Source organism: Dipodomys spectabilis, unplaced genomic scaffold (assembly GCF_019054845.1).
Source record: "Dipodomys spectabilis isolate Male_0828 unplaced genomic scaffold, ASM1905484v1 ptg000051l, whole genome shotgun sequence".
Classification (NCBI taxonomy): domain Eukaryota; kingdom Metazoa; phylum Chordata; class Mammalia; order Rodentia; family Heteromyidae; genus Dipodomys; species Dipodomys spectabilis.
The window spans coordinates 18705410-18991447 of NW_024870728.1; the positions used below are offsets into that span (position 1 = coordinate 18705410).

At 37.9% G+C, this 286038-nt stretch overlaps 1 protein-coding gene across 1 annotated transcript; it reads right to left on the reverse strand.

The window, feature by feature from the left end:
* Positions 1–83910: 83910 nt before the first annotated feature.
* On the reverse strand, positions 83911–192881 carry Cps1 (carbamoyl-phosphate synthase 1). The gene is given in 39 exon segments (XM_042679131.1): positions 83911–84058; positions 84740–84869; positions 86788–86843; positions 86845–86901; positions 88175–88234; positions 95708–95806; positions 98399–98473; positions 101039–101209; positions 102840–102929; positions 104748–104855; positions 107332–107409; positions 112518–112593; positions 114181–114248; positions 114672–114866; positions 119848–120029; positions 122457–122520; positions 122924–122989; positions 124389–124530; positions 138005–138123; positions 141763–141939; positions 143452–143650; positions 145237–145447; positions 147285–147429; positions 150496–150624; positions 152495–152652; positions 153997–154186; positions 158345–158440; positions 159413–159511; positions 161134–161211; positions 161917–162055; positions 163096–163202; positions 163941–164069; positions 166387–166476; positions 169416–169508; positions 170958–171014; positions 172732–172821; positions 174284–174428; positions 176887–176996; positions 192750–192881. Coding segments are annotated over 39 exon segments (4503 nt in total). The 5' UTR covers positions 192876–192881; the 3' UTR covers positions 83911–83959.
* Positions 192882–286038: the final 93157 nt, after the last annotated feature.

Below are 286038 nucleotides of genomic sequence, written 5' to 3' on the forward strand. Positions count from 1 at the left end.
ATATGAAGTTAATTCCAAGTTCATTGATTATCAATTCTATTTTCCACAAAGGGAAAATGATGAAAATGAAGATGACAACAACAGTATGAGGGCAGAGCATAAGCCTCCTATTTAGATGGGTTTAAACTCATTTCACAATATGTTTTCTCTTCCTCATAAAGCTGAATTCCTAAATTTAAAGAAATGTTTCTCATACTATGACAGCAGCCTCTAGATAATCTTATTGGATCCCAGAAAAGCACATTCCAACTTAATCTCTACATTGCCTGACAGGTGGAGAGCCATGGAGGTTTATATTGACAGGGATTAGGGGACCACCTCAGAATTTCTTCATGTAGCATTCCAGGTCCGGAAGCAGGAACTTAATTACCCGTATCATTGTAATTTCTTTCCTCCAGGACTTTCTCTTTTAAGTTATGAAATCTTTTGACAAAGAACAAATTTGTTATACTAAAAATAGTTGGAAAACACTTAAGAGATTTGTTAGAGTTAAAAGATTCAGAGACTATGTTTTACAAACATGGCTAAAAAATACCAAATTGATTCTGCAATAGTATGTGTTTTGTGAGATTAATTTTCATATGAATATGTACAATTGCTAACACATACAAAATATGTTGTTTCATTCTTGATAGATGGGTATTTCTAAATCCTGAAGCAAGTAGTGGTTTTGCTTGATAATCAATTTCCCACATTTTTGTGCTTAGGAACAACTTTAGACATTGGAAAACTCGGGTTTCATCGAGATTTCATTCCCCTGAGTCCCTCAGCTTTTGTCCTAAAAGGACTGGTGTTAGAAATCATGGCTCATTTTCCATAATACTAGTTACGGTTTGAACTACAAAGTTAAGCATGAAGAATGAATAAACAAATTGAACTTGCCAGCCCTTGTATCACCAGTCAGAGACACAGGGAAGTAAAACCAAGCAGTAACAACAACAACAAAAGGAAAAACAGTTGATGTGTCTTGTCCCATTGGCAGGACAACACAATATATAGCACATCATCAAAAACAACAACAACAACTACCTCTGCCTCCATTTACTGCATGTGAAGAGTGAGACAGGAATCTGACAGGAGAGGACTTCCACACGTCCCTTCCCTGGCTCACTCAGATCTCTAATGCAGAAAATACATAGGGACTGCTGACAATATCACACGCTAAATTCATTTTGTGCTTTGGTGGGCATGATTTGTTCTCTTGACAAGACAGAAATTCACTAGGGACACAAATAAGACTGCCATGCTCATTCTATTCTCCTTGTGTGCTAAAACAGATTGAAATGCCAAAATTGGTGGGATGGCGTGGCACAAATAATTAGTTACTAGACCACTAGGTCTTTCTTAGTTAAATCAGAGGGGATTTAGCAGGCTGCTCTCAATACACAACAACAGATGGAAAGCAACAATAAATAAATGAAATGCTACAAAATAAATTTAAAATAGTAAAATAATGAAAGTTATGATAAGATAGCAAACCAAATAACAATCCTTCCAAATTTATATTTATGTGTTTTTTTTCTTTTTTTTTTGTAGAGAGGAGATTTCAAGCAATTATGTTAAGTAGTACCATCCCTGTCTGCAAATGACTATGTACTTGGATTTCTCCCTCTGTTTACCCAATTCCTTTTTATCAAATACCCTCCTACAAGAATCCTCCCTCCAAAGAGCAATTAAGGCCCATTAGCCTTCAGCGAGACCACTCAGGCACAACCGTCACTGACAACCTGAAATTGTCCTGGGACAATCACCATCAGGGTGGCCCAGAGCTTCTGTCAAGAGCAGCCCCTGGAATTCAGCCTAGAGCCCTGAAAGCTACTCTAGCACAATCAGAAGTCCTCCCCACTCTCAGGGAAGAACTTCCTGAACAGGGAATTTCCTTAATGATCAGTCCTTCTGTCTTTTGGGATCTTCCCACAGGGGAAGGCCGCTGCCTGCCTAGTCATTTGTCTATAGTATTTAACTGTCCAGAGACTATGGGATTCCTTAATGTGGCCAATTCAGGCAAACCCAAAGGGAATACTTGTTACTGTCATTTACATATCATTACAGAACACCCCTTGGCAAACAGCAAGATGCTTTCCAGTAGCAGGAAATGTGCCAATCATGAAGGATCCTGTGGCAAATCCCAGTTTTGTCAGTCAGTGTTCCTTGTCTCTTGCTACCACCAAGTTCCTTTACCAGGCTGGGCTGAGCAGAGTTCGGAAGCTCCCACAACACTTTGTGTTCTGTTCAGTGCTCTCCCTACAAGTCACAGGTACAAGGGCAGTTTTCATAAGTCACGTCAGTCTATTAACCTTTAGAATATTGGCATTTTACAGTTGTACCAGTAAATAAATCTTATAAGAACTAAAGACAGACAATCCCCAGTATGTAGCTCAGAGTGCAGCACTTGAAGGCATCTGGCCCAACTTACAAAGGGCAACTGCCTCCCGATTCCCTTAATGTGCCTCTCAGCGGGCATTAGCTGAAAAAGCATATGCATCCTGCCCTTCTCCTCAGCTCAGAAACGCACGGGGAACAGGATCAATAGTGTGCAATTAGCAAGTAATCACTCCGTATTTGCTGTAGGTAATTTTTCTATTAAGGAGGGAAAATGGGAATTATAGAGTGATCCTCCAAAATTAAAAAGGAGAGACATAAAAGGAAATAAAAGCATACTTGATTTGCTTACTTTTATTTAATGAAGCCTGTGATTTCTGCAAGAATAATAAATTAATTTGGAATATGACTTTCATGAAATCATTATTTATGAACATTGGAAGGTAAAACTTGGTAGACATCATCTGATTCATAAAATAAGGTCCTGAAATGGACCTTAGGGGGCCTTTGTTGTTGCTGTTGTTAATCTTCTCCATTTATTAATAAGCTCAATTTATTAATAAGCTTTTGAAGGCAATTGGCCAGGAGGTTCCTGCTTTTTGAAATGAACAAATGAATGATTTACCACTAACTCTAAATAGAAAATCTCTATTTAGGTCATCTCTAGATTCCCAAACATGTTGTTTGCCTTCCTTTTTTTTTTTTTTTTTTTGTCTGTCATGGGGCTTGAACTCAGGGTCTGAGCTAGTGCTCTATCACTTTGAGCCACAGCGCCACTTCTGGTTTTCTGGCGATTAACAGAGATAAGAGTGGCACACACTTTGATCCCTGGGCTGACTTTGAACCTCAATCCTCAGTTCTCAGCCTCCTGAATATCTAGGCATGAGACACCGGCACTGGCGCATCCATATTTTTATATACGCTATTCAGCATACTTATGCAGACAAAAGCACTAGAAACTACTAACGTAATAAAAATATCTATCCACAGATGATGGAAGGACAAAGAAGAAAATACACTGTAAAATGTGACAAATAAAAATACAAGAAGGGTGATCAAAGAGAACTACTCCATTTAGGAAAGAACAATTCTTACATACTTCTCTTGCTTTACATGCCAGAAACTATGCTCAGGTGAAGAGGTGACAGGGTGATTGCCTTCCAGAAGCTCAATGCATGAGAAGAAGGTTGTTTGAGAAGAGAAAATCTTACAAGCAGAGACACTGTTAGCAGGCTTGAAGGAATTCAAGAGTCCTAGGCCAGGACCTATCTACCCTGCACAACAGAAAGGTTCTGTAAATCTTGGGGTGGCTTTGGCTTTTGACACAGTACTGAACCCAATATGACATAATGTGGTCTTCATAAAGTAGCTGTGGCTGAATGAATGTCTGAATATTACCTCCCTAAGCCACGCAGACTACAGATCTGTATTGAAACAGTGAAGGATCTGTGTGGTGTGTGTTTTTGAAGAAAAGCATTCAACAACTCACAGGTATTAAGAGAATTAGGGAACTGGAATCAGAGGATTAAAGACAAAAGTAGAGCAATAGAGGCTCTGCAACCCAGAATCTTCCCATGCAAATTCATCCCTGGTATTAGAAGTAATTATCTCAATTCTCTTCCATTGGTGGTTCTCACCAAAACCCAGCTCTTCCTGACCCATACTTCTTTCCAGAGCCATTCAAAAGGAGTGGACATTACTTTCTGGAAATGTGAGATGTTAACTCTCACAAATGCTACTGTGTCATACTTCCTGTATTTCCATGTTCACATAGTTAACATAACAAAACTTCAAAACTTCCTTGGGCTTATTTGGTACTTGAATTTTATCTTAGTATTTTGACGATACTGGCACTGTTGCAAAAGTCACGAATAAAGTCTTCCTTACCATTTTATAAAAGGTCAGAATCATTCATAGTTTTTCTTTAGCAACACATGCTTTCTATGTGCAGGCACACACATACACACATGCACACACACACACACACACACACACACACAAAACTTTCACTCCAGTGAATCCCTTCTTAAATACTTTAATATTCTTATTCCTAATGCATGTTAAGCACAGTATTTAGCGTTTTATATACATCATCTTGTTTAACTTTTGTCCTAATTCTGTGATACAAAGACATTATTATTATTGTTGGTAGGTGAGGCAGAATGATATTAAATAACTTACTCCTAGTAAGTTATTTAAGATTTAAACTAAGATGGTCAAACTTGTGTCTGTTATTTTATATTATGGAAATGTTTGAAAGAATCTGTAGTAAGAAAGAAAAGAAGGAGGGATACAATGTTTTGGGCTCAACTTCCTGTTTTAATTCAACATTACTGCTTTGATTCAGAACCCCATCATATATCCATAGGACCATTAAAACCTTTTGTTGGTGGTGGTGGTGGTAGTGGTGGTTATGGGGCCTGAACTCTGGGCCAGCCTGGGTGCTTTCCCTCGGCTTTTCAGCTCAAGGCTAGTGCTCTACCACTTGAGTCACAGTGTCACTTCTAGCTTTTTCTGCTGATGTGGTGTTGAGGAATCGAACCTAGGGCCCCATGCATGCAAGGTAAGCACTCTACCACTGAACGACCTTCCCAGCCCCCCATTAAAACCTTTGATAAACTAGATACTGGTGGCTCACACCAGTAATCTGAGAATTACAGTTTGAAGCCAGCCTGGGCAGAAAAGTCCTTATGAGACTCTTACCTCCAATAAACCACTCAAAAACCAGAAGTGGTGCTGTGACTCAAGTAGTAGAACACTAGCTTTGAGCACAAAGAGGCTCAGGGACAGCACTCAGGCCCTTGAATTCAAGCCCCACAATTGACCAAAACTAATAAATACTTTGATAACAATAACTTTTCTTGAGTAAAGTATATGAATTAGTATTTGGTGTTTGTTTCAGTAACAGAAATATATTTAACTCAAACTGCCCTCCGCTATGGGGCAGCTACAGAAACTAAAATTTGTGCCTAAATAACAAAACTTGACTCATACAGTTGTTTAGCATTCCAAGCATAATGATATAGGAGTTAGAGATGAATTATTAATCAAATTCTGAAAAAAATTATAATTACATATTTATAAAAGTAATCTCTATCTTTGGTTCCACACTTGCAGAAGAGAAAAGACAGCTGAGTCTCTGCTGGAAGGACCCAGCTGCCAGCCTTTTCATTTCGTCCGAGAAACAATGGCAGATGCGATGCCTTTAAAATATGCTTAAAATGCATATTTAAAAAATACTTTGATGTTGCTAAAAATTAAACGGGGGAGTATTAATAAACTATGGTGTCACTGACATGAATCTGTCAGTAAGAAGCAAGGGCCATTCATCCTGTTAAAGAAACAGATTAATTTCTGCCGATGGCTCTAGTTCAAAGTTCTTATAGGCTTTTACTTGCCATTTAGGGCATTAAGGCAAGACAAACCAGGCTTCCATCAGAGGAAGTGATACTTCCTTTTTTCTTTTTCTTTTCTTTTTTAATTGGTTGTGGGGCCTGAACTCTGGGCCTGAGCACTGTCCCTCAGCTCTTCAGCTCAAGGCTAGCATCCTACCACTTGAGCCACAGCACCAATTCTAGCTTTTTTCTGCTTATATGATGCTGAGGAATCGAACCCAGGGCCTCCTGCATGCGAGCCAAGCACTATACCACTGAGCCACCTTCCCAGCCTGGAAGTGATACTTTCTTAATCTTCTGTCACTGTCTATGTAAGGATACTCTTCATGTCATTGCTTTCTCCTTATTTGCAGAGTATGAACCATAGCCACCTACAGAATAACTTCTTCACTTTCTAACTTAAGGATTTTAAGGCTCCAGTGAGTTTCACTTTCTTGTTCCAAGGCATACCAGCAACAAGAAAACGTGTAAGTGCATTTACCTTCCATTTTGTTACCTTCCCCTTTGTTTATTTTTAAAATATGTCTCTATTTTCTCTAAGTAGTTGTACAAAGGAGTTGCCACTCAACAAAGCAGTTTATGAATACAGTACCTTTGATCCCTGTCACCCCTCTCAACATCCTCACCCCCCCTTTCTACCCCTCTCCTTCCCTCACTTCTCATAATTTTCAGGTTATGTATTGAAATCGTTTTGCCAGTGAACAAAGTGATTTACGTGCACAATAAATCTTGATCTGTGTCACCCCTCCAACATTTCACCCTCCTTCCACCCCCCTTCCCTTATTTTCCTCAGGTCTGTGGCATCTACAATGCATTCTTGCCTGCATTCCCCCCCTTCCTCCTTCATTCTTCTATCTCCCTCTCCCTTTGTCCCTTGGCACCCCCCACCCTACCCTCTGCAAGTACCCATAGGGTCCTTGGTATTTATTTTGTTGGGCTTTGACTTAGTCTTTCTAAAGAATTATACTATTTGAACCTGGTGATTATTTGAACAGTTTTATAATGGTTGAATAATAACGTCCACAACATTTGTCCTGATCACATGTATAGCCTACCACTATCTCCAGAATAGGCTTCCTACATCACATGAAGGCTACAGTTAGTATTTAAGAAAAATCTCCAATAGTATGATTGTTGAGACCTTGCGCATAGACTCATACTGGAAAAGGTGGCAGCAAAATGCTGTCTCATGAGTTGGATTTTATTTCAGGGCATTTGATTAGTTTTGTTTGATACTAATTATTAAGACATTTCTCAGAATGAATTAAGATGACTTACAAACTATTTACTTATGACACCAACCATCTACTAAAAGTACCATGTAATGCTTCAGAAAAGAAATAACTTCATAAAGGCTGACACTCCTTCTTCAACTCCACAGAATCATCCATGTAAGAATCATCCATGCAATTACCATAAACCATATCTGTAAACCCAAACATGAAGAAGCCTTTCCTCTACTTCTCCTTTGGGGCATATTTGTCATCTTGATGTTCTAACTTCCATTGGAGTTACCTGGAAATACTGAATATTTATGAATTCACTGGAAAAGAATGTCAAAAAATGTTTCTGTTAAAATATTTTTATAAAATCATAAATTCCAATGCTTTTTGTATATGTGTACAGTAAGTATAATATCCAAATATAAAATAAGTTAATAAAATAGTAAATATTAACTTACTGTTTCCTTATGTGAAATAACACATTTCACAATAACAAATACTTACTTAAGCATAATGTTTTACAAATCCTATAAACATAACCACATTCTTTCAGGATTTTTTTGTTCATGGTGATTTTGTTTCACTTAGTAAGTTTTGGAAAAAGTTAAATCCCAATTGGGACAATACTATATTACTGAAAATGAGTAAACACATTTACATAGGTTTAGAGTAAATGGTATAACTGAAAATACAGGCTACTACAAATTTTCAAAATCCTCTGTGTGGCCTGGGAAAGCATCTTTAGAGGTAACAGTCAACACACCAGAAAAGGGGAAATGGGTTACAAGACTCATGTATAGTTCATTTTCAACATAATGTCTAGTGATTATCACTGCTCCATGTATTCAACCTTTTCCCTCCATTTCTATGTCCCCCCCAACAGATAAATGAACAAAGAAAAAAAAGGAAAAAGAAAACATAAACAGCAACAAAGAAAAAAATACTTGTTTCCATTAAATATTATTTTTGGGGGGGGGGGGGTCTGGTCGTGGGGCCTGAACTCTGGGCCTGGGCGCTGTCCCTCAGCTCTTCAGTTCAAGGCTAGCACTCTACCACTTGAGTCACAACGCCACTTCCGGCTTTTTTCTTTTTGCTTATGTGGTGCTGAGGCATCGAACCCAGGGCCTCATGCATGCAAGGCAAGCGCTCTACCACTGAGCCACCTTCCCAGCCCTAAATATTATTTTATATGATCAGATGCACATAGATATTGCACCTTTATGTTTCCTCTCCTAAGATTAACCACCACAACACAGGTGGGGACAGGAAGGGAAAACTGGGAGAGAGAGCAAGGGAAGGGATGACATTGTTCAAAGGCTAATGTACTCTTTAACCCCTCTGTACCTCACCTTTACAATAACAATTAAAAGCTGCATAAAAAGAGTCATGTACTCCCAGGTGTTCACATTATACTGTTCATATTAAGATTCCAGAATGAATAATAGCTTAACTTGGAGGGGCTAATTTTCTACATAGATGCTTTTCAGATTAGGTAACTAGGTAGTGATTCAAAAAGAGTATCAAGAGGAATTTATTTAACAATCATTAATGGTAACCTGCAGTGACCAAAAGATAGTCAGAATAGCATAACTTAGAAAATCTGAACACAAAAACCATGTATTGTAGCTGGCCACCGGTGGCTCATGCCTGTAATCCTAGCTACTCAGGAGGCTGAGATCTGAGGATCGCAGTTCAAAGCCAGCCCAGGCAGGAAAGTCCGTGAGACTCTTATCTCCAATAAACCACTCAGAAAACTGGAAGTGAAGCTGTGGTTCAAGTGGTAGAACACTTGCCTTGAGCTGAAGAGCTGAGGGACAGTGCCCAGGCCCAGAGTTCAAGCCCCACAACCAACAACAACAAAAAAGCATGTATTGAGATGAAGCATTCAGTTAGTTTTCAAACAGATTAAATACTAGACTTTCATTCTTTCCTTTCATTGATGACTTATTTCTCTTTCATGTTAAGTTAAAATTAAAGACATCATGTATTTATTGTTAAGTTATAAGCAGTGAAATGTTGCTAGATCAGTATACTAATATTATTTAAATGATCTAATAATCTGTCATTTATATTTCACAAAATGGAAAGAGAATTTAATTTAACATTTCGCCAGTTTAACCACTGATCTACTTTTATATGCCAGTAATTTTGATAATATTTACTCATAGGAAGCAAACATAAAGCTTGTGCTTGTAGGATCTATAAACTCATTTATATGAATAATCACCAACAGATTATGACTGTCAGGTAGCTTCACAAATCCCCAGAGTGTAAAACTGAACAGAGAAATTAAGTAAATCACTGTAGCCCAAATCAAACTAAAAAAATCTGTGTTTTCACTGTGGGTTTTATATTAAATTCCCAAGGTCACTTGACTTAGTCTGAGACTGCCTGATTGTCCATATGGTAACTGCCAAGTTCCTTGACTTTTTAGGAAAAAGTGCTTGCTACTGCTGCCCTTCCTGGATACCATGTTGATTTTGAGTTAATATATTCCCTTTATGAAAGAGAAAATGGCCTGATTGTCCTGCTCAGTGAAGAACAGATAGACCACTGACAATTCCTTTTGGAAGAGTATCTTGTTTTATATTTTCTACACCAATTATCCCACCTCTGATATCCTTGTCAGACTTCTCATGTTCTACATTTGGATTATAAAACAAAATTACTGGTACCAAAAGAATGTTTCTCTCTATATTTTTCTCTCTCACATACACCAGTATACACATGCATATACACATATATGTGTGTATATATATATATATGTCCCAACTATGTACTTAATATTTTATAATATTAGAAAATTTGTATGTTTGTACATAATACACAATCCTTCAAGGCACAAGTTCTACCCCCTTTGGCCTTTCTCCAGTCATTCACTATAGTTAAAAGAATAAGACAAAAGCAATTTTTATAGTAAAAAGGGCCTATTTCTAGAAGCCAGTTCATCTTTGCCTCTCATATTGTTTCAATATATACCACTGCCCAACAACAAAGTAGAATCTCTTCTCTTGATTAAAGAACTCATCACTAGAAACTGGGACATGTTCTGTTTTCTTCCTTATACATGTCCCCTGAGAATCTTGCTGAATTCAAAATGAATTTTTAAGTTTGCTTTTACTTTCTAGCACAACTACTTGCAGTTTGAGCTCTTAAAGATCACGAGTAATGGGGGAAAAGGGGAATAAGACAGACCACAGGACTATTTTCATTTGTGAACTCTACATTTTGCCTGAAGGTTGCTAATCATTTCTCCTTGTGGTAACAGCAGGAGATTTGTCTTCTAGTTTACAATGATTATTAAGAAATGTGTTGAAGTTTTAACTTTAACCTAGAAAGTGTAAACTATAACTAAACCAGCAAGTGTTAAATTGGCCAGTATACCTGCTAAAACTACATTTCTTTTGCAGTTAAGGAGCTCAGACAAAAATGAAGCCTCAACATTTTTTAAAAAATCATTTAAAAATCAAAAATCAGTAAAGAAAAATTATTTTTAAAAAATATTCAGTATAAAATTTTCCAATCAGCTCCTTTCACTTATTTATGCAATCAATAATTAATGCATTTGACAAATCTTTACTGAACTGCTACTTGGGATCATAATGGCTTAGGACAAAGAAAACAAAGAATAGTCTATAACAGCTTGAATTACATCAGAAATTATACTCTAACAGAAAAAAGACAGAATTAACCAATGTAATAAATATGTAATATATGGACTGGGAAGGTGGCTCAGTGGTATAGCGCTTGCCTTGCATGCTTGAGGTCCTGGGTTCGATTCCTCAGCACCACATAAGCAAAAAGAAAAAAGCCGGAAGTGGCGTTGTGATTCAAGTGGTAGAGAGCTAGCCTTGAGCTGAAGAGCTGAGGGACAGCGCCCAGGCCCAGAGTTCAGGCCCCACGACCGGACCCAAAAAAAAAAAAATTTAATACAACAGATGATAATCGACACTGTGGCAACAAGCAAAGCAAAAGGAGCCCATGCAGGGTCAAGGGCAGGAAAGAGCTGTAAGGTTTTTAAATATCCACTGGAAATGGAGCAAGTGAGCAAACACTTAACAGTAATAAGGAGCAAGCCTTGATACTCTTCAGGGAACATTCCAGACAGAGAGAACAGACATGCATCTGGAACCAAATGATGCAGTTCAAGATTAGAGGGAGACAAGGGAGGAGCAATAGACTGGATGGAGTGTGTGGAGGACAGAGCAGTGAGACCCCATTGGAGCCTAGAGATAGATCTTCTGTGGTGCACACTTAGGGTTTGCACTCAGAGGTAAGATATCATTAATGGACTTCGAGCAAAAACACTGTGTGATCTGCATTAGGCATTCTTGAGGCTGCTGTGGTAAGGATTGTGAAGGATAATGACATCAACAGAAAGATTTTCTGTTTGCTGTGACTGTCAAAGGAAATGTTGGATCTTTCCCTCTCTCGAGGACAATTCTCAGCATCTGTTTCCTCCTATGAGAAAGTCAAGTCTGCCTGTCACACATCTTCCAAAGGGAAATTCCTTCACAAATACCAAGGTGGCTTTCTATATGTTAAGTGTCATTCCATCAACCCAGCTAAGGCTCCCTTGGGTATAAATGTGTTGAGAGAGCTTCTTAATTACATCTAATTAAAGAGCATGTAAACAGTCTTAATTTGAGATGTCTATGTAAGGATGGATTTTAATTATTTAATATTAAATCCGAAACCCCTTCTCTATAAGTGGATTTTTTTCCCCAAATGAAATGTGATTGTAGCAATATTCTCAAGGTGAGGTCATTTTATAACAAAAAAAAAGTCAATTTAAAGCTGACACATGCTTCAAACTCTATTATATTAGAATCAAATAAATCATTTCTCTTAAAATTCAGAAATACAAAATAAAAAGTTTGAGTCATCTTTGTGTTTCAGGGGGCTTCTGTAATCTACAAATTCAACACCTTAGTATTCCATTAACTAGAAAGCTTTCATTGTGCATTATTTATATCTTGATATTAATGTATTTTTAGAACTGCGGTACCTCTTTATATTAAGATTTATAACCTGAACCTCTACAGCTCATTGCTAGGTTTCCTGGGATTTGTAAAACTCCCTGAAATTACACCCAAAACATCAGGCATAGATAGATGTATGGGTGCATGTCTATATATACATTTATCATTTTTGTGAAAATTGTGGCTATAGATTTTAGTTTCAAAGAGAATCTTTATGTAATATATTTAAGAATTATGGTATAATCAATGTAAATAAATTAACATAGTCATAAGAGTATAAACAAATATTTTCTATTTATTCTGTAAGACTTTTTAGACTCTTTTAATAGCAGAGTTCTATAATATTCACAAAGAACCTAAAGTGTGATGTAACTCTATTAAAACTTACATTCTTTTTTTTTTTTTTTTAAATTTTATTTTATTTTATTTGAGAACATACTGTACAGAGGGGTTACAATTACATGGGCAGGATAATGCATACATTTCTTACCAAGCATTGCAGCCTCCTCCTTTGTTTACCCTTCACCTCCCTTCCCAGCCTCCCCCCTCCCTCCCAACCAATCATACCCCCCCTCCCCCCCCCCCACCAACATTGTAAAGCTGGTTTTGACATGACATTTTGTACTTCTCATTGTTGCAACAGGTCCACCTGAATCCTTAAACGACTTGTTTGTCCCCATCTCCTCCACATGTTATACTGACATCAAATATAGTGAAAGCGGGGGTTACACTGTGGGGGAGGGACATACAAAGCAACAAAGAAATAATCTTATAAATGCGTTAGAAACACATGCATGAAAGAAACAAAAACATTAAAATACATATTTGAGGTTTTGTTTTCCTAACATCACATTATCTGACTTTTTCCGCTTGACTCATACCTATACTAGATATTGCAAATAAGGGAAACCATGGGACCTATGTTTCTTTGGGCCTGGCTTACTTCACTTAATATAATTTTTTCCAAGCCTTTCCATTTCCTAACAAATGGGGAAATGTCATTCTTTCTGATGGAGGCATAGAATTCCATTGTGTATATATACCACATCTTCTTGATCCATTCATCTACTGAGGGGCATCTGGGTTGGTTCCATGTCTTAGCTATGGTAAATAATGCTGCAATAAACATAGTTGTGCTGGTAGCTTTAGTGTGGCCTTGTTTGTGATCATTTGGGTAAATGACCAAAAGTGGGATTGCTGGGTCGTTGGGGAGCTCTATGTGGAGTCTTTTGAGGAACCTCCATACTGCTTTCCAAAGTGGTTGAACAAGTTTACATTCCCACCAACAATGAAGTAAGGTTCCTTTCTGTCCACATCCCCTCCAGCATCTGTTGTTGTTAGAGTTCTTGATTTTTGCTGTTCTAACTGGAGTGAGGTGATATCTCAATGTTGTTTTGATTTGCATTTCTTTTATGGCTAGGGATGTTGAACATTTCTTCATGTGTCTATTGGCCATCCTTCTTTCTTCTTCAGAGAAGCTTCTCTTTAAGTCTTTCGCCCACTTACTTATTGGGCAGTTGTTTCTTTGAGGATTTGTTGTTGGGTGGTTTAATTATTTGAGTTCCAAGTATATTTTAGATATGAGACCCTTGTCCGTTGTATGGCTAGTAAAGATCTTCTCCCAGTCCGTGGGCTTTCTATTGATCTTGCTAGCTATGTCATTTGCCCTGCAGAAGCTCTGCAACCTTATACAATCCCATTTGTCCAGCCTTTCTTTGATTTGTTGTGTTTCCGGGTCTCTATTCAGAAAATTTCGGCCTGAGCCAAGGAGACCCAGGGTTTCTCCTATTCCATCCTGTAATGTTTTCAGAGTGTCTGCTTTGAGTTCAAGGTCTTTGATCCATTTGGAGTTGATTCTGGTGCAGGGTGATATATAAGGATCTAGCTTTAGTTTTCTACATGTAATTAACCAGTTTTGCCAGCACCATTTACTGAAGAGGCTGTCTGTCTTCCATTCTATTGTTTTAGCTCCCTTATCGAAGATTAGATGGCTATAGGTCTGTAGGTTCATTTCTGGGTTTTCAATTCTATTCCATTGGTCCTGAGGTCTGTTCTTATGCCAATACCAAGCTGTTTTGATTACTATGGCTTTATAGTAGAGTTTGAAATTTGGTATTGATATTCCTCCAGCAGTGTTCTTTCCGTTGAGGAGCGTTTTTGCTATTCGGGGTCTTTTATTGTTCCATATGAATTTTTGGATTGCCTCTTCTATTTCCTTGAAGAATGAGGGTGGAATTTTGATAGGTATTGCGTTGAATTTGTAGATAGCCTTGGGAAGTATTGCCATTTTCACGATGTTAATCTTTCCAATCCAGGAGCATGGGAGGTTTTGCCATTTTTTAAGTTCTGTGTTGATTTCCTTTTTCAAGATTTTAAAGTTTTCATCATAGAGGTCCTTCACTTCTTTAGTTAAGTTAATTCCTAGGTATTTTATTTTTTGTGGGGCTATTACAAATGGAGTTGCTTTCCTGATTTCAGCCACACTTTTCTCATTGTTGGCATACAGAAAAGCCATTGATTTTGGGGGGTTAATTTTATAACCTGCTACTTTGCCAAAGTTTTGAATCAGCTTGAGTAATTTGGGAGTGGAGTCTATGGGATTCTTTAAATACAAGATCATGTCATCTGCAAAGAGGGAGAGTTTTATTTCTTCTTTCCCTATTTGGATCCCCTTTATGTCTGCATCTTCTCTTATTGCTGTAGCTAGGCATTCTAATACTAGATTGAAGAGAAGTGGAGAGAGTGGGCATCCTTGTCTTGTTCCTGAGTTAAGAGGAAATGGCTTTAGTTTTTCACCATTGAGTATAATGCTGGCTGTAGGTTTGTCATATACAGCCTTTATTGTATTGAGGAATGTTCCATGGATTCCTAATTTTTCCAAAACCTTCATCATAAAGGGGTGTTGGATCTTGTCGAATGCTTTTTCTGCATCTATTGAGATAACCATGTGGTTCTTATTCTTGCTCCTGTTGATGTGATGAATAATATTAATTGATTTGCGTATATTGAACCAGCTTTGCATCCCTGAAATGAATCCTGTTTGATCGTGGTGTATGATTTTTTGGATGAATTGTTGAAGTCGATTGGCCAAAATTTTGTTGAGAAGTTTCGCATCAATGTTCATCAAAGAAATGGGTCTATAGTTCTCTTTCTTTGATGAGTCCCTGCCTGGTTTTGGGATGAGGGTTATGATGGCTTCATAGAATGTGTTCGGTAGTGAGCTTTCTCTTTCAATTTCATTGAAGAGTTGGAGGAGAATTGGTGTGAGCTCTGCTTTGAAGGCCTTGTAAAATTCCGCTGTAAAACCATCTGGTCCTGGACTTTTCTTAGCTGGGAGGTCTCTTATTGCTGTTTCTATTTCAATGCTTGATATGGGCCTGTTAAGATAGTTTCCCTCATCTTGGTTTAGTTTTGGCATGTCAATATTTGCTAGGAAGAGGTCCATTTCTGTCAAGTTCTCAAACTTATTAGCATAAAGTTTTGAGAAGTATTCCCTTATAATGTTCTGAATCTTGCTTGTTTCCGTGGTGATGTTTCCATTCTCATCTCTGAGTTTATTAATTTGGGTGTGTTCTCTTCTTTTTCTGATAAGATTTGCTAAGGGTCTGTCAATTTTGTTAAGTTTTTCGAAGAGCCAACTCTTTGTTTTGTTGATTCTTTCTATAGTTTTTTTGGATTCTAATTCATTTAATTCTGATTTAATTTTGATTATTTCTTTCCGTCTACTGGATTGGGGTTTATCTTGCTGCTCTTTTTCAAGGAGGTTTAGATGCGTCATTAAATTGTTAGTTTCAGATCTCTCCAATTTGTTGATGTAGGAGCTCAGAGCTATAAACTTGCCTCTGAGTACTGCCTTTGCTGTGTCCCAGAGGAGCTGGTATTTTGTGTGTTCATTTTTGTTGAATAGCATGAACATTTGAATTTCCTTTCTAATCTCTTCCATGACCCACTCATGATTCAGCAGTGTGTTGTTCAGCCTCCATGTGATACCGGACTTTCTTTGGTGGCTTTTGATGTTGAGTTCTAACTTTATTCCCTTGTGGTCAGAGAGAATGCAAGGTATAACTTCAATGTTTCTGAATTTAGACAAGTTTGCTTTGTGGCCTAAAATGTGGTCTATTTTAGAAAACGTTCCATGTGCTGCTGAGAAAAACGTGTATTCTGATGCTGCTGGGTGAAATGTTCGGTAAATGTCTGTTAAGTCTAGTTGATCTATGCAGCTGTTTAGATCTGCGGTTTCTCTTTTGAGTTTTTGCCAAGTTGATCTATCTAGTGGGGAGAGTGGTGTGTTAAAATCCCCAACAATTAATGTCTTTGGATCTATATGGGATTTGAGGGAAAGTAGTGTTTCTTTGATAAATTTGGGTGCTCCATTGTTTGGCAAATAGATATTTAGAATTGTAATATCCTCCTGAAGGAGAGATCCTTTAATTAGTATGTAGCGACCTTCTTTATCTCTTTTCATGAATTTTAATTTGAAGTCTATTTTATCTGATATTAGGATTGCAACTCCCGCCTGTTTATGCGGTCCGTTTGCTTGGTAGATTTTGTTCCAGCCTTTAACATTGAAAATGTGTTTGTTTTTATGGGCAAGATGTGACTCCTGCAGGCAGCAGATAGAAGGGTCTTGTTTTTTAATCCAACTAGACAGTCTATGTCGCTTAATTGGAGAGTTCAGTCCGTTAACATTAAGAGATAGGACTGAGAGGTATTTGGGAGTTCCTGCCATGTTATCTACCTTCTTGGGGGCTGCGAAAACTGGGTTCTTCCTATGGTTCTTGGATTCTCAGTTTGGGTGCAGTTTCTTGGCCTTTATTGCGGTCTTGTTGGATTTCTATGTGTAGGACATCTTTAAGAATCTTTTGTAGGGCTGGTTTGGTGGAGATGTATTGTTTCAATTTTTCTTTGCTATGGAAGGTTGTTATTTGGCCTTCAGTTATGAAGGAGAGTTTAGCTGGGTACAGTATTCTTGGTTGATAGTTGTTTGTTTTTAGGGCATGGCATACATCATTCCAGGCTCTTCTTGCTTTGATTGTCTCTGCTGAGAAATCTGAGGTGGTTCTAATTGGTTTCCCTTTATAAGTGATTACCCTTTTCTCCCTGACAGCTTTAAGGATCTTTTCCTTGTTCTGAGTTGATCCTGTGTGGATTATAATGTGACGGTGGGATGTCCTATTCTGGTCTGGTCTATTTGGGGTTCTAAAGGCTTCTTGTATCTGGACAGGCCTATCTTTTTGCATGTTTGGGAAGTTCTCTGCTAGGATCCTGTTAAACAGATTTCCTAGACCATTAACTTCTGTTTCTAGGTGTTCCTCTACACCCATTATCCTTAGATTAGGCCTTCTGATGGTGTCTTCCAGGTGTTGGATAGATCTATCATATTTCTTGGACTTGTCTTGGATGGTTGTATGTTCTTTCTCTATAATATCTAGGCTGTCTTCAATCCCTGAGATTCGATCTTCTGCATGGTCTAACCTGCTGTCAAGACTCTCTACTTTGTTTTTTATCTCTTTTCCTTCTAGTTGGTCAGCTTTGATGGCTTCATGTTCTTTGTTGAAGCTCTGTTTTACGTCTTGTATGAATTTCTTTACTTCCTTAATTTGGTGTTCAGTGTTTGTCCTCAAATCACTTAGTTGATTGGTTATGGTTTCTTTGGGCTCCCATTCCTTCTGTTGGGTTCTTTTCAGCATTCCCTTTGTGGTCTCCCTGACTTCCTTCAGCTCTTTGTTAATGGATTCCATGAATGCCTTTAGTGATCTTTGTGTGTTCTCTACCTGGTCTCTCAATTCCTGTATTACTCTTTGATTAGCTTCCTCCCGTTCGTGGGATTCCTGCAGATCTCTTTGAGTGTTCTCAGCCTGCTCACGCCATTCCTCCCTTTCTCTTTGAGTATTCTCAAGTTGTTCACGCAAATCCTGTATCAGTTTTTGAGTAGCTTCCTCACGCTTATGATATTCCTGTATAAACTTCTGGGATGCCTCCTCTCTCTCCCTATCACGCTCATACAGAGTCCTTTGTACGTTGTCAAACTTTTCATTTATCATGTTTGCCACCAGTGTTTGTAGAGCTATTTGGGAACTCTCCTCTGGATTATTCATTATCTGTTCTAACCCCTGATTATCAGGATTGGGAATTGAGATACCCGAATTTGCCATTTTTCTTGTGTTTTTCCGGCTTACTCTGCCCATTTGAGATGAAGATAGCACCAGTTTTGTGCTAGAACACTATCTTAAGGCAACCATCAACCAAAGTTTGCATTTGTACAGTCAATAGTCTACAGATACAATCTAGTTCAACAGATACATCTATTGACATCAAACAACTATATGTTAAAGGACTTCGAACCGCAGAGAAGAATTTGGAAAGCCAGAAATTATTAGGGTTAGGAAGAGATGTGGGTAAAAAATAGGAATAGATTGGTGTGGGGAGGCACAGGGAGAGTTAACTATGCCCTAATCACAATGCAGGAAATAGGTTGGATAGGATGTAAGTAGAGAGAGAGAGAAAAAGAAGAAAGGGAAAGGGGAATGAAAAGAGACCAGAAAAAAAATAGAAACGTAAAAATTAATGTTATTTTAGAGATTAAAAGACCATCTATTTATAGAGGAATATGAATATGTTGAGAGAAAGGGAGGGACATAGAGGAGATGAGAAAAACTTTAAAAAAATGCTTAAAATATTGTATAGGTATAAAGTACTGCTATTAGTGAATTTAAGTCTCAGAGGTTTTGAATTGAGTAATAAGTTTGTGGATTAAGTGTGTACACAATGGGGGATAGGGTCTACTGGTTAACTACGGGTTTATCTGAGGATGTGCAGGACGAGAGTTAAGTCACATAAAGATGAACAAAGAGGAAAAGATGGAAAGGATAGGAAAGTGAGAAGAAAAGATCAGAAGTTCAGTAGAGCTAGAAAAAAAAACAAAAAGATAATTAAGAATGAAAGAAAAAGAGAAAGAAGACAAGAAAAGAAAAGAAAACACACATTCACGTATTCCTAAAATAAAAATTATAAGAGGAGAAGAAGAAAAAAAAGTTAATGGAAAACAATTATTTTTTCAGAAGAGGCAAAAATTAAAGATTAATAAAAGTTTTAGAAAAGCAAAAAAAATTTTTTATATATATATAAGGTAACAAAAAATGAAAAAAAAACAAAACAAGAAAAAGAAAAAAAGAAAAGAAGAAGAAGAAAAAAAATGTTCTTTGATTTTTTTTGGGGGGGGGGGAGGGGTGGGAAGAGTCCTGTATCTCCCTTTTGTCTGTAACCAGAGTCTGGTTGGAGTCTCTGGTCAGCTTGAGGTCCTGTGGCTTGATTGGTTTCTTAAGTCAGTTTGTTGGAACAGGCAGAAAAATGCTCTGCTTTACCCAAGATTTTGAGATCCCCCTCTCAGGTTAGTTTACTGGGAGGGTGATCTGCTTTGAGAATCACAAAAGAGGGGGATGCAGTGATGAGGCTAGGTTCTGGGTAGAGTTGAGGCCTTTCAACGAACAGTAGCTTTTCCCTGGGGCTATTTTGTGAAAATAAACTCACAGCACCCATCCTGGAGCCATTCTCAGGGTTTCTGTTTTTCAATTGATTGTGGTGGCTGCTAGAGGGAGGGGCAGCCTCTGGCTCTGGCCACCCAGCGAGGAGAGCCACTCCAATGGCTGGTGCCTGAGCTGGGCGACCCCTCCCTGGATGGAACTGAGTCTGTGAGGTCACCTCGCCGCCAAGTTCCTGTGACCTGCCAAATGACTAGCTCTATTCCAAGGCCTGAGCTGGAGCTAGCCGCTCCTCCGAGCTCTGTCGGTATCCAAGATGGAGATCACCGGTGCTGGGGGTGGGGAGGGGTGGCCTTCCTCCTCTGCTCCCAGAGGAGTGAGGAAGTGGGGCTTCTACTCACGCGGAGTCATGGATCTCGGGTCGTCTCTGGTCTGCAAAGTGCAGGATGAAGTTGTCCGCTCCTTGTCGGTTCTTGCTGGTGTTGAGTAGAATCCGCTCCACCGCTGTTTGGCTCCTTCATCCCGGACTGCGTCTCAGGTATGCCTCCGCAGCGGTGGTCGCAGCGGCAGCTGCTCAGATGTGTCTGCTTGGCTTCCCCTCTCTTGACTAACTCTCTGTCCTGTGATGGCACACTTGGTGTGATTCTCTGGCTTGGGACTGTTCACTGGAACTCTGAAACTGTTTTCTATGCAAGAGCTTGTTCAGATTCCAGCTTCTCCTCCGCCATCTTCCCGGAACTCCCTAAAACTTACATTCTTGTAGAAGATAAATAATATCTGTACAAATTAATTCAGAGAAAAAGCACAGAAGTAATCCAAGGAAGGTATAAAAACAAAGTCTCACTGTGAATTAAGTTATATATTAAGTTATAAATACATATGTATATAGTTTTTTTAAAAAAAACAGGAGAATAGCACAATATTTAGTGCTATAAATATGAACAGGCATGATAAGATCTAGTACATTCTATCTCTCCTGTTTCATTTATTCTGTAATCTGTCTGACCCCCTCTGCTACCTCTTCATAGCTGAAAAATTTTGCATCTCCAAACACTGGCATATGAGTTGTTTGGGATTGCCACAGTGATTAGCTGAATCCCTAACTTACCAAGCTTCTATGTCGCCAAGCTTTAACAAGATCTGATTCAGAATCTGCTTCTCTTTAAGTACATTAATTCTGAGCCAGGCATGTTAGTACATCTCTCTAATTCCAGCATTAGGGAGGCTGAGGCAAGAGGCTCATGATATTAAGGCCAGCCTAAGCTACAATGCTATCTTGGACTAAACAGTAAGGCTGCCTAAAAAAGTAATCATTTCTTTGGAAAGGGGAACTTTTGCTCTGAATTTGCATTCTGGATCTTTTCTTGGTTCCAAATGTAGACAAGTGCAATCTCTGAACACTTTTAGACTAGAGTAGGGCAAGCTATGACATTCAGTAAGCTAAATGTATTAACCATTTGGTTTATCCTCAGCTTATGATATGTTCATCAGGACTGAACTATTACCAGTCAAGTGGAATCTGTATAATAACAGAAAATTGAATAAGAAAATCACAGTGTAAAAGAACAATAGCTTCTTGTGGAATAGTTTGTCTTCCAATCTGCTAAATTGAACTTTGATCTACATGTAAAGCTTGCCTGGAGAAAGAAGGGACAAAAATGTTCTCACTTGAAAGTTAAGACTGTAGAGTTTTCCTTGGTCTGCCTATAAACTGATTGGGAAGAACCTAACATGGGCTCTTTGTTCTATGTCTGTGAAACTAAGATGGAAGTAATGATTTCTCTGGCCTGATATTTCTCAAAGATACTATATCATTAAATTAGGTTACGAAGACAAGAATAACGAAAAGCAACCAGATCACATTAACATACTGGTAAGACCATCATCTCTAACAAGTGAAGCTTAAATAGATATGTAATCCATAATTTCCTAACTACAAAAATAATTATATATTGGCAAACACATAATTGCAGTTTATACAAGACAGAGGCAATCCACATGCACCAGAGTCATTAAACAAACATGCCTAAATTCTAGATAAACAAGAAGAAATTAGTGACTATTTTCCACCCACTCTAGGATGTTATTGTTCCCCCATTGTTTATTTACTAAATGTTTATATAATACAATGAAACATTTTCTATTTACTCTTCTTTCAGAAGGGTAAACTCTTCTGAAATTTACTCTTCTTGAGATAATTTCTGCTTTTGGAATCTCACTTTTTCATTGCATATTTACTCTTTTTCAGAACTTGTTCTGGACTAAATACATGTGTCCCCTTAAAATTCCTATGTGGTGCATACCTGTAATCCCACCACTTGGGAGGCTGAAGCACAAGGTTGCGTTTGAGCCAAAATGGGTAATAATAATAATAATAATAAATGGGTTATATAATCCACGCCATGGATACATGGGCTACAGAATGTGACTCTGTCCCCCTAAAAAAAATCCTACATTGAAATACTAAACCCCAATAGTAGGGTACTAAGTATAGTAGGTAATTAATTAATGAGAGTAAGTCCTACTGAATGACTGGTAAGAGATTGAGAGCTTATTCTTTAAAAGTAAAATACTCTGACTACAAACTGGGGCACTTGCCTGACACTGGATCTGTTGCCAACTTGATCTTGGACTGCCAGCCTTCAGAACTGCAGTAAGTAAAGTTCTGCTGTTTGTGGTAATTTGTTGTAGTAGTACAAACCAACCACACAAACACCCATGGCTACTTCTAAAGTCTTGCTAAAACTTCCAGAGAATTTCTTTACATTGTGCCTGACCTGAATGGTACATAGTTTGTGTTATTAGTGTTCATATGCATTTTATTTTATATAAAAATAAGAGACAGCTTTAAGTTTAGCAATTTTGATATTTGAAATGTTGGTTGAATATAACTTTCTTTTTTTTTTTTCTGCTTATGTGGTGCTGAGGAATCGAACCCAGGGCCTCATGCATGCAAGGCAAGCACTCTACCACTGAGCCACCTTCCCAGCCTGAATATACCTTTCTTATTGCCCCAATACTCATAATGAGCAACAAGCAAAGTGGGAACAAGAAACAGCTAATAAGTTAAAGATTGTGCATTGAGGCTAGAATCACTGTAATCTGGTTGAAATTTGCTGTTTGGAAACCTAAGCATAGCCATTTATATATATCTAAATTTTCAATGAGAATTTAAAAATCCAAATGTCATGTTATTTTTAAATGCCAAGAATGAGCTTTTTAAACACTGTAAGCAGTGTGGGTATGGCTGGACCAGAGGTAATGGGATCTTGGATTTTCACCATCTTTAGACTTATGGCTACCAGCTAGCTATTTCTGGCTGAACTGATATATATATATATATAAAAAATAAGACTATTTCTCCTATCTTTCTTTAGCTAATGAGAACAAAGTGATACAACCTCTGATGCTCACGCCTATAATCCTATCTACTAAAGAGACTGATCTGAGGATCAGGTTTGAAGCCAGCTAGGGAAGGAAAGTCCCTAAGGCTCTTTATCTCCAATAAACCATTCAGAAAAAGCCAGAAGTAACTCTGAGAGCACAAAAAGGCTCAGGGATAGTGCCCAGGCCCTGAGTTCAGGCCCAAGATTGGCAAAAAACAAAAACAAAACGTGGGCTTTAGGTTATGAAAACTACTATAGAAATAAATCTGATTTCCCAGATTTATGTGAAACTGTGAATTAGTTGCAATGTAACCTTTTATGTGGAGCAGAATTGGGGTGGGTTTATTTTAATGAGGTAAGCACACAGTGCTCTGACAAGCAGAACGTATTCTAAGAAAAATGTCAGACAAAAAAACCTACAGAAGCAGTTTTGTCACGACCACAAACTGTGTTGAATCAACATCATCAATCTGTTTTAAATAAGCAATAAGCAACTAATTAAATCTGGAATCATAATATACTCTACAGCTAAAATTCTTGTTACCAAACTAGCTATTTTTTACCCAAAGATAAATCTTAGTTTGACATACCCATAAGTTATCATTTCTAGATTTGTATGGATGTCCCTCCCTTTTAGAAAAGCAATGAAAAATCACTTATGTCATATGTACAAAAATTATAGGTACAATCCAACCAAAAGTTTTGTCAGCTTCCTAAGTTGGAAACACCTAGAGACTTGGCTAGTAAAGACAGCTCTCTTTTCTGTTCACATATGCCTGTAGTTGTCTCTGATATTTATTGCTTCACTTTGGAAATGAAAACTCTAACTCTTGTATGGAGGTTTGGCATTATTGTTAACTACACTTAAATAAAACCTTCAAAATGCAATGGAATTAATATATGTCCTTTATTGTAATATTTGCTCAGCCTTTTAAAAATGATTCCCTGCTGCTAAAACTCCAGGCAGACACCCAACATCTAAACTTTTTTGTAGCTCTTTGCTTATATTATCTTGTACATACCTCAAATGCCACCCACAAATCTTGTCCTGTTTCTAAATAAGTGCTCAAAGGTAATGATTTTGTCTTATTTATCTTCTTCTTCTTTGAGAAAGCAATCCATCATATGATTGGGTCTGTCTTACTATTCTAGCAGAGTATATATTTAATAATGCTTACAAGGGAAGTGAATCAGGAGAAACTGAAGATTTTGAGGTAGAAAAGCAAACCATCTTGTTTCTTGTAGGTTTTTATTTTTTAGTTAGTAACATCCTCCAGCTTAAGATACAATATCAGCTTATTGTTTGGGTTACACAGAATATCTTTGATTACATCAATTTGCCAAAAAATATATCATTAAATAATTGAGGAGCTGGGAGTCAGTGGCTCACGCCTGTAATACTGCCTACTCAGGAAGCTGAAATCTGAAGATAGTGGTCTGAAGCCAGCCCTGGCAGAATAGTCCCTGAGAAACTGTTGTCTCCATTTAACCACTCAGAAACCAGAAGTGAAGCTGTGACTCAAAGTGGTAGAGTACTAGCCTTGAGCAAAAGAGCTCTGGCAGGGATGTGTATGTGTGTGTGTGCGCATATGTACATGCAAATACCTGCATTGACCTTTTAAATAGTGTAAGTAATAAGGTGAGGCAGTTAACACATTATATTTCATTTATTGTTTAACTCTTCCCTAAACTAGGAATCCTTAAAAATTCTGATTTTGTCATGGTCCTTTCATGTTTCCAGAACTAAGAACAAAAGAGAGCTTGACACTTAAGATATACTCAATAAACTCCAATTCTTAAAATAATAGCACTCAATAATTAATCAGTTTGATAAAACTGACAGTACTCTCACAATACTAAAATGAGTAGCTAAATGACTTCCAAGTATCCAATATAATGGTGGAATACTAAATCCAAATCTCTATAGCATTCTCCAAAAAGTATACTGATTAATAAAAAAAGTAAACAAAATTCCATTTTTTCAGAAGAACTAGTTAGAGAGGATAACATACTTCAAATGATCTGTACATAAGAAAAAATTTTTCCATCAGTACAATTCCTTGAGCTCTTGCCACAATGTTTTTCAGATATTTTTTTTAGAATTTAGAAAAACTGCAAAAGAGACAAGGGAGTGAAATAAAATGAAATCTGAAAGCCCCATGCTAGGAAGAACACAACGTATGAAAAATAAATGAAATGACAACTAAAATAGTCTTGGTACATCACAGCAGTGACTATGGAGATGTGACTTCAAAAATCACATAGAAAATGACAGCCAGGAAAATGAAACCTAAGTAGCTCCAAAGACCTACCCTGCCACACACAAAAAATACTGAAAAGTCAAGCATTACTATAAGAATCTACTTTGTAATAATTCTGGAAAAGTCTGAAGATTCACAGGAACTAAGCAAACCCTGAATCAAGAGAATACAATTTCCTCAACTTATAAACTGTAAGAAAGCTCTGTGTGCATTTTTTTGGGGGGTGGGGTCCGATCACGGGCCTGAACTCTGGGTCTGGGCGCTGTCCCTCAGCTCTTCAGCTCAAGGCTAGCACTCTACCACTTGAGCCACAGCACCACTTCCAGCTTTTTTCTTTTCGCTTATGTGGTGCTGAGGAATCGAACCTAGGGCATCATGCATACAAGGCAAGCGCTCTACCACTGAGCCACCTTCCCAGCCCCATCTCTGTGGGTATTTTTATTTGTTCTTACCCACACACCTTCCCAGTTCAGCAATTTGCTTCATCTCTGAACTGAAGTTCAGAGACTGAGACAGGGCATCTAGTTCTGGAAAGAGCATCCCAGATCTTATTCTAAAATCATGTTTTCAGTTCTAATTTGTCTGGGGCTACCTGAGGAACGGCTGGAAGGCATCGCTTTTTGTTTTGCCTAACTCAGTGCAGTTAGGAGGAAGAAAGAAAGGAAGGAAGGAAGGAAAGGAAGAGGGAAGGAAGGAAGGAAGGAAGAAAGAAAGGAAGGAAGGAAGGAAGGAGGGAGGGAGGGAGGGAGGGAGGGAGACAGGGAGGGAGGGAGGGAGACTGGGAGGGAGGGAGGAAAATAGAGAAAGAGAGAGAGGGAGGGAAAGAAGGAAGGAAGGAAAGAAGTTGCTCAGAAAGAGTTCCTACAACACACAGCAAGACAAATAAACAATTGAAAAACATGTTTATGTGAAAAGCTTGGGAGGCACAGTGCAGGAGTGAGATTGTTTGGGGTTATTAGAGGTTTCAAATGTAAGCAAGTGTTGAGGAATTTAGGAAGAACTCATGCTCTTCTTGATCTACAGATGCAATTATCTCAGTCAAAATCCCACTAAGTTATTGTTATTGTGTGGATAACTGTAAATCAGCAAAAGATCTGATATCGGCAACACACTATTGAAGCCAAACAAAGTCTTCCTTCCACAACCCAACTTTAAGGCCGAATTGAAATTCCAGTAATCAAGAGTCAGGTTTAATGAAAGAACATACCAATATATCAAAGCAATGAAAATAACAGTCTAGAAATAGACCTGCAAAATAGCAAAGATGATGCAATATGGAAAAAACTGTGGTTTCAGTATTTCAATTTATATTTTAAAAACTAGGAACCCATACATAAACATTACACCCTTAACAAAAATTTACTCAAAGTATAACGTGCAAACTGTACAATTCCAGGAAGATAATACGGGAGAAAACCTAGATGACCATGGATGTGGTGATAACTTTTTGATGCAACCTAGAAGAAGAGATCAATGAAAGAAATTGTTGATAATTTGGGCTTCATTAAAAGTGAAAATTGCAGCACTATAGAAGATGATAAAAAGAAGAGGAGAGGACAAAGGTGTGAAATAATCTTGCAAAAGGTATAACTAAAAAAAGATTGCCATTCAAAATATACAAAGAACATTTAACACTCAGCAATGGAGAAGAATTCAAGTAAAAATTTGGGAGAGGACCTGAATAGACACCTGACCAACAAAGATACACAGGTAACAAATAAGCATATTGAAAAGCATATGTTTTAGAATTGCAAATTAAAACAACAGTATGTTATCACTGCACATCTATTACAGAAAAGAGACAATATCAAATGTTCATAATTGCTTAGAGCATCAGGAACTCTTATCCATTGCTAGTAGGAATGCAAAATAGCACAGCCACTTTAAAAGAGATCTTGGCATGCTATTGATAAACTAAATATTTTCTTATATATTTACTGAAAAAAGTTTAATTCATACTTACAAGTTGGATTATAATGTGAACAAATTTAAATTATACAAAATATGAAACAGAAAAAATATATATTAAAGTAGTAGTTTAACAGACAATGAATAACATCTATTCCTCTTTTTTAAAGGATCTGTATATTATATTGAAAATCATTATCATTTTTTTCTAAACATAGCCAAACAAAAGAACATCTCTACTATTATTTGAACTATGAATTCTGAGAGGGGTAAAATTCTATGGCTACTATTTCATCTTAAATAATTCTTTTTTTTATATCAGTAATATTTTTTTTAATTGTGAAAATACTGTACAGAGGGGTTACAATTACATGGGCGAGATAATGAGTACATTTCTTTTTTTTTGGGGCGGGGGGTTCCAGTCATGGGGCCTGAACTCTGGGCCTGGGCACTGTGCCTCAGCTCTTCAGCTCAAGGCTAGTGCTCTACCACTTGAGCCACATCGCCACTTCCAGCTTTTTTCTTTTTTGCTTATGTGGTACTGAGGAATCGAACCCAGGGCCTCAGGCATGCAAGGCAAGCGCTCTACCACTGAGCCACCTTGTAGCCTCCTCCTTTGTTTCTCCTTCCCATCCCATCCTCCCCCCACCCCCACACACAATCCTCCCCCCACTTAAATAATTCTTTAGTCAAGTGCTGGTGGCTCACACCTGTAATCCTTGCTAGTCAGGTGGCTGAGAAATGAACATCCTGGTTCAAATCCAGCCCAGGCAGGAAAGTCCACGAGACTCTTGTCATCAGTTAGCCTACAGAAAACCAGAAGTGGTACTGTGGACCAATGTGGTAGCCTGCTAGCCTTGAGCAGAAAAGCTCAGGGATAGCACCCAGGCCCTTAGTTCACAATCCACTACCAACAATAACAACAACAAATTCTTTAGCTGGGCATTAATGGCTCACACCTACATTCCTAGCTACTGAGGAGTCTGAGGTCTTTTAGATCACAATTTGAAGCCATCCAGGACAGAAAGACCATCAAAGCTCTATTGCTAATTAACCAGCAAATAACTTTGATTAACACATGGCTCAAGTGGTAGAGCATCAGCCAAGAACTAGCAAGCCTAGTGAGAATGAAAAAAGTACTGAATTAAAACCCCAGAATTGGTTAAAAGCAATATAACCTTTTTCTTCTTCACTTTATAAACATTAAATATCTGGAGTATGCAGCCGCATCTCCACTAATGATTTTAGCTAACTCCTTTGGAAAATTTTTGCTTCTGTACAACCACTTGTAACCACTTGGGATTCATCCTTGATTTTGCCGATATCTTAGCTTGGATTTTTAATATTGTCACACATTTGCTGCAACAAAAACTAATTTCTACATGAAGTCAATGGCATTTTATTGTTGCTGTTTTGCCAAATGATTTACTATCATGGTAGCATAGATCCTGCCACCTCTCAATTAAAATCTTAGGCAAAATGTTCCGAGAATTCAGAATAAGTTTCACACAGATATTAACACGGCAAAGGCCACATATTTTCTACTTCCAGTGAGTTCTAAAGCAGCACCTCATAAAAAGCACATTAATATTCTATAGAAAAATGCAGGAATATCACCATCTCAGTTTAGTTGGGGCTAGTTTTTGCAACCAAATGACTTAAGAAAGCTTTTACTTTTCTGAGATTAGATCTTTCAAAACTGTAGATGAAATCATGGATCTAACAAAATTGAGCACACAGGATTCTCCATGGACCTGTTAACTGGGTGATTGCCTTATATGAGAACATTTTCATCAAGACATTCTCTTTAAAGAATCAGATGTGTGCATCACTCAGATGAAGTTCAGTGAGGCAGCAGTGGAATCATGTACAAAATACATCTGGCAGAAGCTAAAAAAGGGTTATTCACCTAGCAATTTGACTCATTAACTGAGCTGTAGCCATTTCTATATCTAAACTGGATTCTCTTAAGGATATTTAGGTTTTCTTTAGGCTACTCCTAGACTTTCAAAATACAAAGGAACATTTAACTGAAGAAGGATTTCATTCAGAGATAAAGTTGGAAAAAATGGGAGAGAACGAAGAGCAAACAGTAGAGGAGGATGAGAAAGAAGGGAAATATGAGGATGAGGAGGAGAAGTAGAAAGAAGAAAAAGAACTCACAACCCATATTTATTCCATCTTTTCTCTCATAATAAACATTAGCACAGTTTTTTCTTAGCTCTTCACTATACTTTTTTAGTGCAATTATTCCAATTCAGTGACAGTGAAAATTTTCATGTTTTCTGAGAAACAGATGTGCAAAATAATTTTCCAGTTATCACTGGCTTTAGGGTCATCAGAAAAATGAATTGTGTTTTTACAAAGTTCAGTAAACTGCCATACTTTTAATTATTGCTCTTTTCCTCAGATTTTGCATAATTTCTTAATGTCCTTTGTATTTAATTAATGGAGAAAATCAGCAGAATGTTTTGATTGTCTGGGTGAACATTTTTATAATTATGCTGACAATTATTATTATTACAATAATAATTCACTATAATTTAATTGTGCATGTAGTGAAATCAATAAGGAACACTATGTACTGTGCTTGCAAAAACATTATTTATAATCAATTTTAATTTCTTTCACAGCAAATTTATTTTTCACGTTTGGCATACATCAAAAGCTATAGATGTTTCAAGCTCAGGCGCTCCAACATAAAATGAAATAATCCAACTGACATTTTTAAAGAAAGAGGCCCTTCTATTCATAAGTACAAATCTTACCACTATCTCAAGCTACATACTAATTTATATAGCCAGTCACTTTGAGGAAGGTGGTTAAGGAAAGTAGCCAAATGGTTAAAAGATAGTATTTTCCAAATATTAAAACTTCTGAAATTTCAAATAGCACATTGTACTCCTGTTGATCTAGATACAATGACTTTTTGTTACTTTGCACAATGACTTTTTATTACTTTGCAGGCTGCAGAAATCAGTACTTTGCATCAAGATTAAAGGCTAGTAATATTTATTTACTTGTTTATTTATTTATTTGTCTGTGTCAGTACTTCTGGAGTTTGAACTTAGGGCCTGGGTACATTCCCTTAGCTTTTTCCACTACCACTTGCCACAACTACATTTCTGGCTTTTTGTTGTTGTTGCTGTTAGCTGGAGATCACAGTCTCTTGGACTTTCTGGTTTCAAACAATGATCCTCAGATCTCATCTTCCTGAGTAAGAATGTGCCACAAGCACCCAGCAACTAGCAAATTTTTAACTTGACCCTTTTCTTGCCAGTGAATACCCTAAAGATCCATGAGATAAATTCAACAATCTACTACTTAAGAAAATAAAAACAGTTGTTTCCAAAGGATAATGTCTCATAAGAATGATTACTGGAGAAGCCATTCCATTCTTTTAAATATGTCTCTGCAAGATAGAACTTCAAACTCAATGAGAAAGCACACACTTGCCACCAGCACTGTAACAGACCAGGCTGGGGGAGCACTTCTTTATCAAGCTCAAAGCCTGGAAATAAAGCTTATCTTTTCCTAAACTAAAGTAAATCACTCACTGTACAGTTTGACACTAACTACAAAAGATTTTACAAAAGAAGTCAACAGCCTCTTCAGGTTTGCCTAAGGAAAAGAATGACATCTAGTTCTTGTGAGTGTCAATTGCAAATGATTAATGAATCAACACAAACAGGAAGAAGAGAATAAAACAACACAATGTCCAGTGGTTTAGATATCAGAGGCAATTCATTGTGATTTTACAGGTAATTTTCCAGGAAAAGTCACAAAATACTGTGACTATAGATCTAAGAAGTGTGCAACCCTTTCCCCTGATAGGCAGAAGATCAGATGAATGTCCATGGAAGTTTCCATCCATATGTACTTTCCGATCTTCTTAGAAAAGAATGTTTCATGAGAATGCCTTCTTGCAGATCCTAGAGTAAATAAGACTGATTATCTAGACAAAGAGGAATATAGATGGAATTCTAAAAAGATAAAATGAAATAAATAGAATATAACCATTATCTTGTAAAGGGAAACACAAAAGAAGAAAAATCTGTAACTTTTTTATCAAAGATTCAATGCTTTGCTAAGAACCAGTGGCTCATATCTGTAATTTTAGTTACTGGAGAGATATGAGGATCATGATTTGAAACCACCCTGGGCAGAAAAGTCTGTAAGATTTTATCTTCAATTAATTGCCCAAAAGCTGGAAGTGAAGCTGTGGCTCAAGTAGTAGGGCACTAGCCCCTTTTGAATGATAATGCTAAGGGACAGCACACAGGCTCTGAACTCAAGCCCCAGTACCAGTGGGAAAACAACAACCACCACCAAAGGGGAGAGATTCAAAGCAAAAAATATTACTAATAAAGCCATAGGAGCTGCTCCTCTACTAAACACAAAAAGGACAATTTTTAAACCTAGGAAACAGACTTTATTTCACATAGGAAAACCCTTTGAGAAGTAGACTCATACTTATATTTGTATGTAACCACTGTTCATTGGACCTGGTAACCATTGTAAATAATAAAAGCTGCTGCCTGCCCAACCACAGTGCAGCATTCAGCCATCACTTAACACTGTGATCTTCAATCTCAGAAGACAGAAATATCCTTCCACAATAACTGTGGGTTGGCATTTCAATACAAGAGTATCTAAGGTCCACAAATACTATTCAAGACACTTCAAACACCTAGGAAACCTTCCCCCCCACCAATCCCCAGCCCTGAGTGTGCACATTTAATATCCTAATTAATCTATGATACAGTCCTGAAAACATTACAACCTCCATCTTGTTCTCAAATGATCCTTAATAGGTTAGGAACTATTAGTTTAACACCTGTAAGACCAGTACCAAGTTATACAGGTTGAGAGGAAAAGAGGAAAGTGATCATCCATTTAGCAGCTTTAGGTACATGTGTGTGTATTTGTGTGTATATGTATGTATGTGTGTGCGCAAGTGCATGCTTTTGGAGAAAGTAAATGAGACAAAAATCAAACATTTTCCTATTATATTATTATACTACTAGGATAAGCAATATAGCCATATTATCAATTTATAGCAGAGTGAAGGATTTTACCAAGCTATAGAAGAATAACAGAGAAAGTAAAATTTAAATTTTTTGGAATTTTTATATTAAGAACTAAATAATAGACTAAATATGTTTGCTATCAAGGAGAATGCATTTTGTATATTTTCCTCCATTTTACATTCTGGCTTTTCACCAGAAGAAATACTTAGACTCAAACATTTTCTTGTGGAACATTTGTGGAGTTTTTCTATATGTTAAGTGAATAATAATTCTTGCATTGAAAATCTTTTGAGGATTTAATACTGCTTATGAAAAATAGTACAGCATTCACAGGAGAGAGAAAGTAAAATTATTAAATTTCTATCTTGCCTTGAAAAATAAACTTTAACTGGAAAAGAAGAAATAAACATAATTAGGAGATAAGTAAAACCAAACATAATATGGAGAAGTTATTTAGCTTCCTCCTGGAAAATTTAAATCTGAAAGATAGAAGAGCTTGTAGATGAGATGAATTAATGGCATTAAATATTTCAATTTATGGAATCTTTAAAAAGTAACAAACACTTTCTAATAGTTTTATTTTTAAAAAAACAGAAGATAATTAAATTCTGCACAGACCAACTGTGTGAATTGACATTGTTGCCTGGTCAAGGTTTGGAATAGGTCATAAGCAAATGGACTACAGTACTCAGGCAAGCAAGTGAGGTACCAATTACCAGCATGAATTCACTGGGGAAAGTAACGTCGAGGTGTTCAACTTTTCTGGTGACACAACTGCTGCTCTCATCTTGGGGGTTAAATTCCAGATCTCCAGTTAGACTATGCTGGTGCTTCTCTGTGTTTATCAATAATCCCTATCAATGAATTGGACCTAAGGCCTAAAAGTGATGGAGAAAAATGTCTGACCACATGCAGTATAATAAATAAGCCAGGATTCTGCAAAGATTTTAAAGCACAAAGCCTAAAACTAGGGGAGGAATTGGAACCAACATAAACAAGATGAGACTATCGACAAGTGACAGCGATGCTGAGTGACAAACCAGGTGTGCACTGTTCTAAATGGAGAGTCACAGTTCTGATCCAGCTTGTTTTTGTCTGGTTGCAATGTAAATCCACATGGACAGATGATCCAATTGCCTAACGGAGCTGAGCATCTACATGTTTATGTGTTACCTACTGAGCTTTTAGAAAATATTGGCAACTAATGTAACATATTTAAAAACAATTGTATGATTAAATAGATACTGCTTTAAGCTTGCTTGAGTGGCTTTCTGTTACTAAGGAGTTTCATATGGATAAATAATTTTTGTACCTACCTTGTCAAATTCTTCAGGACATGAGGACAGCAGCCCTCTGATCTCCTTAGTCTTTCAAGGACTCACAAAGAGAGGACAAGGAACCTGAAGGAAAAAAAAAAAAAAAGAAGAACTTACATGATGATGTTTTAATGGTTGACTTGCTCTCAAATGTCTTTTATGTTCTATGCCACAAACTTTACCACATGTAATGGAAAGGGAGCTGGGAGGATGGTCAAAAGGGTTAAACTATAGATTATTGTGAATGATCTTATATGCTATATAGATAGATATAATCCAAATAAACTTGTGGAGTTTACTCCTTTGAGGTTTTGGTTTTTGGGTTTTTTTGTCAGTGGTGGGGCTTGAACTCAGGGTCTGGGCACTGTCCCTGAACCTCTTTGTGCTCAAGGCTAGTGCTATACCACTTGAGCCACAGTGCCTTTACAGTTTTTGAGTGGTTAATTGGAGAGAAGAGTCTTACAGGGACTTTTCTGCTACATCTGGCTTTGAACTGGGATCCTTAGGTCTCAGCCTCCTGAGTAGCTAGGATTACAGGTGTAAGACATCTGTGCCAGGGTACTCCTTTGGGTTTTACATTAAAATATTATCACAAATATTGTCTCAAAGTCAATAGATTCTTCTTTTTTTTTGGTTGTGGAGCTTGAACTCTGGGCCTGGACACTGTCCCTCAGCTCTTCAGTTCAAGGCTAGTGCTCTATCTACTTGAGCCATGGTGCCATTTCCAATCGACCCTTCTAATATTCTGTCAGGTAGGTCTTTTAGCACTTGCACGTGTAGTACCCTGCTCCAAGGAAGGCATGGCTATTATCTCTACATAGAGAGAGGAAAAAAGGAATAAACTTCCAGGCTAATTAGTGTCAGCCAGAAGTTTAAGTAAACAACCAACAAATGACAACAATAAAAATATAGATAGGCCTGGGTTAGAAAGAGAGAAGGGAGCAGGTGGAGAGAAAGGGGAGGAGAACGAGGGTATAGAAGATTTGCCTAAATATCAGGCGAAAGTTGACTAAGCCCTTTCTCTCTCCAAGTAAGATAGGCCTATGGCCAATGCCCAGGAGCACATACTTCTTACTCTTTAATGAGTCTCAAAGTTTCCACGAGGATAAGCCATCACCATTTTACATTTGTCTTAGGTACCATCTCCCAGCCTTTCCTAATAGTACTGAGTTTCCACATTGTGTATTAAAAGATTGCCTGTTGAGGGATGGATTTCAATTCAGAAAGTGAATCTTTCTTATGTCATAATGGCCATACCAAGATTTATTTTTATTTTGCCTCTCTTTTTTATCTTGCGTGCACTGTAGTTAAAGACTATACAGAGTACTGTATAAAAAGGCAATCTTTGTGATGGTAAAATCTACCTAAATGAAAAAAATTTTAAGCATCCATGATGTAATTAGGTTAGATGGAGTAGACTGCTTCATTACTAAATCATTTGAGCCAGAGGAAATGGGAACTCATTAAACATTTCTTATCGCATGTCTATAATGCTAACAGATATATCCGTTCTATATTGTCATTCAAGCAGAAAGGAAGTAAAGGACTGAGCTGGAACTGATAAGTAAAATGTCCAGCAAAATCAGAAATGAACAAAAGAGACCAAATGACATTCATGAACTGCATAAGGAACTTGGAGTGATATTCTCTCTCCCTCTTTCAAACCTAGGGAACCTTGTAGTTAGCAATAAGAAAGGTTATAGTAAAACAGAAAAAGACATGGCTTTTTTTCCCTTCAGGCTGGATTTAAAATTCAGCACAAAGTTTTTCTCCAGAGTTTGGAAGAGAGGTCAAGGATAGCTGTATAGTTCAGAAGTAAAGGTAGCATTGGTTTGGAGTAAACAAAACTATCACTAGCTATTTTAAGAAAAGTGAGCAAATAATTGACAGAAGATCAAAAGGGTCTCAAAAACCCAAGTCTAGGGAGCAGTCATTTCTTCATCCTTCTTCTCAAAGGGATGAGCGCCAAACCTTTTCTGTCTTTATGTCTCTCAAAACAACATTAAATTTTCAGAGAGAAAGGTCACATGAATGTAGGTAGGTCCCACAGTTGGAAGAGCAAGGACTAACTGTGGGTAGCAGTTAGATTATATTCCATTCGAGGAAAGGATCAGAAATCCCTATTCAATTACTAAAAGAATGGACATCAGGGGCACTGAAAAAGAAGACTGCTACCACATTGAGAAGGTTTTAAATTTTCAATACATGACCAGTTGGTGACAGAGAAGGCCCTCCTCCTTTACCTCATGGCTTAAATCTAAATACAGAAAACAAAACTAGAGTCCTATGAAGGAACCATCCCAGTGACCTTAACTCCCCACTGGGCTTCACCTCTTCCCAGTAGTGCCACAGGTTGGAGAGGCATGAGGCCTTTTGGGAGACACTTACCAAAAGGCCAGGGAAAACACTGGAGTTTCTAAAAGCATTCTACCCATAGATTTAGCAAGTCTTTGAGGCATTCCGATGGGTAAGGGGAAAGAGATGTTAGGATGAAGGCATTCGGGATTGATCGGTCACCTAAACCTGTGGGAAATGTGACTGACACACTACAAAATATCAATTTCCCAAATAAGTTACTTTAAGCTCCTTATCTATTTCTAATTCTACCGGTTTTGGCAGATGTTCTATTATAAAGTGAGAAATAAATAAAAGTAGACTCCATTAGATAGTACCTTCAATTCTTTTTGAACATCTTAATTTAAATAGCACGTGGTGAAGTCTAATCTATCAACAATAGCAGGAGGGAGAGTAGCCCAACCTCCTTTCCCAAACTCACATGAAATCTTTTCTTTCTTTCCTTCCTTCAATAAATCCACACTTGGCACATTTTACTGTACACCTGGCAGTGGACTATGCTCTTGAGAAGTAAGGAAAATTAAGATCCACTTTTGTTCTTAAACTAATAACCTAGTAGAGACCATAGACAGAGAAGACAGGCATTATTGTGTTAAATGAAGGATAAAGATGACTGTGGTATTTTGGAGAGAAAAGAGATGCTATCTACTATGCAACGAAAGGGAAAAGCAATGAGAGAAGTGTGGCACATGAAATGGCCTCATTGAAGACAGATATTTCAGAAGCAAAAGCCAAGAAGGGTTAAGGCAATAGAACAATATTCTAGCAGAGGGGACAGTGAGTCAAGAAACAGCATGGTTGTTACAATGATCCAAACAGTACTCGAAAACATAGTTGAAATCAGAATGCCAAAAAATGAATCACTTTATGGTTCTTGTCATGAATGTAACAAAAGTCTAGCATATAAAAAATATTATGGAGAATATTGTGTAAAAGTGAAATGATATCATTTATTTTTTTTAAATCACTCTGTATGCTCTTGACAAAAGATGGTAAAAGCACAGTGGCTGATACAAAGAAATCAGTTAAAAAGAAATTTCAAACTTGTTCAACCACTTTGCAAAGTAGTATGGAGGTTCCACAAAAGACTCCACATAGAGCTCCCTATGACCCAGCAATCCTACTTTTGGGCATTTACCCGAATGATCACAAACAAGACCATACTAAAGGTACCAGCACAACTATGTTTATTGCAGTATTATTTACCATAGCTAAGATATGGAACCAACCTAGATGCCCCTCAGTAGATGAATGGATCAAGAAAATGTGGTATATATACACAATGAAATTCTATGCCTCCATCAAAAAGAATGGCATTGCCCCATTTGTTAGGAAATGGAAAGACTTGGAAAAAATTATATTAAGTGAAGTAAGCCAGACCCAAAGAAACATAGGTCCCATGGTTTCCCTTATTTGTAATAACTAGTATATGTCTGAGACAAGCAGAAAAGGTCAGATAAGATGATGTTAAGTGTAATAAACCCAAGGATAGGGACACAAGTGGTTTTTTTTTTTTCTTTCTTGCTATTGTTTCTAACATATTTATATGGTACCATGTGATTTTTTTTGTTGCTTTGTATGTCCGTCCCCCACCTTATAACCCGTTTTCACTGTATTTGATGTTGGTATAATTTAGAGAGGAGAAGGGAAAAAACAACTTGTTTAAATAGGGATACAGATTGACCCATTGCAACAATGAGATGTACAAGACACTATGTCGAAAAACGAACATTACAATTTATGCCGGGTTGTGTGGGGAGGAGGAGCGGGTAGCTGAGAAGGTGGGAGGGAAAGGATGGTAGAGGAAAAACAAAGAAGGAGGCAACAATGCTGGATAAGAAATGTACTTATTACCTTGCTCATGTAATGGTAACCCCTCTGTACAGTATTGTCACAATAAAAATCTTAATTAAAAAAAGAGCAACAAGCTAAAAAAAACTAAAAAAAAGAAAAAGAAATTTCAAGATTTGAAGGGAGAGATAATATAGTTTAAAGGGTGGAGAAGATGAGAACTATTTTAAAGGTTGTGTTCATTATTTTTTTTTTTTTTTTTGTTGGTTGTGGGGCTTGAACTCTGGGCCTGGGTGCTGTCCTTCAGCTCTTCAGCTCAAGGCGAGCGCTCTACCACTTGAGCTACAGCGCCACTTCCAGTTTTCTGGTGGTTTATTGGAGATAGGAGTCTCACGGTCTCTCTTGCCCGGGCTGGCTTTGAACCGCGATCCTCAGATCTCAGCCTCCTGAGTAGCTAGGATTACAGGCGTGAGCCACCAGCGCCGGGCTGTGTTCATTATTTTAAAGATTTATTAATAGAGACCAAAATGACAACATTTGTCATCTGAGAAACTGGGGAAACAAATACAATCTGGGGGGAGAAAATGTTTCTAGAAGACAACAAAGTCTCACTTGTGAACATGAAAAGGACAATTAAGCCATTCAAAGATTAATTTCATGAGAACTATTGGATATAGACGTATAGAGTCAAGAGAAGTATTTGGACTAAAAACTTTGGAATTTGTGTATGTGTGTGTGTGTTATTTCAAGATATGAGGCTGAGTAAAATTATTCAAAGAGTGGGTATACATAGGAAACTGATGTAAGTGTAGACAAGGAGACTGAGAAGAAGATGAGAGGAATATCAGAAAAGTCAGGTTTCTAGAACAAGATGACAGAATGTTTCTAGGTGGCGCTCTGTGTCTAGGGGCATTGTACTATAAACTTCAGGGCTGAAAGGTGTTCCCAACAATTCCATTCCATCACTGGTTATAGTGTGGCCCTCGCCGTAACCCTTACTCTGTGCCAGTTATTGTCATCTGACACCTGACCACAACTGATTCTTTCCCAGCAATTGGAAAATATCCTTTTCCATTCTGAGCATCTCTTCTCAGAGATATGGTAACTAAATCACATTTAGTATGTATCAGGGGGCAATGGCTTAACAGCACAAGAGATAGCAAGAACAAAGAAAAACAAACTCAAAAAGCAATTACCTTGCTCATAAAATTAGAAGTTGTTTAAATCAGGTCCTTTAGGCTTTTCTAATTTCCTTGTCTCTATAACTCAATGTGCCAGCCTTGCTTGCTGCTTAGGCATTATTCCAGTTTGGGAGTTTCAGCTCTGCCCATTTTGAAGGTAATTCTGATTGATAGTATTAATATTATAACATTGCAACAGAAAAGCTACCATATATTCATTTTCAAAAATTTGTAATACTGATTTTCATTACATGATTGAGCTAAAGTTTTGCTAATTTTACTTAGGAGGCTAAGAATGGGATATTTTATCCGTTAAGAAATAGACTCTCAAAGTCGGGTCTTGGGACCACCAGGAGCAATGTGAACTGATATCTTGTCAAAAATAGAAATTCTCCAGCTCTATCCCAGACCTGTTGAGTATTCAGGGGATTGAGTGTTCAGGGGATACCCCAGGGACAAGCACACAGGGTTTTAACAGCTCTTTAAATGATGGAAATATTCAACATTTGATAAGCCACTGAAATAAAACATCACAAAGAGAGAGAGAGTCATGAATAAAGAGAAAGAAGAAAAGCTTAGCAGGCTGAGAGAGAAAAAGGAGAAATGGAAAAGAAGGGAGAGGGGACAGAAAAGGTAGGGAGACAAGGAGAGGAAAAGGGATGGGGAAGTTGAGGAAGAGATAGAAGAATAAGAATGAGAAGGAATTGTGGAGGAGATGGGGAAAAACCAGTTGTTTAAGGATACAGGTGGACCTGTTGCAACAATGAGAAGTACAAGTTGTCATGTCCAAAACGAACTTTACAATGTTGGTGGGGGGGGGGGGGCTGGGGGGAGGGAGGAAGGAGAAGGATTGGGATTAGGGGGGGAGGGGGGAGGCTGGGAAGGGATGTGAAGGATAAACAAAGGAGGAGGCTGCAATGCTTGGTAAGAAATGTACACATTATCCTGCCCATGTAACTGTAACTCCTCTGTACAGTATGTTCACAAATAAAATAAAATAAAATTAAAAAAAAAAAAAAAAAAAAGAATGAGAAGGAAGGAGGGAGGGTAAAGGAAAGGGAGATGTGTTTGGTAATAAGCAAGGAGATACCTGCTGATTAGAAGAAGATAATTATTTCACAATACTATTTAAAATGGCACAAGTTGCTGGGCATTAGTGGCTCATGCCTATAATCCTAGCTACTCAGGAGGCTGAGATCTGAGGATTGAGGTTCAAAGCTATCCCTGGCAGGAAAGTCTGTGAGACTCTTATCTCCAATAAGCTACTCAGAAGCAGCTGGAAGTCTCTCTGTGGCTGAAGTGATAGAGCACTATCCTTGAGCACAGAGAGGCTCAGGGACAGAGCCCACCCAGGTCCTAAGTTCAAGCCCCCAAATCAGTCTCCCTCTCTCCCCAAAATGGCACAAGCACTTTTTTAGTTTTCTGACACCTGCTAGCGGTAACTTCTATATAAGATTATTAGTGAATGATAGTTCAATATTAAAATATCTCAACATAGTCATTTTAATTGTTTTATTGCATTATTAATAATTATAACTATGGTTTCGATCTAATTTGTCCCCTCATCGCATTGTACCGTATTAGAGGATGGAGACTTAATCTAACTATGGTAGAGGTGAGGTCTTTGGAAAGTAACAATTTAAAGACACAAGGGTGAGGGGTCCCCAGAATTAAGTATTGGTGGCTTTATTAAGGAGGGGCCAGCCCACACTGGTGTTCCCTGTCTCTGGATACCTGGTGCTCAGAACTGCCTTGGGCCTCTGTCAGCAGGATGTCAACACCAGATGAAGAATTTCAACTACAGACCAGAAGCATGACCCAAAATAAGCTCCTCTTTAGAATGATCCAGTACATGGTATTGTGTTCATTGCAACCAGAAAATGGCTCAAGATAATTATTTCACTCAACATTTCATAGCCTATGTTTTAACTGATCGAGTCTCTATCTACTCATAGGAACATTTGCAAAGGCCATTTGATGAATCCAGTGCCATGTCATAAGGCTTAGCTCTGTCAAATAATCCTGGCCAAGAACAACAGATGAGATTGGTATTTGTTCAAATTAAAACAGGAACACTTTCATTTAAAAGAGAAAGCCTAAGAGAAGCAGAGCCAAATGTTTTTTAGTATCATTTGACTTCCTTATGGACGCCTGAAGATTTCCTGGAGTTTTATTACCCACAGAAAGCACCTGAGAGGCCAACTAATTCCAAAGATTCAGCTCTTCTTCGTTGTTTAATAAAAACCATAAAATCCACCTGGCTAGGAAATTTAAAGATTAAAAAAAAACAACTAATTAAACTTAATTGGGTCAGTCTGGGCAGGCTGATTATCCTGTTTGATTGGCCTCAAGAGAATCTGATCATGAACTCTCTGAATACAACCTGGCAAAGGAAAGCATTAAAGTCAGGGCGGGTACTATAATTCTATTTGACTAGAGATATAATTTTTAGTAAGAAATACCCCCCAAAAAACAAAGGAAGTTAAAAAAGGAAACAGTGTAAATTGTCCTGGGATATAGCACCATCCACCACAACTCATCTCACACCCACTTTATTTTCACGGAGTGGAGCAATGGGAGTTATTGGAGTAATCTAAGCAGGAGGCTTGTTTATGATAGACCTTATATTTCCTTTACCTGAGTTAACCAAATTATTTTAGCAATTTTTCTTTAGAAAATTCACCCTTGTCTGAAATCCAGGAGACATAAAGAAAACTCTGTGAAGTGAACCCAACACCCAGCAGCGGTTTAAATAGGTCTATAGGATACAAATCGCAATATACCATGGATAAGAACACTAAATACTAGAAGAGAAGGAAAATCTTAACTCAATGGTATATCCCTGTGGCAATCATTTATTCTGAAACTCTTTGCTTTTAATTGGCCCATAGTTAATTTGGTTATTAGTCTTGATTTCATTAAGAGAAAAAAATGGGTTTTCACATGCAAAAGACTTTGGCACCTAGCAAATCATTTTAGAATTTCCATCCTACATTTTACCATATAAAGAAATTGAGGAAAGAAGTAGATGAATGAAGATGACAAGGGGGAGGGGGATTGCAATCAAGGCAAGAATCCAATGTACATTCTACAAAATTAAGAAGAGCGAGGGAAGAGGTGAGTAGGGAAGGGTTAGGTGAGAAAGTTGAAAGGGGTGATCAAGATATGCTGTATTCATGGGCTGGGAAGGTGGCTCAGTGGTAGAGCACTTGCCTTGCATGCATGAGGCCCTGGGTTCAATTCCTCAGTACCACATAAGCAAAAAGAAAAAAGCCGGAAGTGGTGCTGTGGCTCAAGTGGCAGAGCGCTAGCCTTGAGCTGAAGAGCTGAGGGACAGCACCCAGGCCCAGAGTTCAGGCCTCACGACTGGACCCGCCCCCCCCCCCAAAAAAGATACGTTGTATTCATAAATTGCTTTGTGAAATGACAACTCTTTTGCACAACTACTTAATGATACTAAAAGATGAAATGTTTTAAAAAAATTCAAAAGAGCCATGGGGTTTTCTTTAAATGTGTGTGTCCTTCAGAATCATGAGTTTAAAAATGCAGATTTCTCAACCCAAACCCAGGCAACTAAATCAGAAGCTCCAGGAATAGGTCCAGAGATTTTGCCTTCAGCAAATGATGCTTCCTCGGCCGTTTGTGTTCACTGAAAAACTTACTTCTCCTGCGGTGCCAGTGGTAAAGTAGTTAGAGTTTAAAACACTGGCTCTATTATACCTGTGGCTTGTGACAAGTTGCTTTATTACCTCTTTGTCATTTTAACAGCAACATTACAAAAAGGTATGAAAAAGCAATTAAGGGTGGTATCTTCAATCCAAGTGGTAACCTTCTTGTGTGTTGTGTTCATAGTTTCTACAACATGATAAAAGTCTGTGTTAAATACTATTGTGTACAGTTTCTTTAGTGTTCATTTTTGTTGTTACTATAGCCATTAATTGAAAGGGGGAGTGGGAATTAATGCAGAGGGAAATTCATTCTCTACAGCTCAAAAGCATAAGAAAAAAACACAACAGTCTTTGCCCTCAAGAAAGAGTTCACCATGTAGCAGAGAGGTCCACCTAGGATTGAAGGAAGTCACTGTGGATCATATGACCCTCAATTACCCAACATAAAGACTGACAACCCAGAAAGAATAAACATAGTCACGATACAAGCCAAAAATCTCAAAAGTAACTTAAACAAAGTACACTGTAAAATCTAAGCTCTGTGTTTCAATAGGCTAGAATTGGTAAAATATTCATCATTAACATCAGAAACATAAGATAATGTGTTCCATATTGTAAAAGTTCATACCCAAAATATCTGTGCTTCATCTGTCATGGGTTTTATGCTACTTGCTTGCACAGATTCATATTCATAAATTATTTCACTTAATTCTCAGAAAACTTGGCAAAAATAACCATCTATGAGATTGACTTGTCCATGACCATACTCCATACTCAACCAGTGTCTAACTGTTTTTAGCTAGTAAATCTTGCTCTTCGTGCTTTAGCCCAAGAAGTAGAGAGAGCCTCCTGGGTACCCAGCACTGAGCAAAGGTGCAGCAGTAACAGGTTCTCAGAGCATCTAGTCTAGCTGGGAAGGTGAAAAATGGCTTCTCCTGACCAATATTGTAGTTGCTGTAGACATCGAAGAGATGAAGAGTTCTAAGGGCATAACAGGGAGACATGTTTCTGTGAGGACAAGAAAAGTATCCTTCCAATAAGGAACATTTAACCTAAGACATAAACCATGAGGAGGGTCAGAAAGAGAAAGGGACTATTAAGTTTAGAGACTGGAATGAGTCAGATGCTTTGAAGGAAAATGATGGAGGGCTGGAAAAGGTGAACAAAGAAAATGAATGGGAGAGTTAATAGGTCAGGTAAGGCTCTGGGAATTCATTCTAAAGCCAAAGAAAAAAATAACTTTCAACAAAAGGAATTGAATAGGAGACTGCTGTGAGCAGATTATTTTTTTTTCCACTGTAATTCACTCCCACCTCAGTGACTAGCACAGGAAAGTTAGAAAACTGGCTAGAGTTAAAGGGTTCAGCCACTTGACATTATCTTAAACTTCAGATCCATGGCTTCCTTTATACCTTTCTCTTGCCAATTCAACACATTGCCATAAATACAATAAGCACTGTAAATACTTTGCAATTTCTACTAAACTATTGCTCCAAGCACCACCTCTTATCTTGATCTCAAGATGTACATCAGATGTTCCTCTCTTGGCTTATTGTCTGCAGCTGTGTAATAACAACACCCAAAGCACCCATTACAGTCAATTTTACTGGAAACTTCTGCCTGCGTAGGAAGGCTATCATCAATCAGCTTCTGAAAATCAAAGCCAAACAGCAGCTTCTATGCTGACATATACTGGCCATACAGCCTATATTAGAATCAGGTGAAAAGACAGAAAATTATTTTATTTAAAAAAAGAAATCAGTAAAGAGTAAGAATAGTCTTTCAGTATAATGCCGATAAAGTCACAGACTGCCTAAATAATCTTTAGTTGAAATCACTGCTGACTATAGAAGTCCTGTCACTCTTAAGTAAAAACTTTGCCTTGCCCATTCTTCTCAGCTTTTAAAATGATTTTACCTAGAGATTTTTGAAAAATGATCTGTGTGAGTAAGCAACTATACTGATTTCTATGCTCCTTTGATTGGCTGCTGAGCTCTTCAACTATACACATCTGCCCTTCAGTTCCCAGGCTGCTCCTGGTCTCCTCCTTTATCTCAGGCATGTACCTATCTGTCTCCTACAGTCTTCGCTTAGCTGTCCCAACTCTGCTTCTTCCCACCTTTCCTCTTCTGAAGTTCCACTTACACTGTTTTGAAGATGGAGTTTAAAACTAAAAGTTTTCAAGGATATACCCAGCTCCTTGGAGGAAGAAGCCGCCAGCATGTAAAATAGAAATGGAAAATAAATAATGTATGTTGTAATTTGATGCTGTGATTCCCATAGGAGACTTCTGAGCACATGCATAAAGATTGGGGCACTGCCCTGAGTGAAGAGATTTTGCATGAGCGAGTTCTGGAAGAAAAATGTTCCGCAAGCTCTCTTACCTGAGCTGATTTTTCCACCAGTAACTCACCACTGGCGATTCTGAAATGAAATTAAATCTTGTATACGTCCCCACCGTGGGTTACTATGTCACTCATAAGAGTTTGTTAAGTTATGTAAGACTCTTAACTGGGGAAAGGGGGTGATGTTAAGCAGACAGTTATGCAAGAATGGGAAGGAGGAGAAAGGATGGGCCCACGCTACAACCCCCCATCCTCAGGTATTCCAAAAGTAATAAACACCCGGGAATTTAGATAGATGAAGGCTCAAGTCTTTATCTCAGGATTACATAGTGCGTACTTAACATGAAACTAGAGATGACTGCTCTATCACCTGCCATCAGCAATAAGAAAGACACAAAGCATCCGCCAAGCACAAGCCTGGCCTCACTTTCACTACTGCACAGGTGCCAAGTCTCTCGAGCAGGAGGCGAGTGCTCCCTGCTCAGGTCCAGTAAGGCAGAGTTAAAGGGCGGACCTAAAACTTCCCAGCAACAGATTTCCTCCCCTTTTTACCCAAACTTCCTGTCATAAAGGACATGAAGCCAGTGTAGGTCTTTTAAGAGAAACTTCTAAGAAGATCTAGGAAAGTGGGGCCAAATAACATGGATGAGGACTCAGGGAAATTACATTATGTTTTTAACAAACATAACATGGACTAGACTCAGAAATGAAAACAAGCAAACTGAAAAAGCAGTAAAGCTTCCCTCACTACATACCTCCTTTGTGATGTTAAGTCACAGAAGTGCCTGGAGACTTAGGAGCCATCACCCAGAAGACAAACACAAGCGGCTCATTGCCAAAAATGGCCTGGCAGTAAACCCAACCCAAAGACTCATGGATTTTTTGGGTTTTTTTTTTTGTTTTTTTTTTGTGAGGCGCATGCGTAACTTCCAAAACTTGTGCTGGACTTCCTTCCATTGATGCATTTGTACGACTTTCATACCTGCTCCCTCATAAGGCCTACCTCCTCTCATCGACCCCGAGCTGTGGACTAAGGACTAGGAATTGCTAATGTTACAGCAGTGCAGATCACGAAGATCCAAAACCCATTTTAGAGAGGGAGAGGGAGAGAGAGGGAGAGAGAGGGAGAGAGAAGGAAGGAGAGGGAGGGAGGGAGGGAGGGAGAGAGAGAGAGACAGAGACAGAGACAGAGACAGAGACAGAGAGAGAGAATCATTAACCAGAAAGGTAAAGGTCAGGGGAAGGAGGGAGAACTCCAGACCAGGTGTGCAGTTTCTACCATGTATCTCTTATCAATCCAAATAACCCCACCTGGTGTGCCAGAAACCCACATTCTGACGGACAGCCTAACATAACCACCTTCTGGCAATATGGCCTTTTCAGGGAAAATAGTTACCAGGGAGGGGCAACTATGTGTACTTCACAGAGATGACATGATCACAGGGTGCTCTCCTAGCTCAAAAGGTATAAAAACTACTGATGAAAACCACCATTTTAGCTGGGCATGGTGGCTCACGCCTGCAATCCTAGCTGCTCAGGAGACTGAGATCTGAGGATCACGGTTCAAAGCCAGATGGGGCAGGAAAGTCCATGAGACTCTTTATCTCCAGTTAACCACCAGAAAAACCAGAAGGGGGGGGAGGGGAGGAGTATAGGAAGGGATGGGAAGGGGAAACAACGAGAAGAGACAACAATGCTTGATAAGAAATGTATTCGTTATCTTGTCCATGTAATTTTAACTCCTCTGTATGGTATTATCACAATAAAAAAAAAAAGAAAGAAAGAAAAAACAGAAGTGGCACTATGGCTCAAGAGCTAGACTTGATCTGAAGAGCTGAGGGGCAGTGCTCAGGCCCAGAGTTCAAACCCATGACCTACAAAAAAAAAGGAAGGAAGGATGGAAGGAAGGAAGGAAAGAAAAGAAAAGACCACCATTTTGAGTCTTTAATTAATATTTTTGGTGTGGGAAGCAGGAAATGCTTCTCTGGTCTTTCTCCACTTCTCCAAACTTTATCCTGTTATACTAAAATCCTTCTGAAAACATGTACCTTATGAGGCTTTCCTTCTTGTGAGGCATACTGGGATTCTTTTCCTGCGTAGATCTCTGGGGCCTATGGTTTTGCATAGAAGCTGGGAAGTTTAGAGAAGCCTCAGATGTCATCAGGTGACAGTCCTCCCGCATTCTGATGAGAAGGGTTTGATGTATTGAGCCATGGCCTGCCTTTCAACTCAGTGTGACCACAGCTGTTCTCTAGACAGGTGTAGCCAAGATCACAGGGATTTGTTTTTCCCACCTCTTAGTCAGAGGTACAACATCTGTGCTGGTCGAACAAGCCACCTGTACTTCTGGAGCTTGTGGTGTAGCAGAAGTTTTTATTACCAGCCAGTGGCCCAGTAGTTTAGGATTCCCTTGCTCCTCCCCACCCTCATGCAAATGATGAGCTTCTGCTCCTGAAATTCACTAGAAAAGAAACTGATTCTCCATTGCCCTTGTCCCAACTTTCTTGATTAACCTAAAAAATTTACCCACAAACAAACAAAGGTCAGCATGTCAGCAGGCCCAGGCAACAGAACGTTAAAGATGACTAGCTGTTTCTGCTTTTGTAAAGAAGCTTCTCCCTAGAAACTTCTGTGGCCCTAACCTTTGCCCCAGACTGGGCAACCTCAATATACCCACCTATCAGCAACTAGCACAGGCTCTGTAACCTGATCCCTGCACTGCCCTATAAAAGCCCCATAACCCTAATGGCTCAGGGCCCTGAATTTCCAGTGAGCTTCTCCGCATCTACCCATGGAAAGTAAACTCAAGTTCTCCTTCTCCAAGTGTCTCTTAGTTTCCCATCAGTCTCTTTTCTGGCAACATTTCAATTATTATTTATTATCCTCAAGTAGTTGTACAAAGTTTTTAATTCAGCGTATTAGTTTGTGAGTGCAGTGCAGTGCATTTGGATCAATGTCACCCTTCCCTTCATCATCTCTCCTAATCCCGTTCTCAATCACTTAGTTCCATTTCTCTCTCCTTCTCTCTTACACACACACACACATACACATATTACATATATATATACTTTGAATATTAATAGGGAGTCTTCATGGTTGAAGAGTCAAGCCATAAACACCAAAGGTTGATGCCCCACCAGGTACTTTACTTACAGAGAATGCGGTATCTAGATAAATAACTCTGGAAGTAAGTCACTATCTTTGTCCCCAACTCCACTGTGGTTTTGTTAGTAAGCAATGAAAAGGAGCCTGATGCAGAGCACATGGGCAGCAAAGATGGCGCTGAGAGGGAGTAGCGTGGGCAGAGCCCAATTCACCATACGTTCAGTGCATAACCAGCCCGTGAAGGCTCAGGTGCATGGTAGGGTGTGACCTTGACAGTGATTGGTTCCGCTTCCTCCCCTGTGATGCCACCCGCCCTTTTTGGCTTTAAAAAGGGCTGCTCTCTGATAATAAACGAGTTTTTCTACCTGCTTGATTTGGCTTCCCCGCTGCGTCTGATTGTCTCCCGGGCTGAGGGAGGCTGGGGACCTTACCTTTCCTTGCACCCCGTCCCCGAAAAGATGAAGACCCAACAGCCTGATAGTTCCCTGGGAGCAACAACTGTAGACCAAACAGAGAAAAGGCAAAGAGACAAGTAAGAAAAAAACATCCCTTCTGACCTGAGAACAAACCTGGAACAGACGCTAGCTTCAAACTGCACCCAAGCAAGGGGGCTGAATCTAATTGGATTAGATTAAAAAGCAACTCATGGCCCAGGACATTGTTGAAAACAATAGGTGAATTGGAAGCTAGAGTCTGGAAGTGATATTACAAAAAGCAGTGAGTTTCGCAGAGATCAGGGAAAAGGGAACCTTGGTAAAATTACTGTCATAAGAAGGTGACTCTGCAATGTGAAAGACCGCACCCTCAGAGGGAGCACACTGGGAAAAGTAGAGGCCACTAAAAATAGTCCAGCCAAACGGCTGAAAAATACTACATTACGCCCTGGGGAGCAGCAAGTATGGTGGGAACTAGTTGGAGATGCAAATTGGTGCAGTTGCTTTGAAAAACTCTAGCAGATCTGAAAAGGTTAAACACAGATATTACAGAGTTAGCATAGAAACTTAACAATGGTCTAAGAGGTAATTTAAAAGCTGCTTTTGCGGTGCCCATGAATTAACTAAAAGAAATATAAAAGCTGGACACTCAGACTCTCTACTTTGCATCTGTGCCCTTTGATCTGAGCCATTCTCTCTTGGAGTCACCTTTCAACCACCTCCAGGAAGAACAGAACTTACCACCAATAAGCCTCTTCTGACAAAAAAGCAAACTTCCCTTCAAACAGGCAAAGACTTCTTATCATTTTGTAGCAAAATGTAAAAGGAAGAGAATAGCCAAAGCTACTACCACCTGCTAGGCAACAGTAATTGGCTTGTTCTGCTCTCCTTGAGTAATGGAGTGACAACGACTTCTCTGGAACAACTCCGGAGGGGCGGGGAGGAGGGGGGAGAGATGATCAGCCAGGCTGCACCTGTAACTGTAACTGAGAATATTTCAAGACTATGCATAATTTTTCATCCCCTGCCTTCAGTTCTCTCTGTTTAACCTAAAGTATATGTCTGAAGATAGCTGAAGATGGACAGAAATGCTGTCTTTCCCATGGCTGCCATTTAGTAATTTTTTTCTCTGCTCAAGTCTCATTATTTAGTATATAGAGATGAGTGGCTAAGACTCTAAACTCCTGGAGTTTGGCGTTCTTTCCCTTATTTCCCCATCATTTTGCAGCCTGCTTTCCCATTTCATTGTTTTTAGATTTCAGCTTATCCTGCCCTCTGCAGTCTATATAGGCCTGCTTTCTCCTGATCAGTTGCTTTTCTACTAACTTGTATCAGTACCAGGGTCAGCTACTCACTGGAAGAAATTGCAAGAGTAGAGAAACTAGTGGTAGTGAAACAAAAAGAGAATTTATTTCAGTATGATCAACACTGAGGAAGACTGGAAGACCAGCATCCTATCCCAATTTTTGAGGTACTGGCTACAGTTCCACTATTATGTGGAGTCAGAAGAGCAAAGACAGCTATCCTTTTCTCAACTTTCCAAGTAGCTAGGATTACAGGTATGCACCAGCAGCACCTGGCTGCAAAACACTGTCTTACAACATTGGAATAAAACCAGTTGCCTTCTGAACTCAACTAATACACTTACTCCACTAAGATGTCTTTTAAACTTGGAGATTTTTTAGAACATTCTTTCAGTTTTGGGGGAGAAACTAGGGGAGAATTTTTAATTGCTTGGTTCCTCCACAGACTTTCTTCAATAAAAAAGTATATGTTGCCATAAATTAATACACAGTCAGGAATTTAGAGGTTCAATGTTGCTCAGTAATGTATAATTTGTCTCAAAAGTTTCTGAGGCTTAGTAAATAGAACCCATGTTGTCCCTTCTGTTCCCAAATCAATGGTTTGCTTAATTCATCATTAGTGAGTCTATTCAGGCATACAACGTGCTTCAATGCTGCTTTGAGTTTTAGAGATCCAACCTTTAAAATTAGTCTTATTCACCACTCAAAAACACTGGACCTGTAATTTTGGATCACTGCACCACATCTGTGCTTTTCAAGCAGGCAGAATTTAGTCTTTTATATTCATGAAAGAGACTGAAATATATCCTTTGATACACAGACATAACTTTATTAAATAAAGTAGATATAAGTGATATTAACCAAAGAAACAATTCTTTGGAGAAAGTTTTCCTTAAGAAATAAAGATCTATAGTGCATTTCATAGTAATTCCGTTGAAGAAAAAAAATGCAATATTTTAGTCCATTTTCTATTGCTATGGCTGAAAGCCTCTGGCGGGGTCATTTATAAAGAACTTTATTTCTTCTCATTATGGAAGCTGAGAAGACCAAGAACATGGTTCTAGCATCTCTTCAGCTCTCGTGCAAGCCTTCTTCTGGAGGTTTACATGGTGGAGGAAGCAAGCTAGCTCTACTTGCTCTTTTTTTTTTTTTTTTTATAAAATGTCATCATGAGGACTTTTTCTCCTCACCTAATGCTAATTACAAAGACCTCTACCTGCGGACTAAGTTGCTCACATATCTTATTTTAGGCAACCCATTCATATCATAGTACCCTAAGACATTTTGCTTATGACACATACCCGATCAAATCTCAGCTTGTAGTCAAATATCCTTTCCTGATTTTTTCCCCTGACTTTCATTTTTCATAGTACTTAGTATTAGAAGGTCTGATAATCTAACTTCTCTATCATAGCCACAGATCTTCTTTCTGGGAATGTCCACATTAATTAATGGAAAGGGAAGTTTAGTTTATCATCAAACCTAAATGTGCTTAGAATTTATATACTCTTCCATATTCCAAGTAGAAAAGGTATAGTATAGAAAATTCCACATTCTACCTTACCTTACTCCTCACATTTGTTCAAGATTACCAAAACGGCTTGTTTTACAAATAGTGATGTTGTACAGTCTTTTCCTTTACTTTTCTACATGCTTCCCTCCCAGAAGTTATTTCTGTTGTAGTGAATCCAGGTGCAATTTGATTCATGTATATATCTGTTCACATTTTGAAAATAACCGTTGGTGGCTTATGCCTGTTAGTAGCTACGCAAGAGGCTGAGATCTGAGAATCACAGTTCAAAGCCAAGCTGGGCAGAAAAATTCTCAGGAGACTCTTTAATCCAATTTAACCACCAAAGAAAAAATGGAAGTGGAGGTGTGGCTCAAAGTGGTAGAGCTCTAGCCTTGAGCTAAAAGAGCTCAGGGACAGTGCCCAGGAGCTGAGTTCAAGCTCCATGGCCAAAAGTGAAGCAGAGAGAAAGAGAGGAGGGAGGAAGAAAGGAAGAAACAAGAGAGGTCTCAGCCATTGAACTATTTCAAAGGACCAATATTCTTTAGATTGTCAGAATATTGTAGGAATAATTTAATAAGATTTTGAACGCAGACAATGATTGTTGAGTATGGCAAAATGCTGCTTCGAAGTGGACACCAGTAAGATTCCTGTGTCTAGGCAACTACATCCACTACAGGAATCAGGCCCTCTCCAACCTGAGTAGAAACAAATTGATAGTATAGATGGATGATTAAATTCTGCTAATTAGTGGCTATTATTCCTCCTATCATGTGAAGCACAACTGTTTAATCTTATAACTTTAAGCTATTTTTCATGTCCCAATAGCAATATGCCTATGATCTTCCTATAGTCATCCCCAAATTATAGATCTTGAAGTCAATATATCTTTACAAATGCCCAAATGATGTGTTATTATGTTGAACTTTAAGGATAAAAAGATAGACCAAAAAACTCTGTTGTTACCAAAGTACTGTAATATTTGTTGGATAACTAGGAACTAATTTTTAAGATAGTCTTAAAGCAAATAAAAAGGGGTAAAATGAGTGATTATAATCTTTTAAGCAATGATCATCGCATGAGTTCTGAGATTATCACATACTGGGTATTCATATTGACTTCCCCAAACCTTCATTATACTTAGCAGTAGAAAGAGGAACATTTCATTTCCTCTAGATAATGAAAACTTCAACACAGTTTGATGTCTAGTGGCAAAGGTCATTTTTGTTTTGATTTGGTTTTATAAAATATTGGCCTTTAAATTATTCATGGAAATATTTCTCAAAGCATTTTTACAACCGATTATGGCTCTCTGCATTAAGCAGTCATTTTTATTATTGAATATTATAACAATTCTAATATAAGCACAAAATTTAAAACCTAATCTGTTAAATTTTGCTGTTCTACAACTTGCAATATATGCCTTTCACACCAAGGAAATAAGACAGTGACAATTTAGAGAAAGGCTTTTCTCTTTTTTTTTTTTGGTCAGTCATGGGGCTTGAACTCAGGGCCTGGGCACTGCCTCTGAGCACTTTCGCTCAAGGTTAATACTCTACTTCTTTGAGCCACAGCTCCACTTCCAGTTTTCTGGTGATTAGAGATAAAAGTCTCAGGGACTTCTTTGCCCTGGCTGGCTTTGAACTGCCATCCTCAGATCTCAGCCTCCTGAGTAACCAGGATTACAGGCATGAGCCACCAGAGATGGGTTTTAAGAAATAGCAGGCAAAGCACTGAGTCCTTGTTCATCTCTGTTATTTTTATTCATTGTTTTCTTTAAAAGGAAGGGGAGTTTGCACAAGATTGTTTGCTTGACGATGGATGTGTGAGTCTGTGTACATTTCAGTTAACTGGAATCCCTGGCTATCCAAATTGCTCATGTCATTGAAAGTGCTCATATGTGAGAACAGAAGCACTGACCTGGAGCTCCATTACTAGCTGCATCTCTAGTAGGTGTCATATCATAACTCTTTTTTCAATCTCCTTTTAAATTTGATTAAACAAAGGGAAAATAGGTTACTGCTGTGTAAGGGTGACACATTCATTCATCACAATACAATATATAATTATGAGCTATATTTGTTTATTATTCAAAAATCATAGCTGCCACAAGAGTAACTAATCTGATCATAATGTTCTATTAGCAGAATTCAACACCACATTATACAGCTACATAACTCAGATGATTTAAGTAATTGGAGAATGCTGCTCTATAGTAGAAGGCATCACAAGTTAGCTAATGTCAAGAGACAGTCAATAGACAATACATAGGCACTAGTTCCATTGTGAAAATACCTGTAAGTAAACCCACAAAAAGAATCCTGCTGTTTATCCTTATAACATCTTAGTTTCCATGATAAAAGATGTCATTTAAACAGGACATAAGGCTTAGGATTGTTAAAGCAAATATGTTTTATGGTATGTGCATGAAGATAAAACTGACTACAAATGCCTGATTTCTAACACATGTGGTTGGTAAGGAATTTTTCTCTTTCTCACAAATTCATGTTTCTTGTAGATAACAAGCCTCCCTGGAGGAAAGGGCCCTGGAGAGAGAAGGGTGGTAGCTATTACTGGGAGTTTACAGAGTGCTCGACTCTATTAACATTCCTCATTCCCTTCCAACCTGTCTCTGACAGCTCCCAAGGCTCAACACTAACACTCTAGCCCAACAGGTGGACAACAGCAGGTTAGAGGGGCAGAGTGGAAATAACACTGTGCATTGTGGAAATAACACAAGTTGGACAATGAGACAGATTTGGGTTCAAATCATGAACCTACAATATCTGCAACCTACAATATACGTGATCCTGGACCGATGATAGCATCTTGAGTTTCAGTTTTCTTTTTTACTCCACAATTTCTTTTAATTTTTTGGTCACTGGTGGGGCTTGAACCCTGGGCCTGAGCACTGTACATGAGCTCTTCTGCTCAAGGCTAGTGCTCTACCACTTTGGGCCACAGCACCACTCCTGGTTTTCTGGTGGTTAATTGGAGCTAAGAGTCTCAAGGACTTTCCTGTTCAGGGTGGCTTTACACTGTGATCCTCAGACCTCAGCCTCCTGAGTAGATAGGATTACAGGAATTAACTACCAGTGCCTGGCTACCATACATTTTCTATTAGCATCAATTAGTTGTACAATGGGATTTCATATTAACATATCCATATATGTATACAATGCACCTTGACCAGACTCACACCTCCATCTTTCTTCCCCCTTCCCAAACCCATCTCAACAAGCGTTATTGTTCTATTTTCACATCTGTACAAAAAGTATTTCGAAAAAGAATTTTGACTGTATTTGCCATCCTTTATACTCTCTCTTTCCTACTTGTATCCACACTCTGACAGGACCCATTTTACATTATTTAATTCATTTTTAAGTGTGTGATAATTATTCAAAGTGGTTTTAACTTCACTTTTTCCACATGTGCATGCACAATCATTTTGTTAGGTTAGCTAGTTTGCTTACTTTCACTTTTCCCATCCCCATCACTAATATTATTCAACAGCTTTCCATGGTCTGTTTTGATATCTCCATTCACAGATGCAATGTGTTTCAGTACTGTTCCTCATCTAACATTCTTTTTTCCTACCCTCAATCACCTCAAATAATCCCACAATTATACAGTTAATATGAGTGTATGAGTGTGTGTATATAGAGAGAGAATATCATATATGTAAATATACTATATGTATACACATACTACTCCATATATATGTCTGATCCTATATTTGTTTATGTATGTATAGTACCCACATACATCTTCTTCTGGGCTACTTCTGCTTTAGAAACTTTCATTATTTGTGTCCTGGGAGCCACTGCTGGCTGCTCAGTGCCTTTAGTCTACAGAACAGACAAACTTCCACTTACTCATTGATCCCCCCAGTTGGTGCCCCCTTTGGAAGCACTAGGCACCTATTGGGGTACATCCAAATGTGTATGGTTAATGGAGGGATCTGAGTCTGTGTTGATGGTAGAGGAATTAGGCCCTCAGCTTCTCAGTTTATTGCTAGTATGGTTCATCTCCCTCTCCTTTTTGTGATACTGAAGTTTGAACTCAGAGCCTCTCATTCATTGACCTGCTGGCTGGGATACCACTTGAGGCATGCCTCTAGCCCTGCTTTTTGCTAGTTATTGGGTCTCTTAGGCTTTTTTGCTAGGACTGGCTGCAAACCACAATCCTCCAAGACTCAGCCTCCTCAGTATGATTACAGGTATAGGCACTAATGACTAGCTTTTTCTGATCTCAAACCAATGATCCTCCTGCATAATCTGCTTTCCCTTGTTCAGAGCCAGCATGTACCATCACCACCAGCTTTACTTTTTAAGGTTAATTTTTACTTATCTACCTTTTTTAGAGGGGGGAGGGGGTCCAGTTATGGGCCTGAACTCTGGTCCTGAGCGCTGTCCCTCAGCTCTTCAGCTCAAGGCTAGAGCTCTACCAATTGAGCCACAGCACCACTTCCGGCTTTTTTTTTTTCTGCTTATGTGGTGCTGAGGAATCGAACCCAGGGCCTCATGCATGCAAGGCAAGTGCTCTACCACTGAGCCACCTTCCCAGCCCCTACTTATCCACCTTTATTGTAGGTGGTACCAAGTTTGAACTCACAGCCTAGCAGATATTCTACCATTTGAGCCATGCCCACAGTCCTAATATTCCTGTTTTGTAAAATCCTCTCTAAAACACTCCGCTTCCTGTGTCATACTCCAAAGCACCACAACACCTTCTCTTGCATTTCTATTTCGTTTCTTCCTGTTGTAGTTTCCAAAGCTAGGAAGGCTGGTATCTATGCTGTTGGAAGATTTTAAAATGGAAATTGGATCTATTTATTTCCTGCTTTAAAATTATTCAAGCTCCCTCCATTTGTTTAAGGTAATATCCAAAGTTCATAGTTACCTGTACTAGTCCCACATTTCCCAAAGCATGTATGGTGGTGTACTCTTTGTATATACAACAGTGTTCTATTAAAACAAGATGGAGTTAAAGGTTGATGATTACAGAATTGCTTACCATGTTAATATACTATCATTAATCTCCAGAAGAGGGACTTCACTTTGTTTTCCTGAAGTCACCTGAAACTGGAAACTTTTTGAAGGGCTTCTAACCCTTATTCTCAAAATATGTGAGTCATGTTGCTCTAAACTTGTTCCCTGCTATTTCCTTTAAGTAGCCTTCCTTGGAGGATATGGGACTGGAACTCACTGTAGTTTTGGCATTGTCACATCTTTGCATAGCTGTTTCCTCTTTCTGAAATGTTCCATTTTCACTCTTTCTCCTAGCTATTTTTATTTTGACCTCAAGACCCAGCTCGCACAGTCTTTCCTAGACCCCCCTCCATCTGATTTAGATTCTTCTCTCTGAGCTCCAGTAGCCTCTTGTTCATTCCATTTACCACTCTGTACTTCCCTGATGAAAGAGGCCAGGTCTCCTCAGTGATTACTCAAGTAGTTGTCATATAATAGATGTTTATTAATTACTGAGTAAATGGAATGTCGTAGATGATAGAGCAGAAATCATGAGTGAAATTAAACCAACAGAATAGTAACTGCTGGCCCTACAAAATCAATAAGAAACAAAGCTGTCTTTCTGGACTTCTGTAAGTGCAGGGAAATGAACTATCCAACCTCTCAGGTCTTCTGCTTGCCTTTGGAGTCTGTGAAGTTCTGGGAGAATAATACATATCTGTATGAGTTTGATCTAGCCCTTTCAAATGGATTTATTATTCTTTATTTAAATAATGTATGACTTACCCTTCCAGCTGAATATCAATAAGAAAAACAAATCTCATCTCAGGTGTCCTAATATCTCAAAGTTAGAACTGCATTTAAATTCAATGAGATTATAAGACTTTAGATTAAAATTACCGAAGATTTCTCCCCCACTTTCCTCACCATTATTTGCATGTCTGCCTTTCTTGTGTTTATTTTGACTTTTTAAAAATCCTCTTACTGAGATTCTAAATTATCCTTTCTTGGCATGTTTAGTGAAAACATTTGAATCTACAGATAAAATTTGTATTTATAACCATCTTTTCTCCCTGGCAGATGCTGTTTCTGCCTTGTTCTTTTTGCCTTCTCTTTTTGCTAATCCACTCTGCCAGGGATTTTGACAGCTGAAATACGTGATTAGTGCCATTTTACATCGCAATGTATAGACTTAAATTTAGTCACAGTGGCTCTAGTTGAAGTTTTGATTTGTCAAAATATTTTAGTCTCCAATGAAAGCTACCCATACATGCCTTTTCACAAAAACAATTCTTGCACAAAGAAAGGTTTACAGTATCCTGCTTCTTAGTAATTCTGATCAGGTCACTTAGAGTGTTTGAAAATGACAGGTTTGCTTTCATTTTCTACATTTCAAGTTTGGATATACACAGTAAAACGGTCTGTATATACCAGTATTTAAGTCTCAATAAAAGAGCTAACTTTCTCACCTACTGGGCAGAGCTGTCTTTTCTATTCTTTCTTCAATTCACTTCAGGGTGGATTTCACTCCACAACCTCGCAAGAACATGATTTGTTTTTTGCTTGGGGGAATTTGAGGGGGGGGGGAGGGTAGGAGAGGAGGAGGAGTGTTTGTTTTATCAGTCCTGGGACTTGAACTCTGGGCCTGGATGCTGTCCCTGAGCTCCTTTTGCTCAAGGCTACTGCTCTACCATTTGAACCACAATGCCACGTCTAGCCTTTTCTGTGATTAATTGGAGATTAGAGTCTCACAGACTTTCCTGCCCTGGCTCACTTTGAACCATGATGCTCAGATCTTAGCCTCCTCTCTACTCTTCTTGAGTACAACTCAAAGCCTACTGCTTATTAGGCAGGTGTTCTACCACTTGAACCACACCCCAGAGGTAGGAAAAAGTAAAGTAGTTGAAAACATGGTATAGCTAAAAAGAAAATATGAGAGAATTTTTGGAAAACGAGACAGTGTATACTAATTAACAAAAACTTATCTATGTATAAACACATTCATCATGTACTTAATTGTTTGGCCCTACTTTGGATTGAAATCCTGGCCTCACGCTGGCTAGACAATCACTCTACCATTTATTTGAGTTATACCCAAGTCTGATGCTCTTCTATGTTTATTAACCAAGAGCACAAAAAAATAGATTAGAACGCTTTCATTGAAATGTTATCAGAATACTAGAAAAAAAAGAAATTTCTAAGACTAACTTGACCTTGATAGTACATTATAACCCATATTATCTTAGAAATGACTTATTTGCCATCTAATCTCAGATTTTTATGTGAACTTGATACCTTACTAGTTAATGTATTTTGAAGCTTTCTGGCAAATATTAAGAAAATACCCTCTTTATATCATTTAAGGGCACCATAAATTTCCCTGAAGGAAATGTTATGTTTTATGTTTTAGAAACGATTGTCTCTACCCCATAGCTAAGCCCATTTTAGTATTTTAATATCACTTTACACCAAAGATTAAGCATAGAATTGAGACAAATAACTTTATAATTAAGAAAGGAAGACAAGAGTTTTTTACTTCAAAATCTACCTGAGAACTATCCCAATCAATTGAAGGAGAGAGATTTTACTTAGAATAATAGAATCATGTTTTATGAAGTATCTCTTAGAAAAGTTGCTTCAATTAAACAATAGTGAAAGTAGAATTGTACTGCAAAGATTATTAGAGAGAGAGGGAAAAAAAGACACAAAAGAGAAATTCTCTCTACCAGACAGAAATACCAGGTATAAAGTTTTATTTTTTCCTTTCCCAGATAGCCCTAAAGTCCTGGGTTAAAAAAAAAAGAGAACACATCTGGAGTATTTAAAATTATTTCATCTCACTAAGCCCCTCGGAATTGTCTAGTTTCCTTTCCAACTCTCCACAACGATCATTTCAAGTCTTCTGCATTCTTCTCCAACACTGACATTTCTATGCTTAGTGAGATTTCAGGAAATGATCTATCTAATTAGAGCCATAACGATGGAACTTCCACATCTTCCATCACAAAATACACATAACTATTCCTATGGCATTCATAGTTTCCTCTTCCTCTACTTTGAAAACAGAGGAGATGCTTCTCTATTTTAAAGATTTTCTCCCCCTACATCTGTGCTGAATTCCTTTAATGAAGAGAGAGAGTAAAAAGATACTTGTGGGGCTGGGAAGGTGGCTCAGTGGTAGACCCTTGCCTTGCATGCCTGAGGACCTGGGTTCGATTCCTCAGCACCACATAAGCAAAAAGAAAAAAGCCAGAAGTGGTGCTGTGGCTCAAGTGGTAGAGCGCTAGCCTTGAGCTGAAGAGCTGAGGGACAGTGCCCAGGCCCAGAGTTCAGGCTCCACGACCGGACCCCCCCAAAAAGATAAGTGTCCTTTAACTCTTCGTTCACCTAAGCTTCTCTTTTATCTCTACTTATAAATAGTTGTCTTCCTTCACTGTTTTTTCTTTCTTTTGATTCTTCAACTCAGTATGCTTTTGCCACACCAGCCATAAAATCAACCTTAATAAAGTCACAGTCTTTGTGACCCAATGAAATCTTGTCTTCTCATTTGACAGAACATACTTTTGAAACACAATTTTCCTTGTTTCTGGGACTTTCAAACCTTCTGATTTTTATCTCTCCTCCCATTCTTCTTCAATAACTTATTCTCACCTAGTTATTGCTGGCCCATAGCATTTATGTCTTCAATTACTGTACATTGAGGGCAACAACTAAAGTTATTCCCCAAACCTACACCTCCCTTCTGAGTCTCAGAATAGCAGCCCTACTGCTTGACTGAGAAAACAAGACAAATTTAGGTCACAAATTAGGATGATACGATGGAATATTCCATCAACCCGTTTCACCTCTAGGAGGAAAACACTAAGAAGTTTCCAGGGATACCTCCTTGTTGAAAAATTTATCTTACCAGTTTATCTCATTATGAAATTGTTTTAAAAATTATGTCAATAATACTGTAAAAGAACCAACAAAGAATGGAAGTGATGACAAATTCTTTGTCCTTCAAAAATCTACCCAGGAAATGATATCACCATCCACAGAGTAGCACATACTAGAAAAGTGAGAATTATCTGTACATGTCACTGTGTTTCAATGAACTATATGTTACAAATTTTTGGACTTCATACTCCATTTCTATGTCACTATCCAAATATAAGTCATCATTGTCTATCACAGAGATTACTACATTAGATAAAAGTCAACCCAAAATCATCTTCAGATCCAACTTCATATTCTTACAGATCATTGGCATACAGCAGCCAGGGTGGCAAGGTAAGTAATCTCTTTCTCCTCATCTTCTTCTTTTTTTTGGTCAGTCATGGGACTTGAACTCTGGGCCTGGACACTCTAAGCTCTTCAGCTTAAGGATAGCACTCTACCACTTGAGCCACAGTGCCACTCCTGGTTTTCTCAGGGGATTGAGATAAGAGTCTCATGGACTTTCCTGTCCAGGCTCATGCCTGTAATCCTAACTACTCAGGAGGATGAGATCTGTGAACCACAGTTCAAAACCAGCCTGAACAGAAAAGTCCATGAGACTCTCATCTCCAATTAACCACCAGAAAACCAGAAGTGATGCTGTGGCTCAAAGTGGTAGAGCACTAGCTTTGAGCTGAATAGCTCAGGGACAGTGCCCAAGCCCAGAGTTCAGGCCCCATGACCGACCCCCCCCCAAAAAAATCACCCCAAAACAAGAAGTCCCAGGATCTTCTGCAACAAAAACAAAGATGATTAATACTCTGCTGTAATACAGATGGGATCATTGAACAGGAAAGAACATTAGGTAAAACTAATACTTCACATAACAAAAACGTATCAGTATTCACCTGTGACAAATATACTACTTAAAGGGGTATTTGTGGGAAAAGTAGAATAGGTCATACAGCAACACCCTATACAGTTTTCACTGTTTTGCTGTAAACTGACACAGTTAAATAAAAAGGTGACACGTACATATTAGCATATATATATATATGTTTATACATATGTATATATATATATATATATATATATAAATTAGGATCTGAAATTATCAAAACAAACAAAAATGTGAGAAACCTGAAAGGCTATTCATTTAACAACTTTAACCTAACAAAGGATGAAACCTAAAGTATAAGCAGAGACTTACCAGACACATACAAATTTAAAACACTAAAACATGAAAATAGTCATAAACATAATAGCTAACCAAGGTAAATGCAGAGAAAAAAGTAATAAAATATAAGGCTTTTGCAGTCTCTCCCTGTGTGTCTATGTATCTTAAAATACACAATAAATATATTAATACCATGAATGTTTTTGTTTTTGTTTTTGTTTTTTTACCAAGTATAACATCATATCCAAAACACAAAATCTGCTGAGTGCAGGTGACTAAAGCCTATAATTCTGGCTATTCAGAGGGCTGAGATCTAATGATCACAGTTTGGAACCAGCCCAAGCACATAAACCTAAGAGCCAGTTACCAATTAACCAGCAAAAACCAAATGGAACTGTGGCTCAAGTGATAAAGAGCCATCCTTAAGCAAAGAAGCCAAGAACAATTTTAAGGACCAGAATTCATGCTCAAGTAACTCCCCTCCCCACAGAAAAAAAACACCAAAGCTTCCAAAAAGCATCAGAGAAAGTACAAAAATAAATAATTTACATATATCTGACTATGGAATATCAAAAACTACATAAATAAATATTAAACATATACTTAATTTGCATATGCCCATGGAAACTATGTTCTCCATATGTCAAGTTAAGTCACAAAGGAACTTTTATTAACATTTCTAAAGTACAATGTTTGCAATATGTTCACTCTGTAATAAAGATAGAAATTAAAAACTACAGAACTTATTCAAATTTGTCACTTTTTAAAGAAGAATTATTGATCAGCTGAGAATGTAGCTTAGTAGTAGAGTACTTGCCTAGCATGCATGAAACCCTGGGTTTGATTCCTCAGAAACACATAAACCAAAAAAACCAAAAAAACAAAAAAAAAAAACCACCAGAAGTGGCACTGTGGCTCAAATGGTAGAGTGCTAGCCTTGAGCAAAAGAAGCTCAAGGACAGTGCCCAGGCCCTGAGTTCAAGCCTCAGGACTGACAAAAAAAAAAAAAAATATATATATATATATATATATATATATATATATATATGTAAAATCAGATGGGGTGAATTTTATCAAAGTGTATATACACATATCAAACAATCTCTTTTTACAACTATTATACACCAACCAAAAGTGAGACCTCAAATTATAGATTATTCAAAATATAACTGGAATTAAGATATTGGAGATAAGCATCTCTGGGCATCTGCAGATGTAGTTAAGTTGTATATTTCTTGCCTGCAATACTCAAGCCTTGAGTTTAATCTCTAGCACCAAAAAACAAAGAAGAAAGGGGGCTGGGAAGGTAGCTCAGTGGTAGAGTGCTCTCCTTGCATGCATGAGGCCATGGGTTCGATTCCTAAGCACTACATAAGCAGAAAAAAATGGAGGTGGCGCTGTGGTTCAAATGGTAGAACGCTAGCCTTGAACTGAAAAGCTGAGGGACAGCGTCCAGGCCCAGAGTTCAGGCACCATGACCAACCAAAACAACAACAACAACAACAACAACAACAAAGAAGAAGAAAAGGCAAAAGGAAACAATAAATTAAATAAATTTTAAAATGAAAATCTATGCATGGTCTTAGATAATATGGTTGCAGAGTAGAATTCTTAGTGAAGACAAATTAGTTATTAAAACAATAGAAAGGAATTAATAGAGCACCAATGCATAATATTACTAATAAAATATAACATATGCCCTAATGAAATTGAGAATACAATTAGTAAGGGTAATAGCAGAAAAAAAAAAAAATCAATGATTCCTAACAAAGAAGCACTATAATCCCCTCCAGTCTAGCTGCCTGTCATTGTTTTTCTATTGAATGGCATTCTAATAAACTTTCTCCTAAACAACAACTATGCAAGAACTTTTGATAAACCAGGGCAGGTTGATTAAACTATTAGTAAACCAAATGAAGAAAAAAAGAATAGAGATATAACACAGAAATTCACCAACATGTTTTAATAAACATGTAGGTATATTCATATTTCATATGAAGTTTTAAAAATTATTTTAAGTTAATTATTTATATATTAACTCCATACAAAGTTGTAAAACAATTTAGGTGAACTGGACATATAAAATACAAGTTTCCAAAACTAAAACAAAAAGAATATCTAAAAGGAGCAATTGTTTTAAATGAAATAATTTCAAAATTACCCTTCCTCAACAAAAATCTCTAGCTCTGGATGATTTTCTGGGGATTTAAATGTCTTTTTTTATTTTTAATTTAATTTTAATTTTTTATTTTTATCTTGCCAGTCCTGGGGCTTCAACTCAGGGCCTGGACACTGTCTCTGAGTTTCATTTGCTCAAGGCTAGAGCTCTACCACTTGAGCCACAGCACTACTTTTTCTGTTTATGTGGCACTGAAGAATTGAACCCCGGGCTTCATGTATGTTAAGCAAGCACTCTACCACAAAGCCACATTCTCAGCTCTGATATGTCTTTTTTAAACTCCAAATATATCATAGATATTAACACAAAATACAAATACAAATATTATTATATGAATGTGAATATAAAATAAAAAAACTGGTAATTTCTTAACATAATTGCGCTTAAGATAAAAAGGCTAGAAATATCCTCTAAGATCAGAAACATAACAAGTATATCAGCTATCACTGCTATTATTTGTAATTCTTTCAGAAGAACTAGTTCAAAGAAATTTCAATGAAAAACAGGAAGCAAAATTGTCAATGGACAGTAAAATAATTATTTGTAGATGAAATCTTAGAACCCTAAAGAAACAACTGAAAATAACAAACAATAAAAGATTCTAGCAAAGTTGCTGGGTACAAAATCAATATACAAAAGTAATAGTTTCAATAAATACAAATAAAGGCCTATTAGAGGGTATAACGAAAGAAAATATGTCATTTATAGAAGCAATTTTTGGAAAAATAACTGGGCACAAACTTGAAAAAATACATCTTTTCCTCTCTCCTTCTAGTAGCATTTTAACAGAAAATGAATGCAAACTTCTATATTACAATATATATTTCACATTGATTTTGCAGTAGGAATCTCAAAAACATTTACTTCATAAGATAAAAAGAATGCTCCAGAGCAAATTCAGAGAAAGCAAAGGCATGAAAACAAGAATATTCCAGAAAAAAGCCTCACCTTTATTGAGGAAGTTGGACCATCTCTAGTTTACAATCCCCCACAATCTGTTGGAAATTTACTAAATGAGGATATTTACTCAACAATATATACTGTAAGTAATGACAGTGCTGAATAGTTGATCATTATATAAATGTGAGACAATAAGGATCTGATTTGATTAATCATTCCATATCCACAAGAAATACAGATAGCCTTTAAAATCCTAGCTACTCAGGAGGCTGAGATCGGGGGATCACAGTTCAAAACAAGCCTGAACTGGGAAGTCCATGAGACTCATCTCCAATTAACCACTAGAAATCCAGAAGTGGGCTGTGACTCAAATGGTAAGCCTTGAGCTGAAGAGCTCCCAGACAGAGCCCAGGCCCAGAGTTCAAGCCCCATGACCGACAAATAAAAATAAAAAAAAAGAATGCATCAGATGACCTGCATTTGCTCACAGGAAACACACACACACACACACACACACACACACACACACACCATTTTTTTTTAAAGGGGTTACAGTTACATGAGTAAGGTAATGAGTACATTTCCTATCGAGCATTGTTACCTCCTCCTTCGTTTTTCCCCTACCATCCCTTCCCTCCCATCTCCACAACTCCTCCCTCCCTCGCCCCCCGGCCCCCGAAGTTGTAAAGTTTGTTTTCAACCTAGACACACCAAATTTAACACAGGGCTCACAACTAGAAAATATAAAACAACTCCTATCAGAAAGAAATAAGATGGTAACAAATAGAGGGAAAGTCAAAAATTTGAGCTAGGACTTCTTGGTAAACAGTTGATGTCCACATGTACAGTAAACACATGAAAAGGTGCTTGGCTTCATCAGTTACCACAGAAAAAGCAAACGCAAACCACATTGAAATATCACCACATACTTGACACAACAGTAAAAATACACAAAGGAGAAGAAGGAGGAAGGAGAAGAAGAAAAGAGACAATATACGTATAAGAGACAGAGAGCCTGGATAGCTCAGTCTGTAGGGCATCAGACTTTGCGAAGCACTGGTGTCTCACACCTGTAATCCTAGCTACTCAGGAGGCTGAGATCTGAGGATCGCAGTTCAAAGCCAGCCTGGGCAGGAAAGTCCACAATACTCATCTCCAATAAACCACTCAGAAAACCGGAAGTGGTACTTAGCTCAAGTGGTAGGGGGCTCTCGCTTTGAGCTGAAGAGCGCAGGGACAGCGCCCAGGCCCAGAGTTCAAGCCCCACGACCGACAAAAAAATAAATAAAATAAAAAAGAAGAGAGAACAATATATGTGCAAGTCAGAGAGGAGAGCAAATGAAACTCAATGCTAGTGAAATTATACATCAGTAAACAAGTGTGAAAATCTGAAAACATATATATTAAAGCTGATCACATTGTACAGTCTCTGCTTCAGCCATTCTCCTCATAGACCAATGCCTCCGATAAATAAACACAAATATTTCTGAAAGACAGGTACAGGGATATTCACAGTAGCCATAGGCTGAAGAAATAACACTGTCACTACCAAATAACAATCATTAAAAGAAAGCATAGGAAAAATGGTATAGTCACACAGTATACTATAATCTGACAATGAGAGTCGGCCATCTATATCATCATAAAACAACAAGAATATAGTATAAACATTATAAGCTGAAAAGGCCAAGTACAGAAGAATTCACAGTAGAAGTAGACCCTTGGTATCACTGGAATATGGGTTCCAAGGAGATGGCCATTGAGGAAAATCCATGACATTCCACATTCCAGATGCCTGTAGCTCAGTCTTGTGCTACCAATGCCTGATTTACTTTTCCCATAACGCTTCTCACTTCCACTAAGGTAAAGAAGTGTAGCCTTCCAACAAATCTTAGACTTTCACTTTTATCATTTAAATTAAGCATATTCACTCTTGTTTATGGATCACTATTTGCTTTCTGTAAGGCATATTTTCACAAAAATAAAGGCAGAGAAACACTCAGTTCACATACAAATTAAATCCAAATGACAGGATGGATACAAGACTGAGAGTTCAGTATCACTGACTGTGTAATTCACACAAGAATTTAAAATGACTAATTTTTTTTAGTGTGTGTGTGTGTATGCCAGAGTTGGGCCTTGAACTCAAGGTTTGGGCACTGTACTTGAGGTTTTGTATAAACAAGGGTAATACTCTACCAATTGAGCCACAACTTCACTTCTAGCGTTTTGAAGATAACTGTCTCACAGATTTTCCTCTCCAGGCTAACTTTGAACCATGATTCTCAGATCTCAGCCCTCATGAGTAGCTAGGATTTACAGGAGTGAGTCATCCATTCTCAGCAAAAATGCTTGTTTTTGAAACTTCTTTTTATTTATTTATTCAGTTAATTACTTTAGCTAGCTAGCTAGCTGGTTATTACTATTTTTAACCACACTTAGTCAAAACTGCATGTGATATATCTGTGAATAAGGCAAGCTTACTCTATGATACATGATACCAATAATATACTCAAAGTAGTCATGACTAATCTCTAGTGCTAAAAGCCAGATGAGGGTCATGCATGTAAAAATGTATGGAACAAAAAGGGCTTTCTAAGGAGCTGGTGAGTTCTGTTTCTTAACCTGTGTGAGAGTTTCATGGATATGTTCACTTTGCAAACTTCCTCCAAGCTGTATATTTTATGATATACATACTTCTCTATATGTAGTTACAGTTCAGAAACAAAATCTATTAAAGCAAGTTTTTAGAATAAGACAAACTAAATTTTATAGGGGAAACATTATAATAATTAACTGAGAATTAGGAAATTTAAATAGTAATAAGGATACAGCCTTCTATTACCTAGTATATATAATATATTATATATAACATATAATGTAAACTGGTCATTCATTGTTTTCTCCTCCAAATCTATGATCTTCTCTCTTTCTACTTTCTTCTATGCTTCTTTGCTGGAGACTGAAGCCATAGCATTGATCCTCTTATGATTAGGTCAACAATGCAGGTGCCAATGAGAGAATGGTGGGAAAAGGGCGTGAGAGGTCAGCTATGTATTCCCCTGGCTCCAGATCCTTCTGTGAGGATGCTGTCATGGGGAAAGTGGTTGTATTCTACCATAGCACAGTTCCTTTGGTCCAGCCTCTTTCATTGCTGTGGGCCTCTCTGACTTAGGGTAACCATGGTCCTTCCCTTGCCTCTTCAAGGCTACAGGCATTAAAGTCTTCTCATTTCTGCTTCAGCTCGGATGCTTCACCACCCATTGCCCAGATTTGTGCTGACACTACAGTCAGTTCTCTTTAAATAACTCTTTCAGTGTCTGTAAAATAAGAACTCAAACTGGCATCTACTCTCTATGTTAATAGAAATAGGAATGTAGATTATTAGAACAGATAAGAAAGTTCTGAAACTTACAGAAATTTTAGTATCCGATAAATGTGGCAGATTTGTGAGTGACAGAAGTTACAGAATTTCATGTTTCAGTTTTTCCATCTCTAAACTATAATTTTAGGAATACATCTCCAAGGACCCTATTTCCCTGCTTCAAAAATATATGAAGGAAAAAATACATATATATATATATATATATATAATACATACACAAACTATCATATGTACAAACAATTTTATCATACATACAAAAATACATATATGTATGATACATATATGAAAATATTTTGCTTCATCACTTCAGAAAGTAGTCAGATTTGGACCAAGGATGCCATCATATAATAACTTTTAGAAATATGATTGGATCCTCACAAAATGAAATCAGAGATCAAACATAGTATATCCTAGATCATCTCTTTTGGATTATTTTACCATCACAGGGAAAGACAAATGGCTGGAATTCTTTCATTTGTTGAAAATCTTAGTGTAGAATAATTATAGAATTCTTACACCTCAAACAGCTACTACCAAAAAGGTCCAAGAACCCAGATTATATGCTGAAGCAGAATTCTACCAGAGCCTTTGACTAATAAGAGCGAGTTTCCTTCCTACCAGAAGGATTAGTCAGAGAAGGCTGCATATTTTGATCCTTCGTTTAATTGTCATTAACCAAGAATGGCTCACCAGATAACCAAACTGGTCACTTAATTACTGAACAAAGGTATATTTTAATAATACATACTCTAAACTTTCATAATTTGGCAGACCTCCAAATCTTAATTGATTTGTAGTTAACAATTGTAACAATTTTTATATCATCAACAATTATAGGGTCAATTCATTTGGTTACTTAGCGGTATATTTTTATAAACAAATTATTTTGGAGATGAACCATTTAACATTTTGATTCCTATTATGCATTCTGTTGTTAATTAATATTTTTATACTACCATGAACAATTGGGAATATCTGTTTCAACATTTTTATAGTATAATATCATTATGATCATGTTATAAAAATGTTATGCCAAATTCTACTCTTTGGAATATACTTTGTGAACTTTATGTCCTTTCATTAATTTGTTGAAGCAGACTTGACACAAGAAATTGCCTTAGAACTACATGGCTTGTCAAGTATCCTGTTTACATAGCAACAATAAACATGACCAAATAGATATCTTTTTTAAAAAAATTATACAGCAGATACTAATGTCTTACATCCCAGACCTCTATTTTTTTCATTTCCCAATTTTTACCAAAAATATAAAACCAAGGTAATTTCAAAACACCTGATGTTCAGTGTTTTAAAAGAAATAAAACTCATGAAGGATTTCAGTTACTTAAATTATTAAGCCTGTTTCCCACAGCCCTTAAAATACAATCTCTATGTCTCAGAGTTCCTATGCTTCCTCAAGCATCTCAAATCCTCTTTCTTTCACTGTGTTCAGCCATGACACCTTTTTGGATATTTTTCACCCTATTCAGATTGTTTCTTCACCTGAGACTTTACAAAGTGTTTGTTTTTCAGGCTCTTAGATCTCCTTCCTAATCTTGTCCTGAGAAAAATGTGCCTCCGTACCCTCTTTCAGATGCTCTGAGAAAAATGTGCCTCAGTACCCTCTTTCAGATGCTCTCCATCATTTAGCCTTGTTTTGCCATCTCTGTATTGTCATCTATTGAAATGACTTTCGTGTGTTTTGTTTATCATCTATTTTCCAAACTGGCTGTCTTCTCTGACACATTGTCTACCTTCTTTGCCAATTTATCTCCAGGACATAGCAAATTCTCAATAAATATTGGAAATACCTCTTCATTGGATGAATAAATAAATGAAGCTAGACTATCAGAGTAATGACCTACATTGATGGATAAGTAGCCCCAAATCAACTATCATCTTATATAAGTAGTTCTGATAATTTAATACATGATATGCCATCATATTCCTTTAAATGATATACAGAATATTTTTATCTCGGGTATTTATTTTCACAACCAACTAGCAACTTGTGTGTGTTCTCACCTGGGATCATCTGTCTTTTATGCCCAATGCTATTTTTTGCTTCTATTTGCCAAGAAACTCAGGGCCAAACCTGAGACCCAGCTCCAAAAGGCAAACAAATTTATGTGTTACCCATTTGGAGCACGGAACTCACTGCTTGAGTCATTGCAGAATAATTATTTACCTGTGTCTTATTTTATTCTTATTGTGTTGTGCTGTATGAATTTCTGTAAGTTGTCTCATATTCTATTTGAAATAAGTTAGAAGAAAAACAGCTACATGAAATACGAATGTCTATTAGTTCCACTGGAGAGTTCCAAACTCTTTCTCTTGGAGTTCTTCAAGTAATTGTCACCTGCAGAACTAAGGGGGCTCTTGAAAGTCTTTGATTACAGCTCAGCAGTTAATCAAATACTATCTTGTCGTATAGTCTAGTTACTTCATGATATACATTGCATAAATCCCATAAAACTTTAAGCCATTGGGTATTGCCTATGTTGTCCATCATACTTTAAATAGTATGTGCCCAACAACAAATGTTCAATAGTCCTTGGTTAAATTAATGGATGATCCAATCACCTAATATATTGATGGCTCAGCAAAAGTGTAAAACTGTAGTAAAAAAAAAAATCTCTAAACAAAACCAAACTCAGTTAAATACTGATACTATTCTCAAGTTATATCTATCAACAAGATGTGGAATTGGGGATTTTGTTTTAGCAAGAACAAAGAAAGCATTGAAGATGTTCAACTACATAAATATTAAGAGACAGTGTATGCCATGCTTTCAGGATACAGAATTTTCCTCAGTACAGATCCGTCAACTGTGCAATGCTTTTGTATTGATTCTAAAGTGCTTTTTGGATGAACTTTGAAAGCCATTTGCTGAGTGTAGGATTTTGTAGGCTTGGGGTTGTCAATAAATGTGTTTTGCTGCAATTAATAACTATATGCTCCCGCACCTGTGGAGAAGATGAAGCATTTTTCTAATTTCATGTTCAGCAATAAACATGAGCAACTGTCGGCATGGTTCCTCCTTTGATTCCAGCTGCCAACAGCTCAGAATGCTTTGAGTCAGGCTAACTCTACATTCCCTCATTAACTGGTGTCCCCATTTATTTTTCTGCCTAAATGGGTAGAGAAGTCATTTTGTTTAGCTCATTCGGATCTGTTGAGAAAGATACCAGCAAATCAACACCTGTCACTTTTCAGTAAATCCTAAGAGGAAATGGGCTTTGGAGCAGATTTGCCTTGGCAGGAAACAAAATGTTCAAGGATTGCAGCAAATCACTGAATTCTATGAAACTGCATCTCCTGCATTAAATTGGGAGGGGTGGCGGGATGAGTATCAACTCATTAGAGATGCAATTAATCCAAATCACTTATAAGACAATAAAATTTAATTATAGGTTCTTACTTTCTGAAAACCCACCAATTATTGTTAACAGGCTTTTTCTTGATCATAGCTAGGGAGTCAAATTTGTTGAGGCTATTTTTCCCACAGTTAATTTTTTTTAAAGACATTTTATGTTTAGCTACATAAGTTTGGTACAGCACTGTTTGTAATGATGGATTAAATACTTCACCTATATATACTCGGTCCCTATATTTTGGAAAATAATTAAAGGTTTCAAATAATGGATATTTTTGCTGCCATTGTTTTTGTTTTCATATGGCTGCTATTGTTTGGTAGTGATACTGGGAACTCAAGTAAGGGATACTAGCTTGCTAGACAAGTGTTCCTTGAGCCAAGCCTATGTGAGGGTTCATGCATACATATTTGTCATTTGCTGTACTTAAGGGACTTACCTTAAGAGAAGTGTTTTCAAATCTGTGAGATGAGATATCTGCTTCTGCATTGACTTTGGGCTTCAGAGTACAAACATGACAAAATATTCCAACATCTGAGAAGAAACTGTTGTTTATACACTTCTGGTTTTGTCATATCCTGTAGTGGATCAAGTATTATTTAATGCTTTCTGTATTAACAAAGACATTATTATAATTAGTTTTGTATCCATAAAATGTTGAACTGTCCTTAGACATGAGTATGTTATTTTGAAATGTACCTTCAGGCAGTAATATTGAAATTTGCAATGCATCAAGTACCTTTCTATTATGGTCTACCTCAATTAACTTACTTACCTACAGTACAATTGTACAAACTACCCAATTCGTTTCCCTGCCTTACCATTGGGAAAATTGAAGCTGAAGAAATGCAGATGTCATTAGGGATCTTACGTAGCAAGTTATTATTGGCAATAGATTTTTATATTCAAGGAGGCTGGATTTTAACCATCATGCAACAGACCTCTCACTTGTCTAGAAGGCCAAGAATATGTACACCTCACAGGAACACTCATTTCCTTAAAGTATACCGTTTATTGCTGTTGCAAAGCACTATGATTAATACCAAAAAGTCCTGGATATATGCATGTGAGGGGTAGCTGCCTTTAGAGAAGAATACATCCAAAGGGATTATTAAGTCACGGTTATAGTTTGATTCTTAGATTTAGCTATGTTACTACATCAGAAACTCCTGCCTCATCTGAATGGATAATTCCAGTTATGATTGTGTGTCTTTGTAGTCATTCAAAACCACAGTCAGCCCAAGCCTTGAACCCAATTGACTTGAAAGTATCAAATAAGACTGTTCCTTGGATGTGTCTTAAAATGAATAAAACACTGTTCACACATTGCGGCTGAGAGCTTTGAGGGGAATAGTGTTGCTGCTGGGAAGGCGTCTGTGCCAGGAGAACGTCAAACTCTTGGACCCATGGAAATGACTTGCATGTTGTCTACTTGGAATGAGAGGGTATGTGATTACTTTTGAGAAGCAGTTAAGTTCCTCACTCCCACTTCTACAATCTGATTTGTCCTTAGAGGTTGACCTATTTAACTGACAGAATATGACAGAAGTAAAATTGTAAGAGTACCTGCTGCTCCCACGTGGAACTCTGGAACTGTTTACTGTGCGAAAAGCTGATTGATATATATCTGCTCAGAGACAGATATATTGGAGAGGTCCAATGAGAGCACTCTGGTCAAAATTCTGGCTGGGCTGTGCTTCCGGTCATCCTTTTCAATGTACAATACACAGCCACGACGACTTCTTGGATCTCTAATACCAGTCAACATACCATACTATCACCCTAGCGAGTACCACAAAAGAATAAGAATCATACAGGCAAGTCTTACCCAACTGTCTAAGCTATATGATCATATGATATAATGAAATGGCTGTTTTAAACCACTAAGTTCTGGGGTAGTTTGTTATGGGGCGATTATGACAGAGAATGATAGGACTCCATCACAGGGAAAACAAACTTCACAATTCTACCATTATACAACACCAAAATGCCCAAGCCTGAAAGAAGCCACTTTAAATGGATAGATCCACACTTGGATCTGTCTAAATAATATGGCTACCTGATTATTCCCAGGAATGGATTCTCAGAGGACACCTGCAGTGTATTCAGAACTGAGCCATGCAAGCTGGCTATACTTCAGGAAGATTTCTCCATCACCTCCCCAAACTTCTGAACAGTCTTCTTAGGTTCAACATCCTCACAAAGACCCTGAATCAGTTCACAGGACTGAATGAGTATTCAGAGCACACACATCTCTTCCTTTCGGTTTGTCCATACCTTCCTTTTTCAACTGCTTTGATGGTCCTCTTGCTCTTAGTGAGTCTTTTCCCTGCTGTTCTCCTTTGCTGACTTGTTGCTTTTCCATACGCCTCACTTCATCTTTTTTGGTAGTACCTCAAGCCATCACTTTACCATGAATAGCCCTTGACTTGACATCTGAGGAGTGAAGATGCTAGAGGAATTAAAAGGAGATCACATAATTAAATTGTTAACATAGCTTAGAATACAGTGCTCAACACATGTTTGCCATTATTAATATTTTGTTACTATGCTTTAGCCTAATATAACCAACTCATACCAAAAAGTACCTGACTATGACATGAGAGCGTATTTTCTATATTGCTCTTGGGTTTATTCGGGACCACCTCTACAGTAATCATAAATTCCTTGATGAAAATAACCAAACTGACACTGAGTGCCAGCGGTCCACATCTATAATTGTATCTATTCAGGAAGCTGAGATCAAAGTTTGAAGTCAGCTCAGGAAGGAAAGTCTGTGAGACCCTTCTCTCTAATGAATGACCAAAACATAAGCTGAAAGTAGAACTGTGGTTCAAGTAGTAGAGCTCTAGCCTTGAGTGAAAAAGCTAAAAGACAGTGCCCAGCCCTGAGTTCAGAGACCCAGGATGATGATGATGATGATGATGATGATGGTGATGATAATAATAATAATAAGCTGCCCAGACTATCTCACCATGTCATAGTGGGTTGTAATATAATGTCCAGCTTCAACATGTACAGAAACCCTCATTCTCACTGAAGGCATTCCAGTAATTCCAATTTCTGCCAACTAAATTTTACTATAATCTTATGATTTTGTTCCGTGAAATTATATTGTCTCATGGATATATCCAAGATTTTACTCTTACCTTGTAGGATATTAACACTTTGTATTTTATTCAAGGCATTATTATATAATACTGAGGTGTATGTTCTTATATACTCAATTGAGAGTGATAATAATTTATCTCTAGAATGCTTTTTAATTGGGAGACCTCTAAACATTTTAATATTGCATCAGTTTTACTTTTATATTGATAAGTCAGTTGTAACTATTAGTATTTCTTTATGGGGCTCATTAATTTCCAATATAAACAGATATTTAATAAGATACAAATTTACAAATAACAAATCTCTTTTGAATCTTCAAAACAAAATACATGGTTGCCTACTAGTATTCTCCATTTGCATGTTTCTTTAACAACAATAATAACTTACATCATAACACTTACTCTCTACTCTGCACAATTCCAAGTACATAATTTACATTTTCTCACTAACTGTCACAATAAACTTTTTAGTAGTCACTATAACTACGTTACAGAGGAAATTGAGCTATGGAAAATTTAAACAATTTGCAAGATCATGCACCTACCAAGTGTCAGAAGTTGTTAGAACCCAATTAACCTTGTTCTAACATCTGGCTTTTAATTACCGACTCTAACCATTTTCAATCTGACTATAAAAACTCTGAAATTCACATACTTAAAACATAACATAGGAAGTGGCGCTGTAGCTCAAGTGGTAGAGTGCTCGCCTTGAGCTGAAGAGCTGAGGGACAGCGCCCAGGCCCAGAGTTCAAGCCCCACGACCAACCAAAAAAAAAAAACAAAAAAAAAAACATAACATATTCTTCTAATTCCCTAACTTTCTGGGACCAAAAAAATAATAATTATATGACTTCTTAACTATTTTACTAAAGTATGGTGTACATCTCTGAATCTAAGAAATCCAAATATATCTTCCTCTTAAACTCAAATCGTTCAAATTGGTTTCTGTTGTCAAGCAATTCTCTCTCTCAACCCTCTCTTTCCCTCAACCCTCTCTTTCCTTCCTTCTAACTCTCCCTCCCTCTCTCTCTTCTTTATTTCCCTATCCTCTGCTTTTTCTTATTCTCTCCTCTCCCTTCCTCCCTCCCCTCTTCTTCCCACATTGCGGTAGCCTCCTTGTCTCTCTGCTGCAGTTACATTTTATTCAACCCATTCTTCATTCTGCACTCAGAGTGAGTTTTCCCAAAGTGCAAAAGTAATTACCTCTCCTTTCAGCCTAAAACACTTGAACATCACCTTGTCTTTAACAACATGCTCCTGCACATGGCTTACCAGGCTGCTATATCAAGTCCCGCTTCCCTAGCCTAACCATCAATCCTGTGTGTTCAACGCTCCAGTTATACTCAGCCTTTTTAAGTTCTTCAGACTGTACATTTTTCTCACTTCAAGGACTTCGTGTGCAATGTTTCCACTGTGCAGACACATCCACACTTCCTTACCTTGTAAATTCTTATCTCTTAGTTTTCAGTTTAGCTGCTACTATAAAAAAAAAAAAGCTTCCCCCAACTGTACTTGTCATGTGTTTGTATGACTTTCCTACAGTATTAATTTTACTCCATTATGAAAGTATTTTAAAAGCCTGCAGTCATGGCTTTGTAAATCCAAAATCGTTGTGTTCCATGTTATTTAAGATAATGACTTAGTCAACAACAAGGTTGAGACTGAAGGCCCAGCACGAACTTTAGTTCAAAGTCTTTGTGGATCAAAAAGAGCATAAGAACTGTAACTAAAACCTAGGGGGAAAAATGTAATTCCAATCAAACATATCTCAGTATAATCATTTTAGTATCAACCTTTTGTGGGTCCAATAGTTTTGAATGGGAACTCTAAGTGTGAAAATATAATAGTCAATAATAGCAAATATGTTCCTACCTTCCATAGACTTGAGTGATTACCAGACTTATTTTCTCTCCACTTTAGGCATAGGGTTGCAGAAAAATGATGCTAAGGTGACCTGGAACTATTAATAATGAGCACCTTAATTGATCAAAGAAAAACATTGTTGATTACAACCAAGTCAGTCACATTAATATTCATTCAGGAAACAGTAATAAATGAACCTATGTCTTCCATATATTTATGAAACTATCCATTTTCTATCAGCTTTACAGACTTTACTTTAGGACAATAAAGCCCAACAGGATAAGTCAGGGACCATTCCAAGATAATTCAGCTAACGAGTACCTTCTGCTTGCATTCAGAGATCCTAAGAGCCCCACACATGCACAGATTTCAGTAGAACCTCACACCACAACTAAGGAACCAATAGTACTCTGCACAGCACCTAAGGCCTGTCATAAAGATTTAGCACTAGATAATCATTTTCTCTGGAGGTTTCTCCAATGTTCGCAAAGTCATGCCAGTGTTCCTTATTTCCTTCTGAAACAATAAATAAAATGTAAGCGTATTTTATATCAAACATTTATAGCCTTGGGTTTTAAAAAGTCTCCACCAGCTCCACATCACACATATTTTGTCTAGGAAAACACCAATTATTCGAAAGCTTCCTATATGTTTTAATTAGGAATGGGAAAGACCATATCTCAAAATGTGGAAAATGATACATTATGTCCCTATTAATTAGAACACATTTAAAGGGCCCATATGACAATCCTCTTGATCAGAGAGATGAAGTAAATATTATATTCTAATTAAATGATTCCTTATAAATTGCAGGTGTAGTATTCTATGAGGTAATTTGTAAGGAGTTCTAAAAAGTGTAAGCAGAATATCTCTGGTATAATAGTGGCCTCAAAATCCTACATATTTCAGCTTTTTATCTTGCATTACTGAAGGTTGAACTCAGAGCCTCATGCTTGCTGTACTACTTCCCACATACCAGGCGTTTTGCAGACACAGGCTCACACTAATTTTGCCCAGGCTGGCCTTTAATGATGATCCTCCTACCTCTACCTCCTAAGCACATGATAGTATGTCAGTACAATCATGCACCATCACAACTAGCATCTATGTTTCACTTCTAAGGCATCACATAGATAAGTAGAAAAAAAATGACTGAAAAAGAAAATTTGAGACAGGTATAGTGGTACACTCTTGTAATCTAGGCACTCAGGGATGTAGGAGGATTGTGAGCTCAAGGCCTACCAGAGCTACATTAATATTGAGAGCCTTTCTCAAGAAAACAAAAGAACAATAGCATGAGCATGAGAGAGAGAGTGAGCGAGCGAGCGAGCGAGCGAGCGAGCGAGAGAGAGAGAGAGAGCGAGCGAGAGAGAGAGAGAGAGAGAGAGAGAGAGAGAGAGAGAGAGAGAGAGAGAACAAGAGGCAGAGAATCAGGGACAGGGAGAGGGAAAAGAAGGAGAAAGATTATACTTAAATGCTCTTACATTTCAGCCTGAAAAGCATAGTAATTTGGGCATTAGCTATTAGAATATATCTTTCCTTAAAACAATATATTTTTGAGCCAGGTGTCGGTGGCTCATGCCTGTAATCCTAGCTACTCAGGAGGCTGAGATCTGAGGATCGTGGTTAAAACCCAGCCCAGGCAGGAAACTCTGTGAGACTCTTATCTCCAATAAACCACTAGGGAACAGGAAGTGGCACTATGGTTCAAGCAATAGAGGGCTTGAGCTGAAGAGTGCAGGGACTCAAATATATATTTATATTTATATATATACAAATATATATACATATATTTATATTTGAATTGTTTCTCTCCATCAATAAAACGTTTGAAACTTGAGTTCTGCATGAGAGCTATCCAGTCTTCATTACCACCACAGCAGTAATCTTTGAGATTACTGTGTGTGCAGAGATTTGAGATTCTTCTGAGACGGCTGCTGTCACTTCCTTTGCAGGTTTGTGTGCTTCTTTTAGGGAATATTTTACAATCGTACTTTGGTAGGCTGGTAGCTTCAAAAATGGACATTTGTTGTTGCCAGAAAAGCCTGTTCTTTTTATATTCAGCAACAATTAATAATTTTCTTTGTGAATATAAATCCTTTTAATAATGAAAAACTGATCTGTAAACATCAAATGGAATACACAACCAGTACTGATTTTGAGTTCCTGAGAGTTTTTTTTTTCCATTGCTGCCTTGATCTCAACAGCTGTAGGCACTTAAATTCTCTTTCTGGAGTCTTTGCACCCTACATTATGCACAAGAGAAGTAAAGACAATTATTACCTTTTTTTTTTTAACAGCAGAACCCAGGGAGCCACTCAGAGGAAGTGTAGACATTCTCTCTCCTTCTACATTACCTTCACATTCACCAATAGCAACAGCTTCTCATAAAATAGCACAGTAATAGAAGAGAAAGGGATTTTTTATATATATATAAGAACAAAAAGAAAGAAAGAGTAAGAGAAAGTAGGAACAATAGTAAAGCTATCCTTTTTTTAAAGGTAAGGGTGTCTAGAATGATAAGTAATTAAAGGTCTTTGCAGATTTGATTGAGTGTGTGTGAGCATTTATGGCACCTGTGCCCACAGGGGGCCCCACCAGCAGCCAAATGGTAATGCTGGTGTGTAATTACAGAGCACTTAACTGCATTCAGACATGGTTTGTTTCTCTGATAATTTCCACTTTCATTGTTCAAGAGGCTGTGGACACTGTCAAAGCCGAGGTTCAAGTACCTGCAGCTGTTGAGATAAATGAATGTTGAAGCTGTTTTATTTCTTAAAAAAAAAAAAAATCTTTCCAATAGGAATACCGCTTAAGAGGAAAGTTTGACAGAAGTACTTATAAAATATTTGTCTTACGTTCCCACAGCCTTAAAATCCTAAATCTATAAATGTATTACTCTTTCTTCTTCTTCAATTCAAAAGCTGGCTGAGCTCCTTTTTTCCCCTAAATTCTCAGTTGGAAAAGTTACTTCAATTTACTACTCAGCTCTACAGACACCATCTCTGTATTGTCTGCACTTGTGATATATGGCAAATTCAGACATTTAACGATGTGTTAACCTGTTTGTATGAAAGAATGAATGTGTTCCAAAAAGGACGAAGACTTGCCAAATCTAAGCACAAGTATGTTTCCTCATTCTTGCATTTTGTCCTCCAACAAAAAATCTTGAATGCATTATTTGTATTGAAGACTTTTTAAAGTCCTGTGCATTAATATATATACATATATATGTATGTATGTGTGTATGTATGTATGAACAAGAAAAGGAAAATGAAATACAACAAAAACAAAGTTTAACTTAACTACTTTTTCGGCACCATGGAAGAAGTGCTACTGGCTTAATTTTCCAAACACATAACTTTACCAACAGTGTTGCTTAATTATTATTCTTTTTACCATTCTACTATAATTTATGAAAAGATACTCAAAGTAATATGACAAAATGTTGTTAAATTCCTACCAAGAATTAAGAATTGCTTAAAATTTTTTGGTAGTTATTTCTTCTTTTTTTTAGACAGTCGTGGGGCCTGAACTCTGGGCCTGGGTGCTGTCCCTCAGCTTTTCAGTTCAAGGCTAGCACTCTACCACTTGAGCCACAGAACCACTTCTGGCTTTTTCAGCTTATGTGGTACTGAGGAATCAAACCCAGGGCCTCATGAATGCAAGTCAACCACTCTACCAGTGAGCCACCTCCCCAGCCCTTTTGGTAGTTAGTTCTAAACTGATCATTGTCAGCCTGCTCACATTTGGCTGAAGTGTAACCTGTGTGTTTGTGTGTGTGTGTGTGTGTGTGTGTGTGTGTGTGTGTGTGTGTCCCCACATGCACGTTCATTCACACATATGTATATAGATCACATTGATACACAATTGACAGTGCTGCGATTTGGATATGATATGTGTGCTTTCCCAACCATGTTGCTGAAGATGGTGGTATTGAGAGGTTGTGTGGACCTTTAAGGTTCATGGGAATAAGCAAAGTGGAACCCTGACTAATTTTCATGAGAATGGATAGACTCTAAATCTATGTCTTCCTGTTTAGAAATGTGATTTCTTATTGCCTTAAACACTTTGATGCTATGAAGTCTCAATCAAAGCTAAGCTGATTCCAATACCATGCTCTTGAACCTCCCAACTTGTGAGCTAAATAATCTTCCATCATAAACCTCATTTCCCTCTAATATTTTGGTACAGTAACCAAACCCATACTAATTAGATGACACATACGTATGTAGGTAGGCAAATAGGCAGATAGATAGATAGATAGATAGATAGATAGATAGATAGATAGATAGATAGATAGATGATAGGTAGATAGATATAGATGACAGGTAGTATAAAGCAAATGAGTTGGTAAAATACTACCAATAGGCAAATTTTGGATAATTTTGCTTTTCAAAGTTTGAGCCAGATAGTGTCACATATATCTGTAATCCCAGCATTTAGACTAATGTGGGAAAACCACAAGTTCAAGTCTGGGACACAAAGCCAGATTCTGTCTCAAAGAACAAACCAAATATATTTTGAAACATGTTAAATCAAAAACTATTTTTGTTTTTTAAAATATATTTTTATTGTAACAATACTGTACAAAGGGGTTACAGTTACAGGAGCAAGGTAATGAGTCTGTTTCCTATTGAGGATTGTTACCCTCTCCTTTGTTTTTCCCCTATCATCCCTTTCCTCCCCAACTCCTCCTTCCCATCCCCCTCACCTGCAAAGTTGTAAAGCTCATTTTCAACAGTGTCTTGTATATCTCATTGTTACAATGGGTCATCCTGTTTTCAACTAAAACATCTTAATAGTTCTATCTTGTTTTAAATGTACACAACGAATGTGCCTCTAGTCCTTTGTCTCCACACATATTATGAACTTCAGTCACATCAGGTTATTTGTAATTTTCTTAAATGACTGACCTTCCTTGGGAAATACAAGGCATTGTTCAAAACATGACATCATCTCCCTCAAATGCCCTTCCCTGATCACTGCAGGAAAGCTAAATGTGGCAGTCCTTGGGCTTAAACTAAAAGACTGGGCACTGCCCCTGAAGTTTTTGCTCAAGGCTAGCATTCTATCACATAAGCTATAGCTCTACCTCTGGTGGTTAATTTAAGATAAGAATCTCTTTTGAACCACATATCTGGCAGCATCTGTTACTAGTTTTATTGATAATGGCCATTCTAATTGGTGTGAGGTGGAATTTGATTTGCATTTCTTTTGTGGCCAGAGATATTGAACATTTCCTCATGTGTCTATTGGCCATTCTTACTTCTTTGAAGAAATCACTCCTCAAGTCTTTAGCCCACTTGATTATGGGGTTGTTTCTTTGAGGATTTGTTTTTGGGGAGCAAAACTTTTTGACTCTAATTATATTTTAGATGAGGCTCTTGTCTGATGCATAGCTAGTAAAAATCTTCTCCCAATCTGTGGGTTTTCTATTTATCTTGCTAGCTATGTCCTTTGCCATGCAGAATCTCTACAGTTTGATGCATTTATCTAGCCTTTTTTTAATTTGTTGTGTTTCTGGATCTTTACTTAAGATGTTTTGACTTGTGCCAAGGAGCCCTAGGGTTTCCCCTATCCCTTTCTGTAATATTTTCAGCGTATCTAGTCTTACACTGAAGTATTTGATCCATTTGTACTTTTTCTGGTGCAGAGTGATTTATAAGGATCTACCATAGAGTCTCCTATGACCCAGCAATCCCAATCCTGGGCATTTACCTATATGACAACGAACAAGGCCACACTAAAGATACCAGCACAACCATGTTCATTACAGCATTATTTGCCATAGCTAAGATATGGAATCAACCCAGATGCCCTTCAGTGGATGAATGAATCAAGAAACTGCAGTATATATACACAATGGAATTCTATGCTTATATCAGAAAGAATGACATTTCCCAATCATAAGGAAATGGAAAGACATGGAGAACTTCACAAATTGGAGAAGGGAATTGGGGGGCGGGGGGGAGTGGGAAAAATGAGGGAGGGGGTAACACTATTCAAAAAGCAATTACCTTACTTATGTAACTGAAACCCTTTTGTACATGACCTTTACAATAAAATACAATCAAAAATTAAAATTAAGTCATACTGATGACTTTCTGGTCATCAATATGAAGTCTTAAGAGCTCAGCCTCCCAAGTAACTAGGATTACAGGTGTGAGCCCAGCACCCAGCATGTATCTTTTAAAACATAAGATACAAAACATCAAGACTATTTTACATGTCCTTGACCATGTTACTTAACTACGGAATTTCTAATCTTCCCTTTATTTTTGTAATATAGCATAACAGTGTATGTTTATTGGAATATTTTTAACTGCCTGAGGAGAAGGCATATTCTATGCAGAAAGCATATTTTATTGCAGTGATGGTGGTGGAAAGAACAAGTACATTGACAGAAAAGAACTAGAGCAGAAGCAGAAAAGATATGGGTAAACCTGTGCAAAACATTACAGAGACACATTGCATACATTCAGGCAAATGAATGATTGGTCAAGAATTAGCGTTCAAGGAATAAGAAATTAAAGCTTCCATCCACGGTGATAACAGAGAGTACTGAGGGGAAAAATGAATTTCAAACTGTACTTTCATGTAGATTCATACTAAAGGGTAATTTGTTGATAGGATGAGAGTAAGAGACAAGGAATGAAAGCTATTGAAGCATCTGTGTTTTGGGGCCCCACCACAAACCACATTTTAGGTAGTGATACCAAGTTAGGGTGCCACTGTGCATATTCACATTATCTCCATAAGAAAATACTGGTTCACTTCCGGGTTGAGTTATTATTATTATAAATGACATATATTATAAATATATTATAATATAAATGTATTATAAATGACATGTTTAAGTTTGTTATAGATCTAGGGATGTAACTTGGTGACAGAGCATTTGCCTAACTTGCATGAGGTCCTCAGTTTGATTCCACAATATCAGATGTTATAAAAAGGTGTTACATCTTTGTAGCAACATTGCGTCAGTGGGGGATAGTGCCTAGGAAAAATGATAAGCAATGACCCAAGTCCCTACATTCTGTTCTATCCCAGAATAAAAATGATTTAAAAGCATCAAATGAATACATAATGCAAGAATTCAGCTGCTACATTGTCTCTTAATAGTATTTTATTTAAAAGTTCACTATTAGAGCACTTACAATAACACAAAATACTTAAACGTGGTCAAGGGCTGTTCTGAAGGAAGTTTTCTTTACATAGGAGCAATGAAATTCATACATTTAAAAGTGTATGAATTTGGGACTTAGATCAATAGAATCTGTCATCTGAAGGAAATAGACACAACTTCTACCTTGTTCCAAGAGAAAGAGAGAGAAAGTACAAATGACACAGCTCTGAAGATTTCATTTAGCTCAGAATAAGCCAAAGAAAAGAAAAGCAAGAATATAACCACTTTAGTGTTTCTTGTACCTGCTGACAGCCCCAAAACCAAAATTGCAAGCCACTATCCATTAAGTAAATCCATAATCTAAAAATCTGTCACATTTGTCCAATTCAGTATTATAAGAAAGAAAAATGATATAACTGGATTAGCCAGGGAAGTGAGAATGATAATGATAATCAGAAATGTCCCAGCAACAGGATAGAAAGGTTCATAAATTACATCTATAGTTCTTCATTTCTACAAATTTGTATCGTATTCTGTTCTGCTAATGTGTCCTGAACATGGCAGATACAATCAAAAGGTATATTTAAGGTATGAAGAATTTAGAGGATAGAACTGCAACATCTTCAACTTCAATCACCATTCATCAACACCATAAAAAGTGAACTGCAAATAAGCACATAGGTAAGCCTAATCCACCAAGAACTAAAATAAACATATCAGTAAGCAAATGAAAATCTCATGAACAAGTTGCTGAGAAAAGACTCTTAAGAAGCTTTTGAAAAAGTGTCTGACAGCATTTAATTGTGAAAGATACAAGATCTTAAAGTATAGCACAGTAAAGGGGAAGAAAGTTTGGTGTCAATATTCATCCTGGGGAGACAAAGCTGGGAATCACTTGCTTCAGATAAAACGTGGCTCAGGAGGATTGAAGGACAGCTCCGGGAGACTGCTGCTCTATGCTGCTTTTCCAGCACTGTACTGCCTGTAGTGGAAAAGACTCTTGGAGTCCACATTGCGAGATTTCTGCACAGCTTCAGCAAAAAGTTTGGTCACCTAAAAATAAAATGCCAAGAATCTTAGCAACCTCCAAGAGATGAAAGTGAATGTTTAATGAACCAGAAGCGAAAAGTCACAGTGCCTGCTACCAGTTTTCAAAGAAGCATGGGATGAAAGGTGCAATATATTTTTTTAGATGGGGATTGTTTTTCCATCTTAGGCCTCATCATGAATAAGTTTATTTCTTCCTCACTGGAGGATTTAAAACAGACTTGGGGAAAAAATAAAAACACAATAGATAGTTAATGAATCTCAAATCTGTGAATCTTATCACTATCACTTATCATTGTCTGTGAATTGCACAAGAACTTGTACTACATCTGGACTTCTAATTACTAACTACTTGCTTTTTACATGGTGTCTTTCCTTGAGAAAGAAGATTGAAGGTTGAGTGTTTATTTCATATCACACTGTCACTTTTTAACAAAGGATAATTGAGTATGTAATTAAAGAGCCATGGATGTTGATCTCATTTGTTTGATCAACAAATGCTCTGTGTCCCAGGTAAGCCATATCCTAACTATATTGGCATCATTACTTTAGACTCTATTAAAACTTCCTCTCTGTTCTGACTGCTACAAGGAGTGGAGAGATGTGGCTCTACTGATCAGTTTTGTTAGGGGAAGCCTTCTGGAAAGAAAAGTAACATAGGGCCTCTAGCTACATGAAAGAGCATACCTGGAAATTAGTCAGAAGAGCAATTCCACTGTCAACGGCTGTCCTCCGGATCACATAATTATCATGGACAAACTTGGTGTTGTTGTTGGGGAGGTTAATCACAAGGTCAATGCTGCCATCTCTTATCAATCTAGAAGAAAAAACAAAATAACAAAAACTTGCAGATGGTAATGTATATTTTGTCATTAGTTCCAGGAAGATCAACGTAAATTACTCCCTTAGTCATTCAGTCAATGTCATGCTGAGTTGACCCTCCTCTTTTCCTTACTGAGTATATATTCAAATGACCTGGATATAGGTATTTTAATTTCAACTTCATTCCTTCAAAGAATTCTAGTGGAACGCTAACAGGATACATAAAAATAAAACAAAAATCTATATTCCCTGGAAAACAGACCTTACTCTCTGACCACTGGAAAATCCAGAAATTTGACAGAGGTTGGTTTGTTTGAACCAACAGGAGATTCTTCCAGCATAAAGGATCTTCCACGTCCACTGTCCTGCCCTCAGGCCACATCTACTTCACTGTTTGTTTCTGGTGCCTTTCAGCAGGTGGATTTCAGGATGAACTATTTCACATTCTGTGTGGGGTTGTGACACACACTGAGATGTGATAAGCATAAAGTGGTGTTGATTATTGTTTCACAAAGCTATGCAAAGGGCATAGAGTACCACTGGAAGCTTGGTCAGGTCTGTATGTGATGCCATTATTTTATAAATGTGATAGAGATTTATAAATTGACTGGTTAGGACCTCTGAGAAGTAGTATAAACCACAGAATTTGGAATTGGAGAGCCAGTGGGTGGACTAAGACACCTCAGAACAACTGAGAATAATTGACTATATGCTACATAATCTTGTAAATGTCAATGCACTGGCCTTCCTCAAAGATTGTGCAATGCAAAATGTGTATTTTAGCATAAGCCAGAATCTAATAGTGATAAGGCCTAAGGAAAACTTGATTAAGAAATGGCCACTTAAGGACCTGTTGCAACAATGAGAAGTACAAGTTGTCATGTCCAAAACGAGCTTTACAACGTTAGTGCGGGGGGGGGGGGGGGGGGGGGGGAAGGGGGGGAAGGGGGGGAAGGAGAAGGATTGGGATTAGGGGGGGAGGGGGGAGGCTGGGAAGGGATGTGAAGGGTAAACAAAGGAGGAGGCTGCAATGCTTGGTAAGAAATGTACGCATTATCCTGCCCATGTAACTGTAACTCCTCTGTACAGTATGTTCACAAATAAAATTTAATTAATAAAAAAAAAAAATTAAAAAAAAAAAAAAGAAATGGCCACTTAAATAATGAAATAGATGATATTATTATAGCTCACTCCAGCTTTATGCATGTAATAAGTGCTAAACAAATTGACCCATAACCAAAGTGAAATGAACATGATCATATATATCATATGTATAAGAGTACATATTTATGCATACATACATGCATACTATTGTATGTATGTATGTATATAATTACATAGAAGCATATATACATACATACTATTGTATGTATGTATATATGCTTCTATGTAATTATATATGATAAATATGATATATATTACATATGATTCCATGTTATATATAAACAAATTAAATATATAGTCACACACATACATACATATAGTGTTTAAGTAGTATTTGATATAGTCAGGACATTAACAGGGCAGAATATGATAAAAAAAATTCAGTAAGATGAAATACACATTTAATTTATAAACCTCTCCGTCATGATGTTTGCATATTTCCTCTTCCTGATAATCATTCTCACATATCTGGTTAATCCAGTGAGATTGCTTTCCTTTGCTATAATTCTGCATTTGACAAAAGTTTTATTTGTGTACATCACGTATACACCCATGACAATATATATATAATGGCCAATTTCCTGAGTGAAACTATACTGTCATCCACAATTCCATTCATGTTTAATTTGGTTCACTAAGAGGACTTCTAAGTGACCCGAACAAAAATGAAACATTCCTACTTTATCAGTTCTCACAATTAATATCCTATCTACTGTAACAACTTAGAAAACAGTCTGTCCAATTCTTACTTTCTGATGGAAGAGAGACTTGGGTTCTGCCCTTCCTGAGATGGCCATGCCACGGGGGGTGGCAGGGACATTGTTGGCATTGAGCCAATCTGACGTGGCTTCTGTGGCAAAAAGCTGCATTGAAAAAAGAAAAAGTCAGTTAATTCAGACTTAGAGATCCAGGAAGACTACTAGTATCACTTAAACCATAAAGAAGAAATTGATGAATATTGAAGTAATGTGTTTTCAAGAGTAGAAACGTGAGCCATGCCCCAGGGCTCATATAATTTTAGTTACTCAGGAGCCTGAGATCTGAAGATTGTAGTTCAAAGCCAGCCTTGACAAGAATGTTGGTGAGATGCTTATCTCCAATAAACTACTCCCTCCCCCCAAGAAAAGCCAGAAGTGGAGCTCTGGCTCAAATGCTGGAGTGCTCACTTTGAGCGCTTAGAAAACTTAGAAACAGTGCCCAAGCCTAGAGTTCAAGGCCCAGGACACACACACAACACACACACAAGTAGAGACTTGAAAATAGAATGTATGGGGGCATGAGAACTTTGTTATATTAAAATATTTACAGTGGGCCAGGTCCCAGTGGCTCATGCCTATAATCCTAGCTACTCAGGAGGCTGAGATCTGAGGATCACGGTTCAAAGACAGACTGGGCAGGAAAGTCCGTGAGGCTCTTATCTCCAATAAAACGCTAGAAAAGTGGAAGTGGCACTGTGGCTCAAGTGGTAGAGCACTCACCTTGAGCTGAAGAGCTCAAGGACAGAGCCCAAGCCCAGAGTTCAAGCCCCACAACCGACCAAAAAAAAAAATATATATATATATATATATAAATATATATATATTTACAGTAAAAAAATTAACAACCTTACATTTTAACTACCCTTATAGAAGAGAAATACAGAAGGATTCATGGTTTAGCATTTATTTTTATTAGGTGAACACAATCTTATGCCCACAGAACCACCCTTGAGCTTTGGGAATAATTTTGTTTTTACTGAACCAGGTTTCCTGTAGAGGTATGCACTGAAAAAAACTTTTGCCTGAAACTAAAACAGCTGGAAACTATGACCTCATATGGAAAAAGGCAAATAAAAAAGGAAAAAATATATGGAAATATATGGAGACTTTTCCCAATTGTGCATCAGCAAAGTTTCTAAGTTTTTAGCTGACAGCTTCTATTGAGTTTGTAATAACTTTGTTAAAACTTAAAACTAGTTATTCTGATCATTTTGTTTTGTTGAAGTTGATTTAACTACTAAATGAGTTAAATCTTTGGGGTTGAAAGGACATATTTTGAATTACTTATTTTTCCTATTTCTGCAATATTTTATTTGTGGGCAGATATGAATACTGATAGAGAACTACTTGAAGAAAAAATAACAATAATAGCGCATACCTTGAAACCTTCATTGTGTAATTGCTCAGCCACACCAAGGAATCTTGGACGGAATGATTGCTGGAAAAGAATTTAACAAATTCACTTTGTAGATGTGCATGCTCTTTTTTTCTCCTACATATAATACAGTGTTTGCTCATACCATCATAATTTTATAAAAAGCAATCCCATAGGTGGTCATGTGTTTAATACTCAATGCTGAAAAGTATTTTCCTTTAATCTACCTACTGTATGAGTCCCTAATTTTTTTCCAAAATGGGTAATAAAATTCCTTTGATATTATCTTATTCTCTACCTTTCATCTAGTTGCTTTGTCACTGTAGGTGTAGACCCACCTAGTTCTACAAGGATCCTTCACATGGACAGGGAGAATTTAAAAGGCATCTGGGTCAAGACTGGCTATTGTGTTTATCCAACTTGCTCTAATTGCTGAGTTCTAATTTAGCCTTCACTAAATTAGTAGCTCATGAACAGAATGGAGCTGCAATAACTCAATTGTTCAGAAATCAATTTCACATTGGCTATCAGGTGATAAAAGTTTGTGGGTAAAGAATGAGCTCTGGATTCCCTAAGCTCCATTTCCAATTTTGGCCTTACCACTCACTAGTAGTGGACACTACAAAAAGTAACTGTCCTTGAGACATCAATTCACTTCTAGAACAGCGAAAATAGTACTATTACTACTTCCCAAGGCTCCTCAACCTATTAAGCTTTATGACCTTGAGCAACGTAATCACCCTAGGATGTAGTCTCCTCTGGCATAAATGGAAATAATTAACAGTACCCCTGCACAGGCTCAGAATGACAGCTCAGACAACTAATTTGTAAGTAAGCTACATAACTATTAGAACGACTAATACTTAGCATAGTTACTGGCCCCAAAATAGCTCTCAATATTAATTGCAACTATTAATATAATTGTTTTCTGCATCCACCCAAGACTACATTCCTACTCTTCATCCCTATTTTGAAGCTTAGTCTCCTCTATTAGCTGTTATACTTTCAACAAAAAGCAACCCCATGAATGTATACATTTGTATGATGCACATATATACATATTATACTTTCACATATATTTCCCCAATGTGTTAGTCACTGTTCAGATGTTTTCTTTTACTTTTTCCACATGGTACTGAGAATTAAAGTCAGAGCTGCCATTCTATCATTTAAAACCACATTGCCAAGACTCCTATTTTTAGCTTACTTTTCAAATACTCTTACGAATGTGCCCATGTATTTTCAAATGGAGAGCCTCCTATGACTGCCTTCTGAGTTGGTAGAATTACAGGCATGTGCCACCACACCTCAGATATTTTTTCAAAGTCCATTGTTGTGGTTTTCCTAAGACCCCAGCTAGATTTGTTTAGGTTCCACACCCTGCCTTCCCTGGATTCCTGCTGACCACCACCATCAAATGACTCCCACTTCTGAGCATACCCCTTGCACCTAAGAGGTTATACTTCCATGACAGTGATCAGGATGAAAGAAAACAGAGCTGAATGATTGATGTAGAGAGCAAACCTAACTTTCTGCTTATTAGCATGAGTGTCTGAGAATTGAGCTAAATAAAATATTTAAAATAATATATATATATTCAATTATAGATACTTCAAAATAATCATTCTTTTTAAATGATATTATATTTTGCTAGTTTCCCTTTACAAAATGGTTTTAAATGGATAATGTAACTTGGTTCCTTCAAGAACTATCTTATGGCATATTTGAGAGTGGAGAAAGAAAAAGAAGGATGAAGTAGAAATAATACATTGCAATATGTGAAGATATTGCAGGTGTCTCAAGGAAAGCTGTTAATCAATAAAGGGAAAAGGAATCAAGAAAAGCAAGAGACAGGGTTAGTCTGAGCAAAACATAATACATGTATGTCAGACATACCATGGGGAAAGTCTTCACTCAATTAATACACACTAAAAACTAGGAGTGACAGGAAAGAAAGACAGCTTCTGTTGACAAGCAAGAATCAGCGGGAGAGGGGAGGGAATGGAGATAGTAAATGAAGGTAGATATGACCCAAGTATGTGATTTGAACAAATAAAAATAGAAGTGCTTGAAATGGTTTTAAAAAGGAAAGTGGTTACAGTAGTGTGACAGAGGGCGTGAGATTGCTGGGGTTGTATATAGGCATAGCTAAACAAAATCCCCCTTGTACAACTAATAGATGTTCATAAAAATCTTTTTAAAAAGAAATTATATCAGTGATGATTGAAGAACAATCATGGATGTGACCTAATTCAGATCCAGAAAGTAAAAATGGTGATAAAATAAATCAAAGGGGGTGGTGGCTGGGAATGTGGCTTAGTGGTAGAGTGCTTGCCTAGCATGCATGCAGCCCTAGGTTTAATTCCTCAGTAGCACATAAACAGAAAAAGCCAGAAATAGTGCTGTGGCTTAAGTGGTAGCGTGCTAGCCTTGAGCAAAAGAAGCTCAGGGAGACAGGGCTCAGGTCCTGAGTTCAAGCCCCAGGGCTGGCCAAAATTTTAATTATTTTAAAAAAATCCAGATCTGTGCATGATGTTGGTAGCACTCAGCCCACAAAAGCCTTCTAATATGTACACACAGAGGTTCTCCATGATCTAAATCCTAGGAAAAGACTCCAAAGACAATGTTCAAATACAGAATTCTTTCAGATTCTAGCCCTCTCTGGCCCCTAGAACTGCAGTTTTATGAGAGGAAACTATTGCCAAATAGAAAAGATAAATGCAACTGAAGGAATCTCAGCTAAGGCAGGCACTGGGGTTATTTATGACACTCTCCTAGAACATGAGCTTAGATACAAGAAAGTCCACAGCTACACATTTTAAAAAGTCAAACAAAAAACAGAGTATAGAGAATAACTCTTAGTGACAATAGGAAAATGTAATAAGGCAGGTAGAAACATATATATATATATATATATATATATATGAATATATCCATATATATCATATTAGACAGAAGAACAGGACAATCAACCTGTGCAAAAGGTTGATATTGCTAAGAGGCAAAACCAGATAATCTTTAAGGTTTTCTTCAGAGTTTAAGATACCATGATATAAGGCAAATGCACAATCAAAAAAGTGTGCAAAAGTAAATTCCTCAGGATACAGAATACTACATATTGATCTGCTAAACACAGAATAGACTGAAGTGTGCACCAAAGCAGATCAGAAGGCTCAACAAAATATGTGTTCTGCTGCTACCAACTTTAAACTCTCAACTTCTTAAACCTTCCTCTGTCACTTAAAATATGGTGATGATGATAATGAGATAACTCTTAGCCAGGTTTGCAAAATATCATTCCACAAATAAAGTGGTTCCTAAATTGTGGTCCCTACATCAACACGCTCAGAATCAACCTGAAGTTATTAATAAACAGGACAATGTGGATCAGCAGCCCAGATGTGATTTCCAGCCATCAGAAACTCCCCAAGAGATGCTGGTACATGCTTCAGTTTAGAAATCAGAATGAAGCAAAGCAAGATGGACTACCTTTCACTCATTTTACACTTTGAGGTGAAGATGTATTAACCCTTAGCCAAAGTCGCCATGAAAAATGTTGAGGGAGGAGTACTACAATGCAATTTTTTTCCCCTTTGCCATTTTAAAGTAAAATAAGTCAGCAAATCCTCTGAGACCTGCAGACACCAGGCAGAACCTCATTATGGAGCTGTTTCAGTACTGTCTCCCACGTGGAAAAGATAAATATCCAACATGACAGTATTGGCAGCTCCCAGCTAGGGAACCACTCTGCCTTCTGGTCTGGGGTGTTGGCTTCCACACACACATTATAAACTTCTATCAAACACGTATTGAACACTTGTGACACATAAAACAGCCTCTCTATAGAAAGAAATTACAGCTGTCAGCTTGCATCGGAGTAGGCTCAGATTTCAAAGCTGATTGAAAATACCGGTGCAAGAAACCATTTGTTACTAAAGGTGAAAAGTACAAGATGATTTATTTTCTTGGAAATGTTTATAAGGAAGAAAGTCCTTTTAAGAGTGAAATACATAGATGTATTTCCTCCAATGATCATTTTCACATTAATCCAACTTCGAGCTGCAAAAAAGACAGCCTAGTTACTATCAAGTCATGCTCATGGATTCTACAGGGATGCGTGGATTGACAATGGCCTGGTTGTTCCTAATGATGCCTTTTTGAAAATAAAAGGTTATTCATGTCACTCGGAGTTGTCTTTTCAAATAAAAATGCTTGCTTTGTGTTTCTGAGAGATGTTGGAGCAGATGTCAGGTTGGTGCATGCCACTTTCCGAGCATCACTGAATAGCTCAATCAAGGAGAAAAACACAGTGAGTGCTCTTGATCTACTCTAGAGTAAATCACTCATTGTTAAAGAGTGTTCTAGAAAACCTCAAAACAAGGCAAGACTGCCTACTCATAGCTGCTAAAAATAAATCACGATGGGATGAAAGGTGCCTGGAACTATTGCAGGAAAATCAAGGATGATTGTGTTAGCACATAAACCTTCATTATACCATTCTTATATTACAAATGCCTTGGGATTTGGAATCACTCTTGCTAGAGACACAGAACATGCTATCATTGACAAGAAACCTTTGACAAAAATCTGCATCTTGATTCTTTTTTCCCCCTCCTAAATCCTAATTCCAAAATATTCATCTTATACATATTTCAAACTTGCTAGGAAGTTTCACCTATGAGATTTTACTTTAGAAGGACAAAAGCAGTCTGTGTGAAGGAAAAGGGAAGCAATTAGAGACATTAAAAAGTTAAGAAGAATGCTACGTACTGTGTGCGCCTACCTGCTTCCATACACGCAAGTACACACAATTTATTTTCTAAAACATAGAGAAGTTTCCGATACCTGACTACATAAAAACCATAGAAAATGTCTATGAAAAAAATATTCCCAGGCTCAGAGTCCTTTCTCTTCTACTCCATATTGCTATGATCCTTTCATTTTATCTTGCAACTTGTTGTGGGAAAATAATGAGTTATGGTATATTTATTAAACCTTTCTACTTTTAGCATGCATTTGGATCAGGATGTAGACACGAAATAAGGCAAACATTATTTCAAAAGGGATAATTACTGGCTATTCTCTCCATTGATAAATGAAAGAATAATAAAGCAAATTAACTACAACAAAGATGGCAACCAGTGTTTTTCTGTGAATGAAGTCCATACAACAATGAATGATAGCCTTAAGAAATCAAAATGCAATTACAGACATTTGTTTTTATAACTTCCTTACAAGGATTAGGGATTTAGCTAAGTGGAAAGCACAGAGAGTTTGCCTAACACATGCAAGGCTCTGAGTTTGGTACTCAGGAAAATTAAAAAAAAAACACCTGTCTTCCATAACTGGCCCTCAATCAGTTACTTTCCAATGTACTTGCTATATATAGCAGCTCTATATTCTATGTCCTTTTCCATTTGATTTTATGTATTTGAAAGAGCCCTATTAGTTCTGGCCAAGTGAAAAATTAAATAAAATATTGTTAAAATAGTAAAATGTGTCCTTAAATACAGAAGCTATGTGGCATTATCTCCATTTGCCAGGAAATCTAGATAAAAAGTTATGGTTAAATTTGATCCCATTCTAGCTTAAAAAAAAAAGTCTAATGACTTGCATAGCTATTATCTCTCAACTTAGTATATTCTGTCATGTGTTTTATTCAGTTTAAGTCATCAGATTAAGCACTTTTTTAAAAAAATCACTATGAATGAAAATCCCTCTTGTAGTCATAAAGAGATTTGTTCTATTCGAAATGAGACAGCATCGCTAGAACCTGATAATCTGTAAAGGTTTGCTATCTTGCTCATCAGTTTCCCCAGTTGTATTTCACTATAATTATATTAAATATTTTTATTAAATATTAAACACTTCATTAAATAGTATAACCATTAGTTCTATTAATACTCAAAAAATTATATCCAAAATGTGTATTTCTAAGTCCCTAACAGTTTTCACTCATACATTCACAGAATGTTCTTTGCAACAACTCATGTGGCTGTTGGAGCCTTGATCTCCTTAAAAAGCAAATGCATTGAAAGGTAAACTTTCAATAGACAAACCAGTGCTGCTTTAAGCTACATTTTATTTACCTACAAAACCCACTTTTTCCTATAAAGCAATATGCTGTTCATTTACGCCAATACACACCAATGCTTCATAGGGATCAAATTAACTTTTGTTTCACATTTCCCTGCAGCACTGAAACTAAACAAGGCACAATTTTATACATCACTGACTTCTTCAGCTGGTATTTTAAAATGTTAGCACTATTATGATTGTTGTGAAGATGAGGGTGAAGGGCATGATCTCCTCTGAATGCCCCCAGGGCTCACATTAAACTTTAAGCCATAACTGGAAGGTGGACAAATATTCTCATACTGGGGACTTAATAATACTTAATACCCATTTATAACGTGATGAGTCGTTCATATGATGTGATTTGTCTCTAAACTGCCATTAAGCTTCCCAATTGCAAGTCATCTTGTTAGCTTCTGCTCTAACTATTCACCATTGCCCTTCCAATACCTTTATAAAGAAAAATCCCAAGTTACTCTTTGCAGAAACTTCTCCAAAGCCACTACACTTGTCCAGTCTCCAGAGTCTAATTTGCTAGTGCTAAAATACCCTAATGGCATGGCATTTATAATAATCACCCACTGGCTTGAGGATACCTGGTAAGTTCTAATTATATTTTTATTGATTTTGGGGTAACCATGCAGGGTTTGCACTTATTAAAGGCACAGCAGGAATATTATATAAATTTCTTCATTTTTTATAGGAATGGAAAATTACTCATCTCAAATAAAATTGAATGAATAGTGGGAAGTATTGTTTACAGGAATTTTATAAACATAATTGTTTGTTGACTCTTTCAATAACCATCCTAAGGGGTAATACATGTTTTCCATCCAACAAATTACACTAAGACTTAGATTTAAGTTATGTTTATAAGCAAACAATGCCCATCCATTGCATGAAGATACTGATTTATAATTGCCTCACTCTCCTAATAATAACAAACAAGAACATCACACTATTCTCCTGGATATTTCATAGGTCCATCAAGTCACTGATTTTCATTAAATATTCAACGTGGAATGTGAGGGGGAAAATCTCTCATCTTCACTTTGACAAATATGGAGTTTAAGACACCAAATAATCAAGTAGATCACTGTAAAATGGCAAGATTATGGATGAAGACTTACAGGCAGTACTTACAAATGGAAGAGTAGATGCTCTAAATATGGATGTGTTACCAAAGGCATACAGAGAGAAGGCAGGAAAAGGGACAATGAGATGCAGCCTCATTGAAACTCATGTTCATGAAACATATTCAGGGACTAAGGAGAAAGATGGACAGCAAAATATATAGAAAAACCCTCATCAAGGAATTGAGAAAGATTCATTTTTCAGATACTCTGAGGAACCCTGATTAAGTGCTACTTCTCAAGCAATCTCACCTTTTCCATACAATGACCATTTCAGCCACTCACAGTGTGTGCCCCTGGGAATGGGGGAAAATTTTATACAACTTACCTGGATTCCAATAAGAATGCCTTTCTGTGGTATCTTAAATCCTGTAGAAAGCATTGCCTTTAGGAAGGCTGTATGAATACCTTCACCAAAGCAAGCCACCTGTTTAGGAATAAATGAAAGAAAAAAATAGTGAACTAAAGTTAACCACCAACACACAACAAAAAACAATAAAAACTACAAAACACAAATGATACAAGTGCCTAGTTATTCTGAGACTTCTTCCATCGCTTTTATAGATATTACTGATAGACCAGGCAATCTGAATTCAGAGACCAATTGACTGGCCAGAGCAGATGTATCTTATGTTTTTAATTAAGCATAATGAATGAATAAGCAATTCTTCCTCCATCCAACAGCATTCAGTGGAGCAACATAGGGGATTCACAGCTTCTAGTCAAGAATGTGTTGAATTTCCAAATGTTAATATGACCCAATGCTTCAATAACAGTATAGGTCACATTATGCTATGTAGCCATACATAAATTTACAGGTCACTAGCAGACATGACTAGTTGCTAATCAGTTAGCAATCATTGCATAGACATTGTGAGCAAATCATTGAGAAATTTACTAACAATACGAACATCTCAGAAGAGCTTTCAATTTTTGTCATTTTATAGACCAAACCAAATTAACATGTAACAAGTCTTTTGAAAACCACATTCATATATAGGAAATGAATCCAAACTAGCATATAATGTTAGGATATGCAGAGCTTTCATCTGTCTGAGGAGACAATGCTACAATACAGCCACCATAACTAGAGGACAAATGGTATAATTTAACTCGATGGGAGTCGATGCTGCCATGCACATCGCCATTTGGCATGGGTCCAGAGCGAGCATTACAGTAAATAACACTGATGGTTGAATTCACTCTTGTAGCAAATGACTTTTCTCTCACTGAGCAAAGAAAGTTCTCATGACTATAACCTTCAGGTGACCACAAGTACATGTTGCTTTTCACTCTGCAGTGAACACTTTCATCAGTCAAATACTGGACAACTAACTGGAGTCATGTCAGCTTAAGTTAGTAGGTCTTACGTCCTACTGAAAGGAATTGTGCCAACCTAGTCTACCAGCAGACACAAAGAAACACAGTGGTTTTAGCAACTTCCTGTGAAATCACCAAGTGCGGTCAAATATTCCAGTAAAGATTATGACTAGAAAGTCAAATACCTCTTAACTAGACTTAAGCTGCAGACTTAAATAAGCTCTTTCAATACTGACAACATCTCTCTGAGCCATAACTGAAATTTTGAAGCTAAAATTATCATTCTGATTTCGGTTATCCAAAAGACACTGACACATCACACTGATGACCCTTGGAAAAATGTTCTTTCTAATAATAGAAAAATTGCCTTCTACACTTTCAGAAAACATATGAGCACGAGTTTCAATACACATAAGGAGGCAGGAAAGAAAGAATCACTACACCCAAACTTGCCACACCATAGAAATCAGCATGAAGGAAAACAGATCTCTCCCTAATCCAAACACTGGAGCAGCTGAAAACAGCCTTTGGATCAGATGACCTTCAATTGACTGGAAACTTAGGGTATACCCTCATGTTAAAGGTATTTTGGGGATTGGGCATAGCTAAATGGACTTTCTTGGTATACATAAGACCCTGAGTTTCATTCCCACCATAAGCGAAACAAACAAAGCCAGAGTTTTTTTGCCTACTAAATTAAAACAAGGATCAAAAGGGCTAAGCAACCCATTTCTAAAAGAACAACTCTAAACAAGATAGTCATTTATTCCTCACTGCCTGCCTCCTCGTCTCAGCTGGCTTCTCATCACCGATCGTGCTTGTAACCTAGCAACCATATGAAACATCACATATTTGTTGCAATTAAATTTTTGCCTCTTTCAGATTCTCCTTAATACCAAGAGAAACAATGATGCCTCCCAGTGTGATGCTGTCACTCCAATGGGTACTGATGTGGATCTGAAGGTTGTATCTAGTATGTCTGTCAGGGGCTAGGTGATTCATAAAATGTCCTGACACTGACATGTACAGAACTTTCCAGAATCTGACAGCTCTCTATGTGAAAACACATCTCACATTCTTAAAGAAACCATCCATTGACACAGTTCCAATACAAGTAAAGAAGGACATCCAGTGGCCAAGTCCATTATGGTTTTCAGCTAACCATCAAGAGGGTAAAGTTGCTTTAAATGTAGTCCACCCCTCCTCCCTCACAACTCCGCTACAACTACTACCAACGATCAACTTGATTGTATATAGTCTCAGGCATGGTGTTTGGAATTTATTTTACACTAATATTGGTATATACAATGATGGTTTAATAACTTTAAGCAAAAAGGGGCCCTGGGATTTTGCATTTATCTGCAGATTCCACATCGTATAGGTCTATAAGCTCAGTATATACAAAGATATACATACACATATACACTGGACATATGTACTTAGATGTCTAGAGAAATATCTGAAAGTTGTTCTCTGAGGGCAATGTGGAGATGATTGATGAACACATGTATTATATATCCAGGTTGAAATGTAAGCATGAATTTAGATTATTTCCAAAAATGTAAAAATGTTTTCTTTAATTCAAAATTTTTAAATCCTTTCAGGCTTACTCTGAAAGCAGAAGTTCATATTCTTCTCATGCATATCTAAAACCACAAGTAGATGGAATGAGAATATTCCCAGATCATTAGCTACTTACCTCTCCAGTGGAAGCCATCTCACATCTCAAAATAGGGTCAGCATCCCGCAACCTGGGCCAGGAAAACATTGGAGCCTGTCAGACAAAACAGGGAGGAAAAGTTTAAGAGGAGAAATAAAAGTAAAAGACAGGATAAATACTTTAGTGAATCATCTCTCATAGTATTTATTTAGGGTATGGTAGACATGAAAAAAAATCTCTTTGGTCTAAGCATATGACTTGAAAGATGGCTTTAAACTACCATTCCAAGAATCTGTTGAGCTCTTGGCCAGAAAGCTGGGTTAAATAATCACAAATTACTTCTGCAAATAGGTCCCCTTTGACCAGTCTAGACCAGTGTTTCTAATCTGGCCTGCACATATTCTTACTGGAAGGATTTCAAACAACGTCTACTGGGCATTGGTCTCCCCCCAAAAAACAGAGTTCAAACACATTTTTTTTCCTTGATAGGCTTCTGGAACATTTGTCTTCTTGTTCTATTCATTTGAACTTACAACAAGGCACCTTGCCAGAAATGGCTGTCTGTAAGCTTACTTCTGAGACATTAAACTGTTGTTGACACCTCTTAAGAGCTTTGAAAAACATTCTGCTGGAAACATTTTTTCCCTGAACTTTTATATGAACTAGAACACAGGAGAGTTTCCCTTTGAATTATTTTTATCAGTGTGGTTCACTATGAACCAAGTCCTTGCTTCTTACTTATGACCATCTATCTGGTCTAGACAATTCCTCCATTGCTTCTAGCATTTCTCTTAACCATCATGAGAATTCCAGCCTCAGGTAATATCACTGAGGGTCTTCTCCATCAAATTATTATTTATTTCTGCATGCAAATTTCCCTATCACTCCATCTACTGATTTCCATCTGCCACACAGGGCTACTATGATTGACAATGAACAGACACTGTGATAAAATTCAAGACTTGTATAACAATGGCAATTAGGAGCAAGAAGGCAGGAAGATACAGTGCATTTTGGAAGTATCTATCCATCAATATTATTTTCAGTTGGACTACATATATGTAGTCCACACATATATGTGTGTGTATAGTTTTAAAAATATAAGAAGTAATGCAGCAGCGACATAAGACAATATGTTGGAAAGGAATTGCACAATTGGGGGGACATATTGGGAAGCAAAATGGGAGAAAAATGAGGGAGGGGGTAACAAGTTTGACAAGAAATGTATTCACTATCTGACATATGTAACATCACCTTGACAATAAAACTAAGTTAAAAAGAAAAAAGTATGTATTGCTAAATATACGAATAACAAGATGAATTTAAAATTGATATATAGTATTCCAGAAAAACATTCTAGAGCCTCTTACCTATTTAAACAAACAAATGCGTATGTGTATTGTGTTTGGTGTGTATGTGGACATGTGTGTATAAATCACTGAAAGCTCTAGCAACTGATGCTTGGCTATAGTCTCTAGGAATAAAATATCATCCCCTTCTCTGAAAAGTGACATTTCATTTCATCACACTATAAAATCCTAAATATCAAAATAAGCAAATTAAGACATATCTTTTTGCTCACAGTTTCAACTTAAAGCTTCCACTATAAAAGTCAGATGTTAGAACTTTAACTGTACCACAATTATGGTTGAAATTGCTAACATACAGGAACAGACACCTTATGAAGGCATCCAAAATATGTCGATGTCACACAAATACATTATACAGCCAGGCAACAGTAACTCAGGCCTGTAATCCTAGCTACTCAGGAGCCTGAGATCTGAGGAATGTAGTTCAAATCCAGCCCAGGCAATAATGTCTGTGAGATTATTTCCAATTAAACACCAAAAAGCCAGAAGTGGAACTGTTGCTCAAGTGGTAGAGTCCTAGCCTGGAGCAAAAATAGCCCAGAGAGAGCATTCAGGCACTGAGTTCAAGCCTCAGGGCTAACACACAAAAAATATTGCACAACAATAATTAATTTCATTATGTGCTTCATCTAAGCAATTCAGATATATTTATATATGTCACTAATTCTCATTCCTATTCAGTGAAGCAGTAGAAGTCATAATTATGAGCAATTTGGACATAATCATATTGAATCAGCTAGAAGAATATAATGACAGCATTATTAAGGCAATATTAAAATATAATTTTAATTCCTTGCTCTTACCAGCACATTGTAAACAATAGCCATGATCTCAATTTCCCAAAGTCAAAAATGTGCCACTACAGAAAATACAAACTAAGCAACGGTGGTCGAAGCAACGCCTCAAGGAACCCGCTTTTATATACGACTCATGCATTCCTCAAGACTTGGCACAACTCAAAAGTGCCACGATTCAAGCCTTATCCTAGCAAAAATATGTCTAGAATTTCTGTTTAGCAGCTGAACCAGAACCACCATGTGTCAGCTGTATAAATATAGCTTAGAATTCACTTGAGTAGTTGGTTTTGAAGTCTTGCAATTTTAGATGTTTTTAATTCTGCAAATGTACAATCATAATTCAGTTACCTGGAGTGCAACTCTATTGCATTATTGAAAGGAAGCAAAACCCCCCTGTCTAGTACTTTAGTTAGAAGATTCATAAACATCACAAGATTTTTTTTTAATGGAAAATTCTTCCTAAATTTCACTGAAGCTCATAAAAAATGACTCAGATTATTTTTTTTAATTACCTTAATTGCTACGTAGTCAGCAGGAATTATGGGTCGATCCAATGTGGGAAGACGTTGCTCCTCGATGTTCTCTCCAATCATGACCTTCGTGGCCACATCAATAAAGTCTACCCCGAGGGTCTTAGAAACAAATGGGAAGGATCTAGACGCTCTCAAGTTACACTCAATCACCTGAAGACAAAATTTAAAAGCACAGAGACGATGAAAGCCCATAATAATATTGATGATATTTGCTTTGCAACTTAGCTTTCAGCTTTTGAACAAGAGACCAGCACGATACCTCTCGCCACCCCACACCACCCCTCGCCCCCATCCTGTCCTCTTTCTTTTTCTAATGGTTTCCTTTTAGGGAAGTATCTTTGAACTCCAACTTTTCCCCATTCTCTTTCAACAATTCACATATACTGGTAATAAGTTTAGCTTAATGTAGGGCCACGCCCCTTCTAAAAAGACTTCTTGGATTTACATTGGCAGAAGATTAAAGTCTCCTCTGAAGGCATTCTCTCTGCTTGCTGCAATGAACCTATACATTACATCATATAACATTTTCCTGGCCCCAGTTCTACTTTTCCAATTTCCCTTTCATTATTTATCTAGAAAAATGATCTCACTAAACTGAACTACTCACTGCCCCCGAATGTAGGTGGTTTTCTCATCCTGTAGATGACCTTACATGTATGTGTAATATCCTTTCAATCAATGTACTTTGTTTGTGCTGATATTTTTTTTGGGTGGGGGGCATATGGCACTGGTGCTGGGGCTTGAATCTGAGCCTTGGCATTATCCCTGAGCTCTTTTGCTCAAGGCTATCACCCTAAAACTTGATCCACAGCACCACTTCTGTCTTGATCTGTGATTAGTTGGAGATATGAATCTCACAGACTTTGGTGCTGGCCTGGGTTTGAACTGTTATTCTCAGATCTCAGCCTCCTGAACAGCTAGGATTATAGGCATGAGCCACTGTTGCCCATCTAGTCCATGCATTTTTATTTCTCACAATCCAAGATAACCCGTAAATTCCAGATCATACCACAAAAATATTCCTTGAAGCATTTGAATCACATATTAACCTAGGCCAGGCATCTGATATTCAACTATGTGTTTGCACAAATGTGTGTTACACACACTGCAAATATCATCTTCTGGTACACCTCCCCATTCACCTCACTATCACTAGCAGCTATTATATTGTACTTTATACTTCAATTTCACTTTCTTCCCAGTGTTAACTAAGTTACAAGACCTTTAAGAGAAGAGGCTGTTTTTTACACCTACATAATCTCATGTCTTCACAGTTGGTGAGGAATGGATGAATTTTTTATTAGTTACATAAAAAAGCAAAAAATGAATATGAATAACGCAGTCTGTTTTAAATTGTATTTGTTTACTTTTTTGCAAATGGTATTCAACACAACTTTCTTGTCTAGGTAAAGAGTAAGTAGAACTTCAGTAAAGCAGTTTATGAATACTCTAAACATGCACTTGAACAGATTGTAGCTATCTGTACTGTACCGAGGATGGAATACTGCATATTCATTAAATTCTATGTATTCCATCCACAGTATATGTAGTGTGGATGAAATGTTTTACATAGCTGTGATTGGCATACCAATACCACTAAGAGCCTGTGACTTCAAACAAGACAGCCATTACATGTCGTACAACAGCCCACTCTCAGACCTAGCAGCTTCTTGGGTCTCAATGGCTCTGTGGCTGGTATTCTCAATGATCACCAAGGGACACAAGCTAACATGACCAAACACAGTAGCAATGTCCTCTCAAGCACATTTGTACTTCTTACCAAGACATCATTTCCTTTGACGAGAAACTGAACATTGAACGGGCCAGAGATGGCAAAAGCCTTGGCAATCTTTCGTGTAGCATCCTTCACCTAGAGCAAAACAACAAGGACATAGGGCTAAAGAATGCAGCATAGAAAAAAAAAATGCAACATAGATTTTAAAAAAACAGCAGAGGTATAACATCTTAACTTGAAATTTTCTTAATTTCTCTTTATAGAGCTCTTTATCTACAACAACTACAATAATAATGATGCTAATAATAAGGGGACTAGTTGGTTAGTATTGTATATATAATACAATATAATAGGTACTAGTCACAACAGAAAAACAAAAAAAGAACAAGTAATCTTACAGAATTATCTGTCTGGAAAATAACCTGTCTCCACAATTATCTAGTCTGGTATTAGACTGAGGCTTAAAAGACATCCTTTTAATCTGCTTCAGCACCAGGAACTGTAATCCAAACTCTCTATCAATCTAATGACCTTTCTCCTGAGAGGTGCAGGCCTTGAAATTACAAGGTACTGCAAAGAGACCAGGGAGATTTCTTTTATGTTGCTTTTCTGTTGCCCTAATGTCTACAAGAGTAGATATTATGGAGGAAATGGTGTTTGCCTGCAGGGAGGTACCACACATCTTCATGCAACATGTGGCGGGGGGGATTTCTATATCTAATTGGAGCCAGAAGGTCCCTATATCAAGACAGAGCACTGAATATAGGAAACAAGTGCAGATCACTCATTACAGTTACAGGAGTAGTCCCTCAATTTAATAGGGTATAAAAGGATGTATAGTCTATTGTACCTAGAGCTCTTAGAGATTTTTTAAATTCTGAGTTTTCCAATGTCTTCTATTCTGACATGAGAAACTGAAGAATATTTGAAATCTAAGGACTTTCTTTCGTGCTGCTCCAATAACAAAGCATCAGCACATTAACAGGAGCCCAATAAGGGCAGCACGGGATTCTGATAGTAGGATTATCTGAAAAATTCACTAAAAAAGCTGAGCTACCACTGAGCCCTGGCTCGCATGCATGAGACCCTAGGTTCGATTCCTCGGCACCACATCAACAGAAAAAGCCAGAAGTAGTGCTATGGCTCAAGTGGTAGAGTGCTAGCCTTGAGCTGAAGAGCTGAGGGACAGCATCCAGGCCCAGAGTTCAAGCCCTATGACTGATCAAAAAAAGCTGAGCTCATGTAAGCATACCGAAGGCCAGTGAGATAGATATCCTCAAGAGAGACCTAAGGTGATAGACGCACCTTAGGTGTTCATCCACCATGTGAATTGAATACTGGAGCAGAGTCCTCTCTCTGGGAAAGTCCTTTGAAGAAGTGGTTCTCAACAACAATAAAAAAAAAAAAACCCTACATATCAGGAAGTCTTGGTTTTAGGTGAAGCTAAGGCTCCAATACTTTTCCAAATCACAGCTGCATGCCTGCTAGATGGCACTAAGACACATCGCTGTATATACTGCTGCCCAAAAATATGGATGACTTACATGACATCCATTCTATCCACTCAAATTGTGGTTCCCAGACCAGCAGCCACAACATTAGAGGGAGATTTGATAACACTGAAACTTCAGGGCCCCTAAGAACTATGAACTCAGACCCTAGGGTTGGAGCTCAGCCATCTTATTTTAACAAGCTTCCTGGGTATGCCGGAAACTGACTGAAGTTTAAGAACCACCACACTAGTATACAATCAAACAGGCTCTAAAGTGCAGCGAAAGAAAGAAATCATCTTTAAATGGCTCAGCTGACTAGGACCAGGAACTTTCTCTCACTAAATTTAACCTGGAGCATTTCCTGCATCACTACCTCAGTTTAAAAAAATAAAAGTGATTTTTTTTTAATCTGATTTTCATCTTTGCTGTTCCCTTCCCATGCTTATTCATCAATAATGACCTTTTCAATGGCTCCTTGGCTGATGGTCTGTGTGGGCAACATCAGAGTGGCATCTCCAGAGTGGACTCCAGCATCTTCAACATGTTCAGAGATGGCATGGGAGATGACCTGCCACGAAAAGATTGGAGAAAGAGTTTTCAGGCACTGAAGCTACTCCTTCACTTACCACTTTGATTCTGAGCATTGACCAGGCCCTTTCCTAAGCTCCTGGCAGAAGCAGGACAAAAGAGAAGAATGTGCTGTCTCCCCAACTCTGCAGTGAAAAGTGAGCTCTAAAAACGGTCAAGAAGAGTTCAGTATCTCTTATTAGTATCTCTTACTATCTCAATATTTCCATCTCTTCCACTGATCACTATGAGTATAAATAACGGGAAAGGAAGAAAACTAAACCAACTCACACTTGACTTTTGAGAACAAGATAGGAAACAGTAACATTTGGCAAAAGGAACAGAAGAAAAGAATGTCTATGCCAATGGGATTAGGATTACTTAGGTAGACTAGAAAGAAGAATGGAAGATCTGATCCAAATATTATTAAATAAGTTAGAGACTAGAAAGAGGCAAAAGGGTAAATGGTTTTGTTAGGGGTTTTTTTTGTTTGATTGTTTGGGGTTTTATTGTTTGTTTTTGTCAGTGGTGGGGCTTGAACTCTCAGCCTGGGAGGTGGTGTTGTGTTTTATAATGAATCAAAACATCATGTGGAGCTGGGCCCCAGTGGCTCACGCCTGTAATTCTAACTACTCAGGAGGCTGAGATCTGAGGACCGCGGTTCAAAGCTGGCCCAGGCTTTGTGTTTCCTGTCTTTCATATTTTAAATGGTGACAGAAAGAAAGGTGAAATTGGTGATCTGAAAGAAGAGGTTAGGGAGGAGAGTTCTAGGAAAGCAAAGCTTAGAACATCTGAGATGCCCTTTCCCCCATAAAACCCTAAGACTTAGAAGAACTCAGGGAGTTGGGGGTAGCTCAGTCACTGCAGCCTGGCCATTGTGTTCCATTCCCTGTACCACAGAAAAAGAAAAGAAAGAAAAAGATAGAAAAGAAGGAAAGAGGAAGAGCAGGAGGAAGGAAAGAAGGAAGGAAGAAATTTAATAAGTCTAAGGTAATTTACTAAGTCTATAGTAATTTGTGCTCTTCATGACAAGCGAGTTTGAAAGTATCAGATGATAGATTTCTAGAGAAGGAAAGAAAATTCGTGTCTTCAGGAATGTGAGACTACACTAGATGATCTCTAATAGTGCTTCAAGATTATCTCATTTAGTAGTAACAGCAGGACAAAGTATGAAGTAATGCAACAATGATACTGTCTAAGCAATTTACTGGAAATGAACTTTACAACTTGGGAGGAGTGAGTAGAAAGGAGTAATCAGGAGAAAATGAGGGAGGGGGTAACAATGATCAAAAGGAAATGAACTCACTACCTTACTTAAGCAACTGTAACGCCCCTGTTCATCACCTTTACAATGAATATATTAAAAAATTAAAAATTAAATAAAAATAGCATAAAATATTTTCAGTAATTGGAAGGAGTGACCATTGATCAAGATGCATTGTATTCATAAACTGCTTCATTAAATGACAACTCCTTTGCACAACTAATTAAAGACAATAAAAATGATTTAAATGTTAAAAAAGAAAAAGAAGAAATCCTACTCCAAACTGCTAATCTGTCAAAGATTTAACATCTCTGACAGCGTTTGCAAGACAGAAAATAAAAGCATACTTTTTCTTTGAAGCAAACATAATTACAAGGACTCTCCAAAACAGAACTTCTGATGTTGCAAGATAAATCACAAATGCATTATAAGCACAACCAGCAAACATGAATAAAACTTTCTTTGCGTATTCATTTCGCCCTGAAGTGGGAAGCACTCATTGCATTAGCATAGCAGATGTGATATGGTAAGCGGAATTGTTACGTTATTATCCTATCCTCCTTACTCTTATTGGTTTTGCCTTTATTAATCCAGTGAAAAGGTAGGCAGGGGAGAAATCAAGAGAGAAGAATACCGTAGATTCAGAAAGAAACTTCAGAAAGAAAACCATTGGATGTTTTTATAATGTGCATTGAAACACACACAAAAAAATGAGAGATAAAAATCTATTCCAAAGAGTGAGGCACACACGATGATAATTAATTTTGAAAATCAAAGAAAGTTCTTTTTTGGGGGTCGGTCGTAAGGCTTGAACTCTGGTGCTTGGGTGCTGTCCCTGGGCTCTTCAGCTCAAGGTGAGCGCTCTAGCGCTTGAGCCACAGCACCACTTCCAGTTTTCTAGTGGTTTTTATTGGAGATAAGAGTCTCATGGACTTTCCTGCCTGGGCTGGCTTTGAACCTCAGCTCTCAGCCTCCTGAGTAGCTAGAATTACAGGGGTGAGCCACCGGTGCCCGGCTCAAAGAAAAGTTCTAACAGAATGAAGCACAGGAACTATGATATGCATCATGTCAACTGAATTGTCAGCACTGTGGAACTATTTTTTTTAAACCGAGCAGCTTTTCCACTAGTGTCAAAGACGTGTTTTGTAGAAGTCATTCTACAAGTTCTACAATTCCAATCTCTGACTGTTTAAAGTTGGTTGCAAGTACTTACCCTTCCATCTTTGCCGACAGCATCCATTTCTACTTCCCGGGCCCCCTCAATAAATTTTGTCAACACTACTGGGTGCTCCTGTCAAACAGAACACAGAGGATCAAAAGCTTCAGCTGCAATCACAGGCATAACACAGAGAAGCCAAGTACTCTCAGTAAATATCAGGACACTACTCACAGTAAGTTAAGGCTAATCAGACTACGTGAAGTATGAGTTTGTGCTCTGTTTACCACAAGGAAAAGGGTCTTTCTTGTAGCAAACTGGAAAGTGAGTTCTGAACATGTCAAGTATTGCCTTCTCCACCAGCTAGAGAAAAGGGCTTAGGGGCTACATAGGAAGTAGAAAGTGACTTCCTTGTCTGTTATTGGAATCATGATACTTTCTCCACTTAATCTATAATTATAGATAATTGTTAGTTCAAGTTCTTTCTCTCTTCCTACGCTCCTCTTTCCAAGCACTAAAGTTCTGATGTCAGTTCTGTCTCTGAAGATTGTGAATAGGTTTAGAAGGAGAACAGCATTGCATTTTGGTTATAGTGGAATAAAGATGAAATCCTTAGCTGGGTGCCAGTGGCTCATGACTGTAATCTTAGCTACTCAGGAGACTGAGATCTGAGGATCCTGGTTCAAAGCCAGCCTAGGCAGGAAAGTCTGTGAGACTCTTATCTCCAATTAACCATCAGAAAACAGGAAGTGGTGCTGTGGCTCAAGTGGTAGAGCACTAGCCTTGAGCTGAAGAGCTGGAGGCCAGAGCCTAGGCCCACAGTTCAAGATCCACAACCGAGAAAAAAAAAAAAAAGAACTAGAAGAAATCCTTTCCCTGAAATGAATATTCCTTAGCCTGATCTGCATGTGCTTCTTTTTTTCAACCGTTTCAGATCCTTTAGGGGTTGTCATGATCAATTGTCCCAAAAGAGTTGCGAGGATGCTTTCCACAAACTGATCTCCACTGCCTGGCCCAGATTAAATAGAGGAAGTTTGGACAATCTCCTACCCTGAGATGCTTCCTCCTCGTCACCTCAGACTGCAACAACTTGAGCCTCTAGCTTCTTATCAGATCTTGTATTTACTCATTTCTGTCCCTCTTTCTCCCATGCCCTCCACCTTGTTCTCTCCTTAGGTTCCTCTTGCAAATCTCAATGTGCCCATTTATGTACTTCAGATGATGACTTCTCTCTGAATATTTCTCTGACTCCTTCTAGGAACTAAGGAAATTCATCATTTTACATGTATGTGGGTTAAATTCAGCGTATCTCCTCTAATAGATCATGTCAAATAGAATTGAATTTTGTAAAAAAAAATAAAATAAAAATGATAATCACCCTTTTAAGAATTAATTACTAAATTTATTACTGTTTTTTTTCAAAAGCCAACTGGCAAAGAACTTGTTAGTAGGCAAAATGATTTTTCTTCTTACTTCTGCCCTTTTTGTCAAGTATTCAGTGTTTCCTAGAATAGGTTTAATGGAGCTTTGTTGATACTCACATATAAGTTGTTTTCCTTCTCAAAATCATGACAATATAAATTCAAACACAGATCATTTACCCCCTGTCTTAATCAGTCAGGTTCTCTCACCAATCCGGAGATGGGAATTCTTGTAGTCACTTACAGAGGGAGTAGTTACAAAGCAAGCTGGACCATCAGGAGAATGCTGGGTGTTAGTGGAGACTGGCTTCAGCCTTGCTCTAAGCTCTGGCTTGAAGCACAGTTTGCCATTGCCTCTTTGAAGGTAGACCTAAGCTGTGGGGAACTGAGGAATCTCCCGCTCATTCAAGAGCACTTTTCCAGAGGAGTAGAGCTGGAAGTACCATCAGCCTGCAGGGCAATTGGGGGATAAGCATCCTACAGATCTGGATTTGGAGGAAGAGTGGTAACAACTGCAGCTACCCTTTGTCCAACTAAAGAAAATACCTTAATAAATGTCATTCTTTAAACAACGTCATACGTTGTTGCTCTGCTTAGAACACAAATTTCCTGGGACTATTTCCAGCTTCTCTTGCAGAGTCCTCCATGATTTTTTTTTTCATTCAGCCCTCAAAGGATGGTACTTCCTGGTGTCAGGCTGAGGTGTTCCTGTTTCCTCCTTTTGAGAACCCAAAGCTTCCATTCCCAAAGCTTCAATTCAAAGATAAGCTATTTATCCCAAAGTCGGTAGCCATCTTTAGCCTTAGCCATGACCCTTGTTCCCAGTTTAAAATATTTGTCTCAAAATCACTTCCAATTATAGTCCTTATAGAAAACTCAAAACCTTCTAGAGATTAATTCAAAAACATATAAGTAATTCAAACATGGTTAATTATTTGATTTTCTTTTTTATAGCCTTTTCCTCTTTAGTGTCCCTTATCTCAATTAATGTTACTACTCTCCACTCCATTGTCAGGACAAAAATTCAGAAGCTATTCTTTATCCATCTTTACCCTTAACCCCTAACACCTACTAATTGCCCCTGGTGCACATGCTCAATACATCTGTCTACTTTTACTGCACTATTCTGATCCTCATCTTTCTCCCATCTTTGTCCTAAAGCAATAGCAATAGCTCACTCACCTCTTTCCATAAATTTAGCCTTTCCCATAATCACTCTCTACATGACAGCAGACTAATCAGTATAATTACTGTCAACGTTAGTTTTCTAGCCACATAACAAATGCTTTGTGAATTTCTAGAAACCATATGCTCCTTCTCACCTTCAAACCTTTAAATGTACTGTTTCTCTCTTCCTACTCATGTTGGCAATAAATTAACCATTACATATCAGTATAAAAAAATCTCTTCCCCAAGGACTGAACATGGGAGGCTTTTACACTCTACCCTCAAAACACTATATTTTCCATATTACAATGCTTATTGCTCATCATCCAATGTCCTTACCAAAAGAAGTATGTAGGAATAGATATTATATATTTTTTCCACAAACATATCCTTTAATAATAATAACAATGACAATACTACCTATTAAGTAAAAATGAAAGCATATACAGAATAATTGATAGTGTAATGTTGAGTATCCAAAATTTTTCTTTTTTGGTCGGTCGTGGGACTTGAACTCTGGGCCTGGATGCTGTCCCTGAGCTCTTCAGCTCAAGGCTAGCTCTCTACCACTTGAGCCACAGCACCACTTCCAGTTTTCTGGTGGTTAATTGAACATAAGAGTCTCACAGACTTTCCTGCCCAGGCTGGTTTTCAACCTTGATCCTCAGATCTCAGTCTGCTAAGTAGCAAGTATTACAGGCATGAGCCACCAGCCCACCTGAGTATCCAAAATTCTGCAATAGTTTGATGGGAAGAATTGAAGCAGAAAATGTTCAATCAGGACATATCTGTTAAAAAAAATAAAATTTGATACTATATGGCTAATCATAGTCCTAAAAAATTAATCTCCCTCCAAGTAGAAATTCTGTGAGGTTTAGTGTTATAATCAGGGAAGACTACTTGTCTCATCACTTAAATCATTTGCATAATTGTTAGCTTTTGAAAAGGAAACAAAACAACAACAACAACAACAACAATCAACAAGAGGCCTGGTGCCAGTGGGTTCCCCTATAGATCAGAAGACTGAGATCTGAAGATCACAGATCAAAACTAGCCCAGAAGTCCATGAGGCTCCTACTGTAGCTCCCATTAATCATCAAAGAGCTGGAAGTGGAGCTGTGGCTCAAGTGGTAGAGAACTAGCTTTGAGCATAAAAAGCTCTGACACAGCACCACACCTGGAGTTCAAGCTCCAGGACTGGCAAACACACACACACACACACACAGACTGGGGATGGGGAGAGACAAGGACAAGGCAGAGGATAGAGAAGACTATTCATGTCTCTCAAGCAGACGAATTGACTCCTTAACATTCATACAAATGTGAATCCAAAATCTATGTGATTTCCTTTTTTTATGCTCTTTGCCTCTTCTCACTCCTTATCCTTATCTTAGTGACCCAAACACCTTTGGAGAGTAGAGCAGTCATATAGGAAAAGGCCCAGCTTCATATGTTTATGAACAGTCCAAGCTTTTTATTCCCCTTCGAAATGCCTCTGATTTCATTCTTCAGCTCCTTCCAAATTCCACTTGCCTAACATCAAACTCTTCTCTCAGTTGTCCTTTTTTTTTTTTATCCCAACTGGTTTTTGAAAGCTTTTAAAAGGAAAACATTACTTTCCTCCTGTTCAGTACAAAGTCTGCAAATCAATAACACCACTAAGCAAATCTTAAATGGCTCTCTCCATAGTAACACCAGAAGAGAAAATAAAAGTTAGGAGCACTGAGGGAAGGTGGTAGAAGTCACTAAAGAATTATAAACATTTTTGCTAGTTCACAAATGAAATGTGACAAAATGAAGCAGGAAAGAAAGTCAATAGGTAAACAAGGGGACTTACTATTAAAGTTGCATAGTTGATGAAGGACAAGTCTCAGGCTTTGAAAATTAAACATCAAGAAAAATGTTTCCCCACTGAGACATACAAGCTCAGATATAAGCTGTCCAGTGTCTGTCTCACAAGAAGAACAAGATGTCTATTTAGCATCAATGAAGGATGCTGTTATGGTTAAAAGAAGTGTGTTTGGGTTTCATGTTAACAAGAAATGGTCTCAGGATGGCTAATTTTGATTGCTGACTTGCTTATAGTTAAAGACACCTGACTCAGTAAAGCACACCTCTGCTTGTTTCCAGATAGAATCAACTCAGTGGCAAAGGTCCATCCTGAATGTTTGTAAAACAATGTCAAAAGTTTGGATCTAAGTTGGAATGAAAAAGGTAAAGTCAGCCCATGACAGACATTTCTCCTTTTCTCTATTTCCTGGATGTCATGATATTTACCACTCTCTTGACCATCTTCGCCTCTCCATGATGGATTGACACCTCTCACATAGTGAGCCATACTAAATAATTCCTCCTTTTAAGTTACACTCAAGTTTGTTGAACACAATGGTGTAAAACTAAACAACACAGATGCTTATCCTTCTGTACTCTACAAGTATAAAAGCATATAAATCTGCTTTGATCAAACATGGTTTTCCACTTCTTTCATCAACCCTAAGAATACAGTTATTATTTCTCAGTCAAGCATGAAAAAAAAAAAAAACCAACAATCTGAGGAAGCAGAAAAACCATCCCAACAGTTTTGAGTGCAAGCAAAAGCAGCATACATCCCAATGAATAGGAAGAAAAAGTCACTGTAAGGGAATTGGACTCTACCTGAGAGACTCTTGTGGCCTCCTCCAGGAACCTCTTCATCTCATCCTCTGAGAATACCACGTTCATGGCAGACCCACTGGGAACAGAGGGAGGAAAAAAGGTTACTTTACCACTTGAGAAAGCAACTACACTTGGATTTTTCCTCAGAAGAGTGATGGGAAATCCTTGGTTCTAAACTGGGCTAAGTAAGAAGATAATCTTTTTTTTCTTCATTTCAGGCATGAAGTTTTACTTCACAATTACCCAACGTAAGAAGTCCCCCAAAGTTGAGAATGGCCCTAGAGATTATACTTCCTCAAGGTAATTCTTTCTCATTTGCTGTTTGAATACTGTCCTTGTTCCGGGTAGTTCTCAAATCTTAACAAAATTCAGCACAGAATATCATTTCTCAAGCCTTCTTCCTTCAAATTCACTACTAACACTTTATTTTAATTCACTAGTATGCTGCCAACCCAGATCATTCTACCACAAAATGGTTCATCCTATCGTAAAAGAATTAATCCTTTAATAGCATTTGTGAATATAAAGCACTCTATCTGATGAAACTTTTCAACTATGTTCTTTTTCCTAAATACTTACAAAGCAATGCTATCTGGAATCAATTTATGCTGAATTTTGACATTTTCAAAATGGGGTGGGAAGGGTGGGAAAGTGGAATAATAAAGGAGATGAAAAATGGGAAGGAAATTACTTTCCACTTCCTTTTAAAAAGTAGTATTTTCTGTACTTTTCTATTCTATTCTAATTTCCTACATAAAGAACATTAATTACATTATCTGTTTAAAAGAGAAAAGCTAGAGCAATTGTTGGTAAGTCAAAGGATAAGGAACTGTACGTAACAAAGATATAGATTGCCATATATTATTCCCCAAGCTTCCTTAAATGTTTGCATCTTTAAAAATTAATTTGTATTAATTCTTCAAAGAAGACATATTATCAGACTATAGTTACACAAGCCAAACCAACAAAAAGGCAAGTTTTCCACCTCATTTGAAACTTTTCATTATTTTAAAGGATTCCATCTCAAATTCCATTTACACTTTCAAATTGTGCACAGAAAATTGTATTTCTCTTATTATCCCCTGTCCAGTAAAATCATTCCTTACATGTGGTAACATCTGAGGAGAGGAAGTGATAATTCACAACATCTCCTTTGATGATAGAACTTAGTTTCAAAGTTGAATATGAAAGATTCTCAGTGCCCAAATTCTTCGCCACCATTTTATTTCATCTGTTTAAAATATCTGATCTCAAAAACTTAAAATTTGAAAACAAAGGCTCAATCAGAAGGGTCTGAAAATTGTCAAAGAGAAGCTCTCACTTCTGAATACCAGGATATAGCTGTTGGCAAACGATGTTCCAATTTTTGTTTTAATTGTCCTCTTTTCTACATAATATGGGCACAACTCAGTTTGGCAAGGAAACACCATAAACTAATTTTGTAATGTAGGGCTGTCATCTCTCCCAGTTGCTACTCCCTGAACAAAAGGCAATAACTTGAAGACCCACGTATTGGTCCTCAAACTGCTTTATGATGACACAGATTGCAGATGCAGTTGCAAATTACTCTGAATCATCAAAGCCTAATACTATTAATATACAGTCTATATTTCTGTTTCTCCCAAAACGTGAATCATTGTTTTTTTGGAAGCTAATATATTACCTCAAAACATAAGAAGGTCTCAGCAAGCAGGGGTAGCCGACAGACTTGGCAAAATCCAGTGCTTCATTCTAATTAATAGAAACAACCACAGAAGATGTATGAATAGTTTGAAACATGCAATAAAAATGCAGACTGATATCTTAGATCAAGGGGTAGCCTCAGTCTTTTTATGCTTTCTCTCAAAAGACTCCATTAAAATGCAAATGGGACATTGGAATACATAAAATTCCTCCTTTCTAATTCTAAATATCAAATCTAGTTCAGAAATAGTTTGAACTTCTTTTCATTGTCTGAATGTTAATGAGAATGCTGCTGTCTATTTATAATCAGCATTTAAGTACAATCATGGAAATACTACAGCAAAACCTTACACTAAGTGTACTAAGCAGAGCGGGTATTCTCTCTCTTCTCTAATTAACACCTCCAGTAGTAAACATGCAGAATATGACCCCTCAAAACTATTCAAAAGAGACCCTTGATTCTTTCCATACCAAAGTGTTAACGGCTTTCCATGGTGCCTGGGCCACCTTCAATTCATCCAAGACAGCAGAGAAAATGGAGCGATCCTCAGCCCTGTCGATCTGCAAAGGACTTGTGCCCATGATCTTCACACCATTCTTGTACAGAGGGACTGCCAGGTTATTTGGAATCTGACCCCCAACAGATATGATGCAGCCACCACATGCCTACAAAAGATATCCACAATACCAACCACTGAAATAATTCCATCAAGAATGGACAATGGCTCCTACACAGCCTCCACTTCCTTATAGGAAATTCCTAACTTGATTGTGGTATTTGCATCTCTCTTGTTAAGGAATGATATGGAGTCATTGCCTAGAAACAAAGAAATTTAGTTATGATTTTCCAGGCAATTACAAACTATACAAGACTTCCACAAAGCTGTCCTATTGAGATGTTTGCATGGATGGCAATTTGCGGGGGAAAAAAACAAATTTGTTCCACATCATCAATTCCTTCCTGGGGGCACTGTGGTAATTTATAAATGAATGATTATTTTTCTTTTTAATACACTTGTATTGTATCTCTATATCACAAGACATTGCTTTCAGATTAAAGCACCCTACAAGTTACTCCCTTACTCAGATTTGCCCTAGATATACTGTCAAGTCCCTTAAGATTTTCTGGTTTAACCATCATCACCCAGCTCATCCAGTGAGACTACTCTATTCATTTCCCCAGTCTACACCTCCTCCTGATGACTTAGTACTTCACCTTGTACCCAGAAATGGGTATTATTCCTATTTATTTCGCACTTTCTTCATAATCATTGTCTGAGACTTTAGCATTACTCCAAATACTTGATTAATATGTTTCCTTACTTAAAACCAAATGTACTATTAGCACTGAAAACTCCAAGATAAAAATGGAAAGAATTGGAAATCATTATGTTATGTGACATAAGCAAAGCTAATGAAGACAAGCATCAAATTTTTGCTCCTATATGAAATGGAGATCCAAACAATAATAATAATAATAATAATAAGCACATCAACAATACATGGTGGCAAAAGGAAAGTGGGAAGATGGTGAGACAGGGAAGGGAAGGAGAAAATGATGAAGGGAAAACATGATCAAAGTGTACTATATGTGTGTATATGAAAAGAGCATAACAAAAGCCACTAAAACCTGTTACAGAAGAGGGGAGGAGGAACAGTAGTTAAGAAAGAAGAATGATGGGGTGAATCTTATCAAAGGACATTATACTCATGCATATAAATATTACGATGAAATTACTATCTACAACTACTGATTCATGCTCATAAATATTGTTAGAAAAAAAAAGTTAGCACATCCAGTTTCACACTTTCCTATTCACACTTTCCTAAGACTGGTGTTGGATTTAATAGTGAGGATGAGAGGTGATGAAGGGCAGGTAGAAGTCCTTTCCTTGTCTTGTCTTGGCTCCCCTGTACAACACTTAGCTCAGCCTTCTCAATTATAAAATTAAGATAATGACACCTGCCTATTTCACAAGGCTGCTCCATAGATTAAATGATGTAATAAACATTAAAGTCTTATCGGTAGTGTAAGTTTATAAATATCATTATTAATATAAAAATTAGGATATTGAATATGTCATTGACATAATTATGTTTATCCTAGTGACCTACTAATGAAACTAAAATTACTAAGAGATGTATGTGTGTGTATATATAAATGGGTATGTGTATATATATATATGCGCCAACTATATGTAATCATGATTCATGACTGTTCTGAAATACTCTCACATGGGATGAAGCTGCTTTCTCTATGATGGGAGCAATTACAGTACTGCCTAAACAAACCACCTCCAGTGTGCTTAAATGCAATGTAAAAATAATCTACCGTTCTCAATGTTTTTCATTGTGCTTGAATGACTTTACCATTTTTGAAAAATGTCCAATATGCATTTTTCAAAACCATTAGAAATATTTATCCTCTTTATAATAATAATAATTGTGGGTTTTTTTCATTATCTAACAGTATTAAGATTTTGGAGCTTAAAAACTAATTCTTTTTTTTTTTTTTTTTTGTCGGTCATGGGGCTTGAACTCTGGGCCTGGGCGCTGTCCCTCAGCTCTTCAGCTCAAGGCGAGCGCTCTGCCACTTGAGCTAATTCTTAGCCAGGTGCCAGTGGCAGGCGCCTGTAATCCTATCTCTTCAGGAGGCTGAAATCTGAGGAGTGAGGCTCAAAGTCAGCCCAGGCAGAAAAGTCCATGAGACTCTTATCTCCTATTAACTACCAGAAAACCAGAGTGGTGTTGTGGCTCAAATAGTAGAGTGCTACCTTGAGCTGACGAGCTCAGGGTCACCACCCAGGCCCAGAGTTCAAGCCCCATGACCAACCAAAAACAAAACAAAACAAATAATTCTTCAATTAAATGTCTACAGAAAAGTCTCTTAGGCAAAAAGTTTCAAAATAAGAGCTTAAAAATTAAGGGAGAAGTTGCAAAAGCTGAAGACATTTGGACTGAATAAGAGGTTAAAATTGAATTGAATAAACTAGCTGTATTAATAAACATAGCAATAATTTTTAAAGTAGCTCTATTAAATTAATTGCCATTTTCTATGAAATCAACAACTTTGAAAGCAAGCAAAAAGTAGTTGCTGCTACACTATTGGAAAATTTATTATATATTCTATATTCTATATTATATATTTTGGCACTCACAATATCATTTTCAGGTGATTATTGATAAACTACTTTATACCTAAAAAAACTGAGTCTCACTGATGAAGCGACTTGCCTATACTTATTAGCAAATACAACGTTGGTATATGAACTCAGCTTTATAGTCTAAAAAAATAGCTGTGTTCACCTAATACACCAAATAGTTGAATATAAGGCTACCATACTTTTCTAGCTGATTTTAAGGTACTTAATGTTATAAGATTCAGAGAAGAGCTATTCTTTGGAAAAGTAGTGAACAGAAAAACTTTCAGTGTGAAACCAAATTATCAACATTGACCTCCAGAACTATAGATCATCATTGGGAAGATAAATCATGTTTGTAGGAATGGTACAAATAAAAAACATGATGCCAGTGCAGTTTTTGCCAATCACAATAAAAGAATTCAGCATGAAAATATGTTTGATGATGAGATTAATAAAAGACAGTTGGATAAAAGCATCTAATCTACAAGTTTCCTTACTTCCAAACACAGAACTTGTAAAGACATAGGGACAGGAACCTGGTACCACAATCAGAGAAATCACCATCATCATCACTGTAATAACACCATGTCTACATAGTTCTAAGTAATGTATTCAGTAAAATCGTCTAATGTTCAGACTGGAGACATGGATCAAATGGTAGAGCACTTGCCTAGCAAGAAAAATAACCCTTGGTTCAAACCCTAGTTCTGAAAAAAGAAAGTGACAATCAAATATCAGTTCCCTAGATAACTAAAATATTTTAAGATATTCTAATAATGCAAAAGACGCCTAAAATGATGGGAGGCAAGTTCTCTACCACTGAACTACATTCCAAGCCCATGTTTTAAAAACCTTTATTTTTTAACGATATCACTAAGTTCACACAAGAATATTTCAGAAAAACATTCCAGTTGCAATCACACTAAAAATTTACTTGAAAACACTGAAGAAAAATGCCTCAAATTTACTTGAGAACATCTTAATTTCTCATAACTACTGGTCAGCCTTAATAAAAATGCTGTATTTCAGGCAAAATGCATTGTAGGAAAATTCATCTTACTAATACAAATAGCACTTGCCTTAAAAGTAGCCCAGGCATTTGCAATTTCATGGGTGATTTCTGATTTACAAAATTACACTATACATCTGCCAATGAGAAGCATCATGCTTCATGTTTTACTAATTTGCATTTAGTACCACATGTTTTACATTTTAGGCAGAACCTTAGGATTATATTTAATTACAATTAAACCAAATGCTATAAATGAACCCAGTTCTCTTTTAAAGTGGTGCATTCCCTAATGAATTTTTCACTAATTAATGTTTATAATTAATTCATTCATTTAACTCTTTGTGTTACAAACGTGCTATTGCATACATATGCATACAATACAGGACTGATACAATTCAACCACGAAGTAGATTGCATTTTAACCTGATACAGTCAAGCAGAGTATGCACTGTAAAATCAGCAAAAGACTTCCCATGACAGACAGGGATATCAAAAGGTATAAGACATGTTCCCTGGAATTTTTAGATTAAATTGACTTTTGTTTGTGTTTTTGTTCGCATTACTTGCTTGTGTTGAGACTGAATCTTATTATTTTGCCCAGGCTAACCTTAAATGATTTTTCAGCCCCAGCCACCTATGTAGCTGGGACTACAAACACAAGCCACCACACCTGGCACAAATTCAGTCTTTAAATAAACTAATACAGAAAGAGTTCAGAAATGAGTCCTAAATTTTGGCCGGCTAATAGAAGAAAAATAATTTTGCTTATATAACTTTTCAAACAGTAAGTCTTGAAAGGAATCAAGGGAAAACACGAATTTTGAAACAGATCTGTGGTAAGGAATTAGCTAGAATGATATTGAAGGCACAGTTGCTGGACAGTAGTTACTTCGATCACTGTAAGATAACCTGTTCTGACTTATAGCAACCTACATCCAGACCAATCCATAGTAAATGTACACTCAATTATATTCACAGGACGATAGAGGAGAAGCTGTAAGAGAATACCACAACAGAACCAAAAGCACTCAGGATCCTCTCTCTGATCACAAATGGAAGGCTTACACTGTCATCTGAAAGAACAAGGAACTGAATGATTCCTGGTGAACAACTGGATTTATATATCCAGGTACTATCCATCATTGAAATCATATCACATGGTCTATTTGTATGTATGTAGATGAGGAATCAAATAATTCTGAAAATATTTATTGAGAGGCCATCTTGTATTAGGGAATATATGGCCATCACATGTTAAAAGGAGTTTTCACTACAATAGAAAGGGGAAATGTTATATGAAACAATCATTCTGTGCCAAGACCTCAAGCATCTGAAACTAAGTGAATGATTTCTCTCAGAGTTCCACTGCAAACACAGGCAGTGAGACACTGGCAGTTCTTTGCCCTAAGGGGAATTAGGATATGAAATTATACATGAATACAGGTATGCAAAGTACCTACTGAATAGGTAATTCTTTTTTTCTGGTTTTTACCTCCTGTTGGTAGATGTCTAGGATTCTCTCTAACGACAGCTCTTCAAAGTACAGTTTGTCACACTCATCAAAGTCAGTGCTCACAGTCTCAGGATTGCAATTCACTACCACAGTCTTCTTGCCAAGTTGACGCAGTGTGCGGATACTGGAGACAGCACACCAGTCAAATTCCACACTGCTGCCTGCAGAGATAATGAGGTTAGGCAAACAGGTAAGAAAAGCATGAAGTTACAACACAAACAGAAGCTGAAATATATCACCAACTGGTCCATCTTAAGGCAGCTACTGGCTCTCAATACAACACCTACCGCCACCCCCACCCACCAACCCATCCCCTGCAAATTGCAGACACAGTGATTGAGAAAAAATAGGGACTTAATCATAAAATGTTGGCTTGGTGCTTTATGGTAATTTCTGAACTAGGTCATCTCCGTATTTGAAACCGTCAGAAAACCACTGCTATGACTGATCATTTAAATAATAAAAAAAAAACCCACTGACTTGAAAGAAATAACAAGTCAACACATTGACTTCAAAATACAGAAAGAATTAAGTCAGGGCTAGAATCTTTGGCTTTTTGTTTAGTCCTAGTTTTTATCTAGTGTTTAGGCCTAGTTAGTGTTTGAGGACTAAACCCAGTGAGTGATCCGTAAGGGGACATACTTTTATCGACTAAAAAGTATTTTCCTTTTAGGATACAGGTGGACCTGTTGCAACAATGAGAAGTACAAGTTGTCATGTCCAAAAACGAGCTTTACAACGTCGGTGCGGGGGGGGGGGGGGGGGGGGGGGAGGGGGCGGTGTGGAATGGGGGGAAGGAGAAGGATTGGGATTGGGGGGGGAGGGGGGATTGCTGGGAAGGGATGTGAAGGGTAAACCAAAGGAGGAGGCTGCAATGCTTGGTAAGAAATGTACACCTTATCCTGCCCATGTAATTGTAACCCCTCTGTACAGTATGTTCACAAATAAAATAAAATTAAATTTAAAAAAAAAGTACTTTCCTTTTAAAGCACATCTTTGAATCCTGGCAAGGCCTCTGCATTCATAGTGAGTGACCTATGACTTCATTTTAAACACACAAATAGGCTAGATGTCTCAATATCACCTCTGCTGAGGTGCCATAGGACTGAAAGTCCTACGACACGAACCGCTAGACATTCTTGCAAAAATATGTTAACCAAATAGTAGCAAGTTCATTCTCACTATCATATAAACGTGCATTTGATGATCACCTCAGCTAGTTTTCCCTGGGCCACATGTAATACAGAATTCTTACATAAATTAAGTTTGAAAATGAAGAATACAAGGTCCACAGAAAACAAGGGTAGATGCTGGTAAAGGTGCTTAGAATAAAAGTCATAGCATAACTGCTATGGTCTAAATGAGTCAAAATTCACACGTGTGAATTTTGGAAGTCTAAGCCCTTTAAGAGGTGGGCCCATTCAGAGAAATTTAGGTGGAGCTTTTAGGAATAGATTAATGCTGTTATTATAGAGCCTTGGAGGTAAGTTCATTGTGTGTGTGTGTGTGTGTGTGTGTGTGTGTGTGTGTGTGTATGTATATGTATGTGTGTGCACGCACATGTGCATGACTTTCTTCCTTCTGCCATTAGAGAACACAATATTCCTCCAAAGGACACAAGTTTTAAGATGTGATCTTGGAAGCTGAGAGCTAGCCCTCACCAGACAAATGAACCTGCTGGTCCCTGGATTTTGGACTCCTGCAGAACAGGGAAAAAATAAATTTCTGCTCTTCATAAATTCCAAGTTTGGGGAAATTTGTTATAATAACAGCAATAAAAGAAGGAACCATCTAAGGTATTAAAGATATAGGTAACATTTTTAACCAACTTCAATATTTGACCAAAGACTGGTAAACTATCCATATTTTGAACTATTGAGTTATTGGTAAAAACAAACTCTAGTTACATATGTACAACTCTAGTTTTATACATTTAAATAAGATATTCCATAATGTCATGTAGGGATTAGATATAAAATGTACTTATTGATTAATATCACTGTCCATTTGACAAACACTTTGTTACTGTAATAGAGCTTGAGTCATTATTAAATATCTCTTCTTAATTGGCTAGGGAGAAAATGTCACAATCTTATGAGTATGTTTTAATTAGACTGTAAAATTCTCTACCTGCCAAAGAGGCAAACTGTACATCTGCTGTAAACAGAAATCATGTTAGCAGAGATTGTATCTGCAATACAATTTAATCTTTAGCTGTTGTAGAAGGTCTTGAGTACATGTAAATTCATGAAAAACTTACATTAGACAAGAGACAGTAAGAGCTTAATTCCCGATCTTAGTTGTAGATTATTGAGATATAAAAATCAGTAAAGTAGGATGAAAATATTTTTAAAAGTGAGATGGTAAAATGGAAGAAGCAGAATATATAGCTGAGATTTGTGTTGGAATCCCACTCCTACGACTAACTATGTATAAAGCTTTGAGGTATTTCTCTGAACTTCAGTTTCCTAATTTTTAAATAAAGCATTTAATATAACAGCATATGTTTTACATAGTTCTTGGAATAACAGAATTACATTTACTAATAGATGGTGTAAAGTCCCATGCAAATGCAAGACATCACTTACCAATGTGATATGGACCACAGCCCAGTACCATCAGGCCATGGTCATCAAACTTGACATCATGTTCCTGAAGGGAAGAAGTAGAAATCATCATGTGTTATTTTCCCATGCAACTAAACCATGTGTCCTATGTTAAATGTGTCTTTGTCATTCTTACTCTTTGGCATGCCTGTCTCAGGGAACCTACAGTGCAAAGGAGTGAAACCCAGACTGAGATACATACTTGAAACAGTCAAGAGAACACAGTATGATTCTATGCTTGTGGACCTAATTGTCCTTTCATATGCTTTGTTTCATTATCTTAAGACAGGTTTTAAAAGGCTGAGTATGCAAGTTCATTACATCGGCCCATACAATGATATTTTGTTACCGAGTCTACTAGATAATCAAGATTTTTAAAAAATAAGCACTACTTTATGTGGGGACATCTTCTGAATCAGAGCTCTCAATGGTATATTAGCTGTTCCTACCTGACCATTGTAGGTAACATACAGGTAATTTGTTACTGATGGGTATTCTGCAGCCAGTGTATCAATCTGTAAAAGAAAATTTTAAATTAATTAATGAAAAATTGATCTGTGTTGCCAATTTTTTTTATTTTTTATTTTTATTTATTATTATGGGGGGGGGGTCATGGGGCTTGAACTCTAGGTCTGGGCACTGTCCCTCAGCTTTTCAGCTCAAGGCTAGTGCTCTGCCACTTGAGCCACAGTGCCACTTCCATGATCTGTGTTATAACTGTTTTCCAAGACTGGAGTTTTGTTGTACTTCATTCCTATTTTTCAATGCCTACAGTCAACTATAAGTAGAAGGAAAAGCTATGTAAAATGAAACTGTCTTCCAATTCTGAAAATAAAAGAAATTATGATATAATATAGGGGTTACTTGAGCAATAAGTATTCACATAACACAGTCTGTCAACGGTCACTATAATAGTATGAACTTAATAAATGAACCTAATAAAATAGTTAACTGGTACTCCTGATAGAAGTCTCGCTAAAGCATTTGTGTTAGGAAATCTAATATTAAGGCAAAATGACCTAAAGTGAACATGTATTTGGTTTGCAGATTAATACATAGGATACGTGCTACCAATGCCATTGAGAAATTGGGTGACATACATACCATAAAAGATAAGCCAGAGTGGGAGATCAGGATCTCATTGGACATAATTGGAAAAAATAAATCAATTCCATTCTCAAGGGCCAGAAGCTCAGCTTAGTGAGCAAGAATTTAGGGTTGCTAGAGCAAGCAGGCTGAAGGCAGGTGTGAAAGAAGAAAGATAATTGCTGAGTAGAAAATGTTTTAGTATGAAGTTTGAGACCTAAGGGTATATATGGATGCCCCTTAAGCACACAGAGAAAAGTCAATAATTTTAAAGGATAAAAAGCAGCTGGTGGTAGTTTAAGCCAAGACATTCTTTCCATTAAAAGCCAAAAAAAAAAAAAAGCACACCTATGAAGGTTCATGTTTGATTGTCATGAATACTAGATGAACTCATTATGTCTAGCCCTATCATAATGAATACTAAATGAATCATAACGATGGGGCAGTTAAAATAAAGTATTATACTGTACAAAGTTTAGTGCCAAAGGAGATAATTCTTATCAAGAGGGTCAGCTACCATTCTGGTCCTACAATTTTACTAAGGATCTCTCTTGTTACGTATATATTTGGCCACAGGTCAAAACCTATAGGAAAGGATATTTTTAAATTTAGACGGTCTTTCTTATTGTTGCATCTCAGTGTCCTTTCCCTATTAATAAATCAACATTTTCCCATTCAAGCTGAATAAAACTAGTGACATCATGATCATCCACTGGAAAGAAACGTAGTTATTTTCTAAAACCACTATTCTTTTCATTGACTTTAGGCTTTTGAATTGATGTGTACATTTCACCACAGAAAGCCTAGGCAGAAGAGCAAGTCTCTTACCTGTTTAACCCAAGGGTGGATGTTTTTCTTTAGCCTCAGCTCCCTTGTCTGGGCCTCGGTCAATCCTAGGCATTTTGAAATCTGCTTGTCTGAGAACCCAATCTCTTTGGCCTTTCTTAGGGTTTCCTCTGAAACAGAGTCGCTGAGAATGAATGGAAATGAGAAATACAACTTCAGACTTAGTGACATTACGAAAAGGGAAACATTCAGTCTCAAAATATTGAGTCTCCTCATTTCCCACCTTGGCACATATTTAGACAGCTATGTAACTCTCCAATGATCCAGCCTGCATAGGCCCAGCTGACATCCCCAGGGGCTCCTGCTTCTGCAGTCAATGATCCCTCCTCGATGCTGATTTCCTTAAAAGTCTTCTGCATTTACTGCACTGATGAATTTTCTCATTCAATCATAGTCTGAGATCTCTAAATCAGGTAGTATTATCTATACATTAGTTCCCTCAACTGAGGTTATATTCCCATTCTACTGTTCTATTCTTTAGGACAGCTACTCTGACTTGCATTTAGTTGTGCCTCATGCCTAATTTATCTACTCACAAAAACTATTTGTTGATTTGTTTTCTTTTGTTTTGCTTTTCCCTAAGACTTTCCCCTATGGATCATACTGGATGGCTTTTCACTCTCTACAGAGTTATCATTTCTTTTATTCTTTTCAATAAATACCTGTTTAAAAAATAAAACAAATTATATTTTTTTCTTCTTTTTCTTTTTTAGTAAGTTTTTTATTGTGAAAATACCATACACAGGGGTTACAATTACATGAGCAAAGTAATGAGTACATTTTTTATCAAGCATTATTGCCTCCTCCTTTGTTTTTCCCCTACCATCCCTGCCCTCCAATCTCCATGACTGCATTCCCCTGCCCCAAAGCTGTCAAGTTCATTTTTCAACATAGCATCTTGTACATCTCATTGTTGCAATGGGTCCACCTGTATCCCTATTTAAACAAGTTGCTTTTTTCCCTTCCCCTCCCCAAATTATACTAACATCAAATACAGTGAAAACAGGGGTTATACCATGAGGGATGGGCATACAAAGCAACAGCAAAAAAAAAAAAAAAAAATCACTTTATAAATACATTAGAAATAATAGCAAGAAAGAAGAAAAAACCCTTGTGTCCTTATCTTGGGGTTCATTTTGCCTAACATCAGGTCAGATAAGATGATGTTAGACTTTTTTTCTTACAGAAAGACAAGTTTGAAATCAGCTTGTTACTGAATTTCAAAATCCATAGAAAAATAATTTGACAAGAATTAAGGTACAGAACAAGAAAATGCTGCTGTAAAACTCCTCTAACCAAACACCTGTGGGCTATTGCAAGCATTAGCAATACAATAAAGTTCAATTATAACACTTCTATGGTCAATACAACGCAACAAAAATCTAGCAACGTGTGATCATAAAATTTAACTTGTATTAAACAGAGTATTTCCACAAAACCATGTTAATAGGATGCACTTGAATTAAATCTCTTGCATTTCATTCATTCTAATCTTTAATTGTTCTTATCTAATTAGCTCATATACTGAGTTTGAGGAAGAATCAAATAGTATATATAGTAGCATTTTCTCTGGCTTCCTGGTATCAATACTGTTTTTTGGTTGGTTGGTTGGTTTTTGGTTTGCGGGGCGGGGGGGGGGGGGGGGGGGGCCACACTAGCTCTCCCTATTCAGTTTGTTTTATTTCATATAAATTCCCTTCTGTCTCAAATCAATGTGTAATTTGCCCCAATGTATTAAATTTATTCTTTTTATTCCTATTTTGAATTTTGATATTCAAGTTCTTATTAAACACTCCCTAACAGTAATATATTTATTCTGGCTAACACCTGAATACAACCTGTTAAAATATTGTTACTCACTTACAGCATGTGCCAAGCCCTATGCTATACCCTGTACTCTATCCAATATAGCAGGAGTTTATTCAATCAAAAGTTTAGTTAATTAACAATATTATAAATTAAAACATAAATCTATTCTCACACCAGCCACTCAATTATATCACAAAGTGAAGACTATGAACTACTTCATCACAGAAATTTCTGCTGATATGTGTGCTCAAAAAACTACAGAAGATTATTTGAAGCAATGGAATGATAGATGAACCCAGTGAGTGGTCCTATGAAGACAAAAATATACTATGGCCATTGAGGGAGAAGAATAGAGCTATAAAGAAAGTTCAACTCTGCACAGATAAAGGAGTTCACATATGCTATATAGGCAAAGTCATCCATGTTTGAACCCATTATAGGTAACAATGGACATGGTAGATAAACAAAATTGACTGTGGCTTTGTAGTTAGAGAGAGGGAATAGAAAACTGGGCAGAGTAAACCAGCACTCATTGACTTTTTTTTTTTTTTTTTTTCGGTCGTGGGACTTGAACTTTGGGCCTGGGTGCTGTCCCTCAGCTCTTCAGCTCAAGGCTAGCACTCGACCACTTAAGCCACAGCGCCACTTCCAGTTTTCTGGTGATTTGTTGGAGATAAGAGTCTCACAGACTTTCCTGACCAGGCTGTCTGAACCGCAATCCTCAGATCTCAGCCTCCTGAGATCTGAGCTAGGATTACAGGTGGGAGCCACCCGTACCCGGATCATTGTTATTCTTTGTGCTTAATACCTAATGAACATGTGCTGTGCCTCATGCCTGTGATACTTCTATGAAAGATAAAATACTGCAATTTTATTCAAAGAGGTCAAGAACAAATTATGAGAAAGACAAATAGCCATTGATGTGTATGCACATTGCAAGAGGTTCTGTGACAGAACCTATGAGGCCACCAGTTTCTAAAGGAGAACTCTGCAAACAATTTGTCAGAGGTTATTACTGAGCTTTTGAGAGATGTTGAAATACCTAAGTTTATAGTTACTTTCAGTTTTCATAAATTAAAGAAATAAAGTTTTCTGTGCTTGCCACTGTTGCTGCAATTTGTTTTAAATAGGAGGGTTCCCATTTCCCTCACCAAGATGTTCCTACCAGTTTCTTGACTGTGTGTGAGTAGGCATTCAGCCTCAACATGGAAGTTAGAAAAACAAAAATCTCTGTATGTTTTATAAACTTAATTCATATGGTTTAGATGCATTGGGGGAAAAGCCACAAATTTCCTCTGATCTGTAATTTTATTTAAAACACAGACATGATATTTTGGTTCAGTGGGATAAGAGCATACATATAACATCGAGAAAACTCTTACCTCTAGGTCTTTCTAGTGACTTGCTAAATAAAGCATTTTTTAATCATTATTGGGTAGCAATGAAGAAAATGCTAGCAAAGAATGAATCTTCAATATGACATTTCTTCATTGCTCTCTGATACAAAACTTCTCTTTTATTACTGTAAAGACAACCATTTAACTTAAATAATTAAAGCTTTCACCCTGGAAAACAATGACTGAGATATAAGTATGAAGAAGCATCACCACACCTGTGACTAACTATGTTGACAAACTAGCAGCACTGTGAATGCAAGTACTTCAAGAGTAAAAACAAGGAGAATGTGTGCAATTGCTTTTAGTATTTGTGGCCATATTTTTCCGTTTGCTTGTTGTTTGGGATATTATTTTCATATTTGCTGTTTTGATCGTTAATTCCTGAATACGGCATACCAATGAGTTCTTCAAAGGATGCTATGTTACTTTAAATGAAAATTGTGAATGATGATATGCAGTAAACATAAAAAGAAATCCTTTAGATGACTCACATTTTTCTTAGGAACACAACAAATCTGCATTGTTTTGTGTATATTGAGTAATGAAATCTTTTCTATGTTATTATAGTGTATATAACTCCTCTTATTCAATAGACGGTTGACAGACAAGGCAGACAGAGAGAAGGTGATAATGATGAAGACAAATAGAGGACATAGAGAGAGAGATTTAGCAAATATTCAGTATATTCAAGTAAAAATGAAATAACAGAAAGGAGAAAAAAGTAAGAAAGAAGGAAGAAAGGGAGAGAGGAAGGGAAGAAAGGAGGAAAGAAGGCATGGGGAAAGAGAAAAAAGAAAAAGAGAAATGTCCATGGATAGCATTGTGCATAGAAATGGAACTGAAATAGCTCTACGTCACTAAGACTAACAGAGCTGTTACTGCTTTCTTTTAGCGTTTCTCTCTTTCCAAAGATCTTTCATTGGAAGAGCAAAAGTAATACAAAATATTAATCATGGATGATTTTTAAAACTAGCAGTAACACTATTCCAGTATGGTCAGCCTTCAAATCATATGGTGGTAGAAGTTTTAAACAAATATATAATCCTAGACCTGTACTGTGCTGATCCTTAGACCATCTTCCAGTAAACAACAAGAAAATAAATAATTATAACACTAATATGACATGATATTTTAGTGTCTTGAAAATTAGAATACCATATTAATATATTCATGCCCATCGATCTTAACTATAATGCAAATATTGGCTAGATGTGCTCATATGGAGTTCAAAATGATGCGGTTTTTATAGCATTCTATTTCTTTAGACATATGTGTAAAATAAATATAAATCCCTTTGATTTGGGGTTGATCCTGATCCACAGCAATTACAAAGACAAGCAAGATTAACAGCCCTTTTCAAATGAAGGTTTGCCTGAGTGTACAAGCTGCCCCTAACTCCAACACAGAAAGCTGGCTGACTTTCTCTACAATTTCCTTTATTGGATCTTTCTTTTGCTTCTACATAAAACAAGGCTGGCTGGCATGTCATTACACACAGAAGAAAATTGACTTCATTCCCATCTTATTTTATTTTGTGTCCCAGTATAATAAAATATAAGAGGAGACAGTTTGAAGATATGATTCATTAGCTTTGGGCCAGTGAGTTAGATAAGGTTAAACCTCCTCAGAGTCAAATTCAAGATGAATAATCTAACGTGAGCATAAAGCTCATTTAGCAATGTGGAGATTCAGATATGTTTTCCTCTTTTTATCCACCTATATCCTGCTACTATCTTCTACTTGGTCTGCTAAAAAGATCTTTCATCAAATTAAGTCAAGGGTTGTTATCTTTTTCTCTTTCTTTTCTTTTTTAAATCCACTAGGTAGAATTTTACTTTAGGAACTAGGCTGCAACATTTTTATTTTTTCAAAAGAAAGTGAAACCTTAATTTGGAACAAACCCAAAATTGAGTAAGTACCAAAATACAAATGAATGCTACATTGATCATTCAAAACTGCTTTTTAAAAAGAGCCTCAGTAGGGAATTTATATAGTAAATCAAGGAAGCATTCTGAATAGAGCACGTTGCAGTAAAATACAGTCTTGAATATGTGTAATATATTATCTTTCGGTTGTTTGATATGTATTTGTAAGGGCTACTATTTTGTTTTTAACTCTTTCAAACACACACGTTAAATCCATACTGCAGAATTGGATCTGCTGAAATATCCTATATACACATTTCTTTCCCTTACAGCCTTCCATGTTTCCAGAGTTCAAGAACAAAGTCTTCTAAGATTAGACTTTCACAGCTAGGTAATAAAAATCTAAATATTGAAAGAAAGATACAGCAAGTAGCTATGATGCTGGACTTTTCATAATTGCCAGTTTCTCCCTACTTAAGCAGTACAAAATGGCACCACAAAATTTTAGAGGGAGAAAAGTATCTTAAAACCAGACACTCAGGCTTTTATATGCTCATTTATAGTCTTTGGGCTAGGCAGGTAATCTCTACTGCTTCCCTACAAGTCTCTCTCCCTCTCCCCGCCCCCCACCTCTGTCTTTCCCACTTTCTGTCCTTTTCCAATGTAGATTTTGTTGTTTAAAAATTCTATCCTGGGAAGTGGCGCTGTAGCTCAAGTGGTAGAGCGCTTGCTTTGAGCTGAAGAGCTGAGGGACAGCGCCCAGGCCCAGAGTTCAAGCCCCACGACCGACCAAAAATAAATAAATAAATAAAAAAAATAAAAATTCTATCCTGTTGTCTCTGAAAAAAAACTTTCTCCACTCACACTTGGTCTTCAATAATGAATGATAAAAGGAAATGGAATACATTCCCCTTAATGAGCAAATTCTCACCTGCCAAAGAGGAGCTGGGAAAATCTATTTAACCCAACAGGAGGAATGCCTGCAGCATGGCAATTACCAGGAGAGCCATGCATCCACACCATCCGCCCTGCACTTGACTCCTTCTTATCTGATTCACCAATTCACCAGTAATGCTAAACAAATTTCCCTCCAGATTTCACTAGTTTAATGTGGCAACAAGAACTTCTCTTGGCCTACAATTATAGGCTTGCACTATCATCATCACCATCATTACCATCATCATCATCCCTTTTCAGGACAAAAAAAGGGCAAGAGCAGAAAATTCACTAGACCTGATGCTCAGTAAGGACCACATTGTTCTTTGTCATATGACCTTCCTCTTTCTTGCTCTGAAGTTTTGTACAGTTCATGGATTACTTATGGCATTTCACAGGTCTAAGACTAGGACACTTTGATAATAGTATCTCCTATGGAGAAACTGTCTTGCCTTCTTTTCATTTGAAGAGATAGGTTGTACCAATTTTCTTAAGAGAAGTACAGATAATATCTTCTTTTTCATAAACATGTAGCATTTAGAAGAGCAAAGATTTCAAAGAATATAAATCTAGATAGTAGGTAAATTTCTCTCATTTTTTAAAAATTTTTTACGTATATTTGTTTTGTCTTCTAATGTGAGGCTTCAGAATGTAGCCCAGACTAGCCTCAAATTCACCATCCTCCTTGGGATGGTGTTGGGATTATAGATCACTATCTTCAAGTTCCACAACTCTCTCCATTTTTGAGACAGCTAACAGTTAAGGCTTGTTTCTGTGTGACAATCAAGTTTTTGAAGGAGTTTAAGATCTTGATGTTCATCTCATATGAAGGACAACCAACACCTACATCACTGTTCATGTGAAGCCATATCATTATATAAATTAGCTAAAGATCTTTGCATTATCACACTAATGATTTTAATTTTTACATATTGGTTTTCAACAGAGGGCATTCTTAAACTATTCACGTATTTTTCACCTATTATTAACAACAGTAACTGCTAGATCAAAACAAAAACAAAAACCCTATGAAATGCATAGAACCTGGGATGACAATTAAGAACACAATGCTGTTACAAATATGTATCACAAAGTATTCTACTACATTTTATCAAATAAGTATCATCTGATTAGAATGAAATAAAAGGCTAACTTTTTTACCATGACATATTGTTTCTGTTGGTGCTAACACATTTACCATTTTATTTATTTATTTAGTTAGTTTTTTTGGCCAGTTCTGGGCTTGAACTCAGCCTGGGCACTATCCCTGAGTTTCTTTTGCTCAAGGCTAGCACTCTATCAGTTGAGTCACAGCACCACTTCCAGCTTTTTATGAGTACTCTATTGGAGACAAGAGTCTCATGGACTTTCCTGCCCTGCCTAGGCTGGCTTCAAATTGCAATCCTCTAATCTCAGCCTCTGGAGTAGTTAGGATTCCAGGCATGAGCCACAGAATATCTCATATTTTTGCAAATAAAACCCTAGGTTTTCCATGAATATAGATGCAGAATTTGAATCTGCAGAAAATGGAGAACTGATCATTATTTTGATGTACTATAGACTGTTATTTCACTAGTAAGTTTATTTAAAAGTCCTCTATTGCCATTTCTTATTTAAGTCAAATCAGGTCTGCACAGAGGATTTCCCAGGCACCCTAAGCAACAAATATATAACTGTCAGAGCATGACATACCTGTAACTTCTTGAAACTGGCCAAATCCTACATTAGGTTCTAACTATCTTGAGAAAAATAGTGCATGGGCAATGCAAAAGTACTGGATGGAAAAACAAGAAGAAAAGGACCAAAATAAAAGAAAAAGAGAGAAAGAAGGAAAGGGTAAAAGGACCATAGCTGAACAAAAATAGCAAGTCCCCTATGTCCAGCCAAGCACTTCCATTCTGTCTCTGGCTTTCCTAGCTAACATACCTCTGGCCACAGCGTAAGGCACTAAGTAAGGGGCACTGCACTTTCTATTCCTTGAAAAGTCAAAACTGATCTGGAGAGAGTGTGCTCCTCTTGGGCTTTGACTTGACCATCCAGAGTCATAGCCACATCCTGCTACTCCTGGAGATAGAATCCCACACTCCATCTCCAAGGTCAGACATGGAGGCACATCAGGTATTAATTAGCAGGTGAGAAAATTCTGTGGGGTCAGCAACTAATTATCCAGCTTCCAGAATTCTAGCTCTGGCAGCTTATTCTGTCTAAATTGAACTTTCAATCTAGCCTCAGCTGCTTTTCCCTAGATCTATGTGAATATGGAGATAATACACAGGTGCTTCCTTTGTCAAGAGAAAACATCTGTTTACATGTATGCAGACTTTACCACACAGAAAGAAAAATCTAAAAAGAGTACACTAGTCCATCTTTGTACCCTTGGAAATTGTGTTTACCTTGCCTGAAGGTGACCTGCAGGGCTTTCTCCCAGCCAGGCTCTCTGTCTATTCCCCACAGGGGTACGGAAAAGGCCACGCTGCACACAATGCTTCTGCTCTAAGTGGGGTCAACAATTTCCGGCAGGGAAACATGCCGCTCACAACTTGACAGCTAAGGAGGAACTGATCTCCAGCTGTCTGGTTTAAAAGTCAGATCTCGAAAGGAAAGCTTTTGCCAAGGGTTAGTGACTGCAATCGGAGGCAGAAGCCTCTGAGCCACATTTCCTGCTTTCCTCTGACTGGCATGACGTGGAGAATGACACATATTTCAGTGTGACTCAGTTTCACCACCCACAAAATTAGAACAGTGATATTTTCCCACAGAATTAAAATAGAAATGTGCTTGAAGGGCATCAAGAAAACACAGATGTGTCTATCAAGAGTATTCTGCCTTAACATTCTTAATCATATCCTTCAATATAAATGAAAGTACTTATGAATATTACTCATCAAAAATTTGCAGAAACTAAATAGTTGGTCTAAATAGTTTGTTTGGCTTGTTCTAATAGAGGAGACTTTAAAATACACCTCAGTATATTTTAAATGCTGCATATATGTAATCTCTGTTTAACAATACAATTAAGTAAAACCCTTTTATTAGAAAATGCATATTGATGAAGTCCTATCAAATCTATGGCATCACCTAAAATACCCTATTTTATCAGATGGAATATAAAAGCAAAATGATGGTAGAACAAACTTTTGGCATTAAGTAACAAAGATATAAAATTTGCCAAAATAACATTCCTCTGTTACATAGAAAAAGTTCATCTTGCCTATGTAAGCTCCCAGTCATAGAATTCATGAAGAATTTCATTATACAAGTGGTTTGGAGTATAAAAAATAAAAATCATAGAATAGGGCTGGGAAGGTGGCTCAGTGGTAGAGCGCTTGCCTTGCATGCCTGAGGCCCTGGGTTTGATTCCTCAGCACCACATAAGCAAAAAGAAGAAAGCTGGAAGTGATACTGTGGCTCAAGTGGTAGAGTGCTAGCCTTGAGCTGAAGAGCTGAGGGACAGCACCCAGGCCCAGAGTTCAGGCCCCACAACCAGACCCCCCCCCCAAAAAAAAAAGAAAAAGAAAGAAATTACAACCAGAAAGTAAAGCACTGGCTGTTCTCTTTCTCAAGTCTAATGTAGGTGATACTTTTCCCCTGGAAACTGCAATGAAATGTAAGCACAGAACATTTTTGTCTGATTCTTCCATGCCTCATGAGCAAGTTAAATAAAAAGCCAATAGAAACTAGCATGTGTAGGAGAGGACATTCGAAGGGAGTATTCCAGCTAAGGTGACACCTGCATTATTACATCTGCCAGAAGTTGGCGGCTGCAGGGAAATGGCCAACTTTACTGAGCTCAATTTAGCACATGAATGCCCAAGTGGAACTTACCAGGCTTGCCCTAGATTGTTTTCCTAAGCAATAGGCATGCCTATGATTTTTCAGCACTCACCAATGAGCCTACCTTATCATATTGAACATAGTGATGTTCAGAGGAAAATTAGACCTTTCAATACTTCACTATATAGAAGGGAGAAGAGAATAATAATAGAAAAATTGTATAGTAAAGAGGGCATCTATAGAATATTGGGTAAAAATAATTTGTATTAAAAATCACTGCATACATGTCAACAACTATGAAAAGAACAACAATATTGAAAGAAGAATGAGTGTATCATGACTTCATTAAAAAATAGGTAGGTCTGATGCCAGATGACAGTGACCCACATCTGTAATCCTAGCTACTCAGGAGGCTGAGACCTAAGGATTTTGATTCAAAGCCAGCCAAGGCGAGAAAGCCCCTGAGACTGTTATCCCCAATATAACAACAACAACAACAACAAAAGCTGGAAGTGGAGCTGTGGCTCAAGTGGTAAAACAATACCTTTGAGTAAAAGAAGCTCAGCGATAGCACACAGGCCCTGAGTTCAAGCCCCATGGCTGGCAATCAATCAATCAATCAATCAATAATCAAGGACTAACATTTATTCTTTGTGTTTTTGTTGGCAGTACTAGGATTTGAACTCAAAGACTTACAATTGCTAGATTGGCACACTAACACTTATTTGATCCATGCTTTCAGCCATTTATACTTTATTTTTCATATAGAGTTTCACATTGCTGCCCAAGGCTGATTTCATATAATTGTCTTGCTACCTATATTCCCTATAGCTAAGATCACAGGTATGACCCACCATGCCTATGTGATGTAGGAGCTCTTTTAACTTATGCCCATTCTGTTGTTAAACTTCATATCTCTGATCTCCACTTCCCAAATAGCTGAGATTATAAATATGAGTCACCATACTCATCCCCTGAAATACTTTAACAAATACTATTTTAATTTTCAGGAGCAAGGAAAAAATGTTGACCAGTCATCATGTGGCAGAAGTCCTTTATACTTATTTTCATTTTAACATTCAAATAATACTATGAATTAGCCATTAGCAGGGAAGACTGAATGAGGCAGATAACAGGCCCCAAATTCCACAGTGAGTAAGACAACAAGCCAAATTGTGAAATTCTGTAACTTGTGTTCTTTCAATGCTCAAGGACGAGCCACATCTGGCACTCCATAGATTCATCTCAAAGTCTCCCCTGTTCTCTTAAATGAGATCCCAGTGGACTATTTCCCCCAGGGACTAAAGTGAAAATGGCAGAGACTTGGGCACAGTGGTAGCAGAGGTATATGAAGGCAGGAGAATTTTAGGGTACTCTCAGCAGACAACAATCAAATTGCAACTTCCTGAGTCTACAAGCAAAGCTAGACTTTCCAACATGGGGGGAGTTGAAAATCATGAAGCAAAATGAACCATAAGTAAGTGCAAATGCAAAAAGATGATTCTTCCCCATTCCGCTCTAAACTGGTCATATGTAAAGTCAGCTCTATAATGCCAGCCTTCTTGTAAGGCACTATTATTACTGATGGAGTGGTACGTGCCTGGAGAATTAAGTCTGTCTGGATATTTAGAAATTACTGAGGAAAAAAAGGAAAAAGACTGGAGTTCAAGCCAGTCAGGAAGAAAATCAAAATAAGGACAAGAAACTCAAGTCCCACACCATTATAATCAATCTGTTTGATATCCTTATAAGCCAAAGAGAGTAGAGATAGCTAGCATCAGTGCCTGTCCATTCTTTCTATTTTTCTAACACTTTCTAAATAATAATCATTATCAAATTGCTTTTATGCAAAGAAGTTAAATGAACAGCCAACTGTCTTTCACATAATAAATTTTAGGTTTACAAATGCCATGAACCATATTTTGACTCTCATTCTAATTCTTCTTTAGTTTTTGACCTGCAATAAAAATTGTAACCTCTCTGGATCAAAATAAAGATATACACAGGATATTTCAGACCCTTTTAAATTACAAAAGCCTCTACATAAATTAGTTTTTGTAGATCATTATGAACAAGGATCTATGCTAGATATAAGAGAAAGTATCTTTATTTGTGAATATATTTATGTCAGAAAATGGGGACTGAATAATGTCAAATTACCAATGAATAAATTTATTGAGAATATGTGAAGTCAGAAAGATATTACACATGATATATGATAGCAAGTTATTCCAGTCCTCCCAGGAACTTTTTTTTTTTTGCTATCGATCTACACTTATTTTTGCTTAGTTAGAACCTCCACCTGCCTTCTGGCTGTACCAAAACTACTCAATTAAAACATTAAAATTTTCCTAAGATCAGAATGTATATCAAGTGGAAATTTAGATCACATCTGCAATTTTCCACCCCAGGTCTCTTTCACTGCTACGTATGGCCTCCTGTAAGTTTCTAGCACCCTCATGTGGTTTCATTGGAGTGGTTTCCTAAGATGCTGGAAATCATTTGCTGAAACTGAACAGCAAAACAGACTATAATTCAACATGGAAGTTCTGCTGGTCTCGTAAACCAAGAAAGGAAACCTTCAGTCAGCAAAATTCTAAAATGAAGGAACAGGCTCAATTCCTAACTTATGTGTTACCTACTGTCATTTTATGTGATGGCAACAAAGTCTGATTTAAAGACAACTACAACCAGTTTCATCTTCCTTTGAGAGAAAAACTCCAGTGTTCAAGAAAAAGAATTTGACATGGGCAATCATGAACGAATTAGCAAATAGGACTTAATTTTGCTCTAAAAGAAATGCAACTGTTCTGATTACCTACCTTGTACACATCTCAATTAGGCAAATAAAACAGCCCAGTGATATGGTGCCATTAATGTTGCTAATAGATGAGAAATCTCAACTTCTGACCACCTTTAGCATCATTTTAAGAGATTAAATTTTTCCTGATATTTTTTCTCAAAACATATCCCTAGGCTTGTGGGTGAGTGTTCTTATAGTAGTGTATTTCAAAACCTTCTTCAAAGGGACAAACTTAAAAGGACCAGACTGTCTGTTTTCATTTGGTAATAAATGTTCTCCTTTATCAGAGATACCTGTATAGAATATATCTATGCGTGAATAAACCCTGAGATAACACAGCACTCAGCCTTCTCAGGAAAAATAAAATAGAAGATTTGAAAGCACTGACATTAATCAGAATATTCTCAACATTAATTGAAATATAAAAATAATTGGCCATGAAGGAAATAAAAATGCAAATTAGTAAGAGGTAAAGAGTCTATTAGCAGAAACATGAATGTGGCTTATTTGTATGCTGAAGTGGAAGTCTCTATGTTAGAAATATCAGTAGAATAATGCAAGAGGAATGATTTCTCTCATCAAAACATAGCAATCTGTAGGTTGATATTAAAAAGTAAAACTAGGCTTCAGAAGTTAAGAGAAGATTTATAAGAAATAGGGGTATTACTCATTAAATTGCTGATGAACAGAACTGAAATCTAGGTATTTTCTGATAATTAAAACACTTTTATAAGTACATACTAATTTTTATAAACTCAAAATACCTAGTAAAAGTATTAAAACGATTATTGGCAAAAGAGGAAGTAGAAGATGATTAAAAATATTAATAGATTCCTTTCAAAAGATAACAACTGAAAAAAATTCCAGTTCTCTTCTGACTAGGCTTAACTATTTTTTTAATATTGATATAATTTACTTCAATGAAGCAGTTTTAATCAAGTACTTATAAGCGTAAAAATAATTCAAAATTCACACTAAAGATAGGTAGAGAAAACCCAAGAACTACCACCTTACCTGTTGAGTCCTTTCAGAGTCTTTTCCATGTTTAAAATGTCTCTCATCTTATACAAGAACCACTTGTCAATGGAAGTGAGCTTCACAATCTCATCAAGAGACATGTTGTCTTGTATGGCCTACAGGAGGGAGAAGTGATATTCTCTTTGGCAAAGATTTCACAAACATCTTATTTGGTTGGAAACACAGAAAGGCTATTCCTCTTTACGGTATCTGGAGAGCCTGAAGCTCTTCACTGAGATATGAAACATGAAACCAACATCTCTGACATTCCTTCCGATAATGCTGAGTGGGGCCAACTCTTAGCATTGTGTGTATGAAGGTGCTGCCAAGAGCAGGCAGACTGGTGTCAGCTCACTACAGATACAACAGGTTCCCTTTGTGTCACCAGGCTAACAATATTCTATGGTTACATTTGGTCCATCGCCTTAGAATTAAAAAATATCTATATCAAACCCAATTGCTGAGAAAATCAGTAGCATGATCATTTGACTTAGTTTTGATGTTGTTCTTTAGCTCATAGCCTATTTTATCCCTCTTTCTACATTCACACAAGCTAACAGTAGTTACTAGTGATCCATGAGGCAGGTCTTGCTTTGTATTATTTCTCTACAATAGTTCATCCCGGGGGACTTCTGACAATTACTATGACTTTTCTGCAAAGGGAGGCGTTTTAGAAAATCCTAACATTTCTCAAAACAATAAAAGGATAAACTATGTTCCAATAGGCAGCTCAGCCATTTCCTCAAGCTTACTTTAGCAGTTTCTCAAAAGTAACATTACAACTGAGTCATCATGCTTAGTTAAAAATGCAACTCAAAGGAGAGATATCCTCTCAAAGCCAAATGTTCATACTCAAAACTATTATTTTATATATGTATGAAAGTGTGCTTATCTATATACATATATACATGTATATATACATGTATATATCCATACATATTCATACATATATGGTCATACATGTGTATATACAAAGTTTAAAAAATCATAATATCTAAAAACAATTTATTCTATAATGACACCCTATACTTCCAAGAACAATTGAGAAATATAGGTAACTAGTAACTTTTGTTACACTGTAACTAAGGAAACATTGAGTTCTTACAGTTTTATTTATTTCTAATATTGGGAACGACCAAGAACTAAGCACAGGACTCACAACTCTAACTGACTTAGAATAAAATGACACGAAATGGGACACTTGATGTCATGCTCATTTCCAATGTCTGTTGCTCTGGTTTAAATTTTTTGCCAAAATTATGGTTATATTTCCAAAGGCTACAATATGCCTTATTTTCTAAGTAAATAAGGCCACAAAGAGGCTGGTTACACATACTTTTGACAGATCAATGAGGTTCTACCTATCATTTCCAGAGCAGAGGAGCCCAGAATCCTACCGTCATTGTATTGATAGGAAAAACAACACACATCTGCATGGGAAATCAAGACAAGCCAGCCAGGATTTCATCTCCTTGTCCTGCAGTTTTGCAGGATATAACAACAACAATGAAGTCCATTTTGACCCCAAACACATTTGAGGTTACTTTAATGTTCCCCAAAATAAAAAAAAAAAATGCCCTGTATTTTCCCCAAATCAAAAGAGGTGATGATCCAGTCATCCTGAAATAAGACTGCTGCAAAAATCAGACCCCAGAGCAAGTTGGCCTTTTCCAAGACTCATGAAAGCAAGTGAAGATTTACACACTCCCTTCATTCTTTCCCCCTTCAGCCCTCCACTGTTCTTAAACTCTTTGTCAAAATCACCAAGTTCCTGGGTCACTGTGGAAATGAACAGTAATGATACCCTCTAACAAACAGAAATCAGTCCCTTCACCCCCACACTCTGACAGACAATAATTTATAACTCAGACCCTGTACTTGTTGCTTGTATACAGGGTACTCTGGGCATGAGCAAACCTCCACATTTTTATCCTGAATTCTCATCCTTTCATAAGTCTGTTTGAAAAGATTGACATTTTTGCTTGAGTTTTACATCCTGGCTAGCACATGGGAATGCCTCCCTTTCTCATCTGCCTCAAAGTGGCTGAAATGTAAGTGCTAGACTTTAGGGAAAAGGAGCCATTGTTTACCAGCCTTTGCTTAAGGGGAAAAATATATGTGTTTGTGTGTATGTGAGTAGTTATGCATTCACACATGCACATATGCATAGCACATCCTGGATTGTTTTTGGAGTAAAGGACTAAAATAATAGCAATAAAGGAAAAAAGTGAAATGGCTTTCCACAATCACTTTACATCACTGCTACCCATCCTCCACTCCAGAAAAACATTAATTTTGAAACTCAGTAATCAAAAACTGTTCATCAAAAAACAATGCTATTCTCAGGTCTTAAATAGTCAGCACATAGCTAGATGCCAGTGGCTCATGCCTGTCTGTAATCCTGGCTCCTCAGGAGGATGAGAGTTAATGATTGTAGGGAACCTAGACAGGAAAGTTCTTGGGATTCTTGTCTCCAGTTAACCATATCAAGAATTGCATCTCTGGCTCAGGCAGCAGAGGACCAGCTATGAACCAAAAAGCTAAGAGACAGACTCCAGGCCCTGAGTTCAAGCCCTAGTAACCGCATATACACACTACAAAAAATTTCTGCATGTAGACACCATAGGAGTGAAGAGAGAATAGGTTAAATGCAATGAAGCACCCATCCTACTCCTTCCCCTCTCTCTATGACTCTCAGAATCTGAGTGAGCACAAAATAATAAAGAGCATTTTTCTTTTGTCACAAAACAAAATTATGAAGTCAGGCTTCTTTAAAGATAAAATTCATTTTTTCCCTAACTCATGTCTCTCTCTCTCTCATACACACACACACACACACAACGGTTAGGAGATCTTTGTGGACCCAGCATGGTGTGATACTGTTGGAGGGGGATTAATGTCTATGCATCCTTAAATGTCAAAAAGCCATTCAGGGATTTCTGCTCAGACAGATTCCAGCTGCCCAAGTCACCTTTTATAGAATCGGATGAGCTGAAACTTCAAAATTCTAAGCAAAGTAAATATGAAAGGAGATTAATATGGCATCTAATTTGCAGGAAAAGAAGCTAGTGGGTGGAAATGAGAAATGTAGGCTTCTTTTTTGTTCGAAAAGTAATACCAGCTTGATAAGAAATGTACTCATTATCTTGCCCATGTAATTGTAACCCCTCTATATGGTATTTTCACAATAAAAAGAAAAGTAATACCAATAAAATAATTGCCAAGAAAAGCCTATAAATATTTTAGAGTCTGTTGTTGCATGAACACGAAAATAAAGCACATCAATTAAAGTTGTTCAAGGGTTTTAGGTAACACATACTAAAGCACAGGATGGCATGCTTCTTCCTCTCTCAAATGCCGTTTTTCACAAGTAACAAAGATGATAGGAAAGAACAGGTCAAAATTGTCAACTCTATTTATATAGAGTGCTGATGCTATGTAGACTAAAAAGAAGGAATATTTTATCCATGCAATAATCTTTCTAAAGTGCAATGTGCCCTTAGATCCAGGCTTGAAGTCAATTTTTTTAGGATTAATTAGTTAATTATAGACTGTCTGATGGAAAACATGGAATGTTTGATAGAATACATGAAAGTCTTCAGTGTCCCATAGAAGTCTCCTAGATCTGAATTTTTTCTCTAACTTCTTCTGTAAGAACACTTTGTAATTCAGTTCTTCACTTTATGTGTATGTGTGACATATATGTTTATGAATATATGTGTGTATATATTCTGAGGTCTCTTGTCCCATTTTACCTTGGCAATCGCATAGATACGAGTGCTGGAAGGATCCGAGAGCTCTTTTCTGAGATCCAGGTTCGATGGCCATTCTTTGTTCATTGGGAGTCGGGGAGTGAAGCCATCTACCGATGGGTGGCACATTCGCAAAGCTTTCTGGAAACTTTCCTCAAAGGTGCGACCAATAGCCATGACCTAGAAGACACAGTTAAAATTTCATAGTGCAAGGAGAAACTTAGATGTATTTTCATTTCTAGCAGAATTAAATGTCAAATACTTTTCATAAAGACATAGAACAACAACAACAAAATCCTATAAGAAAGCTATTCAAATTTTTAAATATAGGATTTTGATGCTTCTCCTTTGGTCCAGGGTTTTTAGTGTAATGGGTCCATTATGTCTGTTCAGTGTTTTATGACTGAGACAATTCAGCTGTCTTTTCTGAGACTGATGAGGAAATTGCCTGTACCCGGACCGAACCATAGTAGTATTAAAATTAGGAATATAGCCAAAGTATACAGATACTTTCTTAATAAGAATTACTTGTATGCTAATGACTATCACTCAGTATGACAGGCTGCTGTTTTATAACTAAACATTAATATTAATAGAACCTTGAGAATTCTAACAGGTACAGATAGACTATGATTTTTTAACACAGACATTAAATTCTCCATGACAAATCCAGTGTGCTTTTCCACAGCCTTTACAAGGAATTGTATACTAATCAATTACAAAAACCATATGGGGATTTATTTTGAACAAATTTAATGTGAGAACTAAACTTAAATTGGCCCTATACCCTAACAAGTTATTTTCATTCGATGAACATTGTCTTTGAAATTTTCCACGGACTGAGATTACTATGCATTTTGTTCTCCAACTTAAAGTAACAATCAAAATGCTCTCTGCAGTACATTTTGGTGATTCATCAAACAGACACAAATGCCCATGGCAGCTGAGGAAATCTTCATGTCAATAAGTGACAAGATATATACTCAAAGATCACTAAAGCCAAATAGATGACCTTTTCACACTGATCCAAGTTTTAATTATAAATTAAAAGTAAAAAGATACTCAGGAATAGGGAAGAAAGGTAATAGTAGTCTAATTCATCTATGCAATTAAGACGTCCTACCGACATCTTCGAAAGTTAGATGGCATATTTCTATATTGTCTGGCTTAGAAATGGAAGAGGCAGCCAGAGATCAGATGTTTCATAATGCTATAAAACTAAAAATTATTCGTGGATACTAAATAAAATTTTGAGTAACATATTTAAAATTTAGCAGCAAAATAACTAATTTTATAAATAATTATCCATATTATTTCTATTATTCTTAAGCATTTTTCATTACATAGGGCTGGGATAGTGGCTCAGTGGTAGAGGGCTTGCCTAACATGCATGAAGTCCTAGGTTTGATTCCTCAGCACCACATGAACAGAAAAACTAGAAGTGGCACTGTGGCTCAAGTGGTAGAGTGCCAGCCTTGAACTAAAGGAGCTCAGGGACAAGTTCAAGCCCTAGGACTGGCAAATAAATAAATAAATGGACTGAATTCACCAAAATGGTCAAAATGGCCATGTCAATGGCTAGCAGTCAACTAGAGAGATGTTCTCCAACCAAGTATCCAGTGTCCAGGCAATCTTAAGAATTTCAACTGAGAACAATTTTAAAAGCAAATTGAGGGTACAATTCAGACGCACCTCTCCCACACTCTTCATGGAGCTACCAATACGGCTAGATGTGCCATGGAAACGATCAAGATCCCAGCGTGGAATCTTGGTAACCATGTAATCCAAGCTAGGTTCAAAGCAGGCCGATGTCTTCCCAGACACAACGTTCTTGATTTCAGGAAGTGGAATTCCTAAGGCAATCTTTGCTGCAATGAATGCCAACGGGTACCTAGGAAGGACACAAATTTACTCTTTTTTTTCTTTAAGAAAAGAGAATTATGATCAAGATATCATAATCGGATCTTTCTTAAAATCCTGGTATTACTTCCCTTCACTGTATAAGACAAATTTTATCCTCTACTCTATAAATACTGAATAGCCACTTACAAAAATAATTTGCCACGATAAATTATAGAGGCTACTTTCTGTGCTATCCATTCATTACTATAGCTTCTACCCTTCACCTCTTGAACTGCCAAACAACTCCTTTAATAAATGAAGTTAAACCTTAACTTAATAACCACCAGTCAGATGATAATCTACAAAATATTCTTTTGTAAAAGCAATGTATGTGTGCACATATATATGTATTTGTGTATATATACACATATGTATATATATATATTTATATAATTAGGAACAGAGAATCTTGTCAGCTTTATTAGTGAGTTTTGTAGCAATCAAAAGATATAGTCATTGCAATTTGGGGGCCTACTTCTGTCTCCAAATTGTCTTTGTGCATTGGGCTCCTTGAAAAAGTAACACTCCAGAATCTTTGATGTCCTCACATGTGCTGCCAGTTGTGGTACTTTTATTTCAGAAAAGAGTTTATAGTACAATAGAATTTGATATAACTTCTCTTTTGTTTTTTTGTTTTGTTTTGTATATATTTTTTAATGTAAAAATACTGTACAGAGGGGTTACTGTTACATAAGTAAGGTAATGCGTACATTTCCTATTGAGCATTGTTACCTCCTCCTTTGTTTTTCCCCTTGGATATGACTTCTTGAGACAATTACCAATCTCAAAGACAGATGAGGAAACTGAGGGGGATCAGTGGTTTGGCAACAGGCTCACAGGCAGAGAAGCATCAGAAGATGCTCCTGTAGAGCAGCAAGCCTTCCACCACCTAATATAGTACTATGTGTTTAATTTTGTTAAAAAAAAATCTACAGAAGGAAATAGGTTTTGTTCATTTAAATGTCATATGTTATAGCTGGTAGTAGAAGCAAAATGTTTCACCTAACTTTCCTCCCATTTATTTTTGTTACCAGTTATTAAGTGAACAACAAATTTATTTGGTTGTACCATTTGTGAAGGAATGGGGAACACTGCTCAGTCTTATGGGGTCCTTCAAGTCATTTACTTTGAGATAATAGATAATGTAGTAAATTCCTATCATGCACAACCCTGCTAAAATTAAGAGAATGTACACTGAAGGTTTGAGTAGGTGAAGTATAATTATTACCAACTATTTGTTAAAGAACCATACATCTGAAGAAGCCAGTTGAGGACTAGAATTAAAGATTACTGAGCACTATTTAGCAACATCTGCAAGGGCAATTAAGAGGTAGATTTTTTCATAGCTTCCTTTGTCTACCTATATTCTGATTAGTTTATGATTACCCAGCAAACAGAGCCAGCTAGACACCATTCGCCCAATGTAGCAGGACACTCATTAATAACCATGTCATGAGGTTCCATAAACAACTTGTGGATACCATTATAAAAAGAAGAGAAGAGGTCATTTCTGAATTCATGACCGTCTTCACTAACAGTTCTGCCTGCAGAGAACTTACAAACACACTGTCTTACCCAGTGGCCTTGGAGGCCAGAGCAGAACTTCGGGACAGTCTGGCATTTACTTCAATGATGCAGTATTCCATTGAGGTAGGGTGAAGAGCAAACTGAATGTTGCATTCACCCACAATGCCCAAGTGGCGGACCACATTGATTGAAGTCTGTCTCAACATTTGAAACTCTGCATTGGAGAGTGTCTGGGCAGGGGCTACCACCACTGAATCACCTGTAAACACAAGCAGCACTCATGATATTTCGGTGACTTAATCGACTTAAATAACACATTTAACAGTCTGAACATTTGTTGTGAAAATCTGAAGGTTTTACAAACCTAACACATATACACACACATACACAACATATAGATGTATGCAAATCAGACAACAGCTATTCCCACTAATTCTTGCTTTATTCGTATTATTCTGATACATTACTCACAGAAATATTTTATAATTGGCCATGTTCAGCCAGCAATGAAAGCTTCAATTGTCTACTTACTGGATTAACATTAGCTTCTTCCATTTCCCTTCTTTTCATCCTCCTCAAATTCCCTAGAGTTCTTCATAACATCGAATACTATCTCACTTTTACCCAGACTGGTTCACTGATCTGTTTTCTATATGTCATCTGTCTCTATCCTCCCCTTGTTTCTTATCATAGCCCACTTAGGGTCTTCAATCTCATTTTTATTTTCTATACCTCTTTCCAGAAGGTCTTTCTCTGCCTCAAGAAGCCTCTCTCTGACACTGCCAGCTACACAACCATTCCTCTCATTCTCTTTAAGACTAAAATCATCTTGAACGTTTGGAGATTTGTCTTATCCCTCATTAACACAAAATTCTATTCTATGGCTGGTAAACACCCAAACATCTAAAACTACCAAGTTAAATCTTCATTCTTGTATAGAATTTAATACTGCCAAAAAAAAGTTTTTTATATAAAAGATGTTGATTTGTTAGCTTACTTAAGATTATTCTATCCTAGTTGTCAACTTGTCTAATTCTCTCTTCTAACGATTTTCTTTCTACTGCCCAATTAATCAGAATGTAAAGCTACGTCAAAGCCTGACCCCATTCTCTCCTTTTTCCTAACCTGTCTTTAAATACTCCTTGTATGCGTCCTGGTTTAATCATTTCTTTATAACATGTGACCTCTAATGACCTTATATCATCTTTTTTTTTTATTTATATCTTCTCTCTCTCTTTTTTTTTTTTTTGGCCAGTCATGAGGCCTGAAATCTGGGCCTGGGTGCTGTCCCTCAGCTCTTCAGCTCAAGGATAGCACTCTACCACTTGAGCCACAGCGCCAGTTCCAGCTTTTTCTGATTATGTGGTGCTGAGGAATCGAACCCAGAACCTTATGCATGCAAGGCAAGCACTCTACCACTGAGCCACCTTCTGAGCCCTTCTTCTCTTAAGTCTTACTTCTACATGTTTGACTCTAAGAGATTCACCCACATTTAAATTTAGCCTTTCTTCGACACAATACTTATATTTGTTTTCTCATCCAACTAGTTTACCTTATTTGAAGCTATTTTTCTCTCCTGTGGTGATAACACCTCTAATTTTAAACCTTATCAAGTGTTCTTTTTGCTTCTAACACAAAGCCATAGGTTTTTACCTCAGTTTCATTGCTCATATTTGTCCCTCTTGGGGTAATTAAGATATCAAGATAATAACATCATGATTTTGTAAAGATCATACTAAATTCCAATACCGAAAGATACTATGGGGAGCGGGGGAGAGGGGGCAGGGATGGGAAGGGGAAACAAAGGAGGAGGCAACAATGCTTGATAAGAAATGTACTCATTACCTTGCTCATGTAATTGTATCCCCTCTGTATGGTATTTTCACAATAAAAACACTTAATAATAAAAGATACTACATATGCATGTGTATTGCACACACACACACACACACACACACACACACACACACACACACATACATGTCAAAGGTTATCATTAGTCTGTCAGAAAAAGTAACATACTTCATAAGGGCCTCCATGACACAAAAGCCAAGAGCTAAAAGTGTGACCCTACTTCATGAAGATTCTTTGCCTACCTGTATGAACACCCATGGCATCAACATTCTCCATGTTACACACAGTGACACAATTATCATCAGCATCTCGGACTACTTCATATTCTATTTCTTTCCAGCCTGTCACTGATCTCTCCACCAGAATCTGGTTGGTCATTGCAAAAGCCTGGAAATTGGTGACAGAAGTTACCAATGACTAAGAAAAGGAAACACCTTAAATTAGGATATGTAGCATAATGCCATTCCTGCATCCTGGTCAGACAGAAGTGCCGAGCCTGACTTCAACCCTCCCTGTCCTTCTGAAAGCACAAGGTGTCAGAAAAATCAGTAAGCCCAGGAATAGCATCATTGCTGAATGTGCTTGATTTGCATTATTGAGGCTTGCCATTCAAAGTGCTGATATGACATTAAATCAAACTAATTTAGGAAAAAGTGAAAATAATTGAGCAATCAGGCAGCGGGAAATGAAATTATTTCAGCAGCTAGGCTTCTGTGAAACCAGAAAATGTGATAAGTACAAATAAATGTGGAAAAAATAAGCCTAAAGATGCTGGCTTTCTCTAAAATAGCTGAGGGTGATTGGTACAGTGACACACACAATAAAAGTCGACTGACGCTGATGAGGGGGAGAAAAGAGATAATGATGGTTGTAAACAGTGAGCCAAGATGGCATATAAAACTTGGGGATGAGAAGAATCATATGGGGCTATTATCATGGTTAATCACTACCTAAGTGCTTAAATACTCTGAATCATATATCATGCATGCGTGATTAGACAGCCATGAATTAGTATAATTATCATTTCATATTTACTTCATATCTACTGATAGTAGGATACTGAACCCAAAAGAGACAATTTCTGACCTTAGGATACACACTGAAGGACATTTCAAGATGGAAATGTCCCTTGGTTTCACTATATATTTGACTTGGGATGGTACTATGTATGAGCTTCAAAAAAAAATTAGTAAGATGAATGAGGAAATAACTAAAGTAAAATGTTATCCTAACATATTGCAACCTTTTCTAGTTTTAGTCATCATTACTGTCTGCAGCACATGCAACTGAAAATATGATACATTGCCCCCACAGATGACCATAACGGGGTGAGGTAGTGCAGCCATTGTTAACAACTTCATGACTATTGAATTGTCAAGTGATTTGCCTAAAAAGAGAGCAAGTTTAGGAAACAAAGAGTAACTCTGGAAAAGCTTTTTTGTATTTGAAAGGAGTAAAATTAATATTTGGGTACAAATAATATTGAGATCTTCTTTCTACCTTTGATAATTTTTCTTTCTCTTAAGCCTAAGATTTTATATAGAAATTTAACTTAAGGACCTAAAGCAGTTAGTGCAGCTTCCTGTGGTACTAATTATAATGTACAATAATAAGAAAGTGGCTTAGATTATATTGTTATTTCATTTCAGGGGGGGAGGAGGAATGAACATTTTTCAAGTAAAATCAATCAATAGTTATCAATTACTTTAGCAAAATATAAAGGTATATCCCATTCTCCTGCCTTGGTAGCTTTGTATATGAAATATTTTAGAATTCAGGAGTGAAAATAAATTTTAATGAAAAATAAATATATATTGTAATTATTGCTATTAATAATGACACTGAAAATAATAAGCATATTTGGAACACCTAATTGCTATAGTAAATAATTTTTATACCTCCACAAATATGGTCTTGAATGATTCAGGAATTAAGCATTGAAACAAAATTGTGTATTAGATACACCCCATCTTGCTTTTGGATTGCGTAGGTTGTTGTTTGCTGTTTATTTCCTTGTGTTTTGTTTTTGTTTGGGGTTTGTGTAATTTGGGGAACTTTAGGTCAACTAAACCCAAGTTCTTAGCCTATAGGTATAGCTACTTAAATATATACAATTGTATCATTCAGTTTAAATATCCAACATTAATAAGTCAAGGGTCTTTTATCACTTAATTCTAAAAATAAGAAATGGCCAATCATGGTTTGTACCTATAATCCTTGCTGCTGAGAAGGCTGATGGATATCTGAGGATCATAGTTCCATACCAGCCTTGACAGGAAACTTCATGAGACTCATTATCTCAAATTGACCACCAAAACCACAGAAGTAGAGGTGTAGTTCAAGTGGTAGGGTGACAGCATTGAGCAGACAACGCTAAAGGACTATGCCCAGGCACTGAGGGCTCAAGCCCCAGTGCCTAAACACTCACATGTGTGTGTGCACACGCAGACACACAAAAGAGAGATGAAACTACAAGCTGTACTTATAAGCACTTCCCCAACAACTTCCTGCACGTTTCTGGGATCACTCCACACTCCAGTTTCAGTTACACAACACCAGGCTCCACATCTGCCCAGTCAGACAAAGTTAACACAGAGCCCTAAATTACATGTCTCTGTTCTATGAAAACAGAATACAGACAAAAATCTCTTGAGCATTGTCTTTTGTGTTCATCTCTGAGACTGTCTTCATTTTTCCAAGATACTTTCTTTTTTTTTTTTTTTGGTCTGTTGTGGGGCTTGAACTCTGGGCCTGGGCGCTATCCCTGTGCTCTTCAGCTCAAGGCGCGCGCTCTACCGCTTGAGCCACAGCGCCACTTTCTAATGGTTAATTGGAGAAAAGAGTCTCACGGACTTTTCTGCCCAGGCTGGCTTTGAACCGTAAGATACTTTCTTTAATACTTAAAAAGGTCTGAGTATATTTGTAAATGATTTGGACAGAAAATAAGCCACACGTATAAAACTCGTTTTCCTTTTTATGTGTGTGCAGTAGTTGGTGAAATTGTCTCATGAAACAGAGAAGCTAATACTGTTTGTAGTTGAAATATCTGAATTTGAGTTAGAGATTAGTCCAAAAATAATGGAAAAATTAGGTGGGATAATCTGGGTTTTTAGCTTAGCCACCAAATTATATTCAGCATTATGATTTTGAAATGGATTGTAAAACAGAGGAAGAGAGTTAGGCAAAGTTTCTATCACTGAATTCAATAGACTGCAAGAATAGAGATGGAATTTTAGGTTAGAATGTCATGACTGACCTAAAATAATCTGGAGTACCACTGTGTCCTTGCACAAAAACTAGAATTTAATTTATCTCTAGTAGCTTCTATTGACAATTGATAAGATAGTGATTTAGTCCCTAGAGGGTAATGTCTCAGCTATAAACTTTGCTGGTAGAAAGGTCATTCAAGTCATTTTTTTGGTTGGTTAGAATACTGTGTAGCAAAATACCTACTTTTGTGCCAAGGTCTATTAAAGTCTCTCTGTTGGGACAAATGCCAGAGCCTAATCCACCCAGTGCGTAAGCAGAACGAATCATCACAGGGTATCCAATGTTGTCTGCAGCCTTCAGGGCCTCCTCAATCTGCAAACAAGAACAAAGATATACAACTTGAAGAGCTGACCACACTAGTAGAACAGAGACAGACACCACACCCACCCACCCACCCACCACCCAACCACCCCCCTACACTCCAAAGTCAAGCAATTCAGTTACATACATCAATTTGGGGAGAATAAGTAGAAAGTAGAAATGTTCTATCATTCCCTTGTCTCTTCCAAAAACATACATGTTAAATGTAAATGTAAAAGTAAATCCTAGAATTCTAAACTTGAGGACTTTTAATGAAAAAGATTTTCCACCAATGAAGACATACTACAAGAAGCTATTAGGAATACTGTATTGAAATAAGATTTTTCATTTTTCAAGTTCAGTGTGGGAATAGTCTCAGAAGCTCAGAATGTTTTTTTAATTTTCAGAACACAACATATGGTGCCTATATTTTTCAGTCATGGAATATTATTACACTACCAATGGGAATGTCATTATACCTTTCCCAGATGCCTCTTTCTCATCCTAGGGAAGCAAGGACATAATTATACCTGGCAATGAAAAAGTAAATGTATGGCAAGAGCTTTCCAATATTCAGTAGAGCTACCTTGGGATCATTCTAGATTGACAGCTTTGTAGCATGGCATCTACTTGGTAGCATTCTTTTCTGACATATATAGATCCAACTCTCATTCTTCCAGCCATACCTGCCTGGTATCCCTATGGACTGGGCTATTCCCACAATGGGAAAATTCCATTTAAAACTGCCTCTGTTACCTTCCACTTCACCAAATATATTCTTGACATTAAAAATAAAATCAAGAACAACACTGATGTACAGACAGTTGATTAGTTGATTTTTTTCTTTCATCTACTTGATTTTGTTTTGGCCTGATGACTAGTAACAGCCTATCAGGGAGAACAGAGAACAATGGAAAATGAGAAATAGAAAAGTAAAATCATCTTCTTCCTTAAATAGATACGCCACACATTTCCCAGTCATGAGTCTTATTCACTGTCTCCATTTCATTCTAAAATGTTTATTCCATTCTATTCCAAAATATCAAAAAGTATTTTAAATCCAATCCCATCTGCAGGGCATTTGAACACAAAGTAGGCATGACTGATCCCAGAAAAAAGGGCAAACATTGAATCACAATGCATCTGGAAATGAAGATGATGAAATAAAACACTGAAAGCTATTGGATAACAGGATTTTGTGGGGGATGGGAGAAGGAAGGGGGCTGATCTGTTTAATATACTGTAGATGCATGTATGGACTATCACAGTAAAACCCTTCTGAACGTTTAACAAGAATATAAAACAGTCATCTCCCTGGGTGTGGGCAATATTTACAAGGTTAACATAGAGGGTGAGAGAGAAAATATAGTCATAGTATTTTCTGTACAAAGGTGAAAATAGAACCAGGAAACTTGTTCAGATTCTTTTGGGAAAGGAGAGCGGGGATGAGTTGGAATAAAAGGAGGGTTGACACTGATCAAGGTACATTGCAATGCGTATGGGGACATGTCACAGTGAAAAACCTTGTAGAATTAATGGATGCTAATTAAAATGTGGATAAAAACCACTTTGGTATAGCGAGTTGGTGGAGTTCTTAGTTTCAATTCAGAATATCTGAGATTTGTTGGTATTTTCAACTACTGGTAAACCACTTCATCTCTAGGTCTCTGTTCCTCAACATAAAATAAAATATTGGTGGCTTCCCCTAAAATAGCAGCTTTGAATGTTGTCATCAATACTCAGTGTTTGTTAGTGACTGACATATTCCAGGAACGAAGTGTGTAAGTATAATAAATTTAACTTTTAACCTGTATGACAAATTATTCTCCAAATAACCCAAGGCAAATATCATCCCTATCTCTCAAGAGTAAAGGTTCCTTACTGATTCCACAGCATAACTTGGAGCAATCTTTTCATTGATCTCATTGAGTTTGTCTGAGAACAGCTGTCTGTCTTCTGTGGCCATGATGGATTCTACCGAAGTTCCCAGGACTTTCACACCATATTCCTTGAGCACACCTCTCTTGAATAATTCAACACCTATAAAAGAAATAAGATCAGGTTTTATACTCTAACACCCCGCGTCTTCATTAACATTATATATAATATTATATATGTATATACATTAACATATATATAATCTTAAAATCAAATCCACAAAGCTACCAGTCTTCAATGCATTGCACTTACCAAAAAAATGTTCTGAAATAAAATTCTAAAAATAAAAATATGTCACTGATGTCATTGCTTCTATTACCACCATTAAATATACATTGATTTTATTATCCTTATTAATATAAAGCATGGCATAACACTGACCCTGAATATTTTAGTGTATTCCTTTTTCTTCTTAGATACATATCTATAGCAAGTTCTATTATTTAAATAATTTCAGCCAAACACATACCTAACTGGGTTTTTAAAAAATCAAAGTTCTTTATATTTATACTTGCTATCTAACTTTAGATAACACTTTTATGTTTAGCATACAAATTACACTCCAATTCAATACTTCATCTACTTAAATACATTCTGATTCATGATCTAACTTGTGAGATTTGAAGCATTATAGAAAGTAGGCAGCAAGAGACAAAACAGATGCTTGGGGAAAAAAATGGTAGAGACTTGCCCACATTATCAGGAAAATACATGCAACAGTCAAATACTACAAGGCTAATCTATCAACATTAATTCAATTTTCTCAAGTACCTCTAAATCTTTTATTTAAGTTTTTTGTTTCTTTTTTTTTTTTTTTTTGGGGTGGGGGGGTCTGGTCATGGGGCCTGAACTCTGGGCCAGGGCGCTGTCCCTCAGCTCTTCAGCTCAAGGCTAACACTCTACCACTTGAGCCACAGCACCACTTCCGGCTTTTTTCTTTTTGCTTATGTGGTGCTGAGGAATCGAACCCAGGGCCTCGAGCATGCAAGGCAAGCGCTCTACCACTGAGCCACCTTCCCAGCCCTTATTTAAGTATTTTTATAGTGCTGGGTTAAACCCAAAGCTTCATGCATGGTAGGGAAACACTCTGCCACCAACCTGGGCACAAGCCCCTAATTCTTAATTCTATTGTTAATAGTTTTCAGAGTTTCCATGAGAAAACAGAGATAAGGCAATGTCTTAAGGTGAAGGAAGGAAAATAAAAACCTACATGGCCACTGTGGAGCATTCAAGCAAGTAGTTTCTTTGTCTTGCAGGTGTTATGTGAAATAAACTACTCCTATTCACCATATGGTATTTTGAGGTAGCTGTGTGCTAACTGCTCCCTCATACATTAGAAGAAAGGTTTTAATGAAATATAGAACAAAATAGGTAGATGCATTCAAACAAAATGCAGCCCATCCCCACATGGATCAAAATTCTGCCGTGGAAATCAGAGGAACTCACCACAGTTGAGAGCTGTCTGGCCACCCATGCCTAGAATGATCCCATCAGGCCGTTCTGCCTTGATGACCTCGGTAACAAACTGGGGGGTGATGGGAAGGAAGTAGACAGCATCCGCCTGCTTCAAGCCCACCTCATTGGTCTGGACAGATGCGATATTTGGGTTCATCAGGACTGTTTTGACATTTTCTTCCTGAAAGAGACAAAAATAATCGAATATCAGAATACAGATAGTCTAAAGATGAGAGGGGTTACATGAAGTGAAGGGTAATTTCAGGACAAAGCTTTCAATTTAGTCTCTAAGGAAGTTATAGAAATCAAGAAGGGTTGTGAATGTGGCTTAGTGGTAGAGTGTTTGCCTAGCATGCATGAAGTACTGGGATTGATTCTTCAGTACCACATAAACAGAAAAAGCCAGAAGTGGTGCTGTGGCTCAAGTGGTAGAACGCTAGCCTTGAGTACAGAATGTCCAGGCCCTAAGTTCAAGTTCAAGCTCCAGGACCAGCAAAAAACAAACAAACAAATAAACAACAACAACAAAAAGAAATAAAAAAGAACACACAAATAGAATTCAAAGGAATATGAATTTGGTCAAAGGAAGAAAAAAAAAAACTACTGACTCTGGAGCATCAGCATAATTCCTCACCATGAAAGGCATCAAGCAAAAATCAAATGCGACCAGTTGGAGAGAGAGTTTCTCAAGGCTCACCAGTATTAATAAACATTAGAGGTTAATGGGTCTTCAAAGAATAAAACAGTCCAAAAATTTAAAAATTGACAAATCTAAAATGAAACTAGAGGTAACATTGCTTCCCTTTTTTTATCCAACCCCATCACATTGACTGAACATTTAACATCTAGAATAACGTGTTCCTTTCTTTCTACAAGTACCAAGAGCCTTTTTCAATTCCTAGTTTTTCATGTCTGCTATAGCAACTTAATATATTATTATACAACTGTTTGTCTATACACTGTTAGAAGAAAATGATCAGATAGCAAAAAAGAAATTAAATAAACCTGGTATGTATAACTAGGTATATATGTATGTCTGGGTGTGCTTACATGTCTATATACGATATTCATAGCCCTGTCTTATTTCTTCAATCTAGAGAGATACTCAAAATAATTCTTCACTTCAGCTACTAAAAATCATAGCTTTCTAAGTTCGGATGAGGTTGACACTAAACAAAATAGTTATGAAACAGCCAGGTGCTCTTATTATTTCACAAGTTACTGTGTCAATTCTAACTTCTTTCAAAAAGCCAACAAAATACTCAGATGGGCTGGGCGCCGGTGGCTCACACCTAGCTACTCAGGAGGCTGAGATCTGAGGATTGCGATTCAAAGCCAGCCCAGACAGGAAAGTCCCTGAGACTCTTATCTCCAATAAACCAATAGAAAACTGGAAGTGGCACTGTGGCTCAAGCAGTAGAGTACTTGCCTTGAGCTGAAGAGAGCAGGGACAGTACCCTAGCCCAGAGTTCAAGCCCCACAACTCACACACACACACACAAAGTACTCAGATGAAGGATATAAATTATTGTCCCAGATCTAAATAAAAAAATGGAAATATTTTATATTACTTTAAATTCAAACAGTCCCTAATACATGTAATGTAACTTCTACTAATTGGTTTGATTTTTATGCTAAAAATATGAAATGCAAAAATTGAGACTAAATGAGGTTAAATGGCTTGCCTGGATGGTACAGGGCAGTATCCGAAATCTAATCTGAGTTCCAACTTAATTCTTGTGCTTCATATTCCATTGGAATCATCTCTCAAAATTTTTAAATATTGTATAGGAAGAAGTGTATTATTACTAAGAAAATGTTGGAAAAATAAATACAGCAAGGCAAATATAGCTTTAATATGTATTGGAACTGAAACAACTGAACCAAAACTGAAAATGTACTATCATCAGAACATACAGCAAGTCTCACTGATAAAGAAGAGCACTAACAAACAAGTATTTTGTGACTATCATGAATATAACAACTTTGAAAAATTATACAGGAAAAGATATACACAAATAAGTATCCATTGATTCTTTTTTTTTTTTTTGTCGGTCGTGGGGCTTGAACTCTGGGCCTGGGCGCTGTCCTTCAGCTCTTCAGCTCAAGGCGAGTGCTCTACCACTTGAGCTACAGCGCCACTTCCGGTTTTCTGGTGGTTTATTGGAGATAAACGGTCTCTCCTGCCCGGGTTGGCTTTGAACCGCGATCCTCAGATCTCAGCCTCCTGAGTAGCTAGGATTACAGGCGTGAGCCACCAGCGCCCAGCCCTCCATTGATTCTTAAATATAATTTTCAAACTTTTCCAGTAAGTTCATATCTCTCTATTCTGTTTCATTCCAATTCATACACCAATTTATGCATTAGACAATTGTTTCTAATTCTTTATAAGTCCTTCTATTAATCTATTTAATCACAATATAATATCTAATGATTCTTATTTTTTAATTCAGGTGAACATAAGGAACATAAGAATAAAATGGAAATAGTAAATCTTGATAAAATTCCAAATTAACATAAAAACACTACTTAAAAAATATTACTTCAGGTCAGGTGCTGGTGATTCAGACCTATAATCAACTACTCAGGAGGTTGAGATCTGAGGACAGTGGTTCAAAGCCAGCTGGGGCATGAAAATCAGTGAGACACTTATCTCCAATAAACTACTCAGAAAAGGCCAGAAGTGGCACAGTGGCTTAAGTGGTAGAGTTCTAGCCATGAGTAAAAGAAACTTAGAGATAGCATTCAGGCCCTGAGTTCAAGCCCCAGGACCAGAAGGGGAAAAAAAGCATTACTCAAAGTACACTACTTAAAAGTTTTCTAAATCTACAACACACTTATGTTCTAACCTATATAAAACAATTATCTAATAAGACACTGAAACAGAAACACAATAAAGTCATCTTTTTGAAAATAGATTAAAATATGGGCAGACAACCATGAATTCATTGTGAAAAGTATTTTAAGGAAACAAATGGAAAAAAAAATGAAAACAAGAAGGTAACTGACATATGTTCTACATTTTTTATAATGGATATTATCGAGGGGTCTTTGGCTATAAAATCATAACCCCCTCCTAAATGAAAAATATAGTCTTGAGCCAGCTGTTTTCCTGTGTTTGCTTTCTCACTCTGCACTGATATCTGCATCCTACCTCCTAGCCCTGTCTCTTTAGAGGCCTCTACACTGCGAAGCCTGAGGCAAGGTCACAAGCAAAGATGCCCATACTGCTTCTGTTTGACTGGATGAGCACACCAAGATATAGGCCTCGTGGGGAAATAAGGACAACAAAAGGAGACTTTTCTATAGAAATTCCTTCAAAATTACAGCTGATAACCATGGACAGGGAGTGCACATTTCCCAATTAGGCAACTGATTCTCTTCTCTACTTGAAAATCTGGCTGTACTACGCAGTTTTCCAAGTCATTGCTAAAGGAATCCGGTCCCCCAGTGAGAAGTAATAATTTGTAATGCTTGATAAAGAGGTGCTGCTGCCCTTGCTCTCGTAGATGCAGTCTCCCTTTCTCCAACACACACTTACTTCCCTCCACACGAAACATGCCTGCCGCAAAGTTACTAAGCTATAAACTGCTTTATAGGTTTTCAACGTCAATAGACAAAATGTAAGTCTGCTTCTATAGATAATAGGGATATTTGAGAATATTAAAAATTCTATTTGTGCCAGATGCCCATGGCTCACGCCTGTAATCTTAGCTATTCAGGAGGCTGAGATCTACAGTTCGTGGTTCAAAGCGATCCTGGGCAGGAAAGTCCATGAGACTCTTATCTCCAATAAACTACTCAGAAAACCAGAAATGGTGCTCTGGCTCAAGTGGTAAAGCATTAGCGTGGAGCTAAAGAGCTCAGGGAACAGCACCCAGGCCCAGAGTTCAAGCCCCACAAACAACAAAAATAAAAATAAAAATCTTGTTTGTGAAGCTAGGTGACCAGGCCTACATTCAGAATTCTAGATACTTAGGAGACTGAAATCTCAGGATAGTGGTTTTAAATCAGCCTAAACAGGAAAGTCTGAGAGACTCTTACCTCTAATGATCAAAAAAAAAAAAAAAAAAGCCAGGTACAGAGCCCAGGCCCTAAATTCAAGCCCCAGGACTGGCTCAAAACAACCAAAATAGCTGGGTGCCAGTGGCACAAACAAAACCCAAATAACAAAACTCTTGTTTGTGATGAAACCTTCCTCAATACAGATATGTAAGGATATGGAAAGAAATAATTATAGTGACTTTGGAATGATGGATTGCCATAAATTTAAATTATAAAATAATAATTAGGCTTTTTGAAGAGTGTATTAATTCTAGCAAAGCTCACACTTGCTCACCTTCATGGCTTTTACAGCTTGAGATCCAGAGTAATCAAATTCACCTGCCTGACCAATAGACAGACCTCCTGACCCAAGGATCAGGACTTTGGAAACCTATAAACAATAAGAGGGGGAAAAAAATCAACATTGCTTTAATTACTATATCATGAGAAAGAAATCACATTTGTAAAAGTGGAAAAAACGAACAACATTGTCTGAATTTATGTGGTGAATGTCAGTATAATGTCTTGAAGAATATATTATATGTGAGGGGAAAGACAGATAAGAAATCTCTAATTTTGATGAATTTTCCAAAGTTTGTAGACATCCTTTTTTTTTCCAGGCAGAAAAGAGTTTATTGGGGGGACAGCAAACTGCTGGCACACACAAAATAGAAATGCGCAGAGAAAAAAAAAAGAGAAAAAAATGAGGATAAACATTATTTTACTTAGTAAAAAATAAACCTTCTTGAATGATACACAATTTCCATATATGCGTTTTTGTGTGGGTTTGTGAAAATATACTGACATCCTCCTAAATTTAATATATAATGCTGACCTAAGTGTGTGTGTGTGTTTAAAATTATGAACATTTACAGGCATTTACAGGCAAATAAACATTCAAGTCTTATACTGTATTAGTCTTTAGTTGCTTTTTAGAGGTAAAAAAATATAGCGCAGTTCATGATATTGAATAATAATTCTTCTGATTGAAACTTTGTTTCAATTCACAGTTCTGTCAATTCTAATAATTAATTGTGTGGTCTGAACTTGATCTGAAATGTATACACCTGTAACATTCTGGGCAATGTGGAATACACCAAACTATAAACTTAACTGGACATTATTCTTTATTGAGTTATGTCATCATTACAAATTTCCTAGAAGAAATGAATTTTAAATGACACAAGTTTAAATGAAAGGTCCAAAGAACATAAAAAATAGACTGACTAGCTGTGAAATAAATGCAAAGTTACTATTCATCTTTCATCAACATTGGTGTGATTTACATCATTCACTAAAAAAATCAACACATGATAGAGAAATAAAAATGCTTACACCAAAAATATGCCCATAATCTACTGACCTCGACTCGAGATGCAACCAGTGCCGGCTTTGGCAGGACTGATGTCACCGTGGTGCCTTTCCCCTTCTTTATCAGGGATAAAAAGGAATCAAATAGGTACTAGAAAAAAAAAAGTACAACCAATTGTTAAAAGATTCAAAACGCATAAAGTTGTTAGATCTAAGATATATATTAGATATAAGATATATTTAAGTTGTTAATATATGGTTTTAAGCTGAACTTGAACTTCAGATAAGCAACAAATAAATTTTAGGGGAAGTTTTCTTGTGCAGTATTTGATGTTTTAATCATTTCAGTTGTTTTTGCAGTTGTTTTTCAGTTGATTTTTGGGTCAACAACTGAATGGCTACTACTATAAAAATCAGGTCAAATAAATACTTCTTTCTACATGGTCCCTGTAAGTCCAATGTTTAAAAGTTTTCAATAGACAACAAACATTGCAAATGACTTCTGAAAATAGTTTTGTTTCATTTTCTAATTACAAATCATTTCTTCTTCTAATTCAGTCTCTGAAAATATTAAAGCTATTTCCCTTTGCATCTTAAACTTAGAAATGTTGTGGTTTTTACTTTTTCTCAGTTGCTAATAATATCTGAAGATGATTCTTAAACTTTAACAATATATTTGTTGTTTCAGAAATAAATAATAAATTTCATTAAAGGTATTAATTTTGCAGTTATTTGGAAGGACAAAATATATTAAGTCATACTGCACTTGCTTTCATAGTTACAATGTCTTAATCTGAAGTTCTAATACAGACTATCACTTATTTTAAATTTAAAAAATGCTGTGTGTATTACATGATATATCTAAATTTTGTTTGAGTTTCATCGTTGAGTATAAAATGTCAAATATTGCTATTATGAAGCAATATTTCCCATTAATATGAAAACAAGGCCAAAAAGAAGGATTTAAAAAGACAATTCTGACATGCATGAGCAGGCAAATAATTCTTATTCTCCTCATTTTGCCTGGAATCTTTTCTAAGACAAGGACGACTTCTTGTCAGTGCTATTACTAGAGGCCACTGCACGTAGAATAGTCACACTAGACTTCCTAGACTTTTGTAGATGTCGTAGTAAGCCTTCTTTCAAAGATTGACACGCTGCATTTGAACATGGCACCAAAACCTCACATGAGAAAGCAAAAATATTTAGATTAGAAACCAAGTCTTCCAGAGCATTCGTTCAGGTTCTTTACTTGAGTGATTTGAGTCACATGAATGTGGATTCACAGCGCTCCTTTCTTCCACACACCCTACCTCATCCCTCTCCTTCCTTCTGCTGCTGTTTATTCTCCTATACTGGCTACACAACCAGTTGCCATAGGGATTTTTTTTGAAGTCACAGATGGGGGATTAAAATTTCATTTCAGATATGAGATGGAAAGAGCAAGGGGGAACTCATTTGCATAGCACAACAATTGTAAATTTCAGGCCTAAATATATTAGAATGATAATGGGTTTAAATAAAAATAGCTTCATAGCATGGCTTCAGGTTTCTTAAGGGCTTTCCCACTTTAAATTTAAGGAAAAGATTAAAATTTACTTCATGCTATTCATGGGGGGAATTTTAATACAAAATATGTATTAGCAAATCACTCTTCTGGAGACTGTTCTGCACCAGAATTATCTAATGGTAATTATGACAGTTTCTGAAGTATTACCCTAAATACATCTCTAAGTTTTAAAGTATATAACAGGCCTCATTTTTCTGACATACCTCAGTGTCTGTTGGCCCTGGGCTGACCTCTGGGTGGAACTGCACAGCAAAAAAGGGTTTGCTCTCATGCATAATCCCCTAAAGGAATAGAAACAGGAAGAAATTCCTTCTGTAATAACAAATGTCAAGTGTGGGGATGTATTATTCAGCATACAATAAAGGCCAAATAAAAAAGCAGAGTTAAGTATTTAATAACATTCTTATAACTACCAGTACTATTAAGTACATGACTGGAGGTCTTTAATGAATCACATATGCAAGCAATTAAGACAGACAGAAAACAAGCCAATGAAGAATCATCTAAAATGAATAATCAAACAATGCATATACATGCATGCACATATGCACATGCACACACACAAACACACAAATACATATACTCACATAAATTTGGCTCATAGCCTTTGGAGCCCCTCTGGACTTCACTCAGAATAAAGTAATACTCTCTTCTCCAACTCTTAAATTACTTCACTACAGTCTTTTATAAGGCTACAAGGCTACTAAGTGAACCTCTGAAACACACTTGCTCTAGGCCCAGATTTGTACCCATTTCCCTTTACCAATGAATTGTATGAGACCCCTGTTAATTGAGGGCACAAGTCAACTGATGAAAATAGTATTTTAAAAGGGAAGAGCTATAAAAAAAATGTAAAAGTAAGAGTTCTTACATATACACACACACACACACAAATCCAACATAAATAAGTATAGCATTTCCTACAAGAGAATATTAAAAAGACCTAGATTTCTCACAAACTGAGTAAGTGTCAGGAAAGCATTTACCTCATTTGTTTGATCATTGACATTCACAAACAGTGGTTTCCAGCCAGGAGGGAGGGTCTTGTCCAAAGCATACCCATGATTCTGAGCAGTAATGAAAGCCTGTCTGTTTGTGACATTCAAAACAGGCTGATTCTGCCCTCTGGAGACAAAAGGAGAGAAAGAACAGGGGAATGCAGAAGTATAGAGAATGTAAATATCTATGTGATGAAGTAGAATCCCAAAGTTTCAATTGCTTAGTGAAAAATCACTTTCTGGAAAAGTCACACATTGTTAATCCCAATAATTTTAGTGACAAAAAAATCAATCCGGGAAGTTTTGTTGAGCATTAAATATCTGGTCTATTAAACTTCTATAATAGGTTTTAGAAATGCACTTGAAACAAAAAGAGTTGCTCACTAACTGAACAAAAACAGGCACTTTTTTTCTTTTTCTTTTTTTTTTTTTTGCCAGTCCTGGGGCTTAAGCTCAGGGTCTAGGCAGCTCAGTATCTAGGCACTGTTCCTTATCTTCTTTGCTCAAGGCCAGTAGAGCCACAGCCCCACTTCCACATTTTTCTGTTTAGATGGTACTGAGGAATCGACCTAGGGCTTCATGCATACTAGGGAAGCACTCTACCACTAAGCCATATTCCCAGACTGCAATTGATTTTAAGGAAGCTGCAGTAACTAAGCCAGAGGAGAATTGTTAGGAGGAGATGAACAGATGACTCTTCAAGGCTGAATTACGTATCAAGTGAAGGGTGGGCTGTTGGGGGAGCACCTGGTGTTGAATAAATTAACATCATTTGCGATGAAGCAACACCACTGAAGGACTGAAGATTTCTTGGTTCATAAGTCACGCAACCAACTTCTTAAGATGTTATCAATGCTCAGAAATCAAGCTTAAAATCAGAACAGTTTCTCTCGGAATGTCATTTGATTGCATATTATGACCTCAAATTATACCAAGGGAAGGGGAAAATAGCTTCAAACCATAACAAAGATATCAGTAGAAAGGGCTGCCATTCAGAAATGCAATAAAAATGGTATTCAGTAATCAGACAACTGTGAACTATGTAATAGGACCGCTATCGATTTATTGTAATGTACTGGTAAGGAAATTCTCTAAATCTTTTGGGTTTGGTTATCAGTAATACTTCAGAGCTTGTATGGCCCAAAAACAATGCAGCAAGTGCCTTACCTGTTGGCCATGGACATCTTGTAGGATTTGGCACCAGCAGCCAATCCTGTTATTAGATTTCCCGTACTGATACCAAACAATGGTTCCTTCCGATCACTCTCCAAAATCTAAATGAAGAAAGGTTGTTATTAACCCTGCAACACAAGTTCGACCAAACACTATTACTGAAAGGAGAAAAATCAACTTTCCTTGTTTTCTTCCTTAACAAGATGTACTGAACGTTAACATGTAAAAAGAAGGCACGGTTGACAAGTGTGTAGCATTAGCAATCTCTAAGACATACTTGTCACTTAGATAAAACTAAATTTAATCAAATGTGTGGGGTCTCAGTGAGGAGCTTGGGTTGTCATTTTGTCATTCTAAAGAATGGTACGGTGGGAGTTTGGCTCCTGCCTTCTTAACTGGAGGACCCAGTGTCAGAGTTCCTGCAGTGGGCAAAAGCTCTGTCCTGAAAAAGCTGCCCTCCCTGGTTTTTTTTTTTGGGGGGGGGGGTTCCCGACAAATGTTATGTTGACATTCCCTTGGAGGTCTCCAATAAGAATGACAAAAACAAACAACAACCCTGCCAGGCTCACACCTGTAATTCTAGCTACTCAGGAAGCTGAGAGCTGAGGATCACAGTTCACAGCCAGCCCAGGCAGGAAAGTTTGTGAGACGACCTCCAATTATCCACCAGGAAACCAGAAGTGGAGCTGTGGCGCAAAGTGGTAGAGTGCTAGCCTTGAGCTGAAGAGTTCAGGGATAGCGCCCAGGCCCAGAGTTCAAGCCCCATGACAGACAAAAAAAGAACCTGAGAAAATGATATTCTTTTCAAATACATACTGCCCTCCTCAGGCTGACCATACCTTTTTGACATTCTGAATCAGTGGTTGTGCAAGAGCTGGGTTCCCAGGGCCTCCAGCAATCAGAAGTCCATCATACTCCATCTGGGTGAAATCATGATTCCAAGGAACCAAATGCACTTCAGCTCCACGCTGGACAAGAAACACAGAAATGATTCATTTAAGGACATTTTCCTTTGACAAATTGTAATTTGCTTGCAACTTCTTTCCACCAACAACGCCCCAAAGAGAAGATGGATATTGTACCTAATTTAAATGTGTATCACTGAGCAGAAAGTTCTTTTTGTTTTATGTGATACGAATAGGATTGATGGTCAATAGAAAGTAGAAGGGGAAAGGCATTGGAAAGATTGGTAACACATCTCAACATCAAGAGTAATTTTGGTTCCCAAATTCTCTGTGACTTAACTTTTTGGAAGATAGTGCATACTTTCTTTGTTGGAGAGGGGGGGTTTTTATGCTTTAGTTATTTTTCAGATAAGGTCTATAATTTTTTGCCTAGGCTGGCTTGCAACATTATCTCCTACTTGTGCATGTAGCTGGAATAACAGGCATGTACACCATCCTGCTATTTGGTTAAGAAGGTGGGGTTCTCACTAACTTTTTGACCAGATTGGTCTTGAACTTGCTTTGTACTGCTTGAAGTAGTTAAGATTGCAGACAGAAACCATTAGGTCACCTTGTCTGATCAAATCTTAATTAACTTCGTTCCCAGAGTTTTCTTATCTATGATACTTATATTCTGAGGAAAATGAATTAGAACATTTTACTGTAAGAAGCATAGAGAAGGATACCTTTGATATCTTTCCTCAGACAAGGTTTTGAATTTTATTTGGATAAATGTTTCCAAGAAATACAATGATAATAGCAAGGAAGTAGTGCCGTGAGACACGGCTATAAAGTATACATCATCAGGCAGTCATTGAGTGGGAATAGAGCTGAAGCTTCTTGGGAAAATCTGAAAGCCAGTGTTTACTTAGAGATAGCCCATCCATGAGGAAAGGAGCTATCTCTCAGGTTATGGGCTGTGGGCTGCAACAGGGAAAATTCAGTGCATTTTCTGATTGGCAGAAGGTTTCAACCAACCATAGAGATTCCTTAGGCAGAGATATAAGACGCTTACAATGACAAAATGGGCCACAGGAATTAAGGTGGAATATGGATTTGAGAGTGGACTATGGAGAGTCCATGCACGGCCTCTGCCCCTGGGGGGAGGAGGGGACCTATCCAAGTTTTGTTAATAGGACAGACCAAATTGAAATCATGATGTGTATATTGCTTACATTTTCTAATAATAAGGATGTGAATTGAAGAAGTGTCTTGTACCTTTGTTAATTTCATGTTATGAGGGGGAAAAAGAAAGGGAGGAGGGAGAAAGAGAGGGAAGGAAAGAAGAAGGAAAAGGGAGAGATAGAAGTAGGAAGAGTGAAAGGGAAAAAGAATAGGAAAAGGGGAGCTGTGGGTCAAAGTGGTAGAATACCAAGCTTTGGCAGAAAGGTTCAGGGACAGCACCTAGGCCCTGCGTTCAAGCCCCAAGACCAACAAAAAGGGGGGAAAATGGGAAAGAAAGATGAAGGAAAAGGAAGCGAGAGAGGAAGAGAAGGAAGTTGAGGATGAGGTAGACTAACCTTAGAGACCCTGGAGAGAGAGAGACAAAGAGAAACTGACAATGGTGAGATATAAAAAGAAATTCCAATAAAGTAATATATAAGAAAACTTAATATTGGGGGGAATTCTCCTTCAGGATTTAAGGCTTAGCTTTAATTGGTTGTCTGCATTACATAAAGCACTATTAAAGTCTTACTGGACCTGGGCATACTCCCAGAAAATATGTGGTACTTAATAAATGTAGGCCAACAGAGGAGGTACGAATCTGACTCTTAACCTTTTAATCAACTCCAAACATCAACAAAAATGAATGTATAGTGTCTCACAACATCAGTCAATAACTGACAAAAGACAGTAATCCCTTTCCTCCATGTTTTCGTGGCTCTGCAGGGGGGTTGTTGTTTGGAAGAGTTTTTTTTGTTTGTTTGTTTTTGTCAGTTTTGGGGCTTGAACTCTGGGCCTGGGCACTGTCCCTGATCTCTTCAGCTCAAGGCCAGCATTCTACCACTTGAGCCACAGTGCCACTTCTGGTTTTCTGGTTTCCTGCCCAGGCTCACTTTGAACCATGATCCACAGATCTCAGCCTCCTGAGTAGCTAGTTTTACTGAGGCATGAGCCACGGGCACCTGGCCATTTTGTTTTGTTTTTTTAAAACATAGTTGTGTAGATCTTTCCTTTGAACAGGGATATATGTGTTGTTTTATAGTCAAAGGCAACAAAAAGAGTAGATCGCTGACATTCGGAGAGAATGCACATGCTTTCTATGAAACAGAGGCAGCTAGCTGAACATTGATGATCAAGAACTACATAGCCTTACCCATGAGATGGGTGAATGACTTACCTTCACCAGTAGACGGATGACATTGTTTTTTATCCCACAGTCCACAGCTACCACTTTCGTGGGGTTTCCTTTGCCAAACACTTTGACATCCTGTCATTTTAAAGAATGGAAAAGCAAGTGGGAATTTTCAGCTCTAAGCAACAGACCAATATCATAAATGCATCTGACAATGTTATACACTTAGATGAAGAATGGATTGATAGTTAATTACTAAGGGTTGACTGGAAGTTACTTTGTGAGAAAAGCAAATGCCATAGGCTGTATCATTTTTATGAGAAATAAAGTGTACTTTGCTATTTTATATAAACTATGGGTTACAGCAATAACAAAGATCTTTTAGACATCCATAGTAAACAAACATCTTCCTCACGTTTTGCCTCATTAGCAATACAGTTTTCAAATATCATGGCTACTTCAGCACAAGACAAATGTGCTAACTAGATACATCATGCTTTCAATACCATTTGATCCTCAGCTTGAAATAAAGATGAACCAGGTTAGTGCTATACCACTGTATATTAGGCCTATGCCTTGAGGCTGAATAGATGGAATTGGTATGACAAGTCACAGGAATTGCTAAGCTTGTGTAGACCACTGGTCCCTTTATATTAACATACAAATGTCTGCATTTAAGTGGAAGATTTCATTAAAAAAAAAAGATCCCAGAGCACATCATAATGATTATCTATGACTTAAGCACCGCTTGGAGGCAGATTGATTTTCACAGACATTTACCCCAAAAAGCAGTTTTCTAAAGTCATAAAAGGAGAAAGAATTGAAATCAAGAGAAAGAAGGCCTAGAGGGCTGGGTGGCCACACTGGCTTTGCAATCAAGAGTAGGTTCCTACATTCAGAATTTAGGATGACTTCATAGTGTGCGGAAGGTCTGGAGATAAAAGGTGTTATCTGAATATTTGAAAAAGCATTTTACTTTCACTGAAATGTCTTCATCTCCACAAAGCATACGGAGCATCCAATCATAATCTTTAGACTGTACTTAGGGGAAAATATGGACAGAATTTGATTTTCGTTTCCTCGTGCAGACCACTATGCACTAAAAATAACTGCCTCAGTGATCTGGGGGAAACCATTACTGAGCTGATCAATGAATGTGACAAGTAATCTTTCTCATTAGATACTTTGAAAAACTATAGATTTATCCTTAATCTTAGGCTTCCGCTATAAAATGAATATAACAATCTAGTTTTAGCTACATCAAATTGACAACGCATTATCAACATTTCCAAGGCATATAATCAAGGCTGACAAAATATATATACTCTCCTAATACAAATTTACATTTTATTACAGCTACCTACTCTGAAATTATACTTATACTGACATTAAGAAACCATCATCTAAGTGGCGCTGTAGCTCAAGTGGTAGAGCGCTCGCCTTGAGCTGAAGAGCTGAGGGACAGCGCCCAGGCCCAGAGTTCAAGCCCCACGACCGACCAAAAAAAAAGAAACCATCATCTCCCTCTTAATGCAACATAGATAAAAGTATAGATATGTTGATTTCTATTGGTTTCTACACAAACACATTACAGCCATCTCTGATGGGCACAAGGGATGTTTTTTTCAGGATACCTTTGGGTACCAAAATCCAGAGATGATTGAGTCTCTCATCTAAAATGGTGTACAATTCACATCATGACATCATCTCTAGATTACATCTAATATAAAATGTGATTCAAGTGTCAGGTAGATGTTATTATGTCATTGAAATTCTTAAAAAATACTTTAAATCCACAGCTGGCTGCTTCCACAGAATATGGAGACTGCAAATCCAAGGTACAGTCTTTCTACAAACCATGAGAGAAGTTATGCATGACCTCAAGCCAAACGAAATACATAGACGCCTTCAGACACTGTAGGAAAGGGATATGTCATGTCATGTTTTTCAATCTTGTTTGACCATGGAATCTTTTTAAGATATATTTCCTCCAGAAGAGTGTTCCTCATATTTGGAAAGTGCCACAATCTAGTTACTTGCTCCTTTATCTATTTATTCTTTGCTCCAAAACAGAATGAGTTACACTCAATACCCAGTATCATTGGTCAGCTAATGCTACCATATCATAAGAAACCCTCCAAATTGAACCTTAGTCCTACACCATTCATCTTTGACCAATTTAGTGGACTAACATGTACAAACTCTCATTAAGCCATATCAAATTTATGTCTATATATGTATATGTACAAATGTGTACATATCTACATGTGTAGAAGTACATATATGTCTATATATACACATACGTATCTTCAAATACACTGCTTGCTTCAAATCTCTGTGTCTGTCAGTATGGAGCATTCATTCTTCCTAACACCTAGTTCTCTTCGTTCACCATCTACCTAACTATACCTACCAGCATGTATGTTTTCAAATAATTTTAACAGCAGTTCAGAGCTTTTTCTGATGTGCCTGTCCCATTTCCATGCTGGTCCATGAGGGGCTATGTTATGCTGTACACACTCTGAGGATGGTACTGATCACAGCATTGTGCACATGGTCATCTACTTGCTCATTTGTCCCCCACTCTTATGTTCCCTCTAGTCAGAGAAACACACCTTTCTAAAAGACCGTCTATCCCTTCTTGTAAATTTACATGAAGCATATTTCATGGTGAAGTGACACAGTCATCACTATGAATACTTTTTGAAATTGCTTTGTGAAAACAATAAATCCTTAGGGTGAAGGATATTTACAAAATGCACCCAGACTCAGACGATTGTTTCTCATTTCTACAAAGTTCTCCTTGTTTTTCTGGCAGGCTAGCAAATCTGGTCCATGATCAATTCAGAGATCTGTTTATATGATGTAAGGAACAAGAGAAGGGAAGAAGGAAGCTTAAAAAAAAAATAGCCTCTAAATCAAGGCAGGAAAGTTCCTATATAGGCCTATAAGAAAACGTCATTGGCCTTAACTGAACTGCCCTCAGCCTAATTGAAAAGTTTTATATTGTACAAAAATAAAATAGCCTTTCTAAAACAAATGTAAACTTAAAAACAGGAAGGAAAATGTCTCACCTTGGTTGATACCTCAGCAATCAAATTCTGCTTATTTGGATCCACAAAATCCACAGGCTGACCTTCAAATTCAATCTTCCCAAGCATGGTGCCCTACCAAATTAACAACATAAGACAGTTGAAGAGGCAGCAATGATAAAGGTGCTGACAAGAAACTCTCACAGGGACTTCCAACAGCTGTTCCCCGATTGAGATGTCTTTGTAGCTACTCATAACCATCATCAAGAAAGGACTTTATTTTCACAAACTAGAAAATGAAGTGACTTGAACATGTATTTCAGGAAAAAATTCTAGAAAACACAATGTGTTCGTTTAGTCTAAAGCCATCACCAGAGTCTCAAAGGCAAAAGGCATTGCAATTCAGATCTCCAGATCCTAAACTAGAACAAGCTGGAATATTCAGTGATCATTAGTCCAGAGGACCTAAAGATAGTGCTCAGGAAAGACAACATAAAACAATCAACTGGGAAGAAAGTCTATGATCTGAAAGTTACAAAAATGTCACAATAATTGAGAACTTATTGCCTATTTTCATAGCAAAATTAATTCACACACCAAGATCCCCTAAGGGCATAAGCTATTGCTCAAAGCAAGATGTTGCCTCTTAGTCTGAGAAACTAATCAAATGCCAACTTCCACCTCTGTATTAAGATTGTTAAATTTTATAGGGCTGTCCTTTCTTTTTGACTCCAAATCAGAGTCCCTAAGCTATATTTATGAATCCCTAATATTGAAACTCAGTTTCCTCCTTTATCTGAAAACATGCCAAATGAAATACAATCTTGCTTCCAGCCAAAACTTAATGGAAACCACAACTACATTATACATTCTCATTGGGACTCAGCATCACTCATAAAAAAAAACATATTAAGTGATACTGCTATGTGATCCCTGCTAATAAAATTTACCTATTTAATTTGCTTTGTTTTGCCAATACCGAGGCTTGAACTCAAGGCCCCTCAATATCAGGCAGCTTTTCATTCAAGGCTAGCACTCTATCACTTGAGTCATACCTCTACACATGACCTTTGGCTGGAGATAAGGGTCTCAGAGACTTTAGCCATTAACTGAGATGGCTTATTTTCTATACTCATGAAATACAATAATTAATTTCATAGAGGACTTTTCTAAGAGAATGGAATATTTATTTAATAGTACCAGTACAGTACACTTATGGTCTTTTAGCCTAGAAGTATTCAATTTTGCAAAGTTATTATTCCCTTAGTTACTTCCTCCCAATTATTTAAGTATAAGCCCTTCCACAGAATAGACTATAAAATGTCTTGACATTGCTGGTATCGTCAGCACATAGTAGGCATTCAATAAACTCCTGCCAAGTGAAACATCCAGCTGCTGGTATGTTTAATCCCACGAAACACCCACTCTTCAAAACTCACCTCGAAAATAGTAAAGCAAAGTGACAGAGGCCCGAGAAAGAGAAGTTAGTCAGATTTCTTGTTTATATATTAATACAGCCCCCAGGTACTGGGAGAAAACTATGAGGGGAGGAACATAAGTTTAGCTAAAAAATGACAATCATACCTTATCTCGAATAATTTTAGTCAGCATTCTTGTGTCTACTCCATAAATTGCAGGAACCTGTAAGAAAAAAACTCATGACAGTGAAATTGGAAGAAATTAGAACCGGCATATTGTTTTCAAGTTGAAAACCATAGCTTCATCTATCTTCTTGAGTGGTAAATAATTTCCCACTCCTTCTTCTTTCTGACCCCGGGTGAAGGTGCTGTCAAAGCACAGTAAATTGCAGCTCTGCTTGAGCAGAAGACTCTTCTCCTACCCAAGCCCTTCCTCAGAATAAAAACTGAAAACATTCTAAACATTAATCTTCTATTACAGTTTCATAGATGTTAAATAGGTACTATTGCATATAAACTTGTTTTGAAACAATGAAACATGTATATAGTATATTAACATATCTATACAGCATATGAAATGTATTTCATATATTTTCTGGGCACAATATATATATATATATACATATATATATATATATATATATGCAAAAATTTGTGTTTTAAAATAGCAGAAGCAGTAATAAGCAGTAATGTACAAATTTATGTGTAGAGTTTATTATTCCTAACACATAATAGGCCCTCAACCCATTTGTTAGTAAACATGACTATCTATCAAAGATCTTTAACATTTCCTCATTCTATTAGTAAATGAAGGAACATCTCCATTGGTTTGCATTTATTTGACTAGCTTGAAATCAGATGTCTTAACTAAGTCCTTTGTTTCTATATGGAGAAGACATAAAACTAGGTGACCTGAATAACACAAAGGAAATACTTTAAGAGAGGAGAGATAAAGAGACATTCAGACAAACAGATTTGAATGACTATTTCAGAAATTAGCTGTCTAGGAGATGGACATAAATTCAGGTAATAATTGGGAATAAAATAGTGACTGTGACAAGAAGAGATTCTTCTACTTTCAAATTTTAGAAAATCTGAGACTGAGAGAGCCAACATTTTTTTTATTTTTCCAAAAATAAGTATTATTTATCCCAAAAGTTAAGCAGTCATTGGAGGGGCAGAGATTTCTTAGAATAATATCTGCTTATATTCCATGAGAAATTAATTCTCCAAGTATGGAAAATTAAGATAAAAGCTTATAACCTTTTTTATACATTACTTCAAATGATACTATACCTAATTATATGTCATAATGTTTAAGTTAAAAAAAAGTACTTCATTGAAATCTAGTTATAAGACTTAAGGGACAAAAAAATATTGTATAGAAGAATGGTTACATGGACAATGCAGCCAGGTAACTATAGAGCAAGAACTAGAACCCACAAATGAATTATATAACTTAATCCTAGCTTAAATCCTAGACTTAGATTCTAACATTTCTCCCTACCCCTCTTAAAAGAGAAATTTGGGGTGGGGGGGGGGAGGATGTGGGAGGGGAGGATGGGAAGTGGTGGGAATGGTAAACAAAGGAGGAGGCTACAATGCTTGATAAGAAATGTACTCACTATCTTGCCCATGTAATTGTAACCTCTCTGTACAGTAATTTCACAATAAAAAAATAAATAAAAGTTAAAAAAAAAAGAGAGATTTTACCAAGCATGTTTGTGTGCCACCTAGTGGTTAAACTGAAAATATGCTATCATCTAGTTTACTCTGTAGGTACTTTAAAAAGGTATCATTCCTTATAATAGATAACAGGTCCAGGACTGCACAAACTTCCTTATCTGTTTCGTTCTTTTAGCAACATACAGATCTTCCAACTCTCTACATACCCATCATACACCCATAGGTGATGGTCAATGCCCTATCAGCTTTATTACCTTCTCCTCCTGCAGCCACTGCCCTAGACTCTTGGTAGCCAGCCAGTGATTGTAGTCATTGCTATAATTCAGCACCAGCAGACCAGAAACCTAGAAAGACAGGTAGCCATCACCCAAAAATATCCACAAAAGTATCCACAACAATATTATCCAATTCCTGAGATTCATCTTTGAAGGTCACTTTTCATCTTTTTTGAAAAACATATTCTATCCACTAATATGAGACTTTAAATTTTGAAGAAATGAGCTCAAAAGGTCATCATCCCTTTTTATTTTGATACATATCCTTGTTTTTTTAATCATCACTTGGTGGAGCTATCCTACCCAACTTTCCAATTCTTGAGACTAAGTTATTCTCCATTTTTGACCCACTGACTGTTTCTTCTATTGAACTGATCAACGATCTACTTTATAATTAGTTATTTAATACATACAAAGAATGAAATGAGTTTTTTAATCTGCATGTAAATGAGATTGAGGGATCTGGAGAAAATTGTGAGAAAGAGCTGACTAAATGATAAATACAAGTCATTCCACCATACACTAATGAAAAAGTGGTCATTTGGAATGTAAATTTTTGAATTACTTATGTGATCCATATTCCCAAGATGCTCTCCAAATTTCATTGACTAAGCAACAATAAGATGCTTACTTTTAGACTGGCATATGAAATATTCATATTGAGACCTTAAAGAGGGTAAGATTAAAAACAACTAAGTTGATTATCAAATTTCTTTTAAAAGATGAATCTTCATGAATACTTATTGCACAGTTATTTGGATTGTAAACATCTTTACAAATTAATATACATGTCATTCAAGACATTAAAATCTAAAGTTTGTTAAGAAATTAAAATTAAATTAATGTCCAGTTAAATATTGCTCTTATTCTGGGCACTGGTGGCTCACGCCTATAATCCTAGCTACTCAGGAAGCTGAGATCTGAGGATCACGGTTCAAAACCTCTGGAAAACCAGAAGTGGAGCTGTACCTTGAGCAAAAGAGCTCAGGGACAGGCCGATTTGAAGCCCAGGGCCGGAAATATATGTATATATGTGTATATGTGTGTGTGTGTGTGTGTGTGTGTGTGTGTGTGTGTGTGTGTATAGATAGATATACAATTCACACTTATTCAGAGAAAAAAGGATGAATACAGGAATATAATTTGTACTACAATAGTAAGGGAGGAACTTTGCCCATTCTAGAATTCTAGCATGTGTATATTGTGTGTGTGTGTGTGTGTGTGCGCGCGCGCACACACACGCGTACACGCTCACTGGTACTGGGCAGTGATCTCAGGGCATGAATCTTGTCCCTCAGTTTTTTGGCTCATGGCTGGTGCTCTGTCACCTGAGTCATAGCTCCACTGTTAGCTTTTTGGTGGTTAATAGAGATAAATCTCACAGACTTTTCTACGCTGGCTGGTTTTAAACTATGATCTTCAGATCTCAGCCTGAGAAGTTAGGATTACAGGCGAGAGTCACCTGCTCCCATCCCAGATTCAGAAAAACACGAAAACAGTAAGTCAACTGCATAGTCATTGCCAGTAGTACCTTAATTCCATCAGATTCCATGTACTTGCTGAGTCCCAGTTCATCCAGCGCTGTGGTGTCTGGGGCCCCACCATTCCCAATGATAGGGTTGGCCATCGTGAGAATCTGCCCCTTGTAGGCGGGGTCTGTAAGCGCTTCTGGGTACCTGCATGCACATGTCAGAAAGTGAACAAATACAATCTAAACATGTACACAGAATCATTGAATCCTTAAAAAAGGATGAAGAAGAATATCAGATTAACACCCTACAAGCCTATCTCTTTAGCAACCTGACACGAAGCTTTTCTGACCTCGAAATTATAAGATTTCAAATGATTCTTTTAAAACACTGCTAACAAATAAGGGAGAAATGCAGGAGAACTATGTTTAAAATTGGAAAGCACAGGAAAATATGTATTCTAGACTGATAGATGGAGAAGATAGAACAAATGGGAGATGATACATTGATCATTATGTAAAATAGAGAGCTTATATAAAGAACGTGTATTCATATAAATTATTGTATATATGAATATAGAGAATATATATGTATATAGATATAAATGAATAAGAAGTATGACTCCTACAAATACCAGGAGAAGGCTACATTTATTCCACGCACTGGAATACATGGCAACTGAATTTTTTTTTGTTCCTCTTACATTCTGTCTTCCTTCAGACTGAGTTAAACCAAATCTTTCTTGTAGATTACCACTGAAAGTGAATTTAGGTGCTGAGAAGGATAGAATCGACAACCTTGAAACTAATAAAATTCAGCTCAGGCAGTAGTCAACATAAATTTCTCAACCCCATCCAGACTAACTCCTACTGAACTAACTTTGTCAACAGAACACTTAGTCTTCAGCTCCACAGTCCTCAGGGTGACTCAAGTGCTATGAAATTTATCCACAGCCTCCATCAGCTAATTTCTCAGATGCCTCTCACCTGTCAGGAACTGATCGTTTTGTTTTTTTTCTTTTAGCCAAGCCTTACACATATTAACGCATTTCTGGAAGATGAAAACCAAACTAACTCCCTCCCCCCTTTAATAATTATCAACTACTTTACTGAGTGACCTAGGCATTGAATAAAAGCTACAATTCTCAATGGAACATAGCGCCTGTGGACTAATCTTATTAAATGACTGCCTTTTCTACATCAAAAAAAAATCTTTAATTAATTTGGGTTTTTACTTCCCTTTCTTCTTTCTCACCACAAAAGGTCTGGCTGTTCCCTTTCCATATAAGCTTACAGTGCTCTCCACTAAGTGAATAAATACAGCTTGTCTCCGAGAACTGCAGTGTTGGAAGCAAATTAATCCATCAGGTCCTGTTTGACTTTTGTGATGTGACAAGATTTATTACCCGTAATCTATCACTGAGAAGAAAACGCCAGTGCCTTCCATCATTCCGATCTATATTAAACAGTTGTTTGTTGGCAGGTATATTAACACAGCTAGTAATTAGTGCTGTCGAAAAGCTTAAATAATTGCCTGGTGAAGCAAAACTTTGCAAACAGGTTTCATACATTGTAATTTAGTGCTCTCACCAGTGGAACTATTTTTAAAAACACTTAATATTCTTCATTTCATGCAGAGAGGCAAGAATTTTGAAAAGAATGCACATTAATAATATAATGACAGCTTGGTCAATCAATACTTTCTCTATCAGTTAACCCAATGCCCCTGTGTCTCTTCCAGGATAGCTTGAATTTCCCTAATGCATTCATCAAATATTTTACAGGTTAGTTGATTGAATATGTAAGAGAAACATCTTGAAACTATGTGGTCCTCTATTTTTTTTTTAACTCAGAATGTTTTAAATCTCCAGCTGTAAATTTCTATCTAATCTAGTCCCCTTGGTTTTTGAGAAGAAAAATCAGACCTTATCAAGATTAAACAATGTTGTCAATATAAAATAATCAGTTATTAGTACTGAAATACAATTTTAACCTTCTGGTTCCAGATGAACATTCATAGGTACTGGCTACTTGATTTCTATATTCTTACCTTTCCTACCATTCACCTCTTAGTCAATTACTTTGCTTAGTAGATCTTAAATACAAATTCACAATTGATAATTATTAAAAATATTACATCTATATGCCTACCATCTCAATAATTATAGGACAATGAGTGTTATCTCTTATCTCTGTCTTATTAAAGTCCTATAAATTACTTAAAGAAGGACTGCCTTCTCTCTCCATAGTACTTTATGTTCAATGTACAAAGTTGGGTCTGACATTTCTAATGGATTGTCACTACAGTGTGTTACCCTTCTTCCTCTGCTCTAATTTTCTCCTAAATCTGCTCCAAACATCCCTTTGCAGGAGCCATTTGGTAGACTCAGTGCATCGGTTTCTAGAACTATTTTTAGTCTTTTTTTTTTTTTTCCATTTCAGGGAGGCAGCCAAAGCACAAATGCTAGCTTTCATCCACTGTAGCAGAAGTCCATGTCTGTACCTTTGTGGAGGAGGGTTGTTAGGAAGCTATGCACAAGCCAAATTCAGGGCAGTATATAATCTCATGGTGCAGTGATTTCAATTTACCACTGTGAGTGAGAGCACACAGTTATTCCTCTCTGGAGAGAGGATGGATCAAACCTTAGAACAGAAGCATTACTCACCCTCCCAGGCCTGTATTAAAGACCACTTCACCAGCAACTGAGGATGGATGGCCAAAGGAGTAACCTTTCATTTTAGTTCCATCTTCCAGAACGATGTGTGCCGTCTGTGCCTAAAGAAACAATTGCATGACTGCTAGCATAATACAAAACATAGATACACACAAAATCCAGAGATAAAATACACACACACACAAACATATTTATCTCACAGCATAGTTAATGAAACTCTGCCATTGAGCTTTGGAATTGCTCTTCTGTTCCTTGTCACTGTTCTTCACATATCTGGCTGTTGTCACCAGCAGGTGTTTTTTTGTTTCATTTTATTTGAAAGAGGAACTGAAGCACGTCGATACATTGCCTATTCCAAGTCTACTGGTGGAGTTGTTGACAAGCCAGAAATGCTTCAATTTAGTTAAAATGCTACAGTCCATCTTCTCCTCCTTAATATTCCTCAGCTTTGCTCAAGTATCGCTCTAAGGGAAGTTTATGAGTTTGCAAAAAGCATTGTGAATTGTACCATACAGCCCATTCTCATTCGGAGGTTTAGGGCTAGAAGGAATCTTCACGATTACCTATCAAAGCTCTGTGTTCCACGGAGCGCTTGTTTGTGATGCACTTACCCCCAGGCCTGCCCTCTGTATGCCAGCTTTACGGTCATGAAGAAGCTAGAGCTTTATCACTCTATTAATACTGACACAAAAGCAAGCACTGTGAAATGCTCTGAGAGCATACCGTATTTTGTTTTTTATCGGAGTTAATTATAGCCCTGTCTGGTTCCCTGTTTAGGCTATGGGCATTCTGAATTTGATTACTTTGCTGTATTACTCTTTGAACCAGCTTCTATAAAATTCTTGGCTAAGAAAAGGGACAATTAGAGAAACATCTAAACAACAGGCCTCATCTACTTCTCATAAATACCCTAAATTCTATTGCTGAAACAGTCTAACTCTGACTCTAAATTTCAGGGGATGGAAAAATGTGGTAAACCACATCTGGTGAAACAAGGACTAGACTCTAAGAAACTCTATAGAATGAACTCATTGGAAAATGTGTTTTCAGTAGTGATACTTACTAGACACTATATTGGAAATGAAATATACAACTTGGGGTGGGGCAAGTCAGGAGGGGGAAAACCGGGAGAAAATGAGGGAGGGGGTGACACTGTTGAAAAAGAAATATATACAAGCCAGGTGCCTCAAATCCTAGCTACTCAGAAAGTTGAGATCTGAGGATCAGGGTTCAAAGCCAGTCTGGGCAGCCACTCTGTGAGTCTTATCTCCAATAAACTACTCCCCCAAAAAACTGGAAGTGGCATTATGGCTCAGGTGGTAGAGCACTCTCCTTGAGCAAAAGAAGCCCAAGGACAGTGCAAAGGCCCAGAGTTCAAGCCCTAGTATGACAAAAAAAAAAAAAAAAAAGGAAGAAAAGTACTCATTACCTGACTTAGATAACTGTAAACCTGTACATCATGTTTAGAGTAAAATGTTAAGGAAAATAAAAGGAAAACATCTCTATAATAATTGAGAAAGTTTAACAATAAAGTGTTATTGGATTATATTACATATGAACATTTTAGGATTAGTGAGAATAATGTTTATATTTTTTACTTAGCTATGCTTCAAATAATTAGAAACTGTGGGGAAGAAACAAATATAGTTGAAACCAATTGGGATACAAATTGGACTTGTAGGAAGAAATAATTATTTGGTATTCTTTCTGCAAGGGTCAGAAACAGAAACGTACTCCATTTTCCATCCTGTATAATTGTAGAACTGTAGCCATAGTGTCTTACACCTTTGAGACTTGCCACTTCAACTCTACTTCCAATACACTCACACTCACACTCACACACACACACACACACACACACACCCCAACTTGGTTAGGCAACAGGAAATGATTTCTGGACCCTTGCTTTTATATCCATCTAACATACACTTAGTTTATCTATTTTTAAATACAAAACCTCCATTATATTTCCATAAAAATTTTGAGATCATATGCCTCTTTTAGACTCAAAGATTCTTTTAGTCTCTTGCCATTAAAACTAGATTATTCTTCAGTGTAAAATAGCATTTTGACTGTCTTTCAATCAATAAACTGTGGTCCTAAACATGGCGGAGTATGTGAATGTGTACATACATTATTATATTTATACACAAAGTTATTTGTTTCCTAAGAAATCAACAGAATATTGTTAACACATTCTTCTCAATAGGTTCCTAATCAGAAGTATAACATATGGACTTCAAGTTTATATTTCTGAGAAAGATTAAATAATGTTCTCCCTCTGTGTGTGTATGTGTATGGGGGGGGGGGGGGGAGGTTGTATGTGCGCATGTGTGTGTATTAACCCAAAGAATTTTGTCCTTTACTTGGCATATCCAATTATCTTTGAGGTAGTTTTCTCTATAGCTTTGAAATCATCGTTCAAGATCATAAGCTTGGTGTTATCTTTAAAGGGATTGCCTTCACAGTCACTAAATTTAAAAAGATTTTGGAATTACCCAGCACAAAGGAAACAACAATAATTAATTTAATCTGAGAGATGAAAAGACTTCTCTGGCAGAGATAGGCTTCACATGCGAGTGTAAATTCTGCTGAAAATAAACTTGCATGTTGTTCCCAATAACTGAGTATCTACCCTATTCTTTTGGTTTTCCAATGACTTGTTATTAAATACAAATGTTAACTTATGTTAAGAAATAAGAATATAGTTTGATCCATCTCCAAAGATGACAAGCAGCTCTCCTGTGGAGATGGGTCTCAATAGGAGTACGTATTGGGAATATTGCCTGTTAATTCTGACATGTTTCACTAGATAGAACCTTTCGGTCCAAGAAATGAAAATTCACTGTCAAAGAACATTTTCTACTAGAAAAAAATTATTTTCTCTTCTGGAAGAAGTCATGTGTAACCGACATGTCTTCACAAAATGGAAGAAAGGAAGGAAATAAGCTCATAAATAGTTTGTCGACAGAACTTCAAATGACTGTTACTTACCTAGCACAACTTGGATGTGAAGTGCAAATTTCAATTATTTTCTATGTACTGGTATTTTGCCTGTCCTACAGTCTGAACCAGACTTGCCTACAATATCACCTTTGCTTATATTTTCTTTTCTTTCCTTTGATCTACTGGACTAGTGTTATTTAAATAGATTGGAGAGGTAAAAATGAACATAAGCAAACCCAACCCTTGGTAACCTGTTCCCATAGCTCCATCTGGTATTTTTCTTCTCTCCATAGAAATAGTTTCTTACTTGCTTCCCTTTGCCTAACGATATATTTGAGGAGACATTTACTGCGGCCTGAAATAGTCCCTGAGATTGTGTTCAATATGTCTTTTGCTCCTTTAATTATATTTTTTGTTCTTTTTGGCAGATTTTATAGGTCTTCCAATTCTCTTTCTCACTACACGTTATATTGTTACAAGGCTTCTGTTTATTGCCTAGAGTACCCTTTATATTCCTTTTAACTACACTGGTCTCCAATGAGTTGAAAATGATGAGTGCCAATTGACATATCTATGAATTGATAGAGGAATTCTGAGCAAAGTGCTATTACTTGAAATCCTTCCTTATCCCTAACAGTTCCCCAAATGCTATTTCTTTTCAATGAGTCCAAAAGAAACCAAACTGTTTTCATCATATTTTAGTAGTCTCAGTGCTAGTCGACAGAAGTACATAACCTAAGAATTAGAATAGTATATTGTTATTATTTAAGTTATATAGCCAGAACACTTTGAAATCTGAATGTGCATGGAAATCTTCTAGAAGGGAGATGTGTACATTGGTAGAATATCAGAAAAGGTAATCAAAGGATTCTATAAATATGGGTTCGAAAAAATAAAGGGCTTCGTCCTTTTTGTGTCTACTAACATGTAGATAATCAAGACTCACACATCACTGAGCCTCTACCATATGTTAAGTACATTTCTAGGTCCAAGTCCATCTATTTATTAAAGGAACTAGTTATGTAGCCTGGCACTAGTGGCTCATGCCTGTAATCCTAGGTACTCAGGAAGCTGAGATCTGAGGACTGCGGTTCAAAACCAGCCTGGGCAGTAAAGTCTATGAGACCCTTATCTCCAATTAACTATCAGAAAAACCGGAAGTGCCCCTGTCTCAAGTGGTAGAGCACTCACCTTGACCTGAAGAGCTCAGGGACAGTGCCCAAGCCCAGAGTTCAAGCCATGACCAACAATAATAACAAGAACAAAAAATAAAACTAAACAAAAAACAAAATAAAGGACTAGCTATGTAGTAGAGGAGTCAAAAAAATAAAGGAAATCTGATGAAAAATGTCATGAACAACCACCGAAGCACCTCGAAATATAAAAGTAAATAAAATGTCGGGGTGGGAAGGTGGCTCAGTGGTAGAGCGCTTGCCTTGCATGCATGAGGCCCTGGGTTCGATTTCTCAGCACCACATAAGCAAAAAGAAAAGAGCCAGAAGTGGCGCTGTGGCTCAAGTGGTAGAGCACTAGCCTTGAGCTGAAGAGCTGAGGGACAGTGCCCAGCCCCAGAGTTCAGGCCCCACGACCGGACCCTAATAACTAAATAAATAAATAAAATAAAATGTCATCCTTTCTCTTGGCAAAGTTTTCTTCAGTAAAAGAATTTGCCTTTCTTTCATCCATGCTTGATATAACTGAAAATTAAAATGTCCAGTGAAGACACTCTTGTCACAATTTTTAACTTGAAGTCCAAGGAATGCCTTCAAACTGTTCACTTGTGTCATACTCTTGGCAAGGTCTGGCTTGATCCCCTATTTAAAATTACAGTATGCTTCTCAGTGCCTTGTCTCCTTGCTCTGTCCTTTCTTTCATTCTTTATGTCTTCTTTTTTTAATAAGAAAAGTGGGAGTGGGGGGTTGTACTGAGGAATCAAACCCACAACTTAATGCATGTGAGGCTAGCAGTCTACCAATAAGCCATTCCCAGCCCTTAAGGAGAGTTTTTAGCTGCTTTCTCAAAAATAATTGATTTTCAAGGTGGAGTCTTTTTATGTTGTCCAAGTTGGTCTTGAATTCCTGGACTCAAGTAATCCTCTTGCCTCAGGCCTCCAGATAACTTTGATATTTTCCTTTTCCTTTTTTTCATAGCATGAATGTGTTGTATATAAGGGTTTCATTATATTTACAACATAGGCATAATGTAATTGGCTCAAAATAGCTCTATCTGTATTTCTGTTTCTTAATCTAACCCATGTAGAAGCAATGTTGGAAAAATAAGCACATTGTGAAACACCTCTACCCTTACCTTCTCCTAAGATATATTCTTAGATAGAGGAATAGGTAGTAGGAAATACAAGATACTGTTTCTAAAAGTATTAATGAGTTTTCTCAATTAATTGTCACAAGAAACTAAGAAGTAGATAACATTAAGGATCTCCATTTTAATACTACCTACTCAGGAGGCTGAGATCTGGAAGAACACAGACTGGAGCTAGCCCTGGCAGAAAATCTGTAAGACTCCATTTCAAATAACATGCCTAAAGCCAGGCTATAGATAGGTATGGCTCAAGTGGTAGAGCACCAACTCTGAGCAAGCAAAGCTGAGGTCATGGATTGAAATCCTGGTACACACACAGAGAGTAAAAACAAAAACAAAGATTTTTATACTTGAATGAACCTAGCCAGAGGGGAGCAATAATCATGCCACCAGAATAGAAGTAGTAACCATTTTTAAACCCAGCCAGTCTCCCTTTTTCCTCATTTTGTTTTCCTTTCTAAGCTCTTATCTATTTCTGCTTTCTAATTTCTTAAAGTGGGGATAAAAAGCAATTCAAACCTGAATTCCTATTTATAAGAACTTTAATTCACATTTCTATAGGGAGAGAGGGAAGGAGAAGAGGAGAGGGAAGGAAGGAGGGAAAAAGAAAGGAAGGGTAGGAGGGAGAAGAGGCCACATGTAGGCATTTACTGTGTTGCATCACTAAGCACAAATTTAACATGCAAATGCTTAAAGTGAAATTCACGTATGCACATGCACATACACCCTTACATGCACGCATGCATGTGCGCACACACACACACACACACACACACACACACGCACACACACACACACACACACACACAGAGTGAGAGAGAGGTCTTTCCAAGATCTCCTGTTTCACTGTGAACCAATGTGCAAATTGCATCTACAATTAATAACATTATTTCCATCTCTTCAGACATATATGTTATCTCTCATCCAAGTAATTATGTTTACAAAACATACAAACAAAAATATGTCAATGATTGTATCCAATAAAGATACCAAGGAAAATGCATTAAAACCAGTTTACTATTATCATTTGATTTCTTTTAGCCTAGAAATGATAGAGATGTTGAATGTAGGAGCCAATTGGTTATAAAATAACTTCTCAGAAACTATATTCCCTGAGGTTCCTTATGAATGTAAGGGTTAAAGTTTGAAATTAAAAGTCTCCATTACCTAATAACACTAGACATTATCTTTTCTACATTTTTAAGAGTACCCATAAGATTATAATTTTCCACGCAAAATATCTAGATGATCTGAGACTTAATTTTCCTATGCATATATAATGACTTCATTTTAAATCTCTTAATTTCATAGTTTATCCTCCTTTAAATAAAACACAGAAAGATCGGTATAATTCCCATTCTTATATTGCTTTTGAAGTGATCATTCTAAAACTTAAATTTTCTATTATTTGTAAGATCTGGGAACTCTTGCACCAATTGGAGGAGGTTTTGGTGTGTGAAAACGTATTTTGGGGCTGAGGATGTGAGTCAGTAGTAGAGTGCTAGCCAAGCATGAATGAAGCCCTGAGTTTGATTTCTCTCTTCTACATATACAGAAAAGGCCAGAAGTAGTACTGTGGCTGAAGTGGTAGACTGCTAGCCTTGAGCAAAAAAAAGCTCAGAGTCAGTGCCCAGGCCCTGAGTTCAAGCTCCAGGACTGGGGGGAAAAAAAATGTATTTTTGTGGGTTTTTTTTTTTTTCTGCAAATGTTCTGTTTTTATTATACTTTAGTAGTTGTACAAAGGAAGTGCCATTTAACAAAGCAGTTATGGATATAATAATGCGTCTTGATCTGAGTCATCACTTTCAACATTCATTCTCACCCCCCCCTTCGACCCACCCTTTCCCTTTTCTTAATTTTGTGGGATATACCATGAATTCTTGACTGCATTTTCCCTTCCTTCCTTGCTTCATTGGTCAACCCCTCTCCCTTTGGCTCCGCCCACCCTTGCATGTACCCACTTCCTGGTGCTGATTCTGTTGGGCTTTGACCTAGTCTTTGAAAAATGTATACTATTTAAGCTCTCCATGAGTCTATTATACTTCGTTTCATTCATTTGTAACCATTTGCATACCACCTAACTTACAGAGTTATAGTTATATTCTATCTACCACTAGTAAGGGAAAACATGCAATCTTTGTTTCTCTAGAGTTTTGCCCTAAACAGAAATGCCAACAAATTCTCAGTGATTATTTGTTGGTTTGTCCATTGTGGTCACGGGCATTACTATTTTACCATCTAAGAAAATGTCTTTAATGTCACTTATTAAATATCACTTACTGAAAGAATTCTATTTCTCAAGTATTTCATCTCTTTAGCGGTTTTGAGGGTTTTTTTCATCAAAATTAAAACTTATTTTAAAATCACACTGGAGTCTATTTTCATTTTCTAGTAAGATGACTGATTCACTTTATGAGGCCACATAAAAAACTGACCAGAATTTTATACTTTAATATTCTCAGTTTGAGATCACATTTAAAAGGTTAGATGATTCAAAGAACTTTCCAGGAAAAGAATAATGCAACAACTATTAGTGGGAATCACACAGCTAAATTCCCCTTCAAAAAGCTTTGAAAATGTGCCCCTGTAGCTATGTTAAACTGACTTTGAGGACTTAGTCTTAGGAAGACTAGACAAAATTTTTAAAGCCCAATTTATAATTACCCTATTAAAGGTTTTGAAACAGTCTCAGGTTTACTATTGATGCTACGCTTTTCCTCTGCATTTTCTGCTCTTTTTTTTTTTTTATCATCTATACATTGCTCATGTATGATTTCATATTCCAGAAGACTCCTAGAAAGATTTGAAAATAGTGATCTTGTGCTTGAACTAGAGGTGGTTGATATTATTCTGGATCCTTCATATTGAAGATGCTTGAAAGAAGTCAAAGTAAGACTTTTCTACAAGTCTACAATGACATTAAACTCCTTCATACATGGAGCTTACAGGACTATATGAAAAGGAAAAAAATTGAAAACTGAAAAACAGCATGATGTGTTACAAACACATGACAGTATCTCAGTTTGAGATGAAGAAATATGTCAACTACAGACAGCCTTGTCTTAAAATCTTCTAGTAATATACCTGGCCATACAAAGTAAGAATCCTACTGGCTCTTTGATTCAAACAACCTCTTCTCAAAGTGCAGACAAACAAAGGAAATGAGACATCAAATTTATATGACATTGAGGTAAAATTCCATATGTAAATAGACTCGAGTAGATGCAAAAAAAAAAAATCTAGTAGGAAAAATAATGTAGAACACTTTGATGCCAGGTTAAACAGCTTCTAAGGGAAAAGCCCCCACAAAAGTTCAAATTTCAAAGATGATCTAATAAATGAGGCCTAATTAAAATCTTAAGCAGATTCTCTAGTGTTTGTCCATTTAATGAGCAAGAGTAGACATGAGTTAAATATATCATTTATACAATCTGTGAAATGGGAAGAATAGCAGACTTTCTTCCTCTAGATAACCAGAATTCCACCAATAAAGCATCCCATGCATAAAGCCTTAAGCTAATTCAGCAATACAGCCCATAAAAGATCAGAATATAAAACTTTATACAGGTAATAATCCCCTCAAACTAGTCATGAAAATGAAAATGATTTACTCTGACTATATTGCTGCTCAGTCATATATCAATGTAAATTATGTGCATATCAGAAAAAAAGTAGAAGCCCATATGTTTATTTCCAATTTCACCAAAGCCTAAAGCTATATAACGTATTTGATTTCTGGCTTACCTGATGTTGTTTTAGCTATTAGTTTGCCTTAGTACTCTGATGAAATAAACCTGAACTAAGCTTTGGAAAGTAGGTAGCCTGAAGCAGGAATTTGTATCTGATTATTATGTAGGTAGTATGGTAAAAACTTAAAGTTATAAAGTATTCTTTAATAAATGAAGCCATAATTTTTATACTTGAAGTTATAATACTAAATTATGGGTACAGGGAACTAAGAATTATAACGTATTTTTCTGTCCTTCAAGTATTTAATAAGAGATCTCTGTAATAATAAATGTGTAACTGCTTAGGATTTCCAAATGTGACAATTTCTAAATGTAATCAACTAAGCCTTAACATATCAAAGTTGTCTGCATCTGTATTAGCTAATGGGAGAGGTATAATTTGCTTGAATTTTCTTCGTTCTATATTTCTATGTATGGACAAAACTATAGCGCTGACCCATACAAGATTTTGTCTTAATTATATTATGTAGTACTCATAAAAATTCAATTGCATATGTATTTGAAATATGGGATCTTTTAACAGTAATTAGCATATGATTTATGGCCTATAGTTCTGTGTGTGGGAGGGATGTAAAATAATGTTAAATACTTTTTACCATATTATAGAAATAAATTAACAAGGTCTTTTTTTTTTTTTGGTCGGTTATGGGGCTTGAACTCTGGCCCTGGACACTGTCCCTCAACTCTTCAGCTCAAGGCGAGCACTCTACCACTTGAGCCACAGTGCAACTTCCAGTTTCCTGGTGGTTTGTTAGAGATAAGAGTCTCTCAGACTCCTGCCCAGGCTGGCTTTGAACCATGATTCTCAGATCTCAGCCTTCTGAGTAGCTAGGATTACAGGTGTGAGCCACAGGCACCCAGCTTAACATGGTCTTATGTTTAGTTCTACATCATAAGAGAATCTTACAATATACCAATCCTATTACATATTTATGAGAATGTCATAGGAAACAATAGCATCTATTAATTTAATGTTGAAAAGAAGAGAAAAGAGAGCAGCCTTAAAAGTATTTCCATGAGTTGAGCTTATTTAGAACACATGAAGACAATCAAGTAGAAGGTAGAAGGCTCTTAGATTGAGAAATCAATACTAAGTTTAACCCTGGCCCATGTAACCCTCTGCAAGACTCAGTCACTATAAAGAAGCTGAGTGACACCAGTCACCTCAAAGCCTTTAGTCTTCCATAGGCTTCCACAGAAAACTCTCCCTGGAGCCATGACCATTGCAAAAGAGGTATTTTCTCTATTGTAACTCTCTAACCTTTGGAACAAGTCAGACATAAAGAAAATCTAATGTAGATGTGAGGACCAAGAAATCATCCATATTTCCTTGGTAGTAAGACCTTCTTTCAGCTCTAGACTATAAGAAATTCAGCCTCAATGTGGGTAAATTGGAACTTGGATAAGGAGCAAAGGGGTAGACCTTTAAGTGTTTCCCAAACCACAGTCCTTCGCTTGTAACTCAGGCCTCAGGCAAAATCCAGGGTTCTAACAGTGAGGGGGTTGTTGAACAATGCACCCTGGGTGTCTCACTCACTTGCCCCTAGCATAGATCACTTGACCTATAGCTTTTTTGAGTCAAGAAGATCAAAATGTTTCTGGAGACTTGACTCAAATGTTGGGGTGTCTACCTAGCAAGGACAAGCTCTGAGTTCAGACCTTAGTAGTAGCACCAGAAGAAGAAAGAAGAAAGAAGGAAGAACAAGAAGAAGAGGCAGCTTAAAGTATCAAGGCGCTGTTGATGACGAACAGTTTAGGGAGGGGAGGACATAAAAAGTGAGGAAGTACAAAAAGGTAAAAAGAGGAGCCACTTACTTCAAATCACAAAAATAAATAAAACAAAATGAAATAAAACACAGCACCTAAAACACAAAATGGTCTTTCAATCAAACTAATTGTGCAATAGCTGATTTGGAACAGGAACATAACTGATCACTCAAAAATACAGATGTCTATGGATGGAATCCAGCAATAGCATACGTGTATTTGCATTGAGTGTGTGTCTATTAAAATAGTTCTTCTGGGCTTGGAATGTAGAAGAATGCTTGGCTAGCATGCATGAAACCCTGGCTTTGATTCCTCAGTAACACATAAACAGAAAAGATCAGTAGTGGCACTGTGGCTCAAGTGGTAGAGTGCTAGCCTTGAGCACAGAGAAGCTAAGGGACTGAACCCAGGACAAGACCCAGAACCAGCAAAAAAAAAGAAATGCTATTTTTAAAAGTGTGTCATAATCTTAACCTATCCCTACAGGTTGGTTACCTTTAATAAACATAAAAATCTCCAATTTAATGATAAATTCTACTTTCCTATGAAATGTTTTTTTAAAGCTACTACACTGTAAATTACTCTCATTGCGGGAATTTTTGTAGTCACCAATTTCTAATCAAAAGACGATAGCTCCTCCAGATTGAGTTAAATACAATTACAGTCAGAATATTAAAAATCGTACAAAATGAGTCTTTTAAGGGCAAAAATGAGTTCTAGGGTGATTCACATCTGAAGTACCAAGGAGACACTTGGATTGTTAGATTCCTGGCTTTCAATTTAATGCCTTTAGTTTACAAATTAATTTGCAAATATATTTAATCTTGGTGACAGTCTAACAGTTGTGAATACAGAATATTTAAATCTACAAGTCTTCTGAGCCAGAGACTATATGCTTATAAATTTGCTCACTATCCTTTCTATGTCCTCCTGTGACGTATTTATTTGGGAAAGAAAGAAAGAAGGGAGGAAGGAAGGAAAGAAGGAAAGAAAGAAAGAAAGAAAAGAAAGAAAGAAAGAAAGAAAGAAAGAAAGAAAGAAAGAAAGAAAGAAAGAAAGAAAGAAAGAAAGAAAGAAAGAAAGAAAGAAAGAAAGAAAGAAAGGAAAGAAAGAAAGAAAGAAAGAAGGGAAGAAGGGAAGGAAAAAAGGAAGGAAGGAAGGAAGGAAGGAAGAAGGGAGGGAAGGAGGGAGGGGGCAGGGAGGGAGGGAAGGAGATAGAGAGAGAGAGAACATTCTGCCCTACATACTGCTTTTCAGCGTTATTCATTTATGGTACTGAGGTTTGAACTCAGGGCTTCACGTTTTCTAAGCAGGTATCACACCACCATCCCAATACTGCCTTTCAGCAATGAATTATTTATGTCAAAAAGAATACTTTATGGACCTTGAATCCAATTCTTTATGAGAAATATCTCCTGAGAGAGGTTTAATGTTAAATCAAAGGCAAAAGAACCATTGTAAACAGGTGAGGATTTTATCATTGTAACAGTTTATAGCCCATGAAAAATATAAGGAAATTCTGATTAATCCTCAACTAAATCCTTCTATTAAAATAGAAAGCTTTCAATGTAACCACTTTTTAAAAATGTCTTAGATTTGTAAGCCTAATCTTGTACGGTGATCACACAATCCTTTGAGGAAATCAAGAACTGTCGCCATTAAGTTCAGAAAAGTATGTGAATTACCAAGGTCAGAACATTAGAAAATATATAACAGAGGTTAGAATCCAGGTTTTCTTATTCCCTATCAACAGCATTTTTTCACTACACAGAAACAACCCTAATAATGAGCTCTGAACAGTTTCAGTACCAATTTTTTTTAAAGATTATGTCTTAAAATTCTATACTTTATGCTGGTTCACCATTGTACCCTTGGATGCCAGTTACCTTGAAAACCCTAGGACACCTTGAAACATTTGTCTCTAACCTATAAGGAAAACACAATTTTGTCTTCCAGGAAGGCACACTCTACAAATATTAGCCACATGCCAACATGCAAAGACAGCACAGGAAAACCTGCTAAGTGCATCACTGCTGCCGTCAAACCCATCCTCTCTCTGTGTCAAAGGGAAAGGAAAAGTGACCTCCAGAGACACTGAAAAATAATAAACCTGGCTTACAGGGAAATGCTCACGGATCTGACCACAGGGAGTCTTTCACAACCCGTTTACTATTGATGACTAGCTGTTACCATACTAACCTGTAGTGACTTTTCTTATTGTCCTTCCCTGGTAATAACCTTGTAACTACATTCTAATGATTTTATCATTTCCATTTAGAAAGAATAAATTTGGATGCATCTTCCATAGATAGCTGAGTTTTCACAAAGAAAACAGGAAAAGATATAGGTTCAGGACTAGTTGAACTGAAGTGGGCAATAATACATGTTCCCCTGAACTGTGTGTAGAATTTTAGTTCATTATATAAAGGTTCAAGGACTTTTTTGTGCCTGGAGCTCTTCCAGAATGCTAGCCAGTAAGGATGGAGTATGAGTAATAGATTTTACACCATGAATCTGTCATTCTTAGCTGTGCAATATGGTAGACTTAACATGGATCTGCAGCCATGAAATAGAGGAACTACAATCACAGTACCCAGCCACATAATGAAATCATTCTGTTGTAGTGGTTGATATGCAAAGCACTTATGAGATTAGGGAGAGTTGTAATCTCGGTCTGAGACTTGTAATTTCAGTCTTGTCTGCCATTTTAAGTAGTTATCTCATTTCTCTACTTCTGATGTCTAATACAGATTCGTTCACCCTTACTTGTCTACTTCAATGACAAGAAATACGTATTCCAAATGACCCATCTTTGAACAAGTAACTATAGGTAATGATGGCTTTCTTATCATTTATTCCTTCTGTGGTAATATACAAATGTTCTTGAGAAATTACCAGTATTAACTAAAACCAAATGTTCACTCTTACAGTTTATACCTAGTTACTATATATTAAACGATAGCTTAAGATATTCTCCTTATTGGATTTCTTGTTATAAGTAAACTGAATCAAAAAAAAAAAAAAGAGTTTTCATGTTTTTCTGAATTTACAATGGTACTTCTTTTTTTTTTTTTTTTGGTTGGTTGTGGGGCTTGGACTGTGGGCCTGAGCACTGTCTCTGTGCTCTTTAGCTCAAGGTGAGCACTCTACCACTTGAGCTATAGGGCTACTTCCAGTTTTCTGGTAGTTTCTCAGAGATAAGAGTTTCACAGACATTGCTGCCCAGGCTGGCTTTGAACTTTGATCCTCAGATCTCAGCCTCCTGAGTAGCTAGGATTATAGTAGTGAGCCACCAGCACCCAGTGAATGGTAGCTTCTTATATACTTGGGGAAAGTTTCTCAATGTGGAAGACTTAAGTTTTAACACATCAACAATTATATTCCCTTCTGGAATAATCTCTCTCTCCCCCCTCCCTCCTCTCTCTCTCTCTCTCTCTCTCTCTCTCTCTTTTTCCTCACTTGCTCTCTTCATCTCTCCACTACTCTGTCCACATATTTGACCATTTATTTAGTTGTGCTTCTGGTTATACACAGAGTACTTCTTGGATTTTTGTATGGTTAAATTCTAATCTCTTTCACATCTGAGACCTCTCCCTCTCATCTCTCTTGTATTCATATCCTTACTCTTATTCCTAAGAAGATACATTGATTAACACTGAAGGTATCAAGACTAAAATCCATGCCTGGAAATGTGGCTTACTTAGTGGTAGAGTGCTTGCCTAGCATCCATGAAGCCCTGAGTTCAATACCTCAATACCACATAAACAGAAAAAGCCAGAAGTGGAGCTGTGGCTCAAGTGGTAGGCTGTTAGCCTTAAGCAAAAATGTTCAGGGACAGTGCCCAGGCCCTGAGTTCAAGCCCCAGGATTGGCAAAAAGAAAGAAAGAAAGAAAGAAAGAAAGAAAGAAAGAAAGAAAGAAAGAAAGAAAGAAAGAAAGAAAGAAAGAAAGAAAGAAAGAAAGAAAGAAAGAAAGAAAGAAAGAAAGAAAGAAAGAAAGAAAGAAAGAAAGATGGGGGAGGGGGGAGGCTGGGAAGGGAGGTGAAGGGTAAACAAAGGAGGAGGCTGCAATGCTTGGTAAGAAATGTATGCATTATCCTGCCCATGTAATTGTAACCCCTCTGTACAGTATGTTCACAAATAAAATAAAATTAAATTAAAAGAAAGAAAGAAAGGAAGGAAGGAAGGAAGGAGAAAGACTAAAATCCATTGAATCCTGACTTAAGCAACCTAAATAATAGATGCTAGATGCTATACAGCACCAGAATGATTTTTAGTCAACACAGTAAATGTACAAAATACACACTCAAAATGACACACTCAGAATTATTCTAGTCATCCACACAGAGAGAGTTTTTTTTTCATATCAATATACAGCAAGAATTTTCACACTTCATGGTTTATAGTACCTACTATTAAAGAAACAGTATATTTAAAATTATTGTTATCACTTAAAATTTTACATTCAGTAATGACAATTTTCATTGACAAAGTTCCCATGGAGTCATTTCAGACTTCTTTGGTAACAAATATCTGAATAAAGTTATCGGAAAGGGCAAAAGTTTCTACAAAAATCATATTGTGATGGTGGACGAAGGAGAAAGAGCAAACCAATGTTCATCTCCTAGACTTGCTCCTCAGCTTAGATTCACAATGACAAACAGAATTATCAGCTACTATTTGACTATTTGTCTTATCTGAAAAGTGAAAACCATAAATTGGTACTTACACTAACCCCCGCCCCCCCCCCACACACAACTTTTTTGTTAACCTAAACCATGAGCAATAGTATCTAGGTACAGAGCTAGGATTCCTGTTTATTTTTAATATTTGTGTTCTAGAAGTGTAGTTTTAATGTGTCTGCAGGAACTGTGACTATACTTTAGGTTGACTACAAAATGCTCAGAGAAGAAAAAGATAAATATTTGCTAAATCAATAGGTTCTACAAGACAAATAATATATTAGCACTTTGGAACTATGTTCAAATCAGTATTTATCTTGCAAGCATCCCCTTTACTTCCCTGCTAACTGTGGCCTTCTCAATGCCATAAGAAACAAGGACTATGGGAATTACCTTCACAGAAAGGAGCCTGATCCCAGGTCTGGAAAATTTCGACTGCCGCTGCACAGCCACATTGGCCAGGCCGAAGCCATTCTTCAGGGTCTTCACTACTCTGCAAGCTGTCAAAATCCTCGTCATTTTGAAGATGAGATGTGACTAAAATTAAATGAAATCACATACAACTTGTGAGAATTTTTTGTTCCAAGATTTTCAAATTAACATGAAAGCAAAAAGTTACACAGAGGCAGAGCAGTCCGTGCTGAAAGCTGACTGCACAGCGATCTCCAAATTTCCATTCTTTCCACCATTAAATGTCCCCAGCAACAGCTCCTCCTCCTCTTAACCCCTCCTCCCAAGGTGATGTCCAAAGATGTTCATGAGCATGTCAGATACAAATTGCATCACATCAAATACTACCTACTCCTGCTGAAATAATGCTAGTTTTGTAGAAAGCCAGTTATCCTCAAAGGAATTGCTTATGCAGCTGAATAGAATGACCCAGGAATATCACTTACCTAAAGAACAGAACTTTCTAATAACAACATAGATCAAAAGTTTACACTTGTGTAATCGGTGATGCTTACTTGGCATGAAAAGAGATCTTTAAGCTTGGCCATTCTCTGACTGGCAAGATATTGGAAACCAAATAGACTATAAAGAACAGCAGGACAGATGTTTTCCTACAAACATGCTCTACTTCATCTTCATCATTTGGGGGTTAATATTATATTCTTACTATTATATACAAGGTATTATATATTGTAATCTTAATTATTATATGTTATATTCTTAAAATTAAATTGTTCTGTCTTCAAAAGAATAAAACTGTCCCTAAGATCAAATAAAACTGGAGATCAATAGAAAACCCACCGATTGGGAGAAGATCTTCACTAGCCATACAACGGACAAGGGTCTCATATCTAAAATATACCTGGAACTCAAAAAATTAATTCCCCCAACAACAAATTCTCAAAGAAACAACTGCTCAATAAATAAGTGGGCTAAAGACTTAAAGAGAAACTTCTCTGAAGAGGAATTAAGAATGGCCAATAGACACATGAAGGAATGCTCAACCTCCCTAGCCATAAAAGAAATGCAAATCAAAACAGCATTGAGATACCACCTCACCCCAGTTAGAATGGCTATAATCAATAACCCTAATAACACCAGATGCTGGAGGGGATGTGGCCAGAAGAGAAACTTACTGCATTGTTGGTGGGAGTGTAAACTTGTTCAACCACTTTGGAAAGTAGTATGGAGGTTCCTCAAAAGACTCCACACAGAGCTCCCCTATGTCCCAGCAATCCCACTTTTGAGCATTTACCCAAATGATCACAAACAAGACCATACTAAAACTACCAGCACAACTATACCATAGTTAAGCTATGGAACCAAGCCAGATGCCCCTCAGTAGATGAATAGATCAAGAAAATGTGGTATATATACACAACGGAATTCTGTGCCTCCATCAGAAAGAATGACATTGCCCCATTTGTTAAGAAATGGAAAGACTTGGAAAAAAATTATATTAAATGAAAAATTATATTAAATTATATTAAATATTATTATAAATAATATTAAATGCCCAAAGAAACATAGGTCTCATGGTTTCCCTTATTTACAATAACTAGCATATGTCTGAGGCAAGCAGAAAAGGTTAGATAAGATGATGTTAAGCGAAATGAAGCCCAAGATAAGGACACAAGTGTTTTTTTTCTTTCTTGCTATTGCTTCTAATGTATTTGTAAGATACCACATAATTTTTTTTGTTGCTTTGTATGTCCCTCCTCCACAGTATAACCCCTGTTTTTATTGTATTTGATGTCGGTATAATTTGGGAAGGAGAAGGGGAAAAAATTTGTTTAAATAGGGATACAGGTTAACCCATTGCCAACAATGAGATGTACAAGACACTATGTCAAAAAGAACTATACAATTTAGGTAACGGGGGCACATAGTGTAGTTGTAAAGATGGGAGGGAAGGGATGGTAGGGGAAAAACAAAGGAGGAGTCAACAATGCTTGTTAAGAAATGTACTCATTACCTTGCTCATGTAATTGTAACCCCTCTGTACAGTATTTCCACAATAAAAAACTTATTTTCAAAAAAACAAAAACAAAAACAAAACTGGAACAAAGCAAAGTACAACCAGAACAAAAGAACCAAATATATTCTACTCAAGTCATTTAAATTTTTAAGAAGTATGTGAAATGGTTGATAAACATGGAAAAATAGAATAATGAAGTTTGTTGAGGTTGGTTTGGAAAGGGATGAAAATGCGAGAAAACGACGGAGCTACCGAGTCTGACCAACATGTGGAACTTCCTTCCCAACAATTTATGCTAATAAACATGTGGAGAGAAAATATTTTTCAATTCTTAAAATATCACATTTCAACCAAAGTAAAATGTGGCTCAAACCTTCAATCACATGTTTAATACAGCAAAGATTCTTATCAGTTGATAAAACCTCTCCCTTAAGGGGCCTATGAGGAATGCAAAGCATTGCTACATTGTCTTTGAGGTTGGAAAGAAGTCTGGTTGTCAGTGGCTCATGCCTGTAATCCTAGCTACTTGAGAGGCTGAGATTTAAGGATCAAAATTCAAAGCCTGCCCCTGCAGAAAAGTCCCTGTGAGACTCTTACCTCCAATTAACCACTCAAAAACCGGAAGTGGCACTGTGGCTCAAGTGATAGAGCACTAGCCTTGACAAAGAGGCTCAGGAACAGCACCCACGAACAACCAAAACAAAAAAGATATCTAAGAAATAAAGAAATAGAAGCTTTTCACTAGGACTTCCCATCATGGGAAAGAAGATTCAGAGTGACACAGAGCTTGTAAATTTTGCTGACAGAAAAAATGCTGGGATGATGGGTGGGGATGAATGGTTTAAAAAATAAAGGCATAAAGCAGAATAAAAATTAAGCTAAATATGTCATATGTAACATATTAATGTATAAATATCCTAGTTTAAACTACTTCATGACATCATAAAGAATTGAACAAAATAACCTCCTACTAGTTAACGTAAGTTCATAATAAAAACAAGCATCATGAGAATATACCAAAGGAAATGGGAAAATAAATTAAGAGATGTAATTGCTTGTACATGTTGACTACACAAACCCTAAAATGAGATTAATGTTCCATTGAAAAGATTCAATGTCTTGGAGAACACAAAGTAGTACAGGTAGATGGGGTAGGAAAAAAATGGTGGTTTTAAAATATTGCATGACCAGCTCAGAAATAAGAAATCATATATACACATAAAATGTCACATATATTATCTATCTCTCATACATACAGAGATATGGCTACATAGAAACATATATGACAAAGAGAGAAAGACAGCCTGATAGAACCTAGATACAGGAAACAGGATGGGGAACATGATATCATGTCCCAGAAGACTTTGTGCCTTATCACAGACAGCCTACATCATAGTCTTCATGATAATCAATTCATTACTTTGAAAAAGAAATATGGATGAAATGTATGCAAAGGCGGGGGGAGTGATAGAATATGAATTAGAGAGCTAGTCCTGGTGGTACATGACTATCATCCCAGTTATAGAAGAGATATGGGCAGGAAGATAACCTTAGGAGGCCAGTCTGTGCAGTACTAGATTCTATCTGAGATTCTATCTGGTTCTGTCTGAGATTCTATAAGCGATTCTCTCTGAAAAATAACTAAAGAGGAAAGGCTGGAGGTGTTGTATGTAGTCCAGTAGTAAATACCTAGCAGTCATCACATCCTGAGTTCAAATCCCAGTACACAGAAAGTAAGCACAAGAAAGAAATGCTGACTATAATATACAAAAAAATATATATATACATATATACATATGTATATATACAAACATATGGACACTATATATCCCTGTATTTTCTCTTCTTTGTTGGCTTTTAGTTAACTATTAAAAGTTGGCATACTAAGACAGACTATGCAAAAGTCTTCATCACCATTTAAAACATGATAAGTTGAACTTCGTTTTCCAGAGATGTCAATGAGTCTGATATCAAATCCTGTAATGTCAAGGGCAAAAGGGACAGAGGCCTATGAATTGTGACAGTGACAGCTTTTATCAGTGATGAGTCTGGTATTCTGATCAAGAGCCATTTTCCCAGTTACCATAATAATACGGGAGAAGAGACAGAACATGAGGAAAGCTTAGTTAAATATCCTGAATTAGAGACAGAAAATCCATCCAATGTGATCCCACAGTCACTTTGGAGACTGGAAAGGCCAATAAGTAAAACATTGAATGGATTCAGAATTGAATATTTATATACACTGAAAGTTATAACCAAACTGAAAAAGCAAAACAAAACACACACAAAAAATCCTTGAATGAGGGAGCGCAGATTATGTTAGGAGAGATCAAAAGGGGCAAGTAGGCTGTAATTTGGGAATTTATATTTGTAAGAAACATTAAAGTCAGGGGCTGGGAAGGTGGCTCAGTGGTAGAGCGCTTGCCTTGCATGCATGATGCCCTGGGTTCGATTCCTCAGCACCACATAAGCAAAAAGAAAAAAGCCGGAAGTGACGCTGTGGCTCAAGTGGTAGAGCGCTAGCCTTGAGCTGAAGAGCTGAGGGACAGTGCCCAGGCCCAGAGTTCAGGCCCCACAACTGGACCCAAAAAAAAAAAAAAAAATTAAAGTCAGACAAGGAAAAATTTAGTAAAAATGTTATACTTTATGAAAGACATTTTCCCCAGCATCTTAAAGAGGTTTTTGGGTTTTTTTTTCTTCCAGTTTAGAAGAGTTTCTTCCTGTGACCACATGTGTATGGAATCTCATGGGCTATGTACATGCACTTGAGCAGGAGAACAGGCAAACAGGCCCAAACCGCACTTGATAACATTCCCTTCATGGGTCAGGAGTTTAAGGATGCTCAACTTATCCATAAATCACTGGCTCAAAGAAGTAAAGTGTTTCATGTGGCTCTAGTACTCTTTTCTATTGGTCCATGTGCCACCATTGTCACTGTTGACAGTTCTCAGCTATTTTCTTCTGGACAATCCCATGCAGAAAAGTAAAAAAAAAAAAAAAAGCTTTTCTCAAATTTGATTCAGCAAGAACATTTTTGTGCCTTCTTATTTAATGCTGACAAAGCATTTTATTTCTTCCATAAGTTGGAAGTGACTTGCTGAGTGTGCATAGAATCTGTTGTCTCTCTCGATTTCTTTTTACACACACACGTAGCTTGAATGAAAAACATAGTTGAGAGAATCAAAGTGAAATATTCTAAACTAATATCATTTCTTAAAAAGATGAGTCTTCCAGCTGGGCACCAGTGGCTCATGGCTATAATTCTCGCTACTCAGGAGGCTGAGATCTGAGGATCACGGTTCAAAGCCAGCCCAGGCAGGAAAGTCCATATGACTCTCATTTCCAATGAACCACCAGAAAACTGGAAATGGCACTATGATTCAAGAGGTAGAGTGCCAGCCTTGAGCTGAAGAGCTGAGGGACAGTGCTCAGGCCCAGAGTTCAAGCCCCATGACCAACACACACACACACAAAAGATGAGTTTTCCAAAGCCACATTCAGACATTTTTTTCATTTGCAATTCTACTTTGATATTGAAAATAGTAACAAAACAAATACTAAATCATATTTCTTTTTATTTACTATTTCAAGATACATGGATACAGATCAACAGATGATAGCTTACCCAACGATAGTAACATTTGTTAAGACATGAGTGTATTTTCTTCTAGAATTTGTCTTTTAAAAATATAATCAACTTGCATGATGCTTTTCTGAGATGCATTATACTAAAAGTAAGTTTAATGTTGTTACAAAGTTATTTTCAAATCTTCCAAATAGCTACAAGAAAGTCTATTCTCATTGCTCCTATTACAATGTACATTAGTATAGTCAGTTTTGATAATGACAGATTTCTTCCAAAAAAGAAAGAAGTAGCCATCTACATATGAATTGCCACATATTCTTTTCCCTTTCAGTCTCTACTCACTAGTATTTCACATTCTTTTTTATTTCATTTTCTCAGGTGCAATAAATGGTATACTGTCTTCGTTTGAAGGTTAACATACAGGTGTGGTTGAACACTTCTATATGCTTTTATTCTATGCCATTCCTTTATCTCAATTGCTGTTTCCATGTTATTTGTTCTCATGGGACTCCATTTATGATATTGATTTTTTAAAAACACAACTTTTTGAAAGACACATAATGCAATATTGATTGCCAGCCTAAATATGTACCGAACTCAAATATCTTCTTGATTTGAATAGGTCAGAGGGAGAGAAGGCTTGCTACCTGTAGAAAAAAAATCAGAAAAGCCAATACTGGGGGTAGGAAAAGTCCTCAGTTTGTGAATAAAGAGAAAACAATGTTGTAGATAATTCCTTTGTCCAAGAGACAGAAATGGCCAACTAACTGCTTTCTCAGAGTGTGACTTGCTAAGTAATGAATCTCAAACAACTCTGAAAGTAAGCATCAGTCAAAAAGCCTTTAATATAATAAGTATGCAAGAAATTCTTCTTAAAAATGAAGAAATAAATGAATTACTGTGTGCAGAATTCTTTCTTGTTTAGAGATATTACTTAAGCAGAAACAAAATTATCTCAGAAGAACATGAGGAAATAAAGACACAATAATCAGAAGAGTCTTGCCCAGTAAAACTTATAAAGATCTATTTTATTTTGTTTATTTTATTTTTTTATTTTTTTGCCGGTCATGGGATCTGAACTCTGGGCCTGGGCGCTGTCCCTCAGCTCTTCAGCTCAAGGCTAGCGCTCTACCACTTGAGCCACAGTGCCACTTCCGGCTTTTTCTGCTTATGTGGTGCTGTGGAATCTAACATGGCCTCATGCATACAAGGCAAGCACTCTACCACTGAGCCACCTTCCCATTCCCATTATCTAAAGGTCTATTTTGAAGATATAAATTTAAAGTAAAATTCAAGATATGACTGAAGGGCAAAAGAGAATTAATAAAAAAAAATTCAATAGCTTTCTGAAAATGTTCTGGTATTTTGTGTTTGAGCATGGAGGTATGAAAATAGAATATAGAAGGTACCCAAGATACCATATCAAGAAAGGATATGAATAAAGAAGTTTATTCTTTGAAAGAAACTGATGTGATTCCACCCACATAAAAGACACATGCTTTTTCCACTCACACAAACAAGGTAGGGCAAACTTGTTGAAGGGTTCCTCAAGTTTAGTTTAAAAAAAAAAAGATATAGTGTTAATACTTTACTAATATGTCAGCCATTGACAATGACAGTAGAGAGATTTTACATTAGAGGATGGAGTTTTTAAATAACCAGTGTCATTGGAAACTCAATCAAGTAAGACATGTTCATTAAGATCCAACTGGCATTTTGAGGGATAGAACTGAGAAGCCAATTATGATGGATGTGCTTTTCAATCCAACATTTCATAACATAAACGTTGAGGTGATACCAAAAAAAAGATGAAAAATGAACCAGGAAAAGAGACCTTGTAAAACTGGTTTCACACAATAAAAATCCAAGGCATATGTAATTTATATCCTAAGATAATAAAAAAGCAATCGTTTGTAAGAACCCAGGTGTTTGAAAATACCTTAAAGAGAAATGTTAGTCACTACATGCATTCTGTGTGCTATATTTATAACAAGCTTATCTTCTCAGACTAATGTTTGCCTTAAAAATCAAATTACTACTAGATGAAGTAGATACAATCTACTACATCACTGATATATTCTTGACTGACACTAGGTCTGTGCACACATGCTATAAGTATGTGTGCAAATACGTTATTGTAAAGATATAAGAGGACAGAGTGAATCAGCCAACAGATTAACAAAGCTTGTCAAGTATTTGTAGAATAAGAACAGTAGGCAATTTCTTATGAAGTTGATTCAGAATGCAAAGTGACCTTGGGAAATTAAAGACTTGTACAAACACAAATACACTAAAGTGAAAACAAAGGGGGCCCAAGGGTAAATTAGTCCAAAAAAAAGGGAAGGAAAACAAGCTACAAATACAGTTTGTAAGACTGAGTGCAGAAATGTGTCACACTGTATATGTAGCAGTCACAGACAGCAAAAGGCCCTAAATGAGCCATAACCAATCACAGTTACAAATGCCATATACATAAAGTATAACTTAAGAGTTTGATATAAGAAAAGGAATAGGAAAAAAGTACTAATAACTAAAGGTAAATGTTAGTTTTTTTTTTTTTTTTTTTTTGGGGGGGGGGTCGGTCGTGGGGCCTGAACGCTGGGCCTGGGCGCTGTCCCTCAGCTCTTCAGCTCAAGGCTAGCGCTCTACCACTTGTGCCACAGCGCCACTTCCAGCTTTTTCTTTTTGCTTATGTGGTGCTGAGGAATCGAACCCAGGGTCTCAGGCACGCAAGGCAAGCGCTCTACCAGTGAGCCACCTTCCCAGCCCCCTGTTAGTTTTTATTTTATCTATAAGATAAATATTAAGTATCATGTAGAATTCATTTATAATCAAAGTGTTCCAATATTATCTAAAGTTAAAAAATAATAGAAAAGATCCTACAATAGAGGTTCAAATTTTAGGATTTATAATCCTAATAGATTGTCTTTAGCTACAACAGATAAATTATGTACAGACAAAAGTATATAAAAAGAGATTAGAAAGAGGTAAGCATATACAACCCTTACTATTATGACAGTAAGTGCCAATAGGTATTTCAATAAAATCATTTCAGTGGGTCCATTGACAATAAATCTGATCTTGACTGAAGGTTAAGGTCATTTGTTGATACTCCCAAGTTGTAGAATAAGAACAGTAGGCAATTTCTTATGAAGTTGATTCAGAATGCAAAGTGACCTTGGGAAATTAAAGACTTGTACAAACACAAATACACTAAAGTGAAAACAAAGTTATTGGCATGGCTTATTTGTTAATCTAAAGCAATTACTGGCTACAGCTAAAGCTATTACTTATTTTATAGATAATAATAATGAGTCCCAGTGATGTAAGCGGCTTGCCCAAGAACACAGCTGACAAGTGACAAAGCTAAGACCAGAACTCAGCACTTAGCCTATCCCAACATGCTAATTTTATCTGGCAAAACAGAGGCAATGGCATGGAATGACGGGAAAAGTGGGCTGGAGTTTGACAGGAGGAATAAATGACTGTAGAGAATGCAAAAGCCAAATTTCAGATGCTCAGAAGTACTTATGGTTATCTTGTGGATATGTGGATATGGCAACTTCAAGGGAAAGAAAAAAATCAAAGAATGGGAAAGGAAGTAACCGTAATGTCTCTGGCTTATTGGCTTATTGTCCTGTTTACAATAAAAATAATATAGAAATTTAAAAGGTAATATGAAATAAAACTAATGTTTTTCTGTAATCCACTTAGAACAATTAGCATGGGGGCCACACTTCTAACTGGTTAATTGATTTGACTAGATTTAATAAAATTAGCAAAGGATATCTCTTATTTTTCCATCTTCTAATCTTATTTCTTGTTGTTCCTTGTTCCATAGCCATAGAATTTAGGTAATTTAATGCAGGTGAATTTTGTTATTATGCAGAGACAAAAATCTAGAATCACTGGAAGAAGAAACAATCATAGAAGTATTTATTGAGAAACTTCTGTACATCAGACACTATATGGCAGGAAACAGGAATGTTTTCTCCTGAATAATGCTATAGGAGTGTGAAATATTTTAAATGTCTTACAAAGTTTACAAATGTTTTTCAGTGTTTTAACATTCTCATCAGGCAGCATTCAAATTATATTAATAGTCTTATGTAGCTGGAAATAATCTTCCAATTTATTTTTCCAGATTATTTTGTTTGTATGAAAAAAATAGATATCTAAGATAATGACTATTCTTTAGTTACTTGATACTAGGTAATGCTTTAGTAAAAAAAAAAAATCAATGAAGCAACATGAGTTCTGAACAGTTATTTTATCTCAAATACAAATAATTTTATAAATGATGAAACAGCTAGAAGGGAACCTAACCACTGCACAAAGTAAACTTACCTTCAAAGCTTTGTCTTCAACCTGCTTACAACACAAATCTTACAAAGTAGAATGACTAAACAATGAGCTAAGCATTTCACTCTCAGTAGTGAAATATTTCACTACTGAGAGTGAAATTTCTGAGAAAACAGGAGAGAAAAAACCTCAGCAGCAGCCAAAAAAGGAAAAAAAACTACCTTATAATGTGCTGAACAGAACAAACTGCTCTGATGAACTTGTTTTCTGAACTGTCAAGAGCAAACACGAAGGATTTTGCAAGGTTCTAAAGAGCAGCGGTTGCTGTGAGGAAGCCAGGTAACCCAGGTCATACACCAGGACACTACTGGACCTGCTTTAAATTAAACATAGCTGATGATGGCAGAGAAGCCTATTGTGCAATGATCTTGAATGTGTCAACTTCATGGAATAGGGACAACAGTTTAGAATGATGTAGGGGACTTTAAAAAAAAAATAGGTCACCTACGTCCATTGTACTCCACACCCACTTTTATAGGACACTTGCTATATATTAAAACTGATTCTTTCCATGGTTTCCTGCTTTCAGAGGAAGCTGAATGTCATCCTCAAGGAGACTGGACAAATGCTTCTGCAACATTAAGCTCCATCTTCCTAAAAGTTTTATTACAACAACTCTCCATAAACGGACCACACAGCTATCTCTTCCTCCAAACTTGTAGATTTCTGAATGGAGTAGTTGTCAAGCAGATGTCACAGTTTTTATTTTATATAGGCTAAAATACTTTGGAGAAAATTAATGTTCTGGAGATGAAAAGGAGCATGATGGAGAAGAAGAGCTAGAAGAGGAAGAAGCCAACATTGTATCCTTGAATTCTACATACTTCTAAAGATTAGACAAAGTGCCTCCTTGGATCTCAGCTCCTGCCATGCCTTTGAACACTGAAGGATTAGATGTTTTATTCTGGTATTGTTGGTGTGATGCCACTTCTTTTATTGCCTTTAAGCAGCAGCTCAAAGGAATTGCCATTCACCAAAGCAGTTATGAATGCAATGCAACTTGATCAATATTGACGCTATTCATATATAAGTTATACTTGCCTCATCAAGGTCATTCTAAGATGTTGCAAAAAGAAAAAGGCACATTGTAGTTAACGGATCTTGGTTTGGGGAAGTGATTATTTCAAGACAACATTCTTGGAAACTTTATGAACTAGAAAAGCAAAAGAAATTTGGAAATTAAAACCTGTGATGGCATTTCAAAAAAATGTTTTTAATTACCTAAGATTAAATGTTGTAATACAAACAAGCCAATGAAAGAATAATTAGATATACTGTAAAATGTAAGATGAGAAAAAAATAAAATAAAATAGCAAGTATCATTAGTACTCTGGATGATAAACTAATATGTACCTTGGGAATAAAAAGGCTTTTCTAGTTCAAATAGAATTCATCCTGAAGGTGAACAAATGCTTTAAATTTCTATTCTGACCTGCCCTCTCAAAAAAAAAAGAAAAATCGCTTGCCCATTAAATGTCTTTCTACTGCTGGTTAGCAAGGTTAATTAGTACAGGGTTAATCAGTACTTCTCTTCTTATAACCCATACTTATTCAAAACCATAAAGATGCCATACTTTCAAGGACAAGTCCTGTAATTTGTGAATACAAAATCTCAGGTATAATATACTATTGCTCTGACTGCAATAAGACTCTCTCAAAAATACATCCACCTATTCTCCAAATCTTCAATACATATAACTGTACATTCTGTAAATAAAGTTATCAGTTGGTAGCATTGATGACAAAAGTGCTTTGTAAACGTGACAAAAGTGCTTTTTAAATGCCTGGTTTTCTTATCATTTTTGTATTTTCCCACTAACATAATAAACTTAGAAAACTTCCCATCTAATGAAACTTACTGATATGGTCAATGGTCTTTAGGAGTATACTTTTAATTTGCAAGTAAATCAGTGTCCACTAATTATCATTCTTTGAAAACACTGTGAAAAGAATTTTTATCCAATAGACTACCATTTTAATAGATACTTACGTATTGAGAAGGTGTTAAAAACTTGCCATGCTAGTATTTTAAAGTAAATTCAATATTACAGTGAATTGAGTATAAACAGAGAAAACACGGGGATACTTTTTAATCATCCAAAATTACATGTTGGAATTTTCTAGATTTACAAGTTGCTTTTGTAGTAAACTCTTCGTAGAAATCAGAATTCATTTTCTTAAAAAGCAAATTGATATTTTTAAAAAGAGCTTTTTAAAATAATTCACATTTAAGTGAATGTTTATTGTATAAAATATCTGGCATGACAGCAAATGTGCCCATCTGACATAAAGATTCTTTTAATGTCACTTTCTGTCCTTGAGGTTTACAAAGAGAATCTTTGATTCAGAATCTTCACAAACATAAAGGTATGTAGCAGGACTGGTGATAGCCAGAGAGGTCAAACCTCATACCTGGCACAGCCTAGGGTCAGGGGACGGTCCAGCTCTGCTATGAGATCATTCGCTATCCTACCATAATGAGGACAGCCAACTGGAATCCAGTAACTCTTAGCTTTCTAATTACATTTTTCCATTAATACTAGAGTTTGAACTCAGTGCCCTGTGCTTACTTGGTTTATTTTTTCACAGCTGGCATTTCACCACTTAAGCCATACTTTTAGCACCATTTTTTCCTCTTTTTTTCCCTTATTCTGCCACCTAAATTTCACCTGAGAAGATATTTAGAACATGACTGCAAAAATGCAAATAGGAAAAGAGTAGTGATGTATGATTATAAAAGCAATTATTTTTAAATGTATAACTGAATCTTCCCATGGCTTGACACACAGTTAATCATGTCAATAACTACCCAATGTTTATTGAAGTTTTCTCTGTACAAAATGGAGTTGATAGCCAGGCACTGGTGGCTCATACCCATAATCCTAGCTACTCAGGAGGCTGAAATCTGAGAATTGGATTCAAAGCCAGCCCAGGCAGGAAACTGTGAGAATCTTATCTGCAATTAACTACCAGAAAACCAGAAGTGGTGCTGTGGCTCAAAGTGGTAGCACGCTCACCTTGAGTTGAAGAGGTCAGGGACAGCATCCAGGCCCAGAGTTCAAGCCCCACAACCAACACATAAATAAATAAATAAATAAAATGGAGTTGATAGATGAAAAGAAATGAAACTTATTTTGAATAAGTCAACACAAAATGATGCAACAGTTTACCTAGTGAAGAAATCTGAAGCTAAATGTTAATTGGATTCATTTTCTCAGGTTTTCTGCATTCTTGTAGACTTTTTAGGCTATATAAAATTGTACTCTTTTATGAAATTTACATATCTTGTATGCACATAATGCTTTGCTAACATTATTTTGCACACTGATACTCTCCTGATTAAAATCATTAAACAGTTCCACACTCTTAAATCAAATATAAAATTAAAGGTATAAGAATTTTACTTTTCAAAAGGTTTAGGCTCATTTCTGATAATGTACCCTATGTGATTCTATGTCTTCATTCTTTCTTTAGAAACTATTTCATAGGCTACAAGTGATAGTCCTCCAGTTTCTTCTTTTTTTGTTGGTTATGGGGTTTGAACTCAGGGCCTAGGTGATCTTGCTGAGCAGTTTTGCTCAAGGCTAGCACTCTACCACTTTGAGCCACAGCTCTACTTCCAGTTTTCTCAGTAACTAGAGATAAAGAATTTTGAGGCTAAGAATGTGGCTTAGTGGTTGAGTGCTTACCTAGCATGCATGAAGCCTTGAGTTCAATCGGTTCCTCAGTACCACATGAACAGAAAGAGCCAGAAGTGACACTGTGGTTCAAGAGATAAGTGTTAGCGTTGAGCAGAACAAGCTCAGGGACAGTGTCCTGGCCCTGAGTTCAAGCTCGAGGACTGGCAAAAAATAAAATAAAAAATAATCACATGGCCTTTCCTGCCTGGGATGGTTTTGATCCATGATTCTCAGATCTCAGCCTCCTGAGTAGCTAGGATTATAAGTGTGAGCCTCCAGAACCCAACTTCTAATTTCTTCTATCAGTGTTGATTGAAGGCCTTTTATATACCAAGCCCAGAGTTAAATCTTTAGAACAAAAGTAAGACCAGGCAGGGTGGCTCATGCCTATAATCCTAGCTACTCAGGCTGAGATCTGATGATCACGGTTCAAAGCCAGCCCAGGCAAGAAAGGACATGAGACTCTTATCTCCAATTAACCACCAGAAAAAAAAAACTGGAAGTGGCTGAAGTGATAGAGCACTTGCCTTGAGCTAAAGGGCTCAGGGACAGTGCCCAGACCCAGAGTTCAAGCCCCACAACCAACAAAAACAAACAAAAAAGTAAGACTGGAACACAGTCTTGTCCCAACAAAAGTTCATTCTCCAAGAGGCTTTCATGTGAACTTTTAGAAACAGACATATCTTTTGTACTCTCAGGACTAAACAATAAAGAATAGCAAAAGAGAAGCCATCCACAAGATCCAAGAACAGCAAACTAAATCAATTTTCTTCTCCACCAACTCTCCCAGGATGAAGTGTGGTCACCTATTTAAACACTTCACAAAATCAAAACTCGCCCATCATTGTTCATATCCCAAAGGAGTTGACGTACAACCTAGGATACCCTTCAGAGCCACAAACAAAAGAAAACACACTTTTTACTAGCCAGGTTTAGTGAAAAGGTCTGAGGTCTGGTGAGCAAACTTTGAACAAGTTAATTGTGTAAAATTACAGATAGACACTATATGCAAGACTACAAAGACACAACTGTAAAATCTCATATTAATATCTATCCAAAAAAGATACTTCCTGAAAACATGTTTCATAATAAAATGGATTTACATTAATATTGAATACTCTGAATACACAATATAAAGAAAAACCAATTCATAAGTCAAACACCACATAGCCACGAAATAAATAATAAATCCAAAGCTCCACATATCCAATAAGAGTACCACAATATAATTACTAAGTCACAGAAAGAAAAAAAGAAAGGCGCATACCAAAGACAGTGGCTTTAAAGCTTAGGAATAGTAAAAAATAAAATAAAATACTAATACTAATAATACTGATAATAATAATTCTCAAGAATGGCTCATCAGAATCCCATGAATTACTCAGCTCACTACTGTTCCTCCTCTTCCAGATCTTGGATTTGAATGGCTAAAAAAAGATGTGTCACATCAAAATCAAAACGAGAAAACATTTGACTGAGAAAGCTGAGACACAAGATGGCTGGAAACAAGAATGCCATGTCCGGGCCCAAGTTAGCAAAGTCCTTTTTTAGGGAGATTAATCTTTGTCTTCAGGCTTGAAACCCCAGTGCTGGGTCTGGGAAAATAACTCCTCCACTACCTTGATATTTCCCCCAGACCAAAGATAAGAAGCTTTCCATATCTTTTCTGAAGAAAAGAAATGGCTTCAAAGTCCAGGAGACGGGTCATACTGAATTACCAATAGGATTAGAGGCCCTGCCAGATCATCTGACATAGATAGTATAAGGAAAGAAAAACCTTCAAATTGACATCTTTCCTCAAGAAATAAATGGCAAAAGCTCTTTAATAAACATCAAGACTCAATACAACTGTTCTTATATATTTGAAAATGACATGCCCCACTTTGAATTAACTAACAAAAATATACTCCAAATTTTTCTGCAATTGTTTCTTGGCTTAATATTTTTACTTCAACGAATATCTATACTCTCAAACTAGCATAAAGAAAACCCAAATTAAATAGTTAAAAATAATTTATGGCCTTAAATCTATTTTAATGCTCATATACATAAATGATATATAGCCAAGTAAAATGGCACATAAGTGTTTCTCTTGAAGAATGCAAAAACATCCTAGTTCCTATTAATCTTGCTTTGATATGTTTAAATCTTAGCAATCATTAGAATTAAAAGTTTTAATATGAAATGTAAAAAGAAATTCTTCAAATGAGGATTGAAAATATAGCTGCATGTTTATACAAATCAACTAGAGACCCCAGAACTGAACTTAAATGTGAATTTATCCTATTACAGAAGCTGTTATTAAACCTTGTGGATACTTTTGGGGAAAGATAATGATCTTAATGAAAGAGATCATATCCTAAAACATTTGTGTCTCATGTATATAGTATGTTTTATGTCTCATTAGATATTTGCAATAATATATTTCAGAAGTGAGCATCCAATGTTATAAACCAACCCAAATAAATTTATTCTCAAAATATTTTCTGTAACTAGTAACAAGTGTGCAGCATGTTAAGTTTAAGGAGTACAAGTTAACTCTACCCAGGATCTGTTCCATCCATAGGCAAGTAAATTAATCTTCCCAAAGCCCAATTTTTCTAAACATTAGACAAGTCAATGACAAAAATGACAGGTACGTAAGACACTTAAGTTAATGATAGATTATCTACCAAACCCTGTGATCTTAGAAGATAGCAGTAAGAAAACATTAATTTGAGCTGGGCGCTGGTGGCTCATGTCTGTAATCCTAGCTACTCAGGAGGCTGAGATCTAAGGATCACCATTCAAAGCCATCCCAGGCAGGAAAGACCATGAAACTCTTATCTCCAATAAACCACCATAAAACCAGAAGTGGTGCTGTGGCTCAAGTGGTAGAGTGCTAGCCTAGAGCTGAAGAGCTAAAGGACAGACTCAGGCCCAGATTTCATGCTCCATGACCACCACCAACAACAACAAAGTTAAATGTCAGTGCCGGGACTTGTGGCTCATTGGTAGAGTGTTTGCCTAGCATGTATGAAGCCCTGGGTTAAATTCCTTAGTACCACATAAACAGAAAAAGACAGAAGTGGTGCTGTGGTTCAAGTGGTAAAGTACTAGCCTTGAGCAAAAGAAGCCCAGGGACAGTGCTCAGGCCCTGAGTTCAAGCCCCAGGACTGGCAAAAAAAAAAAAAGAATGTCTTTTGTTCCATTCCAGACACTTCATTAGGTAAATCAACAGAGTCCCAAACTCATACCTCATCAGAGATATTTAACAAATATAAATGAGTTAGAGGTACATGTTGTGAATATGGTTTTAAACATATTTTCCAAGTGTTTGTATACTGAAACTTTATTCCCAGTATTGCAATTAGAATAGTTAAAATCTTTAAAAAGTAGTACTGAGGCTGGGAATGTGGCTTAGTAGTAGAGTTCTTGCCTAGCATGCATGAAGCCCTGGGTTCGATTCCTCAGTACCACATAAACAGAAAAAGCAGAGGTAGCGCTGTGGCTCAAGTGGTAGAATGCTAGCTTTGAGCACAAAGAGGCTCAAGGACAGTTTCTTGGCCCTGAGTTCAAGTTCCAGGTCTGGCAAAAAAAAAAAGTAGTACTGAATAGGAAGTACTTACTTGGCCTCTCAGTACTCTGGCTTCCTGACTCATCCTTCTCACTCATGTTTCTACTTTATGTCCACCATCATAGGAACCTCAGAGCCAATAAATAGACCTCTTTTCCTTTAAAATACTCAGCCTTGACTTTCATTATAGTAACAGCAATCTAATATGGAAAAATGGTGTTGAGGAGTGGGGGTTTTTTTTGTTTGTTTTTTTTTGCGGGGGGGGGGTCCCGTCGTGGGGCCTGAACTCTGGGCCTGGGCGCTGTCCCTCAGCTCTTCAGCTCAAGGCTAGTGCTCTACCACTTGAGCCACAGAGCCACTTCCGGCTTTTTTCTTTTTGCTTATGTGGTGCTGAGGAATTGAACTCAGGGCCTCATGCATGCAAGGCAAGCGCTCTACCACTGAGCCACCTTCCCAGCCCCTAGGAGTGAAGTTTTAACTGGAACTATACTTGAAAGTCCAGAAGTTGACTTATAACTAGGTATGAGACAGATTGGAAGAGTTTTGGAGGAATAGGGCAAAAATGGCCTGAAATACTATGAGCAGAACAGGTGATTCTGGTTAGGGATAAGTAAGAGGACTAAGAAAGTCATCTCATGGAGACAAAGATTCTAGTGGCCAATGACGAAAAGACCATCATCCTTACCCCCACCACAAAGACCTTAATAAATTGTACCTATGCACTAAGACTTTGGAAGAGCAAATTTAAAAGTAATAGAACATTTGGCAGGGAAAAGATTCCAAACAAAGCATACAGGTGGTAGCATGGTTGAGTTCCAGGAACAAAATGGAGGGTGTAAAGATTTGGAAAATCCAGAAGTGGCGCTGTGGCTCCAGTGGTAGAGCGCTTGCCTTGAGCTGAAGAGCTGAAGTACACCACCCCGGCCCAGAGTTCAAGCCCCAGGAATGACCAAAACAAAAAAAAAAAAAGATTTGGAAAATTCACAGTCTGAGCCAGGCAAAAGAGTAAAGGCATGTTCAGGAAAACAACAGTGCATCCTATGATCTGCTTGCCAAATATATCAACACACACACACACACACACACACACACACACACACACACACACACACACACACACACACACACACGATCCAGTAGCTTTCCATAGGATAGCAAGAGCAATTCAGAAATGTTCAAACTTCCTCTCCAATCACAGATCCAGAGACATTCCAAGGGACATCGCCGGGCATCAGGCACAGGCCCTTCTCAGGATACATCCCAGGTTTTCTGTCAAAGTACTCCACAGATTCAGCCTTGATTCAAGAAGCCTGAGGCACTACATGTGACAATGGCAGAGCTTCATGGCACCAGGAGAGTGCTGATTTTACAGATGTGAACAATGCAAGAATTACGATGCTATGACCATTCATGCTGATATTCCAAGCTGGAGTCTGAGCAGCCAGGAAGGCGTTTGCCACAAAGTCTGAGCCTCTACTAAGACACAGCAGGAAGTCCAGAACCATACAGCCACCAGCAGCATGCCACAACAGCTGCTCATGGGTACCATCCCCGAGGCCTGAAACTATAGAAATAGTGCTGCCCATGGTCTTGAAGGCTCATCTACATAAGAGGCTGGATTTAGAGCTTTAGGCTTTAATGTTGACTTCTTAAAGCCAATTGCTTTTTTCTGCTTCCCTTTGGAATCGCAGTGTTTTAACCATTGTCTGTGCCACATTTGTCTTGCAAATATGAAAGCTGGTGTTACAAGCTATAGCAATGCATACCTGAAAGAGTCTCTCACATGAGATTTTTGGACTTGGACACTGAAATGCTGCAGGAGTGAATTTAGGCTTTGGAAACTATTGGTGATGAATGATGATATTTTTCATAGTGTGAAGATCATAAACCTTGGAGGCCAGGGCTACAATGCACTGAATTAGATATGACTTAAGTTAAGTGTCCCAAAGTTGTACATTGGGCCAAGTCATTACCAGTCCCTCCCAACACTGGCCCCACTATGTTCTCTTACATTCTCATCAGATCTTGACCAGAGAAGCAATTCCAGTGCCATGCCCTTGAACCTCTGTGATGTGAGCTAAATAACCTCATTATAAGCTACTCAGTCTCTGATATTCTGATATAGTGATAGAAAACAAAAGTGCACGGGGCTGTCTTATAAATTAAGATAGCTAAGTAATCAATCCTATAACATAATTACAATGTAGAATTACAGACTGCAGGGGGGAAAATAGGATGTTGTGTTAGAAATGACAGGAGAAACAAAATTTAAGAATAGTTAGGAATAGTCTGAGCTTTCTGAGAGGCAGACAATGAGTAATGTGGGAGAGATCGCACTCTAGGGAGAAAGAGCATCCTGCTTGAAGGGTTTTGTTTATGTGAAGGGTTTATGAAGGGTTTTTGTTATGTTTATTCTGTTCGTTTATGTGCTGATTCTGTAGCTTGAACTCAGGGCCTGGGCACAGTCCCTGAGCTTTTTGTACTCATGGCCAGTATTCTACCACATGAGCCACAGCTACAAAAACTTGGAGATAAGAGGCTGCCTTCAAACTGCAATCCTCAGATCTTAGTCTCCTAAGAAGCAAGGATTACAGGCATAAGTCACGGACAAAGGTTCAGGGTTTGGAATTGATGGTTCCTTCCAGAAAATGCCTCTTGAAACAAGAGGAGGGTGAACAGGGCAGGGAGTATTATTAAGAGATACCTGAGAGGAGTCAGATACAAGATCCTATAGAGATTGGTAAGATATATGTGTACACATATTTTGTTGTTGTTGTTGGTTATTTATGGGGCTTGAACTCAGGGGTTGAATGCTGTCCCTGAGCAACTCAGCTCAAGGCTGGCACTCTACCATATAGCCAATTCCTGTTTTCTAGTGGTTAATTGGAGGGAAGAATCTCACAGACTTTCCTGCCTTGACTGGCTTTGAACTGTAATCTTTGGATCTCAGCTTCCTGATTAGCTAGGATTACAGTCATGAACCACCCCCTCCCAGCAAGATAAAACATATTATAAGGTGACAATATTGATAGTGCAATAGAAGAACACTGAAATCTTTTAACATGGGAAGTCAAATTCTTTTGTTTTAAAGTATTATAAAAGTTAATTTCTGTATATAGATATATCACAAGATGAGTCCATGCATGAAGCCAGCTGTAGTAAACCTGCTGAGGTGTCCTACCTAGAGTCCCTTATTCGACCAGTGCACCCATCTCCAAGCTTCGGTGAGGGCTGGCCGCTTATCATACACACCTGAACCTTTTGCAGAGAGAGACTTGATCTGGGACAGTGTTCCATGCTAAGAGCATGAAAAGCCCATCTCCTTTAAGAATAGACAACTCTGCCATGTCCTTCCTCTGTAGGTTAGAACAGGGCTAGGATTTTCTTGAGACCACATATTCAAATTCTCTAAGTGATAGATGTATTAGTCATGTTGAAGTGGAGCAAAGAATAATGAGCATTAAAAACTGGGCAGAGGGGCTGGGAAGGTGGCTCAGTGGTAGAGCGCTTTCCTTGCATGCATGAGGCCCTGGGTTCAATTCCTCAGCACCACATAAGCAAAAAGAAAAAAGCCGGAAGAGGCGCTGTGGCTCAAGTGATAGAGTGCTAGCCTTGAGCTGAAGAGCTGAGGGACAGCGCCCAGGCCCAGCGTTCAGGCCCCATGACTGGACCCAAAAAAAATAAAAAAATAAAATAAAATAAATAAAAAAATAAAATAAAATAAAAATAAAAAATAAAAACTGGGCAGATGGGGCTAGGAATGTGGCTCAGTGGTAGAGTGCTTGCCTTGCATCCATGAGGCCCTGGTTTCTATTCCTCAGCACCACATAAGCAGAAAAAGCCGGAAGTGGTGTTGTGGCTCCAGTGGTAGAGTGCTAGCCTTGAGCTGAAGAGCTGAGGGACAGCGCCCAGGCCCAGAGTTCAGGCTCCATGACCAGCAAATAAACAAAACGAAACAAAAACTGGACAGAATAAGTAAAGGAATAGAAACTAGATATGGGAAGGGCTTTTGTTGTCATGAATTTTTTTCATTTAGTTTTGGTTTGAGGTTGGAGGTTTTGATTGAGGTTTGAAATTGAAGGAAATCAGAACATATTTGAAGGCAGCTAAGATAGCTCTACCTGAACAAGAATGATAAATTTTCAGGTGAGCAACAGTATACCAGAAAGTGAAGACTTGGAGAAAGAGTGCCAAAGTAAGTGAGACCTGAGGTCCATAAAGTTTCACTGATAGAAAGGGCAAATTTCCGGGGCTGGAAAGGTGGCTTAGTGGTAGAGTGCTTGCCTTGCATGCATGAGGCCCTGGGTTCAATTCCTCAGCATCACATAAGCAGAAAAAGCTGGAAGTGGCGCTGTGGCACAAGTGGTATAGTGCTAGCCTTGAGCTGAAGAGCTGAGGGACGGCGCCCAGGCCCAGAGTTCAGGCCCCAGGACTGGAAAAAAAAAAAAGAAAGGGCACATTTCCACCAATAAAACAAAAGAGTAAAGTGGTAGATGCAGGAAATATTCTTTTCTTGATAAAAGTTTGTGGATTAGGTAGTATAAAGAGCAAAAACACTTTGTGGTTCCTACTTTTAATAAAGTAGAATACTATATATAATTTTCCACTGAAGATTGAAAGGTGTTGTGTTTGTTTTTTTTTTTAACATCCTTTGGCAGGCCAGGCGCTGGAGGCTCATGCTTGATTTCACAATTTTTTTTAAGTTTTTTTTAAATTGTGAAAATACTATTTTCACAATTTTTTGAAAGGTAGATCATAGCCAGGCACCAGTGGCTCACAATTATTCTAGCTACTCAGGAGTCTGAGATCTGAGGATTGTATTTTGAAGCCAGCCCAGGCAGGAAAGTCCAAGAGACACTTATCTCCAATCAATTACTCAGAAAAGGCTGGAAGTAGCACTCAAGTGGGAGAGGTTTTAGCCTTCAGCACAGAGGCTCAGGGCCAGTGCCCAGGTCCTGAGTTCAAGCCCCAGGACTGACAGAGAGAGAGAGAGAAAGAGAGAGACGTAGACAGAGACAGAAAGATAGAGACAGAGACAGAGAGACAGAGAAAGAGGGGTGTAGATCATGCTGTCCTTAGAACACCAAAGCAGGAGAGTCAGTGGTACTAGATTTTCACTTCAGATTGGTGTTGTGAATTTACAGTGGCACCAGAATCTCCCTGTACATGGCTTTTTTAGCCATTTTCAGTTGTACTGGTGCAGGCATGCACATAATGGCAGATGGATTATTCAGCAAAGGTCTAAGCTTTGCCTAACCAGATTCGGGGGTAGGGGTGGGGGAATGAGGAACTGGAAAGGAACTGTTATAATGGTACATCAGGTTTTAAGCCAGGTAATAAGGAAGCTCCAAGAACTGTTAGAGCCCAATGAACCATACTAAGTGTGTGTGTGTGTGTGTGTGTGTGTGTGTGTGTGTGTGATCAAAAAGAAAAGCGGGGTAGATAAGAGGAGCATTGTAAGCCGGGCGCTGGTGGCTCACGCCTGTAATCCTAGCTACTCAGGAGGCTGAGATCTGAGGATCGTGGTTCAGAGCCAGCCCGGGCAGGAGAGACCGTGAGACTCCTATCTCCAATAAACCACCAGAAAACCGGAAGTGGTGCTGTGGCTCAAGTGGTAGAGCGCTCGCCTTGAGCTGAAGAGCTGAGGGACAGCGCTCAGGCCCAGAGTTCAAACCCCACAACCGACCAAAAAAAAAAAAAAAAAAGAGGAGCATTGTAATTTTGAAGGTGGTTCTATTTCTGGTAAAGAGAAGCTTGGTTATACCTGTGGGGATTGATGTACAGAACTATAATACTTTATGCTTTGTGTGATACCATTCTATACAACAAACTTCAGTACTGTGGTCAGCCATCCACCAAATAATATGAAATGTCTTCACAAAAATAATCAGCATTACTTTATAAAACAGTCCAGAGAAGAGGATGAATAGGACAGAGTATATGAGGTTGCCAGTACCAAAAATGTCTGTCATGCACCCTCAGTGAAATAAGTTTTTTTTTAAATATTAGGTTTTATTACTTTAATAGCTGACAACCTGGGGAAGGTCCAAGAATTTATTTTAAGGGAGTGGGTGCAGAAAGGTTTCATAGGTACTATATTTGCATTAATTTGACAATTCTCTTATCCTTTTTCCCAAATAAAGTGACTAGTACACGTGTGTGTGTGTGTGTGTGTGTGTGTACTGATGTTGGTATACATACGCATGTATTTTGTATGTATGCACAAAGACAGAATGTACTGCCTGTTGAACTACAGTGAAGTTTTGTGCAAGACTTAGGACAGGTCTCATTGCATTGGTATCACTCCCTGTCAAGTGTTTGTTAAAGTGCCTTTTTCTGGTGATTAATACTGGTCTAAAGAGCTCTGCCGTGATTCTGTAATTAGCCTTATTATAAGCGCTGAAAAACCATGATGAAATGATTTGGCCATCTGTTATAGCAAATAAAAAATATTAAGAGTAAAAAAAACAGTCCAGAGAAGTAAATTCTACCAGAGGAAACATAAATACCTTTCTCTATTTTTTTCTATATGAAAGAACCTAAACTACACAGAAACCTTCATTGAAATGAAGTGCTAAGAACAATTTGGGATTTTTGTTGTTGCATTTCAGGGGTTAATAGCACTAATGTGGCCTTGGCCTTCTCTAAGTCAGCACAACTGATCAATCATGGTTCCACTGATTGCTTCATTCCTCCTTCTCACATAAGGGGGCGGGGGTAGGAGAAGCCCTTGCAAAACGTGTTTGCTCTGTTTGTTATTCTGGACAAAGCCGATAACGAGTTGCAGCTGCTGTACAGAGTGTACTGCTCGCTGAGGCCATTGCTGTAACTTATAGATAGAAAAAGCAGCCAGAGATGTGCCGCCGGCTGAAACCAGTGCTACAAATAGGACACAGTCTCCCCGAGACAGGACCTGCATTTCATTATCCAGCCATTTCTTCCAGGAGGACTATTTGATTGGCCAGACAACAGACAAAAAAAAAAAGCTTTTTTTTTTTCCTTTTTAATATTACAACTGAGCTGAAAGAGTTTTCTGTTTTACTGACCTGAAGAATTTGCTTTTGATAGTCTCCATAAAGGTGGCTGTAACTGTAGGTGAAGTCCCATGTGAATGATGTGGATATGTGTGCCCCTCTGGACAGAGGGGTTCATGACTAGGGGTAATGCCTCAGGCCTTATAATTCCTACTGCTGAAGGTACTTGCGTACTCAACCCGTTATCCAACTGAGTTTTACTCCTCTTTCCCAAATCAGAAAGATATGAAGGCAACAATCAGCCAGCAACCATCAAATAGGTCTTTACCCTGAATTAAGAGAATAGTATCATTTGTCTGTTACTTGTATATCATTTCCTATTTTTATCTCAGATTTTTTATTAGGATATGAGGAAGAGAGCAGTCCATACTAAGAAGTTTTATGCTAAATGAAGACCTATTTCAAAATTGGGATGATAAAATGGTAAGCTTCTCAAGCTTGGTTTAAATAAGTTCCCAAATTAGCCACTTATCTTTGTGACCTTCAGGGAGTTACTTTCACTTTTTTTTCCTGTCTTGGGGATTGAATTTAGGGTCTGGGCCCTGTTCCTGAGCTCTTTTGCTCAAGGCTAGAGCTCCACCACTTAGAGCCACAGCACCACTTCCAGCTTTTTAAGTGGTTAAGTGACAATAAAGATCTCATGGGGCTGGGCCTCCCTGGCTCAAGCCTATAATCCTAGCTACTAAAGAGGCTGGAGATCTGAGGATCCTAGAGACTCTTATCTCCAATAAACCACCAGAAAGCCAGAAGTGGCACTGTGGCTCCAGTGGTAGAGTGCTAGCCTTGAGCTGAATAGCCGAGAGACAGCGCCAAGGTCTAGAGTTCAAGCCCCACTACCAAAAAAAAAAAAAAGAATCTCCTGGGGTCTTTTCTACCAGGCTGGCTTTGAACTTCAGAGTAGCCACCAGAGTAGCTAGGATGATAGGCATTAGCCACCAGCTCCCAGCTTTACCTTAATTTTTTGAAGCTTTATTGCTTTATATTGACAAGTGGAATGATACAACTGCTGTGTAGAATTGTTAAGAGAATTTAGATGTCTCTGCCATTGGTGAGTGAAGAATACTCTCAGTCACTCTTAGAATACAAATTGGTCTAGCTATTTTGTAGCATAATTTGTCAGGATACAGTAAAAGGTAAAATGGGTGCCCCAGGACAATTACATTCCTCAGGATGTAGAGAAACGCACAAAATGATAGATGTCGTAGATACATAGCAATTCGATGCGGCATAAAAGAACCTATGGGAATAATAGTTTAATATACTAATGTTCTTTTCTCTCCTGAAATTCTTTTTACTGACCTTCTCCACCTACATGTCTATTTATTTTGGAGTAGCTGAGGATTATTACCAGGGAAAAACAACAAAAAGGAAAAGCTAATGCTCATCTTCCAATAAGCCAATAGGATTTTGCACCATGATAGCAGCTGTAAAAAAATTTGTTAGGGAGAAAGGATGTTTCTATATCCTCAAACTGCTATTAATCTATCATGACTCAGTTTAGAGGATCTAGCTTGTGTAGCACCGTTTCATATCACAAAATGACCATAATTATTTTACAGCATTGAGGTAGAAGGTAGAAAGCAATAGAGCATAAAGAGAATGGATAGCCCAACAGAGTGGTGTAGAAAAAGAAAAAAAAATAGAAACACAAGAGTCAGATCTTTTCTTTCCACTTCTTTTTTTTTTTTTTTTCCAGTTGTGAGGCCTGAACTCTGGGCCTGGGCGCTGTCCCTCAGCTCTTCAGCTCAAGGCTAGCTCTCTACCACTCGAACCACCGCACCACTTCCAGATTTTTCTGTGTATGTGGTGCTGAGGAATCAAACCCAGGGACTCATGTGTGCAAGTCAAGCGCTCTACCACTGAGCCACCTTCCTAGCCCTTATTTCCACTTCTAACATCAGGGTCCAAATAAGCACTACTCTTCAAAGCAGAAAAGGAATAAGATAGCAGAACTGACAGGCATAAGCTAGACAATTACATATACCTGAGACACAAATCTTCATTGTAGTTCTGAGAGCATCAGAGGAATCAAGAGAACTGAGGTCAAGATAAAAAGACTACTGAAAGCCTGGTGTTGGTGGCTCTCACCTGTAATCCTAGCTACTCAGGAGGCTGACATCTGAGGATCACAGTTCAAAACCAGCGCAGGTAGGAAAGTCTGCGAGACTCTTTTCTCCAATTAGCCAGCAGAAAACAGGAAGTGGCACTGTGGCTCAAGTGGTAAAGTGCTCACCTTGAGCGGAAGAGCTGAGGGACAGCACCCAGGCCCAGAGCTCAAACCCCACAACCAACAACAACAACAACAAAAAGACTACTAAAGGTCAATCATTTTACACAAACAACAAGTGGCCAAAAAACAATTCCATCCCCCCAAAAAGCAGATGAAACATGGCATCACATCAGGGATCAAGACAAAGAGCAAACCTACTGAGCCTCTCTGCAGATATGATGGAGAATTTAGAGTACACCACTGAATCACACAGGCAAACAATCAGATGCCATCTTGAAAAGAAATAGGGAAACCAGCAAGAGTTACCTAAAGGGAATATTTGAATTGCAGTATTGGACTCCAGAAAAGAAAAAGTACCATAATAAATTAAAAGATGTTTAGGACATGAAAAGTGTTCTATCTTAATTTTTAAAGTTACATCTTCTCTGCATAAATGTGAGTCATTCCAAACTTTGTTTCAAAGTAATCAATGGAAACTCTACTAAGCAGAATTGAGTATGCAGACCCTGTGCAATATTTTATAGCAGCTTACAAGATTAGAGAGTTTGAGCAAATACTGACACAGCATTTACTTTATACCAGGCTCTGTGCAGCTACTTTACAGGTGTTAACGCATAGATAGATACCCTATTTCAATAGTCCTCTGAGAGACGCTCTGTTATTATTATTCCTGTGCTACAGAAGAGGAAACTGAGGCACAGAAGTTGTCTTCTCAAAGATCCCCCACTAATTGGTGATCAAACTTACAACAAGGCTCTAACGCAATCTGGCAGGTGAGAGAAAAATGTGCCCAGTATAACACTAACAACACAGACACAACTACAAGATACAACTGTATCTATAAATAACTAAAAAAAAAAAAAAGGCCTGAGAAGTTACTAAGTAATTATCACTTCCTCTGATAGTGAGGATTATTTTTAGTCTTTTCTCTACTGCTTTAATTTTTTCACATAGGGAATATATTAGGGTACTAGTCATTTTACTAAAACTGGAAAAAATGCATGCTAAAATGTGTGGCTGGAAGTATAGTGGTAATATTTTTTTGTTTTCTACTTTATCTGGAATGTTTTATTGCAAAAATGAGAAAATATCAGCAGATATATTAGATAATATTGACAGTTAATAAGTTGTACTCTGTTCCCCTACCATCCCCACTGCATGTCAAAGGATTAGTGTTTAATTTTGCAGTAATAAATAGGGATCAATGTCATTCTCTCAAGAACAAACAAAAAAAGTTACTGTAAGAAAGACAGTTTCTGGGGCTGGGAAAGTGGCTCAGTGATAGAATGCTTGCCTTGCATGCATGAGGCCCTGGGTTCAATTCCTCAGCACCACATAAGTAGAAAAAGCTGGAACTGGTGCTGTGGCTCAAGTGGTAGAGTGCTAGCCTTGAGCTGAAGAGCTGAGGAACAGTACCCAGGCCCCACAACAAACAAAAAAAAAAGCAATTTCAGAATACAACTATATAATCATTAACCCTGCTTTAAATTCTGCTACAAACAAAATTGGTTAACATAGAAAAGATAATGCTGGGTACCAGTGGCTCATGCCTGTAATCCTAGCTACTCAGGAGGTTGAGATCTGAAGATCACAGTTTGATGCCAGCCCGGGCAAGAAAGTCCATGAGAATCTTATCATCAGAAAACTTGAAGCGGGGCTATGGTGCAAAGTGGTAGAGCACTAGCCTTGAGTAAAAAAAGCTCAGGGACAGCGCCCAGGTCCTGAGTCCAAGCTCCAGGCCAGACCAAAAAAAAAAAGATAAGGGCAGCCCCCTCCTCCAGACCAAAAGAATAAAAACAAACTCCTACTAAACAGAAGTCAAATCCATTAATGGTTGACTACAAGTTATGCATTAACATTTTAACATTATATTTCCTCTGTGCAGCAGACAACCTGTATATGCATGTGTATGTTTGGATATATATCTATATATATACATAGACACACATAGATATACATAGGTATATATGTTATATGTATATAAAACATATAGTTGCATCTAATACACTGGTAGTGTTGTTTCACCCTGCGATTAGTAGCAGAAGTGGAGAGAAGTATGGAGGAGGAAACAGCAGGTGTTTTGTAGAACTATCTGCTTCAGTCTCCTTGCAAAGCCAGGCTCTGGACAAGATCTTTCAGCAGTAGCTGATGGATGAATCATCTCATTGCCAATCCTACAATATTCACTACTGTTCTATAATTTCCATATGTAAAATGCCACAGTGTTTAGGGAAACATAGCGGCTTACTACAAACTGGTGTTATAAAACACGCGTCTTGGAATCAGGAGTACCATATTCCATTAAGATTACAATGGAACAGCAGTTGGACAGTGTTGAGGTAACACCTAGTGAAACTCAAATGTGTCATAACTTCCCAGAGCAGCTCTGACAGGTGGTTCTTTATGATGTTATTTATGTATATCAGATAGGGCAGTGGGGGAGGAAAGTAGATTTGTGCTATGGTAAACTGGATCACCAGCCTGGACACAGGACACAGAGACTCTTATCACTGCACCAGACTGAATTAAGCAATTGCCATTCCTCTAGGATATAGACCAAGCACGAAAGAAAATTATTCACATAGCAAATGTTCTACCATTTCTCCCTTCCCTCAGCACTAGCCCTTCTCTCCAGTAAATGGTTTGAAAATTAACCCCTTAGCATTGCACTGTAACTGAACCTGGTAGTGATTTAAGGAAATAGAAATCCACAACTGACAGTTCTTCCATAGATAATATATAATACACTTCTGTAGCTTATCAGCATTTCAAAGTACAAAAGTTGAAAAGATTCCTGCTCAAAGCACATATGGTATTGTTAAGATGGAGAATGGATTTCTGATTTAAATTATATAATATAAATTTATCAGACTCATGAGTCAGTGAAATCCACGTGTGAACTTTTTATTTTCATATTTATTTACCCTGTACTTTTTAGCCTTAGTTTAGAAAGTAATATAAAAATTATTCAGTTTCCAGATGGTTCATCTATATATTCTCTCTTATTCACATTTATTTCCCTTTTAAAGAATATAAGATCTAATGTGCAAATTAATTTATTCTGTACAAATGTGTTAGGACAGTAGATATCTCCAGCTGTTATTCAAGATTCATGAAAACTTACTGGCTCATTTTAGATTTTCAGCTTACTGAGTTTTTATCTAAAAAATAACCAAGTTTTAGTAAATCACAATGTGTATATATATTAAAAACCATATAGAAAAACTTCCAGGTTATTAGTATTACAGTAATGATTTTATTTTGAAGTTAGAAAGTATGGGTAGCCAGGTACTGGTGGCTCATATCTGTAATTCTTACAACTAAGGACCTGAGAACTGAGGATCATTATTTGGAACTAGCCCAGGCAAGAAAGTTCATGAGATTCTTATCACCATTTACTACCAGAAAATCAGAAGTGGTGTTTTAAGTCAAGTGGTAGAGTGCTAGACTTGAGCAGAAAAAGCTCAGAGACAATGCCCAAGCCCTAAATTCAAAAATAAATAAATAAATAGTATGGGTAATTATGCTAAGCACTAGTGGTTCATACCTGTAATCCTAGCTACTCAGGAGGCTGAAATCTGAGTATACCAGTTTAAAGCCAACCAGGGTAAGAAAGTCCATAAGACTGTTATCTCCTATTAATAACCAAAAGAGTCAGAGTTCTAGGTTCAAGTGGTAGAGAGCTAGCCCTGAGCAAAAAAACCTAAGGGGCAGCTCCCAGGCCCTGAGTTAAAACTCCAGGAACCAAACCAGAAAAAAGGGTAATTCTTAAAATTTGCACACATAAATGTATCTGAATGACCATAATCTCCACATAGTGTATTCAGGAAATAATCTTGGCAAGTCAGTTTTCTCAACTATCTCAGTTAGGGGAAGAGGGTTAAGCTGTATAATTTTGCCCAATGGTGAATGAAGAAAAGTTCAATGTTATCAAAAAATTAAAAAAAAAAACAGGGACAAGAAACCTCGACTCTTTTTTTCAAATGCGTGCAGTAACAAGAGAAATCATGATGGCTGAGATAATATTTTTGAAGTCCTACCTGATGTATTTTCTTCCCTGGAAGTTCCTGTGCTTCCTACCCTGCCCAGTGAATCAAACAAGAGCATTTCTTTTTTCCTGGAGAAGGGAAATATACTAGAGAACCATAATGTCATTTCTCAACTTGGATATTCAAACAGTACTTTTAAAGCCAGACAATGGAGATAAGAGTTTGGAAAGAAAGCTTTTAGGCATTAGTATAAGAAAATGGATTTGGAGGCTGGAAAGGTGGCTCAGTGTTAGAGTGCTTGCCTCCCATGCATAAGGCCCTGAGTTCGAGTCCTCAGCATCACATAAACAGAAAAGGCCAGAAGTGGCACTGTGGCACAAATGGTAGATCACTAGCTTTGAGCTAAAGAGCTCAGGGACAGCACCTAGGCCTAAATTCTAGCCCCACGATTGACCAAAAAGAAAGAAAGAAGAGAAAAGAAAAGGGATTTGTAGAGACCAATGGGCCAGAGCTTAATTGACTCAGCATAGTATTTACAGCATAAAACTTAAAGCAGGGATGAAAAGGGAGGTTTTACTAATACTAAATAGAAAGGAGAGGGCTGAAGGAGGAATGGGCTGTGGAAAAGACTGAGCATGTATTGTAGCTTGCTAGCAAGATTGACAGATGTCCTGAAAACCCCAGGTTCTAAGATTACTTTAAATTCCCAGAGCACAGTAGCTAATGCCTTGGTCTCACAGCAGCCTGGGAGTACTGCAGGCTCTTAGGAAATCTACTCATCCAGTGTAGCAGCGAAGTAATGAGGCACAAGGGGGGCCCTAACAGCTGGGAAGCTTGTGGTCAGATGAGCCACAGGTCCAGAGGTTCAGTTCATATTTTGCATATTAAACAACAAAGTCCTTGAGTAAGCAATAAGGAAAAAACAGACAATGCTCAGAGGGCCTGTCCTCTAAAATCAGGCAGAGTTCAGACATGAGCAATCACCTACCTAGCCATCCAATTCAGAGACCTAGATACACCATGTGTACCAGAGCTGCCCACAAGGCCAAGGCAGCAAGAGAACTGCTATGGCCCCGTGAAGCCAGCAAGGACCAGAGAAAACAAAGATGACCTATAAACCACCCAGAATCTTATATTACTTCTTGAGGTCATCAAAGGAAGGCAAGGAGTTTGACCAAATTAATTTAGATGAAGTAGCAAGAATCTTCAGCTAACCAAAGCAGACAGAGACTTGAGCTACGTAAGCTCAATTATACAGTGTCTCCTCAATATCTGAGTTACAATTATATATTTAAAACCCACTAATCGAGTTGGAAATGTGACATAGGTAGAGTGCTTGCCTAGCATGTATGAAGTCCTGGGTTTGATTCCTTAATAACATAAACAGAAAGAGTCAGAAGTGGTCCTGTGGCTCAAGTGATAGAGTGCTAGCCTTAAGCAAAAGAAGCTCAGGGACAGTGCCCAGGCCCTGAGTTCACACCCTAGGATGGGCAAAAAATAAATTAAATTAAAAATAAAACCCACTAATATCCACACTCCAGTGGCTCATGCTTGTAATCCTAGTTACTTAGGAGCCTGGGATCTGAGGATCGAATTTCAAATCCAGCTCAGGTAGGAAAGTCCATGAGACTCTTATCTCCAATAACCTACTCAGAAAAAGGCAGAAGTAGCCCTGTTGGTCAAGTGGTAGAGTGCTAGCCATGAGCACAAAGAGGCTCAGGAACAACACCCAAACCTCCAAGACTAGTAAACACAACAACAAACCCACAAATGGTACTTTATCAATTATATATTGTCATGCAAAAGCTCACTGAGCCCTTTTGGAAATGTTTCTGTCTATCTCTTCTAGGACATTTCCAAGTTAACAAAAATCACACAATCAGGGGTATGGAATAAAGTCAGTAATTGCTAGAGAAGAACAATTCTAGAAATGTACAAAGGTAAGCACAACATTATACAGTAATTGTTTGGAGTAGTTACACAAGAGTAGACATTCATTTATCTTTCAAGAATGAATTTGCATGAAGCAGAAGAAAGATGAAGTGATTACTACTGTCCCTCCTCTTTCAAAGGTGCCCTTCATCCTTCCTCTGAAAAGTACACCTGAAGGGAGAGGGATCTCCATCAATCACACAGGTCTGGCTGCATGCCTAAGCAATGTGTGCATCCATGGGCAGCCCCTCCACAAGCAGCCTCTTTGCCTGAGAAACATTGCTTATTTCCCCCACAGGATATCCTGACACTTTTAAGAAGCTGTGTGACAGCAGCCGCAGAGTGCTAACTCATCAGAACATGTGGCAGGAACATCCAACATGGCTCTATCACTCAAATTACGCTTTGAATAATCAAGGTGCCACCAGAAAAGACAGCTAAGGACATTGGTGTAATTGAACTTTAAACTGTCTGATGAAACCAAAAGGAGACACTACTAGAGGCTAGTTGTTCTGTTTTCTTCAACAATTTTGCTTTGGAAAAAAAGGAGGAAGTATACTTGGCCCCAGGGTGGATATTAATGATTACTTGATTGAGCCATCTTACTGGACCACTAGCTGTTGTAGGATCCCTCAGCTACATTCTAGAAATAGATGTGGAAGTCATCTCAGAAGACCCTACATTGCAAGGAAATAATCAAGTGACAACTTTCCAGAAAATATACAAATTTTTATCAGTTTGGAAAGCTAGGCAAAAGACCTAATAGTGTCAGTTCTAACTGTGAATCTGGACACTTAGAATTATTATCTATGCATGTCCTCAGGAAACTTCATGGCGGAGGCTGTATCTGAGAGTGCAGCCTCAGGAGAGCTTTACCACTGGTGCATTTTCTGGATCCCTCATTTATCAAATGTGTGAACATGGGGAAAATTCCAAATGGCCTTTACTGTGCCTCCGTTTCCATACCAGAGCTTTGCAGTGAAAATTAAAATGAATAATTTCTAGATAGAGTACCTACGACTGTGTCTAAAACTTGCTGAGGGCTCTGCAAGTATCTATTGTTGCTCTTGCTGTTAGTGGCCATTTTGCAAGCTCCAGACCCTTTATTCAAGAAGCCTCAACCTTCCAAACTTCTTTATCTAAATTGAAGCATTCAGAATCAGAAACTATGTCTATGGCTTAAGGCTTGCTTTTATTCCAAAAGACTCAATTCACAGGTGACAGTGTGTAGATGGTAGCAAACCTTACACCATGGTAGTCTCCTGTCCTTTGCAGTTTTACAACTGCTTGAGGCAGTTGTGCATCTGAAAAGTGACTTTTGCCTCATCATGGTCTTGGGCCTTTCTTCATTGAAATGGCCACATAATGTCATACTGTTTGTGTTAGGAAAGATCAAGTGAACTAAGAAAAGTAAGGAGTCAAAACACAAAGGAGGAGGTAACAATGTTCGATAGGAAATGTATTCAGGGGCTGAAATGACCTTCCCCTCTGTACAGTATGTTTACAATTTAAAAAAGAGAGAGAGAGAGACCTCCACAAATCAGAACAGGCTTTAGTCAGCACTGTAGGGGACATAAGGAGCCGGGAATATGGGGGTTTTAGGGTTTAAAATAGTGTAGTACCAGTTGGGTACAGGTGGCTCACAACTGTAATCCTAGCTACTCAGGAGGCTGAGATCTGAGAATCACAGTTCAAAGCCAGCCCGGGCAGAAAAGTCCTTGAGACTCTTATCTCCAATTTCTGGAAATGACTCTGTGGCTCAAGTGGTAGAGTGCTCGCCTTGAGCTGAAGAGCTGAGAGACAGCACCCAGGCCCAGAGTTCAAGCCCCATGACTGACCAGAAAATAAATAAATAAATAAATCCAGACATAGCTACTAGCACATGTACAAACGGCCCTTTTCAGTCTTAAAAGGAAACAGGAAAGAAAAAGCCTACATCTATTTCAGAGTTATGTACAATTATTTCAGAAGAAAAAAGTAAGTTAGAATTTGGGTCTGCTAAGTATAAAACCCTTCATTTAGCATTTTATTTACTTGTCTATTCATTCTTCATGACAGTTTTCTTTTTTTTTCTTTTTTCCTTTTTTTTTTTGCCAGTGCTGGAGTTTGAACTCAGGGCCTGGGCATTGTCATTGAGCCTCTCTGTGCTCAAGGCTAGCACACTACCACTTGAGCGACAGCACCACTTCAAGCCTTTTCTGTTTATGTAGTACTGAGGAATCGAACCCAGGGCTTCCTGCGTATGAGGCAAGCACTCTATCACTAAGCCACATTCCTAGTCCCCATGATAGTTTCCTTTTTAGTTTTGTTTTTGTTGTTTGTTGTTGTTTTTTGTTTGTTTGTTTGCGAGGCAGAGGGCTTAAACTCAGGTCTTGGATGCTATCCCTGAACTCTTGCTTAAGTCAAATGCTCCACCACTTTAAGCCACAGTTCTACTTCCAGCTTTCTGGTGGTGGTGAATTGGAGGTAAGAGTCTCATGGGCTTTCCTGCCTGGGCTGGCTTTGAATAGAAATCCTCACATCTCAGCCTCCTGAGTAGCTAGCAATTACAGGTGAACTGGTACCTGACTTCATGATAATTTTTAATCCAAGACCTTCCAAGTAACATATTCCCCTTCTAAATGCCTATAAAGTGAAACTAATTAACTAATCCAAGTCTTGTGGCCTCATTTTAAGTTTGGGGCTGTCTTTTACAATCCTCCAACATTATTTTAACACTCTAGAAATTGCCTCCTGGATCTTTGTGACTTTGTTAAAACTGATAAAATGCTTATCCTTGCACTCCCGGGATCTTAAATGAAAACCATGAGACAGAAATGAGAACTAAAGCAAGGAACTAACTGAGTAAGAATGCTAATGCTGTTTAATTTTCAGGGTTCACAGAATTCTGCATTTGCAAAAAAGTGTCATATGAAGCAATCAGAAAACCTGACCTAGGAATTAAAGGTGCAAGATCAAATTTGTTGTAGATATTTTTCTACCAAAAACAAAGGGAAAAATTATTTGGGGGTATCCTCAAAAACAAGACAGGTTTGACTATTTGTGCTTAAATTTTAATGCTCAGACCATCCTAAATATTTCACTTTACTAAGGCCAAATTCTAATTTTGTTCCCAAACTCTTTTTTTTTTTTTGGTTGGTTATGGAACTTGAACTCTGGACCTGGGCGCTGTCAGCTGAAGCAAGTGTTCTACCTCTTGAGCCACAGAGCCACTTCCGGTTTTCAAGTGGTTTATTGGAGATCAGAGTCTCATGGACTTTTCTGCCTGGGCTGGCTTTGAACCGTGATCCTCAGATTTCAGCCTCCTGAGTAGCTAGGATTACAAGCTCGAGCCACCAGCACCCGGGCCCCAAACTCTTTATGGTGGTAAATTGTAAACTACTGAAGCAAACTGTTCTGGAGTCATAATATTGCAGATTCCTTCTCACAAGTAATCTCATATCAATTGCTCAAACTTACCAGAAATTCTCTCTTTTGTCTTTTCTCATTGGTTAAGCCAAGTGAAACAGACTTTGGAACACAAAACCTCTTCTAATTTGAACAAATACTTGAATGTAAAGCTTTGGGTTGGACTGCCTCATTAAAATGTTCACAATTGATTCGTTTTATTGTTCACTTTTTCAGTAGGCAAGGAAAAGAAACAGAAATACTAAAATAACTAGCAAATCACTTGACAATTGAGAGACCATTACACAATGCTAAATAAAAACCACGGGAGCTAATGGCTGGCAGAGGAAAGTTGTTCAAAATTACAAACTGAGCAGAGAATTATCTGTTCTGCAGAGTTCATACTTTTTTCTCTCTCTCTTTGCCCACTAGGGTGGAAATTGACTCCCCAGGGCTTTCAGCCCCAAGGCAATGATCTTCCAACTTGTAGACAAGTTACTCCTGTCATCATTTTTTTCCTAGATCAGAGACCAGAATTTTTAAGTCACAGAATTTCTAGGCCTTGTAATTTTATTCAACTGGCAACATGGCAAGAGTTTAAATAAGAGCAAAGACTTTTAAAGGGCATTTTCAACGTGTTTTTTTTTTCTTCTTTTAAATTATCTAAGTAGTTGTACAAAAGAGTTGCCATTTAACAAAGCAGTTTATTAAAGCAATGCAATTTTAACCAATGTCACCTCCTTCAACATTTTCATCCCTCCCCTATCCACTCTTTCCTTACTTTTCTTCATTTTGTAGGATATACATTGAATTCTTGTTTTGTTTTGTTTTGTTTTTGGTCCGGTCGTGGGGCCTGAACTCTGTGACAGCGCCACTTCCGGTTTTTTTTCTTTTTGCTAATGTGGTGCTGAAGAATCGAACCCAGGGCCTCAGGCATGCAAGGCAAGCGCTCTACCACTGAGCCACCTTCCCAGCCCCTACATTGAATTCTTGACTACATTCTCCCCCTACCCCCTTCTCTTCATTGTCTACTCCTCTCCACTGGAACCTATCCCATCCTTTTCAAGTATAGATTTCCTGGTATTTACTTTGTTGTCAACATTTTATTTATTGTAACAAAGGCAGTTACTGTGAAAAATCATGCAGAGCACATGCAAAGACCAATTGTTGTTAAAAAATTCAAATTTTGGAGCCACTTGTTAGCTCCACTGAATCTAGACTGTTACAGTAAGAATTGGGTCTCTGCAGCCGGGCACCCACGGCTCACACCTGTAATCCTAGCTACTCAGGAGGCTGAGATCTGAGGATCACAGTTCAAAGCCAGACCAGGCAGGAAAGTCCATGAAACTCTTATCTCAAAAAAAAAAAAAAAAAAAGCACCAGAAAACCAGAAGTGGCGCTGTAGCTCAAGTGGTAGAGCACTAGCCTTGAGCTGAAGAGCTGAGGGACAGTGCTCAGGCCCAGAGTTCGAGCCCCATGACCAACAAAAAAAAAAAACCAAAAACAAAAAACAAAGAATTGGTCTCTGCATATTTTTTAATTAATTTATTTATTTTTATTTCTGTGTTGGTCCTGGGGCTTGAACTCTGGGCCTGGACGCTGTCTCTGAGCTTCTTTTGCTCAAAGTACTCTACCACTAAAGTCACAGCCCCAATTCCAGCTTTTTCTGAGTAGTTTCTTGGAGATATGACATGAGTGTCATGAGACATGAGTCTCACAGACTCTCCTGCTCAGGCTGGCTATGAATTGTGATCCTCAGATCTCACACTCCTGAGTAGCTAGGATTACAAATGTGACCCACCCGGGCTTGGCTGCATTATCTTTTTTAATAACCTGCCCCATTGATTGCTAAGCAGATAGTTGTCAACTACATATTCAATAAAACTAGATTGGCAGAAATCGAAGTCTAAATAAGAAGAGCAATATTTGTACCTAAGTGTCTTTCCTTGATCAGTCAGGCTTTTGAATCTTCTAGCCCCAATGTGCAATTCCTTGTGACATTCAGTTTTAGCAAAGAACGGTCAAAGACCAGTTCAGCAAGCTCCTACTCCCTGTCCTCTATACTTGACTGCCTTAGATACCTAAGCAGCTTCCTCCACGTCCATTTTCACCCAGGTGATGTCCTTGACCTGCCTTCACCAAGAATCTCTACCTGATTCTTAACCAGAATTCTCTTACCCCTGATGTCTCTTTCTATCCATTTTCCTTGGTCTTAAATTCCCACCTGCCCAGTTGATCAATCCAAATAAAACATGAGAAGGTGAAAATCTATGGCAGAAGGACCTATTGCAGTGGTTATGAATAATTTCCTTAATATTTTTGGTATTTCAGAAAAGGTCTGGAATTTGATTTAAAGAGAGAATTTTACCACTATCAGTCATGCCAAACTACCTTGGGTTAGACTATATAATCTCTTCAGCCTTAGCTTCCTCCTGAGGAATGAAAGAAGTAATACCTACCCTGAAGCGCTCTTTAATGGATGGATTTACACTACTGAAAACACTCAATAAAAGAGAGTCCTAGAATCAGCTGCTATCTAATTGAATGACAGGCCATAACAAGAACAACGAAATCATACCTCCTTCCTAAATCCTACTTTGTTCCTAACCTTTTCAGTCGGTAAACTAAACAGGTTATCTCAGAAATGTGAGGCAATTGTAGTTAAAAACAAACAAAAACAGGTTTAAGCCATCTGAATTTAAATGCAAATGGAACCACTTATTGGAGAAAATTAAACATTTATGTTACTTGGTCCTTTCCTTTTCAAAATACAGTCCTAAACAATGTTCAACAGTTTTGCTGATGTTGCAACCTAGGAAACTGGATTGCCAAAGAATAAAAATTTGTATTTTGTAGTTAAAGTTAAATGAAAAAAGGCTAAAAGTATGTATGACATTTTAGAAAAGCAAATAGTTGACATTTATCACAAATATAATTCTGTATCAGAAGACTTATCTATTTGAAGAATCCAATAACACTATTCATCAAAAATTATATTACTTTTTTTTTATGGGTCCAGTCGTGGGGCCTGAACTCTGGGCCTGGGTGCTGTCCCTCAGCTCTTCAGCTCAAGGCTAGCACTCTACCACTTGAGCCACAGCGCCACTTCTGGCTTTTTTCTTTTTGCTTACATGGTGCTGAGGGCCTCATGCATGCAAGGCAAGCGCTCTACCACTGAGCCACCTTCCCAGCCCTATATTACATTTAATAATATAACAATCTCTTTTGTGTACAGACGTTTAATAATTTTTGTCCCAATTATAGCTAAGATGCTTCATATTGCTGAGCACCAGTGGCTCACGCCTGTAATCCTAACTACTCAGGAGGCTGAGAGCTGAGAATTGCAGTTCAAAGCCAGCCATGGCAGAAAAGTCCATGAGACTCTTTTCTCCAATTAACCACCAGCAAACTGCAAGTGGCACTGTGGTTTAAGTGGTAGAGCCCTAGCCTTGAGCTGAAGACCTTAGAGACAGAGTCCAGGCTCAGAGTTCTGACAAAAAAAAAGATACCTAATATCTTTATGCAGGTCATTAAATTGCCTTCAGAATAAACCTTCCTATTGATAGAAATAATTTAAACAAGTAAGCTTTACCAAGATATCATAGAATTATAAATGCTTAAAGTCCAGGCTGAAAATAAATAAAAGTTTAAATTCACTAAAACTTACTACAAGAAACTTGAAATACATAGGAAGAGAAGACTTAGCTGATGAAAAATCAAAGATAATTTTGACTACAAAATGTCTACTATTCCATTGTGTGTATAACTCAAGTTGAAAGAATAGAATTACACTGATCGGATCAATGAATGGGAAAATAAAATAGAGATAGAATAAATTCAGTTATGAAGAAACCAAAGGCCAGGCGCTGGTAGCTCACGCCTGTAATCCTAGCTACTCAGGAGGCTGCGATCTAAGGATCATGGTTCAAAGCCAGGCAGGGCAGGAAAATCTGAGAGACTCTTATCTCCAATAAACCACTAGAAAACTGGAAGTGGCCCTGCAGCTCAAGCGATAGAGTGCTCACCTTGAGCTGAAGAGCTGAGGGATAGTGCTCAAAAAAACCAAAGTAAAATCTGTATTTTATCCATCTCCACAATGCTGCTGCATGTTAGCAGTGTGTCTAACCTAATTTCTACTTGCAATGTGAGGAAAAACATTCAAGATTATGTTGCTGGGAAAAGTACTAATGAGGCAGAAAAGAGTAAGAAAAAATATTCTAGGATGCTGTCTGTCCCTATTGTTTTCCTTTTCATCAAAAAGAAAAACTCATATACATATGAGTTTTCTCAGGTTACTAATAGCAAGACTTAGGTACCCGTAAGGCAGTAAATTCAATAGTCAAGAGAATAAATATTCTTCCCAAGGTGTGTACATCAGACTGGAAAAAAAAAATGGCACCGATGGACTCATCAGTTACTGAAAGAGGGAGCTTCTAAATTAAGTTTATGCTGGAAGAGCCTTAAAAATTATGACCAAAGCTGGGAGATAGTGGCTCATGCCTGTAAATCTAGCTACTCGAGAGGCTGCGCTCTGAGGATCACTCTTCCAAGCCAGGCCCAGTAGGAGAGCTTGAGACTCCATCTCCGATTAACCAGAAAACTGGCCCTGGCTCTGTGACTCAAAATGGTACAACACTAGCCTTGAGGTCAGGGACAGTGGCCAGTCCAAGCCCCACGACCCCTCCCTCCTGCTACCCCTCTCCCCCAAAAAAAAAAAGACCAGAAATTTGAACTAGATCCAGGAAAAAAGATCTAAACATTCTTGGTACTCTGCTTTTTTATGTTCTGTGCTTCAATTCAATGTGTTTTCATGATAGCTCTTTTCTTTTTTTCACCAAGTGCTAAACCTTAGGTGACTGAGAAATGACCAAGTATAGTTCTTATATACAAGGGGTCAGAAATTATAGCCAACTCCAGCAAGAGTTGCTCCATTTGTTTGGATAGCTTTCCTGACACTTTTTATATTTCAATCCTATCTTCATTACAATTCCCTTCATTAAAAAATCTTACACTGGACCTCTGCATAATGACAAATTCATATTTGCATAGAATTAAACATGTAACAATTTTCTCTTCACCAAAATAAAACCTCTACAGTTCAAACATATCTTTATCCTTTTGTTTCTTGGCTATAATAATTATCCACACAAAAAAATTTTTTTTAAGAATTTACCCCATAAAGATTTTCCTTGCCAGGTACTGGTAGCTCACACCTATAGCTACTCAGGAGACTGAGATTTGAAGCTCAAGGTTCAAAGCCAGTCCAGGAGGGAAGTCCATGAGACTCTTATCTCCAATTAACCACCAGAAAACCTGAAGTAGAGCTGTGGCTTAAACTGGTAGAGAGCTAGCCTTGAGTAGAGCTTAGGGACAGTGCCTAGACCCTGAGTTCAAGCCCCTAGACAGACAAATACACACACACACACACACACACACAGTATATAATTGTATATATAGTATATAATTGTGTATTATTAATGTTGTATTTATATTATTAAATAATTATTAAACATTAAAATTTAATTTAAAATTAATTTAACTTTATTAATAATATATTTATTTGATAGTATACAGTATATTTATTTGATATTAATAATTAATATTGTCATTAGTACATAATTAAATCTGTGTATATTTAATTCCATGTATCATATTACATATTGTATATACACATTATATATGATAATACACTTGTAAACCTTTTTTTTTTCTCTAATTCCTACTAACTACACTCTATGTCAGATTCCCTTTATAGTCAGAAGTAAACAGGATCCCAGAGATCAGCCCCGCCCACACACAACCAAAGAACTTAGAACTAAACAGACAACAATACCACAGGCAGCACTGGAATGGCTTCCTGTTTTGTCCTACCTAACTGGCTTGCCTTTGTGTATTTCAGCTAAATTACTTTTCTAATTTTTATTATCTTTTAAAAAATGGGGTTTCAACCCATCATTTCATTTTATGAGAATAATGCATCTTGATCAATGTCACTTTTCCTCTCCTAACCCTACCTATCCCCTCAAGTTATCGTGTAAATTACTTTCCAAAAATATATTGAGTCTGGGTGCCAGTGGCTCAGGCCTGTAATCCTAGCTACTCAGAAAGCTGAGATTTGAGGATCCAGATTCAAAGCCAGCCTGGGTAAAACAGTCCAAGAGACTCATATCTCTAATCAACCACCAGAAAATCAGAAGTGAAGCAGACCCTGAGTTCAAGCCCCACGACAGATCAAAAAAAAAAAAAAAAACCTATTGATACTCATTGCTTATAGTAATAAGAACCTTCACCAATAAAAAGTGGGGAGGGAATCAAGGGTTAAATGAATTGAAATATCCCAAGAAGAGATAAGATAGAATATTTCTCAGATGTATATTTTTTGCTAAAGCTGACTTGGTACTGTAATTAGTGGAAGGCAGCATTAAAATATGTTTTCATGAGCCAGGCAACGGTGTCTCACATCTGTAATCCTAGCTACTCAGGAGGCTGAGATCTGAGGATCACAGTTGAAGTCAGTCAGGGAAGGAAAGTCCATGAGACTCATCTCCAATTAACTACCAGAAAACCAGAAGTGGCACTATGGCTCAAACTATGTAGAGCCCTAGCCTTGAGCAGAAAAGTTCAGGAACAGCACCTAGGCCCTGAGTTCAAAGTCTATGACCCACAAAAAAAATATGTTTTCATGGGGAGCAGACATGTCCTAGTGTCATTTTCTGCTGTCAGGTTTAAAAAAAAAAAGTGTTTAGCTGCTCCAATAGCAATTTAGACAAAACAGCCCTCTATACTATCATCTTCCTTTTGTTCTGACTATATACCCCACCAAACAACTGAATATGGTACTCAATGTCCCCAAATCACAGCAGTGTCACAAATATGCTCTTCAGGAACAACTCCTAATTTAGCCGCATCCACCATTGAATACTCTTGCCACTTTCCCAATATCACCCTGGAGAGCCACCCTCAACTCAAATAATTTACACCTACACAGGAGGGAGTTTCTCTGAGATCAGGGCCTTATCAGGTCTGATAAGATAGAATGGGCTTCTCTAGTGACACAGGACAGAGGAAGGACAGTTCGCAAGGACTGTTCAAAGTCATCTATTGTCTGGACACGTTTTGAAGCCCAACTTAAGGGTTAGGTTCTTTCTTCCAAAGCTCAAGAGTATTCTATGGGCATAGGATTGAATCCACCCAATCAGTCCCAGACATTCCTGAATTTCCCTCTTCTGATCAGGGTGGGTTCACCCTTCTGTAGGCAACTTGTTGTTCCCCAACTCCCAGGATGCTGAATTTTGTGTGGACATCTGATCGGCAGGGCGCACTAAAGCCAGTGCAGTGCTTTTCCCAGGAGCAATCCCACTCCTGATGATCCACAGGACTTCTGCATGGGCTATAGAAATCACATAATACACCACACTGTGACAGAGAACACCGAACAACATAGTGAACTTGGAAATTCATAGCAATAAAGACTAAAAAAACCCATGCCATGGGAGAGTGGCAACCATAAAGGTGCCAACAACAGCAGAACCTCTACTATGAACAGAATATTAAGAGAGGCAATGAAAGAGAATTCAACTTTACATTCACAGGCTGAATTTAACCCTTTCCCCTATAGACTAATAGGGAAATGTTCAAAGGAGCCTTCTTAACTCTGCAGTCATTTCCCTAGGCCTAGGCAGGTGCCCATGCCTCACTTTTCCAGGGTACTCAACCCCCCTTATTGGAGATTTCTTTTTTTTTTTGGGGGGGGGGGGGGTCCGGTCATGGGCCTGAACTCTGGACCTGCGCGCTGTCCCTCAGCTCTTCAGCTCAAGGCCAGCGCTCTACCACTTGAGCAACAGCGCCACTTCCGGCTTTTTTTTTTTATTTTTTGCTTATGTGGTGCTGAGGAATCGAACCCAAGGCCTCAGGCATGCAAGGCAAGCACTCTACCACTGAGCCACCTTCCCAGCCCTGGAGATTTCTTATACAACTAGAACCTAGAAATGTCTCGCAAACTAGATGCCCAATCTCCCCAACCACCAAGGAATACTTTACCAGTCAATGGTCTTGGTGTTTGGTAGTCGCAGAACTTGCGGAAACCCCTTTCCCTGCTCAGAGGGCTGCGTCTCACTTAGCAGAAAGGGTTCCTGAGTACCTCTCCTGGATGGAAAGAAGCAGGACAAGTCAAAAATTGTTATAAATATGCTCTCCAAAAATAACTGGAGTCACAACAATCGACATGAAAGTAAAGAATTGTCTCACCAGAGCAAAATTTACTTCTGAAAGAGGATGTACCTTCAGCCAAAAATCTGGTGAGCAAGCACAGAGCAGGCAGGCTGCACCTCTATTGCAGTAGTCCCTTCCTCTTTGGTTAGATTGATTGAGCTCAGGTTCACAATCTACTTGTGATTGGCTCATTTGAATAGGATAAAATGTATTCACATAAGGTGACTTTGGAATAAGATTAACAGAACACAAGTAATCTCAAAATACACCCACACCCTCTGCTACTTCTTGAACTGAGATGCATAAGTCCATCTTGAAAAGCAACCAGTTTAAAATAAAATCTTACATTTCAAAAGGTCCTCTCTAATCTCAAAGATGTTCCCCAGCTGGAGCCAAACCACTAGGCCAAAGCAGGAACTTTGAAGCAAACACACTCTTGATTGAAATGATAGTTTTTCTTTTTTATTTTCTTTTTTTTGTGTGTGTGTCCGGTCATGGGCTTGAACTCTGGGCCTGGGCGCTGTCCCTCAGCTCTTCAGCTCAAGGCTAGCGCTCTACCACTTGAACCACAGCGCCACTTTCGGCATTTTTTTTTTTTGCTTATGTGGTGCTGAGGAATCAAACCCAGGGCCTCATGCATGCAAGGCAAGCGCTCTACCACTGAGGCACCTTCCCAGCCCTGAAATGACAGTTTTTCTGACAATAGATATCTAGGCTGAGAATATAATCACCTTAAAGGGACAACTTCTACTATAAATTAATAATATCTCTATGTATTTGGTTACCGTGAGCCTTTTAACAAGTCTAATCCTTTCAGAGAGTACAAATAAAGCTTAGTTTGTTATATCAGCAGATTACATTAACTGCCACAAATTCACCTGAGAAAGACCAGTCATTGAGCATTCTGTCACGTAACCTTGTTACTGCCTTTTATCCCCACTCTCACCCTACTGTACAAAATTCTAACTGTGTGACTTCCCACCCCTAAAAAAAAAATCAGCTGCTGGTGGCTCATGCCTGAAATCCTAGCTACTCTGGAAGCAGAGATCTGAGGATAACAGTTCAAAGCCAGCTCCAGCAATAAAGGCCATTGTAAGCATTACGTCCACCTTTGGTCCTCAGTTCCACCCAGACCTGAGCTCCTCCCTGCCCTGGAGTTCCCGCCACACAGCTGGCCCCTCCCTCTCTCTCTACCCATACCCACCTACCTCGCTTTCTATCCCCCAGACCCTGCTACTACCTAGATAATAGAGGCTCTCTCTGCAGGGGGAAATGTGGCTCCTCTGATAAACCTTGAAATAATCTTTCTCCTCTGCCTGCCTGCTTCTGAGTGGTCCCCGGGGATAGATATGAAGAATCCTTTCAGTCATGAGACTCTTATCTCCAATTAACCACCAGAAAACCAGAAGTGGCACTGGGGCTCAAGTGGTAGAGCCTGTGCCTTGAGCTGAAGAGCTCAGGGACAGCACCCAGGCCTAGAGTTCAAGCTCCACAACCAAAATAATAATAATAATAATAATTCCCCTAGTCACTCATTGATTCGTGTTTTACTTATTTTCATCTGTCATATATGCATTAAATAATGAAGTATGGTAGGCCAAAGATGGAAACTGCTAGTTTATTAACAGAAAATGCCATTCTAATCTTATGTTCTTGAATGGAACAAAGACCCAACAGAAGGTTCTATTGGGCCATACAAGAGAAGAGTTTGTCCTAGTCAAGGGTTTGAGAAAATGCTTCCCTGAGGAAATTCTATAAAAGTTACATGTAGGAGATATGTATCCCCTGATTACTCTCTTCAAACTTTTTCATTGCCACTGCCAGTCTAATATTTAAAAGAACTTTCAACCTTTTTTCCTACATTCAAAATCTTGAGGTGCTGGGGAAAAAAATCAAATTGTGGAGAATTACCTTTCAGAGCTGCAAAACTATCTGTTTTCCAAAGTTTCCATGTAAATCATAAAGTTTCTGTGATTATATTTTTACAAAGTGCATAATGCTGCATCTCATGGAAGTTTTCATGGATACCTCTGATGTGGGGACTTGAGGACATTTTTATTTATTTATTTTTAATTATTATTAAGTAGTTGTATAAAGAGGTTTCACTTATCTCCAATTAACCACCAGAAAATTAGAAGTGGAGCTGCAGCTCCAATTGGTAGAGTGCTAGCTTTGAGCAAAAAAGCTCAGGGACAATGCCCAGTCCCTGAATTGAAGCCCCGTGACTGACTGACCAACAAAACAAAAAAAGAAAGGAAGAAAAGAAAAAAGAGTAGAGAAGAGAGAAGAGGAGAGGAGAGAAGAGAGGAGAAGAGAGGACAGGAGAGGAGAGGAGAGGAGAGGAGAGGAGAGGAGAGGAGAGGAGAGGAGAGGAGAGGAGAGAGAAGTTCCATAGGTCAGGTTATACATGCAATCAATAGTGATCCGTGTCATTCCATCATTTTCTCTATTTTCCCCTCAAGTTACATAGTGCAATTTTTGTTCTTTGGATTTTTTAATATTCTATTTTATTATCTTTAAGTAGTTGAACATACAGGAGTTGCCATTTTACAAAGCAGTCGATGGCTACAGTACATCTTGACCACCCCTTTCAATACTCTAACTCATCCCTCCAAACCACCCCTTCCCTTACTTTTCTTGTTCTTCTTTTTTTGTTGGTGTATCTTTTTTTTAATTGTTATCATAAAGATAATGTACAGGCTGGGAATGAATATGGCTTAGTGGTAGAGTGCTTGCCTAGCATGCATAAAGCCCCAGATTCCATTCCTCTAGAATAAAAAAAACTGGAAGTGATGCTGTGGCTCAAGTGGTAGAACACCAGCCTGGAGCAAAAGAAGCTCAGAGACAGCGCTAAGGCTCTGAGTTCAAGCCCTAGAACTGGGGAAGAAAAGTTAATGTACAAAAGAGTTAGTTATATAAGTCGGGTAACAAATACATTTCTTTTTGAATGATGTCATTCCTTTCCTCACTCTTGCCCAGTTTTTCCCTCCTGTCCCCACCCATCCACAGGTATGTATTTGTTCATTTAGTTTTCATTTTCAGCATAGTGTCTAGTTAGTACCATTGCTGCATTTGTTCACCCTTTGTCCCTCCATTTCTGTAACCCCCCCTAACCATCTCAAAGACAAATAAATGAACAAACAAAAAAGAAAAGGAAATAGAATGACAAAAAAAGCTCATTTCTTCTACCTGGAGTTCATTCCAATAAATATTATTTTATATGATCAGCTGCACATAAGCATTGGGCTTTTGTGTACCTTTCCTATACTTTTCTTAATTTTGCAATATACAAATTGAATTCTTGACTCTATCTCCCACCCTGCCCTTCATTCTACTACCCCTCCTTCTTTGGCTCCAACCCAACCTTGGGGCTTTGACTCTGCCTTTCTGAGGAATTACACTATTTGAATTCTCCCTTGAATCTACCCTATTTCAGTTAAAACATTTTAAAAAATTAAACCCTCAATAAACCAACAACCCAGTTAATAAATGGGCTAATAAGCTAAAGAGAGACTTCTCAGAAGAAGTAAAAATGGCTATAGACACATGAAAAAAATATTCAACATCTCTGGTCATAAAAGAAATTCAAATGAAAACAACACTGAGATTTCACCTCACTCCAATTACAAGGACCATTATCAAGAAAACAAACAGATACTGGTGAGGATACAGCCAAAAGGAAACTCTAATACACTGTTAGTGGGAATGTAAACTTGTTCAACCACTCTGGAAAGAAAAAGAACCAAAGTTCCTCAAAAAAAACTAATCATAGAACTACCCAATGACCCCAGCAATTCATGGACATTTATCCAAAAGTTTACAGACCATGATGCAGTAAAACAAACCTTGTTCATTGTAGCACTATTCATCTTAGCCAAGGTATGGAATCAGCTTCGATGCCCCTCTACAGACGAATGGATTGAGAAAATGTGGTATATATACACAATAGAATTTTACTCATCCATTACAAAGAATGGATTACAAATGTACCATTTGTAAAGAAATGAAAAGACTGGGGAACATTATATCAAGTGAAGTAAGTCAGGCCCAAAAAGACAAAGGTTACATGTTTCCCCTCATATGTGAAAGGTAGAATTAACCTATAAACCTTTAAGTAAATATGTATGTCATTTTTTACATAATGTCCATAGAATGTAATGGCTTCGTATGCTCAGCTTTCCTCCTTCCATTCATCAGACCCCCACTCTCATTGCCCTCCTCTCCTAAGCTAGACCATTCTTTTTTTTTTTTGGTCAGTCATGGGGTTTGAACTCTGGACCTGGATGCTGTCCCTCAGCTCTTCAGCTAGCACTCAAGGCTAGCACTCTACCACTTGAGTCACAGCGCCACTTCCAGTTTTTGGTGGTTAATTAGAGATAAGAGTCTCCCAAACTTTTCTGCCCAGGCTGGCTTTGAACAGCATCCTCACATCTCAGCCTCCTGAGTAGCTAGGATTACAGGCATGAGCCACCAGTGCTCAGCTAAGTATATCATTCTTTAGCCTGTTTGTTCATGTGAATATGCATAAAACCCTGTATATGTGAGGATGTATATTTGTATTTTAGATCTAACTTCCACAACTAGAGAAAACATGCACTGCTTGTCTCTCTGAACCTGACTTACTTCAGTTAACATAATTTTTTCTGATATGTTTTCATGAAGAAGAAAGAAAATGGCAAAGAAATATAGATTGCTTATTCCTTTTAAGGAAAATAAACAACTTAGCAAAGGAGTTTTTGTTTACCTAGAATTTTCAGAAAAATGTAATGAAAAACCCACCAAGCTGTTAATGGTTTCCTAGGAGGAGAAATAAGGCAAGAAGTAACAAAGAGGAACACAATGATGAAATAATACTGCTGTTTAATTTTAAGTTGATATTCAGATATATAAATATGGTTTATGGGGCTGGGAAGGCGGCTCAGTGGTAGAGTGCTTGCCTTGCATGCATGAGGCCCTGGGTTCCATTCCTCAGTACCATATAAGCAGAAAAAGCCAGAAGTGGCACTGTGGCTCAAGTGATAGAGTGCTAGCCTTGAGCTGAAGAGCTAAGGGACAACGCCCAGGCCCAGAGTTCAGGCCCACAACCGGACCCCCAAAAAAAAAAAAATATATATATATATGGTTTATACTGTGTCTACAAATGGTAAAATTAAAAATAGAAAATAATTTGGGGTTTACCAAATGGAAATACTATAGATACATGAGAGTACTGAGTATGTGATAAGACAGTAGTTTGTTTTATTGACAACCATTGATCTTTAATACTATGCTAACAATTAAGTAATCTTTAAATTTTTATTATTTTAAAATACAATTTCTACTACACAACTTGAAGTCTCTTTTTAATCCAACTAAATCCTCTCTCTTCAACCAATTTCCTACTCCTTCCCAAGTGCCACCAAGCACACTTTACCAAGAACCTTCAGCTTTATGGCTTTTATGATAGATTTCAAGGAGGGGGCATGGGCAGGAGTGGCAGGGGAAGGAGGAAAGAAAAATTTCTTGATTTCAGCTATGTGGTAGACTCTCTACTGGGTATTTTCACTCAGAAAATGTATTTGATCCATTTTGTAAAGCAAAATAGATACACTGACATCTTCTCCCTTTTACAGGAAGATGTGCATAAAAATATGTTCTTAATTCCTATTCTGGTGGGCACCCCATTTCAGATTTCCTTTGTATGCAGAAATAAGCAGGTTCTCAGAGATCTGCTTCATCCACACCAAGGAACTTGGAACTCAAGGAGCCACCATTGCTACCACTGAAATGGCTTCCAGTTCAAAGGTTCACCACTGAGGTCTCCCAGAGGCCCTAATCCTGCCTGTCCTGAGGAACCTGTTCAGCCTGACCTTTCCTTATCTGAGCTGTTTTAACCTATTTCCAATAAATTGCAGTTAAGTCATTTCCTTGAGCTCATAGAACCAAGGAGTAGAGCTTCAATTTTCACACAGGACAACCTAATTCTAAAACTCCTCTATCTCTGTCTCTGTCTCTGTCTTTCTCTCTCATATTCATATAGATATAGATATAGATGTCACTTTCTTTTCTCCCCTCTCTCCCTCTATTTCCTCTGCGTTCTTCTCCTCTCCTTTTCCCTCCTCTCTTTCTCTCTCACACACACAATTAATGTGCCACTTCTGCTTACCTGTATATTAAGCAGACCTCTAAGATTCAGCCCAGCAAACTTCTTCAACCCATGCCCTCCCCCATCCTCAGCATGATATCACCAGCTTCTAGAGCTTCTCAACTCCCATTATATTTTTATCCATCTATTGTGATACTTATCACTGCCATGATTATTTAAATGTTTAGTCACCAGCTCACTAATCTTTTTCCAACCTGGAGTCAGGTGGGAGCTCTACTATGTTCCTGTTTGTCATTTAAAAGCCTCCTCCTATAAGACCTGGAACTGAGTAAAAAACCATAAATGCATGTTAAATGAAGGAATCAATTAATAGTTCCCTGTAATTTACTACATGAATCCATAGTAATTCAGAAACAAAGAGGTAAGTGAACAAGACAGAATGCATATGATAGTTTGCCCTCTGTTTACAGAAGATAGTGGAGGTTTGTAGATAAGTTAACTGTCTGGGGGAGGTTTTGCATGAGAGTAATTAGCTGGAGAGTACAAAGTTTCAGAGGAATTATGTCCACTTACCTATACTAAGTTTTGCATGCTGTATGTGAGGAAGCAGAACCTTTGCTCAAGGAAGTACAACCATTTGAAAGGGTTCTTTGTACCCGACAGAGAGCAAAAGCTGAACTAGTGGGCTTTCTTTCTCAGCCACAATCATGTAGAAAATTGTCTGATAAGAAACACCTTGCTTCTGATCCCTACATGAAAGCAACATTCCCGGCATAAAATTAGATTCAATTTCCTATCAACTCCATGGGTAAAAGCAGAGAGTTGAATTTGAGAGCAGGAGTTAGAAATAAAGAAATGTGACACTTCTCACTTTACCAAATTTGATACGTTAGGATTTCTGGGTTCCAAGAAGCACAGAGTTATACTCAATATAACTTAAATGAGAAACAAGGGAGATTTTTGCACAAGTGGACCAGCTAACAAAGTCTTTGAAATCAATGAGAACTAGATGAAGCCCTCAGGTTCAAGGTAACAGGAGTCAGGCTTTTGTCAAAGGTCCATCTTCCAGCAGAATTTAGTTCAACTACTAACAGAAGAACTGACAGCATCTGATTGGCTAATCATGGTCATGTGTCCACAATTTGGCCAAGAGAGAGAGAATAGAAGTTCTTCAGGAATAGTTGCACCAAGATTCTGGTCACATAAGGATGATAAGGTTCCCGTAGAAATAGCAGGACACTGAGGCTAGAAAATAAAGAAATAACTAGTCTGGAGACAGCAAAATAGCATACCGTCATGCTCCTGCTTTTCATTAGAGTGCTTAGGAGATCCCTTGTAATAGGTATTCAACAAATATTAGGTATTTGCATACTTTTTCACTAAGTCAGTTGCTCTTTGGTTATATTAACTAGTCTCCAAGAACAAAACCTGTGTAGCCATTAAATTTTGTATAAGAGAAAAAGATTGCAACAGTATCAAAGCTTGGGACAGCTTCTAATTGAGAACCCTGAGTGGACAGGAAAACCTAAAGCTATTCTAGACACATATGACATATAATTAGCATGGTGCATGGCAAAAAGCAAGCCATGGGAAAATGGAGAAAGAGTAGTCATGTTTATCTAATGTCTCTACTCTCCTGGCTGTTACAAGCACTTTTTTATATGCTGTCTCATTAAAATGGCCTGTGGAGCAAAACTTAAGAGAATACACAAAAAGTGGTGACTATCACAAAATGTGGACTTCATTTGGATCATAAGCATGTGTACCAATGGCCCTTAACCTGAGGTAGCCTTCATAAATACATATTTGATTTGCACAATGGAGCCATTGGCTCTGAGAAAGAGCAAAGTGTCAACATTGCTGGTCAGAGAAACAACCATTCTTCTGCCCATTTCTGCCTCACCTTTAAAAACACCCACTTCATATTGCCCACATGAGTATTCATGTAAGATACAACAAAAAGACAGTACCACCACCTTACCTTTTTAGGGACTTCCTTCACTTCTAGCTTCTAAAATAGATGGAATCCAATTCACCATGTCTTAAAATACTGCTGGCTTGAGATCGAAAAGACAATTCCTCGAGAGAGTTTTCTATACTGACATTCAGATACAAGAAGGGTCCGAAGAACTCTAGTGAGTGCTTATTTTACAGTCGACTAAACAAAAGCTCAGATAAGAAAAGAGAATTGCTCAAGAGCCACAGCTCATTAGTCTTAGGGCTAGGACTTTAACCTAGGTCTCCTCGTTTCTAAATCAGTCATTTTTTTTCTCCACCAGAATCTGCACGCTAGGTTTACGTTGCCTACAGTAATGTGTGTGTGTGTGTGTGTGTGTGTGTGTGTGTGTGTGTGTGTGTGTGTGCGCGCGCGCGCGCGCGCCTACCAGTCCTGAACTCAGGGCAAGGCTTCTATACCTGAGCTTTTTGGCTAAGGGTCGGTGCTCTACCATTTAAGCCACCAAACTTCTGGCTTTTGGGTAGTTAATTGGAGATAAGATTCCCACAGACTTTCCTCCTAAGCTGGGTTGAACCTAAATCCTTAGATCTCAGCCTCCTGAGTAGCTAGGATTACAGACCAGAGTCATTGGTGCTCAGTCTTACAATAAACTTTTGGTTATATTTAATTTATTATATTATTATTTATAGAGTCCAAAGTCAAGTTTAGAAGGTTTAACTTTGACCTTGGCTTTGGATGCCTCACCAACACAATGATGGTTCTACTTACCTACGTGGGTAATGATGTCTATGAACCCAAGAAGGAACATCAACTGTCCACTATGGAAGCAATATTTTTTAGATCAAAACAATTTCAGCCATCCTGCTAAGGATGGTGGCTAAGCCAATAGCACCCTCTGCTTGACAGAAGCTAATGCAAGAACCAAAACCTAATAATACAGAATAAATCATTAGGATTTCAAAGTATCTCATTCGTTTTTTTATTCAAAATCTCCAGAATAGAAATAGAATTCTGTTTTTTTTTTCTTATTGGCCTTATCAGTCAGGTCCTGAAGTTGCACATGACAAAATGTCCTCTGGCTATTGTAAGTAGAAAAATAATTTCTTAAAGTCACAACATTTCTTATGCCAACTCATAAAACACAAAAATGAGCTAGACTTCATCAGAATGTTAAAAATTGCATTTCAAAATTATGGTTAAGGCATTGAAAAGACACAGACTAGCAAGAAAATCTTTGCTAGCTATATTATTATTGGTAAAAGATTTGTAGCTGGAATATGAGTAAATAATAAGACAAATATCTTAAGATGGACAGACTATTTGTATGTCATTTTTTTTTTTGCCAGTCCTGGGGCTTGAACTCAGGACCTGTGCACTGTCCCTAAGCTTCTTTTGCTCAAGGCTAATACTCTACCACTGAAACACAGCACCACTTCTGGCTTTTTCTGTGTATATGGTACTGAGGAATCGAACCCAGGACTTCATGCATGCTAGGCAAGCACTCTACCACTAAACCACATTCCCAGCCCTGGACAGATTATTTGTATAACTCTGTCCTCACAGATACAGTAAAGACTAACAAGTAAGAGACAAGATATTTATCATCAATAGTCACTAACAAAATACAAATTGAAACCATATAACCCTTTTGTAAAACTCCTTAATTATTAAAACAAAATAAGCATAACTGGGCACCCGTGGCTCACGATTGTAATCCTAGCTACTCAGGAAGCTGCAATCTGAAGATTGCAGATCAAAGCTAGCCCAGGCAGGAAAGTCCATGAGACTGTTATCTCCAATTAACCACCAGAAAACCGGAAGTGGCACTGTGGCTCAAGAGGTAGAGTGTTAGCCTTGAGCTGAAGAGCTGAGGGACAGTGCCCAGGTCCAGAGTTCAAGCCCCATGACCAACAAAATAATAAAATAAATAAAGAAAATAAGCAAATAAATACATAAAACCACATTGGAGCCAGGCACTGGTAACTCACAACTACAATCCTAGTTATTCAGGAAGCTATGTTTCTTTGCCTTACTTCACATAATATATTTTTTTCCAAGCCTTTCCATTTCCTAACAAATGGAGTGATGTCATTCTTTCTGATGGAGGCATAGAATTCCATTATACATATATATATATATATATATATATATATATATATATATCACATTTTCTTGATCCATTCATCTACTGAAGGGCATCTGTGTTGGTTCCATATCTTAGCTATGGTAAATAATGCTGCAATAGGGGCTGGGAAGGTGGCTCAGTGGTAAAGCGCTTGCCTTGCAAGCCTGAGGCCCTGGTTCGATTCCTCAGCCAGAAAAAAAAGCCGGAAGTGGCACTGTGGCTCAAGTGGTAGAGCGCTAGCCTTGAGCTGAAGAGCTGAGGGACAGCGCCCAGGCCCAGAGTTCAGGTCTCACAACCGGACCCCAAAAAAATAATAATAATGCTGCAATAAATATAGTTGTGCTGGTAGCTTTAGTATAGCCTTGTTTGTGATCATTTGGATAAATGCCCAAAAGTGGGATTGCTGGGTCATAGAGGAGCTTTATGTGGAGTCTTTAAGGAACCTCCACACTACTTTCCAGAGTGTTTAAACAAGTTTATACTCCCACCAACAATGCAGTAGGGTTCCTTTCTGGCACATTCCCTCCAGCATCTGTTGTTATTAGAGTTCTTGGTTATAGCCATTCTCACTGGGGTGAGGTGGAATCTCAATGTTGTTTTGATTTGCATTTCTTTTATGGCCAGAGATGTTGAGTATTTTGTCTACTGGCCATTCCTATTTCCTCTTCAGAGAAATCTCTCTCTCTCTAAGTCGTTAGCCCACTTATTAATGAGAAATTTGTTTCTCTGAAAATTTGTTTTTGGGGGATTTAGTTTTTTGAGTTCTAAGTATGTTTTAGATATAAGGCCCTTGTCTGTTGTATGGCTGATGAACATCTTCTCCCAATCTATTGATCTTGATCATTGCCATGCAGAAGCTCTGCAGTTTCATGCAATCCCATTTGTCCAACCTTTCTTCTATTTGTTGTGCTTCTTGGTCTTTTTGTGTGTGTGTGTGAAAATACCGTACAGAGGGGTTACAATTACATGGGCAAGGTAATGAGTACATTTCTTATCAAGCATTGTTGCCTCCTCCTTTGTTTCCCCTTCCCATCCCTTCCCATCTCCCCCCTCCCCCCCCCCCCAGCTTCTTGGTCTTTATTAAGAAAATTTTGGCCTGTGCCAAGGAGCCCTAGGGTTTCTCCTATTCCTTTCTGTAATGTTTTCAGGGTATCTGCTTTTACCTTGAGGTCTTTGATCAATTTGGAATTGATTCCGGTGCAGGGTGATATATAAAGATATAACATTAGTTTTCTACAGGTGTTTAATCAATTTTGCCAGCACCATTTTCTGAAGAGGCTCTCTTTCTTCCATCCTATTTTTTTTGGCTGCCTTATCGAAGATTAGGCGGCCATCGGTCTGGGTCTTCAGTTCTATTCCAAGCTGTGCCAAGCTGTCTTGATTTTTAAAATTTAAACATAAATTTATTATATGATCTAACATTTATGATTAGAACATCCTCCTAGGAGTCCTTAAGTATGTACTCAAGAGGAATGCAATGAAAAATATGCTTATACAAAAGTGAGCATACATATGTCCACAGAAACATTACCAGCAATTACTCAAAAGTAAAAACAATCCAAACATCCATCAGTTGATAAACTAGTAAACACAATAAACACAATATGGTATATTCAGGCAAAGGGATATGATTCAATCATAAAACTACTGATAAATACTATCACATGGACAAAAAAATAACAAAAATTTTATCCTAGTGACAGATGCAAAAAACCACATATTGTCTGGTTTCAGTTAAATAATGTTCTGAAAAGGCAATTCTATGAAGCACAGTATAAATCATTGGGAGATATCCGGGCTGGATGTAGGAAGGCAATGGAACAGAAAAGGATGGATAGAAAGTAGAGGTGGGTGGCTGGACAATTCTGAGAATATACTGAAAATCATTAAGTAATACATTTTAAAGGGTAGATGTGGTAACAATGCCAATTACAACTGAATAAAGCCCTCTCCCCTTTGTTTTTTTACTAAGATGGAGTAACAGGGACTGAATAAACTGTCTTACATGAAACAATCAAAACAGTGTAAAATGAAACAACTGTTTTTCCAGACTTGGGAAAGTAACAGCCATGAACAGCCATCACAGACTAACTAACTACAATGATGTGATCCATGTAATTTCTCCACTGTAGTGTTTGAAGAACTCTCCAGTCCTTCTCTGGGAGAAATGACTGAGACAGAGTCCAGTGGACTCCTTGAGTTTCAGAAGATAGAGCTGTGAGTTCAAAGCCATGTAGAATTCTTAGCAGAGTATTGTAGAACAGTGAGCTTCACAGAGAACATAAAGATCTATACTGGGTATTTTCTAAGTATTCATCACTTACATGTAAGGAAGTTACCCAAAACCAGAAAAAGAACTATTATTCAGTCAGGCATCAGTAGCTCATGCCTGTAATCCTAGCTACTAAGGAAGCTGAGATCTGAGGATTGTGGTTCAAAGCCAGCCCAGGCAGGAAAAGTCCATGAGACTCTCATCTCCAATAAACCACCAGAAAACCAGAAGTGGCACTGTGGGTCAAGTGGTAGAGCACTAGCCTTGACCTGAAGAGCTCAGGGACAGCACCCAGGCCCAGAGTTCAAGACCCACAACCAACAACGACAACAACAAAAAAGAAAACTATTATTCAATAGTGGAGAATAATTAGCATTAGTCTGAAAATCAGTATGGTTTCACCTAGGAAATCATATCAAAAGGTCACACTGCAGCTTAGCTGCATCTGAGAACACAGCTCAGAAATATTTATATCAATGCAAAAGCATCCTGCATCAAGTCAATGACTGCATCTGATATTTAATCAAAAATTCCCAGGTATGCAAAGACACAAGAAAATATGGAGAAAAATCAATAAATCAAAATTGATTCAGAGCTGGCAGATATGCTCAACTTAGCAGACAAAATTAAAGCACTTAAAACTAATTTTTAGGAGTATAAGAACTATTAAAAAAGACGTTCATTAAACTTACAAAGTTGAAAATTATAATTTCTGATACTAAAAAATCCATTGCATATGACTAATGCCAAATTAGATACTACAGGATAAAAGATCAATGAACTCAAAGACAAAGCAATCGATGCTCTTTACAATGAAACATGTAAGAATGGACCAAACACTGGTGCAAGTCATCTAATATGTAAGTACTTGGAGTCCCCAAAAGAAAAAAGCACAAGAAACAGAAAATTCTATTTTAAAAAACAATGCCTACGGGCTGGGAAGGTGGCTCAGTGGTAGAGCGCTTGCCTTGCATACCTGAGGCCCTGGGTTCGATTCCTCAGCACCACATAAGCAAAAAGAAAAAAGCCGGAAGTGGCCCTGTGCCTCAAGTGGTAGAGCGCTAGCCTTAAGCTGAAGAGCTGAGGGACAGCGCCCAAGCCCAGAGTTCAGGCCCCACGACCGGACCCCCCCCAAAAAAAATGCCTACATTTTTATAAATTTGATGTAAACGCATAATTAACAGAAGTTCAACGTTCTTTTTTTGTTTGTTTGTTTGTTTTTGTCAGTTGTAGGGCTTGAACTCTGGGCCTGGGCTCTGTCACTGCGCTCTTCAGCTCAAGGCAAGCTTTCTACTGCTTGAGCCACAGTGCCACTTCTGGTTTTCTGGAGATAAGAGTTTATTGGAGATAAGAGTCTCACAGATTTTCCTGTCCAGGCTAGCTTTGAACAGTGATCCTCAGATCACAGCCTCCTCAGTAGCTAGGATTACAGGCGTGAGCCACCAGCACCCGGCTTAGCTCAACAGTCTTTAAGCACAGACACATAAAGAAAGCCCCAAGAAGATACACAGCAAATTGCTTAAAAACTGAGATAGAAAAAAATCCTACAAACAGAAGAAAAGAGAAAAATATAAAAAAAGAAGACAAGAATGTCAGTAGATTTCACATGAAAAATAATGCAAATAAAGCAACAAATTTAAACTAACAAAATAAAATCAGATTTTTCCATCTACAATTCTGTATTAGGTATGCTTTCAAAAAGTCAGTTACTGGGGAAATGTCAGCCAAAAATAAAATGAGATAGCTTTTCCTACCTTTAAGAATGACTGAAATTAAAAGGACTGGTGTGCAAAATATTGTTATACGCAGATATTGGGAATGTAATGTTGGTAAATATTGTTAAGGTTTTTTTTCTTAAAAAGCATACCCCATGATCTTCTCATTCAAGTCCTTGATTTTTACCCAACAGAAATGAAAGCATATGTCCATAAGAAGCACATTTTCTAATGTTCTTAGCATTGGAAATAAATAAATGTTCTTTATTTTTCATAGCCAACATCTGGAAACAAGTCAAAATAACATGATATTCACACAAGTGAATAATATAACAAAATGTATTGTGTGTCCACACAATTGGATACAACTCACCAGATGGAAATAAGTGAACAAGTGATTACTGTACCTGACAATCTGGATGTATCTTAAAAAATAATACTTGGTGGGAATAAAAGCTAAACAAAAATAATCTGTATGATTCCATTTTTCTAGAATTCTATTAGTTCAAACCAATCTATAGTGTCTGGACTAACCAGCTGTTTACTGTTGTAATAAAATGCTTGTGGCAGGGGAATATAAAGACTTTATTTAGCTCGAAGTGTTACGGGCTGAAACTTTGAAGCGTATGGCATGGGCTCTCGTGAGAGCCAAGTGGTAAATGACTAGGGTATGTATTAGAGGAAAAAGTCCCCATAACAAAACAGGAAGCAAAGACACATTGCGTAGGACCAGGCTCTGGTTTTTATTCTGGGGGCTGGGAAGGTGGCTCAGTGGTAGAGCACTTGCTTTGCATGCATGAGGCCCTGGGTTCTATTCCTCAGCACCACATAAGCACAAAGGAAAAAAAAAAAAGCCGGAAGTGGCGCTGTGGCTCAAGTGGTAGAGCGCTAGCCTGGAGCTGAAGAGCTGAGGGACAGCACCCAGGCCCAGAGTTCAGGCCCCACAACCAACAAAAATTAAAACTAAAAATAGCTAAAAAGTTAATATAGGAACTTAGCCAGGCGTCAGAGGCTCACTCCTGTAATCCCTGCTACTCAGGAGGCTGAGATCTAAGGATTGTGGTTCGAAGCCAGCCCAAGCAGAGAAATCTACAGCACAGTATCTCTCCAATAAACCACTCAGAAAAAGCTACAAGTGTCACTGTGGCTCAAGTGGTAGAGCTCTGGCCTTGAACACAAAGAGACTCAGGGACAGTGCCCAAGCTCTGAGTTCAAGCTACCGAACTGGCACAAAAGGGAAAGGGAAGGGGAGGGGAGGAGAACACAGGGGAGGGGAGGAGAGGGGAGAGGAGGAGAGGGGAGGGAAAGAGAGGGGAGGGGAGGAAAAGGAAGGAAAAGGAAGGGAAGGGAAGGAAGAAAGAAACTTAGTTCTCTCTCCTCTCTACTAAATCTAGAAGTTAGACTGGTTTAGTTTGCCACAGAATCAAGAAATAAGCTTCTTTCCTTAACATACCTCCCTTTCCCAAGCGAGATTTCATGACCTAAAAGATCTGCTGAAGCTTCAGCCATCATATTTATATTTAACATGGAGAGAAAAAAGTCCCTCCCTGTAAAAAAAATACTTCCTATAAATTGCACATCACCTCCACTCTCACCTCATTGCCTGGAACTTCATCTATGGACACCTTCATCTGTAAGAATGGAAAAAATTACCTAATGAGGGGCTGGGAAGGTGGCTCAGTGGTAGAGCGCTTGCCTTGCATGCCTGAGGCTCTGGGTTCAATTCCTCAGCACCACATAAGCAGAAAAAAAAAGCCAAAAGTGGTGCTGTGGCTCAAGTGGTAGAGCGCTAGCCTTGAGCTGAAGAGCTGAGGGACAGCACCCAGGCCCAGTGTTCAGGCCCCATGACCGTACCCCCCCCCCCAAAAAAAATATTACCTAATGAAAAAAATTTATCTAACTAAAACTCCTGATTTATTTTTATATGGAAAAAAGGAGAACACATAGTGGATAATAATTAGCATTTAGCATGAGAACCCAGGAAAAATATCTCTAGAAGAACCTTTTTCCTACATAAGACATTAAACGATGGTAACAGCATCACCACACAGACCACTGTGGGTCTAATTTGTGACACAGTAAATCATTCACAATCTTCTCTACCTTACCAATCACTGACAAGCTTCTGGCAAGACACACGGGTCACAACTTATCAAAGTGTCAGGACATTGTGAGGGTATAGACCCACATCAAGGGCAAACTATGGTAACATAACCACCTAAAGTCTAACTGGATTGAGGCACATTTTAGGGGCAAATGAACAGACTCCAGTTACATAGATATTATGCAAAATGACCTAGTTTAATCTCTAATCATGACATGAATTTATAAAAGATTTATAGCCATCAATAAGGCAAAAGCCATTCTTGTGTATGAGAATTTGACTCACTCAAAATATAGCGAAGCCATAGTGAGTTTCAATAAATAAAATTATTAAAGAAGTTTTTGCCATTTGATATCACATGCTCTTCAAACACTGTATGTTCCTGTTAGTCAGATACAGGAAAAAAGAAAAGGAAATTGGAAGGCACATCAATGAGGAAAGAAAAGGCTAAAGTGTGTAAATGGGAATAACTGCTATCATTTTTCTTAGCCATTACCTTGACAATGAAAGGTCCCTATGGAAGCTTCTGATTTATGGTGCTTTTAGGCAGTCACTGCTGAACAAAGCCACATTGATTTCTCAAGACACAAGGTGGGGCAGTTCAAGGCCACTAACAATTGCAGCTTATGCCTCCACCGGTTAATATCTATGAATTGAATCTGACCCAGACCAAATTTATGAATGGGGCTGCTCTTGGCCTACCCATTTTATCTCTGACAAATAGAAACTTTTACCTTACAAGAAGTCATGAACAAGGGTGCCCCCCTGGACTTGTGACCCAGGCATGTGCTCTCTCTATGCTTTGGAGACCTTAAGACTCTCTTTGAAGATTATGCACCAATAAAGTACATTAATCTCTGATACAGCCAAACCTTTAACTGCTGAGAAAAGTGCAATTACAGCAAGAAGACTAACTTAAAGGAATTAGATTTTTTTTTAAAAAAAGTTCAATATGTTGTCTCCTGGGATTTTTTTAGGTTAATATTATTAATAAAGTAGGATTAAAAGTTCCATTACAAAATACTTTCTTGTTTAAAAACATTATAAGGACAGAGGAGGCTAGGACAAAACTCAGTGCCACAGACACACAGACACACACACATTTTTAAAGAATAGAAAAAGAAAAAATTAAGAGATTAAAGCAAATATTTTAATAAGTAACTGATAAAGAGGGGAAAAGCCTAACACCAAAAGATGATAGAGATAGGAATTGGAAATATATTAGAGACACAAAGAAAAATCAAAATCTTAACTGTACACCATATATACATATATATATACATACATACATACATATTGGCTTAGTGGTAGAATGCTTGCCTAGCATGCATGCGGCCCTGTACCACATAAAAGGAAAAAGATAGAAGTGGGGTGGCTGCCCAAGTGGCAGAGCACTATCCTTGAGCAAAGAGAGACACAGGGACAGAGCCCAGGCCCTGAGTTCAAGCCCCAGGACCGGCAAAAATAAACAGCTTCCCGGAGGAGGTGTCTGCAGTTGATTTTTGAAGAACAAATAGGAGTTAGCAACACATGAAGACAAAAAGATGTGTCTAGGGCTGGGAAGGTGGCTCAGTAGTAGAGTGCTTGCCTTGCATGCTTGAGGCCCTGGGTTCGATTCCTCAGCACCACATAAGCAGGAAAAAAAAAGCTGGAAGTGGTGCTGTGGCTCAAGTGGTAGAGTGCTAGCCTTGAGCTGAAGAGCTGAGGGACAGCGCCCAGGCCCAGAGTTCAGGCCCCACGACCGGACCCCCCACCCCCTCCCGCCCCGGGTGCCTAACCACCCGTCTAGGGAACTACATTCAACGAGTCGGGTAGACTTACAAAAAACAGCAAGGGTTGCAATCATATAGGGCTTTGGCACAGTTTCGCTTTATGCTATAAAGTTGCGGAATGAATTTAAGCAAAGAACTGATATCTGATATGCATTTTAAAATAACCACTAAAACAAAGCAAAGGAGTGGAGGAATGTGGTCAGAGACGAGACAGAAAGTCAATAATATAGATGAGAAGCGATAAGCGGTTGAACTTAAAGGCCCTGGGAAAGAAGAAAAGACAATATTGAGTTCTTGCAGCACTAGGAAACAGAAATATGGGCCTTACGTTTAGATGGAAAAGGCAGTGAGATTGAAAGTAGTAGAAGATGACAGCATCAGTATTTCAGGCTTCAACAATTAGGGAGCCAGTTTGGAGAAAACTCTGTGAAGCACATTTGCCAGGAGAATGAAGACATATAAGTAGAAGATGGCAAATTCAGTTTTATTGTGTGTGGTTTTGTTTTGTTTTTGGTGGTGGTGGTTTTGCTGTTGTGTTTTTCATTTTGTTTTGTTTTTTGTTGATTCTCGAGCTTGAACTCTGGGCTTGGGTGGTGTCCCTCAGCAATTCAGCTCAAGGCGAGCACTCTATCACTTGAGCCACAGCGCCACTTCTGGTTTTCTGGTGGTTAACTGGAGGTAACAGTCTCATGGACTTTCCTGCTAGAGCTGGCTTTGAACCATGATCCTCAGATCTCAGCCTCCTGAATAGCTAGGATTACAGGCTTGAGCCACTGGCGCCCAGCTGCAAATTCAGTTTTGATCATATTTAATTTGAGCTGCCTGTAAAAATAGCTGATCCGATGTTAGGAGGCCATTGAAGGTTACATCTGAAATTCAATTCAGCTCATGATACAGTGACTCGCAGAATAAGACACAGAGAAACTCTCAGTCTAACTCTATGTCCAGCTCTATAACTTTTGATGTTAATGAATTTACTGAGAAGTATGAGTGGATATATGAGAAAAGCATGAAAGGTTGGATACATACTTCAAACTATAAAAGATAAAGTTTAGTCTGCAGTTTTTTTTTCCTTAAGAAACAGTACTGATTCTTAGCAGTGTGGTGAGGGTAACAAGCTCTCTAATAGCCTTTTTAAATTGTTCTAGGCATCGCCTTTTCCTGTCCTTGACCCATTGGGTTAGACCACAGTGTGATGGCTGCTTAGTTTCTGTCTTGAGTTTTGCTCATTTTCTCTCTTGAGTGGCTACACTCCCTTTATGAAATGTTGATTGAAGGACTTTCAAAGCCCTAGTGATGGGCTTTCTTCCTTCTATAGTCTCCATTTTTTGATACTATGATACTCTCCTGGAGCTAGATCAAAGGATAATTATGAATCATGTTGAGGACACTCTTATCTTAGGCAATGCAAATGGTTGCTACTTTCCCCTAGGCATTCACTAGTTAAATATTTTGTTAAATATTTTCTCCTATACTGACATAGAAGGTTCCCAAATACATCTCAGAATGTGTTGAGTCTTATCTCTGGACTCTTTCAGGGAATGCAGAAGGGAATCTGAAAAATAAACAAAAAAAAAGGATAAAAAGAATTGATAAGGCCTGAGTTTGGTGGCTCATGCCTGTATTCCCAGAATTCATCAGGACTTCAAAGCAATCATGGGCTACATGGTAGGCACTTAGCACATCGTAAACACTGGAAAAACATTGTCTTAAAAAGGTAACAAAAATGCAGACAAGAATCATTCTTCCAATTGCTCACTTTCCAAACTTATTTAGGATTGTACAAACAATGGACAATGTCAATAACAATTAAGAATTAGGAAGCTATTTTCTTCTCTGGATTGTCCCACCAATAAGAAGTGTTATTCCACAATAAACTTAGCCTCTCCAGAATGGGGAGAAGCTGGGTATGGAGCATCTGCACAATCTTATAGCAAAGGAAATGCAGCTGCTTCAACAGGGAATACAGGGTAGGTATAACCTACCTTTTTTTTTTTTTTTTTTTTGTCAGTCATGGGGCTTGAACTTTGGGCCTGGATGCTGTCTCTGAGCTCTTCAGCTCAAGACAAGAGCTCTGCCATTTGAGCCACAGTGCCACTTCATTTTCTGGTGGTTTATTGGAGGTAAGAGTCTCACGGACTTTCCTGCCCAGGATGGCTTTAAACCATGATCCTCAGATTTCAGCCTCCTGAGTAGGTAGGATTACAGGGGTGGCTAACCTACTTTTTATATGGACATGATTCCAATACATAACACTATAGATTCTGAATAAAAGACCAATATAGTTTGTTGTTTGTTTGTTTTTATTATGAAAATACTGAACACAGGGGTTACAATTACATGGTCAAGGTAATGAGAACGTCTCTTATCAAGCATTGTAGCCTCCTCCTTTGTTTCCCCTTCTCATCCCTTCCCATCTCTCCCCCTCCCCCACCCCCAATATATTGTATTTAATCACTTGAACTCAGAGACTGGGCTAGCTACTTATCAATTGTTTGATCATAGTAGTTAATTGAATTCTGTATTTCCTCAGTTTCCTTATCTGTCAAGCGGAATTAATAACAGAATTAGCTCAGGACTTTGATGTAAAGATTACCATGGTTTCCCTTATTTGCAATAATTAGTATATGTCTAGGATAATCTTAGCAGATGAGCAGAATAGCGCAATAGCTATATACATATGACCAAATAAGATGATACTAAGCGAAATGAACTCCAATACATGGACATAAGAGGTTTTCCTTTGTTGTTTCTGTTTTTAATGTACTATGTGATTTCTTGTATCTTTTGTATGTTTGTTCCCCTGTGGTATATCCCCTGTTATCACAGTATTTGATTTTAGCACCCTGGGATTGCACATATATTTATCTGAATTAGGGAAGGTTAGAGGAACAACAGAATGGCAAGACAAAGGACAAGGGGGAGCCAATGCAACATCGATATACACAAGACAATATGTTGTAAATGATCTGTACAAACTGGGGGAGGGGTCTGGGAGGAGGAGCAAAAGTAGGAGAAAAATGAGGGAAGGTGTAACAAGTTTGACATGAAATGTACTTATTACCTTACTTCTGTAACTGTAACCCTCTGTATATTACATTGACAAGAAGAAAAAAGGGAAGATTACACAATGGACACATATCAGATGCTTAAAACATTACATACAGGAGGCACTTAGCCTATTTAATTTAGCACTAGATAAACATTAGACTTAATATCTAAAAACACTTCTTTGTTGTATTTGGTTGTTTTACCTGATATAGTTTTTTTTTTGGTTGGTTGGTTAGTTGTTCCATTTAATGGCAACTGGAAACTGCTGTTTCCCAGGTGGAAAACAGAGAAGAGTAAACAAGGAATCGTCACCAATGGACACACTCCATGCTTTGCTCCAATGTTGCAGGCAGTGACCCATCGCTCCTTGTCACTGGGGAAGAAGAAATCACAAATAAGCATCTCCCTGAGCACAAGCAGCTGGTGGAACAAAGCCAGAGAAGAAATACAAGCTCTTTGAAAAAAATCACAATACATCTTTCTATTTTGACAGTTCAGGAGGAGGAAAAAGGCAGCTTTATAGAATAAAGCAGCAAAATGGACTTTGAGATCTTTCCGTGAAAAGGAGTGCAGAAGCCCACCCTGTTATGGTGCAAAGCCCCTACTTATGTACACGCTAGGAGCTCCAGCCCTGCCTTCTTCAGCTCTAAAGAGAATAGGATTTTGATTGTTTGGGTGTGTGTGTGATTGTTTGTGTGTGTGTGTGTGTGTGTGTGTGTCTGTGTGTCTGTGTCTGTGTCTGTGTCTGTGTGTCTGTCTGTGTGTGTCTGTATATCTGTGTGTCTGTGTGTCTGTGTCTGTACCTATCTGTGTGGCTATGTCTGTATCTGTGTGTATGTCTGAATGTCTGATAGGTCATAAAATTCTTTCATTCCATCCTGGATTTGATTGGTACTGCCCTTAATAGTAAACATGACACTCATTGCAAAGGAAGTCCCTTAGAAAAGAACCTTCCGGTGCGCACATGCAAACAATGTTGAGTTCCAATCATGATTGGATTCCTGAAGTTTTTATCAATCCTGAAGTTGATAAACTAAAGTTTAAACTACCATAATAAAGAGTAGTTAGAAGCAGAAGCCAAAAAGAGAGAATGGGAAAAAGAGAGGGCACTGGTAAAGATGGCAGAAAGATACAGAGAAGGAAAAGGGGAGAAAAACACACCTGCTGGATGTAAGAGGAAATGTGAACTAATATTTATGCAAGGAGCTCACCTTCTCTCTCTCTCCAGACACTAGAAGGTTTATTTAATGAGTCCCTTTCCATCAACTTGTCAAGCAAAACAGCTGCACTTTCTGAGCTCAAGTGTCATGTCCCAACAAAGCTACCTAAGCTGAGTCAGTGTATCACAAAGGGAGAAGAAAAACTTCCAAATAGCCAGCATCTCCTCCCTCTCAAGAATTGCCTGCACCATCTAGTGGCAGCATCTAAATATAGCTTCCAGTTAAATTATCAATGGATTCACTGGCCCTGCTGACTTTTTCTGCCGTTAGGACTTAAATTATCCATCGTGTCACAGAAGATCATTGCCAGCAAAGCGGTAGCGAGAAGTCAATGGTCTTCACACCCTGCACAAAAGAATCAACTAGAGAGCCCCTGTTGTCACTGTACTTGATTTTGGTACCCTGCGTCTTGTATATACATTTATCTAATTGGGGGAGGGGAAGAGGAATAACAAGACACTGGAATAAGGACACAGGATGACCCACTGCAACAATGATACTCACAAGACACTATTTTGGAAGTGAACTTTACAACTTGTGGGGGGGGAGGGAGTGAGGGAAGTGGGGAAGGGAAGGGATAGTAAGAGAAAAAGGAGGGGGTAACTATGCTCAACAAGAAATGTATTTATTACCTCACTCACGTAACTGTAACCCCTCTGTATGGCATCTTTACAATAAAAGAAAATTTAAAAAAATAGATCATTGTCTGGGTCTAATGACAAACAAAGAAAATCAGAATCTCTAGAAAATGGTCCCAAAGAATTGGGATGTTTTTCCAAAAGCTTTTCAGGTGAGTTAAGGTGTAGTAAACTGTGAGAAACACTGAGCTAATCTAGTACTTCCTTGCTTTAAAGTGTAGGAAGGATAATGGATCACTTGTCTTCATTCAGTTGCTGGAGGACAGAAGCTAAAAACTTAATCTTTCACTCAAAGTGGAAAGGTTCATGGCAGGTAGTAGGCAAGAAGACCATTCCAAATCAGGTACTATGACTTTTCTCTTTGGAAAAATATTTCCCATTTTTATTTTTCTCTCACCTGACTCGTAAGCTGCTCACAAAATTGCCCAAACCAAATCACTATATATAAACTGCTATAAACTTCTTAATATCTGAGTTGTGTTACATTTCACAGATGACATTCATTAAATTAACAAGTTGTATATGGAAAAAATATTTTGGCAGGCATTAAGAGTATGAAGAGGATATTTGTGATTCATCTAACTTCCAGGAAAAAAAAACATTGGAAACAAGACATAGACAATACAGTAATGTTCTTTTATTCTTTTAAAAGTACATGAAGAGTAAAAAGTAATGATGAGCAAATAGGAAGATGAACTCAAGAAGAGCTAGTACAGAGGAATGTGTTTTTAAATTAGATCCTATCCACATTTTGCTGAGATTATTAGAGCTAGTGGAAAGGAGAGGGAAGATATGATCAGGTATATGGTTTCCATTCCTTATTTGATGAAAAGATAGCAGTTGCCCAGCATACGGGTAGTTTTATTTGACAGAAAATAAACAAAGTAAGGGATCAGATGATGATAAGTGCTATGGTTGGAAATAAAGCAGGGAGGAAAAATAGAGTTCAAGCATTAATAGCAGCCAAGAAAGATGCTTCTGAGAAAGTGAGGTACCAAGTCATGTGGCTTCTTAGAGGCAAGACCCCAAGCAGACAGAGCAGCAAGCACCAATGGCAAGACATGCCTGGCATGTTTGAGGAGCATTCAGGAACCAGCTTGAAAGTAGTGTGACTTTGGTTCATTTGTATTTCGACACGTCCCTTCTCTGTTCAGCATCCTCATAGAGCCTTTTGTCTCATTTTGAGAAATAGTCAAAATCCTTGCAATGATCTCTTTGTCCTATTATTATCTGGCTGCCAAGAACTGATTGTCCTTATTTCTTACCAAGACACATGACCTTCTGACACACAAATGTGTTTGCACAAGGTCTCCTCCAAAGGACTCAGTTTGCTAGAGTTGAATGCTATGCTGACTTTTATTTGTGACTAGAGGAACAAGGTACTTAGGGCATATCTGAAAAAAAAAAAGGGGGAGGAAGAAATGCTGATAATCAAATGGCTCTTCCTTAACTAAGTTCTTCTGAATAATGGCAGAAGAGGTAGAAGGACTAACTGGAACAGCAGGCTCTGCAAACACAGAGCCATGCACAGTTTTGTTTCATTTGCTTGGATAGCGAAGGATGGGGTGGGTAAGCTCAGCATTGCCTTATGCAAATTGTAGCACCCTAAGGCAGATGCCCCAGACATGCCAAGTTTATCAGACATTCTTGGTATAGGGAGCAGGGCATTTTGGTGACAATATGATCTGAATATTTGAGAAATAAGACTATTTGGGCCAGGTGCTGGTGGCTCATGCCTGTAATCCTAGCTACTTAGGAGGCTGAGATCTGAGGATCAGAGTTCAAAGCCAGCCTGGGCAGGAAAAGTCTGTAAGACTCTTATTTCCAATTAACCACCAGAAAACCCAAAGTGGCACTGTGGCTCAAGTAGTAAAGGGCTCACCTTGAGCTGAAGAGCTGAGGGACAGTGCCCAGGCACAAAGTTCAAGCCCCATGACCAAAAAAAAGAAGATTATTTGGATTTGCCCTACCAATTTCCCCTACCACCTTTATTTATTTATTTTTTGTAAAAAGAAACACAAAGGATAGACAGAAATACCCATCATTCCCACATACACATACACATACACCTATGACAAAGTAAAAAATGAAAGTCACTTGCTAAGTACTTTTCTTTGTTTCCAAAAATTAAAGCCTAATTTTGCATGAAGAACTAAGAAGATTCTCCTGAATAGATTTAATAGGCAAGAGGGAAACATGAGAAGAGAAAGAGCTTTAGGATTAAATGATATTCCCCTGAGCCAGAATGGATAGCAAGGAAGGCAGTAATCTTCCTGTTGCAGGAAAGACTAAATTTCCACTCCTAGGAGAGGGGCTGGTATTGCAAAGAGTTATGACTCTGTTTTCATATGCAATTTTGACGTTTTGTTCATTGCAGGTGTTTTGCATAAATTTGGATGTGGGTAATTTTACATTAAAAATTTGATGTATGTGGTTCCTGAGTTTTCTGGCATTACTTAGTTGTCGTCTCAATTCCTGAGTGGAAACACATCACAGAGAGCTGCCAGTGTTCCCCAGGTACCACACTGCTGGGCCAATGCCAGGCTAATGAGAAGCCAGACGCCTCCATGGGAGATGAGTTACAAATGAGAGGGCTGTGATTGTATAGTCAAGAACTTTGAAATATGGAGGTTAAGTCAACTACAGCATCAGAAAGCATATGATCAACTTGAGGTTAGAAATAAAGAACTGTGTGCTCATGGCCTGTTTCTCGCCATTGTGAGGTCATGGGTTGATATTCGCATTCATTTCCCAATAATTTTCAACCCTGACTGAGCATCAGAATCCCTTGGAGTGCTTTCAATCTAGGCCAAAGACAGAACACTATCCCCAAAAGGCTCAACGTTAATTGGCATATTTCAAAAGTTCACTGATGGATTGTGATATGTAGCCGGAGTCAAAAATCCACTGCCTTCTATTACCAAGCGGCAGTTCTGCATGCCATGGGCATTCTGACAATTGAGCCTGGTAAAAACCAAGAAATCACAACAGCCTCTCCACTGCCTTCCCAGTTTTCCCTTCTTAGATAGCTTCAAAATAAATCTTAAATGCTTACTGTAATGAACTATAAGCCACCGGTAGACTCGCTACAGACACTAGAGAGCATAGGAATGTAAGTGACAGAACCAACTCGAGAGTCTCTTCACTCAAAGCCTTATAAGTATCAATTCTTTAAAAAGCAAGTGTGCCATTATGTTATCATTTTGTTTAAAATGTCAAAACCATTTCATCGTCAGAAAAGTTAGGAAGTAACAAAGGCACACTTTTAGAATACAAATAGCAGGCAATCTATTTTGATTCTTTTTTTTTTAATGTGATTACTTATCCTAGCTTCAATATGTTCTCTGGGCATTTTAATGACTACATGACAGCAGCAGAGCCTGAGCCATCTTTATGTCTCAAAGCCTAGAAAGGAAAACCATGGCTCTCTATTCTGGGTTGTCAAGGGCCTGGTGTAGATTAGGAGTAAATCTGGTTTTCAAGGTGCTTATAATCTAGTGGACTATTGGTAGTTCAATTTTCAGCATCACGACACCAGGATGGATGTCCCTGAAGACCCCTGAGAGCCAGTTTACAACCTCAGACAGTTTTATTAACCCATCTGTTCACTCCTATGAATGCATTCATTCCTCTCTAAGCTACAAATGACTATCACCTCAAGTGACAGCTCTGCAAATGAGATGTTCAACTTGAAAGAGTATTTGCTTGCCCCTAGGGAAGTTACTGCCAGGGTAAACAGAACCAAGAGCAAAATGAAAAAGAATACTTCCCTCTGTTTTCCAAATAAAAGCTGCAGTGGATTTATGACAGGAAAGAGAAACAGCTGATCTGTTGATTGAAAAATGCCTATAGCAGCCAAAACACATCTCTTTCTCCATCTACCCAGGTGCAAAAGAACCCAAATGTCCATGTCTCCCTGTAGAATGCAAATTTGTCTACCTTATGTACCTATGTCACAGTTAAAACATTGTCACTAACATGTACATCTAATAGGATTATAGCAATCACTCAGAAACGCTTGATTCAGAGCAAGATTACACAGAAAGCATGAAGAATGCCATGGGAAACAAAATGCTTATGACTTTATAATTATATCTAGGACTTACCTCCCCCTCCCACCCCGGCCCCGCACTATGCTCTTACAGTCTTCTGCTAACTTAATTCTCCTCCAGCCAGTCACTAGTTTGCTCTCTGTTAGAAATCCTTATTTGAATACCATCTCGGAGAAGCACGTAATGAAAATAATATGGAAATCTAACCAAGAAGTGCTTACCCTTGAGATCACAGAGAGGGAACCAGCAACAGAATTAAAAAAAAAAAAAAAAACTAGAGCCAGAATTGGAAAGAAAATCATTTATTGTTACTAATACCTAACAGAAGTGTAGTATTTATTGAAATATAAATGTGGGCTGGGAAGGTGGCTCAGTGGTAGAGTGCTGGCCTTGCATGCCTGAGGCCCTGGGTTCGATTCCTCAGCACCACATAAGCAAAAAGAAAAAAGCTGGAAGGGGCACTGTGGCTCAAGTGGCAGAGCACTAGCCTTGAGCTGAAGAGCTGAGGGACAGCGCCTAGGCTCAGAGTTCAGGCCCGACGACTGGACCAAAAAAAAAAGAAACATAAATGCAAGAACTTAATCTTAGTGGTATTAATAGTACCTGTGGCATTATCATGGAATTTACCGATATTTTTATTTCTCATTCCAGTTGCTGTGCATTTATTTTCTTTTCTTTTCTTTTTTCCTTTATTTTTTGCCCGTTCCAGGGCTTGAAGTTAGGGTCTGGGCACTGTCCCTGAACTTATTTTGCTCAAGGCTAGCTCTCTACCACTTGAAGCAAAATGCCACTTGCAGCATTTTCTGTGTATGTGGTACTGAGGAATCAAACACAGGGCTTCATGAATGCTAGGCAAGCACTTACCACTGAGCCACATTTTCAGCCCTCGTGTGCATTTCTTTAAAAACTGTATCCATCATTACTTTAAGTTGAAGATGATTATCTATTATAATTCTGTTATGTAATGTATAATACTACATTCTTTTATGAATCAAAACCACATGCTGTATCACATTGTTTTGATTTGTGTGCATGTGTGTGTGCGCACACATGTGCATGTGGGTGTGCATGTCTGTGCATGAGTGCATGCATGTGCAGTCCTGGGACTTGAACTTAGAATGTGGGCACTGACCCTAACTTTTAATTTTTTCTCAAGGCTAGTGCTCTACCATTTAAGCCACAGCTCCACTTTTTGCTTTTTGGTGGTTAATTGCAAGTGGGAGTCTTAGGCACTTTTCTGCCCAGGTTACTTTGAACTGTAGTCTTCAGATTTCAGCTCCTAAATAGTGAGAATTACAGAGTGTGCCATCAGCACCTGGCTAAATTATTTTTATGACTGTTTTTTAGTGTGATATGTTTTCTTGAATGCTTGATATTTTATATTATATATTTACAAACATTATTGAGAAGGGAATAATATTCTTCACTACACTGCCAATCATGACACAAAAAGACTTTAAGAAATGTTTTACTTTGGGCTGGGAAAGTAGCTCAGTGGTAGAGCGCTTGCCCTGCATGCATGAAGCCCTGGTTTCGATTCCTCAGTACCACACAAACAGAAAAAGCTAGAAGTAGTGCTGTGGCTCAAGTGGTAGAGTTCTAGCCTTGAGCAAAAGAAACTCAGGGACAGTGCCAAGACCCTTAGTTCAAGCCCCAGGACTAACACACACACACACACACACACACACACACACATATTTTACTTTGAGATATGTTTCATTGTAATTAATAATGTTGTGGGTTATACTTTCTTTTGTCTGTTGTGGAGCTTGAACTCAGGGCCTGGGCACTGTCCCTAAGTTCTTTTGCTCAAGGATAGCTCTCTACCACTTCAAGTTTTGAGTGATTAATTTGAGATAAGAGTCTCACGGGGACTTTTCCACCCAGGCAAGCTTTGAACCATGTTCCTCAGATCTCAGCCTCCTGAGTAGCTAGGATTACAGATGTAAGCCATCAGCACATGGCAGGTTATACTTTTTTTGTTCTCTTAAGTATATGATTTTTCTTATAGAACTTGCAGATTCTTAAACTCCTATTAGCAAGATAGGCAAGAAATAAAATAATCTGTGCTTTCAGTGGCCCTCTGGGCTTCATGATCTGGTTTAAACATGAGGTAGAAGCTGGGTGCCAGTAGCTCTTGCTTATAATCCTAGCTACTCAGGAGGCTGAGATCGAGGATTGCTGTCTGAAGCCAGCACAGGCAAGAAAGTCCTTGCAACTCTTATCTCCACTAAAGTATCCAAAGAAAGCCAGAAGAAGGGCTGTGGCCCAAGGGCCAGAACACAAAATAAGAGGACAAGCCTTGTACAAAATAAGCTCAGGGACAGTGCCCAGGCCCTGAGTTCAAGCCCCAAGATCAGCACAAAAGAAAAAAAAAAAGAAAGGTAGATATCTTCTATACCTGATTCCAAATAATCCATTAGAAATGGTTTTCTGCAGATGATCAAATGTCAATGGCATTTAATACTTTCACTTAATATAGCTTTAAAAAGATATTAAATGAGCCAAAATACATTCCTGGTTGTTGTCCTATCTCTGTTTGTATGGTTACTTATTGGAGGACTATTGCAATTAACTTAACCTTTTCAAGCTTCTTTTTCCCTATATTTACAAAGCTTTAAATGGTGGATCATTAAACTGCATAACTGTGTCTAAAGGTTCTCTAGCCATCAAATATTACTATTGCTCAGAACATATTTTGAGATTTCCAAATGATGGGTGTTATATAATTTTAAAAAGGCCTTGTACAAAAAAATATCTGGGGGCTGAGAATGTGGCTCAGTGGTAGTGTGCTTGCCTTGCATGCATGAGATCCTCAGCACCACATAAGCAGAAAAAGCCGGAAGTGGCATTGGGGCTTAAGGGTGGACCACTAGCGTTGAGCTGAAGAGCTGAGGGACTGCACCCAGGCCCAGAATTTAAGCCCCATGACCAAAAAAAAACCAACAACAACAAAAAAAAAAAACTGAGAAGATAGTGAAATCTAAGTGTTGTCTATTGGTATATAAGGTGAGTTTCAAACTAAGTTCATAATCATCAATTTTGTTGACTTCTGCTCCGTCACTAGGTTCTTGGACACAATAGTGTTGATTGCTACCAATAGGTACAGTGGCATTCTCATGAGCTAATTCCTCATGGGACTGCAGATAAGTAAAGGAGGAAGAATCAAAAGAATGGGGTGATATCACCATTCCTCTGGATAATAGACTCAAGGGAACGTCCGCTTGTCCAACCAGTACAGGTCTACTTCCCTAAGTCCCCAGCAGACACTCATTTTCAGGGACAGGCCTGCAATACCCCAGTGCTGGCAGGCTAGCTCAAGATGCCCCTGAAACTTCCCGTGGGGAAAATAGGTGAGCTGGTGTCTGAATGGTGAAGGAAGAGTAGTCACCTCCACCACTGGCCTTTTAGAATACCAGGAAGAACCAAACAAATCCACAGATCACAAATGTGTGCTTTCACCACCCCCACAATTCAAAATTTCAACATTTAAATTATTCCTACAGGAACTCAGCACAATCAGTAATTACATCTTCCAAAGAAACAAAACAAAAACAAAACACTCTCTTATAACCAATTAAACTCATTCAAGTCAATTATTCAAACAATTCTTGCCAATATACAATTCAAACCTTCAGTCCAAAAGCATTTGTTTACAAACCTATAATCGCCTCCAGAAATTAATATGCCAGAGGCATCACAGAGTCTCAATCTGGAGCATCACAGAATTGTCCAGCTTTGCCCCCCTAGTGCATTATGAATCTGAGTCCAGAGACCAGGTGAAAAGTCTAAACCCAGCACACAGCCTTCTCTGTAACCGAGCCCAGCCAGAGGCTGGAACTTTTATTCCCCCAGAGATGTTCAAATAAATAACAAAAACACAAACAGAAAAACCAAGGATCCATATTTAAAACTGGTACCAATTGTAAAACAAAACCAAACAAGACAACAACCAAAGGGTCTGCTGAGTGAGCCTGCCACTCTCACTCGAAACTTCCCTACCTCAGGAAACATAGAACAAAGAACAATCAGATCTCAGTGAATGGGGTGACATCTCACCAACATTTACAAGTGGGACCTAAATCCCATCACCCCTTCTACTCACCTCCAGAGATTTTACTTTTAGATTCCTGCAAATGTTGGCCCAGGAGCCTTCCAAGGCATAAGAGAAGTCCCAGTCACCTTGGAGTAAGGGAAATAAGTCCCTAGGGCCGTTCCCTCAGACTGGCAGATTCTCCCCCATACTCAGACCTCCCCGGGCTAAGGCCTAAGGCTAAGATAAACCACAAATGACAAACATAACACTCAACACAAAGACACAACTTAAGACAAAGACATGCTGCACATTGTAAATTGCCAACCAGAGACCAAAAAAGTAGGCCTTCCAAGTGAGGGGATTCCACATCCCTCCAGAGGCAGAGCCGCAGGAGCGACCCACTTTGCCTTAAAAAAATCAGGGAATTCCACGTCCCTCCAGGGGCTGGGGATATCTTCCACAGACCCTGTCCGCAGCCCTATAGTGCATCCACCAGGGCCCTCTGCCGACCACAAACCAGAACCTGCAGGCAAACCAGAGTACAGAAAATTACAAATCAGCAATGCCTTAACTTACCAGCTGGGTTTTCTCCACCTCTCCATCGGGTGTCTGGGTGGGCTTATAAGGGTGATCCCGGGTGAGCCCCCAATGAAATGCTCAAGTTTGGGATCCCAGGAAGACCACCAGAGACCAAGATCGATGTAATCAACAGCAAGGTGTTTATTGCAAACTAGCTTGGTCCTTCAAGCACACAGCAAACAACTGATGACACTGAGAGGCCCTGAGCGCAAAATCAGCACAGCTTTTATTGGATTGAACAAACAAGTTTAGGGGATTTCCACACAAGCAGTTACATGACTGGTTAACATTTATAAAAATTGCATAGTACTGAGGTTTGAGTCCACCCTCACCGCACTGCCCTTTTTCTGAACTATTGTCCACGTTTGTTGGTTCGATGGTGATGGTTTCAAAACTGTTATGTTCTGTTTCTGGAACACTTGGGCAATTGCTCTGTTTCTTAAGGCTGGGCAGGGTTGATGGCAACCAAGAATTGTTTTTTTCCCTCTGTCTTGGAGTTACTTTGAGGGCAGCCTAGCACAAGATGGTGGGGTTAATCTCAAATTGGAGTTACTTTGGCTCTTCACAGGGAATTGGACAATGCTTCTCTGAGACCAAGGTCTTAAGAGGCAGAGAGACAGAACTAAACTTCCAAGCCTGGATTTGATTCTGTAGGGAATTTTCTTATCTCATATACAAAATATAAACTGAGCTTCTCAAGAATTGCATAGGTTGACCAACAAATTCATGTGTCTATATGCATTAAGTAGCCAAATTTTTGTCATTTTATTGGTACAAGAAAAACCCCTGAACAATCCCAGTTTCCATTATTTTTTTGTGTATATATGTGTGTGTTGGTCATGGGGCTTGAACTCTGGGCCTGGGCGCTGTCCCTCAGCTCTTCAGCTCAAGGTGAGCACTCTACCACTTGAGCCACAGCTCCACATCCAGTTTTCTGGTGGTTAACTGGAGATAAGAGACTTCCCTGCCTGGGCTGGCTTTGAATCACAATCCTCAAATCTCAGTTTCCTGAGTAGCTAGGATTACAGGTGTGAGCCACCAGCACCTTGCTCCATTATTTCCTTCCTTCCTTCCAGCCATAGGGTTTGAATTCAGGCCTGGCTGCTGTCCCTGAACTTTGTGCTCAAGGCTAGTGCTATACCACCTTGCCACAGCACCACTTCTAGTTTTTAGGTAGTTATTAGAGATAAGAGCCTCAGGAACTTTTCTGCCCAGACTCACTCTGAACTACAATCCTCAGATCTCAGGCTCTTGAGTAGCTAGGATTATAGGCATGAGCCATAGCACCTGGCTCCACTTTCCATTTTTTGTTATATCCAGCTTAAAAAAATTATAAGAAGTGACCCTGTGGCTCAAGTGGTAGAGCACTTTCCGTGAGCTGAAGAGCTCAGGGAAGCACCCAGGCCCAGAGTTCAAGCCCTACGACCAACAACAAGAAAAAATTATAGCCATGGCTTACCACAGAAGGAGGAGAGTCTGTCTTTTTTTTATGACTTTAGTATGACCCATCACCAAAGATTACAGCTGTAATAACTTCTCTCTCCCCACCTTCTTCCACAAGGATTCTTGAAGCCTCTTTTTATAAAGGTGATGCATTGAACATCACAACTGAGATGGGAAGTCAAGTTTCAGTGGAGAAGTGTAGAGGCCAACAAGCATCATTTAACATTTTTCAGTTTTGCAATTAAAATGCTATTGTAAAATCACTTAGGATGTAATTCTCCTTTTGTTCATCAAAGGCATATGCATGTGTTCAATGTTAAATTATTTCATATGAGGAATTCTGAAGTTGATATACTGAGATTACATAGATAAACCTACCATAGCTATGCAAGAAAGGAAAGGACAGATTATATACCATTATGATGACAGATAATATGACAGATAAATCTGCAAGCATTTAGACTTATAATATACATATTAGATTTCTTTTCTTTTTTTTTGTTTTGGTTGGTCATGGGGCTTGAACTCAGGGCTTGGCACTCTTCAGCTCAAGGCAAGTGCTCTACCACTTGAGCCACAGCACCACTTCCAGTTTTCTGAGTGATTTATTGGAGATAAGAGTCTCTGGGACTTTCCTGCCTGGGCTGGCTTTGAACTGCGATCCTCAGATCTCAGCCTCCTGAGTAGCTAGGATTACAGGCATGAGCCACCGGCACCTGGCTAAATGGAAACATGTTTTTTTGTTACTTTTTTTTTGTCGATTGTGGGACTTGAACTCTGGGCCTGAGCACTGTCCCTCAGGTCTTCAGCTTAAGGCTAGCACTCTACCCCTTGAGCCATAGCATCACTTCCAGCTTTTTCCATTTATGTGGTGCTGAGGAATCAAACTCAGTGCCTCATGCATGGGAGGCAAGCACTCTACCACTGAGTCACCTTCCCAGCCACATATTAGATTTCTATAGGTGCTTATATATCTCCAGAATCTTCCAGAATATTAATATTAGCAGCAAAGATGTAAGACTTCTTTTTTTTTTTTTTTTTTGGGTCCTGTCGTGGGGCCTGAACTCTGGGCCTGGGCGCTGTCCCTCAGCTCTTCAGCTCAAGGCTAGCACTCTACCACTTGAGCCACAGCGCCACTTCCGGCCTTTGTCTTTTTGCTTATGTGGTGCTGAGGAATCGAACCCAGGGCCTCATGCATGCAAGGCAAGCGCTCTACCACTGAGCCACCTTCCCAGCTCATGATGTAAGACTTCTTAACTGGTATTCTGGCAGCTACAGATAATGCTGATAACAGATGGATCATTCTATAACTGAAGTGAGACCACACATAAAGTAAATGTCTCTCCTTTTCTCTTGGTTCCTTCCTTCCTTATTACTTTCCTCTTCCTGTTTCTTTCTCTCTACTTTTGGCAGTACTGGAGTGTGAACTTGAGGCATCATGCTTACTTGGCTGATACTTGAACCAGGCCTCTAGCTCTAATTTGATAGCATTAGTTGTTGTTAATGATTAAGGCTCATGGACTTTTTTACACAGACTTTGATTCTCTGAATTTCAGCCTAAATTACAGGTGTGAGCCACCAAGGTTCTGCCTCTTCCTTTCATTCTTTTCTTTTTAATATTTTTATTGTAAAAAAATAGTATACAGAGGGGTTATAGTTACATGAGTAAGGTAATGAGTACATTTCCTGTTGAGCATTGTCACCTCCTCCTTTGTTTTTCCCCTATCATCCCTTCCCTCCCTACCTCCCCAACTCCCCCTTCTTCCCCAAGATGTAAAGTTCGTTTTCAACATAGTTCTTCTACATGTCATTGTTACAATAGGTCAACCTGTATCCTTATTTCACTATTTTTTTATTTCCCTTCCCCTTCCCAAATTAGAAAAATTAGAAAAATGTATATATAAGATGCAGGACACGAATGTCAAATACAGTGAAAACAGGGGTTGTTCCATGGGAGAAAAACATACAAGAGAAACAAACAAAAAAAAAAAATCACATAGTACATTTTAGATACATTAAAAACAATAGCAAGAAAGAAAAAACAACTTGTGAAGTGAAGTAAGCCAGGCCCAAAGAAACATAGGTTCCATGGTTTCCCTTATTCGCAATAACTAGTATAAGTTTAGGTCAAGCAGAAAAGGCCAAAAGCTATGTACATATGACTATATAAGACGGATGTTAAGTGAAATTCCTTTCATTCTTAAGATAGGATGGACATGCTGGGAATGTGGCTGAGTGGTAGAGTGCTTGCCTAGATTGCATGAAGACATGGGTTCCATTCCTCAGTACCACATAAACAGAAAAAGCCAGAAGTAGTTCTGTGGCTCAAGTGGTAGAGTGTTAGCCTTGAGCAAAAGAAGCCCAGGGACAGTGCCTAGCTCTGAGTTCAAGCCCTAGGACTGGTTAAAAAAAAAAAAAAGGTAGCATGGACAAAAGTATGAACAGTCAGTCTTTTGCCCTATTTGTAACTCTACCTCCCTATTTTCTAAATTGAAGCTTAAATTTCCATATTTTGCTTTCTTAGTATTTTTCTATTTGCTCCATCATGGAAAAGAAGTTCCCCATCAACATACACACTGAAGTGACCTAGCTACAATATACAAGGAAACTATTCTTGAAATGTGTAGGCGACAGAATACATATTAACATCTTTCCACCTATATTGCACACAACAAGATGCTTGTTCTAGCCTCCAGAATATTCAGGGCAAAAATAGTTTCAAATAAAATCTGCAATAATTGACTACCCATCAAGTCAAATTGGTCCTAGGTTTAAAGAGTAGACATTGAGGGGCTGGGAAGGTGGCTCAGTGGTAGAGCGCTTGCTTTGCATGCCTAAGGCCCTGGGTTTGATTCCTCAGCACCACATAAGCAAAAAGAAAAAAGCCGGAAGTGGCGCTGTAGCTCAAGTGGTAGAGCGCTAGCTTTGAGCTGAGGGACAGCGCCCAGGCCCAGAGTTCAGGCCCCACGACCGGAAAACCCCTCCCCCCAAAAAAAGAGTAGACATTGAGATGGAGAGAAGGCATCTTTCACATAAATTCTTGGGCATATATCCTTCAATACTAAAAGATTAAATTCAATATTTCTTTCTTGCCTACCTAGGTGATGCATGCCTATATCCAAGCCCCAAGCTCTTCAGAGAGAGATGCTTCAACTTGAACACTAGTTCAAGCCAACCTGGGCTACATAGATCTCCTCTCTCTCTCTCTCTCTATATATATATATGTGTGTGTGTGTGTGTGTGTGTGTGTGTGTATGTGTGTGTGTGTGTGTGTGTGTGTGCACGCATGCGCGCACGTGTGCATGTGTGTGTATACATACCCACATACAAACCTGATACAAGCCTTTGAAAAATAATTGTTCAAATATTAAAATAAATACTTTTCTTATTACGCTTCCCAGTGAACTAAATCAGTCACACCTTTAATACACTTTTAATTTTCCAAGATTTGTATAAAAGTAAGGATTATCAGGATATTCATGACAAATGTGGATAGAAAATGTTCAGTAATCCTAATCAGGAAAAGCTCTCCACTTTTTCCCTATAGTATATAAAAATAATTACCCTCTTTACTGTTTTTTCTGGCTGTGAAATGTAGCTATAAACCAAAGAAGAAGAAGAAGAGAAGAGGAGGAGGAGGAGGAGGAGGGGGGAGGGGGGGAGGGGGAGGGGAGGGGGAGGGGAAGGGGGAGGGGGAAGGGGAAGGAAAGATAGGCATAGCTGTAAATACAAGTTTCTAACCCATGAATCCCAAAGAAAACCTTACTTTCCCAAGAGAGATCTTTCAGTTATTGTCCAAAAGATGGGTGAAATTTGTACAGTTGCTGATAAATCCATTGGTTTATTCCTTCTCACAATATATCCTTAATCTCTGAAGGTAGTGGTACCTATATACACAAAACAAACAATCACTATCACAGCAGCCACAGAGAAAGCAGAGAGAGGGGACAGGCAGCATGTTAATGAGGAGACAGTTGAAAAACCCCAATCTGTCAAGCCCTGGAAAAGAAATGTGGTCATGAGCAAATGCAGCCTACAATGTGACAAAGCTTTTACAGTATGGGTTTGAATAATAATCATGAACCCAAGTGTATGTTATCCTTTCTCTCATTTGAAATAGTAAAGATGTTTTAGCTTCAGCCATGGTGTTGGCCATGTAATAATATGTTGCATTCACAGCTGGCTCTTCACTCCTCTATGCCAGAGGAGGTGCATTTGTTCCTCTGTCACAAAGGAGAAAGTTATACCCCGGATCTGAAAAGTATGATTCAGTTCCACTTTTCTTTCTCTTTTTCTCTTTCTTGTCTTCTAACCTTGGAGCATAGCCAATTTGTGCAGCTAGAAAAGAATAATACAAGCAAGCCAAGGAAAAAAGTTACAGAGCAAATCAGATAGTTAATAAAGAAAGGAAAAGGCCATTTCAATGCAGATTCAATTAGTCTCAAGTCCCTAAGTTTCCCCCAGGTCCTCAGCCAGACCTGAGTTGTTCTGATTGAGATAAAGATGCTCTTTTTTTATTTTCTTTCTCTTTCTTTCTTTCTTTCTTTGGTTCGTTTGTTCATTCTTTTCTTAAAGAACTAGGACACCTCCCTAAGGTACATGACACAGGCAGGAAAACTGATTTAGTGGCCTAATTCCATTCTCAAAATTTGAAACTCAAGTATTGCATTGGTGCCTTCTGGGCATTTTCCTGACATTTCACTGATGTTAAACTACTCTCTGTTTCACTTTCTACAAATGGATACATATGGCTTGGAGCACAAACTTGTGTAAAGGTAAATTTACTATCCAAACACTTGAATGAGAAAAGCCAAACTGCAGGGAAAAAAAATTTGCAAATGAGATAAAACAGATTTAGCTTTACGTTGAAGAAGAAAATATTACAACATACTGAACACTCCCCCAAATAGAATTAAAGGCAAAAAGTCATTCAAAGAATACCAGTGTCAAGGGATGAACTATAATTTCTATTTACATACCTTCTTGTAATGTCCATTAACCATCCTCTCCCTTCATTCCTCAGTATGAAGAGCTGATACCTTTCATGTTAATAATAATGTTTCGCAAATACAGGTTTAGGTAACCCAAGGACAGCTCCCAGAGACACCCCATTTGTAAATTATGAAATCCAGATCAATCAGCTAGAATCAAGTAAATCAAATTGAATTCTATCAGGATCCATCTGCCATTCATTCTGTCTAGACCTAAAAAAACAGAGAGAAATCCCCTTACTCAGTATCTAAATGGCTGAGGTCAAATGGCAGGAGTTAGTGGTTGTCCACTAGCAGATAGAGCACAGTGGCCTGTGACTCAGTAAATCTTGAGAAACATGCATACCTATTTATTAAGTCAAGGAGGAGTAGAAAGTTAACATTTTTGAGTTAGACTTCATTTCCCAAACTGGTAATTATGGGCAAGGAAAGATGAACTTGTGGACTTCTTTATTTTCCTATGTGTGAAGGTGAGAATTGCATGCAGTGTAGGGACTTAATGCAAACACAAAAAGCTACACATCTAGTTTTAAGTTTGGTTCCAAAAAATGGACTCAAGTTAGAGACTTGCATGGTAAAGGTTATGGTGAAAGATCATCTAGAGTGAGAGCTGAGCAGAGGCAGATGGTGAGAGAGAGATATCAAGTAGAGTGGGAAGCTGATGATCCACTAGAGATAAAGTCAGGAATGGTCCAATTTCAAGACAAGGCATCTGACTCAAAGTCCAAAGTTCCAAAGGAATTGCTTCACAATGACTTACCCCAAGTTAATGCAACTAGAAGTCCATAGACAAACAGGATAGGCAAACAGGACATTAGAATAGGGACCAAACAGCAGAGGGAACTGTAGTCCACAGTGAAGTAAAAGCATAGTAAAAAACTGTGTGTGCCAGTGAGGCCTTCCCTTCCCAAGGGAGCCAAGGGCGGTAGAGACAACCAAGATCCACTTCGAAAACTCACCTAAATTCAGAATTCAAAATTCTAACTTCAGACTCCTAATAAAATTCTAAAACTCTTGGGATTCCAAGAAGCACATTAAAAGTACAACCCCCCTCCCCTGCCAGGCACCAGTGGCTCACGCCTGTAATCTTAGCTATAAGGAGGCTGAGATCTTAGGATTGCGGTTCAAAGCCAGCCCAGGCAGGAAAGTCCGTGAGACTCCTACCTCCAATTAACCACCAGAAAACCAGAAATGGCACTGTGGCTCAAGTGGTAGAGTGCTAGCCTTGAGCTGAAGAGCTGAGAGGCAGTGCCCAGGCCCAGAGTTCAAGCCCACAACCAACAAAAAAATAGACAATACAAGACAGCTGGTATTTTTCTGAAAGTGCTGTGATTTTTTGCCTAAATCCATTCTTTTTGTTTTGTTTTATCTGTCATGGAGCTTGAACTCTGGACTTGGGCGCTGTCCCTGCACTCTTCAGCTCAAGGTGAGCGCTCTACTGCTTGAGCCACAGTGCCACTTGTGTTTTCTAGTGGTTTATTGTAGATAAGAGTCTGTTGCAGAGTTTCCTGCCCGGGCTGGCTTTGAACCACGATCCTCAGATCTCAGCCACCTGAGTAGCTAGGATTACAGGTGTGAGCCACCGGCGCCCGGCTCCTAAGTCCATTCTTGTACAAACTAATTCTTGGATGCAAGATGATCACCTACTACTCACATTTACTTTCAGAAAAAGACACCTGCCAGGCTGCCTAAGTGGGCTGAGGTTCCCTTTTTGAGTTCCCATAGTTTCCTAGTACCTTATAGCATGCCAGTTTTGCACCTTGCAATCATTTGTTTACATGTTCATCTTTTTTACTAGACTGGGAGTTATTTTATATCCAAAGGCATATCTGAAAAAAATGTTTTGTAATCTCACAATCTAGAGCAAAACAGGTGCTATTTAAAACACTAATTTGCAGAATGAATAGAGAAATGAATGAAGGTGTCAATCAAAGTATGTAATGTGGAAGGGTTTTAGAGGTCCCCACTTCGTATATTCAGGCAGGACCATACTTATGTATGCAAGATATAGGGCAGGAGATGTAATGTTATTTTTGCCAAAAATATAAGAGGTTTGTCTATTACCATATATAATTCTACTGGTTTATTTGGATTTTCTACTCAGAAATTCAGAGCAAAAGAAGTGAAGCCTTATCCTATGCTCCTGGATTGGAAGGATCAACATCGTGAAAATGGCAATACTTCCCAAGGCTATCCACAAATTCAATGCAATACCTATCAATATTCCAACCTCATTCTTCAAGGAAATAGAAGAGGCAATCCAAAACTTCATATGGAACAATAAAAGACCCCGAGTAGCAAAAACAATCCTTAACAGAAAAAACAGTGCTGGAGGAATATCAATGCCAAATTTCAAACTCTACTATTAAGCCATAGTAATCAAAACAGCTTGGTACTGGCACAAGAACAGACCTCAGGACCAATGGAATAGAATTGAAAACCCAGAAATGAACCTACAGACCTATAGCCATCTAATCTTTGATAAGGGAGCTAAAAAAATAGAATGGAAGAAAGACAGCCTCTTCAGTAAATGGTGCTGGCAAAATTAGTTAACTACTTGTAGAAAACTAAAGCTAGATCCTTATATATCCCCCTGCACCAGAATCAACTTCAAATGGATCAAAGACCTCAGAGTCAAAGCAGACACTCTGAAAACATTACAGGATGGAATAGGAGAAACCCTAGGTCTCCTTGGCACAGGCTGAAATTTTCTTAATAGAGACCCAGAAACACAATAAATCAAAGAAAGGTTGGACCAATGGGATTGCATGAAATTGCAGAGCTTCTACATGGCAAAGGACATAGCTAGCAAGATCAATAGAAAGCCCACGGATTGGGAGAAGATCTTCACTAGCCATACAACAGACAAGGGTCTCATATCTAAAATATACCTGGAACTCAAAAAATTAAATCCCCCAACAACAAATTCTCAAAGAAACTACTGCCCAATAAATAAGTGGGCTAAAGACTTAAAGAGAAACTTCTCTGAAGAGGAAAGAAGGATGGCCAATAGACACATGAAGAAATGCTCAACCTCCCTAGCCATAAAAGAAATGCAAATAAAAACAACATTGAGATACCACCTCACCCCAGTTAGAATGGCTATAATCAATAACCCTAATAACAACAGATGCTGGAGGGGATGTGGACAGAAGGGAACCTTACTGCATTCTTGATGGGAGTGTAAACTTGTTCAACCACTTTGGAAAGTAGTATGGAGGTTCCTCAAAAGACTTCACATAGAGCTCCCCTATGACCCAGCAATCCCACTTTTGGGCATTTACCCAAATGATCACAAACAAGACCACACTAAAGCTACCAGTACAACTATGTTTATTGCAGCATTATTTACCATAGCTATGATATGGAACCAACACAGATGCCCCTCAGTAGATGAATGGATCAAGAAAATGTGGTATATATACACAATGGAATTTCCTCCCTCCTCCTCCTCCTCCTCCTCCTCCTCCTCCTCCTCCTCCTCCTCCTCCTCCTCCTCCTCCTCCCCCTCCCCCTCCTCCTCCCCCTCCCCCTCCCCCTCCCCCTCCCCCTGCCCCTCCCCCTCCCCCTCCCCCTCCTCCCCCTCCCCCTCCCCCTCCTCCCCCTCCCCCTCCCCCTCCCCCTCCCCCTCCCCCTCCCCCTCCCCCTCCTCCTCTTCTCCCCCTCTTCCCCCTCCTCTTCTTCTTTGTCAATGGTGGGGCCTGAACTCTGGGTCTGGGCGCTGTCCCTCAGCTCTTCAACTCAAGACTAGTGCTCTACTACTTGAGCCTCAGTCCCACCCCCAGCTTTTCTGCTTATGTGGTGCTGAGGAATCGAACCCAGAGCCTCATGCTTGCAAGGCAAGCACTCTACCACTGAGCTACCTTCCCAGCCACTACACAATGGAATCCTATGCCTCCATCAGAAAGAATGACATTGCCCCATTTGTTAGGAAATGGAAAGACTTGGAAAAAATTATGTTAAGTGAGTTAAGCCAGGCCCAAAGAAACATAAGCCCCATGGTTTCCCTTATTTGCAATAACTAGTATATGTCTGAGACAAGCAGAAAAGGTCAGATAAGTTATGTTAGGTGAAATGAACCCCAAGATAAGTATTCAAATGTTTTTTCTTTCATGCAATTGTTTCTAACATATTTATAATATGATTTCTTTGTTGCTTTGTATGTCCCTCCCCCACGATATAACCTCTGCTTTCACTGTATTTGATGTTGGTATAATTTGTGGAGGGGAAGGGAAAAATACATATCGTTTAAATAGGGATACAGGTGGACCTATTGCAACAATGAGATGTACAAGTCATTATGTCGAAAAACAAACTTTACAACTTTGTCGGGGGGGATGGGGGACAGGGCAGGGGGAGATGGGAAGGGATAGGAAGGGGAAACAAAGGAGGAGGCTACAATGTTTGATAAGAAATGTACTCATTATCTTGCCCATGTAATTGTAACTCCTCTGTACAGTATTTTCACAATAAAAAAAGAAGTAAAGTCTTAGAACAGACAGAATAATAAGAATGTATAACAGGAGTTTGTCTACTACTATATATAATTCTACTAGTTTATTTGAGTTTTCTTTTTTGTTTTTGTCAGTCGTGGGGCCTGAACTCTGGGCCTGGGCACTGTCCCTCAGCTCTTCAGCTCAAGGCTAGTGCTCTACTACTTGAGGCACAGCATCATTTCCAGCTTTCTGGTGGTTTATTGGAGATAAGAGTCTCATGGAGACTTTCCTGCCTGGGCTGGCTTTGAACCGTGATCCTCAGATCTCAGCCTCCTTAATAGCTAGGATTACAGGTGTGAGCCACCGGAACCGGCTCTTTATTTGAATTCTCTACTCAGATATATCAGAGCAAAAGAAGTAAAGACTTAGAACAGACAGAATAATAAGAATATATAACAGGAGAGCAGAAATTTATTAGAGGTCTTTGTAGCATCAATGGGGCAAAGAAGGGGAAGAAAATATTGAGTGGGGCTACCATGGTGGATATAAGTGGGTAAAGTTTGGTTCACAACTTAGAAGGTCTGTGGTCACTCTATGCTTTTGGAAATGACTTAACATATAATTATATAAGCACCAGTTTCTTAGGAAGTGTCTGTGGACCAATCTCCCTTGTTGGCCTTTTTTTGTGTACCACCAATTACATTCAATGCTCTGGAAGGTTTATGAACCTATACTCACAGAGTGACTGCAAACCCTCTAAGTACCCACAGCATTAGTCGGCTGAGCCCCTGGTTTGATAGTACAGAGCATTAACTTGGGCCCCATGATGAAAGGATACAAAATGAGATTAATCTGCCCTAAGATAAAGTCTAAGTTTCAAAGCTTATAAAAGACTTGTTCTGGCTAGTTCTTCACCACCCTGCTCAAAACATGTTTAGGCTTCTGATTTAGAGATATATAGGCTAGATCTACAAAAGAAACCCTGGGAAAATTAGAATATAAAAATATCCTAATTGCCTGTCAAGAGAAGTTATGAAAATTCCTTCTCTGAAAGTATCTTTATAAAAAAACCTAAGCAGTATATAATAGCTTGGGTTCAAGTCAACAGACTTCTTTTTCTTAATTTCTTTTCTGACTATAGGATAAGGAATAGTCATTGGACTATAATCTAAAGTATACCAAGTGGAAGTCTTAATTCAAATGTTTTTATTTCTTGCCATTTAGAGTTTTTTTGTTTTGTTTTGTTTTTTTGCCAGTCCTGGGGCTTGAATTCAGGGCCTGGGCACTGTCCCCAAGCTTTCTGTTACTCAAGGCTAGCACTCTACCACTTAAGCCACAGCTCCACTTCCAGCTTTTTCATTTATGTGCTACTGAAGAATCTAACCTAGGGCTTCGTGCATGCTAGGCAATCACTCTACCACTGAGCCACATTCCAAGCCCTACATTAATTTTTGAACAGTGTCACACCCTCCCTCATTTCTCCCAGTTTTTTCCCTCCCAATCCCACTCCTCCCAAGTTGTAAAGTTTATTTCCAACAGTATCTAGTGAGTATGACTGTTGAATTGGTTCACCTTTTGTCCCAGGTTTCTGTGTTTTCCCTTTCCTTCCTCCAATCAGATAAACTTAAATTCAAGACAAAAGGTTCTGCAGATTCAATCCAACCCACCTAACTCAGAATATCAAGCAGTGAATTCAGGCTTGCTTCACACCTTTTTGTTGAGCAGAAAAGGAAATATGTATGATACTTCCTACAAGATAAAATATAAAACTCAAGAAAAAAGTAAAACAATAAATAAAAGCATTTGACACATGTGTGTGTGTGTGTTTGAAAGGAGAACTTTCTGGACAAAAGAAAGTATATAGAATCTCATGATTTATCTTCTACCATAACACAATGCTGCAGATGCTAAAGAAAAAGTTTAAGGGAATGTATTATAGGAAACAGAAAGGAATAGTTGCTATGAAGTCAGCAAAATGAAGACATAGAAACTTATATATGTTCCCCTTTTGTTAGCAGACAGGCAGTGTCAGTCACTAGATCTTCTATTATGCGTTGGAGACCACTAACTGTCCACCAAAGTCAGAGCTCACCTTATTTCATTATAGCTGGATACACAGATGCTCAGAAGGAGACCTCATTCACAGCTCCCCATGTGGCTAGACAGGGCCGCGTGACTTCATTCTCACCAGGGAAACAATGAGGCAAGTGATGAATCCCACTGCCTGTTCCATGTTCCATCCTTTCCTGTGGACATGCCCAGACCAGCATGGACCTTGCAGACAAGGATGACACAGTGAGGAAGGGAAAGACAAGAAACAATAAGGAATCTGTAATCCTGAATAGCCACATGGGTCAGGGCTGCCTTGAACTAAAGAAAACGCAAGTGTGTTTGGGGACCTCTTTATAACTTAGCTTTCAACCTAACACGTGTTACCTTTTGAGACTGAAGTCTCACAAGAGAAATAAGAAATCTCTGATGATATTTATTTCCTCTGTTTAATATAAGCCATCCCAGAATTTCTAGACATTTTTTTTTGTAAGTCCTGGGGCTTGAACCCATAGGCCCTGTCCCTGAGCTTCTTTTGCTCAAGGCTAGCACTCTACCACTTCCAGCTTTTTCTGTGTATGTGCTGTTGAGGAATCGAACCTAGGGCTTCATGCATGCTAGGCAAGCACTCTACCACTAAGCCACATTCCCAACCTACTAGACATATTTTTATTTTAAAGGCAATAATATAGTAATTATTTCCTAAGAGCTCATACAGCATAGCTTCACAAATTAAGAGAAATTATATACATATACTCTATTATATGTATATTCTAATATATGTGTGTGTGTGTATTTCTGTTTTTCTTTATTGGTTGTGGGGCTTGAACTCAGTGCTTGGGAGCTGTCCCTGAGGTTTATCACGCAAGTCCAGCACTCTACAACTTTGATCCAGAGCACCATTTCCTGTTTTCTGGTGGTTAGTTAGAGATAAGAGTTTCATGGACTTCCCTGCCTGGGCTAGCTTTAAACTGTGATTCTCAGATCTCAGCCACCTGAGTAGTTAGGATAATAGTTGTGAGCCACCAGTGCCCAGCTGAGACAATTTAGAGAATAGCCCATAACTCTTTTTTTTTTTTAATTTTTTGGGGGGGTCTGGTCGTGGGGCTTGAACTCTGGGCCTGGGCACTGTCCCTCAGCTCTTCAGCTCAAGGCTAGCGTTCTACCACTTGAGCAACAACGCCACTTCCGGCTTTTTTCTTTTTGCTTATGTGGTGCTGAGAAGTCGAACCCAGGGCCTCAGGCATGCAAGGCAAGCGCTCTACCACTGAGCCACCTTCCCAGCCCTAGCCTATAACTCTTAAGTTGGCTTCTCTGTATACATATCTGAGGGATGCTCACATCCAGGCCTATAAGAAAACAGGTACTGTGGTTGTATTCTTTTTGGAATGCTGGAAACAATACCCATAATTAGGGGAAAGTACTAGTAAAATTAGCAACAGAGTTTACTGTGGTTTGAGTGTTTCTCCAAGGCTTCATGTATTAATATTCCATCTTCATTAAGAGTTACACTTGAGCTGGGTGCTGGTGGCTCACGCCTGTAATGTGAACTACTCAGGAGGCTGAGATCTGAGGATTGTGGTTTAAAAGCAGCCCTGGCAAGAAAGTCCATGAGACTCTTACCTCCAATTAGCCACCAGAAAACCTGAAGTGATGTTGTGGCTCAAAGTGGTAGAGTGCTAGCCTTGAGAGAAAAAGTTCAGGGATAGTGCCCAGGACCTAAGTTCAAGGCCCACAACCACCACCAACAACAAAAGAATTCAATATATATCCTACAAAATTAAGAAGAGTGAAGGAAGGGTGGATAGGGGAGGTGTGTGTAAGACTGTTGAAAAGGGTGACATTGATCTAGATGTATTGTATTCATAAACTACTTTATTAAAAGTCAACTTTTCTATAGAACTACTTAAAGATCATTTTATTTTTTATTTTTCTTGTGTAAGTCTTTTCTCTGTTTCTTAATTTTAGAGGTGATATACAGTAGGGTTACCTTCACATGCATCAGATAATAAGTACATTTCCTTTTGCACAGTGTCATCTTTTCTCTCTTTTTCTCCCATTCCCTCTCTCCCATCTCCACTCAAGAGTCAAAGATACACACACACACATACACACACACACACACACACACACACACACACACACACACAGGTATGCCGGTCCTAGGGCTTGAAATCAGGGCCTGGGCTGTGGTCCTTACCCTCTCTTCAGCTGAAGGCTAGCGCTCTACCACTTGAGCCACAGTGCCACCTCTGGCTTTTTCTGTTCATGTAGTTCTGAGGAATCGAACCCAGGGCTTCATGCATGCTAGGCAAGCACTCTATCACTAAGCCACATTCCCAGCCCCTAAAGATAATTTTTGAAGACATAAAAAAGAGGTACAAAGAGGGTAGGAACTTACTATGATTATGGTGGGAGTAGAATGAGTAGAATAAGATAATATCAGAATTTTGGTGATTTTATTAAAAGGAGAGTGAAGACTAACATACACTACACACTTAGTACACACACACACACACACACACACACACACACACACACACACACACAAATGCTGTGAACCTCTTGAAAAGTGATGATTTTTACTCCCTCAGTTCTCCACCCAAAAGGCCACTGTAAGGTGCAGCCTCTTTTGTTGTTGGTGGTGGTGGTAGTGGTTGTGGGGCCTGAACTCTGGACTTGGATGTTGTCCCTCAGCTCTTTAGCTCAAGGCTAGAGCTCTACGACTTAAGCCACTGTGCCACTTCTGTCTTTTTCTGCTTATGTGGTGCTGAGGAATCAAACCCAGGACCTCATGCTTGCAAGGTAAGCACTCTACCACTGAGCCATCTTCCCAGCCCAGGTGTAGCCTCTTGACTTGGCACATCCAGAATCATAAGATGAAGTAAAACTCTTTATAATTTATCCAGACTGAAGTATTGTGTTATTAGCTACTGTGTTATTAGTAACACAACTCAGAGGCATACTATTATAATACCCAGCAAACTATATGCAGAATACCACAGATCCATATAAAACACAGGTGGGAATACAGACATATTGCGTCATTCCACCACACATGACATATTTTCTGAAGTATATATAAATTAACCATCATGGTAGTTACTTTCTGAAGAAGGAAAAATGGCTAGGAAACTAAAATTAGAGGGACAAAATAGAATAGGATTATGATGATGCTATAATGAAACCCAAGGGATTAAACACATACTGTACCTCAGGCTTAGACACACACACAGACACACACACACACACACACACACACACACACATCAAGCATTATTCTAGTAAGCCATATCTGCGAAAGAGATACTGAATTAAAATTGTCTAATCATTTCTTTTGCATTCCAATCTGCCAGTTTACTACAATGCATCTTGATTATGGTCATCTCTTTCAAAAATTACCCAATCATTTGGTTACACTACCTCAATGGATCAAATCCTTCAACCTCCCAACCCCTTCATCATTTCCAAGGGAACAGACACTTGACATCTAGAAGCATCTTTTGGCTGTCACCATTTGGATGAATGGTATCCCCAGGGTACCAGGGCTGTTGCTGAAAGGTGAAAAAGACTGCATCCATCTAGAAGAGAGAAGCACCAATTCCAAAACATCAGTATTGCTGTGACTCTGAAGCCCTGTGCTATGTTATTACATATTATATTCTTTAAAATAAATGTTATATATTTTCCATTTATGTGGTACCTAGGAATTGAACCTAGGGCCTCATGCATGCTAGGCATACAGTCTACCACTAAGCCAAATTCCCAGCCCTATTATTACATATTACAATACACTTAGGCTACGATTCTTTATACTTTGGGAGGCCACCCTCCAAGCCAACTAACAAGTTCTTTCCTTTTTTTTTAATTTCCTTACACTCCTCTCATCTTTGCACAATCTACCTAGGTTAGATGGCATGATTATTTACTCCAACAATAAGTCATTGGTATACTTAACCATCTCATGAATTTTAATTGCTCACATAAAATTGTGAGGGATACTAAGCTTCTAATAATCATGGAGAAAACAATTGATAAATTGCCTCTTACACTTTTTCCTTTCCTAAGAGTTTGCTCCTCTGAACAGTTATACTTCATGATATGAAGGATATCCAGTTTAAGATTCACTACAAGTCTCGTCTAAATCTTCAGAAATTTGGTAAGGGAAAGACTCTTCTAAGTTTTGGGGGAGAGTAACAGTTGGAAACAAACAATTGGGAGCAGGGATAGAAGGAATTTGAAAAACAGCTTGGGATGACAACCACAGAGGGACAAACATAATCCATGGTGAGTGAGGCAGGGGCTGAACCTCCGTGAATGGACATCTGAACCTAGGGTCCATTCACTGATAAAGAGGGAAAGGAAAAGAGAGACTGACGTTTTTTCATCTAGACTCCAATGGGCCTAATAAGTACCAGGTGAGATTTGAAAATGAGAAAGAAAAAAAAAAAAGTTCAGATAATGAAAGCTGTTAAACATTGTACTGCATGCCATGGATCTCCTGGGCTTTTGGCCTTGATTACTTTCCAAAAGGGGAGAGGGAGGCTCCATATCCTACATTATAGTTATTATATATCTGCTAAGGAGCAGATAAAATGTAACAAGAGCTACGATTTGGGCTTTTGGGTGTTTTCCCCTGCTGTTTTAACAGTTGTCACTTGACTCTGTGTCTTAGGCCCTCACATGATTGTTTCTACAGTGTCTTTAAAATTATCCCCCCACCCCAAACAAAACAAAAAGTTCATTTAAAATTATCCTC